At 38.2% G+C, this 255,218-nt stretch overlaps 30 protein-coding genes, 3 long non-coding RNA genes and 1 other non-coding gene across 67 annotated transcripts; 14 read left to right on the plus strand and 20 right to left on the minus strand.

Annotated features, from left to right (window-relative positions):
- The first annotated feature begins 1,287 nt into the window (after positions 1-1,287).
- Positions 1,288-2,454, plus strand: LOC103983963 (protein OXIDATIVE STRESS 3 LIKE 4-like). The gene is made up of 2 exons (XM_009401327.3): positions 1,288-1,790; positions 1,977-2,454. The coding sequence occupies exons 1-2, from the start codon at positions 1,471-1,473 to the stop codon at positions 2,191-2,193; spliced, it is 537 nt and encodes a 178-aa protein (XP_009399602.2). The 5' UTR covers positions 1,288-1,470; the 3' UTR covers positions 2,194-2,454.
- Positions 2,455-5,057: 2,603 nt separating this feature from the next.
- Positions 5,058-7,053, plus strand: LOC103983964 (protein MANNAN SYNTHESIS-RELATED 1-like). Of its 2 annotated transcripts, XM_065107309.1 has the most exons (3): positions 5,058-5,375; positions 5,475-6,455; positions 6,526-7,053. In XM_065107309.1, exons 2-3 carry the CDS (start codon positions 5,685-5,687, stop codon positions 6,799-6,801), a joined length of 1,047 nt encoding a protein of 348 aa, XP_064963381.1. In that variant the 5' UTR covers positions 5,058-5,375; positions 5,475-5,684; the 3' UTR covers positions 6,802-7,053. The 2 variants fall into 2 exon arrangements, with proteins under 2 accessions (XP_064963381.1, XP_064963382.1); XM_065107310.1 differs by having other exon boundaries at positions 5,058-6,455.
- A 937-nt stretch (positions 7,054-7,990) lies between these two features.
- On the plus strand, positions 7,991-25,872 carry LOC103983965 (protein TRANSPARENT TESTA 9). Of its 2 annotated transcripts, none has more exons than XM_009401329.3 (21): positions 7,991-8,292; positions 9,922-9,973; positions 10,052-10,128; positions 10,202-10,335; positions 10,422-10,518; positions 10,635-10,692; positions 12,752-12,860; positions 12,954-13,077; positions 13,617-13,803; positions 13,913-14,217; positions 15,605-15,693; positions 15,774-15,847; positions 18,247-18,354; positions 19,641-19,697; positions 20,104-20,241; positions 22,012-22,117; positions 22,201-22,272; positions 22,409-22,455; positions 23,111-23,270; positions 23,368-23,534; positions 25,226-25,872. In XM_009401329.3, exons 1-21 carry the CDS (start codon positions 8,234-8,236, stop codon positions 25,523-25,525), a joined length of 2,520 nt encoding a protein of 839 aa, XP_009399604.2. In that variant the 5' UTR covers positions 7,991-8,233; the 3' UTR covers positions 25,526-25,872. The 2 variants fall into 2 exon arrangements, with proteins under 2 accessions (XP_009399604.2, XP_009399605.2); XM_009401330.3 differs by having other exon boundaries at positions 15,777-15,847.
- A 1,491-nt stretch (positions 25,873-27,363) lies between these two features.
- On the minus strand, positions 27,364-30,662 carry LOC103984343 (protein SMAX1-LIKE 4-like). Its single transcript, XM_009401829.3, has 3 exons — positions 29,455-30,662; positions 28,952-29,174; positions 27,364-28,879 (listed from the first exon to the last, which is right to left on the minus strand). Exons 1-3 carry the CDS (start codon positions 30,660-30,662, stop codon positions 27,449-27,451), a joined length of 2,862 nt encoding a protein of 953 aa, XP_009400104.2. The 3' UTR covers positions 27,364-27,448.
- Positions 30,663-31,407: 745 nt separating this feature from the next.
- On the plus strand, positions 31,408-31,777 carry LOC135612177 (uncharacterized). The gene is made up of 2 exons (XR_010486793.1): positions 31,408-31,546; positions 31,654-31,777. It is a non-coding gene; the product is annotated as an uncharacterized LOC135612177 (long non-coding RNA).
- A 2,577-nt stretch (positions 31,778-34,354) lies between these two features.
- On the minus strand, positions 34,355-43,854 carry LOC103984344 (protein At-4/1). Its single transcript, XM_065110320.1, has 11 exons — positions 43,763-43,854; positions 41,036-41,238; positions 40,247-40,251; positions 39,280-39,335; positions 37,511-37,588; positions 37,365-37,438; positions 37,164-37,297; positions 36,978-37,073; positions 34,995-36,628; positions 34,659-34,745; positions 34,355-34,576 (listed from the first exon to the last, which is right to left on the minus strand). Exons 1-9 carry the CDS (start codon positions 43,829-43,831, stop codon positions 36,486-36,488), a joined length of 858 nt encoding a protein of 285 aa, XP_064966392.1. The 5' UTR covers positions 43,832-43,854; the 3' UTR covers positions 34,355-34,576; positions 34,659-34,745; positions 34,995-36,485.
- Positions 43,855-44,818: 964 nt separating this feature from the next.
- Positions 44,819-49,349, minus strand: LOC103983966 (uncharacterized membrane protein At1g16860). Of its 3 annotated transcripts, none has more exons than XM_009401332.3 (5): positions 49,187-49,349; positions 47,420-48,496; positions 45,988-46,143; positions 45,578-45,789; positions 44,819-45,315 (listed from the first exon to the last, which is right to left on the minus strand). In XM_009401332.3, the coding sequence occupies exons 2-5, from the start codon at positions 48,302-48,304 to the stop codon at positions 45,123-45,125; spliced, it is 1,446 nt and encodes a 481-aa protein (XP_009399607.2). In that variant the 5' UTR covers positions 48,305-48,496; positions 49,187-49,349; the 3' UTR covers positions 44,819-45,122. The 3 variants fall into 3 exon arrangements, with proteins under 3 accessions (XP_009399607.2, XP_018682060.2, XP_018682059.2); XM_018826515.2 differs by lacking the exon at positions 49,187-49,349 and adding an exon at positions 49,019-49,176; XM_018826514.2 differs by lacking the exon at positions 49,187-49,349 and having other exon boundaries at positions 47,420-49,178.
- Positions 49,350-52,091: 2,742 nt separating this feature from the next.
- On the minus strand, positions 52,092-57,037 carry LOC103983967 (oxysterol-binding protein-related protein 4C). Of its 7 annotated transcripts, none has more exons than XM_065108070.1 (8): positions 56,886-57,032; positions 56,497-56,571; positions 56,228-56,413; positions 55,021-55,266; positions 54,773-54,869; positions 53,999-54,293; positions 53,804-53,906; positions 52,092-52,581 (listed from the first exon to the last, which is right to left on the minus strand). In XM_065108070.1, exons 1-8 carry the CDS (start codon positions 56,886-56,888, stop codon positions 52,327-52,329), a joined length of 1,260 nt encoding a protein of 419 aa, XP_064964142.1. In that variant the 5' UTR covers positions 56,889-57,032; the 3' UTR covers positions 52,092-52,326. The 7 variants fall into 7 exon arrangements, with proteins under 7 accessions (XP_064964142.1, XP_064964143.1, XP_064964141.1 ...); XM_065108071.1 differs by having other exon boundaries at positions 56,228-56,395; positions 56,886-57,031; XM_065108069.1 differs by lacking the exon at positions 56,886-57,032 and adding an exon at positions 56,729-56,879 and having other exon boundaries at positions 56,228-56,395.
- A 658-nt stretch (positions 57,038-57,695) lies between these two features.
- On the minus strand, positions 57,696-60,754 carry LOC103983969 (pentatricopeptide repeat-containing protein At2g34400). Its single transcript, XM_009401335.3, has 3 exons — positions 59,781-60,754; positions 58,619-59,571; positions 57,696-58,453 (listed from the first exon to the last, which is right to left on the minus strand). Exons 1-2 carry the CDS (start codon positions 60,713-60,715, stop codon positions 58,623-58,625), a joined length of 1,884 nt encoding a protein of 627 aa, XP_009399610.2. The 5' UTR covers positions 60,716-60,754; the 3' UTR covers positions 57,696-58,453; positions 58,619-58,622.
- Positions 60,755-61,394: 640 nt separating this feature from the next.
- Positions 61,395-63,980, minus strand: LOC103983970 (large ribosomal subunit protein P3). Its single transcript, XM_009401336.3, has 2 exons — positions 63,726-63,980; positions 61,395-61,740 (listed from the first exon to the last, which is right to left on the minus strand). The coding sequence occupies exons 1-2, from the start codon at positions 63,921-63,923 to the stop codon at positions 61,567-61,569; spliced, it is 372 nt and encodes a 123-aa protein (XP_009399611.2). The 5' UTR covers positions 63,924-63,980; the 3' UTR covers positions 61,395-61,566.
- Positions 63,981-64,281: 301 nt separating this feature from the next.
- LOC103983971 (uncharacterized) lies at positions 64,282-65,239 on the minus strand. The gene is made up of 2 exons (XM_009401338.3): positions 65,031-65,239; positions 64,282-64,938 (listed from the first exon to the last, which is right to left on the minus strand). The coding sequence occupies exons 1-2, from the start codon at positions 65,232-65,234 to the stop codon at positions 64,387-64,389; spliced, it is 756 nt and encodes a 251-aa protein (XP_009399613.2). The 5' UTR covers positions 65,235-65,239; the 3' UTR covers positions 64,282-64,386.
- A 6,674-nt stretch (positions 65,240-71,913) lies between these two features.
- Positions 71,914-75,222, minus strand: LOC135612179 (uncharacterized). Its single transcript, XR_010486794.1, has 2 exons — positions 73,232-75,222; positions 71,914-72,366 (listed from the first exon to the last, which is right to left on the minus strand). It is a non-coding gene; the product is annotated as an uncharacterized LOC135612179 (long non-coding RNA).
- A 669-nt stretch (positions 75,223-75,891) lies between these two features.
- LOC103983972 (auxin response factor 19-like) lies at positions 75,892-90,202 on the plus strand. Of its 4 annotated transcripts, XR_010486796.1 has the most exons (17): positions 75,892-76,210; positions 76,301-76,413; positions 78,792-78,890; positions 78,993-79,049; positions 79,820-79,975; positions 80,080-80,164; positions 80,421-80,511; positions 80,823-80,987; positions 81,098-81,244; positions 81,894-81,969; positions 82,121-82,253; positions 82,648-84,464; positions 85,093-85,283; positions 86,588-87,019; positions 87,535-87,584; positions 88,069-88,223; positions 89,056-90,202. XR_010486796.1 is itself a non-coding variant. In XM_018826667.2 (14 exons), exons 1-14 carry the CDS (start codon positions 76,174-76,176, stop codon positions 86,784-86,786), a joined length of 3,366 nt encoding a protein of 1,121 aa, XP_018682212.2. In that variant the 5' UTR covers positions 75,892-76,173; the 3' UTR covers positions 86,787-87,224. The 4 variants fall into 4 exon arrangements, 2 of the variants coding, with proteins under 2 accessions (XP_018682212.2, XP_009399614.2); XR_010486795.1 differs by lacking the exons at positions 87,535-87,584; positions 88,069-88,223; positions 89,056-90,202 and adding an exon at positions 87,172-87,224; XM_018826667.2 differs by lacking the exons at positions 87,535-87,584; positions 88,069-88,223; positions 89,056-90,202 and having other exon boundaries at positions 86,588-87,224.
- LOC103984345 (U-box domain-containing protein 52-like) lies at positions 87,946-92,243 on the minus strand. The gene is made up of 11 exons (XM_018826671.2): positions 91,867-92,243; positions 91,652-91,749; positions 91,452-91,573; positions 91,155-91,363; positions 90,993-91,047; positions 90,630-90,894; positions 90,457-90,558; positions 89,946-90,374; positions 89,112-89,867; positions 88,442-88,541; positions 87,946-88,346 (listed from the first exon to the last, which is right to left on the minus strand). Exons 1-10 carry the CDS (start codon positions 92,207-92,209, stop codon positions 88,449-88,451), a joined length of 2,472 nt encoding a protein of 823 aa, XP_018682216.2. The 5' UTR covers positions 92,210-92,243; the 3' UTR covers positions 87,946-88,346; positions 88,442-88,448.
- Positions 91,179-92,172, plus strand: LOC135612180 (uncharacterized). The gene is made up of 2 exons (XR_010486797.1): positions 91,179-91,316; positions 91,436-92,172. It is a non-coding gene; the product is annotated as an uncharacterized LOC135612180 (long non-coding RNA).
- A 4,809-nt stretch (positions 92,244-97,052) lies between the features above and the next one.
- On the minus strand, positions 97,053-100,218 carry LOC108952931 (pollen receptor-like kinase 1). Its single transcript, XM_018826614.2, has 3 exons — positions 99,031-100,218; positions 98,334-98,957; positions 97,053-97,954 (listed from the first exon to the last, which is right to left on the minus strand). Exons 1-3 carry the CDS (start codon positions 99,704-99,706, stop codon positions 97,305-97,307), a joined length of 1,950 nt encoding a protein of 649 aa, XP_018682159.2. The 5' UTR covers positions 99,707-100,218; the 3' UTR covers positions 97,053-97,304.
- Positions 100,219-100,539: 321 nt separating this feature from the next.
- On the minus strand, positions 100,540-105,317 carry LOC103983973 (protein APEM9). 3 transcript variants are annotated; one of them, XM_009401343.3, is made up of 6 exons: positions 105,189-105,317; positions 103,102-103,266; positions 102,815-102,892; positions 102,385-102,670; positions 101,396-101,787; positions 100,540-101,133 (listed from the first exon to the last, which is right to left on the minus strand). In XM_009401343.3, the coding sequence occupies exons 1-6, from the start codon at positions 105,239-105,241 to the stop codon at positions 101,001-101,003; spliced, it is 1,107 nt and encodes a 368-aa protein (XP_009399618.2). In that variant the 5' UTR covers positions 105,242-105,317; the 3' UTR covers positions 100,540-101,000. The 3 variants fall into 3 exon arrangements, with proteins under 3 accessions (XP_009399618.2, XP_009399615.2, XP_009399616.2); XM_009401340.3 differs by having other exon boundaries at positions 102,385-102,892; XM_009401341.3 differs by having other exon boundaries at positions 102,385-102,892; positions 103,102-103,213; positions 105,189-105,310.
- A 101-nt stretch (positions 105,318-105,418) lies between these two features.
- LOC103983974 (uncharacterized) lies at positions 105,419-110,601 on the plus strand. Its single transcript, XM_009401345.3, has 4 exons — positions 105,419-105,630; positions 106,562-106,801; positions 108,888-108,987; positions 110,129-110,601. Exons 2-4 carry the CDS (start codon positions 106,622-106,624, stop codon positions 110,383-110,385), a joined length of 537 nt encoding a protein of 178 aa, XP_009399620.1. The 5' UTR covers positions 105,419-105,630; positions 106,562-106,621; the 3' UTR covers positions 110,386-110,601.
- A 285-nt stretch (positions 110,602-110,886) lies between these two features.
- On the plus strand, positions 110,887-110,959 carry TRNAE-CUC (transfer RNA glutamic acid (anticodon CUC)). Its single transcript has one exon. It is a non-coding gene; the product is annotated as a tRNA-Glu (tRNA).
- A 161-nt stretch (positions 110,960-111,120) lies between these two features.
- LOC103983976 (uncharacterized) lies at positions 111,121-133,165 on the plus strand. Its single transcript, XM_009401348.3, has 25 exons — positions 111,121-111,298; positions 111,554-111,677; positions 111,926-111,997; positions 112,286-112,387; positions 112,469-112,637; positions 112,775-112,873; positions 113,381-113,530; positions 115,279-115,318; positions 117,728-117,785; positions 119,661-119,749; positions 120,676-120,774; positions 120,861-120,976; positions 121,056-121,174; positions 123,622-123,692; positions 126,222-126,324; positions 126,712-126,851; positions 127,032-127,190; positions 127,275-127,378; positions 127,562-127,737; positions 128,117-128,306; positions 130,260-130,359; positions 131,271-131,439; positions 132,016-132,098; positions 132,179-132,255; positions 132,727-133,165. The coding sequence occupies exons 1-25, from the start codon at positions 111,212-111,214 to the stop codon at positions 132,896-132,898; spliced, it is 2,868 nt and encodes a 955-aa protein (XP_009399623.2). The 5' UTR covers positions 111,121-111,211; the 3' UTR covers positions 132,899-133,165.
- A 479-nt stretch (positions 133,166-133,644) lies between these two features.
- LOC103983977 (vacuolar cation/proton exchanger 3) lies at positions 133,645-141,484 on the minus strand. 3 transcript variants are annotated; one of them, XM_009401349.3, is made up of 13 exons: positions 141,140-141,484; positions 139,227-139,280; positions 138,702-138,962; positions 138,553-138,620; positions 138,405-138,433; positions 137,243-137,439; positions 136,954-137,166; positions 135,586-135,723; positions 135,086-135,202; positions 134,961-135,014; positions 134,612-134,728; positions 134,433-134,526; positions 133,645-134,022 (listed from the first exon to the last, which is right to left on the minus strand). In XM_009401349.3, the coding sequence occupies exons 1-13, from the start codon at positions 141,185-141,187 to the stop codon at positions 134,006-134,008; spliced, it is 1,407 nt and encodes a 468-aa protein (XP_009399624.2). In that variant the 5' UTR covers positions 141,188-141,484; the 3' UTR covers positions 133,645-134,005. The 3 variants fall into 3 exon arrangements, with proteins under 3 accessions (XP_009399624.2, XP_018681438.2, XP_018681439.2); XM_018825893.2 differs by lacking the exon at positions 133,645-134,022 and having other exon boundaries at positions 134,163-134,526; positions 141,140-141,333; XM_018825894.2 differs by lacking the exons at positions 133,645-134,022; positions 138,702-138,962 and having other exon boundaries at positions 134,163-134,526; positions 141,140-141,333.
- A 1,708-nt stretch (positions 141,485-143,192) lies between these two features.
- On the minus strand, positions 143,193-169,769 carry LOC103983978 (probable histone acetyltransferase HAC-like 1). 12 transcript variants are annotated; one of them, XM_065108075.1, is made up of 19 exons: positions 169,225-169,769; positions 169,045-169,141; positions 168,796-168,923; positions 168,407-168,705; positions 166,494-166,605; positions 165,957-166,260; positions 165,390-165,869; positions 163,111-164,873; positions 158,145-158,441; positions 157,721-157,999; positions 154,823-154,951; positions 154,331-154,531; positions 154,068-154,210; positions 153,646-153,958; positions 152,086-152,225; positions 148,168-148,246; positions 147,643-148,035; positions 143,960-144,177; positions 143,193-143,869 (listed from the first exon to the last, which is right to left on the minus strand). In XM_065108075.1, exons 4-19 carry the CDS (start codon positions 168,574-168,576, stop codon positions 143,755-143,757), a joined length of 5,136 nt encoding a protein of 1,711 aa, XP_064964147.1. In that variant the 5' UTR covers positions 168,577-168,705; positions 168,796-168,923; positions 169,045-169,141; positions 169,225-169,769; the 3' UTR covers positions 143,193-143,754. The 12 variants fall into 12 exon arrangements, with proteins under 12 accessions (XP_064964147.1, XP_064964148.1, XP_018681909.2 ...); XM_065108076.1 differs by lacking the exon at positions 169,045-169,141 and having other exon boundaries at positions 168,796-168,865; XM_018826364.2 differs by lacking the exon at positions 169,045-169,141 and having other exon boundaries at positions 168,407-168,708; positions 168,796-168,865.
- Positions 169,770-172,525: 2,756 nt separating this feature from the next.
- On the plus strand, positions 172,526-177,915 carry LOC103983979 (ubiquitin-conjugating enzyme E2 34). Of its 2 annotated transcripts, none has more exons than XM_009401359.3 (10): positions 172,526-172,676; positions 173,335-173,480; positions 174,561-174,615; positions 175,323-175,361; positions 175,590-175,653; positions 175,758-175,819; positions 175,906-175,945; positions 176,149-176,176; positions 176,988-177,079; positions 177,449-177,915. In XM_009401359.3, the coding sequence occupies exons 2-10, from the start codon at positions 173,424-173,426 to the stop codon at positions 177,723-177,725; spliced, it is 714 nt and encodes a 237-aa protein (XP_009399634.2). In that variant the 5' UTR covers positions 172,526-172,676; positions 173,335-173,423; the 3' UTR covers positions 177,726-177,915. The 2 variants fall into 2 exon arrangements, with proteins under 2 accessions (XP_009399634.2, XP_018681910.2); XM_018826365.2 differs by having other exon boundaries at positions 172,534-172,676; positions 173,375-173,480.
- Positions 177,916-178,419: 504 nt separating this feature from the next.
- Positions 178,420-184,282, minus strand: LOC103983980 (uncharacterized). Of its 4 annotated transcripts, XM_009401364.3 has the most exons (8): positions 183,786-184,282; positions 183,637-183,681; positions 183,124-183,532; positions 180,502-180,599; positions 180,338-180,362; positions 180,051-180,171; positions 179,840-179,974; positions 178,420-178,882 (listed from the first exon to the last, which is right to left on the minus strand). In XM_009401364.3, exons 3-8 carry the CDS (start codon positions 183,503-183,505, stop codon positions 178,672-178,674), a joined length of 972 nt encoding a protein of 323 aa, XP_009399639.2. In that variant the 5' UTR covers positions 183,506-183,532; positions 183,637-183,681; positions 183,786-184,282; the 3' UTR covers positions 178,420-178,671. The 4 variants fall into 4 exon arrangements, with proteins under 4 accessions (XP_009399639.2, XP_009399637.2, XP_064964150.1 ...); XM_009401362.3 differs by having other exon boundaries at positions 183,124-183,681; XM_065108078.1 differs by having other exon boundaries at positions 183,637-184,282.
- A 677-nt stretch (positions 184,283-184,959) lies between these two features.
- On the minus strand, positions 184,960-197,109 carry LOC103983981 (pre-mRNA-splicing factor ATP-dependent RNA helicase DEAH10). The gene is made up of 12 exons (XM_009401365.3): positions 196,552-197,109; positions 196,394-196,440; positions 196,173-196,253; positions 194,652-194,868; positions 193,407-193,809; positions 192,941-193,144; positions 190,239-190,399; positions 189,186-189,371; positions 188,366-188,597; positions 186,209-186,411; positions 185,891-186,025; positions 184,960-185,517 (listed from the first exon to the last, which is right to left on the minus strand). Exons 1-12 carry the CDS (start codon positions 196,647-196,649, stop codon positions 185,334-185,336), a joined length of 2,151 nt encoding a protein of 716 aa, XP_009399640.2. The 5' UTR covers positions 196,650-197,109; the 3' UTR covers positions 184,960-185,333.
- A 4,773-nt stretch (positions 197,110-201,882) lies between these two features.
- Positions 201,883-203,985, minus strand: LOC103983982 (auxin-responsive protein SAUR78-like). The gene has a single exon (XM_009401366.3). The coding sequence runs from the start codon at positions 202,572-202,574 to the stop codon at positions 202,167-202,169; it is 408 nt and encodes a 135-aa protein (XP_009399641.2). The 5' UTR covers positions 202,575-203,985; the 3' UTR covers positions 201,883-202,166.
- A 154-nt stretch (positions 203,986-204,139) lies between these two features.
- Positions 204,140-210,404, minus strand: LOC103983983 (uncharacterized). Its single transcript, XM_009401367.3, has 9 exons — positions 210,017-210,404; positions 209,741-209,944; positions 209,572-209,629; positions 209,348-209,410; positions 208,458-208,533; positions 207,212-207,327; positions 206,993-207,082; positions 206,775-206,906; positions 204,140-204,614 (listed from the first exon to the last, which is right to left on the minus strand). Exons 1-9 carry the CDS (start codon positions 210,346-210,348, stop codon positions 204,477-204,479), a joined length of 1,209 nt encoding a protein of 402 aa, XP_009399642.2. The 5' UTR covers positions 210,349-210,404; the 3' UTR covers positions 204,140-204,476.
- A 4,996-nt stretch (positions 210,405-215,400) lies between these two features.
- LOC103983984 (uncharacterized) lies at positions 215,401-220,310 on the plus strand. The gene is made up of 8 exons (XM_009401368.3): positions 215,401-215,859; positions 217,901-218,048; positions 218,130-218,280; positions 218,835-218,960; positions 219,035-219,115; positions 219,219-219,411; positions 219,506-219,773; positions 219,874-220,310. The coding sequence occupies exons 1-8, from the start codon at positions 215,635-215,637 to the stop codon at positions 220,113-220,115; spliced, it is 1,434 nt and encodes a 477-aa protein (XP_009399643.1). The 5' UTR covers positions 215,401-215,634; the 3' UTR covers positions 220,116-220,310.
- A 1,246-nt stretch (positions 220,311-221,556) lies between these two features.
- LOC103983985 (20 kDa chaperonin, chloroplastic) lies at positions 221,557-224,152 on the minus strand. Its single transcript, XM_009401369.3, has 6 exons — positions 224,014-224,152; positions 223,473-223,687; positions 222,924-223,103; positions 222,357-222,512; positions 222,103-222,180; positions 221,557-221,859 (listed from the first exon to the last, which is right to left on the minus strand). Exons 2-6 carry the CDS (start codon positions 223,659-223,661, stop codon positions 221,686-221,688), a joined length of 777 nt encoding a protein of 258 aa, XP_009399644.2. The 5' UTR covers positions 223,662-223,687; positions 224,014-224,152; the 3' UTR covers positions 221,557-221,685.
- A 9,031-nt stretch (positions 224,153-233,183) lies between these two features.
- On the plus strand, positions 233,184-233,926 carry LOC103983986 (ethylene-responsive transcription factor ERF017-like). The gene has a single exon (XM_009401372.3). The coding sequence runs from the start codon at positions 233,250-233,252 to the stop codon at positions 233,823-233,825; it is 576 nt and encodes a 191-aa protein (XP_009399647.2). The 5' UTR covers positions 233,184-233,249; the 3' UTR covers positions 233,826-233,926.
- Positions 233,927-236,625: 2,699 nt separating this feature from the next.
- LOC103983987 (protein TIFY 10b) lies at positions 236,626-238,221 on the minus strand. The gene is made up of 5 exons (XM_009401373.3): positions 237,964-238,221; positions 237,512-237,695; positions 237,222-237,424; positions 237,068-237,125; positions 236,626-236,963 (listed from the first exon to the last, which is right to left on the minus strand). Exons 1-5 carry the CDS (start codon positions 238,112-238,114, stop codon positions 236,834-236,836), a joined length of 726 nt encoding a protein of 241 aa, XP_009399648.2. The 5' UTR covers positions 238,115-238,221; the 3' UTR covers positions 236,626-236,833.
- A 1,573-nt stretch (positions 238,222-239,794) lies between these two features.
- Positions 239,795-242,092, plus strand: LOC103984346 (pollen receptor-like kinase 3). Its single transcript, XM_009401832.3, has one exon. It carries the CDS (start codon positions 239,962-239,964, stop codon positions 242,044-242,046), a length of 2,085 nt encoding a protein of 694 aa, XP_009400107.2. The 5' UTR covers positions 239,795-239,961; the 3' UTR covers positions 242,047-242,092.
- Positions 242,093-243,042: 950 nt separating this feature from the next.
- On the plus strand, positions 243,043-243,846 carry LOC103983988 (copper transporter 5.1). Its single transcript, XM_009401374.3, has one exon. It carries the CDS (start codon positions 243,156-243,158, stop codon positions 243,588-243,590), a length of 435 nt encoding a protein of 144 aa, XP_009399649.2. The 5' UTR covers positions 243,043-243,155; the 3' UTR covers positions 243,591-243,846.
- A 1,277-nt stretch (positions 243,847-245,123) lies between these two features.
- Positions 245,124-249,333, minus strand: LOC103984347 (uncharacterized). Of its 2 annotated transcripts, XM_018825966.2 has the most exons (4): positions 248,876-249,333; positions 248,638-248,776; positions 246,610-246,720; positions 245,124-246,546 (listed from the first exon to the last, which is right to left on the minus strand). In XM_018825966.2, the coding sequence occupies exons 3-4, from the start codon at positions 246,632-246,634 to the stop codon at positions 245,981-245,983; spliced, it is 591 nt and encodes a 196-aa protein (XP_018681511.2). In that variant the 5' UTR covers positions 246,635-246,720; positions 248,638-248,776; positions 248,876-249,333; the 3' UTR covers positions 245,124-245,980. The 2 variants fall into 2 exon arrangements, 1 of the variants encoding a protein (XP_018681511.2); XR_010486798.1 differs by lacking the exon at positions 246,610-246,720 and having other exon boundaries at positions 248,876-249,280.
- Positions 249,334-255,218: the final 5,885 nt, after the last annotated feature.

Consider the following 255,218-nt stretch of genomic DNA (forward strand, 5'->3'; position numbering starts at 1 on the left):
CTTTCTTGCCCTAGAAATCGGTTTATATCATTTCATTGTGAGAATTTTGCTTTGATTTCTACTATGATTTTGGCCAATCTAGTCTCAGAAAACCATAGAAAAACAGTTCTGTGCTTTCAATTGGGATTTAGGTGTCTTGGCACTCGGTTGAACCATCCCTGGGACAAAAAGTGTCAAGTAGGTAGCTTCATCTACATTTAAGAAAGGGACATCCATATGAGAAACCTTGAGAGGAAGGGAAATATTAATGTGGTAGGCAGAGAGCATAAATCCTTGGCTAAGAGTATCCCACATGTTATTCTAACACAACCATCCTCTTCAATGTGCAGACCAAATGAATGTGACATGAAGATGAAGAAGAATCACTACTTGGATCCATGCTCCCTCTTCCATGCATCACCCCATTGAAGGCCATGGCCACTCTCACACACCATCTTTTTCTTCAGTGAACTCGGAGATGTCTCTCTTGCTACCATATGGTTCCAATTTGTGCCCCACAAGCAATAGTTTGCAGCATCTTTATCCCCTCAAGCATTGTCAAGATGAATGCATCAAGTAACCTTCTTGTCTACATCTTACTTGTATCAGACTTGTCTACATCTTCCATCACAGTGGATGCATCAAAGGTGACTGGGGCTTATAAAGCAGCAATAAAAAGCCTTTACTTTTTCTAAAACAGTCTTTTACTTCTTCAAATTTTCTTGGAAAGCACTTATACTTTGAAAATTTTCAAAGCAATATCTCTTACAATGTAAAAAGATCATTTTACCCATTCTTTCATCAAACATATTATCGTCGATAGCTCACAAGGGCCACCTTCGGTAATCCCATCGTCGATAGGGCCACCTTCGGTAACCTCACGTAAGGACTACGAACAATTATACGAGATGAAGGGATGTTGTCGCAATGGTCGATGAGGGTAAAATATTCATTTTGAAAGAAAAAATATTATTATAATTTTTTTCAAAATAGTAAAGTTCTGAAAAAAAAAATATCGAAAAGTAATAATGGATGGAAAGATTTTAGGTTGATATTTGCTGACGAAAGACCAGCAAAACATAGGGTCTAATTCTCTCATCCATCGAATCTTATCTCTCCAACTATTCTCTTCTCACCCATCTTAAATCTTATCTTCCCAAGATGTTCACGTCGGCACAATATAGTATATGTTCGTTGTTCCGCGTACATTGACCCTCGGGCACGTAGATTGTGGTGGGGTATGTGTGCGGTCGTCGGGCCCGCGTCGCTGTCGCGAGCGTAGACACGTTTTATAGGCCCTGTGGGAACGTGTCGGGGCTCCCTCTCTCTTCTCTCTCTCTCTCTCTCTCTCGGCGTCTGACGGAACTGTGCAGCATGCCATGAGGGAAGGGACGGCCACCCTGCTCCCACGCTGCCGGGGGGCTGCTTACGCGTCGGTTTACGAGAATAGCGCTGCTGAGGATTAACAGGCAGAGGAGGAGGAGGAGGAGGATGTCGTCTCTGGTGGTGCCCAATGCGGGACTGAAGAATCATCACGTTGGCCTGCCAGTGTACCTCCACGGAGAGGAGCAGGTTGAGAAGAAGAGGAAGGAGGAGGCGGAGGTGGTGCGGAGGAGGAACGGGTTCTGTTTGGGGAGGAAGGAGGTGGCGGCGGAGTCATCAGAGAGCTCGTCGATCGGCGCCGCGTCGTCCGAGGATGAGGGCTCACGCCAAGAAGGTAGGGAGGCGAAGGAGGAGGAGGTGGAGAGCAAGAGGAAGGATGGGGCGGCGCTGGGGTCTCTGGATTCCTTGGAAGACTCTCTTCCCATCAAGCAAGCCTCTTTTGTTGCCTTCTCTCCTCTCTCTCTCTCTCTCTTCGTATTTTCTACGATTAATTATCTATTTATTCTTCTCTCTCTTTCTATGATTATGTTGGTTGGCATTATCATATCAGAAAGTTCTTCCAACGTGATGTTCTTAATGGTCTCATAACACAATCTTCCTCCGAACCATCGCAGGAGAGGGCTATCCAATTTCTTCTCAGGGAAGTCGAAATCATTTGCCAGCTTATCAGACGCTGCCACCGCGAGCGCAAAAGACATGGCGAAGCCCGAAAACCCCTTCAGCAAACGCAGGAGACTCCTCATGATGAGCAACATTAGAAGTGCTTCCTACACTTCACTCTCGTCCCGAGATCACACGGTGAAGGAAGCAGATGAGGAAGAGGAGGAGTAGGAGGAGAAGCATAAAAGGTGACCTTCCTCCTTGGCTCCCTTCCCCCACCCACCATGGCAACAATGACAGGAAGAAGAAGAAGGCGTTTAGATCTCCTAGATCCTCCTCCCTGTCTGATCTCCAACATGTTCTTCAATCTTGCTAACAAGTCCCGATGCCTTTTCCATGGTGAGATTTAGTCAGAATAATCTTAAATTTGTTTTTTACTGTCCACAATATTCGATTGTAAGCTGTAAAGATGAAGCGAGATTTATCCGATCACAAAGCGTTCGTCAAACATGAAACAAATGCTAGCAATAATATTATTAGCAGTAGCAAACAGTAGCTTTATACTTGGAATGGCTATGGGAGCCGCGTGCAACGCACGTGTCGTTCCACCCGACCATTTAGATTTGCTCCATCTGTGCCACAACCGTCGGTCTTTCTATTCCTAAACTCGGCGGCTCGTCCATCCGTTTGTATGATCTCAGGATGATAGATTCTGATGTGAAGATATGGAATGGAAAATGGATGTTGCAATGGATTCCAGTAGAGAAATCGAGTATTATTTGGATTTGGATTGAAGCAAAGGTAGATCCCTAATCCAACTTAGATCCCACTGGTTTGGATCTATCGCTCCTCAGTCCAATGCATGGAATAACTTCACTCATCGAGTTTAAATCATTGATTTAAAATATTTGAACTTAATACTACCCCATAGAATCCATTCTATATCCATATTATATTTATATATCGATTATATTCTTTGTGGTTTTGGATTGGCTGGCAAATAGTCCCCATCACTAAAGTTATATTTATATTTCTAATATGGTTTTTTTAAAATAATAATAATAATCCTAAGTATTTGATAAATAATAGATAATAATAATAATGTTTTAAATATATATTAATATATGTGTTATTTGATAAAATTATATGTCAAGAGTTGTTGAATATTATATAATAAAATTATGCTATTTAAAATTAAGATATTATTATTTAAATTAATTAATTAATAAAATAAATATATGTAATCTTATAAAAATTTATATAGCCCAAATATATAATATAATATAATCATATAAAATAAATATAAAAATCAAGAGAAATGATGAGGAAAATGATTTCTATCATATAGTAAAGAATTTTATGATTTTAGATAATGTCATATGATATATTAAAATTTTATAAAATTATATTAATATTATATAAGTACTAAAATGTTAACACTATCCTAACCTAATATTAGCATTTGAGTATTTTCAATGTAACATCAAAGTCAAATATGATCTCTTAGAGAAAATTATCAAACACTAACTCATATTTAAAATATGCACCCTAAATCATTGTCAAATGATATATGTGATCTTGTAATCACAATTATTGCTTAAAACAATAGCATCACCATCTTCCACCAAATTTAAAATAATCCTATTGTCTTATATATGACAACACCAACAAGTAGGAATATAAATCAGTGGATTGTGTGCTGTAGTTTCCAATTCAACATTTGAATCTCAAACCTATATGTAAAATGATGTTATGCCATTTGTACAGTCCTTATCATACACTCTCCCACATAAACAAAGTCAAAAGATCATTTCTACCCATCTTTCCTTTTTTTTTCTTTTCTATTATAAATATATATTAATAATAATAAAAATTTATATCCCTGTAAAATAATTAAAAACTTACATATATATATATATATTGATGTTTAAGTTTAATCGATATTAATGCTTAATCAAAATTTTTATTAACATTTTAGTAATTTATATTTTATGATTCAAACTAGTTACTGATAAACATGGATTATAGGGATCAATCATCGGATTATGTAAATATCTTCAGACATATTACATATATAATTTATAAGAGTAAATACATTATTTCAAAACATTGCAAGAATATATCTGCAAAAAAAAATTATCTCTTTTTTTTCAGAAATTCCTAGAAAATATCCACAAACAAAACATTGATTTCCACTGTTGATGAACAATTCTCATTTCATTAATTTGACCACCTCAATTTGTCAAACCGACGGCCAATGTCAACCCATCCCACACCATAAAGTCAGCTGTCAACTCCGCGCAGCAAAATTCACCGTAAAGTCAACTTCCACACGGCTGGTCAACGCCATGGACGTGTTGAGGTGTCAGCAGGCTCCAAACTCTCTCCCGCCCCGACACAGGCGTCGCCGCCTCCGCGCGACTCACGTTTAGGTGCCGTTTGAGCTCACTCTCCTCCTTTGTCGGCTTCTTCGCTTTCCTCCCAGGTGGAATCCGCTGGTTCTGCGAGCTGTCGCTTTGGCCGCGTCCGAGTAAAAGCTTCTTCCCCGCTTGAGACTCCCAGTGCGGGAGCTTTCAAGGCCTGAAAAGACTCGAGCCTCGGTGTCTTCTTCCCCTGTCATTCCTCCCTTTCTCCGGAGACGCATGGCGGTGGATCCGAGGCAGGTCCTGGCGGGGCTTTTGACGGTCTCCATGTTCGCCATGGTCGGGAACATGATCAAAAGAGATCATTTTGATTCCATCGAGGTAACGGGTTTCTTCTTCGTTTCCTCTTCGCCTTCTTGTCTGGTGGATGTTTGCACTGTAGTTCGAGTGATGCTACAGCAAAACTTCATCTGTCAAAGCTTTGTATCTTGAACTCATTGTTTCACATAGCTCTGCATACTTGCATCTTAATTATGCCTCTTAAATATGGAATGAACTGCTTCACATTTGCCTATCATTTCTAAGATTGGTTGCAGCATACGAGAGTGATGGATGGACAAATGATAGCAAAATCACTCGAAATGCTTTCTTCTAGGCAAGCAAGGTTCAGAAACTCACTCGGGTTTCGATTAAATAATCTGCATATGCAATCACCATCGGATATAAGCTGGCTGAGAGAGGAAAAAGTGTTTGTAAAAGAGAGATTGTTTGGTTTCTAAGACTAAAAAGTCCACAAAATCTATAGCACTCTCCTTCTTTCCTTCTAAAACAGCCCTTTTTATCTTTCTTTTAGGTTTGATATGTCCTTTGTATTGTCACATTCAAGTATCCATGCATGTCCTCAGGTGAGTCTTCAAGATGTATCAGGCGTTCCGGTTGATGTGTTCAAGGCTGAAGAGAAGTCGATTACCCATGCATTAAGACTGAGCGAAGGACATAGGAAAAAGAGAAACCAGGAGCTTAAACCTTGCTGGAACAGACCAGTCTCGAGTATGTATCAGAAGTTAAACTTGTAAGAATCCCTTTCTTTTCTTTGTTGCCTGTGGAAATTACTTTGATCTGTTCTCCCCCCTGGATTTGCTTCTTCAGAAGATGTAGAGCAGTCACGAGGTTACATTACATTCTCCCTAAGAAGTGGCCCAGAGTACCATGTCTTACAGGTATGCTGACAACGATCCACTTCTTCATGGTCATGTTTCCTAGAATCTGATCTCCAACATCAATAAAGTAAGCACAAGTAGTTGTACTGTAGAACATGCAATCCACTGTTGGTGATCTATTTCATTGGTTAGGTTACTGATGCTGTGGTCATTGCAAGATATCTGGGCGCCACACTGGTGCTCCCTGACATCAGAGGAAGAAAGCTTGGTCAACAGAGGTATTGCTTCTTTGATTTCGGTATGCTCTTCCTCTGCAAATCCTGAATCTGATCGAACAGAAGCTTTTTCTTGTGGCCATGTGTACTTGGTGAAAGACTCGCATCATTGCAGGAACTTCCGAGAGATGTATGATGCGGGTAAGTTCATCCACAGCCTGAGTGGTGTCGTTAACGTAGCCGACCAGCTTCCGGCTGAAGTAGCAGCTCAGATGCCATCTCTTGTTCGAGTCCCTCATGGCGTATCTGAAGACTTCATCACCCAAAACATCAAACCGATCTTCCAAACCAGTCATTACCTGAGGCTCGCGAGCTACTTCACCTCAGTCGATTGGAGGAGAAGGGAGAAGCGCAACGGCGACTTGGATTCCACCGCTTGCTTGGCCATGTTTGGCAGCCTCGAACTGAAACAGGGGATCGCCGAAGCGGCTGACGGGGTCGTGGACAGACTGCGAACGCTCAGCCGCAACATCGGCAGCCGGTTCATCGCCATCGACCTCCGCAGTGATGCTCTGGAGAAGAGAGGCTGCAAGGAGAGCGACGGCAGAAGCAAGGCTTGTTACGGTGCACGGGAGACGGCAGAGTTCTTGAGGCGGATCGGCTTCAACGGAGACAACCCCATCTACGTAACCCAGACTCGGTGGGACGAAAGCCTCGACCCATTGAGGGAGTTCTTCCCGAGGAGCTACACCAAGGTGAGCAGCCTCTCGCAACGACTGCAGGACCACACGGCCATCACTGCTTTCTGCTTTCGTGGCGTTGCAGGACGATCTGATGCCTGCGGAGAAGAAAGGTGAGTTGGTCAGCTCAGGGAGCGAAGTGGAGAGAGCACTTGACCTCCTTGTTTGTGCCCAAAGCGATGTGTTCGTGCCTGCAATTTCTGGTCTGTTCTACGGGAACGTGGCCGGGAGGAGGATAGCTTCGGGCCGCCCGGAAATGGTGGTGCCATCTCGAGGGCCGCCTTTCTCCGCCAGAGCTTCTGATTTCGTCTCGAGCTATGTCTCCAGGAAGAACCACGTTGCGTACTCGTGTTACTGCTAACGCCGTTCGCAGTCATCTCCTCTACTGCTGCTCTGTGACTGTTCGATCATCGAAAGCGAGTTGCCGTATTGATGAACGTATATGGCATAATAAAAGCAATCGTTTGCCAAAAATAGAAAAAATCATATCTCTTGACGTGTGATCTATCTGTCAAAAATAGAAAAAAAAAATCCATATGAAGTGTTGTACGTAAATAATGTATCTCACATTGGATAAAAAAAAATTATTTAAAATATTCAAAAAATTATCTCCCTTAGCATATGACTCACAGTCTATGATTAAAAAAAGTATTTAAATTTTTTGAAAATTTAAAAGCTTAAGTATTCAAACTCTAAACCAGCTATGTTTGGTGATAGATTTCGAATCTTAAGTATTAATAGTTTATTATTATTAGACCACCTAAAAATTTATCAACAAACCTTCAAACTCTTACATAAATGTACCATAAAATTATAGATTTCAAAATCTCAATATTTGATAAAATTGTGTGTTTATCCTCTGTAGTGATTCCAAAATGTCTAAATTTAGTTTTTATTTCAATTATTTCACATTTCGTGTCGAAATCGATTACGACAAAACCTATGATTAAATCTTCACTGCAGTCCAAAGATTCATCATAATTTAGTTAGTGCGAATCTGGTATAAACTCTTCCCACCTAACATGCAATCGACACATTTTAATTAGAAGATCTCCGTGAAAAAGGAGAAAAAGTAGTTCATCACATGATGTCAATACAAAAAACATGGATATAATTTCATGCATACATCTTCTCTTCTTCACTCCATTCCCAATTCATCTAAAAGTAATCTTGAATAATACTTTAGTAGTTCATGTAGTTATTTACATGTGTTAAACAAGGGTGGGTGACATTTAGGTCCAATTTTGTGTGTCTATCACTTGGACCGGGTCCGGTTCGGGTTAGGTGGTTCCCGGATCCGACCCGGCCAGTCTCCACAAACGTAAGGCCATCGGATTGATAGCCGTGATTCTGTTTCCGCCCCTCAAAGCGGTGACCAGAACTCGAAAGTATGTTGTCCGCGTATTAGAATCATATGCGGATAAATAGTCGACCGTCCGTATTCCGATAGGAAGCCCGAGATCACCATCCATGGAAAGCATCGTCTCCTTGGCTTTTAACGCAAGGGGTGTTCGTATGCAATTATTTTGTGTTCGTTTGCTTTGGTTTGTTTGTGTTTGGGGAGTGGCAAAAGGCGAGATCTGGCCGACCTCTTCGTCTCCGACGGCGAAACGGGAAGGAGATAGCGGGAGGCGAGGAAAAGAACAGGCGGAGGAGGAGGAGGAGGAGGGGGAAGGGGAGGAGGATAAGGGCGGCGGGTCCGAAGGTTCCTTCTCCGGGCGGCGGTGAGTGCGATGATCCGTAGCTCGGATTCGTGCGGCGCGTGATCCCTCGGAGCTTGGATCGCCCTCACCATGTCCTCGTGGTTCTCGTTTTGGCGATCCAGGAACCGCTTCTCGTTGGACGAGCTTCGGTGCGTCGCTTCCTCTCTTTCTTGGTTCTTCTTTCTTTAGGGTTTCCGATCTCGGGATTTCTTGGTTGAAAATTGGGTGCTAGGTTTGGGCGTTTCGTCTGAGATTTCTTGACCTTGCTGAAATGCTTATGGTGTATTAATTGGCTCAAATTCGTGGAAGTTGGTTTGAATTTAGAAGAGAAAAGAAGGGGATACATCATTCAATTGACACATCACAGAAGCGGGAAATCATAGTCCATTATCCCTTCAAAAAGCAACAGGAAGACGAGAGGGTGATTATCGTTGAAGAGTATTTTTTTTGTGATATGTTCGGCACGTAGGAACTTGTAGTTGTAGGAACATCTAGCTTTTATATTTTAATAGTACTCATTTTATTTCCTGGTTTAATTTATCTATTTAAATTGTCCGTGGGAAGGCACCGTTTTCAATAGAAATGGCAGATTTTCTCTTGATGACACTCTTGCTGAGACAATCGATTATGCAACTAGACTTTTGTTTTTTAAAAAACGTGCCCGTTGGAAACTTGGTACCAAGCAAACCAATGGATATGGACATGGATGACTCTCACTATATTCTTTTGTCTTTTGGATGGCGAAGATGGGTAATTTGTCAGAACGGATCTGGAATGAGGCGCCCAAGATTGCTGTTTGGAAAATGATGTGTTGGTCTTGGTTTATTGGGGGATATAAGTTTAGGGAAGAAAGAGATCATAGGAATATAAGCTGGATACACAAGAATGTTCTTGCCCCCTAATGGTTATGATGGTTTCCTCCAATTACTTGAACTTAATTGGAGCTTTTCTGCGTAATATGTTAACTTAAAACATAAAGCCTAATCATAACCCTGCAGAATTTCTCCTTGAAATACTTGGCAAACTTATGATTTCCTCAAGTTAGTGTAAAGCAGCTGCCACATCCCATTGCTTGCCACCTTCAGGCTGCAATTGCTAGTGTCCGTCATCAGCATGACTTTTCTTCGAATGATGATATCATGCATTTTTTAGATTATTAATTTACTAATGTGTCTGCACTGTGTTAGTGTTTCTAATGAAGAAGAACTCATGTTCTCCTATTAGATATGCTTATACTTGTAATTTCTGGTAACTTATTGGGATCTTTTTTTAGCTTCTCTGCTTGATATAGTTTTCCGAAATGAACATATTCAGTCACTTGTGTCCCTCAAAAGGATGGCACAATAATTTAGCTTTGGGTATAGGGTGAGATCCAAAATATTGCTTGTATGCCTGGACGTTGTAATCGCTTTAGAAGAATTTAGTATATTGTGTAACAAACATCAAGATTCTATGACGGGGAAGAAAGAACTGCTTGTTATTCTGATGTTTCCAATGCCTTTCAACGTGAGTGATTGGAAGCCTTATGAGTTGTGATTACATTTATTTTAGCTTGAAGTGTTGTTTTGCTGGCTTGATCCAACTACTTTTAAATTATCTGCAGCTTATTTTATTTGACTTTGTGCCAGTCTCACTACGAGTCTCTTTACATTTGCATTTTTCCCCATATTACTTGTTCATCACTATCTGGTCTTTGAATTATTGTGAGTTAAGTAGGTTCTAGTATCTATTTTGTTTTGTGGTATCCAACCATTTTAACATCACTCTATTTGGTACAGATATCTAACAGATCAGCTGCAAAAGGTTCAATTTGTGAATGATGTCAACAAGGTAAATTTTTTGCTTGATTTGTTCCATACATCAAAATTTCATCGATCAATGTTCATATTGCCATGCTCCGTCATGAAGGATTCTGTAATTGAAGTGTTGAGATCCATTGCTGAACTAGTGACATATGGTGACCAGCATGATCCCTCCATTTTTGAGTGAGTAAATTGCTTCAGTTCAGTTCCTCTTTTATGCACTGGCATTAGTAATATATTCTGGTTTGCCTTTTAGGTTCTTCATGGAGAAGCAGATTATGGGTGAATTCGCACGAATATTGAGGATTAGTAAGCTGGCAAATGTTGCGCTTCAGTTGCTACAGACGATGAGCATTATGATCCAGAATTTAAGAAATGACCATTCAATTTGTAAGTAAATGCTTAGTGTTTCAACAGTTGGAACATAATTAGTGCCTACTTTTTGGCATATGACATGATTGCCACTTCTGTTGCAGACTACATTTTCAGTAATGAACACATTAATTACCTCATTACATATTCCTTTGACTTCCGAAACGAAGAGCTAGTGTCATACTACATATCCTTTTTGAGGTTTGTGATTGCTTTCTTTGTGTGTATCTTATTTCCTGTATCATACTATGAGAGCTTCTTTTACTCTTATTTTGAGTTCTATATTACTTAACTACTCAGATTCTTTATCTTTGAAGGGCAATCAGTGGAAAATTGAACAAGAACACAGTCTCATTGCTTGTGAAGACTGAAAAAGTATGGAACACAGTTTTTAATATGCAATTACTGATATCCTTTTTAGTGTTGTGTGTTTTGATTGTTTGTGTTCATATTATGTATTTAAATCAACAAAGTAGCAGTCACATACCTTTTTCACTTTTCAATAATAATGTGGGTAAAAGAATATGGAACTTGTACTGGTCATTGGAGAATTAAGTCCATTATACATCTCAAACATATGGCAGCACATATCAGTCAGATAGTAATTTATCTCTTTGAGCATATGGAGCTAATATACAGGCACATATATAGGATGACACACTTGCATAAAGGATCCAAGTTTTGGAGGAGCAAATATACCTGGTCCATTTTGTTATTTGTCATCAACCATTGTGTTCTATAGTAAAAGAAAAGGGTGTATCTAGTTCACGAGGCTCCCGCCAATACAGGGATTGGGCAGGGTTAATGTACAAAGTAGTACCTCTGATTCCATGACTCAAACTTTGGGATCTTGTGTACCAAGGCTCGCCCTTATCATTGTGTTACAATTGGTTGTAAGTTAAAGATGACGAGGAAGCGAATAAAGAAGAATTAGTATGCAGCACTTTGGATTAAGGATTACAATTTTGATCCGTATCGGTGTACCGAGCCCTGCTCGATACGGTACGTACCAAGGCATACCGACGGTACACTAGTATGCCTAAAATCATAAAAAAACCCTCCAAAAATACATGAAAAATAGGACAAATAGATTAGGGTTTTGAAGTTAGAAATAAATATAAATTTAGTATAATTTTAGCAAAAATAATGTAAATTGACCTAATATTGATTAAATTATTAATAAAGTCATTAATCACAGTATTAAAAAACTTAATTAAACCTATTATACCATCACAAACATATGATTCAATCATTAATATGCATGAAATATAAAGATTGGACCTATTAAGTGTCTAGTTTCAAAAAAAATAATATTAAACACATTAATAATAATATTAAAGACCTTAATTACTCTCTAATTAACATTATTCTATAGTAAAAAACATATCAAACAACATATTAGACATCAAGTCAGACACCACATAGAATAAGCTTACATCTCATAAATCAATACAATCTAGAAAGAGAATATATACCTCTTGATTAGAGTGTTCTTCCTCTTAATCTTCCCAAATTAGTCTCATAAATTTAATCCAATCCATAAATCGTAGCTTTGTTGAATTTAGGAGAGTGAAAATGTGACAATAAGAGAGAGATGCGAGTGAAAAAGAGCTTAAGAAAGTTTAAAAGATTGAGAGAGTGAAATATGTTGAAAGAGGGGGGAGGAAAATGTTTAAAAACTATTTTCTAAGTCTCAAATGATCAAATTGACCGTTTGAAATAAGGCATTCTTAGCCCTTGATTGGTAATGGTCGAAATCCGACTGTTACCGATCGGTACAGGTCGATGACGATTGGATTTCAACCGTTATCGCCCGGTATAGATCTTGTATTGCCCAATACAGGGTCAAGTGATCGGTACCATCCGATAAAGAGTGGTCCATGACTCCATGTATCGTTATCTTGTCGGACCGGTACATATCTCCCGTACTGAGCGGTATGCATTGGTATAGCAAACTCTGCTTTGGATTTTGTTGGACAATAAAAAGGGGTGTAACTTTTTTCAGTCAAGTGGTTGGACTAGAAGATGGTTCGGTTATAGATGTTATCACTAGGGAATACGAAGTCCCATGATGTGAACAAAGTAGTGTCATTTTCCTATTAGAAGAAATAACAACTCATTTGTTGTTCGAGTCATAGTGCAAAAAGATCATGCAAGAAGTAATAATCTAGGGACTAAAAGTTGATGGGTACTTGGATAAGCAGAAAAGGAACATTATAAATAAAGAGAGTTTGATTTTTGACCTTAATTGCCCAATAAGATTTAGAAGTTTGCCATTAGATATTAACTTGTTGGATTGATGTCTGACTCGCACATCTTCACTTCATGATGAGAAATTTGAACCATATGGCTATATCGTAGTTTCACTTCTTGCCATATGCTGAACTTTTCTTTTCTTATATAACCTAGTGTTGTATTTTATTCTTTTCTCTAGGAGGAAGTAGTTTTCTTTCCGCTTTATGTTGAGGCCATACGATTTGCCTTTCATGATGAGAATATGGTTCGCATTGCAGTCCGTGCTCTGACCCTGAATGTCTATCATGGTAAGTTGGTAAGGCCTCATATCGCTATCTTTTGAAAATTTTGTTTTCTTTGATAAATGGTTGCTCATCTAAATATTTCTTTTTTTTTCTTAGTCGGAGATGAATACGTGAACAGATATGTCGTACGTAGCCCACAATCTGATTATTTTTCAAATATTGTCAAACATTTTTGTAAGCGGTGCCTCAACCTGGATGAGATGATATCTGAAACTTTGAGGTGATACTATTTGCCCTTTTAAGATCATTTATCCTTGTTGTTAATTATTAGATGCAAAATCATAAGATGAGTACTCATGACCTTCCCAAGATTATTTCCCATTTTTTGTCAAAAATAAGTGTGTTAAGTTTTTTGCAAATTTTGACAACAATTAAACCATAATTTCTTGATTTATTTTAACTTGAGACCCATCCTTGTTAAATAGCTAGCTAGTGGATTTTTTACAAGCACCTGACAGTTAATGCTCTACTTATCATCAGTATCTGTCAACCTTGTGCGCTTTCATGCATTGCATAAGTTCTTGTGTGTCGCACATATTATGGTGGATGTCTTTGGAGGGCAATTTAAGTTTGAGAATAGGGTCACTGGAGCTACATATATTGTAGGATGGAAGAGGAGCTAGAAGGTTTGGCAGGCTGAAGGATATCTAGGGAGTCATATGAGTATTCATCAGCCAGCATCATTTTCGCTTTGATCACAAATCAAATTATAACCTTATACTCATTCTCTAACTAGTGTCATTTTTTACTTTTCTATAGGAAACAAGATGCATCTGATTCAAGCTCTTCAATTCTTGATGCTGTAGATGATATTGAGGACAATTTGTATTACTTCAGTGATGTTATATCTGCTGGAGTTCCTGACCTTGGACGATTGCTCACTGATAACATATTGCAGCTGTTGGTTTTTCCTTTGCTTCTGCCATCATTGAAAAAGCAAAATGTCGTAAGTAACTTTATTTTTATCATATATAATGACATTGTCACCATGTGGTCTTAATGCTATCATTGTTTCTAATAGTTGTTTACTACTAATTTATTATTTGCTGGTCTAGGGCACACGGGTAGGCACTGCAACCTCCTTGTATCTGCTTTGCAGTATATTGCACATTTTCAAAACCAAGGATTTGGCCAGTACCATCGCTGCAACTCTTTTCTGTCCATTAGAGTCTTTTGTCACAAGATCTGAAGCCACAACAAATGGCTATGTTCCTCAGCAGGCTGTCTCTCAGGAATCCGAGGATCATGCACCTTCTTTTCTTGCTGCTCAAGTGAACATAGAAGATTCAGAATGCACTTCTACTCAAACAAATCATTTTTCTTCACAAAGTGAAGATTGTGGTTCACACATCACCTTGAGGTAGCTCAATTCTAAGATTCCTTCTTGTGTTGAGAAATAGTCATTTGCTGATAGATAGCTCTCCGTGGATCTGACCATTATTGTGATGTGAGGTATCCCTCTCTAGTAAAAGGAAAAGCTCCATGATTGTTAGATATCCCTACTAATAAGTACTTTGTGTTGCCAAAAAGTAGATGTTCAAAGTGGAAACACATATGCTAGTTTGTGGCAAATTTGGGAGAATTAGTTGGTGCGTTATGCACCATCTACTTTTGGTCTCTCAAATGCAAAGTGTTTTGACTCCCCAACCACCTTAATGGACAATGCATATCAGCCAAGGAATTCAATTTCGTCCGAACTGGTACATACTGCTCTGTATTTACCGGTTTGAGTATGAACTAGGCATGCCAACACTCAGTTTCAGACAATCCATATGTGGTACAAGGCTTACTATCTGGTCCAGGCTCGATAATTACCCTGGATCGAGTGGTAGGCCCCTTGTCATGTATCCTCATCATATCTGCCTGCTGTATGCGATACACAAGTAGTGCTTCTCATCCGCCTTCATGCCCGTTGCCTCCTCATTCTCCTGATCTTGTCCCTTCTCTATTGCCTCCTCTCATGCTCTCCTTGTCCTCTCCTCTTCACCCCACTTTCTTTGTGTGCAATACATTATGACGCACTGGCACATGGTATGCTGGAATGGACTTGACCTGGTCCGATCACGGACCACCACGGGCCTGGTACTCAAAATTGGAAATGTTGAAAGTTGAAACTGATTTTTCTTGAATGGTTCAGGTTCACGATGGGGATCATTTTGCATAAGGTCTATTTTAACCTTTGCTTCATTTGTAAGTACTGATAGTAAATGAATTTTATGCAAGCAACATGAGCATTTTTCCCAGTCTCCTTGTTCAAATAACACAATTGTACTTTTGACCAAGTTCAAAATATGTTCTTCAAGGGTTGGTTGTTTTGGTCAAGTGATGGCTTGTTGGAGGTTTTTCTTTGATGTTGTTATGCCAATTTAAGGCTTTCTTTTTGGATCGAGAATTAAATGTTGTCTTATGTTATTATGTGCTTTCAGATAATTGGGGTTTAAATATTTCCTTCAGAAAGTGTCGATCTCTTCAATACAGTTAGAAAGTATATATTCTTCTGATAAAGAATAAAAAAAGTTATTCTCCAAAAGAATATAATGTGTGAATTTTAGAAGCTAGTGCCTTCTATACCATAAGGTTGGTTTACATGTTTGGATCATTGTCCTGCTGCCAAGCATTCCCGGTGAATGAATCCTGCATTTCTGTTGCTAAAATTATGCTTTTTTTGAAAGTAAATTTTATCTTATTAGTAGCATTTCTTTTGTATTCCGAACTTTACAATCTGATAATATTGTTCCCCATTGCAGGGAGCTGTTGCTATCATATATCGTTGGTGGGGATGAGTTACAAGTTTTGGGTTCTTTAAGCCTGCTGGCTACCTTGTTGCAAACAAAAGGTCATAATGAAACCATATTGTTTATTTATTTCCCCTTTGCCAGTATCATACATATTAGTAAAGTCGTATGTTATTTTTAGTAGAATTGGATGAAACAATGCTAGATGGACTTGGGATTCTTCCTCAAAGAAAGCAACATAAGAAGCTTTTGTTGGTTAGTTTTGATTATTTTTGTTTGTTGCTCTCTTACCTTAAATATTCTCTCTTTCTTACTAGATTGTTTTCTTTTGGTTCATCACTTAAATGAAAATATATTATTGTAGCTGCTTTGAGCTGTTATCTTAATAAGATGTTTTGAGGTGCAAAAGAAAAAAAAAAACCTTAGATCCTAATAATTCAACAATTTGGGGTTGATCACTGTATTTCCAGCAGTTGAGCTATGCTGTGGACAACAGCGGATTATGATTTTTATTTTTGTCATGTTAGATACCATTCGGTTGGCAGAAAATCGAAATTTCTGGCATGCCAACCTGAGGTTTGTTGGAAATAGAAGGGTCCTGAGATAAATAAAAAGTATTAAGAAATTATATGTGCATACCTATATCATCCATTTTTTATTCCTTTCATCCAATCAAGTCATTTGATACCATTTAAATAAATGACAGCTATATTCTATGCTCCATGTTCTAGGATTTCTATGCATGTGTTCGTAATAGCCATCTTATTTACACATACCTTAGGTATCTCATGGTATGACACTCGTAGGCTGCATTTGGTGTAGGGTTCAGTCGTGTTATTGATTTAATCCATCAAACACTCTTTAAGCTTGTAAGGGTTATATTAATACAGTCAAAGTGGTTTTATCTAAAATTCTAAATAACTCTGGATGCTCATATGGATGGTGGGTTAAATGAAGCCAGGCTGGGATGATATATCTTGATTATTTTAACCTTGAAATGAAGCCTTAAATACACATGGATTCAGTATACACGAAAAATTCCAACTCTTCATTTTTTTTGACCACCTCATCTCACTATTAAAGTTAGAACAACATTTCTCCACATTACATAATACAGGCAACATGGATCATAGACATTCAGATTATCAGGTTCCCCATAGGTTAATTGTAAAATTCAATAAGGCAATTGATAGATCATCTATTCTTCATGAATTTGAGTATCAGGCTGTAAAGAAACAACACACACCAAGGGTTTATGTGGCTAAGGTGAAAATATCTAGAATTAGTATGAAGACAAAAAAAAGAAATGTTTCATTTTTATACAATTAGGTTTACCTAAATAGAAGATAAGAGAGCAAGAATCACCTAAATTGATATGAATATGTTCAATGGATACCTATAGATGTTGTGATTATATAAGATGAGTGTATTAGTGTTATTGGTGAGAGAAGAGGTAGCGAAAGACTCAAGAATACTTTACTGGAAATGACAAAAAGGGGTTTGAAATTCTGAATGACATTTGAATTAACTAGAGGTATTGCCTTATACAGAGTTCAACGATGACAAAACAGCCATGTATTTGGCCCTATATAATTGGTGTCCATGGCTTGTTGTATACCATGCGCATATAGATATACATGCAGATAGCATCGCTTATCAATCTCTAAGATGTCATCAGCCATGTATTTGGCCCTATATAATTGGTGTCCACGGCTTGTTGTATACCATGCGCATATAGATATACATGCAGATAGCATCGCTTATCAATCTCTAAGATGCTGTAGTACATCCCCCAATTGTATGAACTGTCAGGCCTGGAAAAACTAGACCAGTTGGGTTGTGACCCTGTGGAGGGCCCACTCAGTCCCACTGTCACCTAAGAAGGGAGAGGAAAAGGAAGAAGTAGAAAAGATTGATAGAAAAACAAGTAATAACTACAACTATGTAGTACCTTTTTTATGTAATTACTTTATACTTTTGTTAAAATTTCAATTCAACTAGTTGACCAAGCAGCCTGACTAGTGATCCTATTTGGGGCTTGGTCAGGTTGATGGTTGGTTTAATAACTTCAAAACCCAGGAGAATGGATTTTGGAGGGGACACAATCAAACCTGATGTCTGGAAGCATTGATAGGGACCAGTCTAATTTTGTTGTCAGCAGTTGCAATGTAAAGAATTAATGGCTGTCCCCTTCCCTTGTTTCATTTTTAATCTTTTTGACGGGTTTATTTGGGTTGGACTGGGAGATGGAGTGGGCTGACTGGTCGACAACAACTTGTTCCTACTTTTAGTTTCCTGCTTTAACAAAATAGACCCACAATGATGGAGTAAGGTATGCCACTCTTCGTCTCCTGTGAATTGAAGAATAATCAGGTTGGCTGAGGTGGAATAGTATCTGTAGAAGCAGCAAGTTTACTTTTACTATATCATAGATACCATTGTTATGTCCATATGTATCAGCTGCTATTAAAGTTTGCAAATGTCTACAAGCTTAATTATGGAATCCATTTTTTATCTAATCTACCTTTTCAGGAAGTTGCAAAATTATTTTGCTTGTTTTGGGTTTTGTATGAGCAGAACATATGAATGAACTCTTCTATTTTTTTCCTTTTTTATTGATATAAGATGGTAATACTTCTTCTGGCTATGTGCAGCAAGCTTTGGTAGGTGAAGATACAGGAGAGGAACAACTATTTTCTTCAACTAGCATGTTGAAAGATAATATAAGCACTGAACTTGATAGATACCTGCAAAAACTTGAGGTGAGTTTATCTCAGCTTTCAATTAGAAATGTCTGATAGTTAAGGTCATGGCCTTTTGGCATTGAGAGATACTATAAGTTTTTTCGTATATTCTCACCAGGTCTAATCACTGTTTAGTCTCTTTGGTTGAAAGTGAGGGATTTCTAACTCCTTGCTGTTAACTTTGTTTTCTTTTTTGGGGAGTCGTGGTAGGTAACAGTGATGAACATCTTTATGTGATATTTTAAGAAATTAGCTTGCTTGTTTCAAACAACATATTGCTTGGTCACAATACTGATATTAGTTTGTACGAGAATGTCTATTCAGTGTTTATCAATACTATCTCCAGTAGTTAGGATGTCTTGTAACAACTTCTAGATTGATCTTTCATTTGTGAAAACAGCTTCTATCACTGTTTAGACTCTTTGTAGTTTCTTTAGGACACTTCTCTTTTAACAAGCATGGATGGACTTTTGGCCATTATTGAATTTTATGACATTGCATTGTGATATGCAGAAATATTGACATTATTTTGGGTGTGGATGACTGTTCAATCTTCACCAGTTCTATCTATGATAGCTAGGTTGTCCTTTAACTATGCCGAGATTGATCTTTCATTTATGAAACTTTGCTTCATGCGTATATCTGTTTTAAAGAGAATCTTCCTTTAATGAACATGGATGGATCCTGACTATTATCAAACACATTGTTATAATGTTGAATGATAATCTGCAGTAATAAAAAAATTTACACTATCTCTTACTGCCTTTCCTAACATTATTTTCCTTCCCTTTCCATGTTTCTGTTCCTTCTGTCTTTAGTCTCAGGGTTGATCAATAAACAGTTATTTTGACCTGTTATGTGCCTTACGTGTTTTTTGCTAGTTGATATCCCATGGCAGATAAATCACAGATTGCCTTGAAAGAAGAATGATAAAGCTTATTGTTGTTCATATGCTATTGCAATAAAAGCCCAGTAGGACACTCTTGTTAAGCAGACGTCTTTGTTATCTTGTTCTTTTGACATACACCTTATCAAACTTGGAATTCTATGGTAGATCAAGATCATTTTCACATTTGAGCATAGTTCAGTTTCACCTTTCTTTACTTTCATGTTTCAATGAATATAACTAGGCATTTTCAGTTACTATATACAAAAAATGTATGGATTTGTTATAGCTTGCTTTGTGGCACATGTTCATATATTAAGGATCATGATACAATAAATGAAGTTCCTTTTGACTTTACTACATCAACTACTGTGGCTTTAATCTACTTGCAGAGTTAATGTTGTTTTATTTTTCTCAGGATGAGTATGGTTATCATGCCGGATGTGTAATAAGCCCCAAAATATGTAGATATCAGGTACACTTGTTACTCTTGCTGTGCTTAGTTTCCTTTTTGCTGTCTATTGAATAATTGTCTTGTTACTAGACTTCATTCTTATTCTATTTCCTTAAATATAAAGACGAATGGTGAATTTAGTTAAAGAGTTGCAATTAAATTCTAGACTGTATAATGCATAAGTTGGCTATGTTGCTCTTTCTAGAAGGAAAATTGGAAGCATTCTAGCTTTTAGTTGTCCTGTCATTTTAGATTAGGTGGTTCAGTTTTTAATATAACATAATTTGTCTGTATAAACTTATGTTAAACTGTAGAACTGAGGCATTTATTATTAACTAATTGTTGTATCATAGGGCCAAGTGCTCTTTGAGAGCTATTTCTACTTCCAGAATGACTACAATTTATATTGTGGGTCTCATGTTTGTAGGTGCTCGATGCATTAGCAAGTCTTTTCTGCAGGTCCAATATACCTGCAGACATATTATGGCTTGGTGGTTGGCTTTTAAGACAGCTGCTTCCTCATGGTGAGGAAGAATTCGATAGTCTACATCTTAGAAGACTCAAGGTACAATTGGCTTTAAGTGCTTTTCTTATGTCATCTAACTTTAGTTTTGATATTTCAAGTTGAAACTGTTATGAGACCATCGCCTCTTTTTGTAAGAGAAATGAGAGATTATAGTTTCCATATTTTCTTCATAACAGAGGAACAGTCATTATTATCATTTGACACAAGTTTACTTCATCATCCTCTTTTGTGGTTGGTAGATTTTGATCTGATAGACCATGAGATGGTGAAATGTTGGTACCATATATATTATTGTGAAAATATATGCTTTTGAATTTTGATGTAACTTGGATGTTTCCTTGGGTTCCAAATGTCTGTTCCTTTTCCTTGAGATAGAATGAATGAACATTATAACAATCCATTTCAGTGTGTTCTAAGTCTGAAAAGTATGTTTCTGTGACATACTTTACAACGATCAATAGTGAGAAATTTTTTGGTTAGAATTCATAACTAGAAATCCTTTGGCTTAGTAGCAGGTGAAGATCCATGATGTTGTGCTTAAAATCTTTTGTAAGAAATCTAGACTGGGGTTGCAGTTCATGTTACCCAGAAGATCGTGAAAAAGATTGCTGCTCACGAAACAGATGAAAGGATTAGCTCAGAGTTGTAGGAGATTGATTTCAGACTTCTAGTGGATATTTTGTGGTGTAGTTACATAAAACAAGTGATAGAGGTTATAAGTGACATACAATGAGATTGTGCTTGAAGAAATGCACTTGTCTGGGGCATTTGTACTACTGGCTGGAGATAGAGTATTTACTATTTTTTAACTGTCCATGTCTACATTTTTGCTTATTTGGCTTGGCTGGTAAAGAAAGGTAACTGATTAATTTGATGTACTAGATTGAGTCACTAGATTAATTGACATTAGCAACAGTAAGTGAATATGGTCTTATTTTTTGTAATAGAAATTCATATACCACAATTTGAAAGCTGGTTAAAGGAGGCTTCAGTAAAGGAGGAAGTTCCACATAAAGTTCATTCACATGGCGATTGGTTTTGGATTGATTCTCGAACTTGTGTTTGTATTAGTTCCCCCTTTCTATGACAATAAAATTCAGTCAGAATTGGCTAGAGTTCGAATGACCTGTTTGTATTATTTTCCCACCTTTGACAATAAAATTCAGCGAGAACTGGCTGGAGTTGGAATTACCTGTTGCTAAAAAGCCAGACTGCAAGAATTGGTATATTTCTGATTATTGCAGAGGCCCAAAAATTTAGGGGTTTCAGGATTGTCTGAAATGGTCATGATGGGTTACTCTATGTTCTTGTCAAATGGTTTTTTAGTTGTGGTTATGTTGCAATGGAAGAACTGTCAAATGAAAAATGCAGTTAATCACACTGGCAGTGAACATCTTAGAATCTTAGTAGATGGAACTATACCAGATATCAGCCCTATTTTTGCCTACTAGTTTGTTTTAAATGAGGGTGCTGTTTGAAGTTTTGGTTTCACTGGACTTGAAGAGTTGGGAACCAAATTGGCTAGCCCTTTTTGCATCATGTTGCTCGAGTGCCTGGAAAATATTATTCCCTATATCAACGTGTTGTCTGGCTATTTTTTCCTTACAGCTTTTTGTTGTTTCCTTTTGTCACCTTGTACTTCATTTCTTTTGTTCTACTTGTGTTGGCATCCGGTCGTGGGCAACTCCAAAAGCAGCAAAGAGTATCATATCTATTTTTTGTTATATTCCAACTTTGGAATTCTTGCATATTCTGTTGGATAATTGTTCATATTATCTTTAGTTGACATAGAAATCCTACTGTGTATAGGATTCAGACAATTTGGCTACAAGCAACCTTTTGGAAGAAATTAAGGGAGCTTGGTGTGATGTTCTCATACCTGTTCTTAAAGATGAATGGAGGATATGCAAAAGAGGTAGTTGTGGAGTCAAGGGTTGTTTTCTCACTGCACATTGACATGATTATATTGATGCTTCATTTTCTTATCTTTCTAATCAGCACTTGAGGCTTCATCACCTCCAAAAGACTCTAAATCCATACTCTTGTCATCACAAAGATATTCTTCTGGAGGTTAGATTTGCAAGTCATTCATTCCAGTATTCTGCTTATAGATAGACATATGTTCCTAGTAACTAGCTGTTGTCGGTATTTTACTAAGAAAATGCTTTTTTGTGTTAGTTGCTAATATGATGTAATAGTATTACAGGTGAATCCTCTTTTGCTGCTGCAGAAAGAATGCATGAGATAGTTAAGGTTGGTGTTCAAATCTACAGTACTATGTACTCTGTAGAACTTGATTTAATAGGGCATTGAAATGCATAATTATCTTCATATTAATTCTAATTAAAGTAATCAATCGTTAGCATAGAGGTGCATTGGCATCCAAGTATGGTCAAGTGTAATTAGCAAAAGAGATTCTGTAACAGTGTTGACATATGTTTAAAATTTTCTTTTGACTAGTTTCTTCAATAAACACAGTTTGATTTCCCTTGTTCAATTGATATTATCTGTTTCTTATGATGCCAAAGCTGTTTGCTTAATGTCAACTGTCAACTACTGTCCATTGATGGTAATCTAAGAAAGCATCATATCGTTTTTTGTTGCGGATGTTGGCTGTTACTGTCTGGACACTGTTTCCATTGTTGGATAGTTTGTGTAGAAGGCATTAGGAACAAGAAGACATTATAATTAGATGATTAATGGATATGCATCCAATATCAATATTGGTAGAGTGTTCTTGATGTTTGAATAAACTTTTGGGGTTATTTTTGGCCTTGTTAAATTGTTGAAATCTGGATATTTCTTAAGATCTAAGAACAATTCAGATGACAGGACTTTAATTCATGTATTAGAAATATTGGGGTCATGTATATTTGTTGTTCTAACTACTTGATGTTGTAATCTACAGGTTTTTGTTCTTCAACGTCAACTTCTGGTTTTCTCGTTAGGAAGAACCTTACCTGAGCTACCTAATCTATATTCTCCAGTTGATTCTCCTGAAATGTCTGGTGCTAAAACATCTGTCTTGGATGTTTTTGTGCCAAAACCTGGCTCTGAGATTTGCTTAGGTATGCCGTTATTACATGACTTTATTTTAAAGTCATCTTGTATTGCGATTGTGTTGAGAATTGAGATACTAATCCTTTTGGTGGTTGACTTATGTAGACAATACAGTACCTTGTAGAATAGCATTCGAGAGAGGTAAAGAACGCCACTTCTGCTTTTTAGCAATATCTAGGGGAACATCCGGATGGCTTCTTCTTGCGCAAGAATCGCCTGTCAAACAGCAGTTGGGAATTATTCGTGTCACTGCACCTTTGGTTGGTTCAGATGTATGTGTACCCAACCCATCTTCTATCCACTGGATTGCATATGTTATTGAAAATCTTTGGATTTTGATTTTCTTTTCTGTTAACTGTTTTAAGATATATGAAATGATGTGTGAACATGTCTCACAGTTAAACCATATTTTTTAGCTTAAGAATTTTCTATTTTTATTTTTGTTGGATTTTTCTTTGGAACAAGAGTGTAAGAAATTATTTGGACAATTAACTGCTGATCTATTTTCAGTGCACGTGCTGTTTAACATTAGTTGTTTAATATGCTAACTTCTTTATGCATATAAAGCATCTTGATACGTAAGGAAGGTGTAAAACAGTTATGGTTTTGGAAGCAAATAAGGATAGGTAGGGAAATATGGAGGTGGAATCTGATGGGTAGTGCTGATTTTTCTTTTGGGGTTTTGTTGCACTTTTTTTCTTTTTCGTTGGTTTGGAAAATATGCCACTAGCACCGGGCGAAGGTTCTGCGCATCTCCGCAGCGTAGATGGCTATATTTCTTTTGGCTTTGTGCATCTTAGCAGCATACACGGAAGCCATTGCTTTTGGCTTTTGGCTCCTGTGCATCTCAGCCGCTAGTCCAGGACGCTTGGTTCCTTGGGCCAAATGCTAACATTGATGAGGCCCATTACAATCCATATTTATGTTCAACGTGACTGAAGAAGCTGTCATTTTGTTTCTTTTGTTTAGTTTATTCCAAATCCCTCTCCTTTCAGTTGAGTGCTTTGTATCGATGTTCCATGCCTTTTTTTGTTCATGTCTCTGATTAAATCTGGGTATTAATTCTTGTCTCACGTTCATCACAGTAAAGTGCCTGACATTACTCCTTTTGTGGTTTTTATGTTAACCATTGCTTGTTGATTTTCTTATCTGCTTTGGTGATGTAATTATGTTTTTATTACTTGATTCCTCCAGTTTACACAAATACTACATGATCAACTGTTTCTAATTATGAATATCTGATTCTCTATGCAAACAAAAATTGCCATATATTTCACTTGCAGGAATTCTGTATATTATAATCTATATGTGCATGATACTTGCTCTATCGTCATTGATTCAATTTTTCATACTGACTTTCTTGTATGTATTTTATTCTGTTACATAATACTGGTTAACCAGAAGAAATGTTTTTGCAAATTGCTTATTCATATACGGTAAATGAGAGCTTCTATTGATAAAAAGTTGAATATACATGGAGTTAAATATTGTATTCATGCAACCACTCAAGTATTTTTACCTTTATGACTCGAGAACATTATAATATGACAGAAGCACTTTGATGTTCTTTTATGAAACATCTTCAACTTATGAATGTATCGTCTTAACATTTTTAGCAAAATATGCATCATTATCAATTGCGCTTGATTACAAAAGAACTAATACCCATATTATCTAGAGTAAGGACAACTTGTCATGCAAATAAGCAACTTAGTGGAAATATTTTACTTGTAATTTAAGTTACGGATGCAAGAATACTGGGTTTCCTAGTGTTCTTTTGGAGGCTGTTGTTGTAAAACACTTTGTAGGATAAAAACCTTATGCAACTAGTGATTGACATGCAATCCTTTTGTATGCTTTCTTTGAATACAGTGTTTTACAGAGTAAACAAATCTGCTTGTTGTGCTGTGATTTTTTAGCAAGTAATATGTAAAGTAATGATGTATGTTTCATTTACCATCAGCCGAAGATAGATGAAAAACATCCCAGATGGTTACATTTACGGATCCGTCCTTCAAACTCACCATTTTTGGATCCCTCGAAGTTTGATTTCTTGAACAAAGGGAAGTCAAAGGTTTTGGTCGATGGGCGATGGACGCTAGCTTTCAAAGACGAGCAGGCTTGCAAAGCGGCAGAGTCAATGATAATGGAAGAGATAAATGCGCAACGTGACGAGGTGGAAAGAAGATTAAAGCCTGCACTTCAACTTGATACACCTGGTCACACTCCAGAACATACTACTACGGATACAACAGATGACTAGGTTGTTCGACAATTCCTTGTACATTCTAAGCGGTGGGTTGTGAAATTAATGTGGCTCTACAGGGTCTAATTTGGTGCTTGTTTTCTTCACCAAGCATGCACCACCATTAGTGTACCATCGGACGTTAGTTTCTCCTCCTAAATCGCATCAACAACAAAAATGTAGAGTTCAAGCCATTTGAGTTGGCGGCGGCTACATGCCATTCTTTGTAAATTAGTTGTGGCATTCTCTTTTTCCTCTATAATCCATATGTTCCAGCATTTATTCTTTTAACTTGCTTAAAAGGGCCAAAATCACTTGTAATTGTGGACTAATAAAATTGTTATTTACTCGGTGCGGCTTTTAAATTTCTCATGCTTGATGAGAGTAATATATATTGTTCTTGCTATAAAGAGTTGGGGAATCGAGTGCCTGTCACGGCTTTCAATGATGCTCTCTTGCTTCCGTTGGAAAGAAATGCTTCACCTGGTCATGTCTGGGTTCTGCAAGTCGAAGGCAATGATATGAAGCACAGCAACTCTTCTTTGGATGATGAACACCGTCCTGTTATAGCCGAGATTACTCTTATTCCACAAAGTATGGTGGCTCGGTTAGAAGTGCCTTTGTTGTCTCGGTCAAACTGTCGGGATGATGGTGGATGAATAAGCTCTTTGGGCGTTTCAAAAGCCTTAATTATGTTTCATATCATCTCTGAAAGGATTAATTTTGTTGCCTACTCTGTTCATCTCGGAGGTTTATCTTCCGAAGGAACACAAAATCCAAAACATCTCTGCTGCGGTTGAGTCTGAGATCAGACGCAGTTGATGCCTGTGTGTCATGCTAGCCTACAAACTCGCAGCGTGTTGGGCTGCCATTCATGACTTTTCCAGCGTGCATGCAAAGGCACATTCAAACAGAGGGGGGAAATAAAGGAAGAGGTCAGAAGTTTGTCTCCCCTGTCGTGCCTACTTTGATTGATGCAAAAGGCACCAAAAAAGAGTACGTCTGACAAAAGCTCTCTCTCTCGAACTGAGAATTGCTTACGTGAGTCGTGGCATTTTCATTTCTTGTTTCCAAACAAAAAACTAAATAGCAGTGCTAATAACGATCATCATCACAGTGACAAAGCTATACTGATGCAAGTAAAGAAGATAGGACAAACTGGATAAGAAATGCTAAAATATTTTACATCCCAATACTTCTTAAGCAAAATTACACATGTATCCCTACAAAACTAGTGATTTTATAATTAATTTAAATTTATACTTAGTATATGTATTTTATAAGGGTGAACTTTGGTGTAACGATAACAATAATTTTTTTTCCCACTTGAACTTGCACCTATCCTTAAACGACAAGAATATATTGATTGTTATTATGTTATGTAATTAGTTACCTTTAGTATCTCCGTCCTTATACTTTATATTGAGAATCTTAGACTTACGAAATTAAAATATTTAATCTCGTTATTCTAATAATTTTTTTTTTCTATCTTGATTTTTAATCCTGTAAAATTATCTTTTTTACTTTATATAAAGATTTTAATATTTTTATAAATATAAGAATCTCAATGTAATTCTTAAAAGTGTAAGAATGAAGATACTAAGATTTGATTCATGTTATTATAGTTAATCTCTATTTGTTTCTATGGACCAAATAATTGATGAAAGCAATAAAAAATATTTAAATTTTTAATTCAGTAGTAACGATGATTAGTAGAATTTAACTTTATTTTATTTGATAGATGCTAACAAACACAAGAGTGTTGTCACTCATTGAATATTTCGAATATTATATATATATATATATATATATATATATAATATGGAAAATCTAAATATACGGAGAATATATGTGCGTGCAATGGAAAAACCAGAAGGGGCAAATATGCTATTTCCAGATAATAAAAGGATAGATACGTAAAACCACCAATGCACGAGTGCTTCAGTCGACATCCATCCACTTCGGTAGAAGAGAGGACATGAACCCAAACTCACCCACATTTCCCACTTTGCCCTCCGCCCTCAGCCTCACATTCCCGCCCCTTTCCACCCGCCGCAAACAGGTCTGGAAGACCTCCCTCACCCACCTCTCGAAGATGCCCTCCAGGAAGGAGCCGGCGGCGGCCATCAGCTCCGCCACCGCCGCGCCGTCGATAAGCAGCTCCCCGATTTCCCCTCCGACGCCGCTCCTCACCTCGTCGAATGCCCGACGGAGCTTCGAAACGAGATTCTCGGATGCCGGACGCAGCCTTTCGAGGTCGGCGTCCATGGCCAATCGAGCGGTGATCAGTTCGAGCAGCTCAGATGGAAGACGGGAGTTCCCGCAGTCTGTCTCATTGGTTAGATCGCTCGGGACTGCCTCTTCGTCCTCCCCCTCTGCAAGTAGGTTCAGGTCAAGAGTGCAATCTCCCCTTCTTGGTCGTTTCGGCTTGTTCTGTTGCTCTGTTTCTGCCTTCCTTCTGAGATCTTTGTTGGTTGACGGCACTTCGGCCTGCAACTTCATCTTGATCACGTCGTTGGCATCTCCAATGCCAGCCGAGCTCGATGTGGTAAGGATGAAGGTTGTCTCAGTCAGGCACACCTCTTGGCCCGATGACGTCTCAAAAGCTCCCATCTTTAGCACATCCACCAGAGATGTTACGAAGCTGGTGTCTGCTCGATCAATGTCCTCCATGAAAACCACAAGCTTCGATTCCTTTTCCAAGGCTTCCTCGAGGATCTCTCCGCATGAGCTGCATTTGCTCGCCCGTCTCCTCATGTCGATGTGTATGAACCTTTCTTCGGATCCACCGAAATGCTCGACCATCACTCGTGCCAGTCTCCTCTTCGAGACGCAATCGTTTCCTTGTAACAGGAGACGAACGCCCTTGTTTTCGCTTGATGTCAGTGCTTCGACCATCGAAGGAACGATTTCTGATTGCCAAGGCATGTTCTCTAGCAATTTCCGGGTTAGTTCTCGATGGTCTGTCATCATTTCTTTCTGCTTGTTTGATGTCGCCGAGTCTGAGACGACAGCACCGCCCATAGACAGAGTAACTCCGACATCCAGATTTCCTGCACTTCTAAGGCAATGCAAGCTGACTTCAGGAAAGCTCGGCTTCGATTCTTCCCTCTCCTGCCAGTTACCTGTTCCATTTCTCGAATCGATCATGTCGAATGGCAATCCACCATCAAGCTCTGGAGTAGTTTGCATCGAGCTCTCGCTCTGGTTGCTGTTAGGCCACCATGGGTATGATGAAGAACAGCTGAGGTTCTTGCCAATGGAACTCTGATTCAAGATCGAGGATGGATGCAAACGAGTCTGACTACGTCCGATGTGATGGAGATTTCGGCACAGGCTGTTCCATTTCCTCTTCAATTCCAGCAATGCATCCTGGAGATGTTATGGAGCGTTAGCTACCGAAACAGAGGAACAAAACTAGCATTCACTTCATGCTGCTGCTACCTTGTGGTTGTCTGGACTCTGTCTTTGCAGCCAGAACGGCAACTGTGTCGAGCCACAGTTGGTGTCTTTGTTCACTGACCTGTGCACTGAAGCTTCTTTCTCAAAGTTGGAGATGCATTCACCACAGCAGATGAGCTTCTCATCCTCCCTGGTGCTGAGAACCTTGGAACCAAGCAGCGGAGAAGGATGCTCGAAGAGTTCCGGCAACCCGGCGTTTAGGCCACTGCAGAGCAAGAAAGCAAGGAAGGAAACCAGTTAGAGCTAAAAGATGTGATGACTACCATCCCAATTCTTTTCACTCCATCTTCTGCATCGGCAAAGGCTAAAAATCAAGTATGTTTGATGATTCATTTGCTGCGATTTATTTGGAGACGACATTAATTTTCTTAGGTCGCCAACAAACGACTACTGTGTTGTTTGAATGACAATTAGCAGGTAAATGGAGGCAAAGGAATTGGACGGTAGTGACGAAGACATGAGGCTCTCTGGGTTGGCGATCTCACCTGGGAGCTTGGAGGCTCAGTCCAAGGCCACCTGAGGGAACCACTACAGCTTGAAGAGCCCACCGAGTCTCGAGAGATGGCTGCCTCACCTGGCACCTCATGTAGGTCTGATAGCTTGCAGTCGCCAGTAACCACAGCTTGGTGTTCACAGTGCCACCGCCGCCATTGCCGATGCTGCTCCTGAACTCAGATAGCAACCTTCCCAACTCTGCAACCATGTGTTCGACTGGCTTAAACCGGCATCCGTCTCTTGTTTCCTCATCGACTGCCCATCTCAAGTCACCTGCGTAGATGATGACGCCTCCACCTGTTCTCCCTGATGCTAAATGGTCAATCTTTCTCCTGAGATCAGAAAGCTTCAGGTCCACGTCACTCCTGCTCATGAGCCTCAGGTGGACATAGGAGAGATGAAGCTTAATGAAATGAGCGGCCTTGAGCTCATCGGGGACGTCACCTCTCCCCACCTTCGCCATGAGCTCAGCTACGACCCCCTCTGCCAGGGAAACAGAGTCCCCCACCAGTACAGTGTTGGTCCTCCTCCCCTGTTTCCCGAGCATCACCTCCAAGACTGCGCTCGAGTCGTGGTGGTGGTGGGAGGATTGTTGCGAAGACAACGGAAACAGCGGGCTCCCATGGTCGATGACATCTTTATGTGACTCAAGCAAGAACGGCGAGGACCGGCTCAAAACAGAGGAGGTCTCCCCCTCCAAGCTGTTCTTGACAGAGGTGCTGGAGAAGCCAGCCTCCCTCATCACCCGGCTGACACTTGGATCGTCCAAGATGGAGATGATGAGCTGCTCCAGCTCAATCTTGACAGCCAAGAGAAGCTGCTGCTGTTGCTGCTGGAGTTCCATGCAGCCCCTCCTCTGGTGGGCCTGTGCCCTCTTGAGAGCCGCAACGAGAGCATTGGAGAGGGAGGGATGAGAGGCGGGCGGTGGAGTGGTGGGGAGCCTGTTGAGGGCCACATTGAAGCAGAGCTCGAGCGCTCTGCAGCGGAGGGGGTGGGAGGCAGGGCAGTGGGGCTGCGACTTGACGCAGGCTCTTCTGAGGAGGTTGGAGGAGGAGGAGCAGCTCAGGAGGGTAGTAGCGACATGGAGCGGGGTGACCTGAGCGTGGCCTCTGCGCCTGGCCAAGCTGAGGGAGTGCTTGAGCACCGAGGCAGCCTCTGCGGTGAGGGCCTGTTGCAGTGTGCAAGCTCCTGTTCGCATCACTTAACCCACCCCAACACCAACCCCCCGCCGCCCCGGTGTTCTCCTTGCTCTGCTTCTTCTCTGAGCTGCCTTGCACACCCTCTCTTCTACTACTACTACTACTGCCACTACTACTACTACTACTACTTTGTGGGGATTGAGGAGTTGCGTTGGAAGTGGAAGAGGTCGTAGAACCGAAGTAGAGTGAGCTTTATACAAGCTAAACCATCTCTCTCTCTCTCTCTCTCTCTCTCTGTATTCTCTCCATCTCCCTGTCCTTCTGTTGTGAGTGTGGCACTGTTGCTTTTGGGTGTCCCATTCAAGGATGGTTCACTTTCACTTTCTGCACCTATTTTGGCCTAATCTCATTTCTTTTGCTTTGTTAATATCCGTGCCAACATATCTCATCACTCTTTGGCTCTCTTGACAGAGGCCAAACACCATGCTTGCTTCCTTGCCACATCTCTTACTGCCCGTGCCATTGGTCTGTCCAAAAACTCCAAAAAAGTATAGCGGTGAAACAAAAAGAAGAAAGAAAAGCCACAGAAGAAGCCACCTTTGACATGAGATCAGTGGTCTGCTTCTCTCCTCAACTGGGCAGATGAAGCCATCAGACATCTCCAAAACAAAGGAAAAGAGAAAGCAGAAAGGCGAAGAGGAGAGAAATAAAAAAGGAAAGAATGGAAGATGTGATGAAAGCAGCACTGCATATTGAGCTTTTTGTGCAGGCACTAATAAATTTGTGTTTCTCCGATTGCTGCTGTCTCACTTTGCTTTTTCTTTGGTGCAGATGCAGTGTGATATATCCTTGTCTCAAAAGAAGAAAGAGATCAGAGGCCTCTTGCACCAAAACTCAGGGACACGACCAATGTTAATATTCCTCCCAAGGACACAGAAAGCAGGTTCATGTCTGCTTGTCTGGCATGGCCTCCATTAATTTTGTTTTTGAGTTCTTCATGTAACCTCCAAACCCTTCATGTTTTCTTGTGTTGTCTTTGCAACCATGCAGGCCATCACAAGCAGATTCTTTTCCCTCCTCAACAAGAAGAAAGAAAGGTTATTGTTTTCCTTTACCTCTTTTTGCATGTAGTTGCTCAATAAAAATAATATCCTGGACAGTGATCCCCTCCTAACTGATGTTGTTCTTTCGTTAATAAGAGGATGAAACATCACATTTGTTACTGCAAAACCTTTTCTCAAACCCTGTGACAGTGTGCCAAAAGGATAGCTAGAGAACAAACATCAGGTCATGATGGGAACTTGTATTGGAGAAACAAATGGGCATCTACTTGTGTAGAGTGTAGTGTAGTGTAGTGTCACAAATACCCATTATATCTCCATGATCAAAGGGAAAAGGTGAAGAATGCACTCAGTGAGTAAGATTACATTACATGGATACACTTACCTTTTGTTAATGCATTCTTTTCCTCATTCTCATGAGGGCAGCTTTTTGACCAGTCTTTTTGAGCTCAGACTGTGTTGGAAGCCGTGAAAGAGATCCCACTCCATGCCTTCTTTTTCTCTTTCCTCGAGTGCATGTTACCCAATCAAAAGGACCAAGTATTGGATTGGTGGCTGCCTCTGCCTGTAGTTTTCTCATGTCAGTTGTAGTAACAGGTTAGAGAACATAAGGAGCAGAAAGAGAGATGTTGGGCTGCAGAATACATACATATATGTACAATATGTTTTGCTTCATTTAGGTAGATTGTTTCAAGTTAATTTATGTTACTGACTGACCTGTGATTTTTCTGCTTTGTTCTTTTCTTTCTCTTGATTACCATATTGATTCTACTTGGAACTACTGATGCCAATTCTCCAGCCATCATTCAGCATATTTTGAATTTATCATTTGCCTGAAACAACTTTGAGGCTGCAAAATATTGCTTCAAAAAATTAAATAGTTTGATTGCAATAACAATAAATTGAGCAAATAAACAGTGTTGACTAATGTTGTTATTTCTTTGTTTGCAACATTAGTCATTATTGTCATAACAAAGTCTTGATAAGACTTAACCAACTATCATCCTGAAGTCAAATCTCTTATCAGATAACATATTCCCAGTCTAATTAAAACTCATGCAAGAAATGTATCATCTTAAGAACCAGAAAATGCATTTTAATAGCAAATCTTTCAAGTATAGACAAATAACTTTAGCATGAAGAAATTTCTGAAATGATGACTTGCAGATAGGAGAGGAAAAAACATGATATCTCAGTCTGTCAAAATAGCAAAGTTTGGGGAAAATCCATGCACTTATAAGCTGGTCAATTTATTCTTCCAACAATGCTGTATAAAATGGAGAAAGATATATGTATCAAGTGCAAGAAAATCTAAAGGACTGGGTGGAGACTTATCTTTGGTCTGAAGTCCTCTTATAAAGCAGGATAGAAAACCAAGTAGTTTCCCCAACTTACAAGAAAGGTACTGCTTTATGGCCTCAGGATCAAACATTTATGTGAACGGGTGAAACTTTAGAAAGCATAACTTTTCCTAGCATGTTCAGAAAGTAATAGGATTAGTTTGCACCAACCTTTCAGTTCCAAGATACATAGCTGAAACAATCAAAAAACTATTGAATGAAGCTTAAAGTGCACTCACTACAGACATCAACAAGTAAAGCAAAGAACATATTCATTCCTGCTGCATGAGGGAAAGGATTGCTACTAGTACAAGCTTTTTAGGCTAGTGAGATCATATGGGGGTAGAGGCATCATAAGTACTTGGGAAAGAATCCTCTTAAGCTCAGTAAAAATGTTGAGCTAATAAGATAGAGGTGTGCATGACAGAAAGAACAGTTCAAACCTGTAGCAAAGTTTTGAGATTAAGCTTTATGACCGTATTCTCTTTTGTGGAAAACTATGCATGAATGCAAGTCTTTTTGCACTTCTTAACATGTAATAAGATCACCTATAAAGATCCTGTTTGTTGTTTCTCACAGCCATCCTAGTGTTACAATTGGCTTCTTTCATCTGAAGAAACATGGAGCAAGGTTCAAAAAGCTTACAGCTATCATGTGACAGTGAGTTCATCCAATCACAAGAATGATTCTTGGCTTTAGTAAAGCACAGATAAGCACAGCAAACACTAGTTGGAAGCACACCATTTGTTGCAGAGAACTCAATGCTTCTATGCCAAAGATGATGTAGAAATGATACCCAGAGATTAACAAGCACAAGATGGACCTGCAGAAGGACCCAAATGTTCATGGTGCGGCATATATATGCTTTGACAAGATTGGTAGTGTACTAATCACTGGTTCTAAATCTTTGTCAGGACAGTTTGCTCTACAAGCTTTTTCCGAGGCAAATAAGTGAGAGGTTTGTACTCAAAAGAGTAGAGTAGAGCAGGACAGTGATAGTGCATGGATAAAAAGCATACCTGGGAGAAGGAAGAGCCCCAAACAAAACACATAAATATAGCAGCTGCCTTTCTTGGGTTTTTTTTGGTCTTACAGCATGTGACAGACTTGGCCTCTTCCTGTTTCTCATACAGAACAGAAGCATATCTGCGAAAGTCTACCTTGGAATAGACCCAATATTTCACTGCCTGCTTCCACAAACTGCGCAACCCAACATTTAGCTGGAACAATGAACAGTGTCTCATGATTGATTCTTTTTCCCACCACTTCAAAAGTGGGATGAACAGCAGGAAAAATACAAAAGGAATAACAAGAAACAAATTTGTCATAGTCCATGACATCCACCAGTGCAACATTCTAAATAATCCAAGAGGATTATCTCAATCAACATTCAAGAGTAGCCAGCCAGTAGAAGAACAAAGGAGCCATGAGAGTTGATCTATGAGTGCTGACCGATGATGTGAAAGTACTGAATCTACTGTCACATTTGGGTCATGAACATTGCCAGTCCTTGAAACCCAGTAAGGTACACAAGCTTCAGAAGCCATTCAGCTCGATCTTGTACGGGAAAAACTAATAAGCAGGTTGAATTATTTGTCAATGAGGGGAGGGGACATAAGTCAGTATAAAGAATAGTACAATCATGTCCTCTTACATTGGGGGAGAGGCCGAGGAAGAATGAGGGACGGAATGTCTTGTAGCTCGGGCCCCTTGAGAAGCACAAAGGAGCAGTCGTCACTCACTGCACAAGACAAGAGGACGAGAGAGATGAGATTGGTGGGGCTGTACACTGAGATGTGCTTGCAATGTAAATCATCTGAGAGAAGACACTGTTGCACGATAGCTATACAGATTTCAGCTTAGGATGCTAAGGAATGTAGCAAAACGCCAAGAGAATGAAACCCAAGACCTTAGCACTCTCTCTCTCTCTCTCTAACACACACACACACACACACACACAGATGGGGCTCTCCTTTTGAAGCTGACTTACATGGATTCTCTTTGTCAGCACAAAACCCATCACTCCTATGGAGGGGATGTGTACTCTACTGTTGGCTTCGGGCCCGAGACGAGAGATCAAGTTGTCATGCCTATATAATATCCTCCTCATTTTCTTTCTCAGTTCAGCAATGCCCTTTCTTTGTTCATTGACATAATCTTCTTCTGAACCATTTACTGCTGCATGTTTGGGGATGTTCAGCAAAGGAAAGTCGCCACACATCTACAATCTCAGAACTCATAAATGATGCATCACATCACATTCAAGAATAACCACATATGCACATTAGTTCTTCCTGAATCACATGAAAAGGATACAATCTTGCAAGGTAAAAAAAAGCATACGAGACTCATACTGAAATCTTGATCCTACAAACTATTTAGGTATCCAATACATTTCAATATCGATCAAAAGACTTAATTTCCTATCTATACTCGACCCAGACCCAATTAACAAATGCCTAAGTATTATACCAAATTTTTGCTATGTGATACTATCAAGCAACAAAATAAAAATTCTTGCTTAGATAGGATAAATATCCAACATGTTGTGACTAAACTTAGACGAAGGTAGAAATTTACTTCGGAAATCTTACTATAAGCAATCAAAATCTTTGTAAGTCGAGTTAGTTAACACATTCAAGATTTGCGCTAAAACCTCATCCTACATCACATAATAAATTCTCATTCTCTATTCCTGAAGGTAGATGGGTCACTTGAAAAAAGGAAAAATGTAATATCACTGTTGGATGTATCTTTGGCATTTCAATTACCAAGAATATAATGCTCCTAGCTATTCTAGTGTAGCCAATCATCTTCAGTGGGTGACACATAGGAGCCCCTACAGCATCACTCACTGAGGATTGCACTAAGCACAATCTTTCATACATCCAATGCCGGGGTCTAGAAGTAGCCAACACCAACACTTAACTGTGTCACATTTTTCACCATGTTCACACTCTAATGAAACAGAGAAATGTTTGTTTTATCATGCTATGGCACCTTAATTATGTATTCAAAAACCATATAAATATGTCTTCTTTTAGAACATATAAAGATACCACCTTTCATGGTAGCTGCAACATTGAAGACCAGTCCACATAACGAAGCTTAGAAGAGCTTCTTTCTGCATCTAAGATGTGGAGAAACAGTGGTAGATGGCACCCTGCATCTGCTAAGACATCACTAGCAGTCTAAATACACTTGCTCACAGCTCATACGCAAATAGGAAGAGTAAACTAATAGCAGTTTCCCATTAAAGAAACTTTAGAAATTTCGATCTGTATCCAACATTCTTGCAACCTAATCTTACTGACCATTATAATTTGTTCTTGAAAATTCATCTCCAGATGTTCCTGAACTATATGGGCAATGTTTTGTATGATATATATACAACAGATTAGAAAGAAAGTGTGCTGTCCACTGGTGATCTATTATCCTGATAGTATCCTGCATGAGAGTATAATCAGAACAGTTTCATATATCATGTTTTCAAGGCGGTAACCTGCCTCTTCAGAGATTCATTTTCCTTTCTAAGTTTCATGATTTTCTGCTTTAATGTTTCGACATGATGTAGTGAAATGGAATCCCTTTGTTGGTTTATCTGCTTCTTTTTGATGATCTGCACTGCAATCAAGCATCAGCAGAATAAGAGAATTAGTAGGTGACAGACTAAAAGGAAGCATATGTAATCTCAATACAAGTTGGTCAGAAAGTTCATATAGATATAAAAATATCAGAAGGAACAGTAAATCTCTGCAGAATGAAAAAGCAAGAGATGAAATGATGGATAGAGGTAGACGAGAACAAAAGAAAAACAACTGTTGTTCTAGGCATCAGTTGTAGCTGCAAGTTCCAGATGCAACAGTCTGGAAGTTGCTTTACTTGCATGTGACCGTGTGACCACATATGTTAATTATTTTGACTGATTTGCCACAAGTATAACAACCAGATGCATTTTTCACTGGACACTCACATTCATTTTCTGCATTCTGGAGCTTTACTTGCAGTTTATTTTTCTCTTCCTGTTCAGCTAGAAGCAAGTCCTTCAATTCTTGAATCTCAGAATTAACTGCTAAAAACAGCATGCTAATTTGAACAATAAGGTGTAATTACAAATTTTAACAATTTTTTTTTGAAAAAATACAAATAATGAACATACATTTTGATTGAAGATCAGCAGTAACCTGTTCAAAGTTGCTAGTCAGGATCTCAATATGAGTCTCATGAGTGGCCAAGTCTTGCTGGAGCTGATTCATTAGAGCTTGGTCTGATGCTTGTTTATGAAGTGAACAGCTGATTGCAATGTAGCATCATATTTAACTATCAAATATGAAAGAAATGAAACTTAAAATTAACCTACCTGACCTGCTTCTCCAGGTCATGAATTTTCTGTTCATTCTCGTGTTTAAGCATTTTAATCATTTTCCTATGATCCTGATTGACATTAGATTTTCACCTTGATAAGCATATTTTAATAACCTAGCTAAAAAAAAGTGGGAAACTTACGTCTTCCAAACTGAGCAGCTTGCTATTGGCTTTTTCTAGTTCCTTTGTCAAACTTTGGCATTTGGTCCGATATTTCATCTAGCTTAAGAAAATTATTAGAAAACAAGGATAAGTCTTTGGAAATAGTAACATAACCTTGAAAAGTTCGAATTTTATATTGTTAACTGTTAAGGGTCATAAAAATACTAAATTTAATCAAATAGAGCAAACACCAAAAGAAGTTTTAAATGATAAACAATAATGAATCAAGCAGCATCATATGCAAACACAATTGCACTATTTAGCTTAATCTCTCGCACGCTGATAGAACTTACTCATAGAGAACAGAAGCTGCAGATACATTATTTTGGTCATATTTTCTTGTCGCATCATGCAAACATGATTATTATCTAGTAATGAGGACACATTATGCTTTATACTTCCCAACTGTAATTGAGCCTCCAAAATAGTCATGCTACCACCTTCCTCAGTATACCAAAAACGAAAACCACCAATATCAACGAATAATCTTACAGACCTCTTGCTTGCTTCATTCCCTTCTAAGTTGGCATCAGATGAACAAATGGAATTGCATCCATCATACAGGTATTCTTGTTGGTCAGGAGAGAGAAGCTTGTCTCCAGAGTTATCCACTTGAACTATATTAAACAAAGTAGTGACTTTTATCTCTTCTTTTTGTAGTTCACTTTATCTCTATCCAAATTCATCACATTCTCTGTCATTCCAGAACTTCAATACTTCAGCATATCCCTAAAATTTAAAACTGCAGTTTTAGTTCATTATTATCTGTTACACATCATTTTACTTGGCATGGATGAGAACTAAAGCCTTGCATGTTATGTTATGCATGAACATTTGAGCATTTTTCTGGTATTTTTCTTATTTGTTTATGTTTTTTTTTTATTTATAATAGTTTTTCTTGTTATAATTTCTTTTTTAAGAAAATACCAATTTGTCTTCTCCTATGAAACCTTCCAGGTTATCACTCGGGTTTAGAATATTCAGATCTTTATAAGATTGTCTAGCCCAGCATATCAGATTAGCTAAGACATGCACAGTCATATAGGACGGTCTTGAGTTCAATTTGTTCACCAAATGATGGCCTCAAAAGGAAGCATTAGGGGAGAAACAATAATGAGAATATAGTACCAAGCTAGAATCCTATCAAAAACTTTGAGGCCTCAATCCTATCAACTCAAAATCAATCAAAATATCCAAATCGAAAATCAGATCCTTTAAATATTAATACAATATATGACATTCAATAATATTTAAATTCCATAATCCATCTGATTTTGATATATTTTGTACATTCATGAAATTAATATAAAATGAATTGTGTGAGAAGTGCTTAGTGCTGATAGAGTATGTTAATTGACGTATTTTTTTTAAGATGAATATACACAATAAATTGATTTGTTTTGATACTCTGCATTGTTTAAATCATAGCATATCCATGCCACCCAAAATTTTCTCTCATCTTAATATTTCATAAATATGTTTTTTGTTTCTTGGCTTTTCAAACATCAGAGATCATGTTCAACAATGTTCAATTTAAGTGCTCTGGAATTGATTTTGAGGTGATTATGCTTGCAGCCTCAATCCTTCATTCATTCCAATAGAATATTAACCAAACTCTCTATCAAATCAAGCATTTAAGCACCTCTTAACAAATGAGACACCTCTTAGCAAAGAAGATCAGACATTAGATTAAAAAAATTATAGAATATCACTGTGAGGAGGTAGAGATGCAGCAGGACTGACTATACCTCATCCACAAATTTGGATAAAGGTTCATTAAACAACCTTCTTAATTGCTCATTATCTGTGGAAGATCAACTCCTGGAGTCAGTTCTGGACCATACTATAAGAAACATGTTTGCTTCATTTTTCAGACAAAATTTGCATCTAAATAAATGAACTCTGAGGGAAAACGACAAAGCAGTCTTTATATCAATTTTGGAAGAAACAAACAATTCTATATGCCTCTTAGTGTATCGAAATGCACCAATAGTTTTCTTTTTTCTCAGTCCATCATTTGTGGCTTACATTTAATGACTTGTGGTTGAAATATGACTAAAAATTCTGAAGAGAAAAAAAAGGTTATCTGCAGCAAACAACTTTAGTTGGAACATGCAAATGATCTGCAGATTTTGTTTTTTTAACATAGCTTCAAAGTAACAAAATAACATGCTTCACAGCTTTTCCAATACAGGTGTCAGTAAGCTCATTTAGTAATAAAAATTGAGCAAATGAGTAAAAGGAAACAATCCAAAATAATAGAATTGAAAGAAATTTCTCAGTCACAATATTGTTAAAGCACTGGGTAAGGTATCTGAGGTCCCTCATTGCCGGAGGTTCTGGCCACTTGCTTAGGTGCTTGCTCAGGTAAAAAAGATGCTTTTCTTACAAAAATTGTACAAAAGTGATGAAGAGGGAATTGGGTTTGAACCAGATAGGCAAGTGAGTTGAGTCCTAAGAACAACCAATGACTCAGCTAAGGTGCTCATCTAAGTGATGCCCAATTGAAGGTGTGTTGCTCAGACCCATCGAAGCACTCAGGTCTCGCTTCACCTTGCCCAAGTACCTAGGCAAGTGCCGCAGCACCTCTTGACATCATTGCTCAGTGGTGATGACAACATGTTTATTGTTCAATGCTCAACCCAAACAGAAACAAAATGATGTCGAGTGGCAAATAACAAACTCTCATATCAGTAAATGCTATGTATAACTGACCTGTACTAAAATGCAATATTATAGATTCTAAAGGACATGAACATGTGCATGTTGTTAAAAGCTAACAGATCAAATGAATGAAATCATATAGCATTTTCCATCCAACACTAGATTATGAGGGCAGTTTCAACTTAAATCCTTCACCTTTCCAAACTAGCTAATGAAATCAAAATCATCCATTATCTACAATTTAAAATAATTACATCCATAGAAATAGTCCACAATATATGTACCCTCCCTTAGCATGCTACATGTACTAATATATAGAGATATTTGTCAGTGAAACTAACTGTAATGTGATAAAGTTTAGGGGAAAAAATCAGCCAACCTACAAAATGATGGAAAATATTAATGATTAAGAGGTAAATAGAAGGGGTAACATTAATGTCTTATTTTTTGTATTGAGCTTGCAATATCAATTATTGTTCATAGCCTCCGCAGGAGCGAATTCTTGTGGTCTTTCAACAACATATTGATGAATTTGCTTGATCTCTTATAGCTACTCAGTTGCCATTCCATTCTAAACAGGTTGCGGCTCCATGCTTTCCTAGCTTCCATGGTGCAATAGCAAAGAGGATTCTTGTTTAAGCAAAAGTAGGAAGAAGTGTATCTGTAAGGAACCATTAATCACAAGAAATCTTTCCCTTTAACACAGGCAGCGATGGTTAAAATTCAGGTGACCTTAGGGAAATATACAGTGTAAAATATACATATTTTGATACTGCAAGATTTTGATCACCAATTCACTCTCCTCTAAGAATGATCTAAAACCAAATCTCAATGGAAAACTAAAAGAAGGAATTTACAATGAACATCTTATACTTCACTATTACGAGTAACATAACATATGAAAAGACCCATTGAGTTATATCAAATGTTGCTGGACCTGTTTTGAGATCATTGCAGGTGGCTTCAAGAGCTTCATATCTTCTGGTTTCATAGTTACGGCTTGTCTTCAATGACTGGATCTCCAAAAGCGCATCTTTGTAGCCCTGACAATGACTTGAAGAATGTAAGAAGAAACAAAATATCATGCATTTATTTGCTTAAGTTAGTTTCAATGAGACTATGAGTGTCAGTGCACATTATTCTATTTGTTTACGTTTATGTCTGCAATTTAAATCTGCCATGACCCTTATATTCTTTATAACAAAGATCATAAATTCTGATTTTGCTTTTTTCTTTTTTTTTCCTCTGCAGATTAGCTTCGTTAAAGATCCATAAACGCCCTTTTGGAGATGCAATTCACTGCATTATATACAGTTTAATGTACAAGGCTCCAGCATATATTGAGTATGCAGAGTATCAAGGTTTATCACTTATCCTTTCATGCAAAGAGTTTATTGTTATAACACAAACCCTCCAGACAGTCCTTTCCAGCAATGCATGCATGTGCGTGTAAGATATTAACTTGAAAACCAACATTTATGTCCTTCTAATTAGGCTAACACAAATAGCATTTCTTGTTGAAGCTGTAAATTAAAATTAAATGTTTGATTCTTTTTGGGTTAAGGTCTATTTTAACCTATGTGATTTTGACCATGAACCGCTTAAGCCTTTATAGTTTACTCGTGTCTAAAATAACCCTTACATTTTAAAAAACGTAGCATATAAGTCACTCGCATCAAGTCTAAGTTAATAGACATTAGAGTCTGCTTATATGGTATGCTGACTCACAATAAACCATTAATATAATGACATATGTAATTTAAGTTTAAAAAAGAGTTAAGGTCCATTTTAGCCCCTGTGGTTTTGGCCATGGACCACTTAAGCCTTTATGATTTATTTGTGTCCAAAATAACCCCTATATTTTCAAAAATATAGCATATAAGCCCCTCCCGTCAAGTTTGAATTAATAGATTTTAGAGTCTGCTTACGTGACATGCTGACTCATAATAAACCATTAATATAATGACATGTAATTTATGCTTAAAAAAAAAACTAAGACCACCATCAATGGTGGGAGGAGGCATCATCATGGAAGCTACCACCAGCAGCAGCACTGAGCCACTGCTATCTAGCAAGGCGTCATACACATATAGCCTCTCCAGCACTAACAATGAGCTTAGGAGCTTCCGATCTTCCCTCGGGTGGATGTGCATTGACCAATCCGACGCTATGCATGCAGTGGTCTCCTAGTCCCTCTTCCTCCTCTTGGGTGTCTTCGTCCCTACCGCCTTCCACTTCGTCCTCTCCTGTGCCTTCACCCGACGCGCCTACAATGTGGTGGTTCAGCTCTCTCTCACTTCCGCCTCCGACCTCTCCTACCTCTATCTCTCCACCTTCGTTTGTTGCTACGGCCTCCGTCGTAGTCTCTTCCTCGACAAGATGAATCTTAATCCTTTTTTAAACTTAAATTATACATGTCATTATATTAATGGTTTATTGTGAGTCAACATACCACGTAAGCAGACTCTAACGTCTGTTAACTCAGACTTGACAGGAGAGGCTTATATGCTACGTTTTTGAAAATGTAAAGATTATTTTAGACATGAGTAAACCATAAAAGCTTAAGTGGTTCATGGCAAAAACCACTTGGGCTAAAATAGACCTTAAACTCTTTTTAAACTTAAATTACACGTGTCATTATATTAGTGGTTTATTGTAATTCAACATGCCACGTAAATAGACATCTGCTAACTCAGACTTAACGAGAGGGGTTTATATGCTATATTTTTTAAAATATAAAGATTATTTTAGACACGAGTAAACCATAAGGACTTAAGTGATCTATGACCAAAACTACAAGAACTAAAATGAACCTTAACCCTTTTTAAAACTTAAATTACACATGTCATTATATTAATGATTTATTGTGAGTCATCATGCCATGTAAGCAGACTCTAACATCTGTTAACTCAGATTTGACGGGAGGGACTTATATGTTACGTTTTTTAAAATGTATGGGTTATTTTATACATGAGTAAACTATAAAGGTTTAAGTAGTCCATGACCAAAACCACATAGGCTATAATGGACAGTAACCCATTATTTTTCCTAATTTCTTGCTAGAAACTCTTTCAATTCCTGTAATACAGTGTTCTTACTTGCTAGTTCTAGTTCATCACTTTTACTTCTAGAGCACCAAACATATCCAAACCAATATCGATTCTGTCGTACAAATTGTTTCAATCTAACAAATGGAACAGAGGTTGGTGCGAAGTTGCAGCCATCAAAGTGCAGCTCCATATTATGCAGACAAGCAATAACAAAGACATAAAATCCACAGTTTCCTAGTTGTCGCCAGACCACATCAATTGCAGCTCCGCAATCAAATCCTAATCACCCAAATCTGTCCCTTCTCATGACAATGTGATCATGAACTTTCACATGTTGCCATTTCCAACCTAGTTATATTTGCTATGAGATTCTTCTGGATCAATTCAATCAATCACTAGGGCCAGTCGATCTCCACACGAGAATAGCAGAGGGAAATCTCCAATCTCTACACATCGGAAGCGAGATTGAAGGAAACTATTCGGACCTGAATGAATCAAACACAAGTAGGGCACTTACTTGATAGATTTGCTCGAAGTTTCGAAGTAGGGATTCCATCCCCTCGTCGCTCGTTGCGGCCGACTCCATCCCCTGGTATTCGTGCGCGCTAATTGAGTTAGCGCAAACTTTTACGTGTATATATATATATATATATATATATATATATATATATATATATATATATATATATATATATATATATATATATATATATATATATATATATATATAAGGTCTGACAGATCAGTGGTACACGGATCGCTCGATATCGATTCGCACTGTAGCAGTATACTGTGATACTATAATAGTACTACAGTGCCCCCCGGTACACCTGAGTGTACCGCTCGGTACACCGTACCGTACCGGTACCGAGTTCGAATGGAAACGCCGGTACAGTACGATACGACGGACCTTACATATACATATATATACATATACCTATACATACACACATACATATACATATATATATATATATATATATATATATATATATATATAATTACATATCGTTTTGAAATTAGTGATTTTCCTTTTTTTTAAGTTCACATATTTGTCTGACATACTAATGCATGTACAGATGTCCTGCATAACCCTTAGTAACAATAACTTGATGGATCTCAACTGAAGGAAAAGATTAGATCTCTCTTATACTGATATAGATGTTAATGCATTGCAAGGAAGAGAATGTTTTACATGTAGAATCTCATGTATGTACAGAGACTTGGAAGCCACTGACCACTAAGTTGCGTGCAATTATGTGATACTTGAGAGAGATGTGGAGACCATTCACATGAAATAAGTGTCATTGCAGAACAATTGTACAATGAGAACTATCAAGAACATAATGGTTAAAGAAATAACTATCCACAATGGCATGGCCATACTTCTGAGAAGATGAAGCTGTCATTTCTCATCCACCATTGAGTAAACTGCAGCACCACTTGTTACAACTCTGATCAAAATGTTCCGAAAGGATCCTCAGAAATACTGTGGTTGCAGGCTTATAATCTGAACTATGAAGAACAAGTTTATGATCAGGCTGAAACCAGCATATATATATCTGACAATAACTTAGCCAAAACATTTAATGAAAGCTTAAAATATATGACCAAAGTCACCTTCCTTCAAGTACACATCAAAAGGAGTCTGTTGTACTAGTGAGGCCATCCTTGTCATGAAAGCTTTCAGGCCTCCAACAAAAAAGGGAGGAAAAAAGAGAGAGAAACTATACAACCGAGTTAAGGAATACATTTCCAACTCAAACCCATTAATAATTATTTTATCATCTCTCACGTGTTTGCAACCGCCAACACCCAACTTACAAATTCTGGATTTGGCATACACCCGACTGCCATCAGCAAAAATGCTGCATCCGCTACACCGGTATGACATCGAGCTTTGAAGTATCTTCACACCTCAACACAATCCCATCAAGATTAGCTGGGAGGATACAACTGGTCCATTGGCATCCTGTCGAAATTGGCTCAGATGGAGGAACAATCATAAGCACATTGTCATTCTTCCGAACGACTCCCATCACACTCACAGTACTGCCTTCCTTGATATACCTGTAGTAAAGAGACGAAGCAGTTTTTGAGTTATTGATGCCTGGATCTGTGTTGATCTTTACAGGTCTAATGTTGGTCATCAGCAAAACAAAAGGTGATGCTTTGCTTAATTATTAGAAAAACGATGAGATTTAGGGAAACATAACAGCATCTATATTCTGTAGCAAAAATTAAGGGAAATTTTACAACAGTCATAAATTGGGATGATTAAAATAACAGATAAAGTTACAAAATAATATAATTATGAGGGAAATCAAGTTACCCTTCTTTCATGCGCATTACACGATCATCACTTGAAAGATTCCTCTGAGCTAACCACATAAGGAATTCAGCAGACAAGTCTTTCTTGCTTGGGTTGATATCCAAAACAGCAGACTCATCAACAAATGGGGTCACTTTTGCACCACAGCCAGTCTTTACCAATGCTCGTAACCCAGATTGAAAATCTGAGATGTAGAAATCAACTACATGCCTCTGCCAAAAGCTAAACATCAATGTCTAGAAGGTCACCAATTATGAAACAGGATTATTGATAGTGATTTCAAGAACCAGATTTATACAAATCTCTCAGAAGTTGATTGACTAAAGGAAGGCAATTGGAGCCTGCACTAAGTAAATGAGGCCTTTTATCAGAGTTGAGCAATCTAAAATAGACTAAAGAGCACAACAAACCTCCATTGATCTAAGACCCCATGTAAAACGGCGATGCTGAGGATTGGCAAGCTTAGAGTCCCAGCCCCTGTACTCATATAAACTTGTAGACGTGTACACGCATCTGGGTACCTTCTCAAAGGATGATTCGAGGGGAACATTTCCACAGGTTACAATCTGCAAACATTTGTTGATTAAGCAGCACTCATGATAGAGATAAGGTATTAAACAAAAAATCAACATGATAGAAGAAAATAAATATCACTAGTCACAAACATCCAATCAGACACAAATGAGGCAGCAAGATCTTTTTATATAAACCTGCTGATCATATATATGCATACACAGTGAAGGAAGACCCGTAACTTAAGTTGCCAAAAGCCATGCCTAGTTGCTGCACTGATAAGGCGCCTTCTTCAAATATTATATACAGTATTTTTTTTGCCTTTTTGAGGTGTTCGCTGGACAGGTACCTGGCTTTGCACATTGCATAATTGCAAAACCTATGATATGCACAAAATTCGCAATGGACCACTATGCTCGACTTTTGCAACCAAGACAACACCTATCCTAGATGTATGACATCAAATGTCACATGAGCGCATAGACAATAACATAGTGAACCAACGAAACATTACAAACAAAAAGGGACTCTTATCAACACAAGAAAAAGCATATAGCTCATAAAAGAAAGTAAGAAGAATATTTGAGTCACAAGCCAGGAATCATCAATAGATATAAGTTACATAAAACCTATTTCTAATACTTTCCATGAGAGACGTATTAGGTACTCTATAGCAAGCATTGCGACATAGACTTCTGTTAACTTGATACCAGTTTCAAATCTTCAATGCAACAGTCTCTTAATTTAGCTACCTGCTTGCTAATGTCCACATATTGAAAAATAGGGACAGTCTCAGGACTTCAGTGTGCATCCTTTTCTAGGCTTGCAGTGATTCAACGTTTAGCCATCAAATCCTTGTTATGTTTCAAATGTTTCTATATTGCATGTTATGAAGCAATTCTCAGATCTCAATCAGATCAAGTGGATGCCACATTATAGTCTGTGCTGACAGTGCCAACACACATTAGGCAGACAGAAAAAAGCACACAAATGTAATTTAATTTATTTGTGAATAGTTAAGATGAGCAAGATTTTCACCTTGTCCTATGGTTAAACATGTGTATGAGAGTTTGATTGCATAAGTTATTTTTGAAAGAAAAAGACAAAAGCATATGTGGAACTTATCAGAAGAAAATTACAAAAAGAAACTACTACAGTTTGGAGCAAATATTAGAAAAAAATAAAAAATTTAATAATGAGGCAACCACAGCACTCGCTTAATAATAAAAAAACTTACATGGGTTAGGCAGGAAAAAAGTTAAAAAAATATATTCAATAAAATTTGGTCTCATTCATATAATTTAAGCTTTTTCACTGGAAGATACCCACCCCAGAGACCTTGACGTATTGACCATCTTTTGCAGTTCTTAGCTCGGCATCAGGATAGCATGCAATGAATCGTATCATAGCCTTTCTTCCCCAACAAGAATTCCAAATAAAAAGTGCAGCCACAATGCCAAAGAGAGCTACAACGACAATGAGAATAATTGCATTATGGACAGCTCCAAGAATAAATCCACCAGCAATGAATCCCATCACAAACAGAAGAATCACAGCCCATAATGCTGGTTTTGGGAATGTCCTCTTGAAAGAAAAGTCATCCTCGTGGCTGATATTAGTGACAGCTTGGTTGTGTACGCTCAAGGTGTTATGTAACTTAGCTGAACCAGAGGAATCCAAAGGACCAGACACTTTTCGAGGGGCTCCAGATGAATTTAGATGACCTGAAGAAACAGGGCCTGATGTTATAAGTCCAGTTGCAGGGAGAGCAAGTGGACCAGAATTTTGGCGAGCCATCGGGTTAGTCCCACCACTTTGCTGGCCAGATGACCTTTTCATAGAATCAATTTGTTTATTTAGAGGTCCTGAATTGGATTTTTGTCTACTTGGCATTCCTGTAGATGAAACTGGACCGGATGAATAGTTAGACCGACTTCCAGAGTTTGGCATGATAATAGGTCCTGAGTATGAGGCAGAACCTCCAAATGTTCCAGTTCTCGTTGGAGCATTTGTTATAGGACCAGATTTTCTTGACCTCGAGTTATCTGTCGGAATGTCAAACATCTTCCCCAGTTCTCCAGACTTCTTAATATCTCCGCCGGTATATGGCATGGCTACAGAGCTCATAGTTGGAGGCTTCTCCTTTGGTTGCTCAGGACGGCCAGAAACATAGAGGCCACTGCTGAGTTGATGTGATGGGAATCTAGATCCCATCCTTAGCTTAAAGGCTCCTTAAAACTTGATATAGCAAATGCAAACCGAACTCTCAGGATTGATTCAGAAGTACTCTCGAGCAACTCAGTGTTACAGGAATGACAAGGTCAACAATGTTAATGTCCAATGGAGTCATAATGGTGGAGGTACGTGCAACCAGAATGATACTCCTCACAGACCTTCCAAGGTATCCTGTCAGATAGCGGCGAATGATCATAAACCAAAAACAATAAAATGCAAAACATGCACATGGATTCTTGCTTCCGTGGCTGTAATCTGTCTTGCAGCAAGGTGTTCTAGCGCATGCTTTGAAAGAAAGAAAATGTCAATCAGAATCATGATCGAGATTTCAAGAATCGTGACACGAATACCAGTCCAAACCATGAACCGGTGCACCAACATAATGAATGAACCACAGTTCTGACATATCAAGCAATCTTTGACCGTATTTGTATCGATGTATGGAGATGATCAAATGAAAGAGCTAAAAGCATACATATTTCTGCAGGTATAAGAATTTCCATGACTAAATAAATGCCCACACTAGCAAGCGACGCAAGGCACCGTCAACCACACTCGATTGAAACAAAACTCCGAAAGAACTGGTGGCGAAAACGAATGAATTGCTTTTCTCGAGTCCAATTACTGACACAAACATCCAACACAGACCATATCCCAAAGAAAAGCTGCCGTCTCTGGGGAAAAAAATCTTACCTTTCTCGCCATTCAGATCCCAAACCAACAAAGACCCACCTCCCAGAACCTCTCACCGAAGAAAACCCGGTGCTACAAGACCCACAGCTCCACGACAGAGGCATGAGTACCAACAAAACGGAAACAAGCACAGACCAAACCGCGAAAAGGTGAGATTTTTGTGCATACCTCCAGAATCCAAAGCACAAATTGGTCAACAGTGCGCACCAAAATGTGTTCCAGCCGCCATTGATCGCCCCAATCGACAACACTATGCCTGCGAGTGAAAGAGAGACAGAGAGAGACAGGGCTTGCCCCCTTGCACCGCTGTCTCCCACACACACCACCATAAACGGTGGAGAGAGAGAGAGAGAGAGAGAGAGAGAGACAAGGCTGTAAAACCCAACCCACCGTTATACTGCCCTTCCTTTTACCACGAAGTGACTAAAATATCCCTAGGCTTTCAAAGATACTACTAAACTACACTCAGCCATGTTTGCATTAGTATTAACTGATCGAATCATATGTTTAATAATTTTATTAAAAATAATATAATTATATTAGATTAAATATTTATTTATAATATAATGAAATAAAAATTATTGTATGTTTTATGACATCATTCTCTTTATATATCTATTTATATGATATCATGGTATAATCAGTCAATTAAATTGATCTGATTTTTGATTTTTTGATCCGATCGATCATTCGATTTGATTTGATTCGAATCTGATTTATAGTCTTCCATCACACAGTACAGCACGAAACTTATTTTGTGAGGCTGAAATGGCCCTAAATTTTGATGGAACAGTCACGGATTTTGAGTGTGAAACACTCCTCTTTTCTTTACATCAAGATATAAAAGCATGCTTTTGTGAGGATGATATGTTTCCCAATTTTGATGGAGTAATCATAGTTTGGAGTGTGAATCACTCTTTCATTCATTCATTCATTTCCTTTTAGTTGTGATGTCTCAATCAGGTTGGTGAGATGAAGATGTGAAACATCAATTAATGCTTTGACCTTTTTTTTCCCCACTTTTTTTTAGTTTTTCCTACAAAATTCTGAATAAGGATTGATAAAATTAGTTGTTTGACTTGGAATTAAACAGATTGTTTTGTTAACTTTGAGCTATAAATATTTTGGACTTAGACCTAATAGACTCAACTGTATTTTTCTTAAGATTACTTTGAATATGATACAACAATGAAAAAACAAAATGATTTTTTCAAGAATAAAAAAAAAACAACAATCAAAATGGGCATCTCATTATATATATATATATATATAGTTTTGTTTCAGATATTAGCTTAAATTATATCATGGAAAACTGTAATGAGGCAACTAAATTAAAAGTATTTTTTTGATGTCTTCACAAAGCAAGCACATTAATTCCGATAAGGCCACACTTAAATAGAATTTGGCCCCCACATGATAAAAAAGATATATATGTTCTATTGCATAATCATCATTCATAGGCGTACCTATGAATCATTTGTCTCACCACGCAAAAATCAAATATTTTCACATGCCCTACACATTTTGTAGGCTCATACACAATTTACTGGTATTAACTGTATTCTCACACACAATATAATCCATAACAATATAGATTAACCAAACTACAATAAGTGATCTATGTGGAGACATTATTATCCTGTTGATGGGTCCGAGAACATCTTGTATTATTATTTTTTTCTCATCTTTCGATCAAATTTAATTTGATAGGACTGAATCACTATGGGTCTGATTTAAAATTGTCATCACTATAAAGAACAATAGAAGATGTAGTTTATCATTCCTCCAGATTTGGGGGGTCATCATGGTTGCTAAAAAAAAAAAAGAATGCCACAAAGCACTAATGAGTACAAGTTGGGAAGACATGTGGAATTGTTTAGGGAGATGGCCAACCTTTTCATTATGAAGATTAACACACAAGTTTAATAAGCAATAATTAAGGGCAGTTGCAGTCCAACATGAAAGGGACCAATGCAAACATTCCTCTTTCAGTAAACATGCAACTTGCAATCTTAAACCAACAGCATTCCTTTAGAAGTTGTAAACTATAGTATATAGCATGCTTTAAACTTGCTTCCAGCTCTAGATGGTGCAGACTAAGAAGGTTGACATAAACATATCAGAATTGAGTTGAATTCAACCAAAAACAGATGCTAAACTTCACAATCTAGGTCCGGCTAGATGGACTAGATCTCTTTTTTTTCATTTTCCTACTCTTTCATAACATAAATATCAAAAAGAAATTTCTGCTGTGGAAGAAAAATTGTTTATGATGCTGAAATGTACCCATGACACATAAAATCAACAAATCGAAACTTAAATAGTTAACTCAAAATGCTTAAGCCCAAATAAATGGTATACTCATCAAGCTAACTCAAATTTTCTTCCACTTCGATATGAGACTAAAAATAAAGCAGGCCAATATTAGGTGATTGATTATATTTTGCTTGGTTAATGAACCCAATATTGATGTATGTAGTAGTTGCATCAACTTAAGAATTCTTATATGGCAAATGACTAACCGATGATAAGCAAACATTGGCTATCTCACAGGGGAGAGGTATGATTTGGAACTAAGAGTATGGTGGCATTGACTAATGCAACCTACATATGAGGACATCACCTGCTGACATTACTAGCAAAAAAAAAAGGGGGGGGGGGGGGGGGGGAGGTTTGAGAATATGAACTGATGAGAACAGTGATTTTTATGGTGATTTACAATCTAAAATGCACTTGTAGATTGAATTGTAAATTAAAATTGAATGTGTATTCCCCTTCCTACTCCCATGTGTTGCTTCTTCATATGTTGTCACTCTCTGTTCCTTTATTTTGACCTACACAGTAGCTATCTCTTGGCCCTTTTTCTCCATTGTTCCTCTCTATTTTAGCTGTAATGCATACATACATGAAATCAATACTTCCAATATTTTTTTGGTTTTCAGTTCCAAGCAACCAAACTAATCCAAAGTAAATTTTTGTTGCTCAATGATAAATTAATGTGTAGCCACTATTTTCTATGCCACCAAGTTATCACCAACAAGAGTGCATGCAAATGCATGACCAGTTTAAAACATGTCATGAAAATAGTATTTTTATTATTACCTAATTTCTTATTGTATGAATAAAGACGAAAATAATTCATCTCAAATAGTTAGGACTCATGACCTTATTGTTGCTATTGTTGGATGGATAAAAGTACAAACACCATCTTATGTGTGAAGTAATATGTAGCTAGAAGCTAAATTTAATTAAATTGGGTATATATCACAGTTTTGACAAATGGATTAAGTATACCTAATTGTAATGTATCATGGAGGAACAGAAATTGGAGCTAGTGGGACTGAATGCTCCAAGGGCCAGCAGTCCCACTCATTGTCCTTGGCATGGGCTACTGAGAAATGTTTGGGAACCCATACTTCCCCTCTAGATTTCCATTCTCTCTGTAGCTCTCTCTCCTTTTCCTCTATCCTTCTCTTTGCTTCTGAAGCTTTTTCCCAGTCCATGTTCAAAATGGCTTGGCTTACTTCCCTCCACACTGTGGCTGATTCAGTAGGCCACAAGTTCTGTCGAAATAATGTTATTAAATGTTAATTTTATATACCCAAGTAAATGATCATGATGTTACAAATTTGAATTTAAATGATCATGCCATGAAGGTATAACCAAGTAGATAAATTTAAATGATCATGTACAACTGTGACTGCATGATTGAACCATCATGATGTTACAAACATATAGAAGGAATAACCAAATAGAGGAATGCAAATGTTCATGTATAGCTATGGCTGCATGGAGGAAGCATCAGAAAGTTTAGAACATATATATACAAGCTATAACCAAATAAAGGAATTCAAATTATCATGTATTGGTAGAATTGCATCAGTGAAACATTAAAAAGTTACCAACATATAGAAAATCCGACCAAATAAAGCAATTCAAATGATAATGTGTATAGAAATGAAAGGTTAGGCAGCTACAAACAAATAGAAGGTCTAACAAGATAGATAAACTTAGATATATGTGCATGAATGAAACATTAAAAACTTACAAACAGATGGAAAGTACAAACAAATAGAGAAATTTAAAAGACAATGTACAGATTTGACTGCACGAGTGAGACATTAGAAAACTAAAGACATACAGAGGATACAAAATGGAATGTAAGATCATGTACAAGAATCAAATATTAGAAAGCCAAAAACATATTGATCCTCTTCCCTCTCTCTCTATCTCGTAAATTTGCTAGTTTTAAAGTATTTTTTTAGAGGAAATATAAGAATTGACAGTTCAGGTAATTTTACGATTAGATGACTGCAAAATTATGCATCAAACCTACCAGTTTATTGGCAATTTGTGTTTGTGTTGTTTATGGTAGACAAACATCTTACCAGTTCAATGAAACTGTACAAATATACATATCCTAAGAGACATCCAAAGGTGTTTAGCTTCTTAAGGCTGAAACATTTTGGTAACTTTATTCTCCTTATATTGTTCTAAATAGATACAAGGCATGATGTCACTATCTCCCATCTTGCCTTTCGAAAGTACCTTGAAATAAGGATTCAAACAAGGGGTTTCCCATCATTTTAAGAAAAAAAATAGTTTACACGTGCATTGTTAATGCATGCCTAGTTACTTCTATATGCATCTTGTTTAACTCAGTTATTATGGGTATCTGTAAGACATGATACATGTAGCTACCCTAAATTCTGATCCAACATAAAATTGCTATGTATCTAGTTACATATTAAGCAATTAACTTCTTAGCTTCAAAATTATGGGTACCTCTGGAGCCTCAAGAACAGGAGTCTTGAGTTTTGAGATGGCCTTCATGGCATCATACAAGACCGTAACTTCTCCGCTATGGACATCCTTCAAGTTGACAATCCTGCCAAACAAATAAAATTCCACCATATTTGATGCATAATAAAATCTTGAAACAAATAAATTTCTTACAACAGCTAGGTATAACCAATGTACCTGTCCCACTGGCCATCAATCTCATAGATAGTCTTTGATGTCTTTGAGTGAAAAATATTACCCCTGACAGACCTTGAATTCCCGCCAAATCCAAGGAACGATTGACTCTTGTGATAGCAGAGATTGGCCTCCAGATCAGAATCTTTACACCTGATTCTGACATCCCCCAGCCAGTCAGCACCAGTAGTCGGAAGTAATCTTACTACCAAGTTGGGTGAATCCATCTCATAGTCCTCCCCAAAGGTCAAAAGCTTCAGCTGCCTCTTTCCATTGATTACAGCTTCGACATTGGTGCCTTCCATTGTGAAATATGTGGGAAAATGAGATAAAAAATAAAGACAATATACTGAAAAATTAGCATGGGATTGTCCAGAAGTTGTAGCCGTAGCAGGCTCTGATGCTTTTTTTTTTTTTGAATTTGTATATTCAATGACAAATATGTCAGACTGTTCAAATCAACTAAAAGTGGTTCGATCTTGGGGACTATAACCAAGTTGATGTTGACAAATTGTCGAAGTATTACAATGCCAAGATATCGAGTGATACATTAACTTATATGATCTGATATCATTGAAAATTAATAATAAAAATGTGGAATATGCTGAGTGATACTAATCTGTATAGTCCATTTCCAATGCTTGGTGGAATTGGTAATACCAGTTAGTACATACTGATGTATGAACCAGGATTTTAAAATGCGATAGACATACTTCTATTCACAGTGTATATATGATAAGAAGAAAACTGTTGCTATGATAGGTTGCTGAGAAATACCATGAAACCTGGTAACTAGGTTGTGCCACCATATAAGTTCTATGTTCTCTTTTGCATCAGTTGCATGAAGAGCAGACACTGGAGGGTGATGCGAGACCTTCCAAATAAATACACCATAGAGATATAATGAAAACATTTGTCAATGATATATATACGCACATAATTTGGAAAGCACAGTATGATGCACAGAAATAAGAGTTTTCGAACAAGGGTGCAGAATATCTGCAGCATCAGGACATCACAGTCACCTGCTCAAGGAGCACATTGAGGGACCCCCTGGAGACATGATGAGTTTCTCCTAGAATCGGATCGTAAGGAGCCAGTCCAAATATCGCAGGTCGCATGGTTGATATGCTCCATGCAACTACTGAGGTAAATCTTTCAAGGCTGCTCTTCCCTCTGGGACACCTGGTTAAGTAGTCATCATTGATGCAATAAACTGATTCCCCATAGCACTGGAGCTGTGATTTTGGCATGTTGAAGAGAGGAGGCAACTGCATGTCCAGCAGAGAGTAAAATTTCCTATTTGCATTAAAATCCTTAAAGTGCAATATAAGAATAATTTGCATTGATTCTTGAATCATTTTATCTTATTACCAAGCTACATTTGCTATTTACCATCACTAACTCGTTCATGTAATACTGTATTACATAGAAAGAGATTACCCACCAAAAGAACCTGCTTCAGAAGCATGGTCCATAAGCCTGAACAAACATTTGATATAGTAAATTGGAGATTGTAAGTTGAATTAGGTTTATTTTTAAAGGAAAAAAATCAGTAACAATCAATATCACAACCAATAGCCTACTTAAGACACTTAAAATTCCTTTTTTTCATCAAAATCAAAGGAACAAGTTAAGGTTCTTAATGATAGCAAGCATTGACCAAACGAAACCTACTTCAAAAGCATGGTCCATAAGCCTGAACAAACATTTGATATAGTAAATTGGAGATTGCAAGTTGAATTAGGTTTATTTTTTAAAGGTAAAATATCAGTAACAATCAATATCACAACCAATAGCCTCCTTAAGACAATTACAGTTCCTGTTTTTCATCAAAATCAAAGGAACAAGTTAAGGTTCTTAATGATAGCAAGCATTGACCAAGGTTTGCATCCCAGAAATTTGTTAGGAAAGTCTTTGTCAAACATTAACTTAAGCTCTGGCCACTAACATCATATCCTACTTGGTTTTAACGTGATGACAGATGAAAGATCTTTCCATGGCTCCTAGCCGTTGGCATCATACCTCACTCGAACACCGTTCTGCTCAATTCATGGTTCACATGATCGATCCTTGAATTATTGTTGTTGACTTGCTGATAAAGTCTTAACTCATTCGAAAAAGCTAAATATAAAGTCCAACGGACCTAATTCTATCATATCATGAATTAGAAAAGGAGGCTCAGAACCAAACACTAGATAGCATAATATAACGAGGGAAGAGAAGACATGCCTGGAAGTGGGTGAGATCGGACCCTGGCCGTACGTTGCGGAGAAGACTGAGCATCCGTGGGAGGAGGCCGGGCGTTTGGTGCTCCTCCACCAGCCCTCCCTCCAGCGCCAGCGGCGGCGTCAGCACCACGGCCGCCTCCCTCCGCTGCTCCGTCGCCGCATCGTCAACCTGCGCTCCCACCCAATCCTATATCATTATTTTATTCAGATCAGAAAAAGAAAATGATACCTCTCCTACGCGGGCCTACTTCTCGTACGCGCCTCACCTACCACTTCGATGGATGGAGACGTGAAGATGGCCTCCACATGGGGACCCGCTTCGCTCTCGCTCTCGCTCACGCTACTCTGATAAGGGAGAACAAAGCGAGGAATATTTTGAAGTGCGTTCTCGACACGCAGTCGCAGTAATTACGCAAGAATAAAAAAATAGAAGCGTCTTTTCGACGAGCGCCGGATGGGCGGTCGGCATACGCGGGCGAGACCGGCCAAGAAGAAGACCTACTCGATGGAATCCGGTCGAAGAAATCGATCTTGGATCCGAAGCGGCGGAACACATAAAAAACCCGCGCTCCCGCCGATCCAAACAGAGGTAGAAGCAGTCCAAGCAAGAACTAGGAGTAGTAGTAGTAGCAGTAGAAGAAGAAGAAGAGAGCCGGTACCATTTCTTGAATCAACTGGAAGATCCGCCTTACGATGGTCGAAGGCAGAGCGCGCCTTGCGAGGCACGCGAGAGGTCTCGGCTCGACCTCCGGCGGTCACGAGAGAGAGAGAGAGAAAGAGGTTGCCGATTCCCATTTATAGACGCGGAGTCGCCGAGCGACTCGTCGTGGGTCGGTCGAGAATTGCCTGCTTTCAGTGTCGACCGTCGGTTTGATTCGATCAAAGCCAGTGATTGAGACTGAAAGCGGAAAGTGGCACTAACGCGAATACAATAATAATAACTGTAAAGTATCCTTTCGGAGTCTTTAATCTCACTTCCTTTTTTTAATTCTTAACGATTCACATCTTTTTGAATAAAATATTAAATATTAAAAAATCAATTTCATCAAATTAGATGGTTCGATTAGAGGAGGAATGAAATAGCCGTTAATAAATCCATCAACCTTTTTTCTATTATTTGGGATTCAGGAAAAGAATAAATTTAACTATTCACAAAAAGAATCATTTTTGATATCAAGTTAAACATCCATAAATCTAAACAAAAAATAAATCAGGATAATGCAATTCTTTTGATGGCAATTGCTAGGAAAGTCCTTTACCGGTTAATTTCACCCCATTTCACCAAATCCAGAAGATGGGTACTATTCTTCATGGTTTCCACCTTTTGCCTACAAAAAAAGGTTTCCTTTGCGGTTTCCATTGCAACCAAGTACACTAACCAAAAACTACAATTGCATCAAAAGATGAAATGAAAGCAATGCCAACGAGGTAAATTATGCTACGCTATTTGGAACATAAAAAACAAATAATAGCAGGTGGTAATGGCGGAAAGTATATTATTGCAAATATCAATAATCAAGATAAAGGAATGTAATTGTGAATCTCAACTCTTCGACCCTCTGTGTTACAAAAGTTTTACCGATATCTTGAGTACCTGAATGGATGTCCAAAGTAGATGGAAGGGATGATATTGCAAATATCAACAATTAACACCAAATAATCTAACCACACATCGACTCTTCGACCATCGATTATATGATCTTTGGTCTGTCCTGAACATCTTGATGGTTGACCACTTATAAGTGCAGGAAGATTTTAAGAGCTAGCAGTTTCTGGCTTTTTTGTTTCTTCCATCATCAACATTCATGATTGCTCATCGGCATTCTGCTAGCTCATAACAACCACTGGCTACTACCGTTACTGGAATGCTCTCTCTCTCTCTCTCTCTCTCTCTCTCTCAGACACAGTTCCAGAGACCAAGGGAGACTTATTTGTGCCAAACACAGCTGCCATCATAACTTATTCAACCAATTGTGCCTAAAAGTGATTGCACTGGAAGCCTTGCAGGCAAACACACAACTGCTACAAGGCAAAGCACATGCTTATGAGTTCATCTCACCGACACAAATCTGATATAGGACTGGTTGTGTTGTCTTTTCTCCTCCTATTGGTCTCTTCATATCTTCCAGTAGTTGATATTGATGCTATTAATATTTGCAACAGGTTTCCAGGGTTGAACATAAAAACCTGATTAGCTATTATAAAGGTCATATTCCTCCAGATCAGCCTGTGGAAAACAAGAAAAGAATGATGCAAGTGAATTTAAGAACAACCAGTGATTAAATGAATATTTTTTGGAAGGCAAAAAAAATATCAATTACAGTATACCATGATATTCATGTGATAACTCTGCATTATTGGAGAATAATTGACAAGATGTTTTAGTCTGTACCTTACTATTCAGTCATCAGTGGGGTATAGCCTTCCATCTTCATCTCATCAACTAATAGGTTAATCATTTCATAAATCTCTGCAGCTCTCAGACGCAATCCATCGCCAGCATGGAATTCATGGACTTGCTTACCAACCTCAATCCAACTGCAACCAGGAGTCTTTGTGACACCCCTCTCCCTCATTAGCCCTCTTATCCTCGCTGAATCCTCCCACCTCTTTGAGTTTGCAAATATTTTAGAAGAAATAACATAGTTCCCTGAGTTTGAAGGTTCCAACTCAAGGATCCTCTTCACAACCCTCTCTCCAACTTCCATATTCTTTTGATATCGACAAGCACTAAGCAGAGCTCCTAAGACAACCGCATCAGGTTTCTGTGGCATCTTCTCTGTGAACTCCCATGCTTCTTCTAAAAGCCCAGCTCGTGCTAGAAGGTCAACCATGCAAGAGTAATGCTCAATCTTTGGAATGATTCCATATGCCGACTGCATGACATCAAACCAGCGCCGACCTTCATTAAGTAAACCAGAATGCACACATGCAGAAAGGACCCCTATAAATGTGATATCATTTGGCCGAAACCCTTGATTCACATTTATCATCCAAGTAAATAATGAAATAGCTTCTTCTCCTTGTCCATTGAAAGCAAGTGCAGAGATCATAGCATTCCATGAGACTATATTCTTATGAGGCATGATATCAAAGACTTCCATAGCTCGGCCTAGATTTCCACATTTTGCGTACATGTCGACCAAGGCTGTTCCAACAAATACGTTATGGTACAGCCCATTACCTGAGGCATATGCATCAAGAGATCTGCCCAGCTCAAGAGCTCCAACAGCTGCACATGCTGATAGAACCCCTACAATTGTGATTTTGTCTGGCTCAACTCTTGCCTCCCTCATGGTGTGGAATAATTCAATGGCCTTATCTGACAAACCATTCTGCGCATACCTGTGTGGTTCTGGCAAGCCAAGCCATCAGTCCAAAATTCTACATGATACAGTTGCATGATTCTGCTAATAAAGGCATGAAGCAACGGTCTCTGCTCCAGTAATGTCTATATATGCTAAGCAGATCGACATAGCAATTTAAAACAAAATCAATGATCTATTTAAGGCTGAAAGAATTAATAAGAGAAGGAATTATACGAATATACTTGCCCTGTGATCATTGCATTCCACGCAACCAAGTCCTTCTTTGCCAATCCATCAAATATTCTCCTTGCTGAGCCCAGATCTCCACATTTACCATACATATCAATCAACGCAGACCCAAGAAACGAGTCCAGCACCAACCCATGCTCCTCCACCAAGCCCTCCAACCACGTCCCCAAGCTGGAGTCCCCCAGGTCCCCACAGGCCGCCAGAACACACACCAGAGTGACCTCATCCGGCACGATGGATCCCTCCGACCTCATCCTCCGAAACAACTCCACCGCCTCCCCCGCGTGGCCCATCTTCGCGTACCCAGACAACATCGAGTTCCAGGAGACCGGGTCCCTCACGCCAATTTCATCGAACACCTGGCGCGCCAGGGCCACCTCGCCGCACCTCGAATACATGGTGATCAAGGAATGCTGCACGTGGTCATTGCCGTCGAGCCCGAGCTTAAAGATCAGCGCATGGGCGGTCAGGCCGCAGCACAAGGACTCGAGGTTGGCGGAGGCGACGAGGACGAAGGGGAAGGTATAGTGGTTGGGCCGCTCGCCAGATCGGACCATCCGGAGGTAGAACTCGAGGGCGAGCGGGTAGTCGGCGTAGATGGTGGTGAGGGCGCGGATCATGACGTTGAAGGAGTAGTCGTTGGGGCGGGGATTCCGGGAGAAGAGAAGGAGGGAGTAGGGGAGGTCGTTGAGGAGGAGGAGCTTGGAGAGCAGGTGGTTGGGCTTGTGGACGCCGAGGGTGAGCACGTGGGAGTGTATCTGCTTGAAGCAGCGGAGGGAGGCGCATCGCTCGAGGAGAGATAGGATGTGGTTTTGAGGGTTTGCTTCGGCTGGGGAGGGGAAGTGGTTCGAGGGAGGTGCGGGAGGAAGGGGCATCTGAGGAGGAGACGGGAGCTTGAGCTTGAGCTTGGGGATTACTTTGTGTTTGAGCATTACTATTCGCTTTGGAAGCGCGACCTACTTGTCGACGGCCGCACTAACGATCGATTCTTGTTTGACTACATTTATATAGTATCTCTTATCATAATTCTTAAACAGTCATTTTGTATTTTAAAAATCTTAAAAATATCCCTCAAAAGTTATCATGTGTTTTTTTGTCCATTTTTTGAGGATTAATACAACTATTTATAATATTTTATAAATTTTTATTCATAAAAATACTGTAAAACTAGTTCAAAAATATTATAAAGTATTTTTGAACTAAATATTGATGTTATAGTATTATTTTTGAAATAAAAACATGATATAGTATTTTTATTTCAAAAATACTGTAACATCAAATATTTAGTTAAAAATTGCTATGTAATGTTGTTCACTAGTCTTGTAGTATTTTTATGGATAAAAATACACAAAATATTGTAAACAATTGACGGAAAAACACATCATAGGTTTTGGATTAGACGAGAAAAAATGACAGATTTTTGAAAAGATATTTTTAGAACATTAGACATAAAAATGATTGTTTGGAAATTATAAAAAGGTTACTAAAATAATATATTATGTCTCTTTTCTTTTGTAGAAATAATATTAGTTTCTTCATTTTTTTCTGCTTGGCTTCTCAAGAAGCCTTAATGAGTCGATTAAACAGAGAATCAAAGACAAGAAAGAGCAATGCATCAATCACAATAAGCAAACCAATTATATGGTAAAATTTGAATTATTTCATGCTCAATAAACTTTCTTCTTAGCAATCAAGAAATTGTGCTAACATAATAATGAGTGAATAACACCAATTGCGTAGAAAACCAATTGCTAAGTCATGATATGCTCCCTGGATGGCCAAACTAATCAAAGAGCGAGAAGCCCATGTCGTCATCGCTCTCCTCTTTTTCTTCCTTTTTCTCCTCGTCGGGAGGTGCCTCGGCGGCAGCGGGAGCACCGCCACCAGACCCAGCTGATGCACCACCTGAAGGGGCTCCACCTCCGATAAATGCCCCGCCACCTCCACCAATTATAACCTGCATCATGTATTACAAAGATTTTAGACTTCGGGCAAACTAGTCTCAAATAACAGAGCACCATGTATTACAAAGATTTTAGACTTCGGGCAACTAGTCTCAAATAAAAGAGAGGAGAAGAGAGTAAAAGAGATGAGATGGAGTAACAGAGAAGAGGGAAGAAAAATAAGAACACCAACAATGTTCTCCGTCCAACTTGTCTCAACAAAGAGATGAGCACTAATAGAATGAAGCCCTTACTCACCAAAATTATTTGCAAAAAAAGAACACCAATCTAACTGATGCAAGCATTCTAATATGCAACTTTTATTGGATATGAAAAACAAATTGCCCAAATACAGGAACCTATGAGAAAGTTTAAATCATAAGTAAAATTTGTAGACACAAGGATAAAAGGCATCATGAACAATAAAACAATAGTGGCAGTAGAAATAATTTAAATGCAAGGATATAGAGGCCATATATGAAACCAAAATCTTATGCTCATGTAGATCAGAGATTGGGGTACAAAGCCAATATGTGGCATTACGAATATAGAGAAAACATAGACCTTTTGGTAAGTGTCAACTCAGTAGATTAACTAAAAAGCATGATACTGATGCTGATCTAGCTTCTCGCATCTAGCTTCTCACACACAGGAAGTAACATCAAGAATCAACTCTCTTTGAACTTTCTTAAAATCTGGGAATCCTATGCTGGTCTTCATACTAGTCAATCATTGTTTTCTTCGTTAAAAGGTGTAGAAGTATCCTGAAAGACTTAAGATCTTCTACTTGCAAAAACAAAAATCTGATGCATTTTACCACTAAAACGAGAGTATAGAGTATATACAAAATCACATAATCCTAATCAGAGAATGACAAAAAAAAATAGCCCCAATATAATGACACAAAAGGACAACAAATCAGCTCTGTTTTTGACAAGAGAACGAAGCACTAAAAGTAACCTTTTTAGTAATCAGGGACTCATCATGTTGACATAAAGCATTAGACTCGAAGCCAACCAGGAGACCAAGATAAGCCAGTGGGGGATGAACCAACTCGCACAACACAAGGATCCTCAACAAATATAAAAACATCCCATGGCTCAGCTGAACTCACCAAGTCTTATAACAAATAGTGTATCACCTCAAAATATTGCAGGCAGCCAAACTCTCCTTGTTCACTACCAGTTAAGACAATTAAGTACCAGCTTATGAGGTTAATCACTCCAGATTTTCTCTAGAAGTAAAAAACATTGGAACTCTCTTTCCATGCTCTGCTTATCGCCTTATCATTTAACACAGGTAAGAGCACAAGTCACTTAATAACTTTAAGCATTTTGGAGACCTCATGGTCGTCCACACCCCAACCAATATTCAAGATGAAGAATTCAACTGTAAAAGGACTAGCTCGAATACTCACAAGGAATGGGATGTTAATCACTCATTTAAGACAATAAAGTACCAGCTTATGAGGTTAATCACTCAAGATTTTCTCTAGAAGTAAAAAAACATTGGAACTCTTTTTCCATGCTATGCTTATCGCCTTATCATTTAACACAGTAAGAGCACAAGTCACTTAATAACCATAAGCATTTTGGAGACCTCATGGTCGTCCAGACCCGAACCAGTATTCAAGATGACGAATTCAACTGTTAAAGGACTAGCTCGAATACTCACAAGGAATATTCTTTTATAGCATTATCATCTCCCTCCTCCATCTTTAATCGCACTTTAACAAGCAATGAATTTATCTAGATGAAAGCGATCTTGCTTTCTCGTACCAGGCAATAACATAATGCTTCTCCGATCAAAAGCCCATATTTCCATTCCTTCACCGTAGCACGATCACTAGTCATGGACATAAGTAAATCTAGAAAAAAAAAAGGGGTTGTTTTGAACATATCAAAGTTCTAGATCAAGATGAGAGCGAACGATAAGGGGGAGGCAACAATGCATCGAAACCAGCAGCGACATTTAGCAGAAACGCCTCGAGATATCTCACCTGGAAGACGGCCGATGAGGGAGAGACCATGGAGAAGGAGGACTGGACACCACCCGAGGAGTCGACCGCGAGCACCGCCTGCACGAGCTCTCGCTGGAGGCCGTAGGTCGAAGAGGCTGAAGCCTCAAGGTCACCAGAGAGCTGCTTCGCGCTCCAATCGCCGCCGGAGCTACGGCACACGAAGGTGAACACGCCCATGTCTCTTCCGCCACTCGTCACCCGCGCCGATCCAAAACCCTAATCCTACCACCCCGCCTTCCGTTTATAACGGCGATAGAACTTTTCGATGGACCAAAATACCCGTAATCGATACGACTAATAACGTAAACGTCCATTACAGCGATATGCTGCCCACGTGATATAGGTGTTTAAGTTAATGGAATTGGATTCCTTCAATCTAATAATCGAATCTATTTATGATGACAATTATGTCATGTAATAATTTGCATATGTATAAACTATTTAGAATTTAGTAGTTTCGATTTGTAGATGGATATTTGGATGAAATTTTAATATTTACTAGAAATAATGTTCATCAAATCTCGAATCGATGACGAAACAAATGAAATATCTCTAAGATTGATTTGACATCATAAAGAGGAATACTGTAACACCATCAACATATGGCAGATTAATGGCAACCCTTCAACCGTGCCATGCATTACACTCCCATGTTGGCTTCATCCGTCTCCTCGGCTTCGACACCAAAGCCACTCTTCCCTTTCTCGCACACCGTATCAAGGTTGTACAGTATGGGAACCATGGCGAGAGAGGACAAGGGCACCAGGACTGGACCAAATATCCACAGCAGGAGCGGAAGTGCAGCGTAGAACAGCCTGTTCCCCACGGTGTTGAGGAAGAAGCCCTTCTCCAGGAGATCACACACGTATTGCGGGGTCACCGGTGAGCCTTCGTGGCCGCAGCAAGGAGTGTTGATGAGGAAGTTCACCTGGTTGACGAACCTTATGGAGAGGGAGTAGCAAAGGAAGGCGAAGAGGAAGATGAGCAGCAGCGTGACGTACTTCAGGGACACCATGAACTCCCCGTGGGCGCCGAACAGCGCGTCGTCGAGAGGCTTTTTGATGCTGTAGGTGCTGCTGATGACGGCGGCGAGGCCCGAGCAGAGGAGGATGGAGGTGGTGGCCATCAGGGTGGAGGCCATGATGGCGTTCCTTATCGACTGCACCGCGAGGATGTTCTTCTTGTCGTTGTCCTGCGACACATCAACAGGAAGCCTCAAGGAATTGCTCCAACAGTACATGCAGCAGGAGAAAACTGTTCGAGGAAGGTGGAGAGAGTGAGTACTTTAATGATGGCCAGCACCCAGTGGCGACGCCCGGCGGAGTTGATCCCTATTACCGTGCGAAGTGGCTGTGATCGAACCTTACGCCACAGCCAACAGTGATACAGGATATGGAGAAGAAGGCTTGATGGAACAAGAACAAGATCCAGGAAACTCTTTCTCCATTCCATGGCATCCCGGCTGAGTCCTCCTGCCGCTCTCGTCATATATATATATATATATATATATATATATATATATATATATATATATATATATATATATATATATATATTGTATTGTGTGTGTGTATATATATATATATATATAGAGAGAGAGAGAGAGAGAGAGAGAGAGAGAGAAGCACCAGCTAAATTAAATGCTAGTCGACGTGGTGCCACCACGAGAACATGACATCCCAGGAATAATGCTGTCAGCTTTCTTGGAAGGCCGATACGAGAAAGCTACTGCTGTCAGCTTTCTTGGAAGGCCGATACGAGAAAGCAACACGAGAGAGAGGGTAACATCTACAAAAGTGTTCGACGAATTGCCGGTAGGTCTCCTGGTGATGGTATCCTTCAGAGCCGAGTTAAATCTGGGAGAAAATGGTACCTACCTGGGTCGATTCTTGAGTTCAGCAACACAAAAGCAACCGGGCCGTACACGATCATCATCAGTAGCGTACATGTTACAGAAGTTTTAGCAGTCGTTTTTGGGTGGAAAGAAATGGCAATCTTCTTCTTCCCCGGAATCTGCTTTCGGTGTGCGTTGGCCTGCGTACTACTAATACAGGGACAAGATTGCTCAGTTTTCTCCGGAAAAAGATTATAGTGCGGTGTGATCCCTGAGTGGGCCTTCGGGATAAGAAGAAGTGGCAGAGACACAACATGATGTGTGTGACACGAGAAGCAACGATTAGGCAGCTAGTGATGGAGAGTAGTTTCATCGGTTGCGTGACGTGTGGAGCAGTATTCCACCGGATCATGAGGATGCCGAAGGTTATGGGGTTTCTGTCAGCAAGCAACAATGGCTTCGATATTGCTTGGAAGCAGATGTGTGAAGCTATCAGAGATGAGATGTCACTTCCTGCGCGAGTTTGGCGCAAAGTCGTGAGGAAGCGTGATGGCAGATACCAACATCATGCACTCATCTTCTTCCTCTTTGGAGGATGATGATGTCACCAAGTTCCACTTCGTCCCCCCCCTCTCTCTCTCTCTCTCTCTCTCTAGTGAAGTGATTTCCAGGTAGTGAGAATGAGAAGAAACAGCTGGGCTTCTTGTTACGGCATAATATTCTTGGATCACTTTGGCGTTACAACCGGTAGTGGGAGACGCACGAGAGCTCACCAACCCTGGGCTTGGAGCCACTACAGACAGGATAGAGGTCAGTGATCAAGTCGGAAGTGACAGGAGAGGAGAAGCGCAGCATCTGGAAGCATTGCATCTGGAAGTTAGGGTTCTTATCATCAGCAGCTCATACGCTGAACGATCTGCTACAGTGAATTAGACTGAAGTCAGCTGTTTGTCCACACCCGACTGTAGGAAACTGTGGAAGGACAAAGGCTAAACAAGAACAAGAGCCAGAATAATTTAGTCATTATATTTGATTGAATTGGGTCAGGGAAGTGCGGACCAATTGGGATTTGCCCTTGCAGCATGTGTAATATCTAAATTTGGCAAAATGTCAAATTCCAGAACTATTTATTAATCAATTTCTTTATAAAATATTTATGAGAAAATATTAAAATTATAAAAAGATAAGAATTAGTTCTAAATAGGGATTAAGTATGAAAGAATTCGACTGATCGAGGTTAAAAACTCATATATTTATCACCCAATTCTAGAATAGAATATCCCTCGAAATTATCATAATGTTTTTAGTCAAGTTATTCCCTTGTGCTATAGGCGAAAATGACTAAACTAAATATGCAGATTGATTTATTGTCTAAGCCTAGACTATTTTGTCTTAAATAAAAAAAAAAGCATGCCGGATACTCTTTTCTTCTTGATTTGTTTTCCTAAAAAAAAATCTAATAAAATGATGGAAAATATATTGATATTCTTGATTTAGCTCGTGGATTATCATCATACATATTTTTTTAGTAGTAGAAAAAGATCCATAGAGTACTGTTATTGTCTCTGATTAGCCTAGCCTATTTGGACTAGTTGTCATAAATCACAAGTTTGAGTCTTAATTACATTCTTGATTTGCAACTAATAGATCACACCAAACTCACCCACCCTAATCTTTTTCCTTTCTCCCCATGTTTTTTCTTCCCAACCTGACCTCAAAAGACACCTGTATAAATATCAATGTTAGACAAGGAATGTCTATCAGGATTTGTGGTGTGAGGAGAGATATATGAAAGAAACCAAAAAAGTTAATTCAAACCAATGAAAATATAAAATAAAAATTTCTTGATTTGGCTTGGGAAAATGATCACACATACATTTCAAAAGATCGGTACAGTATTATTGTTGTCTATAATCAACAATCTGTTTCCACTCTCCAAAGCCTGTTTATATATCTTGTGAACATCAAATGTCCACCTCAACGGGTAGGGAAGAGAGCTCGATTTGATAACTAGGTTTGAAATGATGTTGTTTTATGTGGTCTGAATAAAGACGTGGCTTTTAAGGAGCTGGGAGATGGATAGTTGGTGCCTTATACCTTGGTCTTTTCTCATATTTAAAAACTCAATAACCTTAGTGTTACACGTGTGATACGATACGATACGTTATTTATTTATTTATTTATTTATTTATTTATATTTTTTTATTTTTTATTTATATATATATATATATATATATATATATATTGTGATATTCATGGATATATGAAATAATCGGACATACTAGTGTACTATATACCTATCCATATGATGGAGGTGGTTAGTCTCATAGTTGCTCGTGTGGAGACACTAGAGATATAATGCAAGTGCTCATTGGAGAATGAGTTTACTAATTGACTTGCTCACGGAATGCTGGATGGTTGATGATGCTTCATTGTCAAATAACGATTTTATCGTTCCAGTGGTGTATCTGATCCTTAGACTTGAGATACCAAGAATGTCCCGTATGAGTACTCAACTCTTTGATATCGGACTTATAGGTCTGGAACTTCTAAATCTAGCACAATCGGTAATCGGGAGTGACAACTAACCTTACTACTAGTCATAGGTGTCATATAAGCCAATTACGTGAGTAATGACATGTGTGTCATAACACTTAATCTTTTTGCTTGTTATTATTATGACATTCTCTTATTTTATATTGCTTGTTGCATATATATATTGTGATGTCGATGAATTTGTGCAATAGAAATCAAATCGCGATGAGATCACAATAATAAGACTGATTCACCTTTAAAGACAGATCATAAATAATCTCGGTCATAGGTTACTCGAGAGAGACATTGAGATAACCAAACAGATTGGTATACTATATACACATCTATATGATAGAGGTGGATGGTCTCATGGCTACTTGTGTGGGGACACTATGGATACAGTACAAGTGCTCATTGGAGAATGAGTTCACTGATTGATCCGCTTACGAAATATTGGATGGTTGATGATACTTCATTGTTAGATAATGATTTCGTCGTCCTAGTAGTGTACCTGGACCGTAGACTTGAGACACCAAGGATGTACTATATGAGTACTTTACTCTTTGATACCAGACTTATATGTTTGAAAGTTCTAGATATAGTACAACCGGTTATTGGAAGTGACAGCTAACCTTACGAGAGCTATTGAGTATCGATAGAGAATCATTTTATCTTGGTATCATGAGAGGAATATCTTGTGTGTTTTTGCTTACATAAATCCTTGCCAAGGTTATTCAGATTGAGAGAGAAAGAGATCTATATGAGAATTCGATTAGAGCGAGACTCGATGAGAAACCGTATGGGTCTGACAACACCATGCCCAATATACGATCTATGAGATATTAAATGGATGAAGGACTATAGATACATGGTAACTGAGGACATATAGGTCCAAAGGATTCAATTTCCCTATGTCGTCTAGGGATTGCGACGTAGTGGCATAGTACTATTGAATCTCAATTTCCTTATATCGTCTAGGGATCACAATCGTAATTTTTATCGCTATACTAATTCACCCTCTCCTCTTAGTGTCACATTGATTCCAACAAGTACGTATACAGAGTCGATGAGTCGAGTGAATTATTATGAAGTAATAATTTACTAAGTCAGAACGAGTTTTAACATGTATAACTCACGGCCAACTCGATATTGGGCCTAAAGGGTCACACACATATGATAGGCGTTGTGACGAGTAAAGGTTCAGATATGAGATATCCGTCGGAGCCCCTTTTTTATTGGATATCCAATAAGCGCCTGAATTATTAGATCTCATGAATGAGATCCAATAAGAGCTAATAAGAGATTATTGGATAGAGACCCACTTATTTAAGAGACTTGGGTAATTGGATGAAGATCCAGTACCCAATAGGGTATGATCCATTAAGGTTAGATTAACTGAGGGCTTCTTTAAATAAGAGGGAACCAAAGGCCCATAAGCTAGGGCTTCTTAGTTACCACCTCCTATTCTACTTTCCCCTTCTCCTCCTCAAATAGTAGGTATGAAGATTTGGGCAGCGATTTGAGAAGCGTTGTTGTAGTCTTGCTGTGTGGATCACCGTCAGAGAGGATAACGCTTGACCTCCTTCATTCTCTCCTATAGATCTGTAGTGATTCAGGGATATACGATATCTCTAGGTAACACAACTATCTCATACGTGACAATAAGCAGATATTCAGATATGAGATATCCGCTAGAGTCTCTATCTCATTGGATATTCAATAAGCCCTTGAATTATTAGATCCTATGAATGAGATCCAATAAGAGCTATTGAGAGATTATTGGGTAGAGACCCACTAATCTAAGAGGCTTGGGTAGTTGGATGAAGATCTAATACCTAATATGACAAGATCCATTAGGGTTAAGTTGACAATGAGCCTCTATAAATATGAGGGAACTAAAGGGCCACGAGATAGTTTTTTAGTTGTCTCATCATATTCTTCTCTTCCCCTTCTCCTCCTCCTTAGCAGTCTCTATTTAGGGCGTACAAAGATTTGAGTAGCGATTCGAGGGTCTCCTCATATTCTTCTCTTCCCCTTCTCCTCCTCCTCAGCTAGCAGCCTCTATTTAGGGCGTGTGGAGATTTAAACAGTGATTCGAGAAGCGTCTTCGCAACCCCTACCATGTGGATTATCGCTAGAGATGAGGATAGTTGACCTCCTTCATTCTCTTCCACAAATCTATAGAAATTTAAGAATATATGATCTCCCTAGGTAATATAACTATCTCACACGTGATTTTTAGTTTTGTGGATTTTTACGCACATGATAATGAAACTTTTTTGTGAAAATCTAATATTTTTATTTTCTGTTCTTGGATTGTGCGAGTGATGTTGCCCTTAAATTTTTCTCTAGTTTTGACTTTCTCCAAAGCCTATTCATATGTTTTGAACCTGAAATGTCTAGCTTGACTTAACAACTAAGTTTATTGTGGTTTGAATCTGTGGCTTTTGTGGAGGTGGGGGAGATGCACGAGAGTTGGTGCCTTATGCAACTTGGTCTTTTCATCTTTCAAATAAATAAATAAATAAAAAAGATTGAGAAGAATTTAACAAAAAAAGAAAAAAAGATAAATGATGCTGTATACAATTAGCATACTTTTTAAAAAGGAAATAAATTCTTTTTTGCAATCTAATTATCATCAGAACTTTTTTTTTCCCTTTTGTGGTTTTAGGAGAAGAATGGATACATTTTTTATGTAGTTGATTATGATAATATGTGAACAATATATAAAAATATTTCTTTCATTTTAAAATGGAAGGCTTGAAATATTTCTGGTTGATGTTCTCTACCCATAGTAACATTGTAAAAAGTGTTCTTAGCATAGCACTCAATGTGGAGACTATTGGATGTCAAAATTAAAGAAAATGAGTAGATGGATTTGAATGTCATATTTCCATCCTTAATTTATATACATTATTTTTCATTTCTTTTAACAAAAATATGTTTTTATTAATCAACAATCCAAGACTCAATGCTTCTCCATCCAACATAAGGTTCCCCCTCTGATGTCACTGGATTGGGTCTGGCAAAAGTGATCCTCTCTACAGTTGGTCATTTTGTTCCATGCCAGAGGGTAAAGCTGGTACCAATGAGGTATCGTTTCAGGATACATGTTCCATGAAGTGTCCCCCTTGAGGAGCAGCCAGAGGATCAGAGACCTGTCTCCTTGATGAAGGAAGAACTGTAGCAACAGGGAAGTCACTATTTCTCAAGTTTGGAAGCTGCTGTTATTGTTAAGTACTCTCATCAAGGATCTCTTCAAGCTACTGATGGCATTCTATGACAACAAAGGCTTGTGTTAATTTCCTTTTTACTTCCAAGCAATACTAATGTCTTTATTAAGAAGTGTGTAATGATCTTTGTTGTCTAAAGCTTCCAATTGAATGCTATTAATCTTATCCTTTATCTTCTTCTAGATATACCAAATCAAGCATTTTGGCCAAATTCAGTAGATCAAACCAAATTAAGCCAAGATGAAATAAGTTTGTTCTGAAAAAAAGAAAGAACATAGTGTTCACAAAAGTACAAAAAATTTCATTTGGGCTTTCAGTGATTTGGTGTGCATAATTAAGTTCACACAAGTTATGTAGAATAAAACTGAAGTATTAATCTCATCAAATTCATTACTTTTATCTCTTGTACTTTTTTTTGTCAAAAAATAAAATTAAAAAAACATATACTTAAGTTTACATGATAAGTTGATGTTTAGCCTATATTTTTTCAATATTTCATTACAATTATGATCAAAATTATTTTGTATATATTTCAAAGGCAACTCAGCACCTGACAACTGATTCATAAAGGAGCAATTTTTTTATTTTTCTGCATCTTGTGTGAGAAAAAAAATCATGGTATCTATGAATATCCATTGTTCCAAGTGGGTTCCAACTGAAACCATTACCAATCTAAACAGTAGCAAACAGGGCAAACTAGGACTCATATTTCTAGAGAAGTCTCACTATATGCTGAATATTACTGTCCACTGAAAGATGACCCACCAGATGTCTGTCCTTTGAGCCCTCGGAAGGTGGCCAGTACAATCACCAAGCATTGAATCATTCCTTCCCCATCTTTCCACACAAAAATTGTACATCTCCTCAGAGACATCACCATGCCTGGGCTCCACATGGAACTCTGGATGCTGTAGAATCTTATGAAAAGCCACCACTGCTGCAGTGGATGGTGTGGTGGCCACAGGGCAAGAACAGTCCATGGTCAAACTCACATGAGATCTGCTTTTTGTTGTTTTAGCTGCCCAAAGAATATTTGATCATTATCAGGTATCTAAATGTAGTGGTAGCATCTTATCATGCTTTTTGACACGAGAAATCCTTTTCCAAAATAAAAATGAATTAAATTGCAAGTGGGAAATAGAAAAAATGTCCATGAAGGAGGGAAGCTGTGGACTAGTATATATAGCCATAGATAAAAAAGTTTGATTAACATGTGAGGAAAATAAAGGTAGACATTATTGCCAAAGTGGCCCATGCAAACAGGTTTTACATGGTTGATGGGGGAGTGGATCGACTTGATTACCCAAGTTACTAAATTGTTACCTTTGTGCAGTATGTAATGTATGTGACTTTTGAGATGGGAAGTCACATATGTGTACTAGAGTACTTTAAGCAAAAGCACATTTTGAGATGGGAAAGGATGTGGGGTGGTTCATGTTGTTCCAGCATCACATTAAGCTGTACAGCTCTTGTATGATTAAGATTCCTTAAAGATCCTAAAAGTGATATGGCCTTTGTTCATAAATTAAATTCATCAATCAATAGAAAAGTCAGACTCATGTATGGATTGTTTTAGAGAAGCTGCTCAGAAGAAGCTTCCTAGTGAAGGTCCAAAAGTTTTATGCATAAAACTCTAAGATAATTAACCTTCTTCAGTAATATTAATGAAAGATGGAATAATGAAGAAAGGTTAGGGTGTGCTATAATATGCGACAAGCAGAAGATAAACCACTTTCCATTCGCAAAATTTTAACATAAGAGACACACAGGTGAAACAAAGAACATATAGCATCCTATCTCTTAAGGTGACACATCAAACTTGTTAACAGGATCTACGTAAGCTGCAACTACTTTGATAGCTTAACACAATGAGAGTGAAATACCAACAACCCAAGATGCATTATCTCGTTGCGGATATAAGCTTGAAGTCTGCCATGTACTGCTTTTCTTTTCAGCTTCATATATGGGAATAGAGTCAGCCTTCAACCATCTTACAAGGAAAAGAGACAACCAAGTTACTTTCTTATGTGTAAAGCATGTTCCAATTGACTGGTACTTGACGGCCCTCCAAAAATAAAGACAGTGATTTCAGTCAACAAAAAATGATGGGGATGATTTTGACATGTTATCTTACAAATATGCAGTGTATTTGCCTCTGTAACATATATGTCCCACAAATATGACGATCCTTTATGTATATACCTCTGGTTAATGCTCATGTAGATAACTCATGCTAACTGGTATTAATTGTGACCACCAATACATAGTTTAAGTTAAAAGAATATTAACATTTAAAATGTCCTTAACCTTCAATCATTAGGGACGAAAGATAGATACCTAAAAAAAGAGGAAAAACATTTATCAGATGTTTTGGCACCAATTAGAGTTTCAACGTCGTTAGATAGTCAACTGTGATCAAGTGATCATGATAAACTATAAAGCATATATGTAAGTTTTCAGGTTATATATATATATATATATATATTATACACTTAAAATTAGAGGAATATATACTAAAATGTCTACCACCTCATCACATCTACTCTTTTATGACCTTAGGATTATTATCCTTTCATTGTACAATTCTAGTCTAGGTTAGGAGATACTTTTTAGCTCCTTGCACATGAGTTTGAATCTCTAAAGCATTCCTAGTGTCATTCTTTGTAGTTGTCAAATTGACTCTATGACAATGATAGATGAAGAACTATTTAGAAATCTTAACCAGTATTTTCTTTCAACACACATGCATGCTTTGTCATGATTGTAACTTTCTAAAATAAAGTGCAAAGTCTTAATATGGTCCAAGGCATGGAAGGATTGTACTTTGCGCTCACAAACTTCTAAAAGAAAAATGAAAGCTACAACTAGTTATAGTACCACCCTATATATCTAGAGGTTAATTTAACATATTAAAGGTCATATAAAGGTATTCCACCAAACTAATGATTCTTTTCATGCAATTAAAAAGCTTTTCTCTAATTTCTATCAGATGAATCATGTGTGAGAATGGAGCAATCATACTTTTTTTTACTCAAGAAAATACAGGTAGAATACTATGTGTTGTTTTTATCACAGCATATTGGGTTTTGGAATTATGAGAGATCCGTCAAAGAACAAAAATGCAACGCATGCGGAAACATTCACCTTCCCAAACATCTTCTGCTGCGAACTGTGTCCTCTTCTGTAGGCCGACGACGAAGGGTCGGTCTCGCGAAACTATCAGATCACAAGCACACAGTGCCAACAGCAACTCATCAAGCTTGCTGCTTCCAGTATCCTGATCTTTGGCACATATTATCGAACATCTAGCAGACGTTGCTAGCTCACATCTGAAACTTCTTCAGATCATGTTTCCTGACTTGCTCTACTAGCCTGCGATGAGAGACGGACAAAACCTGTGCTCGCTTCCGCTTCTCAGGCATGGCTGCCCTCCCACCGAGGAGAACACCACGTACGAAGGTTTCCCCTGTCGAACGCAGCACAGAGCAGAGTAACGACAAAGCGAAAGGCACGGCCTTCGTTTCTCGTCACTGGAGTTCCCCGTCGCTAGTGTAACGTGCACAAGCTGAACCGGTCCGCCTTGCCGCCGAAACCGGCCGAGTCGAACGGTCCATAAAGGACAGGCCGAACCGGAGCGGACCGCCAGCGGCCCCGCATGCACGAAGCCCGGTCTTCCAACTCGTCCACGTGCGGGAACGCCACGTCGCCGCGGCACCGAAACTAACTAAGCTCGTAGAGTTACGAAATAAGCACGATTAACGACGGCTAATTCCAGGGTTTACCCACGTTGTACCTCACATGGCACGTGATGGCGGAGGAAGGTGCAAGTGTGGGTAGACTGGTGGGGAGTTTTATTACCCGACCCCGGCGGAAAGTTACGAGGAAAAGGTTGCCGAATGGTCTCACGAGGCAATCATAAGCTACGACAAAAGGCCTCACAGGCTAATAGGTTGCGTGCAACGTCGTAGTAGTGCATGTTTTGCGTGCCTCGCGGTGATTTAGATCGTTAGACGAGTCTGAGGTCAGCAATCGAAGGGGGAAAAAAGAAGTAAGCAGCGGCAGTAAATGGAGCTCGCACGCTTGCCTCGATCGGATGAACTCCCTACTCTACAGGTATCGTACACCAACAGCCACTTGATCCACCACTCCCCCGTCGACACGCGTCCGGGCTCTCAAGGAATCCTCGGCCTGCAAAAGCGGTTACCTGCCACGTGGAGGAAGCCCGGCCGTTGATCTCAGATTCCGCGAACGTGAACGTTTATTCGCCCCCCGCGCTTCAGTTACCCTCGGCTTCTTATGGCGGGTCCCACTTGAGTGCACCAATCGGAGCGTAGGTGGAGTTGGTCTCGAGGTTTTATTGCCAATAAGCCCTTTGATCTCGTACAATTACCGTGTGGTCCTCCGATGCCCCTGGTCGTCCGCAATTCGAGTGATGTGACCGCAACCGGCCGGGTTACAAGTTGAATGAGCGAAAAGACGGGGGCTAAAGTGCTTATTATCCGCCGGGAGATGCGACATAGAAAGCGGCTTTTGGACCGAGAAGGAATGCTCGAGTTCCTTTCATGTTTCGCCTCTCCCCTGTCTCGTCTTCTCCGCTGCTGCTGCTTCTTTGGTCCCTCGCTTTGTCGGGAGACGGAACCCTCCTTGCTTGGCTCCCCACTGAGGGACCATTGGCCCCCTCGACGCCCGCCCACGGACGCGGGGCCTTCGGACCGCCTCGCCGGATTCACCGGCCCCTGTCTTGAACGCCCGGTCTGATGCATATGGCGGCTGCACTATAGTGAACGAGAGGGCGGTGGTGTTGAAGCTCGCCCGAGTGAGAAAGATGAAGCGGCTTGCCAACGGAGCTGCGGCTCACGAAGGTGAGTTTGGTCTCGAGTGGCTCCCTTGTCCATGTTTGCCGCCGGCGTGTGGGTTGTTTGACGCTTGTGTTGTCGATGGTGATGGTTCAGTGGAGACGAAGACGATCAACCCGGAGCTGTGGCATGCGTGTGCGGGGCCGCTTGTGACGCTGCCGCTGGTGGGGAGCCTCGTCGTGTACTTTCCCCAGGGACACAGCGAGCAGGTAAAAATAGAAGGCAAGACAAGGGGCTCTTGCTTATTTGGGCATGGTCGCCTCTTCTAGTGTGGTTGCTCTGCATAAGTGCTACTCTTTCCTGCTTGGTTGCTATTGTGCTGCCTCGCCCAATCCTGCGGATTGGAAAGGATTCTCTTTTGATGGTTGGAAGTACTGAAGCTTGTTAAAGAAACCATTCTTTTACGTGCGTTTCTTCCTTTTTTTTGTTGTTGTCTGCAATGATGCTTCTTTCTATTTTTTCCTTGTTCTTAATCATATGTTTGGGTATGCTTTTCTTTAATATTTTCAGAGTCCCCGGATTTGATGGCCTTTAATTATTCATTTTAGATCATTATGGTTCTTATGTCTTCTAAATGAAGTAAAATGGTATTTGGGAGATCTGCAGAGACTAGGGAGTTGACTGTGGTACTTGATTTGAGGGATTTTTTTGATTAAGTCCAGTTATAAATGGAATCATTTTGTGGGGTTGTTGGTACTTAATGTTTGATTATTTAATAAAAGTTCTTTTTCATTAATCTTTTACCATTTACTAATATTTTTCTCCATGATAATTAGACCTCGTTGTTCCCTTTTTTGCCTTCTGTATACTTAACAACTTATACTTGCTAAGAGGTAAAAAACAAGCAAGATGAATTGACATTTGCCTTCTCTTTGTAATTGTTGGGATGATTACCACTTAAAATTTTTTATTTTTTTTCTAGCATCAGATTAATAAAAACAAAAAAAACAAGATATATCTGGTTCTCAGGAATACAATAGGAGATACGTGAAACTTTGCATTTTCTGACAGAACACAGCTGGAATAGTTTCTATGATAATATTATCAAGTTATGGCTTGCACGTGAAAATGAGAAAAACTTGTGTCATCCTCAGATCTTAAGTTTAGATGGGGGCAAGAATGATGGCGGTGATTGTGATGCTTGTTTCATGCAGTTTTATTGCTGAAAGATAGACAGATTCACATAAATTCTGTTCCCAAATAGGATAGAATGTTTCTGATCCATGCCTTGGGGCAGTTATCATCACTGTAAATCATGTATTGAAATCAAAGAACTTGCTTATTATAGTTTGGTGGCCTTCTTGTGAGTGATTCAGGGTGACTGTACATTAATATATTCATTTATTTATGCTGGAAAGCCATGCCTTCATTCTTAGTTAATATTTACTTACGGAGCACCAGATTGCTTCTCATTGTATCCTAAATTCTTGTTCATCTATAAATATGATACTCTGTATGCTATCTGCAATTCTGTTTGATAAACTACTTAGCGTTATCAATAATATTTATCAAGGTCCGCCATACTGTACCGTACCGGAGTTTCGACCCGGGCTCGGTATGGTACGGTACCGGTGTACCGGGCGGTACACCAAGGCATACCAGGCGGTACACCAAGGCATACCGAGCGGTACACCAGGGCGTACCGAGCGGTACACCCTGGTGTACCGATACTGTAGTACTGTAGCGGTACAGGGTGGTCCGCGTATCGAGTACCTGGCGGACCGGTACGTACCGCCCAGTACGGCCGGTATGCTTCGGTACGGCAGACACTGAGATTTATCATATAAACTACAGAAATCATTTTGTGGCAAAATGTAGCTTGTATTTTGGACTTTCATTTGAATTACCATTTGAACTAAATATCTTACTTTTAAATTTTCTTCTCATCTTTGGTTCATTTTTAGGTTATGGCTTTCGTCAACACTCACAGTCCAAACTTGATGTTTATTGGGTTTGGCAGTTACTGCAAGCACTTGATCCGCATTGATTTTATCAATCAGATTGGGTTTTCCTTTTACTCAGAACAAATGTGCGTAAATGTGGTTGGTTATACCAATGAACTATGAGTAGATGATAGAGCATGTCCTTCATGTTAAGGAAAATACTTATATCTTAGGTGCTTTGTCAATGGAAGCATGACTCACAGCTGGCTTCTTGTGTCAATGAATGAGCTACTTGGCAACTTTTTAAAGCATTAGACACATGCTATTCTCTTGTAAGCCTTATGGGCCAAATTCCTACTATAGGTAAGGAAAATTTTATTGTTTGAAATTTTATAACCTTCTAAACTGATGTTATTTACTGCAGTAATTTTTGTTGAAACTGGGTCCATCTCCTTATCATACAATTGATTACCGTTATAACTTGATAATTTTGGTCAAAAAGATTGATGTAGGTTTACACTTACATGGCTTAGATTGTAACATACGTATAATTTCAGGTTGCAGCTTCTATGCAAAAGGATATTAATGCCTTGATCTCCTAATCATACCACTGATTATCATTGAAACTTGATAATTTTGGTTTAAAAGATTTATCTGGGTTTTCACTTACATGGCTTAGATTAATAACATATGTACAATTTCAGGTTGCAACTTCTATGCAAAAGGATCTTGATGCTCATATTCCAAACTATACCAGTCTTCCCTCAAAGTTGATATGCCTTCTTCACAATGTTACACTGCATGTATGCTACCATTTCCTGATATTTCTTTCTTTTGTACATGCCAATTATGATTGAATTCTGCAGTGACCTTCAGCTTCATGCCTGATTTTGTAAAACTTTTAGGTGGATCCAGAGACAGATGAAGTTTATGCTCAGATGACTCTTCAGCCAGTTAATTCGGTGGGTCCATTTTATCATTTTTATCCATTAGAATCTTCAACCATGCCTTTAACATGTAGCTTTAGATGTCTAAGAAAATGTGCTATGTCAGTTAGTAATTTAGTTTGGAGGTGATTAGAACCTAAGTCATTCATATACTTGACACTCTATTTGTCAGCCAATAAATATTGATAGACTAGAAATAGATCATGATCAATTTGTGTACAGAAATATGACTGGCAGTAATTCTCTAAAGTAAAAGGGATGTCACTGGTTGTAGTTCTCTAAAGTGGGGTATTGTATGAGCACTTCCCTTCTATTGATACTGCACAAAGAGCTTTGTTGCAAAGAATTGCTTTACTCAAGATTTATGGCCTTTGTTTTATACATAAGGTTTTGTGGCTAAAGCACTTTATGTGTGTGTGTATGTGTGTGTGTGTGTGTGTGTATATGTATGTATATATATATATATATATATGTATGTATGTATATATTTATGTATATATGTATGTATGTATATATATACATACATATATACATACATATATACATATATACATACATATATACATATATATATACATACACATATATATATACATACATATATGTGTGTGTGTGTGTATAGATATATATACATATACATACGAAAAAGAAGATGATGCGGACAATAGTTCCTATTTCTTCATACTTTTTTGGCCATTGCTGTATGCATTAAAAATGCCTCTCCTAAATTGTCATAAGCCTTCCATGGAGATGTATCTGACCTTTTTTCTTTTTTCTTAATGCAGTATGAGAAGGAGGCATTGCTGGCATCAGAGCTTGCACTAAAACAAACCAGGTCGCAGACAGAATTCTTTTGTAAAACACTTACTGCGAGTGATACAAGCACACATGGAGGGTTCTCTGTTCCTCGTCGTGCTGCAGAGAAAATTTTCCCTGCTCTTGTAAGGAAATTATGTTGTCATGGATAAATTTCTCACACGATACAGACTTGTCACAGTTCTCTGATAATCCGTCCATTGCAAACCTTTCTTTTTGTATTGTATAGGACTTCTCAATGCAGCCACCTGCTCAAGAAATACAGGCCAGAGACTTGCATGAGAATCTCTGGACCTTCCGTCATATCTATCGAGGTAAGACTAAAAAAAGATTGTTTGAAACATCTTTTTAAATGCTCATGTGCATTTTTTTCTTTTAATACAAGTTCAATGAATTTATGTAATTCTTAACCTCTACAACTTGTATTAGAATATTGTTTTCTATGCTTAGTAAAAAAAACCTAGTCATAAGACTAAAGTGTAATGACTTGCTGAACATATGCTAACTTTTGCATTTAACATTCAACTTGGCATTCTCGAAAGGTCATGATCTTCTTTGCATGAAATCTAGGTCAACCCAAAAGGCACTTGCTCACCACTGGTTGGAGCTTATTTGTGAGCGGAAAGAAGCTCTTCGCTGGTGATTCCGTCTTATTTATTAGGTAATACCAATATTAAACATTTAGTGTTTTACTTTTTCCAGAATGGCAGACAATAGGCAGAAGATCCCTAAATGTACTTGTGGTTTACCTAAGAAGTTCATTCTCAAGGCATTCGTTATTTTAGTTAGAAATTTATGGTTGTTTCTTTCATTTTTCCCATGACATGATCCCAAGTGCCCTCTTCTCCTTGTTCTTATTTCTTTCAGCGTTTGCTGTTAACAGTGGATGTTTACAGCAGGCAAAAATTATAACCTAGTTATCTGTATTTTAGACAAAGCTTATAAGTTTCTTGTTATTGTTGTCATGAGCAGGGATGAAAAACAACAGCTTCTTTTAGGTATTCGGCGTGCTAACAGGCAACCTACCAGCATATCATCATCTGTCCTGTCAAGTGATAGCATGCATATAGGCATTCTTGCTGCTGCAGCCCATGCTGCTGCAAACAACAGCCCATTCACTGTATTTTACAATCCAAGGTAGGTCTCCCCCATTTGTAAAGATATGTAGTATCCATCTGAAAATGGATCATCAACAACTTTGTGCTGATTAATTGTTAACTTTTACATATATCTATTATACCTTGCAGTGGTAAATTAATGTCATTCTGCAGGACCTGTCCTTCAGATTTTGTTATTCCTTTTGCAAAATACCAGAAGGCAGTATATAGCAACCAAATATTCCTGGGTATGCGCTTTCGTATGTTGTTCGAAACTGAAGAATCAGGAACAAGAAGGTAAGAAGTAGGATTCTAGTTAAGCCTTGAAAAACATGAACAAACAGAAGTAATGTTTAAAGCCAATAAGATGATTTTAGATTAAATAGGTTAAAAGAATAAAAGACAAAAGGAAAGAGATATGTAATAAAGAAAAGAAATATAAACTAAGAGAAGATGAAGAAGAAACAGAAGCAGAGAATTGGATAGCAAGGAGTATCATAGGGTTGCTCACATAAATGGAGATGGCTGCTTGATACCCTAGCTCACTTTAAAAAATGAAGGCAGGAAACAAGGGAAGTATCCAATGGATTTCTGGAGGAGACTACTTGATTTTTCTAAAATTGGTTCACCATGAATATTGTCACTTTCATTTTATTGACTACCCTTTAAATGTATCTATAATTTAAAAGTACAGAATATTGGTAACCTAGACTATTCTTTTGTTGCCTACTTGGTGGCTCCTATTGAAGTTCTAATTCAGTTAGGCAACCACTTGTGGCATTACTATTCTGGCTTCCCTCTCGCATTTAAATACTGAACCGGACTTCCCTGTTTAGAAATCGACAACTAATTTCTTATTTAACTTATATCGTTGATATTTATAGCACTTTGATCATAGAGCTCTAATATCAGATAAAAAATGTAAACTTGCTCTATATTTCTGCAGGTACATGGGTACCATTACAGGCATTAGTGATTTGGATCCTGTAAGGTGGAAAAACTCACAATGGCACAATTTGCAGGTTCATTTTGTATATATATCAGTTATCTGCATGCTTTGGATCTTGAATCCATTTAGTCTGAGGCTTTTGGTCTAGTTCATCATTTGTAGTGTTTACTAATTTGCTTTTTAGAATTTAATCTTTTACAAATAGTATTTTGCATTATTGACAGGTCGGATGGGATGAGTCTGCAGCAGGCGAGAGACACAACAGGGTGTCCATATGGGAGATTGAACCTGTGATAGCTCCTTTCTTCATCTGTCCACCATTTTTTCGCAAGCGCACCAGACAACCAGGAATGCTAGGTACTTGATGTATAATTTATAACACAGAAACCTCTCTATAAATGGTTTAGAATCTTTAGATCATTGAAAAACCAATTACTTGTCTTAGCTTTTAAGCAATCTTTTTTTGATTCAGTCAAGCTTCAGGATAGCCTTACATAAACTTTTTCCACTAATATTGAATGGGTTTGGCATAACAAAATATAAGAAACAAAATTTCATGATTTAGCAATATTTGGCAAGAACCAGCTGTTATTGAAGCAGAAACACAAGGCTCTAGATGGTGAGAGGACATTGGTTATAATTATAGATGCATTTTTATCTTTATATTTGAGAACTAGTGTACCGAGCTAGATTATCAGGCAGTTTTTTTTGTGTAATTATCAGTATGCTGAATTGTCAGTTGATTTTGCAGACGATGAATCATCAGAAATGGAAAATATTTTTAAGAGGGCAATGCCTTGGCTTGGAGAGGAGACCTGCATAAAGGATTCTGAAACTCAGAGCACTGTAATGCCAGGTCTAAGTTTAGTTCAATGGATGAACATGCAACAAAATCCATCCCTTGCTAGCCAAACCCTGCAAACAGAATATTTGTGCTCCCTTGCTGGACCTGTCCGAAACCTTGGTACAACTGATCTTTCTTGGCCATTGGGTTTGCAAGCTTCAAAGTTGCAACAGGCAAATATGCAGTTTAATGCTAGTAGGATGAGTCAACAAGTTGAGGAACTTGCTAAATTGTCAATCCCACTGAACCAAGTGGGTGCTGTTAGTAGACAACAGATGCAAGATCTATCTTTGCAGCAGAAGCAGCAATTGGTCAACCAAGCAGTACCATCTGACGAGAGACAGAACAACATAATACAGCCTCAAGTACTGATCCAGATTCAATTGCAGCAACAACAGCACCAGCCACAGCAAGAGCCACCGACTATGATACAGAACAAGGAGTTATTACAAACCAGCCTCCACCAGAATCAGCAACAACATCCTCAGCAACTGCTCCTGCAGCAGCAGCACCAGGACCAGCAACTTGAGCAGCAATACCAGCCACAGCCAAGTAGGATTCTAGCAGTGAATCAACAGTTATCTGATCAACAGAATCGGCCACAGTTGCTACAAAAACTCCAGCAGCAGCAGCAACAACAACAGCAGTCATCATTTTCACAGCCCCGAATGCAACAACCTCCGTTTCCTCAAATTCAGGAGTCCCAAAAAACTCTCCCAGATGTACTACAGCAGTTATTGAACTCCCATTCACTAGTTCAGCAACCAATGATTCCTCAACCATGTCCAAAAGCTACTCCTGCAAGGCTACAACAGCCTTCGCCCAACCTGTCACAGCAAAAGCCTCAACAGCAGCAAACTCTACTAGGTGACTTATCCGGGGCTATCCTTCCTGCTACACCGGCAACCAATTTGATCCCTGCTTGTGGCAGCTCTTTGCTAGCAGCTGAAGGGACACAGTCAGGATTTACCAACGACAACCCATTTTGCTCCACATCACCTTCAGCAAACAATGGAGCTATTCTTCCACATTCAATTTTAAATGGGATTCAAAACTACACTCTCGAGTCAACAGAGAAGACGTCTCAGTCAGTTATTACAATGCTTGGTCCAACCTCCGTTGAAAATGCTGCAGCAATACCCAACATCTCGAAGGAGTTTCCAAAAGCTGTACACAGTATGAAGCTCTTGACCCCATTTTCCAAGGTGCAAAATCAGGGTGTCATTGCCCCTCAGACATATGTAGGCAACACAACACAAATGGATTACTTGGACACAACCTCTTCAGCAACTTCTGTGTGCCTATCCCAGACTGATGGACCATTACATCAAATTTTCCCTCTCTCTTCTTTCAATCAACCATCAATGCTCAGGGTTGCACCTACATATGGTGATGTCCAGGGCACAGATCCAGGAGATAATGTTCCCTTTGGAGATAACATCGATAGCTCATTGGAATTACCTTTGACCATTGATACTATGCTGGCAAACAGCATTGATTCAGGAAAGTATCAGAATCGTATCACTAGGGATGTAGTTGCCAACTATAATGCCTCAAAAGATGCTCAACAAGACTTATCATTATCCATGGTATCACAAGCATTCGGAATTCCAGACATCGCATTTAATTCTATAGATTCAACTACTAATGAGAATGTTTTCTTAACTAAAAGCTCGTGGACACCAGTGCCGCCACCACTTCAGCATATGCGCACTTACACTAAGGTTTGTGGTTTTAGCTTAGGGAAGCTATGTATTTTGTTTTTATGAGTACTGCCACATAGTGAATTGATTGTCTCTGCTATTCTGCTAAATAATATAAAAAAAATTGGATTAATTTTTGTGTTGTTCTTTTCTTGATCACTCTAGAAACTAAGTGATTTGTATTACTTGCATAATGCTGAGTGGGCCACCCTAAGAAAATCTTGTCAAGTATAGCATAAAAACGAAGCAAATCATACCAGGATAACTAGATATGGTTTTATCATTTATCTTCTACAAAGATTGCTGGAATATTTCCAGATGCTGATCAATTCCATAATCATATTTTTTGTCAGTAGCAATTGACACCAAAATAACGTAATCCAAGGGCATATCCATCTATGGTTCCATGAGCTTAAAAATGTGTTGAAACTGAAGGTGTAAGTTTGTACTGATGGTTGTAGAAGTGATCTAACTTTTCATGGTACCGAAATCTGCCATGCTTAAAGGTATATCAAACTGGCTGTGCAGTTCATATTGATCTAATTTTTGATATTTTCTTATCATCTAATATTTGCTTCTTGGTCATATCAAAGCCGACTTTTTTTTTATCATTTCTCTCTCATAACCTAACAAGTGGTAGTGTTTTTAGGTATACAAGCGTGGAGCTGTTGGCAGATCGATAGATATCACACATTACTCAGGCTATGATGAGCTGAAACATGATCTTGCACGAATGTTCAATATAGAGGGACAGCTGGAAGATCGACAAAGAATTGGCTGGAAGCTAGTTTACGTAGATCATGAAAATGATGTTCTACTTGTTGGAGATGACCCATGGGAGTAAGTTATGGCATGTCCTTCAGCATTATATTGTCATCTTTTGGATAAAAGAAGCACTTTACTCTATGATTTGTAAAATTGAAGAAAAACTATATTAATGAGCGAAGATCTAGGAACCTCTGTAGTCATTGTGGTGTAGGAGGCATGCCTGTGAAAAGAAGATGGGTGATGTCATGACCCATGAGAGTAAACTATATCATGATTTCTTAAGTGTTCCATTATATTTCCCTAGGACAAAATGACAGTACTTTCTATACCTTCTGAATATTTGAAAAAAATTAAAATCAGTAAGGATCTTAAATATTTCCCTAGGACAAACTATATCATGACCTCTGTAGTCATTGTGGTGTAGGAGGCATGCCCGTGAAAAGAAGATGGGTGATGTCATGACCCATGAGAGTAAACTATATCATGACTTCTTAAGTGTTCCATTATATTTCCCTAGGACAAAATGACAGTACTTTCTATACCTTCTGAATATTTGAAAAAAATTAAAATCAGTAAGGATCTTAAATATTTCCCTAGGACAAACTATATCATGACCTCTGTAGTCATTGTGGTGTAGGAGGCATTCCCGTGAAAAGAAGATGGGTGATGTCATGACCCATGAGAGTAAACTATATCATGACTTCTTTAGTGTTCCATTATATTTCCCTAGGACAAAATGACAGTACTTTCTATACCTTCTGAATATTTGAAAAAAATTAAAATCAGTAAGGATCTTAAATATTTCCCTAGGACAAACTATATCATGACCTCTGTAGTCATTGTGGAGTAGGAGGCATGCCCGTGAAAAGAAGATGGGTGATGTCATGACCCATGAGAGTAAACTATATCATGACTTCTTAAGTGTTCCATTATATTTCCCTAGGACAAACTGACAGTACTTTCTATATCTTCTGAATATTTGAAAAAAATTAAAATCAGTAAGGATCTTAAATCATCTTTTAGAAAATGCAAGGTACTTTCTGGGACAATTAGATATTTGTGGTTTTCTTCCCACTTCTATATGTAATAATAATGCAAAGTTCTAATGTGATAGGTCCTTTTAGTGATCAAAGTGCTCCAATCATAACTTTGTTATTTTTTGAGTGAGACAGTGATTTAAGTTATGTTCTATTAGTCAAGTAAATAAGAGCATGATAAAAAATTGAGTAAAATTAAAACGAAAATGCTAAATGTAGTACCTTCACTATCTGGTTTATAGCTTTCACACTCTGAAATATAGTAAGTTAATTACTAAACCATCAAAGCAGAAAGATCATGACAATGTTGTGACCAAGCATGATCACTTCAATGTGCAGGGAGTTTGTGAACTGTGTTCGGTGCATCAAGATATTGTCTCCACAAGAAGTACAACAGATGAGCATCGATGTTGATTTGGAAAACAATAGCCTCCTAAATCAGGCTTGCGGCAGCTCTGATGGTGGAAATGCCTGGAGGGGCCACCATGATCAGAACTCAGGCAACCTCTCAGCTGGATCGTATGATCATTTTGAATGATAATATAATCATTTGGAATGACTAACTGATCATGCGGTGAAGCTGATTTCAACTTTTGTTGGCCATCGTGCCTGGCATTCCATATGAAGATCGTCTAAAAGATGATGATGAGTGGAAGTGTCCATTGTCCAAACTGCATAATTGATGGCAAAAAGCCAATATCGAAAAGCAGAAGCAGCTACACATGACAAACCTCACCCATTATTTTTGAATGGAGATGAGAAATTGTGGTGGTGAGTTATATCCAACTCAACAGAACTGGTAGGATCCATCAGGGGCTGCAGTTTTTCTATATTAAATATCATGTACTTAAGTTAATGTCAGTTCCTTTTTTCTGATAGTGAAAGCTTCAACATTTTCCTAATCTGTATGACATCTCAAACAGAAATTTGGGGGAAATGAGCAGAGTTACTGATCCATGAAGATATTTGCAGAGCATGTGTATGTCAACATAATTGTAACTTATTGCCCTCCCTGGTGATGTTTTTTACTTGTTCAGAGGACCTATCCACTTATTCATTGAAGATAAAAACTGATCAAACTCTGAATATTGCATGACAATAGATGCCATCTAATGTTGCTATTCTTGAAATTCGTATCAATTGGTACACATATTATGGCAATTTAATTGTTGCGGAATATATTACTGAATGTAAAGTTTGGTTATTTTGCTATTTGGCAATCACATTCTTCTACAGGCACTTAAAGAATGGATAACTAACTCTGTTTTTCTGGATTTTTGTGTCAGAAATGCTGCCTAGAATTTGAAGTACAGTTGAAGTCATAGGCAGAAAGGATGTGAGTTGACCCGATATTTCAATGATCAGTGACATTCTCAATATATTGTTACAAGTTATACATATGTCATATGTTTTAAGGTATCTGTCATACATCAGGAAATATTCCAAAGTGGTCATGTAGCATTTTGAAGTATCCATACTTGATACTTGGGCAGTGGTAACATATCATTGTTGTGTACTGAATTAGGATGGTTGAAGTTAGCCCTTAGAATCTTGCAATCAATGCTATCTGAAAATAAAGTGAATGTCTTGCTCAGAAGAACTCTTTACGTTTAGCAAAATGGTTTAGGTATACATTAGTGCTCGCTTAAAAAGACTGTTGTATCTGAAGTTGTTTAACTTGCATAAGCCAGTAGCTGTCCATCAACAAATGAAGGTTTGGAACAAAAGAAATTATTCAACAGAGGGGACAATAGTTTACATGCTTCATCAGGAACAATTGTTGATTTGCTGAACTATTGTTTTGAACTTTGGTCTTTCAGGTCGCAAAGGAGTAACCTTACTAAGGTCTGACCTTATTCGAAATCGAAACTTGGTGCTAAAAAGGAAAAAAAAAAATAGTGTGTAACTTCATGAAGTAAACATATTTCGGCACAATTTCAGAATCTGCTGCCTGCTTCTCATCTCCTCGACAGAGGTATGTTGGATGAAGAACTCCAGTCTTTATTGTTTGTGGCTACTGCATTGAACATGCTGATGCCACTATTGGAAACTGTCTTTAGCTATGAGACCAGCTTTAGCAGCTTGATCATAAAGGTGCCTGCACAAACAAAAATTAAATCAAACAAGTTTGCTGAACTAGCAGTCATACTAATTAATGTAGTAAGGCAAGTTTCAGATAAGTTATACTGTCACCTTATTCTCACAGCACACTGGATTTTCTTCCTGTGGCTGATGATTCACTTGAGTGGATAGCAAATCCATTTTGTGTCAGCAGTGGATCACTCATAAATTCCTGTCAAATAAATATTAAGATGAGTAGGTCCAGGTCTCCTCATGCCATATATTTTTTCAAAGTTCTATCTCACTCAAATCATTTCACTAGTAGTAATACTATGAGAAAATTGTGTAGGTTTGCTCTCAAGGATAAGCTGCCTTGGACACAGCTACTCATGTGCATTTTATAGTTTCTGAATCTTCTGAATACTTCAGAAATTTGTGTTGGAGAAAAGGGTTTCATAGACAAATTTTGTCAAGCATTAACAAGATAGCATTGTCTCATAGCAAATCCATGTTCAAGTTTTGTCTAATCTAAATAATGACTTGCAGCATCATTCTGTTGTTGAAGATTTACTTGATAGTCATTCCTATAACATCATTGTTAATAGTCATTCTACAACTCTTGATTTGGTGATTACTTTTCTCTTTTACATGTAATTATGTTTTTTTTTATTTTATTGAGAATGCATCAAGTAAAGCAATCATTATCTATGCAGTTCATGTTCTTTACACATGCATTACTACTACAGTGCTTCTCGGTACCAATGAACTCGGTGTCTACCTTCGGTTCTCATCACCGACTCACCTGCATGGAAGCTTGACTGTTGATGGGCGAGCTCTGAGTACTGTATCGCAGCGTGCAGTTCGCCAAGCTATCTTCTCCGAGAGCACTTAGCCACTGCAGCTCTGGCAACACAACCTTTTCGAGATCTGGTCTATCCTTCCTTCTCAGCTCTGTGCACTTGAGTGCCTTCTCAGCAAGCCGCTGAGCCGCCTCCACCGGCCAGTCCGACTCCGCAGGATCCAACACTTCGGCGAATGTTCCCTGCTCGATTGCGCGGCTCACGAGGTGCGTTAGCCCCATCGGAGGCTTCGCCGTGATGATCTGCAGCAGCAGAACCCCGAGCGAGTATATGTCGGACTTCACCCCCAGCATGCCCGTCTGCTGGTACTCGGGATCGATGTAGCAGAAGGTTCCGGCCGTGGAGGTGATCCGGTACTGCGTGACGCTGTCCGCCACCGACGGGGGGACCAGCCGGGCGAGGCCGACGTCGCCGATCTTGCTCACGTAGTTCCTGTCGAGGAGGATGTTCCCGGGCTTGAGGTCGCGGTGTACCAGTGGCTCCGGCTTCATCCGGTGCAGGAAGAGGAGTCCGGTGGCGATCTCACAAGCGATGCGGAACCTGTGCTGCCATGGGATCACCGGCGAGTTGCCTCGCCGGAAAAGTCTGTCGTCCAAGCTCCCGTTGGCCATGTATTCGTACACGATACAGCCGTACTCCGGGCAGGCACCCAGGAGCAGCACCATGTTCGGGTGCCTGATGCAGCTCAGCACCTCAACCTGCGCAACCAAAGGGAAGCATCAAGGCGAACCTGCAACAGGTATCGGTTTGATCCCATGCTCATCCACTCTGCTTACCTCTTGTTGAAACTGCGACCTCCCTTGAGCTGCATCCGGGCGCAGAACCTTGACGGCCACCGCCGTGTGATCCAGATGGCATTTGTAGACCGGGCCATAGCCACCCTCTCCGATCTTACGATGCTCAGCGAAGTATTCCGTGGCAATTTCGATATCCTCAATGGTGTACTTCCTGTACCTCACGTCCGCACGAGGTGCGGAATCTAAAGTTCTGTTGTTCTCGTGGGCATCTTTAATTGCCATCATCTCTGCATCTACCCTCTTCTGTGATTCTAACTCTGCTATCCTGTTCTCGGCTCGAGCTGTGTCCATTGCCACTCTGCGTATCGCCTTCTCCTTCTCCACCAAAGCCACGGCAGCTTCCTCTGCCATTTGAGCTTCGTACAGCTTCTTCTGCTCCTCCACTTTCCATCGCTGGAGCTCCATCGCCTGCAGCAGATCATGGCCAGGTGAAGAAAGTTCATCTCTTGCCGATGAGTATCGAGTTGGAGACGTATGGATGTAATCTGACCTTTTGTTTGGCTGAGATTGCTTCTTTGCAGGCGTTGTTGTACATGTCCATGGTGTGCTTGAGCTCCAGCCTCAGCTTCTTCATCTCATCTTCTACGTCCTCCTGCAAGCCAATCGAAAGAGTCGGTCAGCAGATGGAGTCTCATCGCGAGATCTTGTTGACGATATGGTTACCATGGTTTGTGATGACCACGAGGTTCCAGTGCTGCCCTGTGAGAACGAGGAGAACTCGTTCCCGGTGGAGTACGAGTCGGCCGACCTGTTGTTGGGCGTAAGCGCCATCTCGAAGCTGCGGTCGAGGCCGTCTGATCCATTGGATAATCTCGGCGGGAAAGCTTGGTCGATGCTCGGCCTTCCGGAGCTCACGAAGGAGATGTCGGTGTCGGACAACGAGAGATCTGCGATGGTGGAAGCGCGCATTCCCCTGGCATACGGCGACCTGTTTGACAGCGACACACGGTGAACACCCACAAATCCAATTCCTTCGAACTCTTTTTACCTTCTTCTTCTCCTTCTACGTCACAACAGTAAGCTTACTTGACGGAATCGTCATGCTTCATGCTGTGTGTCTCCAGTGCCACCTCGCCTGGCCCTGCAAGTGTCGGCCATTCTCTTCAGCCAGGGGCCTAGTAAAAGCAGGAATGACAAGTGGAAAAGGGGGCGGGGGGCGGGGGGCGGGGAAGAGGAGACAAGACGCACCATTGGGACCGAGCAAGAAGCGAGGGGGAAGGGCATCAGGCTTGAGGCTGGCTTCGCTCTGGATCTGAGCACGAAGAGGAGAAACGGCCGGCGCTGGACGCACCGCATTCCGCATGGCGGAAACCTTCCCTTTGCCGATCACGTAGACGGTGCAGAAATCAGGTACCCCCTTGGTGACACTGGCGGAGACATCATGATTCTTGAATCGCCTGAGAGAAAGAAGAACACCGTTTCAGCCTGAGACAAGCTCATGAACACAGTTCTCGGATCTCAAAATGCAGTGGAGATGTAAGAGACCTGACGAATCCACCCTTCGATGAGGCACCGACCACCAACTTCTCTATGGCAGCATGGGAAACAAATTCGATTATGGCCTTGGCTGCATCGACATCTTCCAGCAGCACATCCTTGCAGCGCACCTGTTGACACCATCTTGTCTAAAATTACAGAGATTCGCAGACAACAGCGACTCCGACACAAAAAAGTCTGGCACTCACGTCTTTACGTGTGCAGAAGCAGCGAAACGGAAGAAACAACTCCTTCGATTGATGGTCCGTCGGCTCTTTGAAGCCACCATCATCATCTAGGTTGGCAGCTGTAACGCATGAAGCAGTGACAGGATGAGGAGAACATACATGGAAGCCCAAAGTGGAGCACAGCCATGGCGGAAGAAGGAAGGAAATAAGGAGGGGGTAAAGAGATGGTAGCTCACATGGTTGGCTGGTGAGCTTGACATGGATGAGGGTGAGGGTCTGGCCCCTGGCGAGAAGGTTGTCCACTGCCCATTTCAGAGCGTTCTGGCTTCCTTTGTCCTTGTCAATGGCCACCGCCACCAGTGGACATCCTGCATCCACTTCCATCTGCTCCGGGTTCCTGCGACAGTACATTATGCTCGCCTTGTCTTCCTCTTCTCCGTCTCGAAGTTCTTGGCCTCTGTTTGATCCAACCTTCGAGAGGAAGAAGAGCAAATAGTAGGCAATCTTGCTCTCAGGTACCAATGATAGTATACCACTTTTAACTGGAGGGTCTGCCATGATTTCAGGTTTGCTCTGCATTTATTTGAGTCTTTGACCACTATTTCTCTTCTCGCTCAATTTTTGGCCGATTGACCATAATGTAAAAATCATTATAATTAGACAGATTCACTCTATTGACCGATCTATAGAACAAACTATGAAAAGGAAGGGAAGAAAAAAAGATAAATGACTAAGTATATTTCAGATATTAGGTAAAAATAAAAATGCTATTAGGAAACTCTAAAAATAGAGATACTTTTTAAAAATAATTCAAAAGAAAGAGGTTTTTTTTTTTAATTTGCCCAATCAATTATCATTGTATGGTTTAAGTATAAATTATCCTTGTAGTTAGTTATCTTTAGTATCTTAATCCCTCTATTTAAAAAAAGTTACATTGACATCTTTATAATTATAAAATTGAAACATTTAATCTCGTTTCTCAATGTTATCGACTCTACCGACGAAAGATAACATGTAGAAATTATGCTAAAAAGAGAGATAAACTAATAATTTTATTATCCTTATCATCCAAAGGATATTAATTTTACAAAAGAGTAACTTATGTAAAAGCTTCGTTATCCTCCATCTAGCTATCCTCCCCTCCAGCATTATAATTACTAGACTACCAAACATTGAGCCATTTCACCCCTAGTGGTTTCTTTTTACGGAATTCTGCATCGGTCTTTCTTCGTCGTAGTCGTCGTGTTGTTGGCACTACTAGACTGTAACTTTTCCCAGCCTAATTGGTCAGACTCCTATACCACTGCACCTATGCACTTATTGTTACTAGAGCTAGAGTCTACAATGCATCATATGTTCGTTTTCGACATCTCAAGCCTCCCATTCTTGCTCCTCGACAGAAAGTGTTCCGCCCATCTCCCAGATCTCGTCTTCGTATCGTCCCCCTTCCCCATGGCTTCATCTATAATCCTCTCTCGTAGGTCACGTTTGACAGTCTAGTGATCACGGTGCCACAAGGGATGATGAAACTGGAGGGAGGATAACAAGGTTTTCATATAAGTTACCCTTATATGAAATTAATATCTTTTGGATGATGAGGATAGTGAAATTATCTTTTTATCCCTCTTTCTAATGTCATTTTTGTATGTGACAGCACATACGGTACCTTCCATGATTAGAGTCAATGACATTAGAAGAAACATGATTAAATATTTTATTTTTATAACTATAAAAAATTAATATAATTTTTTAAAGTATGAGGATCGAACGCTAAAAATAAAAAACTAACTACAGGGATAATTTATAATTAGCCCTCATTTTAACTAAGAACAGTATTCTCATTGTCCACATAACAGCATTATATATAACGTATTGATTTTTGAATATGTGAGTTAATTTAATTAGTAAAGAGTTTGATAGTTTAATTAGTAAATTCTTTTTTATTTATATTTTATTTATAAAAAATATTATTTTAGAAGCCCATTCGGTTCAATTCTCCACTAGTCAAACCGGCTTAGTTGAAGGCAATTGAATCAGACCAAAATTGAGATGCTGCAAAGAAATCCTTAAACCAAATCGTAAGCACTCGACGCCAATTACCGCGACGATGCCCACCAATGGTCGACGTCTACGTTCGGGACACTAGTGGTAAGGTCGACGTTGTTAGCTCTCTCGCCTTAAGCATCGAGCATCTAGGGTTCTTACTGGAGAAGGTGGGTGAGGACATTACAAAGGAGATGACCAAGTAGTAGAAGGGCCCTCCGAGTCACCATGAAGCCCATGCATAACCGCTAGACTGTCATCTCCTTCGCGGATGCCCTCATCATGAAGGCCCTTAAGGAATCGAGTGACCACCGTTGGTTAATTTAACACATCAAATATAGATTAAACATACTTTATAGACCCAAAGATGAATTTTAGAATGTTTTCATAAAACTTATTAAATCCACAATAATATATATGAAATCTTACAATAATTATGAAACATATTAATACGAAAGAGTTCCTAATGAATCCATCTAAGTATTTTAGTTTAATTGATGAATTAGTCTTCCAATTTCAGATAAGTACCTTTTGTTACTCTTTTGACGAGTAAAGAGAAATATGAAAAATTGATACTACAATCAGGACCAGAGCCCTATTTATAAAAATACCCCAAGATGTTTCGTATTCGTAACTTATCTTATCATTAAATTAGAAATGTAACTAATGGTATCCACACAATTAATTTTCATAATAATTATGCCCCTTAGCTAAGTAAGTTTACTTTAATTAGATCACTTTAATTTTGACTAATCAAAATAATAACTTAACACATTTAATTATACATGTGTGACCCTAAAAATTTTAACAATCTCGCATGGGGTCACATGTGTATCATTATAAAAATATTATACTTTATAAGCTCAAAACTATTATCATTATTAAATAGGACATATAAAACAATCCAGTCCATTGAATATATTAGTATTGAACCAAAGTGGTCTTCACTATATCAATCATACCTAAACTCATCAATGATCATTAATATTAACATAACCAAATAATATAGATCAATCATGAAATGAGTAGCATGAAAATTACATGAATATGATATGTACATGTTAATTTTTAACTGATCTAACTTTATCTTTATGAGGTCATCAATAACTTTAATAGCCATAATATACTAAGTATAATAAACTAAAGCTTTATTTTTGATCAGAAAATATCTATACAAATATAGAATCTAATATAGAACATACAACAAACATATGACAAACTCCCACTAGATTGAAGTTTCCTCAAATTCTAATAAACCCACATGAGCAGTATGCTAATGAAAGACCTTAGGTGACATACTTTTTATGAGAGGATTTACAAATATAAAGTTTATCCCTAAGTGTTTTACGAAAATTTATCTACATTGTACCATTTCTTTCATAACTAGAAACTTGATATCAATGCGCTTTCACTTAGTCAAGCTCCTATTATTATTGGAGTATAAAAAGCTAATTTATTGTTACAATATATCTTTAGTGGTCTTTCAATCCCTTGTATTATTTTCAACATTCTGACAAAATTTCTCAGGCTAATTCTATGATTGGACGACGCCTCAAAACATGAAACAAATTCTATTGTCATGGTGGAAGAAGTAATTAGAGATTGCTTGGCACTACACCATGAAATTGCCCCACCAGCAAATATATAAATGTAGCCTGAAGTGGATTTCCTATTGTCTTGGCATCCAACAAAATCAAAGTCAGAATATCCAATAATCTCCAAATGGTCTGATATCTTATATATAAGCATATGATCTTTTGTCCTCTTTAAATATCTCATGACTCTTTTGGTTGCCTTCCAATGATCCATTCCAGGATTGCTTAATTATCTTCCTAACACTCCAATAATGTACCCATTATAATTGATGCATAGGGAATCTTCTATATTTCTTGAGTTTTTAGATTTCCTTTAGGGCACTGATTAAGACTGAACTTGTCTCCCTTTCTGATAAGGATGTCTCTTGGTTTACAATTATAGATGCCAAACTTTTTTAGTACCTTATCGATATAGCTCCTTTGTAATAATCCTAGAATACCTCGAGATCTATCTCGGTGTATCTGGATTTCTAATACATAAAAGGCATCATCAATATCTTTCATCTCAAAATTTTTAGATAAAAATCTCTTAGTTTTGTACAATATGCCTACATCATTTGTGGCAAGCAAAATGTCATCCACATACAATATTAGGAAAATAAATTTACTCCTACTGAACTTGTCATACACACAATCATCAACTGCATTCATCTCAAAACCAAATGAAACAATTACTTGATGAAATTTGTGATACTATTGACGAGATGCTTGTTTTAGCCTATAGATGAATTTTATCAATTTACATATCATTTTCTTTGGATCTCCTGATATAAAGTATTCTGGTTATACCATATAAATTATTTTATTAATATTTTCATTGAGAAACACTATTTTGACATTCATTTGATGAAGCTCCAAATCAAAATGTATGGTTAAAGACATAATTATCCTAAAAGAGTCATTTGTTGAAATTGGAAAGAAGATCTTCTTAAATTCAATCCCTTTCTTTTGAGTAAAGCTCTTTGCCATGAGACATATCTTATACCTCTTCGCATTACCATCATAACATCAACAATTTTGCAATCAGAATGTGATTTCGATGAAAGGATTATTTCTCTGTTAATTGATTCGATTGATGTCAAGATTGGATTTTTACGGATCGACTTTGATTTTTCATCGTGAAATTTGCATACAGTGATCTGTGGTCAATTGCAAGCTTGCGAGTTGCGATGCTAAAGATGTTTCGTAGCAGCTCGGAAGCAACTACAGTAGTACACCCTAAAAAGCTTCATCCAAACAGGGAATTTGCCAGGTTATTTTCTTCATATGCAAAATCAAAATCATCATTTGAGGGTCTCCTGCTTGGCTGATGAAATTACAGAATTTTTTTGGTATTTTTTTGTTGAAGTTGATGATTCCGTGCCGTTGTTTCTTACGCTGTTTAGTTATGATTGAATTGGATATGCATATCATGTTTTGTAAGAGAAAAATGATGATTTCATTCTAGGAATGCCTGATCTATTTAGAACTCTTGTTAAGCTCCCTCATCGTGCTATTTGCATGCATAGAAGCATCGATACCTGTGGTTTAATAAATCTTCTCAGCTATGTTCTTTCAAGGAAAGAAATCAGCTTCTCATCTACTTGTACAAACCATCTCACGATGCCATCAGGCATTTGTGCTTGTTTGCATATAGCTTTTGTTTAGAACTGCATCCCTCCTCCCTTTTGGATATCGGTTTTCTGGTGAGATTCCTTGCGTTGGGATATTGCTATACTATTTTGTGATCAATCGTAGGACAGGTTAAGTTTGTTGAATGTTTATATTCAGCAGTTTTGGGGCCAAATCGAGAATAGATTCATATTATAACTATGAGAAGTGAGCATCAAAAGGAGCTCAAAGCATTCGAAAAAAGTGTTTGGACCCTAGAACATGATTCTGTCATGATCCTAGCACCTGTAACTCTCCACACTGTTAGAGAAGAAAGCCAGGCGCCACCAAAAATGTGAATTACCTCATCGTTAAAACCTTTTTTTTTATGTTACATGATGAGCAAGCTCAAATCAGTCTCTCACTGAACATTCCCTCTGGGGTTGTCAGTTCATATCAACAATTGAAAGATCATCCCCAGTCGTCGCCCCTCCCTCCGTAGGAATGCTTGAGCTGTCTTCGTCTCCTTCCTCTTTCAGCTCTTCGATCCTGTCGAGAGCTGTTTCCAACTCATACCTCTTATCAACATTTTCTTCGCAACAGGCCAATCCAATCTGCAACAACTTCAACATCTCTCCCTCGTTCTTCTTTGTTGCCTTCATCTCGCAATCGAGCACCTTGCTGGCCCATTCTTCTCGATCGACAGAGTTCACCCAGCCTGCCAAATCGACACCTCCCTTCTCCTGCGGTGAATCAAAGATAGAAATCTTACCTGTCGAGATCTCTAAAATCAAAATTCCGAAGCTCCATATGTCGCTTTTCTTTGATGTTTTTCCATGCTGCTTGCACTCGGGTGCCTTGTGCGCCACCATGGACTGTGCAGCATGAGCCTGGTTCATCACTGGCACGAGGGCGTAGTCGGTCAGGAGTGGTTCGAAAGAGTCACTTAGAAGCACATTGGAGGACTTCAGATGGCCATGGGGAACACTTAGCATCTGCAACTCTTCATAGAGGTAATTTAGTCCCTTCGCTATTCCTCTCACTATCTTCAGGCGAGTGGGCCAATCAAGTGCTGCAATGTTCGCGGCACGAAAACCTAAACGGCACAAAATCCACATCAGGTTAGTGCTTTGGAAGTAATACCTTTGGCATAAACATATGCTAAATACAAACTCTTATGATTCTTTACACTGGGCCTTGCACTTTAATCTATTCTATGAGCTAGAAATGTGAGAAGAACAATGAAAGATACATAGAAAACCTTGGTTTAGCATAACTCAAGTAGAAGAGCTTACATTTCTCAAGGTGTGAAGGATGGCAAATTAAGATTACCTGACTCGGAATGTAGTGCTCAAGATTTTGATCTTAGACTTTGTTGATCATCCTGAAACTTCAGCATGCATGCATGCATGCATGCATGCAGTGTTCTGTTTTCATTGTATGCTAGATTTCTACTGGTAGAAGGATTGGCTTACCATGGAGTGCATTGGCCAGACTTCTCTTGGGGACATAGTCTGTGACCATCAACTTCTCATCCTTCCTGTAATAATAAGCCACCAATGGGAGCAAGTTGGAGTGGGACAACCTCCCAAGCCTTCTCATGTGCTCTTCGAAGTCCTCCTTCCCCACCCTGTTCATGTCCCTGAACCTCTTCACCACCATGGATGGGCCATTCGTCAGGGAGGCCTTGTAGGAGCACCCAAACTTGCCGCTCCCGAGGATCTCAGCTGAAGACTTGAGCAGGTCCTGCAGCTCGAACCTCTCCCTGCCTGCCCGCACAAAGATTAGTCTCCCTTGCTCGTGCTCCTTCGGCGCCTTCCTCCCGTTGCTGCTGCCGTCGTACCCTGCCGCCCCTTCCTCTAGCTTCTTTTCCTTGGTCGGTGCCGACTCCGGGTTCTTCGGTGCCTGAAGCTGTGCAACTTGCTCGTCCTGGACTTGGCGATGGCGGGGCATGAGGAACGCCACCGCGAAGATCCCCACGAGCACGAAGATGGCCACGGCCGCGATGACCATGGGTTGCTGGGTCGTTGAACTTTGGGATGAGGACGACGAAGATTGGCATGGAACTTGAAGAGGATCCCCACAGAGGGCCTTGTTGCCTGCAGCGAAGGTGAATGAGATCAGACGAAAAGCCACGGGGGGAAGTGAACGTAGAAGGATAGCAATCCTCACCTGCAAACATGTTTGCGTTCATCATCTCGAGGCTCTCGGGAATTCGCCCCTCCAGGTAATTGTTCGACACGTTCACCAGCTTCGCCGTCGTCAACCGGAGGTCGGGAATGGTGCCACTGAACCTGTTGTCGTCCAGCCTCAGCTCGAGAAGCTTGGGCAACGCGGCGATGGACGTCGGGATCGAGCCCGAGAACCCGTTGTGGGAGAGATGGAGCTTCTTGAGCCAGCTCATGCCGGCGAAGGCGTTGTCCGGGATCTGACCGGAGAACTTGTTCTCCGACAAGTATATCGCCCGAAGGCTCTCCATCTTCCCGACCTCCGGCATCGGCCCCTCCAAGTCGTTCCTCAAGAAGCTAAGGGTGCGAATCCCCGGCAAGCCCTTGAGGAGGCTGAGTTGGGCCAGTGAGCCGGCGAGGCTCATGTCCTCGAGCCGCAGCCCCGACACGTGGCCGTCGTTGTCGCAGATGATGCCAGCCCAATTCGAGACGTTCTTGTTGCATGGGTCGGAGCTCGCGACCCAGCTCTTGAGGGCGCCGGAGGGATCAGATATGGTGGCCTTGAAGCCGAGAAGCACTTCGGCGTCAGACGAGCTCGCGACGCCGAAGGAGGCGGCTGCGGCGGCGACGACAACGAAGAGTAGGGCCATGAAGAGCGGTGGGAACCGCCGACCGGCCATGCTGCTCACCCGCCGTCCGTCGTGGCTGGTGTTACAAGCCGAGGTGCAGGGGGCGCATGGGATGGGATGGCATGCTTGCCGCGGCGGATGGTGTGGGCCGAGGAGCAGGAGGTGGCAGGGCTGATGATGGGATTTGATGGCAAGGTTTTGAGGTGTGGCGGGGTCGGTGGTGGTGGTGGTGGTCAACGACTAAGAATAGGAGGGCGTGAAGGCGGTGACCCAGGTGAGGTTGACGGAGTCCTTCCCAGGGTTTCACTGGACTTTGAGCTGTCGGTAGAGAGATAGAAGGACTGCCTTCCATTTCTGTGATCCATCTACATGCAGTATGCATTGCATGGAGATGGATTGCCGTGGAAAGGTTGACTCTATTAATAGCTCCTCCATCGAGTTTGGAACCTCTCCAATTACTACGGAGAATTGTGCGTCCCGTTTTGACTCTTATTAATGGTTGTTCTCCCGTTATACTTTGGGAATGTGACTAGTGACTGAAGGGCTGGTTGACCCTCATGGATAGATGAGATCTGTCGTTGTGATGTAAGAATCGGTGATTCAAAATTTCCGTATCAACCAGAATGAGAAGACATCTGGTGAGGCTGTTCGTCCGATCATGGACACTTCTCGGTGTTCATCATCTGCTAGATTTAGCTATCTCAATCACATTTGGAATTCAAGTGATTGAACGGAGAATCCAATTCTTCATATTAATCTGAGTCATACAAGCTGTGTTTTGGGCAAAGAACACGACATTTGCACACCTGTTTCTGTAGTTGCTTGCATTGATGTGATAATGGTGAAAGCTCTGAGGAAGATTATAGAGAGAACATGTCACAACAAAACACAAAACCAAGCATCTTGTTATGTCAAACGGGAAAATAGACTGAGAAATATACTATAGCTGTTCAAAGTTTGATCGGACGATCGCGCTTTGCATACAACATGAAAGTATTTTCAAGGATATGCTGCTTGCAGATGCAGAAGCGGGATAAGTACAACAAACTTATTTTGATGCCACTTACCTCATAACAATCGGTAAAATGATGGTATGTGCCTTGATGCGAGGCAATCTTAATGTACAAGTAAATTTTTTCTCGATACTGTTGGTTCTTCAAGTGTTTCTCCCTTTCAGCACAAAATAGCAAATGTGGAATAAAGCAACCGCGGATGGTGGTCTTCTTCATGCTTCTGCTTCGCAGGGACACCCATGAAGAATGAGAATAATCTTTTGCTTTGTTCCATTCAGTTCTGAGAGTATACAGTGAGCCCCGAGGGCAACGTAGGACACTGAAATGTCAAATCATTGCATGCTTCCATGTGGAGCAGAGGGCAGCTGCTGAATGGCAGCCAGTGGGTTCACCTGGACAGAAAATGCTAGCTGCCAAGCATCAACCAGAGCTCTTTTGATCGCTGCGGCTTGTGTAGCGACTGATCTGTAATGGAGAAAGAAACTTGCAGGAGTCAGCAGCAATCAATCGAACTGTATCTCATGCATATGACATCCATAGCGATGAACCGTGTGTTTAGCATACACCAATTTGGTCATATAAGAAGCTCGTGTTGCTAAGGTCAATATATCTAGAACAGACATGCATGAGGTGCAGCTGATGAGATGTTTTCCTTAATCGTGTTTAAATGGAAGAGGTTCACTGCAATAATATGCTTGCATATGCCAGTGTTTGCATGTGATCTTACCGTTTCAGGATTGTGCCTTTCTGACGGAGAATGTAGTATGTTAGAACTATCAATGAGCACACAAGCATTTGTTTCCCGCTAGGAAGAACCAAATGAACATTGCCAAATTTCAAATGGATTGTACGGAACCACCAGAAGCAACAACTAATCTGTTCCAAGATGTTCCGAATACTTGGACGAACAGTCTTGAAAAGGCCTCCCCTTGATCGCCCCCCAGCAGAGTGCAGTTCTTGTTTCACGGCTTCGGGATAAGCTTCATTTCCACTAAAAGTAGACCCACTGGTAGAAGATGATAGACTGTGTGCTTGCTCTGGCCGTAGACCACCTCCTAAATTTGAATGTGAGCTAGAGTTTTTAGCAGAGACCAATGAGTGCAACCTCCTCAGTAGGACCTACAAAAGAATAAAAAGTCAATGCAAATCCAATGTCTTTAGATAATTCGAGAGACAAAAGGGCTACAACATGAAAGTTTGAGTGAGTATTTTGATAGGACATACAATTTATCAGCGGAGAACTTATTTCATTTTTTATCAACATATCTCTTGCATGTAAGTTTAAGCTCAAAAGGCACTTATGACAGTCTCTAGTAATGCAATTTAATTATTCTTTCAGCACCTGATATAAGAAGGCCAAGAAAAGGGAATCTTGTTCGAAAGAATCCCTACCATCAGTATGAAGCAACTCTAGAGGCTCATCTTAGTCAAGCCAGCTCAAAAGACTTGATTCTAGAATAATAGTGTGTTTTCTGCTTTTCTTCTTTTGAGGCACTATCCAATGTTATGCATGTCATCCAACTCCAAAAAATTAAGTTTACAGAAATGGCAAGACACCACAAATTCTCTGTAATAGTGGCTATCAGTTAAATCCACATGATCAGTTCTTGGGCCACTTGGCATTCAAGATCAAGTAGAAACCCAACTAAATGACTTACTGAATTTTATTACACCATAATACGAAAGGTAGACATGAATGGGGAATGATAATTTTACCTGACGGCTTTCTTCAGGCAACTCTGCTTTCTCTGTCCAGGATATTGCAAGGTCTGGACTACATAAAACCATCCCAAGGACGGTAATGGTGTAAACTTCAGCAATCTCCAAATAATTCTTAGCTCCCATGACAGGCTGCTTCATGCCTACTTTGTCAGAAGAGCTTTCTGGCTCTGCTACTGTCAAAACATAAATTCCACCATCTACATACTTCCACTTGCTGAGGAACTCTTCAAAGATTGCTCTAAGGTTGGATGTAAATCTTTCTGAAATTTGCATGCAAGCCCTACAATTCATTACAGCATCATTTCGAGAGATTGAAAAAAATGAAACTCTATTAAGGTCACCACACATTAACAGGTAAAAAAGCAATGATGAAACGAATTTAGAGAAGTACGAAGGATACAACTGAATAACAGATTTATGATACCCTGTTAGAAACACTTGAACAGGTATGGTTTCCACTGAACCAAACAATTCTCTAAGCTCAACAAACAGTTCCTGTGTCCTGCAAATTTTTGCAAAACCAAAAACATGTGTTAGTACTCATATAAAGACTTGGATATATGTTAATATGTATTAAATATACAACTGCACTTTCAATTTTGTCATTTATTTTTTGCACTGAGTGAGAGTAAATTTGGTATCTTATCTTTCAATTCAAAAAATGAGGATGCACCTTGGATAGGAGTATTCTGAAAAGAAAGATTTAAGTACCTTCCCAACTCTTTCATTGACTGGACAAACACCATACCAGCTGACTCCATCATTTCAGCCATTTGAACATCATCAACTGCATCTGCAAAAGGAGTGCTACGTACACGATGAACTGTTGAAGAAACAAGAGATGCTGCCTCCTTAAACATGCAACACACCAGATAACTAAGCCATAAAAGAAAATAATTATGAGTGACGTTCAAAAAAACATGATCATTGAAGGGACATATTAAGAGATCTAACAATATAAAAACAAGTATCACAAGTTAAAATTTCAGCAAAACCAAACATCTGTATCAAACATATTGACCGATGGTGCAGTAGTTGATTATAAGGCAAATGTGGCATTACTTCAAACTTCAAAGAGTAGGCATGTCAATCAAATACACTTGAGCAAACGAATATTTTTTTTGAGAAGTACATCACCGATATATAAATAAATGCATTCCTCTGAAATAACACTTCATGCAGCAATTCAGATGTTCACCTTCATCACGTAAAACACCATACTATCCTCATACAAGTCCATGAACTAATATAACCATAAGCAAAGCTTCTTAGCTAAACTTGTACTTGATGAAATAAAAAAAGAAGAAAATCTAGAGACCAATAACAGAAAAAAACTCCACCACCCTCACATCATATATATTGATGGACCAAGTATGCTGGCTCAAATGCATCCAGTGCAAGCACTACAAGTTTGTACAGAAACAAAATTCTATATCTGGGCAAGGTAAACACATAGTGGTTCTTCCATTAGACGAAGTTAAGTTCATCTACATAGGACAGTGCAAGTAATTAGATGCTTAGCTTTTCTAATTAATTATATTTAAGTGAAATTATCAAATGACCTTCTTCTTCCATTAGACAAGAAGTTAAGTTCATCCACATAGGACAATGCAAGTAATTAGATGCTTAGGTTTTTCTAATTAATTATATTTAAGTGAAATTATCTTCTAAAATACATTACAATACAAATGACCTTCTCCCAGCATAACAAAGTCAAGAAAAACCCAACAAGCATTTGCTAAATTCCAAATATTCTCATTTAATTTAAATGCATGACTACATGAGGAATTACCAACAGAAACAGTGAACAGGAAGAAACAAGATCCCAACTATCATTTGAAAAATACAATGTGCTATCCCTCTCTTAAAAGTAGAGCAGGAGAAGAGAGAGATTGCTAATTCAGATAAGAAAAGCATACTTGGATCAGGCACCATACAAATATGCACACAAGATAATTATCTTATAAGCTCTTCTAGAAAAGACGATAACTAAAATAATATGAACATACATACAATGAAATGCTCTACTGAAGAATAATATGTAACACAGCATGTGAGCTGTAAGGGAAACTGAAAAAAGAAGGCCCTAAGTAAAATTAATCACTAAATAGAAAAATACAGAAATTCCCTGAGCATCTAAAATAACATATAGGCTATAAAGTACTTCAAATTCCAAATGCTAAAAAAAGGCTAGAAGCATCAAGAAAAGGAGATGCCCTAAAAGGTCAAATCCGGAAGACAAGAAAAAATTGATACGAAATTAACTTAGTATGAATGAGTGTCAGCGGATAGGAATTCCTTCCAAATTAACAGTTGCTGAATATATTTAGCATTAGAAGATTTTTCTCTCATCCATTCTCCTCAATCTTAGCTCCCAACACCACTTTCTACCAGAGTTCAAACTACCAACAATGTTCACGATAACATTCGAAGAGATCATAACTCCATTATTTAATCCTATTCCAAAACTATTCCTGCTCCAATCACAAACATTCAAATCTAAGAACTTCAAAACCTTGATCCTTGCCAACTATCCAGAACTACTAAGCAAACAATCCGTCTACCAATGAAAACTATATCAATCTGATTGATACAGACATTTCCATACAACTACATAAGATTTTTTAATGGACCAAAAGATTCCCTCTACTGAGTTACAAATGAAGAAACAAGGAACTGAGTTCAACACGAACTCAGTTTCACCGAGAAAAGAAGACTCATGGGGACCTAAAATCGACCAATTCCAATCTGAAGAGACAGTAACAGCCGAGGAACGGCAACAAAATATAATATTTTACCTCTCAGAGAGATCGATTTCATTCCAGATTGCGGATACGGTGAGAAGAGCCATCTCATGCGTTTGCCCTAAGACTCGTCACCACCACCACCACCTCCACCTCTTCCGCCCCTTCAATTTGCGGATTCTTCCTGTCGAATGTTTATTGTCGTTGGATCGGGTTTGTGTAATGTAGCCGGGTAAGATCCGACCCGTTATGACCGAGGGGTAGATCGGTTCTCTAATTGGGAAAGGAGACACGACGTCGACTAGGGGGAGATCAGACCAGAGAAGGAGCAGCAGCTTCACCGACGCCGCACCTCGCCGGAACACCCCATCACCGCAACGCCCCGTTTCCAAGGGTTGCTCCACCGAGGCTCCACCTCGCCTGGCTGCAGTTCCTCCCGACGTGCCCCTCCAACGGCACCAACGCCACATATCTCGCCGGATCCGGATCCTTTTCGGTCCCAATCTGCCCCCTTTTCCCCACTATTTCTCCAGAATTTTTTTCCTTATGGAAATTTTCTGTCATAATATGTATGTTTCATTTCTTGGCTCTACTTCAACGTAGTTGATTGAAAGAGGGACACGTATTGTTATCTTGGATGATCGTATGAAAAATGCTAATTTGATTTGTGTTCTTTTGGTTGTTTTGTTCCTACATCTGAGAGTCTTTTCTCTGATAATTACTTGATGTTGTTCTTGTTTGGCGAATGTTTATTTTGTCTTGGATGGTTTCTGCTTGCTAAATAAAGATTAGGGTAATTTACTAATTTTATTGGATTCAAGCACGGATTTGGGGATCTGGGTGTTTAGAAAACTTGTTAGAACAATCGGTCTTTAGCTAAAATGTTTATAGATCAATAATGATCATGGTTCTTTTACATGTCTACTTGAAAGCAACAAGTCTGACCTCTTATGACTTACTTCCTAGACCCGCACAGGCAGCCTTCTCTCTATCACTGTCGATTATGGTAGGTGATATCCACTTTGCTGCTAAGGTGACAACAGTTGCTTGCTAATCATTAGTAGTGTTCTATTCTTTTAGGCCATTAGTTTACTTAGTTTTTTCAATATATTACTGTAACCGTAGATTTTTTTTTTAATATCTCTTTTGTCATTTTTAATCAAACCTGCTGGTTGAGAAGTGTCTCAATAATCAAACAACTGGTCTGGTCTATGGTCAGTTTGGTTCCAGTAGCCAATGTATTTTTTTCTTTGATCGACAATAGAAGATAAGCATCCAAGTCTACAGGATATATTGGAGCCTCAATTTGTGCATAACTAGAACCAAGTTGTTGATTTACATCAGAAACAACTCAAATCTGCATTGAGTACTTACGCTGAAGACACTTTATCGTGTACTTTGATTGAATTATGTCGTTTTTTTAGCAGATAAATCTTTTGAACGGGCAAGTTGCTCGGGTGGGGTTCGGTTAGCTTACTTGCAGAGCAATGGATGGAGCAGAAAATGGTGAGCATTCAAGGAAAATGGTCTTTGTGACAGTTGGAACAACATGCTTCGATGCTCTTGTCAAGGCAGTGGATTCTCAGCAAGTAAGAGAAGAGTTGTCAAGAAAGGGGTATACTGATCTTCTGATCCAAATGGGTCGTGGTTCGTACATGCCATCTAAGGTTTCCATTCTTGTCATTCAAATCACCTGTACTGCTTGTACTAAGTCTGTTGCAGTAGAATACATGTAACAGAACTTTGAAACTTTTTTACCATTGTATGTTTATGTTCTCTCTCATGGTATATTTGGTAATGTTGAATAAGATATACAAGCATACTAGAAATATATCCATGGCTAATTTAGTCTCTCTAAGGTACAGAAAAAGAGCATTTTGAATGTGAAGGTGAATGACAATGTCGTACTTATATTTATGAGCATTACCAGCAACATTTGACATGCATGTTATTTTTCGAGTTGCCATCTTAATTATTGCAAAACCCTAGAATTTTATGTACTTGGATAAAAATGGTTTAATATGCAAAGTTTGACAAAAACACAAATCTGGACAAATACACTATAATGGAAATAGGTATTCCCTATACAAATATTACTGGATGATTTAGATCGTTCGTTGATAGTAAAAGTAGAAATAGTTATTTCTTCTTTTGGCCAATAGGCTCTTAGATTCTACTGGAGGACATTATGCAGATGCATTTATCATTATGTTTATGTGCTACTGCTCCTGCTTTTTTATTTACAGGAGACTGGTACACGTGTGACAGGGGATAGGTGGCATGTGTTTTTTGCACCAAGACTTTATTTTATTTTATTTTTTGCAATTATTTTTGTCAAATCTGGTAAAAGTTGGTTGAACTGTTTCTAAAGAAGCTTTTGTGGCATACTCTGTGAGAACATAGTAATAATGCCAGGTTTTTATTTACAGTGTGATTGGTGCAAATCTAAAACATATTTATGATTTTTGCAATTTCTTTGTATGGATTTTGTCCAAGTAAGCTGCTGATGTTTAGTCATATTTTTTCTGTATGCTCTTTTTGACAATATCAATGTTTTTCAAAAAAACAGAGGGCTCATTTTATCCTAGTTTTGAAAGTTTCTGTTTATAATCTGCTTAGACAGATGTACAAAAATCACACAATGATTAGACAAATGGTTGCTAGCTAGAGTAGGCACCAGACTAACAGTTATGTTTATCTTTGATGTTAAATTCAAATTGTTAAGGATTTTTCTTGTTCATTGATGTTGATAGCAACTTGGAATGATACGACAAATGGACAAATTCAGGGAAGAATTTTCTTCAGGTGATACTTGGTATAATTTGTCTTGTGATCTTTACTTTCAGTTTATTATAGGAAACCAAATACGTTAACTGTTTTTGGTAAAGAAAATGATGAACAAGTTAGAAACTATGAAACTGAATAAAGTAGATAAAATAATAAGATCATTGGAATATGTTGATGTTACAGTTATGCTTCATAACAAGATCAAATATTTAAAATTTTATGGTCAACTATTCATCAATAATAGGCCAAGATTTTTCAGATTGGTCATTGTGAAAGGTTCCTGGATTGCTTCCCATGTACTCCGGAAGTCTGTAGATCAATATAATGAAAGTATCAGATTTGTGTAGTATCTACTGTAGTAATCTGTCAGCGCTGTGTATCTTGAAGGATCCATATTTCATAAATTTATCAAACTTGGATTGGCTGACAATGGTTATTCCTATGTATTTTAAAAAAAAATTGGTGATATATTTACTTTACGCATTTCTTATCTAATTTCTCATATTGGTCTCAAATGTTAATCTAGCCTAAGGACCATTTTGATATCCTTCGGGAGACCAGCAAGCTCATCTCTGTGTGAAGTTTCTGTATTTTTATCGTTTCATTACTTCTCTTCTGTCATCATTCAGCATGTTTCTAGCTTTTTGGAAGTTTCCTAGATATCCATGTAAAAACTATCTTGTTCACTGCAGGACTTATGGAGCTAAATTTCTTTCATAATCTTTTCAGTTAGTTTTTTGCCCATCATGATTTTCTATTGATGTGTCTGCTTGCTTAAAGATTCTGTGAGCTTTTGTTCCAAAGATGCTGGATCTTTCTTCAGAAAAGAATATTTATTTGTTGATTTGATCATGCACTTAAATGATTCCTACTGTGCATTTTTCTTCTGAATGAAAAATATTTCGTACTTTGTCTCTTTGCCTTGGAAAAATGGAAGATCTATCTCATGTCATCTAAGTTTTACAGGTTTCAGGGGAAGATGAGCCTCTTACAGTGGATTACTTCACTTTCTCACCAAGCATTGCTGACTACCTCAAATCAGCATCTCTTATCATCAGCCATGCAGGTAAAGTTTCTTCATAACTATGGAGTATTTATCACATAACGATGCTCAGAGTTTATAGTTTTGTTCATTTATAAAAGTCTTGCACAACTCAATTTGGGGTGTGTGCACTGTAACTTGGCACGCATGCCAAGAATTAAACAGTGGGAAGTCATCAAAAGGTTTGCAAGTTATCATACGTATCAACTGATGCATGCTTGAAGTATTCAGTTGTCATCACTTAGGCAATCATTTGTGCTTGATAATCAACTTGCTTTGATGATATCTCACCATTTTCGCTCTTATATGTCTACAAATAATCATCACTTATTTTGAATTTCGCTGATGTAATACATGTTGCCTTGAATTACATAGTTGATAGTACAAGAGTAAAATTGAAATATAAGAGGAGATGCTTGAGCCTTGATCTGAACACATTCCCTTTGGTCTTCAGCTAATTATCTCAAATTTGTTTTTGTGTTGTATAAGTTTATCTTGCGATGATGAATCATATTAGGTTTTACAAATTTTGTACAGTTTTTTATGTCCATATGTTGGAAAATCAAAGCCGTTAATGGTTGGTGTCTATGAAGCATACTTTGGATTCTGTAATAGGTCTGGCTTGGGATGTGCTGGCTGTTGGATACAAACAGCAAAGTTGACAAACTACTGCATTCATCCTCACATAAATTCACAATGGTTACATCTACATTTAGTCTCATTCTCATACATTATTAGGGAATGTACAAAATCCAAATCTGAAGCTCAGCTTCTTCCAGAACTTAATAGCTTTACTGTTATGCGAAGGAATATGTGATTTTTGTGAGAAACTTTTTTTTTTACAATGTTTGAACTGTGTATTCTGCTTGTTTGTGGAGCACAATATATGCATTTTAAAGTTTATTTCTTTGCATGAAGTATGCATCCTAAGTTACCACTAAAAGGTTACCATCACATTTTGAAATCATTGCAGTATGGCATTCATCTTTGAATGTCTGTTACCCAAGACATGGCATATGAAGTCAGTACTATCTCTGCTGCCTTTAGTTTCAGTTGTTACTCTTTCCAACCTTTTGGTTTTCTCATCACTATCGACAATAAAACTGTGCCATTTAGAATGAAATGATCGAGAAACACGATAAAGTTTAACAAAGTTCCTTTGCAGGATCGGGGAGCATATTTGAGACGCTGTGCTTGGGCAAACCCTTGATTGTTGTCGTCAATGAGGAATTGATGGACAACCACCAAAGCGAGCTAGCGGAGGAACTTGCGGAGAGGAAGCACCTCTTTTACGCACGCCCGCAGACCCTCCACCAGACCATCCAAGACATGAGTCCCGAGTCCTTAATTCCTTACTCACCAGGCAATCCCATGCCAGTGGTCAGATTGATGAACAAGTTCCTTGGCTTCCCAACTGACTGAATACTGTGCCATATTGCAAATATTTGTCCACACTTTTGACGCTCATTTTAGAGGTTTGAAAATTTTGCTTATGCCCTTACCAAATGTCTCTTCTATTTCAGAAGAAAATTATTGAACTTCCATTACCAAACAATACTTTTTCTATAATTCTGTACTCAGAGACATAAATATTATATGTTCTTAATATAAATTATGCCATGCCCTTGGTTTATTTCACCACCAGTTTAATTTTCTGTCACAGCCCTCATGCTCTATGGAAGTTTGTTCTCTCATGCAATTGCCATAAGGAGTATTGGTGATTTGCTACACATAATCTTTTATTTTATGACAACATTATAAAAAGATCATAACACAAAGGAGCCTCAGATTCCATGATTTGAATCATTAACAAAAGAACTCCTTGTTAGAGAGTCTCATACAGCTTTGACCCAAGTAAAGAGTTTTACTTCTCAACGAATATATTATATCTATTATTATTATTCGTGCCACACGTTGCATCATTCCGTTGTAGTCTAGTTGGTTAGGATACTCGGCTCTCACCCGAGAGACCCGGGTTCGAGTCCCGGCAACGGAAGTTTTTTATTTTTGAGCATAATTCTATTGATTTTTTTTCTGAAAGACATTTGCGCTTTTCATTATAAAGATTAAACAAAAGAGACCTTTCATACATTCGGTACGTCATTTAAAACATAAAACGAAAGCTACTTCGCATGTGGAGAATTCGGCCTTTTCTATTTGGGTCCAAAATACGTTGGAATTTTAGACCTAAACCCAAAGACCACCGCTGCTTCCCGGCCGCTCCCCCCCTCCCTCCCCGACGAATCTGATGGATCTCCCCTCCAAGCCTCGCTGTTCGAGTCCTCTTGGTCGCTTCATCTCTTCTCCGATCTCGATCCCTCTTCTTATCCTATTGGTGAGCTCTCGATCGACTACGCTCTTTTTTTTTTTCCCCTCTGCATCTTTGGTCGTGAAGGAGCCCTAGATCACGTACTCCTACTTTGCGATCTTAGTTTTCGTTCTTTTCTTTTTTGATTGAGCCCAGTGTTCTTCTTGTGGTGTTAGTTTAGGGTTTGTTACTGATCTTTTTTTATGTAAAAGAATAACGTGCTTGTATGAGATATAAGGAGCTGGTTTGCCACATTCATACTTTGGACGTTCATTCTTTCAGTTGTTAGTAGCGGAGGCCGGTGCAGCGCCATGGGAAGCACGTAAAAGTGGGAAATTCTCAGTGTTCTCATTGTTCAACCTCAAAGGGAAGAGTAAATTTTGGAGCGAGTCAGTGATTCGTGGTGGTAAGTACTTAATAACATACCTTGGATTTTTGTCTCTCCCCATCTTATTCTGAACAATTTTCGTGTGAAATAATGACGCCAGATATAGAGGATAGCTTTTAATTTCTCTGTTAAAGCATATGATCATGTTGGTTTATTCTTTGTTGTAGCTAATTATGTTTTATTGGTCATTAATGTGTTCGTTCCAATGCATAGTGTGGTCATCAATTATGATTTGCATGCTTAAGGATGTGCCTTAACAATTTCAGATTTTGATGATCTGGAAAGTTCGGTCTCTTCAGAGTCTGGCAAAATTGCAGTGTTGAACTACACAAAGGCAGGTAGTTACTTCATTTTCTCTATTGGATTTCATCTTTTTATTTGCTACTAATGCCTGCCTATATCATGTGCCATTACGAGCTAATATAGTGAGACAGTCACCTCTTACCCGCACCCACCAAGTGTGCTATCCTATCAGAAATGATCTATGATGTTCAAAACATCTGGAAGTTAAAATTTAAGCTATTTTTAAATATTTTATATGGCCATCAAACTAACACAGTAGCTTAAAATTTACGTTATTTGTAAATATTTTAACTGAAGTTTCATTTATTGTTTTGTATTTTCAGGCAATATTGCAAATTATTTAAAGCTTTCGGAGGTTGATTCCATATACCTTCCCATCCCAGTGAACTTCATCTTCATAGGCTTTGAAGGAAAAGGGAACCATGGTATATGATATTTGCCAAGACATTCAACCAACTCTAAACAATTTTTTTTGCCATTGATCAATTAACTGGTACCATGTGCAGAGTTTAAGCTTGGCCCAGAAGAATTGGACCGATGGTTTACCAAAATTGACCACATTTTTGAGCATACACGGGTTCCCCCCATTGGTGAAGTTCTTGCCCCATTTTATAAAATTAGCATTGACAAAGTTCAACGCCATCATCTTCCCCTCGTCAGTCACATAAACTACAAGTGATTTTTTGCTTCTCTTCATACCTTTTCAGTTTGTCTGTAGTCACTGTTTACTTGGCCTTTTTCTTGATATTTTGACCATTGAATGGTACCCATTGATCTTTTTCTATTTTGAATTTATTTATATGTGGATCCAGTTTCACTGTGCATGGCATACTCATGGGAGAACAAGTCACATCCGTCTTTGAGTATGCTGTAAAGGCTCTTTCACGTAAAGATGATCTCTTAGACTCCAGGTACTACTACTACATACATGGCTTCCTCTTTTTATCAGTTGCATTAATTCCTTGAACTTTTCAGTGCTAGTGTATACATAAACATAAATGATAGTAAAAGTGCCTTTGAGACTTCATGATTGACCTTGGCCGCAAGCTCTTGTAGGTGGGAGTACATGAATCAATCTACTTGTAGTGTTCGATACTTAGATATGGTGTTTGGTCATGCTTGCTGATGATGCCAATTCTTATTAGATGAGCATTGTTTTCAGTATTTGAAACCTGATCTTTTATCTTAAAAAAATTCAGCACGTTGAAACTCATATATAATATGATTTTTTTTATTCTTGGTGGTTTTAATGGTATGAGAATCAAGTACATTCTTCTATTTTGATTATTTTCATGTATGAAATTTGTTAAATTTTTACTAAAGTAAGTTTGTTAAAAGGGGCTTGAAAATGATGATTTGCTACTATGTGCTCGGACTTTTGTTCAGTATGCTTATAATTTTCTTTCATGACCCCCCAGGGAGGACAAAACAAATCTTTGGCAAGTCGACATGGATAGAATGGAATATGTTTTCTCAAGTCTTGTTGAATATCTTCAGATCGATAATGCATATAATATTTTCATTCTGAACCCCAAAAAGGATGATAAAAGAATTCAGTATGGTTATAGGTGAGTAATTTTGCATTTATTTAATTTTCTTTTATTAGATGGTTATCATGCTCCGGTTTCATATTTTATGATCCAGCTCCGTAGCTAACAATTCATTTGTGTATTTGTCGTAGGGCTTTCTCTAAGTTTTTCAAACTTCAAACCAACACTACGATAACAACAACTCATCACTTTGTGGTTGGTTATCTTATTATATTTCATGGGAAGAGAATGAACAAAACCATCAAAATATTCTAGGTTTTGGCAGACATATTTTGCTGTTACTTGATGTGAATATATCTTATAGGGAGTTCATGTTGCTCTTATAAATCATTGAAGTCCTGATTGAAGTATATATGCCACATTTAGACTTGTTAAAAGTAGAACTTGCTAAACATCAGTGATTTCAATAGGCGCTCGGGCGAGGTGAGGCAAGGCCCGAGCGCCTCGCTTCATTTCTAGGTGACGTGCTTCAAAGAGGCGCCACCTGGGCGCTCGCCCGAGGCCAGGTGTCGGGTGCTTCGAGCGAGCGCCCGGGTTAAACCAGGCGATCGAACCATCGTTTTAGGTCTAGTTCGGTCTCCGGTGCTTTAGTTGGTTCAATTGAACCAACTAAAGCACCGATATCAACCTTCCTCTCGCGACTTTCCAACCCTAACCCTACTCGTCGCTCTCGCTGTCGCTGCTCGTTACTACCACTGCCACTGTCGCTGCTCCAGTTGCCACTATCGCTGCCGCTGCTCACTGCTACTATTGCCATTGTCATCGCTCGTCGCTCCCACTCCCGCTGCTGCTGCTCACTGCTACCGCTACCACTGTCGTTGCTCGCCGCTCCCGCTCCTGCTACCGCTGCTCTTAGTCAGCAACCTCAATCTTCCTCTTGCTCACACTCTTATCACTTCGATAGTATACTATTAACAGTATATTAATAGTATACTATTAACTGTATACTAGTAACAGTATTTTTATTTGTTAGATTAATAATATATTATTTTGATTTTAATACTATTATTTTTTATTTATTTAAAATTATTGTTATTGTTTTGAATTTTGAGACTTTTTGTTAATGTGATATTGTAATTTTACAAGATTTTCTTAATTTAATATCATATTTTTATTTAAATAATTATATTTATTAATTATATTATATATTTTTATATTTTAACGCTTCACTTCGCTCGGGCAAGCGCCTAGCGTCTCGGGCGTTTTTGGACCTTGGCGTCTTTTGCTGCCTAGCGCTTTTTAAATCATTGCTAAACATGTATAAGTTCCTATGTAAATATATTTCTATCTTTATAAAAAAAATACTATGGGTTTCATATTGTGTTCACAAAATGCTGCACATGCTGATCTTTGGGATGGGACTTTATGCTGTCTGGTATAATTTATGTGGCATGCAAGGATGAGCCATGCTGCTGGAACTTAGTTCCATGTGTTATGAATTTGAATAGCAGGTACACCAAATCAACTAGTAACTTCTGTTCATTATCTTCTTTCACATATTTTTCATTATCTGTGTATTGAATAATTATATCCGCATCGCAAATATTTATACCTATTGTTTATATAGTTATTGATTCTTGAAATGTTTTAAACCAATTTGATGGTTTTCAAGTTAGGTTGGTTTTAATAATTGAGGAAAATTTGTTTGAATCTTGACCAATTATTGTTGTAGATGCTTCTAAACCGTGTAGTATACTGTGCCCTCTCCGTGATTCAACCTGTGAAATGTTCTTACTTAATTCGTAGAAGCCTTTTGTTTTTTGCAGGAGAGGCTTGTCCGAGTCGGAGATCAAAATTCTTAAGGAGGTATAATGGGTAATTTTTTGTGTGTTTGCTATAGGCATCATATTCCAACATTGTTATATGTACAATATTTTTACCATAAGGATGCCACATTATTTTTTATTCTGTTTTCACATTTAACGACACATTTTGCCAATACTTTTCTGGATGCTGTGCAAATGGCTAATGCATGTCAATGCATGAATGACACAAATAATGTTACATAATGGCTATTTTGATTCAATTTACCTTATACTGTTTGTTCTCTTGAAGTAGGTGAATCTTATGCTGTATTTTTTTACTAGAATTTTCGGCTGAAATAAATTTTCATGCTGATATGCAATAGAAAAACTATATTAGATCCTTGCTGGAAGATCTTAGTACCTCACTGGGGGCCTTGGTGAAGTTTTGATCTAATTGGTGAGGTTATCTAAATAAAACAAAAAAGTTGCAGAACTTTTAGAAAGCTTTGCTTGCCAAAGAAAATTATATGATTAGATAATCATGGATATTTATCTGTATGGGATGGATAAACTTATAAATGTTTTCCAGTTGTTGACTAAGGGTTTCCTGTACTAACAACTCTGGGTGCTAAAGTTATCCTGTATCTATTACGCAAATTCCAAGGAATTTTGATGTCATATTGTGGCTAACTGCTAGGTTTACCACAAGTAGTATGGCATACCAAGATGAGCAATTGCATAGAGCAGCAATTTAACATGAGTTTTTTCTCTCACAGGAATGGAAGGGCACATCATGTTAAGCAAGAGTTTGGTGTTAAATTTGATAATTGCGGGAAGTGGATAACTTTCTCGTGTAACCTCTAGAATCTGTTTACACCAAGAATTGACATTTCCGGCAATGGACCCATGCTGGTCCATGGCTTGATTGGTACGCATCTGGTCCATGGTAGGACCGGTACCAATGCACAATATGTCAGCATGTATTGTGGTAACAAGAAGGGGTAGGGGTGAAGGAAGTGGGGAGGAGAAGACTAGTACCCAGGTTGACGGTGGCATGAGTGGTGGGAGGGTAAAAAATTGAAAAAGAACCAGGCAGTAGGCCTTGTATCTCTGAAATTGGGTGATCTGTTTTCCAATCCACGGACCAACCAGTATCTATTTGGATTGGCGGTTTGAAATATGTACGGGGCCACCCAATTTGTTGAACTTTGGTACATGTCCCGGTTGACACCCAAACTGGCCAACATTAGTTGGTACATACCGATTTAGGCCATGCCAATCCATGGTTTACACAACATGTCATAAACTACAACAAACCTTAATGTTCCAATAGTTTGGAATCAGCAACTTTAGGATCTGTTTTATATATGTTTTTGTATCCTTACCCTCAAGATCACTTGCATAGGCTTATGGTTGTTTATTCTTAGAATTCTCTTATTCTATTTATTCTTCTTGACCTTTTTTTTTGCTTTTGATATTTATTTTTGGGTTGAGTTTTAGGTGATAAAAGTAAGAAAATTTCTAAACTTGTATCATATTCTCTCGAGGATTGCCATTTCAGCATTGGTGCCTTTTTGGATTTGTGCCAGACCAGTGAGGTATTGTAGTACTACTGAAATTTTGGTTATCTTGGCATATAGGTTGCTCCCAAAAGAACCGGGAGTAAATGGGGAAAAAGAGGATGCATAGCCAAGATGGATATTTATCAATATTTCTTGCTTGTCATCTTAGTTATGAGCACATAGCTCATCAAGAGCCCAAAACTAGAGGCACTTTGTGTATTTTTAATTTTTAAGTGGCTTAAATAAGAAATTTTGATTTTAAGCTTTCGTAAATCTGGGATCCTGTAAAATCAAGATTGGTTATTCTGGAAGAAGACATCTGGTTTTAACTGTTGGGCTTGGATTCTTTTGCTCTAGAGGACTGTGCCGTGCAATCATCCAAATATACACCATTTATCAGGTTTTTGACGTATCTCAAGGAGGGCTGGTAACCTGATGGTAGTCCCTCCTGCGGTAAACTTGAATACTGTGTCCAATTACCTTACATTTCATTATGTCGTCTCCATGATTCGTCGATAATACAGAGGTTGTTTGTTTGTCATAATTTAAAGCTGATTCCCACATGCTTCTCTTGATTTAGGTTAATATTTACTGTATTGTATGATAGAGAATGCACAGTTTGACAATCCAGGTTAACTTTCATCCCGCATGAACCTATACTGTTGTATGCTCTATCATGTTGTGTGATCTTTTCTTTGAGTAATAGTTAGTTTCACCTAGAGGCTTCTTGGTGATTAAATCTTCAGACATCTAGTCCGTTGTGAAAAGATTTGAACTTTTATTTTCTCATTCCTTTAATAGCAAGTTTATTCTTTCTGGCACTATTCTTCTTCATTTTGTTCATTTTCTTTGCTTGAGTGTTTCTTGCTGCGATGTACTCACCTTTGATATTTTACTTTATTTGCTAGAATAAGACACTCCAAAATATGATACTCCAATCAGAAAGTCCTTCTCAAATATCTCTTGGTAAGTTCCTATATGTATTTGTTTTCCATGAGAAATTCCATGATAGTTAGAACTATGTTCATCTTGAATTGGATTGCCATGTCTCAACAGGAGCATGTGCATGATGACATGGCAAATTGCTGCAGTTTGATGTGTGGTTTTATGCTGTACTTTAATTGTGTGCATGAACACTTATCCAGGCACAACGGACACCAAACCTGGCTTTCCTGAAATTTGTTGGCTGTGACATGCTGGATATATGATTGTACACAAGTGCACTAACCTATTTGTGCCAGATGTCAACACTGGCTATGGTTTCTTTGTGTTGCTGTTAAATTTTAAGAGAGCTTCAGAGTTCATAGAAAAACTAACAGACTCAATGCATTAAGAAAATTCTTGTTGAAAGACATAACAAAACTGTGTGTTCTTTTCTAATATATTTTGTAACACATCTAGCAGATGAATGCAACACAAAAATTTCGTGTTAAATAAGTGCAGCACATGATTAAAAGTGTATATGTATGTCCAGAAAGTATTTCTCTTTGTATAGAATTTCAGCTGTAGTTGCGTTTGTCACATCAAAGTTTGTTCTGAGTCTTCTGACAATAATCGGCACTTCTTTATATCAAGAATTCCCTTGTATATCTTCAGATTTATATTAATAAGACATTTTAAAATTTCTCCAATATTGACCTTGATAAAAATCTAGGACTTGGTTATTCTGCAAGTTGTTTGTTTAATTTATTACCAAACTCTGTTCACCAAAGTTAGTGGTAAATATAGTTGTTATATGTAAGTCCTCTTGGATTACAGGTGTTTGATTTGGGCCTGACATATGTGACTTTTGAAATGTCATAACTGGAACCTGGTTTTCTATCTAGATGTATTTTAGTCAGGCTATATGGCTGATCCCACTGGTTGTGGGCACCAAATCAGTAACAGCAGTAGAGAAATAGAGAATATTATTCAGCAAAACTAGGAAAGTGGAATATATTAACCCAAAGCCAAATTCAGTGTGTTATGCTTTGTCCTAAATCTACATATACCAAATCACTATATAGATCTGAATGAATTGCACCAGATTTGACTATAACTGCCATGAAATCAGTATAAACTTGTTCCTTAAGTTTGACTCTTCTTGAAATTCGATTTGTTGTCTTGAATGGTTGGATATTGGTCAGGCTAGATTAGTTCTAGTTAAAAGCCTGTTGAACACTTGCTCAGGCAGTGACAAATGATAATAAAAACTAAATCTTTGAGCATAAATTAACTTTTACCTGCCTTGTCTGATCTGATTTTCTGTTCCTGACGTGCTTACCACTCGTCTCATCTGAATGATAATTACTGGAAATGTAGTTTGAAGCATGCAGAATTTTTTATATGAAACAGTGTGTATCTGTACAACAAATGCCTGTGCTTCTATTCCGATAAATCTTAACATGATTGAAACATAATCATGTCTTTTATGTTAAGAGGAAAGCAATTAATAGCTCTGGTACTCTATGCTAATTCAAAACTAACAAATTGTCATGTTTATCATCTAATTGCAATGACAGATATTGACAATTTTTGTCACGTATCTTTACGGGCACTTTTCTCTGGTCTGTGCATATTTGTACATCTCCACACTTATACAATCTCCTATTGAGTTGTGAAATCATATAATTATTGTTGCTAAACCTGCATATTTGTGTTTATATTTTAGCATGTAATTTTTCGCTGCATGTGTTCTTATTCTTCATGCATCTGTGGATACTTTTTGCAGTTTTTCTTACTTGTTATCTCAACTAAAGTGTATAGTAAATTAATTTATTTTCATAGTATACCTAGAACAATAAATTTTTCAGACTTTTTCACAACAACTTTGCTGAAAAAATATTTTTTATATTCTTCCAGAGATTGACAAGGGTAAGGGTTCAAGGCCATTATATACAAATCGTCCAACATCAACTTTTGCATGGACTACAACTGAAGATACTGATACTGTAAGTTTGTATTATTATGTTAGTTGTGTTATGTATTGAAATTTTAATAGATTCTCGTTGCTTCTATCAGATAGATATCTTCTTCTTTGTGATTGGTATATCTTTAAGAGACAAAACACTGATTACCAAGAATTTGTATTATGCCTTTATCCTCATGATGAGATACTATTTGATCAAACTTAGTTGTTATTAGGTTGGCGCGTGTGTGTATGTGTATATATGTAGACACACACACACACACACACACAATTTTATCAAGCATATATGTGTGTGTATTATGTATGTGTGTATGTATACATGTTTGTTTTGATTGCTAAAATATGTTTGGTGCTGCAGACTTGAAGCACCCTATCAATTGTAAAAGTTCAGTTTTCAAGCGTCATGTTATTGGTTAATCACTTTGATATAGGTTCATCTGAGGTTTTCTTTTGCCTACACCTGCAAATTGGTGAGATATATGGCAACTTGTACTGGAACCTTCATAATTTATTAAGTTTGTTTATATTCATCATTTCATGTATCTATTTAAATTTGTTTTTCTGTTTATATATTAATCATCTGCATATATTCATATTTGCTATTATGATGTCTGCAGACATAGACACAAGTTCCCACTACTAGTTGGATTGAACAACTGAGGAAGCATCCTCTAGCTGAAATATATGTAGATCATTTTTTTTCCATGTATCGATGTTAACTTTAAGTATATTCTAAAAGATGTCATATGATGCCGTGGATCACTTGTATTAGTTACGGGTTAAGGCATCCCAAATATGTTTGATTGCTGAGTGCTTTCGTAGATCTGGTTCATTTGACAAATTTCTGTGTCATTCGCCTTTGACATCATCTCTTTCAATTGTCTAAAGTTTTAGTGTCTAGGACTGACACTTTATTATGTCCTCATAATGTACTCATATTTGAAACAGATAGAGTGGTCAAAGAAATGTCTAGACACCTTGACAAGTGTCAAAAAATTTAATGAAGGAAAGGATGATATTGAGGTTTTGTACAACAAAGCAGTTCAGGTATTTAAGATTTTGTTGCAATCTTCAAAATAGTCATGTGTGAAATTTTCTTGACATGTGGGTTAATTTTGCCTGCCTCTTTGTAGATGCTGCATGGTTGGAAGAATGATGTGAATATTCTGTTTGAAAGAGAGGTGAAATCTGGTGAATTGAAGGGACTTCACCCTGAGTGTCTGACAGATACCTGGGTAGGCAGGGATAGGTTTGTATCATCTTTTTATTTTCATTTATATCTGTAATCTGATCTTTGGTGATTAATTTGCTGTGCATATGTGTTTCAGATGGGCATTCATTGACTTAAGTGCAGGACCTTTTTCCTGGGGTCCAGCTGTTGGTGGAGAAGGCGTTCGTACTGAACTTAGTTTACCTAATGTGGGCAAGACAGTTGGTGCTGTAGCAGGTATAACTTTTAGACTTCTAGTTACTCGGTGTCTTCCTTTGTTATGCAATTCTTTCTTCTGAGATGGTTTGTAATTTGATGCATTGTTTCTCCAGAGTTATCTTCTTGATCGTCATATTTTAAATTATGATCAGATGCAACACAAATTTAAGCTATACAATTAAGTAGCTGTTCTAGTTTTAATTGATAATGCATGATCTCTTGGTCAATATTCAGTGGATCACACTGACACACAACACATGACATGGACAATAGAGTTTTTTTTGTTAGGATGCACACTCTTAAAGGCTTTTTCTTTTCAAGTGAGGGAAGAAGCCTCCAATCTGGACTAAGAGAATGATAGTGAGAGTAAATGTACCTTATTAGTGGAAACAAGAGTGAGTAATAAGTAATAACAATTGAATTTGGAAACACTCACTTCATATCGTATATTACCTTCAAACACCTTTTTTCGAAAGTTTTATATTGTCTCTTATATTACCTTCAAAGCTTTGAATATCTTCCTTATACATTGGTATCATTCCACCATTTATCATGTATCTTTCTAATTCTTAAAATATTTTTAAAATAAATGAGTCATCCAAACTATCCTGTGATCACCTAAACTCTTCTAGATCTAAATAGGAATGCCATTAAATCCCATTGTCGCCTTTTTTCTTTTTTATTTAATGTTTTTGATGCCTCATTTGCTTTATACACCTAGTTTTATCTAGAAATCTACCCCTTATTTCTCTAGCTTAATATCATTTTCTCCATTTTTAATACCTAATTTGTTATAAAAATTATCATTAGCCTCATATCTTTTCTTATTTTGCCTTTTTCTGGCTGCTATATATTCTTTCAACATTCCTCTCAATTTTATAATTTTTTTAATCTTTAAAGATGATCTTTTAGTAGAAAATGCTTATAAACTCCTTGCAGTACCACCAATTCACTCTTAAAGCTACACCTTTCCATTTAGATTCACTAACAATCTCCTTTGTTATGCTCCTAATTATAATGACCTTCAAAATCCACTAGGTGTTGATATCAACACTATCCAGGTTCCAAGTTTTAAGTTCCAAACTTTTTCCTTTTTTTGTTCTATGTATAAAATGTCTTATATTATTGTCTTAAATGCCACCATCTAGTAGTCTGTCTTACTATAGGAAATTATGTTTGTTCTTCTTTAGGCCATTTTATCTACATTCAAACTCTTTTTTCCTAGAAGTTTATATATTTTAATTCAGTAGTCATACAAGTAAACAAAACATCATTTGATGGATCAAGTGATCAAGTATGACTAAAGTATTTAGTTGATTTTTCACTGACAAGATTATCCTGTCAAGATTCAACATCTAGAGGTGAGCCCATCAAAAATCTCTTTTCCTGTATTCTATAATAAGCTTGAACTCATAAGCGAAGTTTCTAAAAGTTAGACGAGATGACTAGATGTTCTGAACTTTCGGAGGAATACTGACCAGTGATTGCAAAAGGCGCTCGGGCGCTCGCCTAGGCGCTCGGGCGAGGCGAGGCGAGGCCCGAGCGCCTCGCTAATGTCCCAGGCGGCGCGCTTCAAACAGGCGCCGCCTGGGCGCTCGCCCGAGCCCAGGCGCTGGGCGCTTCGGGCGAGCGCCTGGGTAAACCAAGGCTGGTTCGGTTGTTAGTTGGTTCAATCGAACCAACTAAACCGATATAACCCCAACCCTAACCCAACACTAACCTGCTGCCGCTGCCGCTCTCGATCCCGATCGCGATCTCGTCGCTCGCTGCCGCTGCTCCCGCTGCCGCTGTCGCTGCTCGCGCCTCCCGCGAGCCCTCTCGCTGCTCGCGCCTCCCGCGAGCCCTCTCGCTGCTCGCGTCTCCTGCGAGCCCTCCCGCGAGCCTTCCCGCTGCTCGCGCCTCCCTCGAGGCCTCCCGCTGCTCGCGCCTTCCTCTCCCTTTCCCTTTCCCGCTGCCGCTGCCGCCGCTCGCCGCTGCTGCTGCTGCTGTCGCTGCCGCCGCTTGCCGCTGCTGTTGCCGTCGCTCGCTGCCGTTGTTGCCGCCGCTCGCCGCTGCTGCCGCCACCACTCGTCGCTGCTTCCTCGTTTCTCCGTCAGCAGGTTTATACGGTTAATGTGATTATATTTATTAATTATATTATATATTTTTATATTTTTATTTAAAATTTTAAATAATTATATTTATTAATTATATTTTATATTTTTATATTTTAGCGCCTCGCTTCGCTCGGGCGAGCGCCTAGCGCCTCGGGCGTTTTTGGACCTTGGCGCCTTTTGGCGCCTAGCGCTTTTTAAATCACTGATACTGACTATTATTTAGGCATCAGCTAGAAGACAAACCATGAGTAAGCAGTCAATAAAAGCACCTCAGTAATTAAAATATTTGTATGATGATTTTTAATTTTTTTATCTTTCTGTTTGAGAAAATGACTGTTAAATTAATTTATTATTTTTTATCCATTTCAGAAATTACAGAAGATGAAGCTGAAGATAAGTTACAAGATGCAATTAGAGAGAGATTTTCGTCATTTGGTGATGTAATTTCTATCCTGCATTTGACAGTGGTTATTCCCTATTTGAATATCATTCTTGTGTGCTCATGCCTTCTTTGTTTTACTTCTAATTTCCAGCTTGTTTTGGTCATCTTGAGTTAAAATATCATACACTTCTTTTCAGACTTATCTTTATCTATGTCAGAGACTCTGTGTAAGGCTAAAATGGAACTGTTGCCTTTTATGATCCATTTGTGTTTAAGATCAGCTAGTATCAGTTACAAATTTAGCATTCAGACTTTGTTTTCCAATATGCACATAACATAATAACAGGGTTGTTCTGGATGGGTTAATTGAGTAGATTCATTCTTTTGCAATTCTGATTGGCTGTGGCTTTAGGAACAGTTCCTTGTGTATTTTTTTCCTGGACTTTTCTCGCTAGGGAACCTGCATAGTTACATCTCTGACCAAGCTGCAACATGAGACAATGAAGATTGGCTGTGGCTTGAGGAAAGTTCCTTGTGCATCTTTTCTTGTACTTTCTTTGTTAAGGAGGTCCTTGTAATTACATTTTTGCCCAAGCTGCAACCTACAATGACAATGTTTGACTCGGCGATTTAAAAAGTGCTAGACGCCAAAAGGCGCCACGATCCAAAAACGCCTGAGGTGCTAGGCGCTCGCCCGAGCGAAGTGAGGCGCTAAAAAATAATAATATTAAAATTAATAGTATTAAAATCAAAATAATAGTGTTATACTGTGTACTGTTAACAGTATATTGTATACTGTTAATAGTATACTTTCGATTTCGAAAGAGGAGAAGCGAAAGAGAAGAGAAGAGTGTAAGGGAAGTTCGAGGGTGCTGAGAAAAGCGGCAGTGGTAGCGGTAGCGGCAACGGCGAGCGACAACAGTGGCAACGGTAGCAGCAGCGGTAGCAGCGAGCAGCGGGAGCGGCGACAGAGGCAACGACAGCAGCGAGCAACGGGAGCGGGAGTGACGAGCGGCGACAACGGTAGCGAGCAGCGGTAAAAGCGAGCAGCGGGAGTGACGAGCGACGATAGTGGCAGCGGCAGCAGCGGGAGCAGCAACAGAGAGCGGCGACAACGGTAGCGAGCAACGTGAACGACGAGCAGGGTTAGGGTTGGGGAAGTCGTGCTGATATCGGTGCTTTAGTTGGTTCGATTGAACCAACTAAAGCATCAGAGATCGAACCAGACTTAAACCGCTGGTTCGGTTGCCTAGTTTAACCCAGGCGCTCGCCCGAAGCGCCCGGCGCCTAGGCTCGGGCAAGCGCCTAGGCGGCGCCTCTTTGAAGCCCGTCGCCTGGAAATGAAGCGAGGCGCTTGAGCCTCGCCTCGCCTCGCCCGGGCACCTAGGCGAGCGCCTGAGCACCTTTTTAAATCACTGGTTTGACTGTGGCTTCGTGGAAGCTCCTTGTTCATCTTTTCTTGGACTTCCTCGTATGTAAGGATGAAGGTTGGTTGTGGCCTAAGAAAAGTTCCTTTGCATCTTTTCTTGGACTTTCTTTGTTAAAGAGGCCCTTGTAACTTTTCATTTTTTCCTTAACATGCCAAGCTGCAACCTGCATGGAAGAAGATCAATTTCAGCTTTCTTTGGTTATGTCTCTGTGTTCCTTATCTATCAAAATAAATTATTTTAAAAAATTTTAATCTGGCACAATTTTGTTGATTCATATTTTGAAGGATTATTGGGGGCTTGCCACTTTCGTGTTTATTAATTTGTGGATGTACCTTCAACGTTAAACACATTACCTAGAACTAGGATTAGGAACTTAGCCAGAATGAATTAGACCTCATTGGTTACTATCGTTCTTGTCACAACTTAAAACTGTATTTCCTTTTATTCAGTAAGATTTTGGAATTGTCCATATATAACAAGCTCAAATTGAACTTCAGAAGTACATTAGGTAATCTAAATTACTAAAGGCTAAGCTCTTCTATTTTGATTTCAACATGTTAATTATGTACTTAACTAAACTCCACCGGACAATGCTTCATTTCCTGGTATTTAGCACATTTCCATGCTAGAACATTTAATTTGTTTTAAAGTTTTTTGAAAACATCTGCTAACTTAATCTATTTATGCCTCTTTTTCTCAATTTTTTGTTGCTCTTGTTTGCTTGCTTTCATCTGTGTCTTATCTTGGTTTGCATTAGAAGCATATGGCTTAGCAGTATATCTTTAAACTTGTGACTTGTCTTTCTAAAGATCCAAGTGATGTTTGTATGGAACCTGTGCGGTGACTTTGCTTCATTTACCTTGTATTACCATTCATGGTCATATATGTGGATAATTAGCATCTGCCTTTTTGAAGGAATTTTTTGGGCATAATTGGGAAGACTGTGGTAAACATTTATATGGGATCCTGAATATTCATTAAGTATATGTTCATACATGTATTGCTCATGTGATTCTTCATGTATTCAACCTTTTCTTTTTTGCTTATTTGGTGCTCCATTTATGTCAATATTTGCTGATTGCATAAGGAGGCTTTGAGATGTTTTATCTTCCTCTGCTATCTGTAATTTAGTATGATGGTATTAATCTGTGTTGCAGGATCACCAAGTTATTGATATACTTTTAGCAGAAATCGATATATATGAGCTTTTTGCTTTCAAACATTGCAAGGGAAGAAGGACCAAGCTTGCGCTTTGTGAAGGTTGTGTCTATGTTCTCTTCTCCTTTTCTTTTAATTTACATAAATGTATATACTTTTTTACTTGGAGAATTTAATTATGTCTCTTTTGTATCAGAATTAAAATCATTGATTATTTGTTTTGTAGTGATGTTCCCGTTATAAGATTGGAATTCTATTTGTGAACTTCTGGAAGTTTAGGAGCCATCACTACAAGCATTTTTTTTGCATTATTATCCTTATGAACTTGATTTTTGGCCTAAACTCATAAGCCCCATGTGTGCTTTGAAGTTTAAAGTTGCATCAATTTTCTCCTGAATAGAAACTTTTCATGTAAATACGTGGATCTTGTGGAAAGACTTGTCAATTTTTGTTCTTCAAGTAACAGTTTTTTTTTTCTTTGATTATCAGAGCTCAATGAGAGGATGCATGATCTAAAAAGTGAGCTGGAAGGTTACGACAGTGAAGAATATGATGAAACTCACAAAAGAAAAGCTCTTGATGCATTAAAGCGAATGGAGAATTGGAACTTGTTTAGTGACACGAATGAGGTTAAACATAAATAGGATGCTTTTAGCATATTCACATGCATTCCAGAATCTCAGACAATTATTTACCTTGTTTTTCTTGAAAAGAAAGAAAAATGTCAAGGATACATAGTGCAATTTCTTATTTGTAATTAAATCTCAAGTCATTTATGAATTACCATTCTCGTTTAATTCCATATGCAGGAATATCACAGTTACAGTGTTGCTCGTGATTCATTTCTTGCTCATCTTGGTGCTACACTGTGGGGCTCAATGAGGCATATAATTGCTCCCTCTGTTGCAGACAGGGCATATCATTATTATCAGAAGATTTCTTTTCAGATATATTTCATTACACAGGAGGTAATATAATAGCTACTGTGTTACTATTTGTTTTCTGGTATTGTGTTACTGCTAGATTGCCTTCATGATGTTATCATTTTACAGAAAATCAGGAACATTAAACAGTTGCCTGTGAATCTAAGGTCTTTAAAGGATGGCCTTTCTTCATTGTCGCTGGCATCCCAAAGCGTCATGTTTAGTGAACATCTGTATGTATTTCAGATATCATATATGGTTGCTTTGCCTATGAAGATGTGGACCTTATGTTTATTTAGTATTTGCAGCACACATTTTTCAAATTATTGATCATTTTTATGTAACAGCAAGGAAGTTCTGATTTTATAAGTTGTATTAAATGTTTGAGACCTATTCACATCAAGATCCACCTACAGGTTGTCACTGTCAGAGGATCCTGCACTGACAATGGCGTTTTCTGTGGCCCGGCGTACGGCAGCCATCCCACTTTTGCTTGTCAATGGCACTTATAGGTCAACTATACGATCCTATCTTGATTCTTCTATCCTTCAACGTCAGCTACAAAGGCTGACTGATCATGGTTCACTTAAAGGTACCTTATATTTAAAGGTTGCCATTTCCTATAGATGCATTGAGTGAACTCCTGTGTGAGAAAAATTCTTCCGTAGTTTCGTACCGGAGTTTCTTTTGCTACATATGAATCATTAGGTTATGATGCATGCATTCTAAAGAATCAGTGAAGCTAGTGTTAGTTTGCTCCATCTAGATACACATCCACATAGTTCCCCTATATCAAATTCTGACATTGCTAATCTGTTTTAGCATGTAAACAAATGGTCATTTTGCTAAAGTTACTTAGTATGTGATGTTTTGTTACTAGCTTCGCAATTTGTTTGGGTATACCACTGCGAACCACAAAGCATGTTTTCAGCCATCATTTTTGCTTATTGAGGTTATCATTCTATATGTAGGAACATATTCAAATTCCAGGTCAACGTTGGAAGTTCCAATATTCTGGTTCATACACAGCGACCCATTATTGGTGGACAAGCACTATCAAGCAAAAGCCCTTTCTGATATGATCATCATTGTTCAATCTGAAATGTCATCTTGGGAAAGCCATTTACAGTGTAATGGGAAGTCACTTCTTTGGGACCTGAGGTTAGCCACTGCATAATTTATAACTACAAAGAATAACTGCTTTATTTATTTTCGAAAATGCATATTCATGTCGATGAGATACTTTCACAGAAATGCAAAACTATTGTGTCATGTTTATTGTTTTGATGCAGTAGAAACTAAAGTAGATCATGGCCTTGACACAATAATCTATATTATATACCATGCTATCTGCTACTGTTGGCTAACCACTTTCCAAAGCCTTCTAATTACTTCCTTGATAATCTTCTTTCATATATTTTAGGTGTTAATTTCTTGCTTCTTGAATGAAGTATATTTTTCCTCTGAACTCCAGTAGCTTGACAATGACAAATTGACACTTGCATAGCAAAACATCTTTCGTATTGATGGAGATCTCCTTTAGATATTTAATAATAGTATTAAAAGATTAGCATAATAACAGATGTATAAAATTTATTTGTGTTGGCTCATATAAGATATAAAGTTTCCAACATAGACATGGCATATATTTGAGCATTTGACAGTGTTGCCTTAATGCCACAATTATCACCTTCGAGCCATGTCAATGCCACATTGACAAAGATATCTGTAAGGGCTTGGTGGATCCCATATGGATGTCACCTGTGCACCCTGATCACATAGTGCCCTGTTATTACAGTTTAGCAAAATATTAACATTATATCAATGCAAAAATAATGACCTTATGGACCCACATGAATGTCATGTTTGCAACAGATCCATAAAGTTAGTATTTTTATCTTCACAATATGTTTATCACATCAAATACCATGTGAACATACATAATTTTTCAACATGAATGCGAGGTCAGGCTTGAAATGGTGCAGGATGAAAGCCCATGTGGGTAAAATGCAATCTCTTCTTTCACTTATTTTATGTGGGAACTTTACTGGAGCTCAATTTTTTTGGAATTAATTTCTTATTCTTGGAATATTGAACTTTTCAAATCGCAATTCCAGAGAATTGCTCGTGTGTAACAATGTGTGTAAAATGCAAAATTGATAATAAATTTGCACTGAAATATCCATCTCCAGCTGGGAGAAACTGCAGCTTGCCAGGTCTACGAAATTCAAAAATTGATATGCAACTATAATATATATATATGTATACATACATATATATGTATATATATATACATATATACATATGTATATATATATATATATGTATAATAGAAGAGAAGAAAAAAGTCAATTCCATTGTGGAGCTGTATGCAATGCACAGAAAATGCCTGTACGGGTGTTCAATTTCTTGTTATTTTTTTTATCCCTTACATTTGCCCAATCATGTGATATAGAAGACCCATTAATGATGTTATATTAATATCAATATCATTAGGGTCATGATTCATCAACCTGCTAGTTCTTTTTATGAAGCACAAGCATGGGAATTTATCATGGAAGTGGAAGAACTACTGAAACTTTGTGAAACCGTCACAAAAGTTTATGTACAAAGAACAGGCAAGCCTTTATGGGTTATATCCAAAGACATGGAAAGGGCTGTTTTTATGTCAGCAACAGAAGCTCATGGCATTGTTGATGTTGTAGCGGTCGAAACTGAAAAAACTAGGGATATATATATATATATATATATATATATATATATATTGGTGGCATATCAATTTTTGAATTTTGTGGACCTGGCAAGCTGCAGTTTCTCCCAGCTGGAGATGGATATTTCAATGCAAATTTATTATCAGTTTTGCATTTTACATGCATTGTTATGCTCCTCGTGGTATTTTCGAACATGGAATATATTTCAATCAATGCACTTCTCCCCTTCTCCTTTGGAAACTAAGCTTCTAGCAACTATGTTTTTCTTATGCCACAAAAGGACTTTGAGTTGGATTATAGATTTAAGGAAGGCCATTTTTGTTATAATTTACTTTAATAGTTTGATTTAATCCTGCATGCATTTTTAGTAAGGTAATATATATTTATTTATTTCTTAATAAAGGAGGCCCACAAAAGCTGCAATCGCTGCTACTGCTGAACATCTGGCTGGTTTGCTTCCACTTCACCTGGTTTACAGTCATGCTCATGAAACTGCGATCGAGGTTTGTCAGCAATCCTTTCTGATATTTCTGGTGCATATACAAATAAGAGTGCAGTTTTTATTAATTAATAAAAAAAATCAAGAACACACAATTATTATTTTAGGTAGAGTAATCGAGTAAATTTGTGTGATAGAAATGAATGTGATTAGGACCTGTCCTTAAGTGTGCTATAAGTCTTGCAATACATCACTTTGGTTTAGTAATTGGTTTTCTCTTATGCTGTGGTAGTTACTAGTTTATGTGTTTCACCATTTTGACTCCTCTAACTCTTGAATTTTCTTCTTGGTTGTACTGTTTTAAACTTCAATCACCATGATAGACCCTAGTTTTTGAGGCAACATCCTTACACCAGTTCAGGACGCTGATGTTTTATGGACAGACAACCACAAAAATATCAGCTCTGTTGAACTGCAGTTTTTTTTGTTGGTGTTGTAGTGATGGTTTAAAGGAGTTTCTTTTCCTGATCTTCATTTTGCTTTTGTTATGTACTCCATGAAATGAGCCTATAGTTTAGTATGTGCAACTGATTGCTTCTTCTGGACCAAAAGAGAAGGTTAGAAAAGTACTTGGGGAAAACAGGCAACATTTTGGGATAACATAACAAATTTGCTGTTACACATCCACTTAAAAGGGAAAACATTGAACCAGAGCTTGGGGCATATTAGTTATCTTTGGATATATTTGTTTTATTCATGAAGTACACAAGTATCAGCGGAATGTTCGACATGTAGCACTTTTGATATTCATATCTTCTTATTTGTTTCTGTTGCTTTGTGTTTGGCTATGTAATTTCACTTTTAATTTAATTTCCTCTTTTCCCTTTTAGTAACATAATCCATTACATAAGATCTGTGATTTGGTTGTATCGAGTATTTTGTTCTTGACTAAGACTGGTTTGTTAAATTTAATAGGACTGGACATGGTCTGTTGGCTGTAGCCCACTGTCCATCACTTCCCAAGGCTGGCATCTTTCACGGTTTCAATCAGATGTGATTGCCCGGAGCTACATTATTACTGCTCTTGAAGAATCTATACAAAATGTTAATGCAGCCATTTATCGTTTGATCATGGAGCGTACAAGTATCCTGGTTTTTTATCATTATTCTGTACTTCAACCCATTCTTAGTGAAGACTTCGTGTTTAAGACAATCAAATTCTTAGTTGCACTCTGTTTAATTTATGCTATGCTGCTGATAGATTAAAAATTATGGCTTACATTGTGCACATTATTTTCAAATATCTTATAGCTTGAAGTAGTACTAGGCCACTACTTTAGACCTTGAGCCAAATAAGAGTTCTTTATACCATTAGATTCTGAATTCTCACTTTGGTTGCATATATGTGGAGCATATATCATTGAACCATCTGTTTCTGTCTATGTCCACAGTTTCTCATGGCTTTGTGGTTTACACATGAAATACTACGTTGTTTGGCTGGCTCTTTTGAACTTTCTACATTGCTTTATGAATTACTAACGTGTGCCACCGGACATGTCATTTTTTCACTTTGTGAACCCTCAGTACATATTCTGGTGAATTGTGATATGCCTTGACGTTCAGCTATTGCACCTAATTAATCTTAACTTTTTATAGTTGTCCTTTTTTTTTCCTCCTTATATCGGAAGGGAAATTGCATGTGACCTTAACAGAAACTTAGCTGCGCAAGGGTTCAAGTTATTCAAGACTAAAGAACGAAACATAGTGGAAAAATATAATTCTGTTATTGGATTGTGGAGAAGGGTAAGAATTAAACTCTATAGGATTCTGCACAGGTCTTGCTGGTTTTTGTTGCTAATTTGACTTTTTTGCACTTATTTTAGATTTCAACTATATCCGGTGGGCTTCGTTATGGTGATGCTGTGAAGCTTCTATCCTTGCTGGAGGATGCTTCCTCAGGGTTAGACTTTCTTTGTGTTTCCTTGGTTTCTTTTTTTTGGAATTCAGGATATCCTTTTCTGTCATTTTTCATTTTTAATTCATGCAAATTATTTCTTTGGGTTCCCTTTAAATAATGGTTATAGTTTTCTTGTCCACTAAACAGTCTTAGTCATGTGAAGAAATTATGATTTGTCTAATAATTACAAATTGTCTGGTGAAACTCCTTTTTCTTCATTTGTTTGGTCATTATTAGGTTGATAAACCATTTTTTTTGTCTATATATTGGAAATGATCAACTCATCATATTGTGGTTTGTCATTTTGCAATCTCCACTCACCATCATAATGCTTTATAAGCAATTGCTAAAATGAACTATGAAATATTGTAAAACATGTGTTTTAGTTTTTATTCGGTAGGTTGTCTTTGCTGTACTGACATGAAAGGTTGTGTTTGAGAAATTATTGGGTCTTCGTTACCTTGTCTCTTTCAGGTTCACAGATTTCGTTAACTCAACCATTGCTGCGCTGCATCCTGTCCATTGCACTCGTGAGAGGAAAGTAGACATTGAATTGGACCTGACCACAATCCCTGCTTTCCTATTTGTTATTGCAATTCTCTGGTTCGTGCTCCGACCCAGGCGACCCAAACCCAAGATCAATTGAGGGCTGCAAAGACCAACCAGGAAAGTGGAGTGGAGGAATGCAAGATGAAGAGGCAAATTTTTTGCGGTCTTTGCTTCAACAAATTTATCTTTCTCATGACACTATAAGTTGGTTTGGTTTGGTTTTTGAGACCACTTATAACTGGTGATCGTTTGTCGGCAACTGAGGTGACGGTGTCTATTTGGCTCTACATGCACAAGATATATGCCTCAAGGATGTAGGCATGATAGTGTTTATACAAGCAGAAAAAATTGCTGTTATTTCTGATGTGGGAAGAGGTTGACATGTCACTTTTTGCTGCCATTTTGCTCGAATGTGCTGACATGTTCTATTTGCAAAATCGTGGCTATCGTACACACTATTGAATGTGGTGGTTGAAACATAATGGCTTGTGTGTTGGATGGGTAGAATGTGAGATTGGGTGAAGTTTAAAGTCAGGTTGGTTCCATTATAATGAAATAGATCGATTGGTTAGATTCTGTTGGATAGACACATCCTTTTTTAATTAGATAGATCACAGTTAGGTTGCCAATAAAGATTAATGGGGTCACATATGTGATGATATTTGCTGCCATTTGTTGCAAGATGTTCTCTATATGTACCTTTTCTTATTATATAATATGCTTTATCAAAGAAAGCAACTCCAATGCAGAATGAGAGTAGGTTCACATTCTTGATCTGGAAGAGCTGCATCAACGTTTCAGGGAACAACAATTCCGCACCTCAATATAATGGGGGCCAAATCATAAGAAAATTTTCTTGTATACAATAATCTGCAAAGGTTTGCCAGAAGAGAAATCTGAAAGGACAGAAGGATGACACTACATTGAATACAGCAAAAATGATGCAGTTCTAACTCTTAGCATCCTGATATCATCCGAGTTGTTTGTGGGGAGGGGGGGGGGAGTTGGGGTTCTCTTCTGTGCACTTACATGCAGTCAGTGTCATGGCTTAATCTTCATGCCATCCCTTCTGCTGAGCCAGAGAGTGATTAGTCCTTCCATGGAACCGTGCATCCAAAAGTGTAAGCGGGCGTCTACGACGGCAGGCTTGCTTGCAGTCATTCAGCCTCATGTTCCAAGGATGAAACAAGAACAGCCTTCCGCCTCAAGGGTTTTTATCGTCTGCAAAACTAATCTTGGTGAGCTTCTTCTCAAATAACAACTTAGCACTCGGAGAGCTGAACCATTGGTAATTTGCTTACAGTTCATATGAAAATTAGCAACAACGTATCTCGATGAAAACTAAATACCATGTCAGATGATTCTAGGGGCCATTGTAGGGATCCAGAAACATGTGAGAATGCTTAAACCAGCAGCAGTAAACAACTATCTAATACAGATAATTATGCCTATTAATTCTTGTGCGTCACATGCAGAAACAAAGAGCATTGTGATCTAGTCTCATCATGTTTCATCAAGTGGGTCAAGATTGCAGCAAAACCTCTTTTTGCTCTTTTGCTTGCAAGAAAGAATTAATCTGGATGCTAAACTCGAAAGAGATTTCACCGGGAATCTTTGTATTAGGAACTCACCGACAGGAGGATCAACATGTACAAAAAAACTGGCAGCAACGATAAGATAGCATAGCATGAGCATTAAACCTTTGAAATAGCTAGACGTTCCCTCCTGAAATAAATACATTGCGTTTTAGCATGTATCATCGGAAAATGATATGCATGAATCGGAACTTCAAGATCATAGAATGGCATACCTGCAGCATGAAGGCTACAACTAGTACTGTTATAAAGAGTGTTGCGGTCTCGAAGAGTTGGAAATTTAAGTCCATTGGTTGTCCCATGATCCAACCTACTACCACGCAGAAAGGAATCTGTGTAGATGAAATGCAATGAAAACATGGTATAGATCACACTTATGGAGAAGCTCAATAAAATCTTTCAGTGTTGAGCATTGATTTCTACGCATTCGATCTTCGAATGCATCTTCTTCGGAGAAAAGACGGTTGGTAATAGTGTCGGATGCAATCTGCTCTTATAGGACTAGAAAGCAGAGTCATGCGATCTGCATGACAATTAGAAAAAAGAAGGTAAAACCAGGCTTACCCCAAACATGGATATCTGTGTAGATGACCCAATAGCAACTCCAAGAGAAATGTCCTAAAGTAAAAGGTTACTCAGTATGACCAGCAAAGAGAACTTTGAAGACTAAAGAAGATGAAGAGTCATACAAGCTTGTCTTTCATGGCAAAGATAATTGCACTTGCGTGCTCGGCAGCATTACCCACAATTGGGAGCAAGATTACACTTATGAAAGCAACAGGTATGTTCCAAGCAACCGATGCACCCTGTGAAATCCAACAACTTAAAGAAATCATGGATTGAATACGATATAATAAACAAAGGCAAATAGCACAACAGAAAAGGAAGCTATCAAGCTATATACATTAAGCCCCAAACAGTAAAAAAGCTCAGAATTTTATTAGAAACTTCATATGCATTTCATGATGAACAAACTATGAAGGCATCGTATTTCTGCAATTGAAAGATGGAAAGCGTACAATAATTAGAAGACAAAAACGAGATCACACAAGGACACATGCTCTCCCAGGATTTCACAACCACCAGAGCAAAATTCTTTCGGGCAATCAGTATAGCAGTAATTCATGCACTTCATTTTTGAAGTCAGATTATACCAAAAATATGGGATAAAGAAAAGCAAACTACATACCTGAATGGCATCAACCAAGTAGTCAGAGAGCACTGAAATCCAAACAGTCAAAATTGCAAGCCAGGTGATGGCTTCCCATTTTGAAATTTCGGCAACTTCATCTTCATCATCTGTGCTCCCTTCATTTTGGCATCCTTCCTTCGGAAAAATTTAATTTAAGGGCATCATATATCATTTCATGTCAGCATAAGAATGCACCACTAAAGATGAAAGATGATGGGAAGTCAGAAATTTGCTTGCGGGCATATGCTGAAGTTGATCCAATGTTGCTTCAGCACTAGATTGTATGATATATAAATGACACCATTTGTTTTCTGATTTCTGGAGTTGTTTTCTTTTTCTTTGAGGAAAAAGAAAACTTTCATTAGAAATTTAGACGATCAGAAAACACACAAGGCAGGACATGCCAATCAAAAGTGTCCCTCCAGAAACACCAGGTGTTTGTTTCCCTCCCCCAGTAAGCTGGCTGGTGTGCATAGCAGTTAGAAGCTCTAGGTATATGTTTGAAGGTGACCACTTTGAACTTTCTGGAGTTGTATTGTTGTTTGTCTAAAAATGGCTGATGTACTATCTTGATCTAATAGATCACTGACATAATAACTCAAATATAATGGGCCCATTATGGTGTTGGTCAAATACATACTCTGTGTTATTAATATTCAAAGAAAATTTCCATATATACTAATCCAACAATCATCAACCCCCAATACTAAAAAACAAAATATAAAGTATGATACCAGTAGAGGATGTTTGAGTCAGAGATTTCAAGACCATAATGGAGCCAAAATGGATTGCGCTATGCACTAAGAACTATTGCATGCACAAGTGCTTCTGTCTCATTGATTTTCTAAATTATATGTAAAGAAGGACCATTAAAAATGTACTAATTTTGCTCCTGTATGATGTTCTCCTATAGAGATTCTGGACTCAGACCATTGGAAGGTTATGGCAGATTGATTGTATACAAAAATTCAAATTGAGCATCATAAAAAAGTTACTGAATTTTCTCCAGCAGCAGCAGTGAACTTTTAGAGGAAAGATGCTGTTTCACAGTAGAATGCTTGTATTCAGATCACTGCTGGTGAACTAAAGCTGGAACAATTATGGAACGATAACCAACAAGTTCTTTTTCCCTGGTAGCAAACCCTTCCAACAAGCAAATTGCACTCTATCATAAACTAATTGCATAGATGAAGATGGTTTATAAACTTTATATGTCAAAGCCTTTCTTCTTCTGGGTATGATAGTCCATGGACAAAAGCTACTCTATGAAGTGCATTTTGGAAGCATACAACCAATCATGACAGACTCCAGAAAAACATTAAATGGAGAAGATAATTGAATTCAAGCAATGCATGTAAATCTAACCTCACCAACTGGATCATAGGAATCTCTCTGGTCCTTTAACTGGAAAACAAGGTAAGAGGCATAAGCCACAAGCATTATGCAGCTGCTAAACCTTGAGAGGGCTAACTCTGACTTGCCATAATGTACTTCTGAATGTGTGGAATGTAGAACAGCAGGAAAAAGCAGGCCCATCACTGCCATTAAGAGCAGTCCAGAGTTCACTACAGCAGCTGCCTGCCATCAAATAAAAAACATTGTAACATTCATAACATCAAATAGTATGGAGTTCACCAATTATATAACAATAGACCTTATCAAAAACTTGCTCCTTTTTCAGGAAAACAATCCCTCCACTGAAGAATGCACACCCAAGGACCAGCAGCATATTTGACAAAATAGATCCTAACAATGACTGTTGGACAACCCGTATCATTCCACCTTTTAGCGCATGGATTGATATTATTAACTCTGTTGCATTTCCAAAAGTAGCATTTAAAAGCCCTCCCACTGCATATGTAGTTGAAAATATTAGATAGGACAGAACTATTTGCCAAATGGTGTAAACAGGCCACGTGGCAGTATATAAGAAAAAGAAAAAACATATTAGAGAAAAATTACGAAACTTCTTCATCATCAGATGAGTAACTTGTACTAGATAAACAAACATTATGTTACTGAAGACAAATTGGTCAATTTTTCTTCTTATTTAATTAATTAGGAAATTCTGGATGCAATAACATCAGTGAACAGTTCCGGAATCGAATTCGGGTGTAGCATCTCAAGAGAAAAAAAGCCTTTTTAGCAAATCCAAGTCACAATATTCCAAGCTTATTCTTGGAAAAGTGCTTAGCAAAACTCATAAAACATGCATTTTTCACTAGAGATGCATTGAACAAACAACAGTTCACTATCTCAAATGTTTATCAATAATACAATGGTCCAAAAGAATCAAAACAAAATGTATACATAAGAAGAGATGAAGGCATTCATGTGTTTAAGAGAACTAAATACCATCTTAATGGATGAGATGTGTTGATCAACAGAGAAATGAATTTAAGCCAATCATAATAAATCAATCATTACTAAAAATCACAGGATGTATGGTCAGCTCAACTTTGAGTAGCCAAGTAGATGCTAGAGCGTCACCTTCTCCAACCTGATCATTCTCACTTCTAGTATTTTCCTCATTAGGCTGTTTATTATGTTTGGACCAATTATTTTCCCTTTATCACTTTAATGAAACTTGAAGAAGCAACATCAAAACTTATCAGGAGCTTCATGAAATTATGATACTCAAGAAGATGAATGATGAAATAAAAGGCTAATAGTAAGCCTCTATATGACATATAACCCAATGTTGCAAAAGACTGTTCAGTATGCTTCTCTAGTTGCGAGTCCAAGTGTTGGTAACTGAAGTCCTAAATTGTCAAAAAGAAAAAAAAAATCCACATCAGCATAGAACAAATGTTCACCTGTTGGTCCCGTGAAAAATGCTAGCTGTCTGCATAAGGAAAGAACTATATCAGATAGCTAATTAACAATGTTGCATGAATGAAGTAGTGAAACGGTAACATATTCAATCATGTTGACAAAATAAAACCCTGTGCCATGTGGTCTTACTCAGTGGCAAAACCCAAACGCTCTGCCAATGGAATAATGCCGAGCAAGCTTAGGAAGAATACCCATCCCTGCATAAAGCCAAAAAATGAGTGCCACATCAATAAGTCATTATTAAGCATTTATGGGTAGGCAAAGACAAATCAACTAACTTTATCATCAAACGAATGATGGATGAAGACCGCTAAAGGTCCGCAAGGCATCAATATGTTAATCTTGGACGTAAACAATACTACTTTTAAGGTCCTCCATAAACTATCATTTAGACTTCTGATACTGGTGTCTTGCTCAGCAGTAGAAAAGGAACCATGATAACCTCCATTCAGACCATTAGACCTTCTGGAAAGATTCACAGGGGTTACAAGGCTTTCATCCTCAAACTCGTGTTCTGATCTACCATCCATAGAACCCATCTGTGTGATGAACCAATAAAAACGGAAACATAAGCAACAAACATTTTTTGTTAATGATAAAGAAGTTTTAACTCATAGGGTCACATAGTGCAGGGATAGTTTTCTTTCCCATTATTATGTCTAAAGCTTCAGCCAACTTTAAAGCAGTTTGGTCAAAAACGAAAAAAAGTGATGCACATTAGAGGTAGTTCATTGTATATTTCATAGACATGGAGAAAACACAATATGCAGGATGTTTCACAGAATAAGCAGAGGAAAACTCACTTCTAAGTGGGAGTGAACTATGGCCAGCTGCGGTTTCTCATTAATTTTGTCCATCTGTAAAGAATGATTAATTAGGAAGGTGAACAACATTGCAGACAATTTTTATTATGAATTCTAGATATCAAGGGCCAAAATAGTCTGATCAACATGATAAACATGGGTTTACACCAGTGTAACATGAACAAGTTAAGCGGTTTTTCTTCGTTAACAAAACAAGATTTACATCAATCTCATCAATTCAACAGATTGTATGATACTTCAATCCTCCACAACAATTACACAAGACATGCTTATTTTCCACAATTCCTAGTTGTATGGATCCTTAATTTGCATTTATTTCCATCTGTAAAGAAAGATTAGTAGCAAGAGGAGCAACAATACTATGGGCATATTTGACTATGAACTCTTTGTGTAAAGATTGTTTGACATGCAATATTATCTTGCACTTCATCCTCATTCAAGCTTATTAATCTTTCATCTTACTTGCACATAGGGAATGTTCTGGTTTAAATAAAAATTGTATCATTTCCCTATCAGCTTGGATTTATGAAATCAGTGGTCACCCAACTCAACATTCTATCACTCAACAAAACATACTATCCATTTCAGTTTCATTTTCTTTGGTGTCTCTACATATCAAAATACTCCAATCTCTGAAGCAAATTTATAGATCCCAATTGCATTAAAAGATTTTGATCTATCTAGAGCTTAGTTTGTCTTATTTTACTTTAGGACATACATAATCTAATTGTCCCTGCATAAATCCAACCGTCCTGATCCTTGCACGTCTAAATCATAATGCTCCCATTCTTATAGGCCAGCCTTTGAGCAAATACTGTCTTTGGTTTATCCTGTCCATATATACCATGGAATTCTTCACTGTCAAATTGGTCTGCACACAACACATGCACACACACACACACTCTCTCTCTCTCTCTCTCTCACACACACACACAGAGAGAGAAATTTGGATAAAAATATTGTTTTCATGTAGTTATTCACTGTGCAATCATATCAAGTGTGTGAAACTCTCAGAAGTCAAGAATCTTTGTTTCCTCTCTTTTTTCAAACTTAAAGGCTTATAACTACTAATGCTATCTGCAAGCTCACTTGGATACACATGTAGATGTTCCAGATTACAAACCATCTTACCGTACCAAACTGATTGTCTTGAGGCACCATTCATGCCTAGCATCCCGGGAATCAACCGAGTGCCATGCATGGAATTTGTTGGAAACTTCTTCCAATGCTACACTAAATTTTTAAAGAGTTGCATTTAGCGACCACCAAAGAACAGAATATGTTCTCCATAAATTTCTTCCATTTATAAGATCAATTAAATATATTCCTTCTTACCTTGCAAGTAGCACAAGATAAAATGCAACAAACAAGATATAGTTGTTAGATTCCTTAGATTAGCCAGTGCAGACTGTGATACCTGCTGCCCTTGTGCATGTGATCCTCGTAACTGTTCACCACGATCAGTTTCACCCTTCAGCCAGAGCGTCGCATCAACGGATGGCAAGAGAAAACTAAGAGGGAAGATGAAGCAGTGTGTTCTACGATATCCCTGGATCTTATCCGTATATACAGAGGCATTACCAGAAGCCCCACCTCACCCGGACTCCTAATCTATAGGGGACTGCAGACTCTGGATAACATTGGACTCTTCCTTTTGAGATGTCCCAATTCCACACTGGTTGCTTTCGACTAATCCTCAATATATGTTGTATGCCAAAAATAAATTAAAATGAATTTTCTTTAATTTATTTTTGCGCTCTCAGCATTTAAAACTAGACAAAATTGGAGCAATACGATCATAAAAAAGTGTATTTTTACCTATTTAGCGGTGTAGACGATTGCAAAGATAATAGCATGGCCGAAATCTCAAAGAGTAAATGATGGGCGATCACCTGCGGCGACGAGTGTGGATCGAGGCTGAATCGCACCTTCCCGGTCATTTCTCTGATTCCGGAGCACAAACGAACAGCGATCTCCCTGGGCTAACTCCACTGGACCAAGCAACGCAAGCGAGGAAGACAACTCGACCGTGAATAGGGCAAGAATATCGTTGCTTACGGCGGCTCCGAACCTACGAGAAGAGCAGGCGCACGAGGGGGCAGATGAAACCATGCCAAGAATCAACAGACCATCTCACGCCTTCGAAGACGAAGATGGACAAGCCGCGAACGCAGCTGAACTCTCATGGCGTGGAACAGATGCCGGATGGCGAGGGAAGGAAACAGAGAGCAAGAAGAGGAGAGAGGAGAGAGGGGCGGGGGCGGCGATTCTCTCTCTGAGCGTCGCTTCTCCGATCCGCTGCACGCATAAAAATGGAGGAGCGACGGATAGCCAACGGTCGCGCACAACCTGCGCATTTCCCGTGCACGCGAGCAACGCCCCGAGCATTACGACGGGGCGTTGGAATTCCGTATTCGGCTCGTCTCCGAGCGGTAAATCCCAATGATTTGATTCATTCGCGAATCTCAACGCCGCCGAGGCCAACATCAATCGGAGTACTAATAATTACGGGAACAACACCAATTCCTATTAATCTTAATTAAATATACTGATTTTTAGGTTAAATAAATATTCTCATATATATATATATATATATATATATATATATATATACATACATAGATCAATAATTAGAAATCTTACTAGCGTTGACATTATAGGTAATTTAATTTATTCTTAATTAATAATTCATAATATAACTGTAATAAGAGTTTAACATGAATTTACTGAAGTAGATGTAGTTCGAATACGTATGGTATTTCCAAAGTTGGCAATTGTGGATGTGTAAACCCCTTACCAAGTATTCACATTCCATCGTCACTAAAATATTCATACATGCTTTGCAATCAAAGCCTTAGTGGCCACCAACAACCAACCAGTATCGGGTCTTATCGGTCTGACTCGACTGACTACGTGTAGAGCACTCCCACCACAGTAATCTTCTTCTTTCTTTATTCTTACGATATCTATCTAAGTTAAGTGTGAGTTGGTAACGAGAACAATGATATTAAATTTTTGGACGACGATACGATCTCACACGAGAAATAAATTTGTGAACCTTTGTGTTTGTACAAAGACTTTGAATGTGCCTTCTCATGTCATGTAGCTTCTCCTGTATGTGCAGCAATATCTTCTACTAGTACTATATGGTGGCAACCTCCTCACCTTGTTTTTCTAGTACAGGGATGAGGAAGAAGTTGGTCAAACGAGAGTGGTGGGTTAAAGGAAGGATGGAATATTCAATAATCACAAATCTCCTTTTTGTTAAGAAATTATACACTATCTTTTTTTTTTTTTTTCTTATCTAAAGAGCGTATGCATTGCATGAGATTATATCAATACGAAATTTATAAGAAGGATCAATATATATATATATATATATAATTGATCCTATCTTTAAATATAAAATAATTATTATCATAATTCGAATCATAATCTTTCAATTGGCAAAGAAACAATCTTACTATTATCTCAAGATCTTCAATTTCTTCGTAACATTGGTCTAATGACATAATACTTAAAAGAGGTGAGAGACTTAAGTGCAATGAATAGATGAGACGATTAAGTCCAACGATACAAAGAGAGTCAAAGATCCAAAAACTCATACACTTAGTCCTCATTACCATTTACAATCCGATATCCTTGTTCTAAAATTTGTAATACACTAATCGTCGGCCATCAATATCCAAGAAATTCACAGTTTTTTATGATTATTATTAATCTATTTCTAATGCATAAAGGAAGATCGAATAAAAAGAAACATTTTGATCTAAAACAGAAAGTGATTTAACTAAAGAGAATAATGGTGTTCTTCTAACCGGATAGAGGTAGATCATAACAATGTAAATGTATAGTAAAATAAAATGATTGCATTGAGATAAAAATCATCCTCGATTCTTCATGTTACTAATTTGATAAGCACTATTTCCACTACTAAATAAAGAGTAGAGAAGAAAACTTCAAAATCTTTGAGCAACCATTATAGACAGATACAAAAAAACTTTCCACTAGAATGATGCTGAGACCTTTTTCACATTTAGTGGAAGTGCGTGCTACAAAAGGATATCTAATTGCAAGGCTGTCCGTTTCCCTATCTTCCCTAAATCCTCTGAATTAAGAGACATGAATAAAGGGAATATAAGGTGAAATAAAAAGGGGGAGAAAACCTAAAAATAGATGAATTAGGGCATCTATCATACAACCACCACTCCTGGATGAGGACCAAACACAAGACTAATCTCAAACTATCACCTCCTGGTGGGTTTAAATCGAACAATAACATGGAAGGTCAGCAGGATTTGTCAGCGTTGCAGATGATACGTGGCGGGGAGAGCAGGTGAGAAACCATATTCCATTGACCAACTCCCCTCTATTAATTTATCAGTTTTGGTCTTTGAATCCGCTTGAGAACTGTCAACTGCTACTTCGATCTCATCTCTATAGTCGGGGTGTGGAGACCGGAATCCCCTTTTCATCATCACAGGCAAAAATGTTTCTGTACAATCGGTTATCCAGAGCTTCCAGCAACTTCGGCAGCTCGTTGCCTCATCATCTCCATTACCGCAGCTCTTCGTCTGGATTCAGACTGCTGCTGCAACCTTCTCAAGTGTTCTCTCAGATCTCTGCAAATATTCGAAACAGGCAGTTAGTTAATTCAAGACATTAAAGTTTAAGACACTGTTTAAAAGGGAACAAAGAAGAAATCTAATCACCTGCAACGTGGTACATTGCATTCTGATTCTTTACAAGCTCGGGCATGGATTTGAAGAAGATACCACATCTTCTTACATAAAACACAACCTCCTGAAGCACGTATTCTGCATTGTATACCATGACGGAAAAGACCCTTAACTTTACGGCAGTTGGGATACTGGCAATGGGGATATCGGCACTGTGAGGCATGGACTAAAAGATCTAGCATCTTCCTAAGCTGCAATGCAACAGACAGAATTGGATTGAGTACATAATAAGCAAATAATTTAATGCATGCATATTGAATAGAAACCAAGACAACAATGACATCTTATCAGGCTCAGATAAGACAAAAGCAGGAGGGACGATAGGGAGGTCAAAAGCAACAGTCCACTGTATATAGAAAATTGACATTTTATCACTCTATATCCTTCCTATCGTTTCCGCATTCCCTCATAGAAAAAAGAAATGAAATGCAAAATATATTATCTTTTGCACCAAAGCATTGCCCTTTACCATAAGAAAAGCTTCAACGACCTTTTTGGTTTGCAAGATCAATGAATAAGCATCAAAAAACATGTTATAGGGACTGGTGACCAATTAAATTTTTACTAGGATCTCCAACTATAATAGCCTTACTTCAAACTACACGGTGCTAGCAACTTAACCCAGTGTTTTAACAAGCACTAGATGTCAATGTCTCAAAACGCTCGAGGCGTTAGGCGTTCACCTGAGCGAAGCGAGGTGCTCCCGAATATCAAATTTTAAAAATAAATGTCGAGATAGATAGATACCAACAACGGCGAACGAAGCTACAGACGGTGACGAACAAAGTTGCAGACGATGACAAACAAAGTTGTAGCAGCAGATGAAGTTGTCAATGACGACGACAGACGAAACATATGAAGGCGACAGACAAAGCATACAAAGGCGGCGAATGAGCAGCAATGTTTCGCTTCGTTGGTTTCTTTCACTAGGTCGGGAACACAAGGGGTGGTGGGTGTGTTAGGGTAAGTGATATTAGTTGGTTCGATTGAACCGACTTACTCGCCCAATCAAACGCAGGCTCAATCTCGCCCAATTTGGCTCGGGTGCACGTCCGAGGCACCTAGCTTGGGCTCAGGCGCGTGCCTGAGTGACGCTTCGTTGAAACACCTCGCCTCGAGGTGTTGTGAGGGCTCGGGTCTCGCCTCCTCTCACCCGAGCGCCTAGTCAAACGCCCAAGCACCTTTTGAAAACACTAACTTAGCCATTGGAAAAAGAATAATATGGAGATGGATATCTAACAAATTTTCATAAGTAAAGCAAAGACTTCTCAACCATACTGAGGCGTATTGGTCAGTAGGCACAAAATGACAATAGGGCACTGTTATGGGGCCTCGTACCATGCTGTGGGTATATGCCCACACATACTCACATGTGATTGGCTTACTTAATCAGCACATGCCCATGTTTGTACCGTCACAACTCGAACATGTTGTGTCAAACAAAAGCAATGAACCGATTAAACCAAAAAAGGTTTCAGTGCCAATACATGAAACCATGATCCTTAAACCACAGTTCACCAGTGTGGTGAATATACCACGTCATTCCTACATAATAAGAAGTGTCTCGACAATTTATGTGCAAAACCAAGCACCTTTGCTTGACTATATAATGCAAGTTTATCTAGTCCAAACATGGAAAATAAATTCTCAATATTGGATTCAAAACATAGAGTCTCACAATACTAAGATCCAAAATAGACTATGCAATCCAACTTGGATCCATAATCAGAAATTGGTAAAATCATACTAAAGCTGGATTCCAATTTCCAGTCATCAATCATGTAGGCTACACCTAGCTAAAGCTCATTTTTGTTGATTGGACCTAAACCAGATCTAAACATGCCCTCCTCTCCTCTCACACTGCACAAAACCATACAACACCCACCACTCTCCTCTCCACCAAATGGACCGCCCTCATCTTTTCTCCACCTAATGAACTATCTTGCTCTTCATAGCACATGGCACAGGCCACCCTCTCCCCTCTGCTTCATGTCACATGTAACATCAACCACCCTCCTTTGCTCTCCTCCAGCATGAACTCTCAGGGAAACTTGGATTTGATTCTAAGTGTGTCCCGGGCGAGTTGCATGCTTGGAGTTCCTCAATAAGGACTCGTTGTTCTCCCTCGTCCCCAATCTCCACAACTACTGCATCATTGCCATGTTCCTCAATTCCATGCCAAAACCCTGTCATTTTTCAAATGTGATCTTGCAAGTTTTTGCTAGTGTTGTTGAGGAATATGGCATTATATGTGAGCTTGTTTTGTTTATGAATCTAACTAGTATTGATATTACAATATGACTTGATCTGTTCTCAACCAACCAATTGGAACTTGCACACAAGTTGGGGTTTGGAGGACTATTACTACAGTAGATTATTTTTTTCACAGTATTAGTACTATATGCATGTGGTGAAGATTGGTGAAAAACCTTGACGCCACTACATATTTCTAGTTATTCAAAATTGCGTTCCTGTCTGAATCATCTAGCAACATTACTAAGAGCAACCAATTTTGATATCTAGGGGCTTTTTTAAATAGATGTTCTAATATATCTGCAACACGAGAAGAAACTGATCTAAAATTTTGTACAGAATGAATCAAATTTGAGGCCTATGGTTATTCACAGGTTACATATGAGTGTATTTTTCTTATATATACATTTTTTTTCAATATTCATTTAAACATGTAATTTAATAGGTTGACTTGATCCGTGTCCCACAGTTAGGCTGGGTTATTGCCCAGCCAGTTTCCAAGCCTATGATGGTAGCCCTAACTTCTCATTCAACCTTCTCCCATCTCTAGTGTCAGCATCTGATTCCATCTTAGAATTGCCCCATACCTCCACTCAAATCATTTCATGTGGCTTTGCCACCTATCAAAATCACTACCAACCTCCCATCACAACTTCACCTTGCACTGCTCTGCCTCCAACTTGGTGTCTCTAATCTCCACTATTCTCGGCACAGTTTTAAATCTGGGTCTGATGCTGATTTGAATAACCTATTGGATCAGTACAGTAACCATATATCAAGTAGTATATCAACTTGTAACAAATGTCATCATTATATAAAATAATAAGATAATAAACAGTATTGTACCAGCATCGAGCCATATCTTTGGATTTCAGTACCAGACTGGACTGGTAAATACTAGTTCATACATGCCGGTTTAACCAATATTTTAATCCCTAGCTCCCATGGTTTCCCCTCCCCATCTTACATCCCAGTTGTCAGAAAAAAATGCAGTCATAACCAATTGGTTTCCCCTCCCCGTCTTTACACAGCACAACACCACAGCACCATAAAAATAGTATTTACAAGTTACACCCAAGGTTCATCTCAAGCTCTTCCTTTCGTCCCACTCATGCACCAAGGCAATGACATTGCTTGTATGATCTTTTTTTTTTACTGAACTAATTGTTTCTTTGTTCCTTTGTTGGATTTTTCAACTTCTGCAACTATAGTAGGCTTTTCTTCATACATTTTGCTATCCAATAAATAGTAGACATATATAGCATATACTGTTCTTAGAGTGAAAAATAATCACCATACCCTTGCAAAGATGATGTCATACACATATATGACATGCCAGCTCAAGATTGAAAGAGATGGGACATCTTATGTAATTTTCATATCTGAAGATGTAATAAAGTTACCTGTAAAACTCGTTTTTGTCGAGCTTCTTTGTTTTGTGCATCACGATCAGCCAGTGATGGATGATTTGTTAATTTATGTGGATGATCAATACCACCTTCTTTCTGATAACAAGCATTGCATACATCAAAATCTGGACAACTTTCGCAACGCCAGCCTTGTCCGGTTTCAATGTCATGTTGGCAGATGTTACATGTTGTTACAAAGGCAGGTGCAGTTGGATTATGAAGGTGATATAAGACCATCATAGAGGAATGCTTGGCACGGCGCAGAGTGTCATACTGATAATGGTTTCCTTGACAAAGGCTCAAAAATGCTTGCCTGGTATCAAAAAACTCACTTTCTAGGATCTCATCCTCATCCTTTGTATCCAGGACCACATCATTTATTTCAATCTGAAAGTAAATTTTAGCAATATAAGTACTATAAATACAATAAAAAGCAAAAACAATATCAACCAGGATTCAGCTGTTTTGCAGAAAATCAGCTCACATATAAACAAAAAATAAAGGGGAATAGTAACTCACTGCACAAAGGACATGCTTCTCTCTACCAGTAACTGGATGTCTCTCCCTTTCCTCGAGTCTCTGTTCTGCTTCATGGCACCTTCAATATAGTAAAGATGGATCAATTTAACAGAATCCAGAGAATTCATTCCTTGAAAATGTTTTAGCGGAAAGTCAAAAATAAATACATATATCATCAAAACAGCTTATGAGTTATTTACACTGAGATGCTAATCTACTCCAATCTGTATATGTAATTGTTTACTAACCAACAGCTGTGGGTTTGCAAAGCTTAAGGTGCTTATTACGACTAAACTTTTGCGGTAGGTCCATTCCCAGATTCGGTCATATTTTCCTCTAATCAACTTGTCTATTCTAAACAGTGATTGAAAGAGGCGCTCGGGCGCTCGGGCGAGGCGAGGCGAGGCCCGAGCGCCTCACTAATGTCCCAGGCGACGCGCTTCAAACAGGCGCCGCCTGGGCGCTCGCCCGAGCCCATGCGCTGGGCGCTTCGGGCGAGCGCCTAGGTAAACCAAGTGACCGAACCAGGATTTTAGGTCTGGTTCGGTTGTTAGTTGGTTCAATCGAACCAATTAAACCGATATAACCCTTACCCAACCCTAACCCGCTGCCGCTCCCGATCTCACTGCTCGTCGCTCCTGCTCCCGCTGCCGCTTCTCGTCGCTGTCACCGCTCGCGCCTCCCGTGAGCCCTCCAGCTGCTCGCGCCTCCCGCGAGCCCTCCCAGCTGCTCGTGCCTCCCACGAGCCCTCCCGCTACTCGTGACTCCCGCTGCTAGCGCCTCCCGCGAGCCCTCCCGCTGCTCGCGCCTCCCGCTCCCTTTCCCTTTCCCGCCGCTGCTTCCCGCCGCTCTTAGATTTTCTTAATTTAATAGCATTTTTTATTTAAATTTTTAAATAATTATATTTATTAATTATATTATATATTTTTTATATTTTAGCGCCTCGCCTCGCTTCGCTCGGGCGAGCGCCTAGCGCCTCGGGCGTTTTTGGACCTTGGCGCCTAGCGCTTTTTAAATCACTGATTCTAAACTTGAACCAGTTTGGTTGGTCCTTGAGAACACTGAACAGCTCCAGTTGAGCTCCATACAAGCAATTCAGTTATGATTTTGACTAGGACAGCTTGAAAATAATTTTAGAAAGTTTTCATGAAAATTTTCAAGGTTGAGATGAATTCCTAAAGCCAATAGGAGAATAGGACAGCATATAGGATAGACTTCAATATTTTTAATAATTTTCAAATTAACTTTTCTCATTATTTTTTATAGACTACTATATTTAGTCCATGTGGTTTAGAGTTCCAACATTTTTATGGTAAAGGTTAGGCAAGTTACTTGACTATTCTGAGCTATATGTGGAGGACAACAGGGGATCACCAAAAAAACTAGCAGCATGTGTTTGTGTGAGAGAAAAATCAATAACCATTTAAAGCATCCTTAAAAACATGATTAATTAATTAATGCTATTAAATTAAATTAGTTAGAGAAATTAGTGTCATTCTTTTCTCACTCTCTTCAGTGACCCTTTCTCCTTGAATTGGAAAAGCACTGTACAATAGCAAGGACTTTGTGTTTTGACCCACCCTAAAAAGAGAATCATATCTTATCTATTGGTATGAGAAGAAGATTAATCTGACAATGTTTAGAAACGATTAATGAGGATTGGATCTCTCAACCACTGCAGAAGATGAAGAAAGTCACTCTCTGGGATGTGATGATCTTGTCGAGAGACAATTGCAAGGGAAGAAATATTTGTAGAACACTTGAGAAAGTTGAAGAAGGTAGGCATATCATCATCACCAATACATGACCTTCTTTGAGGTTGATTAATGAGACTACCACATTTGCTGTGTCAGCAAGACAAGACATCGAAGATGAGATCAGGCAAACACAATGCTATGATAATTTTTGTAACACACCCAGACGATAACCTGTAACTCGGACACCTATTCCGTTTCCTTCTCTCTATTCTGAAGTGACGCCTAGAGACCTCGACTCCCAGATCAATCAAAAGAACGCACTATGCAACCTTTGACCAGTAACTATCTGACACCATTTGAGTTCCACCAGCAGTTGTTCAATAGCTAAAAACACAATCATCATCTAAAAATTTATTTGAGCTTGTTTTGTTGCCTAAAGTAATAGCACATTGGAGCTAAATTTGACCATTAGATCAACAATTTTGGTCCTCAAGAGGCTAAAATCAAAGATAGTAGAATTTTCTTTTGTGAAGAAAATTTCCACCTACCTAAAGATCCTGAAGTCCACTAGAAATTGATTTTGTAAGAATTGAAAACAGTACCTTGAGCAGGATGATGTATAAGCTGTGATGCCTCTGAAACTTCCGTCAAAGCAAAAGAAGAACATGATGGATGATGCTAATCTACTTCTTCAATTTACAGGCCAAGTTTTGTGACATCATCATCTTACCATGACAGGTGAAGACAAAAGAGCAGATGAAAAAGATCAAGGAAGTTGCAATGTAGCAGGATCCCAGCCCTCCACCTTATAGCCTTGTCTGTATGTGTGCCTCTCATAGCTTGGGCTACAACGGACTAAGACCAAACTGAATCTAATCCATCAGATAACCACTTAAACCAGGCCCAAACATAGATCAACCCTTATTGGTCTGGTTTAAGCAATATGAACCCCCGGGCATTTGTTGACTCCAATTTGGGCTAGGACAGTTACATGAGGATTTCTAAACCCAAGGACCTTTAAAACCAATTAGATAACACAATAGCAAGTTAGGCTTTTCTACTTTTTGGTGATTTTTGGATTATTTTTCATCATTGCATTTTATTAAGTTATTATAGGAGGTCTATAGAATCTTATTTGTGTTGGAGTGCAATGTGGTTATATAAAAATATAGAAAAAATGTTACGACTAAGTTATTATAGGAGGTCTAATTTTTGGTAGTTGATTTATACACAACAAGAGTGATGCTTCTTTTATGTTGAACTTAGAACAAACATGGAAAGTCAGGAGTATAGCATAAAGTTCGTAAAAGCTAAAATGATATATTTTTTTATCATGAAAAACTAACTTCTACAACCAATTTATCATGCTAAAAAAATATTGATGTCAACTCTAAAATGATATATTCTATCACATTTTTAGTGAAGTGCATTAGGATTTCTTTACTCATCACAATCAGTTTTATCTATATGATTTATGTTTATTTTGGCTATCTTTTGTATTTATTTAATTACAAAATAATATATCATAACTGAAGCCATAGCTAGCACTATGCTCTGGAATATATGGTAAAACTTTCTACTAAATCAGTATCTTGGTTCATCTTGGTAACAATGTTCCATATATATATGATTGTCATTTTGACTAATTGATACCTTAATTATAATGCTTATACATGTAAGATGAAATTATTAACCATGCTAAACCTTCAAGACTTGATTTATTCCAATCCAAGCATAATGTTAGCTATGCCTTTAGTTAAGATATATTATTTGGCAACAAAATAAACATAAAAGATGGCCAAAATTACAGAAATTATCTAGATTAAACTGATTGTGAAGAGTGAAAAAATTTTAATGCACTTCACCAAAAAAATGATAGAACCTAACCATTCAGAGTCAGACAAATGCATCAATATTTTTTTAGCGTGGTAAGTTAGTTGTAGAAGCTAGTTTTCATAATAGAAAATTATATCTCAGATTTTATGGACTTTATGCTACAACATTCCATGTTTGTTCATGCTTAAACATAAAACGAGCATTATTCTTGTTGTGTAAAAATCGACTGGCACCAGAGTAGCAAAAATTAGAAATCTGTAGTTAAATAACCCCTAAACTCTTATTAACATCTCTTATATGTAAAGAAAAAGCCATTTGCTCCATGATTTTGATCAACAATAAATTAGAATAATATATGAATGATTCTTTGTAAAAAAATACTTACTTATCACAAATTTGGAAATTTTTACATTGGTTGCAAACCCATCGTGTCCCAGATACCATTAGTATACAGCAATGTGTGCAAGCATACTGCAAATGGACCATGATAAAATCTTCCTTCATCGGACATATGGTTTCACCAAGCTGTGTAAGATAAGAGGGGAAAGAAGAAAGGCAATCTCTTAGATATTTAGATTTCAATATAAAAGCATAAATTCTGGAAATAAAGAAGCACAAGATAGTTGTCATAAAAGATGACATCTACAATAAATAAAGTCTTTCCGTGATTTTCAAATAAATCAAATTTGTACATTTATGAAGTATGATAATGAGCATATGAGACAGATCTGATAAAACATGGAAACTTAGCATGATAGGTTGAAAGGTGATTTTATGAAGAACAATTCATGCCACCTCAGTAAACCAGACATTGGTCTCCTTACAAGTCCACTGTTGTGGAGTTAGGTATAAAGGTCAAAATACAATGAACACCAATCAAGATAGAAGGCCCAGACTAACAGAGCAGGACAGGGGCTATCCATTTTGCTTGCAACAAGGAACACCAATCAAGCTGTCACTTGAAAAGATCAGGAAGTACAACTATTGATTTCAATGACACAAGCAAATCTGTTGTTTTTTGTCAAAAAAAGGTAGAAAGGTAAGTGGAAGAAGGTGAGGAATGAGGACAAAGATAATTAAAGGAAGGAGCAAGCAACAACAAAAAACCTCCTTATTTGACAACAAAAAAAGAGACCATGCCTTGGACCAGCTAGATACATGCTCACCTAATGACTGACTATAAGAAGCATATTAGCAACACAGAGCTACAATTCCCAACCACTGGACTTCTACTTAAGAAAGACCCAAATGATCTTTTCCAACAAAGAATTAAAAAAATGATAAAAATAACATGGTTCATCTTACCGGTCCATACCGGTATACCGACCGACCGTCAATATGATACGTACCGAGCCATACTGATATACTGGTATGTACCGCGCATACCGGTCCCCTACCATATCGGTACATACTGCCTGTACCAAGCGGTACACAGCGTTACGGCAAACCTTAGAAAATAATGTGAAAGAGCCTAAAAAGAGTCTTCTCCAAAATCCAAAATGTGGCACTCGACCTAACCAACTCCAGGTACCCTATCTGAGCTTTTGTATCAACAGATCTTGAGAAAACAAATATTTCATATCTTGAATCATGGACAATCTGGTCAGAATACACTTGCAAAGGTATCAGTATGCCAGTTTACTGACCATACCAGTAACCTGATGTTTTAAAAAACTCTTCTTATTTTTTTCATGTTACACTGAAATGCATCATATTGTTCAGTTCAATTTGTAGTGGTGGCTAGGATTCCAGTACTGACATTGTTTCTGGTATTTAAGTCATTCTTGATTATCTGACATCCTATCCAACATCCAAGAAGACACAGAATGCATTTTGAATTAACCCTGATTACGAGTTGCACATGACTTTCACAAGAGAACACTTTGAAGAAACAAGTCCCACTCCCAAAAGAATTGTAACAGCCAATGGTAGGAGAAGAAATTACTTTATGCATCAGCAAAGCATCCTTGGAGGCATTCCCAGAAAGATCAGCATGACCAGCAGCTTTTAGAGCCCTTTTTGTAATAGTTTTTTTGGTTTTCCCTTTCTTTTGTTGCTTTCGATCATCTTCTTCAAGACGAAGTTGGTTGATCATATCCTCTGCTGCACCAGGCCAGTAGTCTCCGTCAAAATACGGCAGACGTGCTGCAGTTATCTTAGCCTTGCATTCCCCAGTATTCACAAAGAAATGATCGTAGAAATTAGTGACCTCAACAACTATATTTTCCTTGGCAGCTTTCCGAATCATAGATAGGTACCTGACACAAAAGGGCAAGGAAATAATGCATTAAAGAAAAGATTTCCAGGTCATAGAATGCTGGAAATAAAGTACAACATGGAATTTTATTAGAAGGCCTTAAATCTTACCATTCCCGAAGTTTGTCAGACTTTGGGGTTTTCTGAATCTCAGGATGGCAATAAAGGATATAGTCTTCACCCTTAAGAGGGGGACAAGCCCATATATAACAGCTAGTGAACCCACGTTTCTTGCAATACTCAAGATATCCTATCTAAAGGCATGAAAGCTTTTGATTATTCGATCATCAATTTTATAAAAGAACAGAAACCAAACGTTTACAGTAAGATTTCTAGGAATAGTAGTAAAGAAGGATATGGAAATCTAGAATTACCAAGATTTCGTGATAAACAAAAGTACGTAATGCTTCTCCCGTGACTGATCTCGTATCAGGCCTGAAGTATTTGACAGAGTCCAGATATGAAAGATATACTCTCCGCTGGTTAGGAAAAGAACATTCTGAACCAAATTCTTGAACGTACATTCCAAAGAGGCATACTTCTACACCTTCAATCTTCTGAAATAACAGTACAGCCTGGATAAAGAGTATGTGAGTACAAATCTGCAGGTTGCATGGCACCATGACTACTCTTGGCTCATCTTTTATGTGTCATTTTTATGTTTATGATCATACTTATCAATCATGATATATATTTTTTTAAAAATTTAATATTCGGAAGCACCTCGCTTCAGGTGTTTTGGCACCTGGTGCTTTTGAAAATACTGTAGTAAGCCAATTTTTTGCTCCAACTTCTATTGTTACATGACAATAAAAATAAAAATATATAATAGCTTATGCTAATTTCTGACAGTATTTAACTTTTACCTTGGATTTATATGGAAATTCCTTTGGGTAATTTTCCTCCTGAAATATCTCTAAAAAACGCTGCTTCACTTCCAGCTTTTTGTCAACAGATGATACAACTCTGACTACAAGTCCTTCTGCCCCTGGCACCTGAAATTAATTATGAATTAATATTGACTTTTAAAGTAACCAAATCAGCAGAAAAAATAAATTAAAATTGGGGACCATTGTTGTCACCATACGTACGTAAAATATACTGAAAGAGGAGTAGAAACCAAGTTCCATCAGGATAAACAAGTTAACAAATAGATCATCTATAGTCAAACTAGGACATGCTTAACATGTTCATAAAGATTTAGTTGTCAATTGTATAATCTAGCATATCAACATAAGTAGTTGCATAACATTCAGAATTAAGTGGATATGTTTATGAACAAAGCCTAAAAATCAACTAAAAGTTCCATCTTAATAAATAACTGGGAAAACCACAGAACCAAGCAAACATGAATCTGCCAGCAGAGCTTACCTATACCAATAATTCCGGAAAAAAAATCTAAGTATTTTACTGCATCCTATATAAAGTCATAACAACAATCGAAAGCAAAATACATACTCTAAAATGGGTTAAAAGTAAAAAAAATTGTATAAATGTTGATGGTATAGTTTGAACGTTCTAATCATGGTATAACAATTTGCACCCATTTTCCAAAAAGGGGCTCTCACTTCAAGAGAGGTAGCATAGCTCTAGGTAATAATTACTGGATCTTTGACTTGAGAAGCCTTCAAATTGTGGAACATGAAAACTAGATTACTTTCCTTCTAAAAAGGACCAGATTACTATAGTGCCAGTCATCACTCAAAAAAATGTTAACTGCAGAAGGTATATAAAAAGTCTTACCAAGTATATGGAGCAACAACATATAATTCCAAACCAAAAAATTAGTTACAAACTAAATTCTCAAATTAACTAATTTTTTTATTGATCTTCTACAAGTTTATTATTCATATAATATTGTGCTCATAACAATATCTATTCTGATCACTGGATCACAAATCTCCTGATGCCTAAACTGATTTTCCTAGTCGCAAAGGCATTTGACCTTGGCAAAATTTGCAGTGTGGGATATAACTTAGCACCATGAATTTAACTATGATTTATTTAATGTCAAAACAACAGTTTCTGCAAATTCCACAAGAAAAGTTAAAATCTACAAATAATTTAAGCTTCTATAAGAGCAAAAAAATTACATATCAGACAAAAAAAAAATCCCTGCAAAGAAACTCAGTCAAAAAACTGACCAGCAGTCAATAAGGTAAGAAAAAGATTACTAAAGTGTTAAGTAGCAAGTTCCTTTGGAAACACATAGGAATAAGCATCTAACCTAAGCAATCTAGGAGAATGAAATTGACTAGTAAGAACAGAATAGGACTCCTTTAAATATGTTCTAAGTTTCAAAGAAGGCTCAAATTTTCAAGTTGTAGCTGAAGCAAGTTAGCTACTAAGTACATATCTTATGATAATATAAAAGAAACCTCAGATTTTCTGCTAATGACTGACAAAAGGCAAAAAAGGAAAGCCCCATTATGCTTTGATTGCCTCGATAATGTTGAAGGCCAAAAAGTTGCACCAATGACATATTATTCTTCCCACAAGATGCAAGATACAAAAAGAATCAGTCAAATAAGCTACAGCTGATTGGTTAGGGTGTATGAACTGCGAACCATCACCTAAAGAAAGGAGACCTAGGGAACCAGCTTAAAGTACCTACAGCTCTAGCGATATAACATATTTCCTTTTAGCAAGTAAAATAGCATAATGATCATGTGCTTGTATACACCAATGTCCTCTGGTGATCAGCTTGTAATAGCATATAGAATGTCCAATCATCACCAAAATTGTAATGGCAGATAACCTGATGTAGCAAGAATTCAAATATGTATCAATCAGCACAGCTAAATCAGTTATATCCAACGAAATAGAATCGAGGTTCCTAAAGGCAAATAGTTCAAAACAGATTGACAGTGAAAAGATCTCATCAGTGTCTATTACAGTACTTCATAGTTGTAGACCAGATAAGGATGTTATGACGCTATGGTACTTACTGAAGAGCAACTGCAGTTTGAATTAGTTTGCAGTTCCAACTTTGCATATTGATCATGAGACACATTTTTATTTAGAATAAATTTCTAGATTATGAGTTCCTTGAAGTTAAATTTGCTTGATATTTGTTCAAGCTGCCAGAGAACGGCAGTGGACATGTTATCTACACTTCGACATAGCATACTGAATACATTTTGGTTGGTTCATGAAAACAAAACAAAAGAAACAATGATTAATTTGAACCAATATGGAATTAAAAGATTGAACATAAAAAATCAAAACACAAGCAGGCTTTCATCAGTTTTAAAACCAGTGAATTTCATTCTTAACACAAAGAGCTGTAGGCTGAGTCATGAAGGCATAGGTCCAACTGGCTAACAAAAAAACTTGACCAAAAAATGAAATAGCCAATCTAGACTTAGAGGATGTGTTGACATGTTCTAGTGTACAACCTTGCACTGACCTAAAAAGTCTCTTGTTTAGTAAACAGAAAGCATCCTTACTATTTTAGAAGTTACAACTGAAATTGTAGCCCTGAAGGAGAATTACTTTCACTTGTGGAACTCAATTTGAAAAGCTAGTTTTCTTGATGGATTAAATTTGTGAGGCAAGAATTTTGTGGCAGTAAAAACATGTTTGCATAAGACTTCTGATCCAACTGATGTGTGTTTGAAATTTTTATGAGCTGTCTCTACCATTTAAATTTTGACTTGGAAGTAAATTCCAGTTCCTAGTATCTCTTTCAGGCTTCTCCAGACTGAATATAATTTAGTAAACAACTGAAGAACAGGAGAATATGCATAAGTTATCAGAATAACCTCCTCTAAGTTTTTGCCAAGCTGTCGAGCTCTCTCCATTCTCTCTAGCTTGAGCCGCTTAAAGAGCCTCTGTTCTATGTGATCACTGAGGATTGTTCTTGGCATATCTTTTGCACCTAAAACAGCACTTTGAGGTAAGGGCTTCCACTCACCTCTGTCAATCTCTTTTACACAGCAATTAGGGCAAGTGTATTCAGCCTGCCCACCCTCATTTCTTCGACCATTAAAGAGAGCGCATATTTGATGTTGCCAAACTTCACATTTATCACATTGCACCCACTGCATGAAATATAAACAAAAAGCATTTTAGCTTTTTAAAACCATCAACCAAGCCAAACTAACAATTCCCAAAAAGATAAAAATAAATCAAAGTAACACATCTAAAAAAAATAAACAAGAAAAAAGATTTATAGGAAAATTTTACCCATTCTTCTGTTTCCTCATCATTTTTCTTCTTTTCAAGCTTTGTCTTCTGAAATGTAGAACCTTCAACTTCTATAGTCTCACCGCGAGCCTCATTATAGCATGGAACACAGAAGTAGTGTCGGGTCTCACCACTTCCAAGTGTATAGTATGTAGCATTCCGCTTTATCCTTGCACCACATATGGAACAATATATTGGGGGTGGATCGAAGGTAAGTTTTTCTACTGCACAAAGCTGGCATGAGTTCTCACTCATTGAATGTTCCCTTGCTTGATTCTTTTCAGCTTTGGCCTTACTCTGCAAGTATAAAAAGAAGGCCAACAAAATAAGCAACACTAATGCTTCTTATATCACCTCACACAAGTAAAAAACAACGACCATAGATATGCCAACATAACTAAGAAAACAGAGAAAGCTTCTGAGAATTCATAGTATGTCGATTTGTTTAATTGGTAAATGGAAAAATATAAAGATAAGAAAAAAAATGTGTGCATGGTATTTATAGATTTTAAAACTTGGGATGAATCAAAAGGAGAGTCACGTAATAAAAGACAGAGTAATCACCAGTTCTAGGACTGTAGGTAAAGCACCTAGAAAGTTTCATAAACATACAGTTGATATAAAGATCAGTTTTAAGGTCTGACCTTCACTGGTAAAAAAGGACTTACTCCACCTATATAGAATAGACCTTTATGATGAATGTTGTTTGTTGATGATATTTTGTTTTCCTTAAAGAGAGATCAGCTGGAACTAATTTCAATATAACTTATAGAAATAAATGTGAGAAACTAAACATTTTATACTAAGAGTAGGACTAAAAATATGAGACAATTTTAGCATGCTTGGAAAAAAGTTAGGAAGGTAATTTACATAGATGGCCAAGAAGTTCTTACATGTAAAAGTTTTATACATCTAGGACCTATTGCTCGAAAAGAATGAGAGACTGATGAAGATATATTTCATAAAGCAAAAGTTGGGTGTTGTAAAGAAATTTTGTGTGATCATCTTATACCCCTTAAATAAAAAGGAAGTTTTAATAAGGTAGTTGTAACTTGTAAGACTACTCATGTTCGGTAGATCAGAGTCTCGAGCAATTAGAAAACATGTACAAAAAGTTAGTATAAGATAAGAACCTTGAGATAAATAGGTGGTATACTAGAAAAAAAGAATTAAAATATTCCAAAAAATAAAATGGGTGAGACCTGCTTAAGATGGCATGGACATTTTAAATAGACCTATAGTTGCTCGGGGTCATGATTTGATGAGATGATTCTGCTAGGATTAATGGTGCGAGAAAAAAAGAAAACCTATGAAAACCTTATTATATATAGGAAAAGAGCTTTAACTGCCTTATCTGGGAATGTTGCCCTACATAGTCTTCAATGACAGGAAAAAGAACTTGTAGCTGACCCCATATAGATTATATTAGTTTTTTTCTAAAATCAATCAAGGACATGGATGCTTTTGGTTTTAAATTTAATTATAAATCGTATATAATGAAAATAAATAATGAATTTCATCTCTTATTCTTTATTCAAGTGGATATAACAGAAAATCTAGTTTAAAAATTTAAGCCTCTATCACAAAATGAGTAAGCAATCTCATGATTCTTATTTGTGTGAGAGCAAGTACAAATAAGGTGTCAACTATTCAGTAACGAAGTCACTAGCTCCATGATGAGTCTTCATATTCAGTGATCCAAAAGTTTAAGAATGAATCAACTCAGCAAGTTATGGTACAAGAATGAGAAAGCCACAACAGGAAAGAGTAAGACATTGAACATTATAAAAAATATTTTTTGACTCTTTCTGAAAAATAACAAGAATAATGACACAAAATAGAAAACATTTCTTGTAGAGGGAAGGGTCAATGTGAAGGCTTTACATTGATGAAAACTCTGAAGTCTTTTCTTGACAGAACGAATATTGCAAAAAATATGAGTTTCACACTGAGATCCAAATGCAATTGGGATGAAATCACTCAATCGACATTCTCCCAGTAAGCAATTCACTTAAGAAAAGACGAAAACCCTGCCACCAAGCACTCATAAGCCAAAACCCACTGTGTTGATACCATTTTTTCTTCCTCAAACTCTCATCACCAGTTGGCTGCTTGGGCATGAACGGACCCCCATCAGAGACCACTCTGGTGACGAGTGTTTCTATTTGTAGAAACATAGAGATTCCAGCCCTCCATTTAACTGCTTGGCTCAGTGTTCAATTGAGATACAATCATCTGATACATGGCTGCTACCACATCAACCGGCTCATTTCCCATTCTTAGCAGTGTCAATAGGCAAAGGTAGCATCACCACAGCAGTATAATGCATAGTAACTTCATAATTTATTTCCTTATATATAACTCCCAAGTCCAAATTAAAATTGAAAAATAGGCTAACCAATTGCCTAATAAGCTAAGATTTAGTTGCATAGATGCAGTGTGAGATAGTCTTAAACTGAAGCAAGTCAAGGCAATCATTGTTATAGATTAATTGGAACTTCTTACCCGTAATCTATCTTCTAGTGTTAGTTGTTTGGAGGCTAATAAAGAATCTTGTTAGACTCTTATAGAAACTGGTATTAGCTCAACAACAACAAAACTGTAAGTCCCAACTATTTGGAGTCGGCTACATAAAGCTCTTGCCGCTGTTAAGATCTATAAAAAATCATATGTTTGATTAACTTTAGAGTATTTAAATCTTTATTTATAGTTTCCATAAAGTGCTTTTTACGTCTTTCTCTATCTCTCCTCATACCACTAATATTAATCATTTCACCTCTACTAACTATCCCATCTGTAGGTCTCCTAAGCACATGTTCATATCATTTTAAACGATTTTCTTTGATCTTATTCTTTATCGAAAAGGTTCCTAGTTGTTCGTAAATAAAAATATTTTTTTTCTCATCTTTCCTAGGAGCTCCACACATCCATCTCAATAACACAAATTCTTTGTATATGTTGCTTCTTAACTTTCAAATACTTAGATTCATAAAGCATTGTTGGTCTCACAACTATGTTATAAAATTTTTCTTTTAATCTCAAACATACCCGATGATCACATAAGACTCGTGACGTCCTTCGCCATTTTAACTATCATGTTTTTACTATATATATATATATATATATATATATATATATATATATATATATATATATAATATAATATATTCATCAATCTCTCCATCTTGTTGAATAATTGATCCAAGATATCTAAAGCTTTTACTTAAATTAACTTCTTGTCTATCCAACTTAACTATATTCTCCTATCTATTCTTAGTATTACTAAAATTACATCTCATATATACAGTCTTAGTCCTACTAAGTTTAAAACATTTAGTTTCTAAGAATTGACTCCATAGCTCAAGTTTATAATTAATTTTACTTAGTCTTTCATCAGCTAAGACAATATTATCAGCAAATAACATACATCAAAGGGTCTATCATGTAAATAATTAATAAATTCATCTATTATCAATATGAAAAAGTACGAATTTAATACGAATCATTGATGTAATTCTATACTAATAGAAAATTCACTAGACACACTCCCTATAGTTTTTAACACTAGTAGCTATATTATCATATATATCTTTAATAATCATCAATATAATTAGTGGATACATCTTTCTTTTTAAAACTCACCATAATAAATCTGTAAGAATTCTATCATAAGCTTTCTTTAAGTCAATATAAACCATATACAAATCTTTTTTTTCGCCATATACTTGTTTTAATAAATAAATAACTTCTATGGTTGATCTTCCAAGTATAAAATCAAATTAATTTTCAAATATATTTGTTTCAAGCCTTATCCTACTTTCGATAACTCTTTCTTAAAATTTCATAATATGGCTCGTGATTTTAATTCATTTATAACTAGAACAATTTTGTATATCACCCTTGTTCTTGGAAATTGACAATAAAAACTTACTCCGTTCATTAGACATATTTCTGAATCTCATAATTTTATTAAATAAACTAGTTAACTAAGCTACTCCTTCGTCCCCTAAACTTTTTCAAACATCAATAGGGATACCATCAAAACTCACACTCTTTAGCTATTTTCATCTTATTAAAAATGCCTTTTACTTCACTAGCTCTAATTTATGAAGAAATTTATGATTATTCAATCTACCACTATTATTTATCATTAAAGCTAAGTCTTATGTGGAATATTCATTAAATAATTTATAAAAATAATTTCTTCATCTATTGAGAAATTGAAAAATTATACGTAAAAAAATGCATGTGATGGTTCTTGAGCAGAAGGATCCTTTCGAAGAACCAATAAATCATTTATCTCCCTCTTTTGGATATTTCATGCCTACTTCCAACCTCCATCTTCCGGCCATCACACTTTTTCACCCATTTCTTTCACTCCTTTATTTAAAACTTACAATATTTGTTGTCCCGACTCCCAATTATAAAACTGACATCAAGTATTGAAAATTTTCTTCTACAAATCAAAATGGAATTGAGAATTAATTTTTAATGAAAAGGCTTGCCACCAGATAGAATCTTTCACTTGAAACATAACCAATTAGAGTAATAATGAAATCACAAGCCAATTCCAAATTCCAATTATTCTCTTGACCACTAAACAATATTCACGGTAGCATATCGGTCAAACATGGTTTTTCTGTAGACATTTTAGTCCACCAACCAATACAGACTCAAAATCCCAAGCAAAAGTGTAAAGCCAATCAAGCATCCAAGGAAAATTATGCATATAATACAAATACAAGAATTGTAAGTATAGACAAAAAATCTATTTATTATATAATTCATATTAGATATCTAACAAAGAAAAGGAGAAAAAGAGCTAGATCATAGCTAGAAAAGAGAAAAAAAAAAAGATCATCATATTTTTGTAATATGGGATTTCTAACCAAAAAGGTTATAGAAATTTTCTTAAATCATTATAAAGCTTATAATAGCATAATGTTTTATATGTCAGAAAGCTAACCTGACCAACCCATTGCCTCAAACTAACAATATGCTCCCTGATTTGCTCCGGAGTGAACAGCTCCATTAATGAAACACCTTTAATTTTTGGTTTCCCTGATTTACTTCCAGTTGCTTGATCAGTTGGCTGGTCACTTTTTCCGTGTTTAATCTCAATTCTTACCTGATCCATCTCTTCTTTAGCCATCATATTTTCTTGCTTCATATTTTCTTGCTTGACATGACAATCAATGCAGTCAGAGGCACCATAATCCATATCAATTTTTGTATTTACATTTCCACTGAAGCCCGTGCCAACAATTGGCAAGTTTTCTTGTCCAGAGATGACACATTGATCATCCTTTGCATCAACTGTCTCACATTTAGCAGACATGTTCATGTCAGTTTGTTTACAGTTCTGAAGTTGTGCTTCATGGGAGTCATAGGGCTGGTCTCTAGAAATAAGTGAGACTGGAGATGTTTCGTTTTTGGGAACAAGAAGAGGTAAATGTTCAATCTTCATGCGCTTAGGCACAGATTGTTTATTTGAGGTTTCAACAAGCACTATGTCAGTCTTGGCTTTACTAGTGTTCGCCTCTGTCTGGCTCCCTGAACCAGCATTAGACAAAGCATGAGCACTTTTACGAGATGCTGCCATATAATTACGAACAGAAACACAGACAGGGCAATCAACTGCTCGGCAATTACGGAAATGGCGAAGAAGCCCCTTAGAAGCTGAACATCGTGCATATCCACAAGGCTCACTATTGCAGCTGCGCATATGAATTACCAACTCTTGAACTATTGTGCAATTAATTTCTTGACATTGACCCTTTGGTGCAGGACACCAACGAGCATGGTGCAGAAACAACAACCACCTAATTTGCCTCACATAGTTTTGTTTATTTATAGGTTGCTCAGGTCCACAAGTCAGTCCTCTAGAAAACTGTGGTGCAATAGCAAAAGAACCAGTGATACATCTCTCAAGGGAGACGTGAGATTGTTGAACTTCATCTTGCCCTATTGTTTTCTGACAAAGTTCCAGAGGTTGTTCTTCATTTGAAAGCTTATCTGTCATTTGTGCTTTTTGGAGTGGTTGAATTTGGTGCTGAACCCGAAGGTGTTCCTCCCCTTGTGATCCACTGGAGAGGTAGTTGACCTCATTTGCAAACTCATTAGCCAGTTGATTTGGATGCATCACCTGATGTGAACCCTGTGAAACTGGGACATGAAGAGCTTGAGAACCAGATAAATGGTTGAGAAATTGAGCAATTTTAGCTTGACCTTCATGACACTGAGATTGTAATTCTGGAAGTTGGATCCGCTGTGAAGCTTGTGACTCGGATTGGGTTACAAGCGCAGGCCCTGCCATTAGCTGCTCATCAAAAGAATTTACTGAAGTCTGTCTCAATGAATCATGTTTTAACATAAGTTGGTTCTGCTGATGCTGTTGCTGATGCTGTAACGGACATTGATTTTGAATGAACTGTGAATAAGGCTGATTAGGTTGTTGTTGTGATTGCTGCACTGGTGGTTGAGATTGTGGTAAATGCTCATTTGTTAACTGTGACGCAAGTGAGGAATCAATTGTATGGGACCTTATTTGTGCATACTGCAGGCTTGAATTTGTTCTCAAATTTGAGTGCGAGTTTCCAGCATTGAGGTTATTCATGGCAGATAAAACAGATGCACTAGGGCCACGAAAGATATCCGAACCTGATACATCAACTGCCTTCATTGCATATCCACCCCCTCCCACAGGCAACACTTGCTCAGATGATGACACTGTACAAATTTAAGCACTGTTCTATAAATTTATAATAATATACTAAATTGAACGTAGTAGATGCAGTATATTAGCAAGCATATAAAACTACAAATATCAGAAGTCTACATGAAAATAACTCCAGAATCCTTATAAGGAAATCAAAATTAAATATTCACACTATTAAAGTTGATATAAATACTCCAAAGTACCTTCATATATGAGAAACATAAAATTTGAAGTTCATTTGCCCATCCATTAACACATCCAAAAGTGAAGTTTGTAAATTTTATTATATCATTTAACTTGTGCACCACTTGATGGATAGGTACATGGATTTAAAATCTCACAGTTTCTTGTACTGGGGCACTTCTAGAGGCTGTTAAATCACATCAATGGTTGGGTCCTTGGCTTTTGGGTCAGTAATAGGTTTTTTCCTGATGAGATATATAAGCGAATAGACAAAATGAAATAAACTGAAAATATTTCTGAAGCGGAAAAAGCCTTGATAGAAAGCAGGGCATCGACAACATTACTTGGCATTCTTGGTTGGTTAGCCTGCTGTGTAGGCTTAGAAAGACCACTGCAAGGCACCGTCTTCAGTAACCCCTCTGACACTGCCAGCCTATTTAGCTGCATGTTACTTCCAATTGACCCCAAACCACCATTCATGATTCCATTGGACAATCCATGGGAGGCAGCCTTCTGCTGAATATTGGACCTAAATCCAGCATCAATTTGTCCTCTGAAACTATGTGCTACATGGCTGTTCTGGTTTCCAACAAACTTTTTTGGTTGCTGTGTCTGTGAAGGTATGGTAGACTCACAGCTTGAAAAAGCAGTTGCATTAGAAGATTCAGTGTTGACTGATACTGAATGTGGATTAATGAATCCTGGGGTTGGAATCATCTGACTGGATTGTCCTGGTATGCTGGCAGAACTTATTGAGGGCATCATAATACTTCCACCTGAACCAAGAGAAAAATTGGTAGCTTGCTGCTGATAACCATTGCAAACTGGAGAGCAAAATAGATCCATCACCATCACTGACAAGAAGAGGCAAAAAAAATCATAATTGGAAGGAGGTATACAAATTAACTTACCATCTGCAGCATTAAATGAAGCATTGACATCAGCTTGACCATTGGCAGTTGGTTGTAAACTTCGCATGTTTGTTGCGGCTAGACACCCCATACTAGAACCACTGGCCGTTGGGTTTTCCACCGAATGAGATATTATAGAATGAGTGCTGCCACTGTGTGGTATACCAGGCGTCGGTATCATTGTTCCAAGGGTAGAAGAAGATCTAATTTGATGTGATGTGTGTTGTCTGTTGCTAATGATATTCTTTATTACTGAGAAAAAGCGATTTTCATCTGGCTCCGAGACCAAATTCAAATATTCATCCTGATCAAAATACAGGATTTAGAGACCATCCAAGAATTAACATAGGAATAAAAAGAGTAAAAATGTAAAGTTCCCTCAACAACTGTTAGCCCTTTAAGCATAAAGACAATAAATGGAATCCAACAACTAGAAAAACTGCAAACATAGGCAAACATCTTAAACTGAAACCCTTGTGGTACATTGAATGGTACACTGATTGAAGAAAAGATCTTTTGTGAAGCAAAAAACAATACCCTTGTCACACCATCTCTGAACATTCGTTGCTCCAAACGCATTACTATTTCCTGTATCTTATGCAGCCAGTCACTGGAACCACTATGATTTCTTCTTTGAAGTATATTGTAACTGCAAACAATGGAACATTTCAAACTAGTCATAATATATTACACTAAGAGAGCTTTAGATATTCTACAGTATTACAGAAAGGTTCTACAATTACTTTATGCTTCAGTGCTTCTAAAAGATTAATAAACATGTTTTCTGATTCTAGGAAGAATTCAGATGAATGATCCACAAGCCCCGATACAACACATACACCAGATATAGTTGGTTCCATCTATTGAAAACAAATTGAATTGATGAAAATTATATTAAAATGGATCGACTCAATATCTAAAAGCATATAGTCTTGTTAAGTTTCAGTCAATATGACACAGAAATAGAAAGGGTACAAGTAGAAGTTTCAAAACTAAAAAAATACACATTTAGAACCACATTATCTTCTCTTATCAGTACAATGATTTTCTAAATTTTATGTAATTTGAGGAGAATTAATACTTAAAATAACAGGCCTCAAAAACATATGATAGTGCAGCCAAAATTGCAAAAAAATTGCCAGATGCACACACAAGGCTCTCTCGCTCACATGGTTTCAAACAGACATAAGCGCTCAAGGAAGCGGACAAATACATTCAAGTGCAAGAAGGTAGCAGCATATAATGAACTCTTTCATTTAATGAACCATCAATCCAGAAAAAAAAAATTATGATATCACTACAAGATTATAACAAACCATTTTTCACAAACTCCACTGTCTGTGCTTGGATTTTTAAAGACATATCTTATCCACGAAAGGAAAGACCAACCTAGTTCTTATCTGAAAGTCAAAGAACCACAATCCATCTTTAAAAGAATCTAAACTAGAAAAGTTCTTATTGCTGAAAGAAACACATTCATCATGATCAAGAATATATATTTTTACAGATGAAGTGGCAAATATGATGTTGTAAATTTCATTACAAATTACTACATGGCCTTTGCTCTAATTTAAAAAGGTGCATCTTAAGGATCTTTAGTTCTTAAAATATTTAATGATTATCTCCATAAATTTTGAAGAGCAGCCCGTCTTTGTATACAGGTGATAAGAAATTGCTGAGGTGGTGGCTACAAATTAAAAAGTGAAGAGAACCATAGCAAAAAAGTTTAAACCTCCAATAACATGCAGGTGATGGTGTCTTGATATGATCATAGATATGCATAGTGTGGTTCTATGACTTGTACATTTACAAGTTTCATTTTTTGTCCTTCCTTGCATTAACACAGTTGCAACTATCACCTAGTATGGTTTGTTATAAAAGAATAAAGACCATATCATAAACAGTTTAGAGTCTTACAAATCTTGAATATGATAAATATCACATTCTAACTTGTGGCAAAAGCTTAAACAAATAATAAAATACATTAGTTAACATGTAAACATAACCAGTTAGGACCTTACACTAAAAGATTCATCATGAACTAAAAGTAATGATCCCATTTGATCTAGCTCCAGAGTTGGAATCACATCCTTCGAGGTCATTTTAGTCCACATCATACGAAATTCAAATTGTTGGATTTAAACATCCAGATAGCAGTCAATAGATACTATTGATGTTTACAATTGCTTGCAAATACCATGTACACCCTGTGCTATTTTTTGATGTCAATCTGCTGAAATGTTACAGAAGTTCTGACAACATAAATGGGACACTTCCAATGACAAAATGATTAAGTGCTTTATCTTAAATCCGTGGCAAGTTAAACACGTATAAGATGCATTAATCACCTTAGTTACCCAGGTTAATAAACAACTCTGACCAAGAAGGCGTGCTCATTATAAGTTCAAAAGGAAGTGATAAATGTCAAGGTGATAAAACAACTATCTTACATCTTCTGGCGCATAGTTCTCCGGACTTGAATAAGTTCAGGATCCATAGTTCGAGGATCAAGATTCTGCATCTGGGACGTCACTGAATTGCTGATCTGCTGGGGCAGACCAGACATTTGCGTGCTAGCTTGAGAAGACATCTGTCCAGATATATGAGTATTTGCATTCATGGTCCTCCTCCCTCTTCATGCAAAGGTACGATGTGTGCCGAGCAGTCAAACACTCCAGTGCCAATCCTAAAATGAGATAAGGAGGAACAACAAAAACCGCCCACTACATTTTTGCTCGTGCCATAGCTCCTGCTACAAATGGACCAATCAACATCCAAAACTTACATAAAAAACCCTCGAATCAAAAGGAATGCAAGAATTAAAAATATATATACACACGGTGAAAGAAATCAAGAGCACCGCCTTTTCTTATTCTTCTTCTTAATAGGTATCCTTAGTCCACCTGCAGCTAATAGAAACCGAAATCTTGTTGTTCAACCAGGAAATTAATCAGAACTCCCCCAATTCTACACCCACAACAACAGAAGGAGATAAATTTAGTCACGAAGAGTGAAAATCATGTTAGTAAAAGAAGCAACAAGCAGTAAGCTGCCGGACACGATGAAGTCCTTATGTGATATGACCCGCCAAAAACAATCTCAAGCTGATCATGTTCCCGCATTTTGCGATGAGATTAGATGCCAAAGAGGACAAAATACCGGAACTCCAAGAACGGACTCAAACCCTAGCCAACCCAGAACCGACCGTCATCATCCCTGATCGCGAGGAAACAGGGACTGAAAGAAGCAACAAGTCTAGCAAACTAACCTACGGGAGACCCAGAGCGCGTTCGAGCGCGGGAGGCGGGCCTCGAGGGTTCGATTTCGAATGCCCGGCTCACCAATCGGAGATCCCGCGCGTCCGGGATTGGGGGCAACAGGTGAAGAGGCGGAATCGGATTCAGGGGACCACCCCTTCTTGCCCTCCGATTCTGCAAGACAGTACCCAATCCGAGCAGGCCGGCGCGGCCTCTCGTCCTCCTCCTCCCTTCTTCCTCGCTGATCGTGCGGGCAGCGTCGGGAGAAGATTCGCAGCTTCGACTCCCTCCCCGCTTCGATTTCCACTTCTCCCCTTTTTCGCCTCTCTCTCTCTCTCTCTCTCTCTCCCCTGTCGCTGCTGCGGCCGGTTTAATCCGTCGCGCTCCGGCCCGGCCGAGAGAGCACGCGGCGTGAATCGAGGGGTCTCTGCGTGCGACGCGATGGGCCGGCGGAGCGCGCCCGATCCCTCCTCCCCGGGCCTGATGTCCGTAGTCTCGTCCAATTCGCTCACCGCTTTGACTCGCGTGCGCAGTAATCAACGTGATTTGTGGTGCTTATGATCCGAAGACGGTCAAACGCTATAGCTACGCAGATAATATATATATATATATATATATATATATATATATATATATAAAAGACTTTCGAATCTCGTTTTCAAATAAATAAATAATCTAATCATAAATAAATAAATCTCGTTTTCATCATTTTTATCTTTTTATTTAAAAATAAAAAAAGCTTAAAAATAATTTAAATACGAAATAAATAGAAGATAGGATATAAATAAAAGAAGTGATTGATTCAAATAACAACAAAACGCCTTCCATTTTGACGTATGAATTATAATTGAAGATTCTGATGTCGATTGATTCTAAAGTTGATGATTGCGTCGTTAATGGGAGTTTGGCCTCTGCTCTCTGCTGTTTGACTTTGTTGTTGATTCCTCACAGGTAGAGGTTGGTTCTAAGATCCCAAACTGCTACCGTTATCCGATACCAAGGAAGGAAAACTGAGCTTTTTGTGGAAGCAGCACATGTCAAAAATATACTTTCATCTCATGATTGCATGCAAGCTATTACCAAAATAAATTAATTTGCAAGTAATTTACTTTCATCTTGACACATTAATTATATAGTAAGGTATTAAAATCTCAATAAGCAAATAGAAATTTGATATAAATATTCTAAAACTCATAAAATAATAAGTATAGGCCAAAATGAACTTTGAGGTAATCACTCTATTTATGATAAATATATATATAATTGGTAATATGTTGAAGACCTCAGGCTTGCATAATAACTACTAGAGAAAAAAATGAGTTATCCATGCTAGATTAATAATTGAATAAAAAATATGATATAAAGAGTCTAAAATTCATGAAACATTGTTTACATGAAGTTTAAGGGTCTATGAAATGTCAGAGGATCAAAGTCAATTTAAAATGACTTTTTTTAATTTTTTTTAAATCAATATTAAGATTGTACAAAAACTATTTTAATTTCAAAATTAAATATATTATTGGGAAAGCTATTGAAATGCTAATAAATAAATAAATGAAAACACATTATGGTCTAAGTTTTTTTGAAATTTGTGTGATAGATACTATATATAACTTTTTAAGTCAATATTTGGAGGAATAGAATATTATTGCTAATATTTTTAAGGAAATTATGAAACTAATTATACACCGAGAATGTTATTGTCATCTCATATGTAGTAGATGCGTACAAGTCATCAGAACAAAAAAGAAAAAGAAAATTCAATTTGAAGATTATTTGCACTCATATTGGTGTATTTTAACCTTACAGTAAGTTTAAAACATAAAAAATTAAATGAAATCTTAGTCTATATATGTTTCAAACTTTATGTGTCTACACATGAAGTTTGAGTCTCTTGAAACTAATAATATATTAATGTTGTTTTCATCTTATAATTTGCCTACAATATATTTGAACAAAAAAGAATAAATGTGTTTTTTTTTTGTGTGCAAATATAAACAATAATGATAGAATTCAATCAATACTGTCAAGATCTTCTACCAACACAAGCATATGAATATGGATTGTTAGTTTGTGCCTTCCAAATTATTTTCATAAATTATTTTAAATATATATATTTTTATTATTTTATCATTGAATCGATATAATAATAATAATAAATAAATAAAAATAAATAAAAAATAAATAAATAAATAATAAATAATAATAATAAAACTGTAAGTTTAATCTAATCCATCTCGATTACATGAATCCTTTGTCATCATTGATTGAGATATGTAAAAAAGTAATGTATTTAATTAAACTAAAAATAATTAAAATTATTATTTATAGTTTTTAATAAGTTACCACCAATCAAGCATGTCAGCTCACCTAACAACAATTATTTTAATAAATTATTATATTATTAAAATTATTATTATTTTTATTATTGTTGTCATTGAACCAATATGATAACAGTGTCGATTACATGTATCCCTTAGATATGTAAAAGTAATATATTTAATTAAGTTTTTATTTATAGTTTCTAATAATTTTTTTCATGTCTTTATCCATCTTTCCTTATACCATAAATAATAATTATCTCACGGCTTCTAATTATCGATCGAACTCATCTGATTCTTAACTCATTGAACTTGTCTTCAATCTCTTGAATCAAATCAACAAATAAAAAATATATATGATATTAAAAACACAAAATGAAATTTTTTTCTAGGATAAAAATTATGACTTTTGGGTGGTATTATTGTAATTTGATGAGGCAAGAGTAAATATGTAATTAAACAATGAGATTATTATTATTATTATTATTTTTGTTAGCAATTCCTTTTTGCTATTTGTAAATTTTAATATTTCTAAGATAACAACTTATCATTTAATTCCCTCATCTTTTTTCCCATTTATATTTTTCTTCTTATTATCATGAAGCATTTTTTTATCATTAGTGATATCAAATGATGAAAAAATAAATCATAAAGATATAAAAAAGAAAATAAAAATAGTTTTTATATTTATTAAATCGATTTAATATTTTTAAGGTTACAAGTCAAAATATGTCATATTTTGAATTACTCTGCATCAACTCAATTGAGATATTATATATAAAAAAAAAAAGAGATTATGATTGATAATTAAAAGGTATATATTTAATAAAATTATATTTTATTATTGTTAAAAATGATGAATATTAATAGAAATTTGTTTTAACAGAAAGCACAAAATTCGACCCAAAGAGATTGCTATAAATGTGTTTACCACAAACGGTAACAATCTCCTCAAACAATATTCATTTATTTGTGTCCGATCTGCCTCATACGTCGACACGCACAGTTCCTCTCTCTCTCTCTCTCTCTACGCGGACAGGACGAATCCCCTTCTCTCTCTCTCTCATCATCGGACGGCCGTCCGGCGGCACTCGGAGGCGATAAGTCCTTCCACCCGAAGCCTCGGCCGTGGCGTCGCACAGGTTTTTATCTCTCTGATTTCGATGCGTCAATTAGGGATTATGATCTCGCGGTTTGATCCGGCCTCTCCTGTCTTGGAATTCTGTTTGCTTTTGGGGTTTCCCATCGAAAACACGTCAGTCGCGAGAGGGTGCTTCCTCTTCTCGTCTCTTGGAATTCCGTGCTGTGTGTGAAAAATACCACCCTTTTCTTTTACTTGTTAGATACTATTGTTTGGTGGCGTGCTACCAAAGGAACGTCAATTGCTGAAAGATCAGCAAAGGCTTCTTATTCTTCTCCCTTGTAATTACGTGATATATGTCAAAAACACCAATTTGCAGATGTAATTTGTTAGTATCTTGGCCCCTTCTTCGTGGAATTGCTGATTCTCTCGGTGACATACTTATTGTGCTTTTAAATTTCATCGTCTGAATTTTTTTTCAATTTATCTCTGGTGATACATAGTTAAATTGCACTTCAGATTATGTTATTCCAGAGATAAGCACAATATTGATATTGCTATTATGATGTTTTTTATATTTGAATAAATGCCTAAAAAGATTCAACTTCTCTAACTTTTGGTTTTTGCTAGGTTTCTTTGCGATTTTTAAGACTATATGACAGTGATAATGGCCTGCAACGATTTCTTGTTATTTGTATCTAATATCAGTCACATTGCAGAGGCATAAATTAGCATAGAATCTTTTCCTTTGGGAATTAGGAAAGGGTTGAAGGCGTTGGCTTTCCAATCGGAGATCGGGCTGTACCAGATGACAGAGAAGGCATGTGTGAGACGCCTTCAGAAGGAGTTCCAAGATCTTTGCAAGGTATGCCAAGTCTAGGCTCCCTATCATCATAGAAGTTTGATTATTATGTGAACCATGTAAAATTTTGATAATCGGAACTTATGATATTTCTGTATGTCTAGATTATGTAATAGCAGTTTTTGGTTGATGTATAGATCAGATTGGATACTTCTGCCCAGGTATCATTTTCTGCTGCTAATAGAATTTAGGATGCTTTGGGTTCATGAACTAACTTCTTGGATGTAAATGGGAGGTGTTTGGCATTTCCCAATGTTAAACTATTGAAGATGGATGATTGAACGTTTTCCTTTTCCCAGAGATATGGATGGTATAAGTGTGGTTATTATGTTTAAGTTGTGTACCTGAACTTATTTTGCATTTCATCGTGTCGTTTTATGTCCTTCAAATGCTTAAAATATCTTGCTGTAGAAAAGAATTGTATTTTGTTATTAAATAGATTGTTAATATGACTTGTCATTCTAATCATAAGGTAATCAGAGATTTTTCACCAAATATGAAAAAGAAAATCTATTTTTATGTTTACGTGTTACTGTTTTGTTAGTTGTATATCACAGTGCATCCTGTTTTAAGAACTTCATATTGTTTTGTCCGGGTTTGGGAATCCGTATGTATGCTTCAGATGTTCCAACTCATGTTGTTGTTTCTATATTATGGTGTATGATGCTTGTGTTACTTGTCCTGCAAATTAAAGTTACTGATAAATTTTTGGATCAGATGATAAAACTACATGACTGAAAGTTATTTTCTTTCTATGATAGCATAATTATGCATTATCTTTCTTTTTCTTTGGTTAAAGACTTGCACTATTGACAAGTATGTTTATAATGCAGAAATTAAATAGGTGGGCCATTTACTTCTATATTGAAATTGATTTTATGAGCTTATAAAAGATCGTGTACTTGAGACAATATCATATATGTAATGTTACCTCCAGGTTGGCAGATTCTATTGATTTGGTGGAAAATCAATTTAGTTTTCTTGTTTCTTTGTGTATAATTTTCATTTGTTCTAATGTCTCTTTGGTAGGCAGTTTCTTTTCCAACCTCTCAAATATTAACTTTTGTCCGTCTAAAATTTCAGGAACCACCTCCGCAGATTGTGGCTCATCCTTCTCCCAGTGATATTTTGGATTGGCGTGAGTTACTTTCTACATCTTATTTGGTTTGATTTATGTAGCATCCTTTTCTTAGTTATCACACCATATCAAGGTGCACATTTTTGTGTCCTGTTACGATGCCGATCAAGACTTGGACAGGTATAGCACCAGTTTATATTGGTGTACTGAGTGCTGGTATGTTAGTACATTCTGAGTTTCGAAAAAACCTGAAAAAAGGCTGAAAACATAAAAAAAGAAATTAGTTGGTACGGGTTGTACTGACCCTATATCAGGGTGGTACCGACCCTGTATTTTGGGCATACCACTGGGTTCATCTTGGTTTGTGTATTGCTAACCCATCGGACCGGTAAATACCATTCATACCATGTGATACCAAGTGGTATTGCATACCTTACTCCATATATCGCTATGGATTCTCAATTTTTTGTGTTATGATGAAACAATAAGATTTGAGCTGGTAAATTTTTTTTTAGTAATATTATTGATATTGTTAACTTTTTGTTGCTAGCTCAAATGCTTCCTAGGGTCGCTGTTATTGGTTGTTTTCTTTAAAAGGGATCATAATCCATGTATGGATGCTAAACCTTGGATGCTTGACCTCGAACAAGATTTGCTTTATTGTTAGAGGAAGACTTTGATGATGCTGTCTTGTGTTCATTCGATAATTTTACATCATTCTGGTGTTTTGAATTGGAAATAATAGTTTGTATGTTGTTTTCTTTCAGATTTTGTTCTTGAAGGAAGTGAAGGGACACCATTTGCAGGTATATTATGTTTTGGAAATATGCTGAGATAGAAAATGTGAAACGGTTGCCAGTTTCTATACTTGAGGGTTGAGCCATTATTTGATTGCTTGATTTGTTTCCTTTTTATAGTTTAATCTTTTAGATGCAGAATCTTTTCTAGTAAAGTCTGATCTCCTCTATTAGTTTCTTGCTTTTCCAGTAGATTTATGTTTGTATTATTTATTCTCACACTAATTCATCATAAAGGTGGATATTACTATGGGAAACTGAAATTTCAACCTGATTATCCATACAAGCCTCCCAGTATCAGGTAATGAGATGATGCATATTGTTTGACTGGTGAACAGACAGAGATACCTATGGTAGTCCTACCTTCAATAGGTGACATTTGCTTGATGTTGTCTCTTTGTACAGCCTGATAACGCCTAATGGACGATTTGCCACTAATAAAAAGATCTGCTTGTCTATGAGCGACTGTAAGTTCTCACAGACTTGAGAGTTTTTGGTCTAATGTGGTGTTAACTATTAAGTGGGGCCATAATTTAGCTCTTGTTTATTTCAGATCATCCTGAGTCCTGGAATCCTATTTGGTCTGTCTCAAGGTAAGGCACTGCAAGAGAGAATTTCGTGCTAGGATCTTAAGTCGTAGATACTTGCTGAATATGTTTTTGCTGGAACATAACAAACCCAACTTTGCCTACCAAAAATGATGTGATTGTTTATGTTTTTTGTTGAGCAAACATATCTTTTTGAGTATGCAACTTTTTTTCTTACATGTTTGCTTGTGTGTTATCTTTGGATGCAGCATATTGACAGGACTTCTTTCGTTCATGGTGAGCTCCTTGTAACACTGTGTATTCTGTTTGTTTTTGTCATATTGGACTGGTTGAAATGTATTGTGCTAAAACAAAATATTCATCGTTAATTTCTTAATCATAGATAATTATAGAATCAAAGTTTATATTCCATAATGAACCACTCAGAAAGAGGAACGCACAGAGCCAAAAATGGAAATGAATAATGTGAACAATTTCATGAAATTCTGATCACTTAGATCACACGATCAATATTACAATTTTATAAGCACCCAAGTCAACAATTATTTGGCTTTTGTCTAAGAAGTATGTTAATTTTTCTTATACTATAGGCCTATAGGCGGTGTTCTGGTAGTCTGCATTTCCCATTCATTATTTAAGTTGATGCAGTGGAGGGTGTCTGGTAGTTTTCTAATTTGCCCAAACACATGTATTTACTTGTGCAGCCTGCATCGACATCATAGATTGTTATGCAACCTAGTTGGGTACAATAAAATGCATACATACAAATGCATCTCAGGCTGCCACCTGCATTTATATCCAATCCCTCCACTCAACTTGAGATCTGCAAATGTATTGTCAGCCTGCATTTGCAAATTTGAATTACCAAACAGGTAATCTTGCACTTAAAATGCATCCATTAGCTAATTTAGAGCAAAGCATTGACAAATGCATGCTATTCGGTGCCTGCCACATGAAAAAGATCACAGAATGTCCTAAATGTATGTATCTACGAGTATCAATGGCCACTGCGTATGCTTGTACCTTGAAATAACCATGTTAGATGTCATTATTTTAAGTTTGCCTGTCCTCAACTTTGTGCATGTAGATGGATGATCACCAGACCACTGGTAGCATTAAGACTTCGGATGATGAAAAGCGACAACTAGCCAAGGCTTCGCTTGCTTATAATTGTGAGAGGTGAATGTTTTCTATATTAATCACAAGTGCTATATACTATTTTATTGGATGACCTGTGATTGTTCTGACATTTTATCTTATGGGCAATCTAACATTCTTGTGGAATATATGGTTTTTCAATTAAAAAATAGAGAATTTGGAGAAATTATTTTATATTAACTTCACAAGGTACATCATAATGTTATCTTTGGCATCCTAATTGCATGAAAACCTTATATCAGTTTGTTTCATATCATTTGTGAGAAGAGAATAGAAGCGTGATTGGCTTTTAGCATCGTCACAGCGCTGAAGTACCAAGGCCCTCTTCTTTTCATCTATTTCATTGTAATGCTTTTCCCCGTGTAACTCGCAATTTGTTGTATCATACAGCAAAAATTGTTCAAACTTTAGGAAGCTTTTTCCGGAATACGTAGAGAAGTACCAGCAACAACAGGCTCTGCTGCAGTCTATCTCAGGACTGCAGACAAAGGATGACTCAAGGCCTCCTTCCACCGTGGCCGAAGAATCTGCAAAACAAGGTGAAAACAGAAAGGTCGCTTACGATGCCCCTAAAGGAAGGCAGAGGAAGCAATTTCCCTTGTGGCTACTGCTGCTGGTAGTGTCAGTCTTTGGTGGTGTTATGGCCTTGCCCCTCCTACAGCTTTGAATTATAGCTAGAAATTACTCGATGATGAAATCTAGCTCTGGCATAAACTTTTTCACATGGAATGGTACAGAAATTTTTGGGTTGTGTAGTGATGTTTAATATATTTGGTCGGAGTTGCGTAGTAGAGTCCTTTATATGCTTGTGTCCTTCCTGTTCTCTAAAGCAAAGATATAAATCTCAGTTCCATGCATTTCGACCGGTATTCTTTAATTGAACTGGTGATCTGCAGTAGAGTCCTTCATATGCTTGCGTCCTTCCTGTTCTCTAAGGCAAATATATAAATCTCAGTTCCATGCATATCGGTTGGATACATATGCAGAAGGTTTTGGTCATTGTAGATTAACTTGAGAATAATGTTGCTTTGATCGATAAGCAACACTGAGGTCTGTTCCATTTGAAGCAGTTTGTCGTCCAGTGTGGGACCTGATTGATCTCCCTGTTAATTCTTGGGCATTTCTTACATAGCCAGAATGCTGTGGCATATTCTCCATCATTTCTGCTGCTATAGATGGAATTTATGAACCGAAACAATAGAATCAATTGTTCATCCCATAATATCATTACCTCATATCAGAATCAACATAATTCTTCCTATGCAACTTTTGTTGCATCGCTAGAAGGAACAAATCGATTGTATTGCCGTCTGCCAATGTTGATATGTCTAAAGCATTACAGTTCCAAGTGCAATGCCAAGTTGTAAAGTCCAATCACTCCATCTAGGATTGGGTATTTATTGAAAGATTGCAAAACCACAATCACTTTGTTCTTCTCTTTTCATATTGTTGACAAACAAGGGGCACACATTACACCCTCTTATCATCATCCTAAGACGCAGCTTAAAATGCAAGGGACCGATGAGCCTCCCATTGGTATTCTACAGTATATCCACTCGGTAGTAAGATATTAACTAAAGCAGCAGAATGTAAGCTGCAAATCTTGGGTGGGGCTAAACTACAGTTAGTGCCCATGAGACCAGCTGCTGTTCTACTTGTCGCCAGTTATGGACCTTGGTCACCATTGGATGAGAAGTAGCTGAACCTGTCTTGGACCATGGGTAAGAATTGTCATAGTCAAAGAGGAGGACCCTGATACCGACTTCGGCACACTCAAGAGCATATTTTGGGTTGTCATCAATCAGAACATGGGCTCCCAGAGATCTGCAGAGAGTAACTTCATGGAATAAGATAAAAATTGGAACAATGGAAGCATAAGATTGCAAGAAAGACTATTTAAGTATATAGAGAAAAAGAATTTCCATGATGGACTGCATCTGGTATGGAACATCTTTGTTTTTGCAGAAAATTTCTCCTATTTTTCCCTCCTGCAAGACACTTACTGCACAGGATTCCTGTGATTAAACCTCCATACGCTAATGATTAAATATGCATTAAAATGGGCAAGGAATTAATATGAATTGTGTTAATATTCATCATGTAAAATGCCTCCTAGACATGGCTAATCCGTAAAACATAATGAAAGCATGGCGTGCTGTGATAGTGGAGCTACTTAAATACTTTTTAACTCCTCAAATTCAAACAGAAAAAGTTAGCATTCGATAGGCACGTCACTTCAACAAAGATTCCATCTGTCACAAATTCTGAAATTTCCATCAAGTTCACAAAATTTGGTTTCGATCAAAACATCACAATAGCATTCTTAAGAAATGTATATAACAAACATGTTTATCTTTCTCTCGATATATTTCTCATAGAACTTCCACATTCTATTCAGTTTCTTATTACTGCATCTATCATAAATTACCTTAGGTGCATCATTTTCCAATTGATGATCTCTTAACACTATATCGGCCAATCTCTTGCCCATCCTTCAACCTCCAAGCACCTTCATTGTTCTCTATAAATTGATCTCCCTTCACCCCGAACTAGACTTATTTTCTTAAATATTATCATTTCATTACTTATGCCTCTACCATTCACATGCAAAAGCTGCATTGTAAATTGGGCATCTTATTGCTAGATAGTGAAATATTTATGATACCTCCAGCTTTTGTCCATTTCAAAGAAGTTCAAAAATTCAAAAGTTACTAACTAGATATTAAGCAACATGAGACATCTTCAAACTGCAACAAACATTAAACTTGATAATGTGGCAACCTGCAAATCTTGGATTTCGGCCTTGAAATTCCATCTAGTGCAAAATGGTTGCCAAAGTGAATCTCCTTAAACAAGCCAGGATAGTACTTCTCTATCCACTCAAGTGTGTGATCCTTGATAGCATTCTGTCGAGATCTATTCAAAGAGGACAAGTTAATAGGAAATGTAGTTAAAAAGATCTAAGCAAGAGCTACAAATTGAGAATACTCACGTCACCACAGATAGGTTGCAAAAAGTCGACAATTTATGGAGAGCGTATCGAGCACCAGGGATGGGATGAATGCCCGTTTTGAAGTACGAAGTTTTGAAGAACTCATGAACACGGATATCAGCTATGACACAAAACCAAGGAGAAAAATATGATGCATTGCAAAATAGAGAAACTAATGTTCAATTCTATGTAGTAGTATAATCAAACAGCTGCCGTTAAAAATCAAATACAATAGAATGAATATGCAAAATAAATGATGATAAAGTGAAGAATGTCTTCCACGATACCTTCAGCTCGAGAACATTTCCAGATCTGTTGATTGAGTTACATAACAATAAGATTTGAGTTATAAAAATGAAAATGTTAAAAGAAAAGAAACTAGATCTTCTCACATGAAGCAACTACATATAAGCTTCCATGAAATCAGCTCAATCAAAAAATCATACGCTACCTTGAAAAACTCATACACATAATACTCTGATACAGAATGATTGGAGGAGTATCGATTAGCAATAAATTTGTTCAGAGCTGCGAGAAAGCTTCCAAGCACTGAAAATTCAGGAAAAAGAGAACATCAACAAACTAGATGCAATGTGAAGTGCACTACTATATACAATATGGTTATACCCACAGTAGTAGAGCAAGATTGCGTCCATGGTATAGAAGCATGTTACATGGCAAATGATGACAATAATCCTTTCTTGTTTCAGAGAGAGTATATGCTCAAGTAATCTTAGCTAAAAGACATGCTCATGCAAGGCAGTACTTATCCGATGGAGAATATGGCAATTCCGAAAATGAAGACTCAAAAAATGGTTATGGCTTCATGGAACAAAGAAGCATACATTGAATAGAAAAGTCTGACTAAGAAAATTAGTTACACACACACATATATAGAGGATAGAGAGAGAGAGAGAGAACACAAGGCAAAAATAAAAAAGGATGCACAACAAGATAAAAAAATGTCTCAAGGCTTCAACCTGTAAATCAAACATCAGGTATTTAAATTATAACACAGTTAATTAAAATTATTGTCGTCCCATTACAGCTGGTAAAAAAATATATTAGAGCTGCCAGTTATTGTTGTCACCATGGCCAACTAAAGGATTTTCCACTTTCCAACAAAATTTCTTTACAAGAATAGACTTTTCTAGCCAATCTTAGCAAGTGAAAATAAGAAAATTGGAAAACAAGCAGCGTCCAGCGAACTTAAAGAGATCAATATTAACCACCTTCAAAACTTAAGTTTCAAATACATCCAAAGAGTTTGGTGCATACTCTATTGTTGACAGTTACACAGTTATAATATGCCTGATATGTGGCTGTTTTCCTCCTCAAATGAGAAACCAAGTATGAGCTGCAAACTTCAAAATTTTATAATATCTTCTTTGGGGCCTTTCCGTGCTATGATCTATAATCATCCAATATTGGTGGAAGAAGGCAAAAATGCAGTGGCTCCATATAGAATATGCATAAGCTTTGTGAATAAGCCTAGTGGTCTAACTGACAATAAATCTACAATGTAGAGATGTGACAAATGATCTTCTTTTCTGGATACCCCAAAAGAAACAAGTGCAGAAAAAATTAGTGTTGGATACTGAGACAGTGGAAATTCAAATTCAAAGTTGATAGCATCAGTGAAAAATAATAAGAAAACTTATTTCCAAGTCATTAAATGAACAGATTGTATCACGTTTCATTTTTATTGCAAAGAATCAATTCCTTTTTAACAACTTCATACAAAATCCATGGTTACTAAAATGAGAAGAATATGGAAAGAAGATGCATCTTTTCAACCCAGAAAAGATACTACATAAATTGCTCAAAAAGATTACACAACTGAGAAGAAGTAAAAGAAAGCACCAACTACAGTATCTATCTAATATTAAGAGGACTCCAAATTTATGTGTTATAAGAAACAAATATCAGACAAAGGACAAGTTGAAACATGGAAGACATAATTTCTAGGGGATGTCGAAAGACAAATTGGTTCCCCAATTGGCATGCAAAATATCTCTCAGATCAATATGCATAAATTTAAAAGTCAACCAATTGGCAGGATTGTTATAACTACCACCTACCTTTTAGGCCTTGAAGAATCTTGGCTGTGGACTGGGACTAAGTTTGGACATTTCTAACAAAAGTATGAATATCTCATAAAACCCTCTCGATTTCAAATGTTATATATAGATTTCCATATCGATGAAAAAAGTTGCAGAGGAGGTAGCAGCAGTGCCTCCTTCTAGAATATGCTTAAGAATTTCTAAATAAACCAAATGGTGACCTAAGATTTCCCAAATAAACCAAATGGTGCTCAAGTTGCAAGAAAAGGTCATGTTTAAATACCAAATCAATATTTGAACATAAGCAGAAAGGAACCCAACCATAAAACTTCTTAAGCGACATGTTAAGACCCAATTCTCTCATTTCCTCCTATGAAAGTTCTATTTTTAGTAGTGATGTTGCAGTTGATCTCCAAACAAGAAACTAATATGATATCTGACAAAATCAATATCGAGCAAAGATAAAACTAAACCAATCAACAAAAGAGTCTTAATACTCTTTACAAGGCTGATCACATGAAGGATCTTGTGGTTCACAAGCAATCTTGAACCTTATGCTCCTAGGGTAGGATGGACATCGAGAAAGAATTCAGAATGGGAAGACATAGACAAAGCTGGACAACTCATCCCAAATCGATAGTGCTACTGCAATTATGTAAGAACATGTTGTCCTAGAAGTACCAATCCTGTTCATTGCAAAACATCAATTCCTTCCTAGCAACTATCTGCAAGATCTGTGGTCAAAAAGCGGAACTAGCAAAAGAAAGAAGATGCACATGCACAGCATGATCAGCACAAGCTCCACATAAGGGACCACGTACTGAGGTGCTACTTCCAATGTTTAACAGGCAAAACTACTAAAAAGATGCTAAAAGAGATCACCAACAAAAGCATATATCTAAGATTTAAGGGAATTCCAACTTGCATGGAAGACAACTATAAACTGAAATAAGGCCACTTATACATAGTAAACAAAGCAGGAGGATGCTGTGGGCTTACAGAAAAATTACCTTCATCTACATCAACAGCAACGACCAATTTCTTGGTCACCGGATAGGCTGGAAATCCTATAGGAAATCCATGTTTGTATGATCCACCTTCATTTGCCAACTTCAACCCCACATCCTCCGAAAGAACGAAATCAGAACCTTGAACCAAATGGTGGTGCGGTGCCACACAATGAGCCCTTTGGATTTCGCCATCTGCCTTTCTAAAAACACCGTCATGACGGTCCAAGCAGCTCTTCAAGCCCAAGACGTTGACGGAACCGACTTGGGAACCCATGTCCATGCGAACCAAGATACTCCTATGACGTCTGCCCTGCTGATTAGCCTCGCTCATGTGGCTAAACCCATAGAAACTCGTCGACAGGAGATGCTTATACAAAGCCATAGGGGAAGCGCGATCGCTCCAACGGGTCTGGAGAAAATAAAAGCACGATCGCAGGCCTTCTCGCTTTAACATGCCGATTCCCACATCCCAGAAGCAGGAAAAGTACAAAAGAATCAGACCTTATCACTTACCACGGAACCTTAACCTTTTTTGAATCAGATAACAACGTACGAATCCTACAAAGTATACCAATGAGAACAAAGCACCGAGGAAGCGAAGAAGATGTTAGCAGCAACGTGCGAGTCGACGATATGCAAATGAATGAACAAGAAAGAATCACCTAATCGCAAAAACGCACATCTTTGTGCCAATTCGGATCAGAAGCGAGGATCTCAAGGATGCCATAGCATTCCAAGATCCAAACAATGCGGCAGCCCTGCGGGGGCGCCTGGCACAAACTAGAAATCAAGGGAAGGCATCAGGGAGCGGAGAAGATACAAAAGCAGATCAACTCGGAGCCCTCATTCTCCTCCGAAGACAAACAACAAAAGAAAACGAAGAATCAAGAAAAGGTCGGAGTAAAAGGAAGGGAATTCCGGGGAGGTGTCATCATCTCCTCTCTCTCTCTGTCTCTCTTTCGTCTCGCGACGTGATTCTAATTCGAATGGGTTCGGAATAGAATAAATCCCACCAAATCATTCTCTTTTTGGCTTCCCTATTCTCATTTATCCCGTCCTCCTTCCAAGGAATTTTGTCGAACGAGTTGCGATCGTTCGTCGCTCTGCGGCTAGCGGGCGACGTCGTTGGTGGGTGCGAAAACGAGCGGTCGGGCCGACCTCATTATTTGGGTCTTCCTCCGTCAATCCGCACCATCCTTGTCCTCCTCACTCGGCACACAAACTCTTTACTGTCGGTGTGCGAGTGGGACCGACAGTGGGACCCGTTCAAGCCATCCAATCATGACCGGGTACAGGAGTCTATAAAATTCGTCGAGAGTGTGGGAGCGTTTGTGTGGTGAGGATTAAACGCACACCAAAAGAAAGGCCTACTTTTGAAAAGGAAAAGGGGCGCCGACACAAAAGGCTTGCGGGGAGGATAACGTCGTCGTTCCCAATGTGTTTCGATAGAACGTTTTTGATCGAAACCAAAACTAGACAATTAACTCGTTAATTATTTTGGAATAATAAACGTTTGCTTGTGGATGATTTCGTCCACGAAATAAAATGTTCATCGTTTTATGAGCACATATAAATATAAATTACATTTATGATTTGTTATTCTTAGGAATTATCTTATTATTTATCTTTAAAAAAATTTAAAATCATATCTCTCCGGACGATCGATAAAATAGGATAAAATAAATAATAGTATCTAAATATAGTTTGTAAGTAATGAAATTTAAGGTTTTAGGTTTGAATTTTTCGTCCACCTCATTTAGACATCTTCCAGGAATATAAATCATTGTCAATTTTGCTGATCACAATTCATAAGTTGATTGATACAAACAAATGATATCAGGATTTAAGAATAATAAATAGGAAAATTTTCCCTTGAAAACAATAACAACATATAGGAGCCATTAATCGATGGGTGATGAAACCTTATCACAAACTAAAACAGATTTAGAGCTAATGATACATAAACTAAAACAGATTTAGAGCTAATGATACATAAACTAAAACAGCTACCAAGAGAAGAAGCTTCTTTGTTTGATACATTAAAGTAAAAGAGAAAAATTATCCAAGGGTAGGAAAAATATCCTTCGAAGACCCTTGTTAAGAAGCTCCAAGCCTTGCAGTGTAGGATGTGCAAGTGAAGAAGCTTGCAAGTGATGAGAGGAGTCTGGATCCTGAGGTAGAAGGACCAGCAGCAAGCAGAGAAAACACAGCTAACTATCGGCAGCGTAATATTGTGGAGCTAGCTCTGGCAACCATAATGGATCCACTCGAGTCACATTGCGAACATAGTTTTGGTTTGTTCGAACCAGCTCGTTGAAGATGATGCAGTCTGCCTTTGTACGAAACAACACCGACGAAGGGTGTACCTGAACGGTCTGACTACTAGATAAAGCTCTGCCATAAGCAACAATGTGTTAGAAAGTGAATCATAACTTGACAGAAGAGTGGCCATAGATGTTAAAATGCTGAATATAATCTCAGAGAAAATTGGTTAATAACATTAGGACCACTATATATATATATACACACACACAAATCCAATCTTGACAAAGGAATTGGTGTTAAAGGATGCCTTCTTATAACTAACAATCAGAGAAAAAAATTGATCTTCAGAGGATTAATGACAGTAGTTAATGAGTAGGCAGACTGAAATGCGACTTCTTTAAGTAAATGAAGAATATGAAAATGAGATATGCAATTGTGTCCTAGGTTATTCCAGTCATTAAGTTACTATTGTTCATGTTGTAGCAGAAGTGTGGCTTCTGACCTGTATGATCCATCTGGTTGCTTCATTGCTGCATTAAGGAAAAATGAGGCTGTAAGACACCTGCGGAACTGAAGCATATCATCACCACATGATGATGGAGAGAAACCCATCTGCCGGATATGACCTTCGATTTGACTGCAATAACAAATTTCAGAAAGCAACAATAATAAAAAAAGTGAAAATAATATTTCCTATCAGGAAAATTTTCATACTTGCATCAACAATTATGAATCCTTGCAGCATAACACAAACTGTGAATTAACTTGCATCAAAAGGTAAATTGTAATAAATTTTAGTTTTTTTAATGAGGTGACCAACCTATGAATGTCTCGCGCATGTCTTAGAGACCGATAATTGATAAAGTTCTCTCTGCACCATTTATTCAACTTTTTCTCCATTGTTTTCTCTTTGCTATTTGTGGTTTTGCTCTTCTCCAAGCATTCTGCAGATGCGCGATATACATTCACCAAAGTTATATGGTCTCCTTCAGGGCTTGAAAAACTCTTTCTAGCAGCTCTTGCCTAAGGGAATAAAAATTGAAACACTGTTCATCTTGTGAAAGTTCCAAGGCTTTAACCCAAGTACCAGAAGATTTAGTACAGCAGACTATTCTTTACCAGGAACTTACCACATGCCACACAAGCAAAAGAAAAAGTTCATTGATAATAATTATATTAACATCAGTTGTTTACATATAGCAATCTGAAAAAGTCTGACACAATAAAGCCTACACATAGCATCTTACTAACAATATGTTAAATTTAAGAGGTTTAAAATTTATTTATAAGATTGCAATTCTAAAGAAGAGATGATAGGTAATAAGCTAGCCATCCAAAAGTGACTCGTCACAAAATAGATATCAAGCATCAGATCATGGACAACAGATAACTCTCTCATGTACAAAGCAGAGTGCGATTAATGAAAGAAAACATATACCAGAACATGGTTCAAATAATAACACATAACTACCTAGGTTTCCTAACAAGATTCGAAGAAGATATTTTTTTTTCAATAGCAATGAGTCGTAATGTCCCAACAACTTGGGATGGACTTCATGGTTATTTTGTCACCATTGACCTTTGTAAAAAATAATATCTTTAGTTAAATTAAAAGCACTTAAATCCTTATTTATAGTTTCTAGTAACTCTTTTTTTATCTCAAGTTGTTTATACAAAATAACTTATTTATAATTTTAAAACAACCCAGCATAAGGGAAGGCCATGATGGATACAATGGATATACAAAATACACATACCAATATCTTGAAATTCATCCCTGTACAAGACCCACAAGATGGAACTGCCATGCCAAAATTATTGATCTTCTTTAATCCAACATTGAATATCAGTAGTTGATCCTCCCATCAGCGAACGATGACAGCAACCTTCTTCCCTGATGGCATCTTTGTCCAGCAGTAGCGGCGATTTCTTCCTCGGTGTCTTCCTCCAATGATAGCGGCAACATCTTCCTCTGACGGTAGAGGTGATGTCTTCCACTGGCTGCAACTGCAGCAGCTTCTTCCCCTCCCTCCCGGTATACCTCTCTCTTTCTCCTCCTCCCTCCTACCTCATACCTCCTACCTCTGCCCCGTTCACTACAGCCCCGCCCCGTTCAAAGGTATCTTTCAAGTTTTAGATAAATCAAGTTGATTATTTTTGTGCAAGTTTGTGAGAACAGCTGCCTGCTATGCTGTTTGCCTAAGTTTGTCAGAACAGCAGTTGCCTTATAGGTTACGTTGACCTGGGAGCACTCTAGCGGGGCTTGAGCAGTCCTGTTTATATTAATTAACAGCAGCTATTTATTTTTATTAATTATGATAAATAATTTTTAAATTGTAATATTCGGGAGCTTTTGACTACACTGATTCTGAAAGTTACTAAGATTCAAGACTACACAATTATATTATGACCTGAAAAAATATGTAATGACTTCAAAGATAGAGTATTCATGAATATAGGCTCCTAGTTATTACACATTAATGATAAGAATGTAAATTACTTGCATATAAGCCTTGCAATTTGGGCTAATTGCTAAACAACACTATTTTTATATTTATTACATACAAGCCCCTATGGTAAAGGGACGTACACAGAATACAAGTATTTGAGAAATTTAATATTCGTTTATCATTTTTTAAGCCCACAAGACTAACCTCTCATTTTCCATATCAGAAATAAAAATTTAATCTATGACAAGAAAATTAACTTTATCAAACATAATAAAGAAATGTTTCAATAGTCACAGATTCATCAACTAAGGGTAATGTCATAATGGTGTGTCATTTCATATATCTAGCTAGGCTGAAGTAGTAGGTCAGATTATAACCTGTCAAAAGACCATACAGGGGTATATGACAAGGATTGAAATAAAAAGAAAAAATAGTATTAGTATGCAAATAGCAATAACGCAAGGATCAAACAATAAATAAGCTAACACAAATGGGCCCATATGTAATTAACCCCACAAAATTTTTACCTCTTCCATTTTTTCACGAGGAAAGTAAAATATAGACTCCACAGAGAGCATAGCAACAACAATCAACATTTCTTCCAAGCACTTGAACTCTTTAGCCAAGATAAGTGCCTTTGAGTACATAGGGTCCAAAGGAAGCCGTGCCATCTGCTGCCCAACTGGACTTGAGAGTTTGTAATCATCACTCAAAGCCCCAAGCAGGAACAACTGCTCCAAAGATTTCACTATAGCCATCCTATCAAAAATTGTAAAAAAAGGTTTTACAAGGGTAGAATTTAACATGAATTATGCTAAAGTATCCAATGCAAAACTATACAAAGAACAGCAGCTTCCAACAAAACCTATAAATATGCAGCATAAAATGATACATACAAAGAAAACTGTGAAGCTCAAGATACAACTTTCAAGCTTGCACAATAAACGACTTGATATCAGTTGCAACATGATTATGAGAAAGCTGCTTCATGAAGGCAACTTGATTGGTTAATTATATAGAAATGCTGCTTATGTTATTGGCTTATTAACGTCAGACAGATCAAAGATATGGAGAAAAATAAAAAATCAAACTCAAAAGGTCATACCAAAGCCAGCTAAATGTAAGATAAAGATAAAAAATAAGTTCAAGCTCACAAACATAAGCACCAACCATTTCAGAGCAAAAAGAGTAAACATTTATTCTTGTATTATACATTATTCACTAGAGAACTTATCACTGAAAATGATTCTCCGAGCTTTCAAACATGAGGAACCCCTTACTCAACTTTTCTCACTCTCCAGAAAGTCATGCCTTGCACGATATTTAGCATTTAAGCCTGAAGTTTACCTTGAAGGTTTCTCCATGAAATCAAACCCAATGATATCATCAATACCAAGGGCTTTAAGCTGCAGAACAACATTTGAGAGGTTGCATCTTTTAATCTCTGGAACTGTAGAATCTGTAAGTTTACTAAACTCACTCTCTGGGTACAACCGGAAGCATTTTCCAGGTCCCTCCCGTCCGGCACGACCACTGCATCAGACATGAACAAAGTCCTGTTACATCAAGCAGTACCAAATAATAGCAGATTACAAACTGCAACTCCATCCAAGGCTGTAATCTGAAAATATTCAATGCATAAAACTATTAACACTCGGTAGCAGTAAGCAAGCAATTCACAAATTCTTTCTTGAGTTGGCAACATCATGAATAAAAGGATAAACAAAAATATCAATATATCTGATTGTTAAAAATAGCTAACAAAGTTTTCCAGTGTAAGACATTTTAGTAAAAAGTATCTTCAAAATCAAAATGGTGATAGCTGAGGGAGAAAATCAACTGGAAAGAATGATCAAGTCTCTCTTTCTGAGTTCCAAGTTCTAAAATTCCACGAGATTTTACAAACTAGCATTATCAGGGGGTTCCATTCATGATGACAAGTTCTAGCCACAAATGAGTAGTCTTTGCTACTCTGGTAGTAGTTGAAAATATAACTGATCAAGCAGTGTGAAAAATCATGAAGAAACAATCCAGAACAGGACTCGACTGTCAAAGTATCTAACAATGCCAACAGAATCCACAGCTATATTTTGAGGATCTAGCAGCTAATGTTAATTAATCTCTATTTTCACTCATCTAAGGAGAACCAAAATCATGATCAAAGTTATTCTACATGTGATTACAAAATCAGGAGTTGGCTTGCATCAATACAAGGAGTTAATGATCATAATTATTCCACCTGTTGAAACTGATAAGAGGAATCAACAAGGACAATCAAGAACATGTTAGAAGAAAAATGAGATGTTCTTTTCTTTTACTGTCCCCCATGAAAGAGGTCAAACGGATTAATCTGAAGATCAAATTACCCAGAAACCTTATGCAACTTCAGGACATCATTACCTTCTTTGAAGTGCTTGCGCTTTTGAGGTGGGAATGATAATCAATGACTCCATACCCGTTACTGGATTGTACGACCGAGCTTTCACCAGTCCAGGATCTATAACATACTTGATACCAGGTATTGTTACAGAGGTTTCAGCAATATTTGTTGCTAGAATTACCTATGCAGATCATGAAGAAAGTAAGATGAGCATCATGTCGATATATAATCATCATACCTTAATATTAATATACATTACCGAGACTACAAATAAAAGTTGATGCTAAGTGACCAGGATAACCAAATGCAACCCATGGATGAAGTAACCATCAGCATCAAGTCCATGCAATATGATCCAAGAAATATGCACATAGTTCATGAGGAAAAAAAGCATTAGGATGAAAGGCCAATAAGTGAAACTTAAATTTGATGCAAGTGACCAGTATGGCACATATACCACCACGAAAGAAGTACGATACAAGGAACATACATAAATTTCATGAGCAAAAATTAATCACATAAAGGCCAATAAGTCAAGTCAGAAATTGACATATGTGACCAGGGAAGTAGATCAGTAAAAAGATGGAATTTAGCAAAGTTTTAAATCAACTACTAACCTCCTCCTATACAGGGATTTATGTTCTCTAAACAACAAAATATCCAAGCTAGCAATATAGCGGTCAATCATTTAGTGAAGGTATTAAGAAAAGAATAAAATAGGAAGTCATCTAATTCAGAAAGAGAGAGCAAGGAAGAGATTAAGGACAGTAAAAGACAAATAATTTGAGAAGGAAAAGGAGAATAGCAAGAAACCAAGAGACAAATTCTAAACCAGCAAGTTGCAATCCATTATGACAATCTAGAATAACTTTTCATTTGCTAAAGTTTAGGGAGTTCTTTTCTGGAATAAAAGTTCTATTTTTCTTTACTTCCATTTCTGTAAAGAAAATACACTCTGCAGATATAGACTGGTCCTTGTCCTCCTCTCTTTGCATGTTTCCTCTTGGGTGTTGATTGTTACAAGTAGCAGTATGATTTTATCAAGAAATAATCAAGAAATCATATTTTATTTATGTTTAAAATGCTACATATTCAAGATATATGGAAATATAAAGTATATTGGTTATTTTCCTCCTCTTCAGTGTTTCACTTACAAAGACATTAATTCTCAGCTATAAATGTATCCTCTTTGTCCAGTGTGCTTCTGCACATATATGCACACATGCCAAGATTTTTGGGTCTGAGAGATAGACTTTATATATGAACATTACTAAGACACTTATCATTTAAAGGGATTGGATCATTATTTATCACATACAGATGAATGAATTAATCTATTATAAAAAAATGTGGTACACAACACATCTACTACCGTACTGAATTTGCATCAAAATGCAAGATCATGAACCTGCATAATATACTTACTTTCTGGAATTTAAAGTAATATAATATGTCCAGTAGCAGCATTGATGCACAGGAACCATGGACAATTTGCATAAATTAGAATGCCTCAGTCCTTCCGTGATCCAAACTTGGCAGCACTCTCAGAGTCTCAGTAGCATATTAACATCATAGAGTACCACAGAGATATGCCAATTTCAAATGCTCTCCTTTGTTCTTTTTAGTGCTGATATAATTAGAAAATATAACCATTACCACTATATCAAAGGACTGTCATTGCTATTTCCTTAACATGCATTTATTTCTCTTACAACAGGCATGGGAACATTTGATTATTTCTAAAGCATTACTGGCAGACTAAAGTGGAAAACAAAAACAACTTCAGTTCCATCTGTTCTTGAAAAGAATGAGCTTTTATTGAAGTTTAACAGCAGGAATAAGACGAGACAGAAAAGGTCATATATTTCAAAATTCAAACTACATTGACTATCCACAACACATCAAATCTTGAATAATTGCAGAACAAAGACAATATGCTCTTTAAGAATAAGCAGAATATTTTGCTCATAGAATGATATTTCAATATCAATGAACTTTAAATATGAATAGAAGATCTGAGTTGCAGTCTCAATATCAAGATACCATGGTAACAATAATCTTAAAGGATCTTTAGCTATGTCCTAATTGCTATAGTTTGGTTAATTATATGTTATTTACAGTTTGATTCAGAGTACATTGATCTTATATAACCACATCACCGCAACAAAACCTAGCAGAATATTACACGGGGCAGCAAGCCTTTACAGCTAATGACTGAAATGGGAGAAGGAACAAGATTTATGGTGTAGATGCTCTTATGTTGAACATGTATAATGTCAGGTAAGAAAGCAGCACAAGAACAAACTAGGAGTATGGTTTCAGACTGCAATTTAGTAATCCTGCCAACAAGGCTGCAGTTGCCTAGTTCTCCTGTTACCCGAACATTAAATTAAGCATCATTTTTTTTTGTAATAAGAAAAAGGTAGGTTTCAACAGAGTTCAAAATTTTAAGAGCTTCATTCACATAAAGAGAAAACAACAGCAGAGAGCAACTACCAGAAAGCATAAAAAACAAAAACTAGAGGAAGAATTCTACCCAAAAGAATATTGAAAAGTCAGTATTATAATAAGATTCATAGTTATTTTTATGATGGCAACTCATAGTATAATCATTTGCATAATGCATAATATTTGCAAACAATTCAATAAAAAAGAATAATATCATGATCTCTGCACCATGATGAAGCACAGAAATCAAAAGAGTGAACACTGTCGAAATAACCTTGCGAAAACCAGATGGAGCAGGCTTGAAGGCATTCATTTGCTGCTCTGAGGGAAGTGACGCATAAATAGGGACGGTTAAGAGATTTTGACTGCCATCAGGTAGCTGCCGAATGCGATCATGGACAAGTCTTTCAACTGATTCAATCTCCTCTTGCCCAGTCAAAAATGCAAGAATGTCGCCAGAGGCCTCCTCCAAATGTATCTATTAATACAGAGAATTGCTAAAATCGGTATATGCAATGCTGAAGGGCCAAAACAGTGTTACTTTCAACTCAAAACTTCAAAGTAGCAAAACCAAAATTCTACATGCATCAACTATGGGAGAATCTCACAGCCTTTAAGTTCAAATGTTAAGTTGCAATTGGGTGTCCAAAGTCTCATGTATTGTATGTCCAAGGAAATAGCATGATGAGAAAAGAAACTAAGAAAGAAAATTATGCTATGTGGAAGCATAAAATATCTACCTGGAAAATGGTAATCAGGGTAGCATCAAGATAATCTGGTTCAGGTTGGTAAGTATAAAGTACTTCCACAGGATACTGGCGCCCGTGAACATGAACAGCTTTGGCACCACCAAAGTACTCAGAGAAACACCTTGCATCCAAACTAGCAGACATAATGATCAACTTCAAGGAAGTAGATTTTGCGCTTTCACTAGCCTTAAGAGGACTGAAGCTTCGGGACTCATCCTCTCTTCCTTTGGCATTTGCCTTAATAAAATTATGCTGATTAGTGGTAGGATGAGACCTTGCAAGTTGCACTTTCTTCAACAACCCCAGCAGTACATCTGTATGGACTGTTCTTTCATGAGCTTCATCGACAATGATGATGCTATATCTAGATAGCAATGGATCCAACAGTGCTTCCCTGTAGATACATAAAACCCTATTTGTCAGCACAAACAGTTTAAACAAACAAAGCGGGAAAAGAACATGTTATTACATGATCATGATTTTACTTGTGGTGAGCATATTGTTTACTAAGACTTATTGGCATGATCATGACCATGGCTCGAAATACCACCAACACAAGTACCATGTGGTATCTGCCAATCTGACGCTGAATCTGCATGCAGATCAGAGCTTTTCACGTGGTTCAGTTGGGTTCACAGATTACCAACTAGTAAACTGAATAAACCGGGCTCACAGTCTGATTTGAAATTATCATTGTTTAAGTTTAGGTGCCAACCAATATGCCGGCTTAACATGTGTAGGCACATGTTGGCCCATAGGTCTGTTCAGCAACTGGTATGGGTCCAGTATCAAAATCTAAAAGTATGCCTATGACAAACATAAGGATGTTGTTTGATAAGCACTTATGTGACATTCAAATGTGATCATGGAGTAGAGGAAAATATCATAACATCTATGAAAAACCCAAAGGTACTTATAACTTTCACGTACTATGTAGCTTTATCATTGCCTCTAGTCAAAAATGACCATAACCGACTAATGGAAGGACTTCTACTATACTCAAAACTCAAAAGTCAGAAATTGTATGTAAAATCACCTTTGAAACATTTTGTAGTTATAGCATATATGGGTGTCACCAAAGCCCATATATAATTCTTTATGATGGTTGTACACAACTAACAGAATTTTTCAAGGCAAAGAATTGGCCTCTAAATTAAGTCATAGCATGGAACAATACAAAAGACGAAAACTGAAGTCAGCTCAAGTCCCAAATAAGGCAACATGATATATAATTACCTAAGAAGCAAACCGTCTGTCATGTACTTTATCCTTGTGGAGCTGGATGTGGCATCCTCGAATCTAATGGAATAACCAACCTTTTGGCCTAACTCGACATTACATTCTTCAGCTACACGTTTTGCAACAGTAACAGCAGCAACCCGCCGAGGCTGTGTAACTCCAATAATTTTCTCATCACGGCAAAATCCAGCATTGTACAAAAATTGGGGTAATTCTGCAAGAATTATGGAAGTGATCATGACTACTACAGCTAAACACAGAAAGGAGTGAGAACAAATCAAGATTATACAAGAAAGAGGAATGGAGAAGCAAATGAATATAAAAAGAAAACTGAAAACATGACAATCAGGTAAACTTTAGATATTGTTGCGGACTAATCATTTCTTAGATGCCAGAGCAAGTGACAAGTGCAGATGCAGCTGAAGATTCGAGTAAGAGACAGCATTAAAGAAGGTGAACGTAGGAAGTGCCTTTATAGTTTATATACATACATAAATACATATATATCAAGGTAGGAAGCACCATCTTCTGCATAATCAAGTGGTATCATGCCACCAGAGATTGTTCAGGATGCCTAGCTCATATGTTCCTCCTAATTAATAAACTATGAATTTAAACATATGCTCCAGAAAATAACTTTACTTCTGTTTAATATTTATGTAGCTCTTTAAATTTATTGTGCATGTAAGTTTCATCCAGAATTAAACATAAACATATTCTGTCATTTGGAAATATTATTTTTAGCATATTAATTGATAATTGATCATCCTTAAAAGTTAAATCATTAGCTGTCATATTTATTTTCATATGAGGCATATTTTAATGAAACTAAAAGGTATGGAGAGACCAAATGCTCTTAGATTTAGGCATGGTTTTTTACTCTTGCGCACAAGTTAGCAAGAAGGACACATACTGCAAAACAGAATGCAAAAGATCAATTTTCATGAAGCAAAATAGCAATAGCATAACTAAGAATCCAAATTGTCTCAATATATTTCAATCTCTTTCAATAAATAAATGACGGAAATAACATGAGGAAATGAAAGGAAGGATACGTACCCACAAGGAGCATTCTGTAAAGAAAAAAAATGAAGATATTTGCACAGGGGTGACCTCAAGATTTTACAATGTAACAAAAGCGGCCTCATGCTTAGGGTATTAAGATTCAAGAGTTCTTTTTTTCTTTTTGGGGAAAATTGTCAAGGTTAACACAACGGGAGAAGATTACAGTCTAAATTCAAAAGTCAAGCATCCCTTTTTGACATGTTGCTATCTTTCACTCTCCTCCATCCCTTTATGACATTTTCCATCATTTAAAACCACGAATGAAATTTTGCACTAAAATATTCATGTCATGAGCTAGGCTTGTACAACAAAGACCAATGAATGAAAAAAATGCTAACAGTTAAGGCACGGTCAATTGCAATGACAAAGAAAGAAATTATTGTAATCAAGATGTGATCAACTAAATAAGAAACATCGTAGCAACACTACAATAGAAGAGGAGAGAAAACTCACGAGTAGTCTTCCCGCTTCCGGTCTCCCCAACAATTATCAGAGTGTCATTTTTTCTCACTTCCTCCACAAGTCTCCTCTCGACTGAGAACACCAATCATTAAAACGAAATACAAAATAAAATAGAGTTAATATCCAAGAGAAAAGGAGTCATCAATCCTGCACATATCTAAAAAAAATACTAGCTAAAATGACGAAATTAAAATTCGTGATAAAGAACATACCTGATGCGATAGGTAATGACTTCCTGTGCTGTAAAATCAACTGCCTCCTAAGATCCAGACCAAGGAGGCGCGTAAATAACTTAAAGGAATAAAAAATAGAACGATAGGGAACTCCAAGGGGATCCTTGACGAAAATGCAGTGAAGAAGACTTGCTTACCTGGCTAGAACTTGTTGGTTTTTACAATCTCCATTGGCGAGCTTCCTGCCATCTTGCTGATCCTTGGAGGTGGAAATATTGGGAAAAGACGGCATCATGGAAGTAAATTAGAGGAGAAAATTTTAAGATGGCACCAACTGATTTCGCTTTGTTTGTAAGTCAAGATCTATCCTTTCCCAATAGGGTTCTACGACGGCAAGTTCAAATTGGGATTGTTCCCTCTTCAATCTGCGTGCACGGCACGGACTAACACAACATGCACCAGCACAGGTTCCGCCGGTCAGATAAGAACCCTAGAAGCGCCCCAGCGTTGTAAAACACCTCGTCGCCATCGCGAGGGACAGAAGGGGAATCGCGACGAAAGATTGCCTCCCACACTACTGCCCGCGCTCGTCGAAGCCGAGAGAGGCGCGCGATTGGAGCAAAGATGAGGAGGAGCGGAAGGAGCAGGATCGGGGCCAAGCCCGACGCCGATGACACCGTCTAGGCGCCGGCGGCAGGATCGCGCTTCTTAGTGTACTAGCGAAAGAAGCCGAGAGTCGAAGGCTTCGACCTGGCGCCCGTTCCGTTTTCTTTTTCTTTCGGATTGACGTGTAATCCTAATCCGAATCTGACGCTATCGGATCACGTTTTGGCGGGGCGAATTCGAGTTAGCTGTCGTAGGGTATTGGACTAAAATACGTACCCGGTCCATTAAGCAGTTTACTGGATCCGGAATAAATCTCTGTTCCCAAAACTATAAGACAAACGGGTCGGACTTATCTAAGACGACCAGAGCCAACTGACTTGAGATTTGGGTCCAATCCAAATCGAGTCACAATACTCTTAATTCTGTTACACGTGACGAAAAATCTGATTGAATTCAATCAGAAAAAAAAAAAAAAAAAGTAATAGCAAATCATAATATTTATTCTCTGATAAAGCAGCAGTCTAATTTAAGGTACAACAAGAAATACAAGAACATCAAGGTGGGCTAAGAAAAAAGAAAAGAGAGAGAGAGAGAGAGAGAGAGTCCGGGTAGATTAAGAAAAACAAATTTGGTAAGTTAATTTGGATCGACCAACTAGTTGGATCTTCAGGAATTGACATCGAAGTTCAGTCAGGTTGATCTTTTCGAATGTGTCAATCATGAAGGTGTCAATCTAACACTCATAAATTAAAAAATTAATTAATTAGGGAAACATCATTGATTAAAAATCTAATATTAAGGATTATTTAAAATAAAATATATTTTTTTTAAAAAAAAGAGTATCTTGGATCGATGTAAAGAATGGTTTTCGAACGAGAGTCGTAAGTAGAGCAAGAGCAAATCGTTGCTGTTGCTGCTGCGATTGCTGTTGTTGTGAAGGCACAGATATTCCTTTCGTTCCCCTTAAGTTCGTCATTCGTTCTTCTTAAGTCTGTCGACTGTTGGCATATCAACGAAGACTATCACGATGAGGAAGATGAGAATTGGCCGTAGAGCCTCTTAGGAATTTGATTGTAGCAGCGTTGGTCGCTGGCCAAAGGTAAAGGCGAAGCTTTGCTTTTCTTAACGACGTTGGTCGCTGGCCAAAGGTAAGAGCAAAACTTCGTTTTTCTCATTGCTCTGATACCATGATGGAAAGAATAGAAAAAATTTCTCATATAATTAGGAAAATATTATCTTATATCACTTGCATCACATATTATTCTTGCTGGAACCCAAATTCTAATGGAAGAATCCGCCCATGGATCTCCAAACAAGTTGTATGATTAGCTGAACCTTCTTGCCAAATTCTAAATGCTATAAATCAAGCGACGGTAGGCACGAAGTTAGAACTGAATCATTCTAATTCAGATATCTAATTTTCATCTTTTATTTTTTTGGTTGCTGAAAGGTGGATTATTTGGATTGAGAATTGAACGAAAAGGGTTTGTTTTGAGTTCGACAGTCGAGATCAAACAATTTTACAGAGTTTGGATGGGAGAGAGTTAAGAATAAATATTTATTTATTTGTACATTGTTGTAAATTCTAGTATGATTTATCTACTATTCCGGTAAAGATCAGACACTCGATATATCATAAACTTCTAATTAAACTTGAAAGAGATAAAACTATGATATGAAGTGAATTATGATAAAAAATATTATGAGAAAATATCATTGACATCTTGATTAGCCCGATATAATTTAGACTCAAGTGTTTATGAAGTAAAAACATTGAACTCCTTATGTGTGTCATTTATACGAAGGCTAAGATTGAAATAGGTTTTATAATCTAATCCCTCTAATGCTCAAGTTAGTAACATAAAGTATATGGGTATAGATACGAATAGAAAAAAAAAATCTTATTTTTTTTTATGTTAAAAAGAGTTTTTATACATGATAGTAAAAGATAAGGAAACTTATGATTATTCTGATCATAAATGATAAGAAAAAAATTTATTATTTTAATAGTCATAAATAGTAAGAAAAAAATTTATGATTATTTTTTTAATCATAAATAATAAGAAGAAAGCTTACTATTACCTACTAATTTTCATATAAGCAAATGGATACATAAATAATCTCCCATCTTCTTTTTTTCCTCTGTTAGATGATAATTAGTGTATCTCCCATCAATACTTTTTATGCAAAGTCACGGTAAGGTTGGCTTGAGACTAAGCTTCATTTTAAGATCAGAAGATGGTGCTTACATAGTAATCGTCGGATGCAAATACATCAACAAAGGAATATAATGAAGTAATAATTACGGTACTTAAAAGGAAGTTTTTATTATAACTTTTGCTATAGCCGTGAGAAGATAATGTCATGTCTCGATGCCGTGAGAAGTTTTTATTATAACTTTTGGTCAGACAAATGAGAGTGATTCAGATAACTAAATAGGTGAAGAATGATAGGGATATAAAGAGGAATAACCTTTGTATATGAATAAATACTAGAAGATCATAATACGCAGCGGAATAAAATGGAAACACAATCAAACAGAACACCAAGATATACGTGGAAAACCCCTTCAATGTGAAAGGTAAAAATCACGGGACAAACTAGAGATAATCAATAATGAATATACAAATCTCAATCTCTTGCCCAAAACCCTAGCAACAACCACAAGAGAATAACTGGGATACAAGGATCACGTCACTGCCCACAATATCTAAAACCTCCCCACGTTGTCCTTGTCTTCTTCTCTTTCTTTCTCTTCCTTTTCTGTCTTGTTCTCCTTCTTCTCTTTGGAATCCCGTGGCTCTCAAGATCTGCATCGTTGCTGCCTTTTTATAGCATTTTTCTGCTTCTAAAACGCAGCCACCACACCCCCTAATCTTAATTAGGGTTAGGTTAAGAGGGGGTGTGGACTGTGGGCTGCCCTAGCTCACATGGGCTGAATATGGGCTATCAGCCCAACAAAAAAGTCGTCATTGTATGGTATATCGGTTTTAGATGTCGTTCTTGCTCATGCTCAAGTGTCATGGTCAATTGTTGTCGATGAATGCTAATCTTGACTTGCAGCCGAAGGACTTATACATTGTCGATGATTTCACATCAAGCATCTATGCCTTATCAGTCTGCACAAATAAACACACCAAAAGGGAAAGAAAACTAGAAAAAGAAGAAGCCATAAGGTTTCTGGATCTTTTTTCCTGTTCTTTAGCTCCTCTGAGAGCAACATAATGGTGACGCAGGTTATGCAGCTAGTTTTCCTCCTCCAGTTTTACATGCACATTGAACTCATGGGGTAAGTGCTGACATGAACCAGCTTAAAGAAACTATCAAGGAGGTAGTATATATATATACCTTTGGAGGTTGCCAATGTTCCTGTACTCAAAAGTTCTCTGTTGATGTGCCTCATGAAGCCCCTTGTTACCTTGCAGCATTTGTTTTCAGTATCATTTGAAGTATAAACAGGTCAGATATTGCATACATGCACTTTTATATGGATATTTGTTGTGCATAGAGACCATGAAGATATCAGTATGTTAGCTTCCTAATTTGATGAGTTTTAAATGCCATTTGAGGCTTTTTATGTTGTTCATTTCTTTTGGTTTTTGTATCATGTGATTTTGGCGAGGGAGAGGCACACAGGAAAACTCCTGTATGTGTGTGTGTGTGTGTGTTTCTCTCTCTCTCTCTCTCTCTCTCTCTCTCTCTCTCAGTTTCAAGTACAGACATCTCTCTCTCTCTCTCATGCAGTTATCCTGTAAGACAACTGAGATCAGGTTAGATTCATGGGGGAGATCTAAGAGTCTTTGTCCAGTTTTGATCGGTAGCAACACGAATCATGAAACATACCATGTGCTTCTCACAGACCCACTGCAGCATCAACCCATGTGCTCTCTCTCTCTCTCTCTGTGGCTTCTTTTTGGATGGTGAGGTGTGCTCTCACGGAGGATTGGTACTATAAACCCTACAATCTAGTTTGGTACAAAGATCCAACTTCTATCTTTAGTGATGTGGCCAGTCCTCTAATGCTGAGATCAGTAGAAGAACCGTGTGATACAACATCATATCTATCTTTCATCTGGCCTGTGGATATCAGGGAGTAAATCCTAAATCTCGGTACTGAATCGTAGATTCTCTCATTGATTTCAAGTAAACCTGCGGCTAACGATGGATATCCACTTCACAGAGGCTAATCACAGAAAACAAGAACAAATCGAACTCTGCATGCGACAGCTCCTCAATACTTGCGGCTCAAGAGAGAGAAGCCACATGCGTCTCCCATGGCTTAATGGTGTCTTTAGCTGCAGGTATGATAAGAAGCAAATTTCCAGCTCGCCTCTCAAGCTAATGGTGCTCAGTGATGACACACTGATGCTTCATCTGGAGTCTCCAGAAGACTGACAGCTAGAAGCCAAGCCAGAGAGTCCGGTTTATCCGGCCATGGCGGTGCATGGCACATGGGGGGAGGAGCCTTTATCCTTGCAGGAAGAAGACGATTCAACTCAACTCAACTCTCCTCCTCCTCCTCCTTCTCCTCATGAAGGACGACTTTAAAGCTGCAGATCTCCTGATATGACCTGATGTCATGATCTTTACTTTATTGATCTCTTCTTTATCAGTGCAATGCCAGCTCTCAAAGGCGATTTCACAGTACAGAATAGGAATAGGGTTGCATTCTCTGATTTCCTGTGGATAAATCTCACCAGAAACAACTCTACGAGTGGTTTTGGATCACCACAGACGTGTTCTCAAGACAAAATGACAAGACTTCATCACAGTGAAACACCATTAATGATGATGGTCCAACCATGCATTCATGCATGTAATGATCCACAGCTGGTTGATGTGGATGCTTTGGCAACATAAGCTCCTCTTGTCTTCCGAGGTGGCCATCAATATTCTCTTCTTCACATTGTCACTCGAGAATCTTTGCAAACCATATATATATATAAAAGAATTATTAGATGCTTACAAACTTAGAGGAGAATGATAAGGACAAAAACAAGTAGGAAATGATCGATCCTTTACATCACAATGTACAGTAGGATACTTCAAGCATTGCTTTTAACCCTCGAGAAAGGAAGATGTAATGCTATTATTACACACGGACAGAAGCTTTGACTGCAAAGCCATGCAAGACGCCGCTGCTGCACGAGTCCTCGCACACCTGTCGATGAACGAGTCGTCGTGACTCGGGTCTTTTCCGCCGCTATCAGTAAGAATAGAAGTCCACCAACTCGTCCAGTGACTCGGGCTGGGGGTCGGCGTTCTCCAGCATCCACAGCAAGTGGTCGAAGAGCACCACCTCGCAGCCTACCACCGTGCCCGCGTCGGACGCGCCGGTCCTCTCCACCAGAACCTGGAAGAGCGGGTGGTCGACGAGGCTGGAGCCGACGAGGTACCGCCGGCGTGACCTGCCGACGAACACCTCGTGGTGCCCCGGCGGGACGTCGTCGCCGTGGAAAGACGCCGGCTGCGACGTCGCGTCCTCCTCCTCCTGTGATCTCGAGGAGTCGCCTCCGCCGCCGCCGGTGGCGGAGCGCGTGATCCGGCTCGACGAATGCCAACGCTTGATCATGCATCTGAGCTTGCTTAGCTTCCCGCTCCTGCTCTTCGCCATCTAGAATTTCCCGGCTACTGTGTATATAACCCCACGCAGGGCGAGAGAGAGAGAGAGAGAGGAGATAGATATAGAAAGAGAGAGTTGATGGGATGGAAGTTTGAGCTGGGGTTTGAGTATTTATAGTGGCAGTGGGGAGTGGGGCACAGTGATCAGAGGAAGAGGGCTAGTGGATGGGAGGAAGACAACTTTGAGGACAGGGAGAGTGTGGCCATGGGAGGAGAGGCAGAGCTGTGGCTGCTGAGGTACAACATATCTTCCACTTGCAAATTGTATTTATTGGGTGGGATGCGACAAGCTCTCATTGGGATGCTAATTATACTGAGTCAATGGTCAACCTACATTTACTGCATCTGCCAAAGAAGATGATGATGATGAAACATCAAATGTAGAAACATCTTCAACAGCCAAAATAGCCTAACATGAGCAAATCCCATTCTTGTTGCCTCAGTAACCCTCAAATGGATCACAAGTTCATGTCCTACAAATCCTTCTCTTTCTTTGTGTGATTACTGAGCTCTTGAATCCAGAAAACCATTAGTATATTAGTTGTTAGCACAAATAAATATCATATATATAAATGCTTCCTTGCTTACTGGACCAGCTTCTATGATTACAAGAAGCTTGTAAAGATTTCTTCCTAGCAAAGTGTATAGGAAAGCAATAATACTATTAGATTCTGAGGACAAAATTAACATTGGGAATATAATTAAGAATGCACCACTCTTCTTAGTATTTGGTGAGATTAGGTAAGGAACTGTGATACCATATGCATACAGTACTGGAGGACCCCTACTACAGTTAAAGAGGTGTCTGTTCTTTTGGTGAGTATATGAAACATGAGTTGTGCCCTATATAGATGAATGAGTAGTAAATAAAGGAAAAAGGTACCATCATCACCATTACCATTATTGTCACCATAAAACATTGAGCTGATTCAAACAATTGTCAAGGAGCAGGAGGGGCCCTTGTGATTCCTTTAACCTTCCAACCTAACCTTTCTTTTGGAGCAGACATTAATTTAGTGGTGAAGGGGAGTTGCATACCTGAGTTTGTCTGAATCAAAGAGGTGCCACTCTTTCCAGCTAGTGGGATTTGATTCTATCTGAGACATGAACATCATCAAAGCCAATAATGGAAGAACATTGAGAACTCATAGTAATCATGAAGATAAGAGGATAGGCAATGTAAAAGTACCAGGTATCTTTTAGAACAGACAAACCCATCTTTGTTGTGCTTAGTATTTTAGCTGATCTAGTAACAAAGAGCTGAGTTGGTGGATCATGGATGAAGTTTTGACACACAAATATTACATTAGTTCCTATGCTGCATGTTCATGAATAAGAGTTCAGATTATGATGAACAGGAGGAGAACAAGAATCTCTTGAGCAAGAGAGAACAGAATGAAAATAATGTTTGATTTGAGATGATTTCCTGCCATCTAAAATGCATATGATAAATTACATAACAATAATGCATATGATAAATTCCATAACAATATAAAGAAAATTAAAAACAAGCCATTCTTGAGGGCAGAACCTTATCATCATGGTAGTTGCTTCTCATGAGTCAATTTTCTTTGATTGTAGGAAAAACTATTGTGTATATTGACCCTCACTGATGACAATATCATGTAATGAGCCAGCTTAATCAACAATCGTAATTTTTCTGAGCAATTATTTTGCTGGTATCTGATACAAGTACATAGCATTCTACAATCTACCAATGTTAAGTGCAGTACAGTATGTCACATGAGGTATGATGCTCTTCCTTCCTATCCTGGTGTCTTGTGGAGCATTGCTACTATCATTGCAATACCTGAAGGGTCTCTTTTGTTATCACAAGGTCCCCCAGACTTGAAGCCATCACTCAACTCAATAATGTGGGAGATTCATCTTGATGTTACTTGTGGTTGAGGTCTTTGAGCCAGTTAGTGACTGTCCTAGCAAGCACTCTGGTTTCATTGAGAGACAATGATTTTAGAGCTTGTGCAAGTGCATCCGCTGGAGTATATTGATAGCCCACCTGCCATTTCAGATCCTGCTCAAGCATGAACTGTGATGAGATTGTGATATACCAGCAGACTGTGGTGTTGTAACACACTTTTAAGGGGTCAAATGTAATAGGTCATTTCCAACTAACTAAATTAAAGCCACCGACAAGCTACACACTTCCATTTGCACATGAAAATGTAATGGAACAGAACATTTAATACAGTATGACATTTCAAGGGAAACAAGAATAAGTGGTGAATATGAGCCTTTGTTTTTAAAATTTTCAGTAACTAGACTAATGTCACAATTATACACTTTCAATTGGCTCTTTTTCCCCATATTCATTTAAAAAACAAATCCTGATATACAAATAAGTCCAAAAATGTTTAATGAACCAATTATCCATCAAACGTAACTACATGCTTCGACTATACGATTGGCTTCCTGGTCTAAGAACTGGTCTCTGAATCAAACAAAACTCCAAAGAGAAAGCAGACAAGTTTTCTAAGCCATAGAATATTGTTACATATTTGGAAACATATGGAGATGCAACATATATTCTCCTGACAATTATCAAATACAATTTTCTGTTCACACTGTTGAGGATTCTAAATCAGAAGAGTTCTTAGCTGTAAGCAGACGAGTGTTTTGAACTAAAACATTGTGTTGCAAAAGACAAAGAAGCAACATATAGTCTCCTCACAATAATTTAGTGCAAATTTGCTTCTCAAACTGAAAGGATTAGATGTTCTTTACATACATGCTGCATGCAACTCTTTTGTCATCATATATAGCACCACTATACAATCCCAACACAATAAGGTTGTAGAATCTTGTGAAAATTCTCCAAGAATGTTGATGCAAAACCCTAATAGCAAAGTCAAATATCCTCTCAACCTAACAGATCTGAGAGCTAAGATGCCAAGTTAAATGGCTTTGATTGCATTCAAAAAGTTAAGTCTCCAGAGTGTATCTTCAGCTAATTGGCTTTGATTGCATTCAAAAAGTTCAGTCTCCAGAGTGTATCTTGATCTATGCCAGAAAACACTTAGAGCTTTGATTGCATTCAAAAAGTTCAGTCTCCAGAGTGTATCTTGAACTATGCCAGAAAACACTTTCCAACTCCTCCATGAGCCTTTGATTGTGACAGTTCATTTTGCTTTTCAGTTCACACTGATGTCAGGGTGCAAAAAAAGGGGGTCCAAATTGGGTTTGTTTCAGACAATCCTACAATTCAAAAACTGCCAAACTCAGACCTAACCTGAGCCAATTTGCAGGCATTGTGTCTTATCCTAGAACTGAATTTTTATGGAACGACCAGGCTCACAAAATTTGACATGAATTTTGACTAAAAATAACAAATAAGTATGATCAGTGTGCATAATCAGCTTTTATTTTCCCAATTTACTTGGAAATTTGTTTGACACTGAATATAAAAAATTGGCTTATAGTAAAAGTTACATAAGGATAATGTCATCTTGACATCACATAAGACATTGTGCCTTCTTAGCATTTGATATGAAAAATATTTTCATAATGACCCTCATCACAGAAGCAAGCTACCTGTCACCTACTTTCTTTATTTAATGTGCTCTTGATTTTTCCAAAGTTTGTCTCTATTAAATTGAATTTATATTCGGTTATGGTTAGAATTGGAAATATGGACAGTGACAGTCCCATCGAACAAACAGAGAAAACTAATTTTCAGTTTTGAAATCCTTGTCTAGCTTCATATGCTCCTCGGACAACTATAACAATTAAGGTGCTAAAAAAACAAAAAACACAAATAATATCTCTGCTTATAAGGGCAAGGTTGTGTACACTGACCCTCCTTAGATTGACCCTCCCTAGATTCTATATTAGCAGAACTAGGCCATCCTTTTTCTTAAAGAAGATTAAGAAAATGAGATAGTGTAAGATTGGAAATATATCGAGGAGGCAGGAGAGTTGTAACTCTTTACATAAAAGGCTCAAGCAACTAGACTACCTTATAAGGTTAAACAATGTTTTTCTGTTACATATCCATAAAAAATAGAGTACTTCTAGTTGCATGACCTAGTCTCGAACCAAAGTCAAAAGGAAAATAAGAAATTCTGTGCCCGTAGTAACAAATAATAGTATGTGCAGAAACATCTGGATTGATAAAATCATACACCAACTTGCATGGGATATAGCATATAGAATATATGCATTAAGGAAACTGTACCTGTAGACATGGGGTGAGATGGTTCCCTGACAATGTAATCTTTTCTACCATGCCTCCTATGGATTCAACACGGGGTTTCAATATGTCCTCAAGGAGGTCAGTCTCATCAATGGCATCTACGCTGAATTTCACCTGAAAGAAACATTGAGTGAAAAAAAGTTAAATGATGAAATATACTAGCTGTTATGAAATCAAATGATGCATGCTTGAAGAATTACCAAGAGGGTATGAGGGACACTATAGGATTTCTTGAAAAATTCTCGGTTTTCTGGAGGTGTTGGCTTGAACTCTGATGTACCTTGTGTTACCTGAATACACAACAAACAACTACAGTATATGAGATGACCGGGTTTTGCCAACTCTGCATATTTGATTGGACTATGAAGAATCTTGTGAATTTGAAAGCTTTGCACATTGTAAAGATGACCATGTAGAACCTGATTTATGACTGATGGTAGCTGATCAATAAACTTGGTCAAAGATACCACAGCTTCTTGGTCATAATCTTGGATCAACAATCCAGCAGTATCCAATAGATACTTCCATGCATCTCCTGTAAAGAGAGTTATGCAATTTTCCCAATCACTAAAGATTGTCGGCATTTTGCAGCCTTCCACAAATGAAAACTAAACTACTTAATGGGCCTTTCCCATCGAATGACTCGACAACCATGGACATAAATTCTTGCATATCATGATTTCTCTAAAAAGCAAAGTTCAGAAGCGCAAACAAAATCAATGTAAAAAAACATTTATTCAATGTATATTTGATTTAAGAATGTTTTAAAATGTTAATTCTGTTATATTTAGTATCTATTTATCTGTTCAAGAGATTTAGTTTTGCAGCATAATGACAAGAAAACACATTTTCCACTTCTAGTTGCATAACAATTTCTTAGAATTGGGGCCTACTCGAAAGAACTAGTCTAAGCTTCAAAATAACAACAGGAGAGTTATAAAAACATTTCTTTAACAACATAAGCTCATTCATAAAACAAGAAGCATAGATCCTTCAAAGAAGGTACTGTCAGCTGAAGCCAGTAAATTTATTTCATCTAGAAACAATGGATCTGAATTTTCGGTTCTAAGTTTATGCACATGCTGATCTGAAGATGAAGGTTTCTTATTTCAACAGTTTAAATTGACTTAATATTCACAGCTCTGGATACTGCTAGATATAAAAGTAATGGGATCATAACTGTGATCTCATGTTCAAGAGATATGATGCAATTAATAAAATTCTAAGCATTTTTGTTCTTTAGAGGTGACATAGGAAAACTATGGCATAAATCCAGCATCTAGAACAAAAGCTTCAGGCATTCAAAGTCAACTAACTCCACGGCCAATAATCAACTCAGAAGAATATATGCCAAATGCACGGCAACATCTTAACATGCATGCATGGACCACGGCTTGCATTTTCTCAGTGCCCACATCATGGAGCAGCTAACCCAGCAATGAGATATTTCACTCATAAAAATCCAGAAGGGAAGTAACCTAACATTAACACATACGACATAAACTTATGGCCTGCATAGGTCCAATCACATAATGCTGTCACTGACAGTAATCTATTAACCCATCAAACCAGAAGATTGGCATACAAACTATGGATCTAACACAAAGATAACACTTTCACATACTTGAGATATATAATTAAAAAAGTTTGAAAGCAACTGTGTACCTGAGGCATTTCTAGCCATGGAGTACACAGGGGATTCTTCAATGATAGGTATTACTTGGCTAACCATTGGACCAAACTGCATCAGAGGAAAGTTACTAAGTTTGCAGAAGCTAATGAAACATATAAAAGCATAAAGAAGATAAGGATGATTGTATTGGCAAGGGGTAATCTCAGAGATGAAGATTCAGTTTCTCAACAATGCAGTGTAAAGTAATTGTGAATTCCACATATCAATATATGCTAATGTGCAACAAGAACATTAATCAATTTTTGTATCTAGAGAATAAGTTCATGAGAAGGAGCTTAGCTCAGTCCTGTTGCTGTCTCATTAGTTTTGCTTGTTGTTCACAAAAGGGTGAGTCTTGGCATCACAGTAAGATTGCAACTTTTCAACTTGGGCATCAAATATTAGCAACAAAAACAACTTGTTTGTTTGCAGGTATAAGTATACACAGTTTCACCCTCCCAAGACCTGCCATTGTCATCACCAATGAAGAGATAACAAAGACTCAAAGCATTTTCAACTTACAGAAAAAGTTATGGCATTGAATTTGTATAAAACAAAAACTTAAAACTCTAATAACCTAAATTCTCCAAGTTTCACCTGTACACAATATCACCAAAGACTTCAGTTACATATCCATCTAAATGCTATAACATAGTGTAGGAAGACACACAAGTTGTTTAATTGTTGCAAGTAAAGATACATCTCCCAGTCATCTTTCTGTTAAAGATACTACGCATCTAAGGGGTTTCAAACAACCTATTAAGCAGAAGCAGGGGGCCTCATTTTTTCCCCCATAGCAGATAACTGAATCACTGAAATAATGGCTAACATCTTTTGAGAAAGCACAATTTTACTTCAGAATTTTGGAAGCCAAGTAATGTACCTGCTCAAAGTAAGGAACAGCCTCTGCTGCTGGTCTGTTGTTGAACGAGATAACAACATTAGCCTTCCACAACAAAAAGGTATATCCTTAGACATCTTTCATCAGCTAAACATAGAAAGTAAAAGAAAACATGCAAGAATCTTAAAATGTTTAAACCATGTTTTATTATTATACCTGAAACACAAAGTTTTTTTGTCAAATTAATTAAACACAAAGAAACAAACCTTTGCAATCTTTTCATCAAAGTAGCTTCCTATAAGCATCTGAAGTAGCGCACCGTTGCTGCAACCATGATATTGAATAAAATGGCATTTTCCAGATTATAGTTCCAAACATGAAGTTTCGAAGTTTAATTCCAAGAAAATTGGTTACAATCGCTCAAGGCATCCTTACCTATGACCTACAGAATATAGCGGAAGGGAAGAAACATCCAAAGCCGCAATACCAGCATCAGGAATTCCAGAGGCGAAGAGTGAATCCATACAACAATGAAACCTCTCGTATACCTCCTTGGCCGCCTTCTCGTGATCAAAAGTGACGTTATAAGGCACGGAGACCACAAGGAACCCTTCCTTCGCTAGCCACTCCATCAGGAAGCTACACCACCATCCAACTCATCACAAAACACATCAAAATCGAATCTTTCTATAGTTTCCCAACTGATCAAACCTGTAGGTGACCTCGGGAACGGCCCCGACGAAGGCGCCGCCCAAGAACTTGACCACGGCCCTCGGCTTCCGGCCGGCGGGGGGCGGGATGACGAGGCAAGAACCCAATCTCCGGTAGCTCCTTGCTTCGGACTTGACGGCGCGCCCGGCGAGGTATCCGTTGGAAACCATCGTCGGAGAGGGCGTACCCGAAGAGACGAGAACCAAACCGCTGCCTTTCTTCGATTGGGCTCGAGAGTAGCCGGGTTTGGATGGCGAGGAGAAGGCGGCGGAGACGGAGACGGAGACGTCTTTGGACCGAAAGAGCGGACGAAGAGGGAGGACGAGAGCCATGGATTACTCGAGCTGGAGCAGCAGGGCGGAAGGAAGAGTTCGGCGTGTAGGAGTACTGACAAGCACATAAGTTTATAATTCCGCCACGATTTCGGATTCTTTTTTTTTTCTTTTTTTTTTGTGGTGGTTTGCAAACTTTATAGTAATTTTAAATAGTAAGATAATTATAAATCAAGCAATAAAAGAAATTAAGAAAAAGTGATTTGTCATTTTAATATACATAATATATAAAAATATTTATAATCACTCATAAACAGACATATTTTAATAACCATCTTAATTTAATTTAGATTTTGGCTAAAAGTCCTGAAAGAATGATAAGCTTGTGATGAGATTTGAAAGAGTTAGGTGGGTTTTAACAAAAAAATTATGTACAATAAGAAGTCTTAAGTGGACTAAATTAAATATTATAAGGGTAATTTATCGAAAAAGACCCCTAGTAATTTAACTTTTTTAATCAAAATATTATTATTAAAATCATAAAAGGATTGAATCAATTTGTTTGAGATAAATCGAACTGATTTAATTAAATTCTAACTACTCCATTTGATTTAATTAAACTCGATTTGTTAGAGAAATCTTAACAGTTATCAAGGAGAATCTTAGTGGTTATCATGCCCCCGTAATCTATCGATTTTGGATCGATGTGATGAAAATGGTCTATGAGCGAGGCTTCGTGAGTGAGTCTACTAGTTGATCAACCGTATGTATATGAGAAACACGTAGTTGATGTCTGACAACTTGTTCTCGTACGAAGTGAAAGTCGATGGTTATGTGTTTCATGTGTGAGTGAAATACTGGATTAGTGCATAGGTAAGGGGCTCTAACATTGTCACAATATATTGTAAGAGTAGAGGTGGAGTTGATGTCAAGTTCTTTGAGTAAATTTGTGACCCAATTGAGTTATATAGCAGTGGTTGCAATGGCACAGTATTCCACTTTAGTTGTAGATCGGGCGATTGTCTTTTGCTTCATAGAACTCCAACTGATTGAATTAGCTCTAAGGAAGATAATATATCATGACGTGGATGTTTTGCCATCAAAATTTCTTGCCCAATCAGAGGCATAGAGATGAATGAGGGAGTGTTTACAAAAAAAGAGATCATGATTGAGAGTCCCGTGAAGATATCACAAGATTTGTTATACTGCAGACCAATGCATGAATTGTGATAATTTATTGATCGCAAATGAGATATTTGGATAGGTGAGAGATAAGTACTCTAATGAGCCAAGTACTTAGCGGTATTGAGTTGGGTCTGTAGTAGGGCTTACATCATATAGTTTGAGTGACTCGCTAGTAGACAAAGAAGTTGTAACCGCTTTTATGTCTTACATGTTCGTCTTTGATAATATATCTTGAATATACTTTTTTATGATAGGAAGAGTCTTGAAAATGTGTATGTTGCTTCCACTCCCAAAAAGTAGCTCAAGGTTCCTAGATTTTTTAGGGAGAAACGATCTACCAAATGCCTAAGGAATGCCTTGATTTCTAGAGAATTGTTGCCCGTGATAATAATATCATCCACATATACTAGAAGATATATTGTATTGCTACTTTGGTGACAGAGAAATAGCGAGATATCAGACTTGGAGTTGATGAAGTCATTTGATGTAAAAAACGAGCCAAGTTTGGTGCACCAGGCTCTTGGAGTCCATAAATAACTTTTTGTAGTTTACAAACATGCATTGGATATTGAGGGTAGATAAAGCCAAGAGGTTGTTGCACGAAGACATCTTTATTTAAAGTCTCGTGAAAAAGATAATGTTAACATCGAGTTGTCATAAATGTCAGTCTTTTGAGATGGTCAAACTCAAAAATAAGTTAGATTATTGTGTGTTTAATAATGAGACTAAATGTCTTTATGAAGTCAACACCAGGACGTTGATGAAACCTTTTGGCCACTAGACGCGCTTTATATCTAGCAACGGATCCATTTGGGTTCTGCTAAATTCGAAAGACCCGCTTACACTTGATGATATTTTATGTGGGATGAGAGGGTACAAGGGTTCATGTAGAATTATGAAGGATGGTATTATATTCTTCACACATAACTTTACGTCAATATAGAGATTTTTGGGCTTGAGTAATTGTGGTAGGTTCATTGGTCTCTAACGAGAAATTTATGATAGCATATAAGTTAAGGACTTATCGTGGTTTAAAGATACCACTTTTGGAGCATATTGTCATTGGATATTCAAGGGCTATATATTGTATTGTAGGTATGGGCGGTAGAGATGTACTGACACGTGTTGAATATACTTCAATATCACTAGTCCCAAAAGAGGATAAAGGTAGTGGTTGTGTTTCTAAGAGCATTATTTCAGCGGTAGGGGAACCTTGTGAAGAAGGGAGAGAAGCAATAGAGGGGGTGAGGAGCTGTTGAATTGGGAGAAGAAGAGAGTGTGGATCCTAAGGAGAAGGACGGTGCACAGTAGGAGACTCCTGGTTTTGAAACAAAAAGGTAGAATCCACAAAAATAACATGAAGTGATATAAAAACTTTTTGAGTTTGAGGTTCGTAATATCGAAATACTTTGACGTTTTGAAGGTTTGGGGATTTGTAAAATAGTTTTTCAAATGGTGACTAGTAATGAAGGACTGGAGTAGCATACGATTGATGAGGTAGACAATAGTTTGAAAGGCTGTAGACCAAAAGGTTGTAGGCATGGAGACTTGATGGAGGAGTGTGAGACCAGTTTCAACTATATGTCGATGTTTACGTTCAGGAAAACCAACTAGTTAAGGAGTATGTGCGGGTGACTGAATATGTTGTATACCACAAGCTGAAAGGCAAGATGTGAGGGTTTGATATTCATCATCACCATCAGAGTAAACTGTTTTGATTGGAGAATAAAAGAAGTTCTCGACCAACCTTCTAAAGTTGAAAAATTTTGTTGAAACTTCATATTTATGGTGGAGAGGGTATAACCATGTATATTTGGTAAGATAGTCTACGAAAATGATATAAAATCTAAACATGTCAAAAGTAGTGATTGGGGCAAGGACCCAATTATCAGTATAAATAATTTCAAAAGGTTTAAAGCAGGATATAGAGGAGATTCCAAAAGAAAGTATGACTTTTATTGCTTAAACAAGCATCACAATGAGTTATAATACTACTGATTTTAAGAGTAGGAAGTGAAAAACGAGAAAATAATTTTTATTGGATAGATGGAAGAGGGGGAGGAAGCTACGGTCATCACCGATCGAGATGGGAAAGGAAGGATTTGTGAGATGCATGCACGACTCACCAACCGCTTCTCCGATTATACTTTGTAGCCTGGAGGAGGTTGTCAAGTCTCGGGTCCGGATGATGCCCGCAAAGTTCAATCTCGTGAGCAGCGAGTTGCCTTACTACAACAGTTGCAGCGGCGATGAAGAGTAGCAGAGGAAGGTTTGCCCATTATTGAGCTGGAGCACGTGCTTGGTGTGGGCGACGTTGGTGGACACGTCAATGAAGACGTTGACGAAGGAGATGGAGAAGGGGGCAACATATCCACCTAGGGTGGCGCAGGTGATGAATGAACTACCGTAGACGAGGAGAAAACTGGTAGCGGGGTGATGTCGGACAATGAGAAGGGGAGAGGGTTTCTCGGTGTCGACTTGATGGAATAGGAGGGGTGCCGTAGCAACAACGATGGCTGCGAGATCAGAGGTATTATCGTCGAAGAGAAAGTGATATGATGCGAACTATGATATTTTCTTATGTAGTTAGAAAAATCTTAGTTGTTATTAAAGGAAATCTTAATTGCTATCAACCTCATCCACCTCCCTCAAGCCCCATCATCCTCTAACTTTACCTCTACCTCCTCCACTTCCTTCTACTTTTTCCTACTCCTCCCCCTCTCCCTCATCCACCTCCCTCACCCCTCATCCTTCCGGTTCACTTCCATCTTGTCTCTACTTACTCCACTTTTACTATTGCCTCGTTATCCTTAGTTTCCTCTTTTTCCAATTCTATCGTCGCCTCCTCCCCCTCTCTCTTAGCTTAGTTTTTCACCTCTATCTTCTTTTACTCCTCTCCCTCATCCACCTCCCTCACCCCTATTCATCCTCCAACTTCACCTTTACCTCCACCTCCTTCCACTCCATCTTTATCGTCACCTTCTTATCTTTCATCTTCGCTTCCTTCGACACATTCCTCTTCTCTCACTCTTCCCTCACTATCTCCCACCTTCCCCTCCCTTCCTCTTCTTCCTTATGGTTTATATATAAAAGTTATTATATTTCGATGAGTCTCCTTCATAATATATTAATTTTTATATAAATTTATTTTAAACTATCTAGAAAACTTATTATGCTTGAGTTACATTTAAGATATACTCGAGTTATATCCATTAACATAACATATTAAAAATATATATGTTTCTACATAAAATTATCTTAAATCATCATAAATTTAAAAAACTTGAGTTGTCCTTAAAATTATATTAATTTTTATACAAAATTATCATAAATTATTCAAAAAAATCAGTATACTCAAGTCATACTCATTCATAAAATATATTAAAAATATTAATTTATAGATAAAATTATCTTAAAGTTATCATAAAATTCTATATTTTCTATATCGATTTAGTTATGTTCAAAATAAAAATAAGTTAAATTAGCGTACATAACTTGTTTTAATATTAATAATTTTTTTTAAAAAGATATTTTCAGGATATATAATAATCAAAATTTTGAGAACTCCACTATAATTTATTTATAAGTAACAAAAAAATTAGTATTCTTTAATTTTATAATAAATATAGAATAAATTTAATATATTTTAATTGGTTATATGAATGAGTGTAACTTAAATATAAGAGACCTACTCGACGATCCAAAGGGGTTCGACCCGATCGATAGGAATTAGATCGAACCAACTCATGGATCAATCAAACTTGAAATAACCCTATTCAAAGATATTATTAAGTTTGTTTAAAAATATTTTTGAGAAAATTAAATATAGAGATATCATCGTGTAAAAATATTTTATTTACTTGAGGTTTTTTTTAAGTAAATTATCCAAATTATAAACTATTTTGAGGAATTTGAGCAAAATTGCAGTCTCATAGCATTTGGACACTAACAATAAGGAAGAAATAAGAGAGAAGCAGCTGCGTCTCTCTTCCTCCCTCCCACCATGGAGCTCTGAACCCTAACCCTAAGCCTGGCCTCGCGCGCTTCCCCTGTCTTTCCTTGAGCTCACAGTCTCCGGCGCTTTCCTCCCGTGTTTCTCGCCGTCGGCGCCGGAGGCGGTGTCGGCGAAGGAAGGCGATAGAGAGAAAGAGAGAGGGGACGATGGAGAACCATAAGAAGTCGACGCTGAGGCTCCGGCTCCGGGTGACGGCGAGGAAGAAAGGGAGGGAGTTGATTCCTGGGGAGTGCTCGGACCGGAAGCGCCGGGAGCGGGAGTGCCCCAACTCCGTCAGGAAGCTCCAGCGCCGCGAGATCGGCGGGTTCCCTCGGTTGGCCCGCGGCACCGCGACTGGCGCACCTGAGAAGTTTCGGAATATCCAGCTCCAGGTTCGAATCCTTCCGCCTCGCTTTGCTTTGATGCCGGTTTCAGCTTTCTAGGGTTTTGAACTCCTGTTTGAGGTCCTGGTGGCGTGTTGGCTACTCGATTGTTGCAAAAGATCACTCTTTTCTGAGGTTGACATTTCGTAATTCAATTGAATCAAGTAAATGTTGCTTCCAGTTAGGTTTTCCATCACTTTATTAAGAGCTTTTTGGATCGTAGTAATTATGGAACAGTGAGAGATTGGTATGTGAATTTGGGGTCCGTGCCTACATGCGAAGCTCCAATTTTGATGTTTAGCTTGTTTACATGCGAAGCCCCTTGTGGATCCAATTATTCAGGTAGAATTGATTGAGAATTGCAATGTTCCGGGTAATTATGGCATACCAGTGTAGTCATTTGTTGTTTTAAATGCATGTGTAGCGGAATCGAATCTGTTCTAATGGATCATGATAAAATATCATCATCTTACCCATGGAACATATTATGATAAATATTATCTTAACCCATGGAAATATTGTGGCAAATGCAAAATCATCATGATTATGGTTCCAAACTTCCAAGTACCAACCAGGAGAGTTATTTTGTGCAAGAACTCCACCTTAGGGGGTCATATGGAAAAAGGTGATGGCGATAGAAAGTGCAACCCATGCAAGTTGTTGATGAGGGATATAAGCTAGCATATTTTCAAATATTTAGGAATAGTACAATTAAGTTGGTGCTTGACCAATGAACATGGATCTGTCACATTGATGTGTTTGCATGGTTCAAAAGCTTACTCTGTCGTCTAACAGGGCCTTTAGTTAATTCTGGAATGAGGGAGAAAACATGTTAATTTTGTTCCTTACACCTGGACTAACCATCATGTCATATTTTTGGAAACTTTAATGAAGTATTGCTATTCGTGGAGACCAACTTTAGGATAAATGATCAATAAGACACTAATTTATTAGTTCAACATGATAACTTACAGTTAAATTGTCAAAATTGTGCTATTTCTTTCCTCTCTTTTTCTTCCGTATGCCAATTATCTTCCTATTCATTTTCATCTATATGCTGCTTAATGCTTCCTCATGGACATTGGCTATTTACTAGCCATCATCCTGGTTTGCTTCATGGGTTGTATGCAACCAGAAGTTAAGATTCTGATAGTGTTTCCTTATGCCTCGGATGGATTATTGATGTGAATTTGTTAGTGATCCAAGTTTAAAAGCACTTACATACCGGTTGGTACAGGTCAATAATTACTGGTTTGACTGTGAACTGGTATGCAATCTATTAGTTTTGTCTCTGTTTCAGTTCATACTGGCCTTACTGCATAGTGTGGTCACAGCTTTAACCATTGGAACTGAGTGTACGGGCCATTAGGCCTGCCTTCCAGTACTCTATTGATTCCAATTTTTGACAGCTTTGGCTGTTTCTTTCTTATAATTAGTAAAGATGCTTGTCTTACTTATTATGGTCTACACCCAAATCTGCCATTTGGAACTTTCCAAATGTGGATGTGAATATGGTCTGAGTCCTATTTTTTTCAGGTATCAGAATATAAGATAGCTGTACCTATATTAATCTAATCTCTTGACTGATTTCTCTGTGTATTTATAGTTCTCTGTTTCTCATCTTTCTTTCTCTAGGCCCCTCTGTTTTCCAGCCTCACGTTCATGAAATGTTATTAATGAGTTAATGTTGGTAGTTATTTAATACTAGTACAGTTGTCAGTTGTCACACAAACCATATTTGCAAGTAATTGGCAATTTATTTTTCTAATAAATAATGGAGTTGGATAAAAATATATCACACATGCACACACATACATATCCAGTGCCTCAACAAAGCGATTTTATGTATGGTCCATGTAAATTTATAGCTTAGTATTTTCATCTTCTGTCTTGTTTGTCTCTTTATATCGTTGAACAGAACTGAATGTCGATATACCAATATCCATTCTCTGTCGACTCACTCTTAACCCTACAAAATCTTAAGTTTCCCATGTTGGATTTCTACTACTTTATTGATTTTTCTAAGTCATATCTTTCTTGGGTACAACAGGAAGAGTTTGACACCTATGATCACAACGTCCATTGGTTTCTGAAATTACAATTTCTGAAGAAGAGGTCGAAAATTATTGAGATTGTTGCTGCAAAAGATGTAATATTTGCTCTTGCTCAATCAGGTCTTTGTGCCGCTTTTAGTCGAAGTAAGTCTGCCCTATACACTTCATAGCTTAATTTTTTGTCTTTCTAATTGTCATTGACTTCTGTTTTCTCTTTGTTGACAGCAACAAACAAAAGAATATGCTTCTTGAACATAAGCCCTGATGAAGTGATTAGAAGCTTATTTTATAACAAGAATAATGATTCTCTTATCACAGTGTCTGTTTATGCATCAGATCATTTCAGTTCCTTGAAATGCAGGACAACTCCAATAGAGTAAGAAGCTTGATTTATGCAAATCAACTTGATTGTCAAGAACTTCTCTCAGTTTGCTTGTTTCTCCTTTGGAATCTCTTAATGCTAGTAAAAAGACAATATAACATACTGCTAAGGTTTGTTTAAAATGAATATGACATAGAAGTTGTAAAAATGAGAATACAAGATTGGGACTTCTTCAGTTGTTTGATACCCAAATTGAGCCAAAATTCCTGTTCATGATACAACTCATACTGGTCGAGTTCATAAATATCTTGGTCTGTTGATGACTTGTTAAAATATTTATCATAACGTAACCAGTGTCTTTTAGCTTTGGTCAGGGAAGTTGACCGCAACATGTGTTCCTTATATTGACTTCTGGGATCCATCTTGTGGTTCCATAGGACTGAAACATTTTATGGGGCTTCTCTTTTGTTATTTATGATTAGCTTTTACATACCTAATGACTCTAGGGAAACTCTCAGATAAATTAGGAAAATAAATTTGATTCTGACACTCCATTTTGTTGTTATTTGCACATAAAAGACTGATAACTCCATGTCAAACTGTTGCAGATATATCAGGAGAAATCAGTTAGATGCTGGGTATCCTCTTTTTGAATCTGAATCCCTGAAATGGCCTGGTTTTGTCGAATTTGATGATGTGAATGGCAAAGTACTGACCTATTCAGCCCAGGATGGGTGAGCCACTATCTTTGTCTTGTGTCATGTTCATTTAGTTCGTCATTTTGATGTCATTTGTTTCAATCTTGCAGCACTTACAAAGTTTTTGACCTGAAAAACTATTCGTTTCTGTACTCCATATGCGACAAGGATATACAGGAGATCAAAATAAGGTTATAGGTTTTCCTTATGTTCAAATAGTTAATGTCCATTACAATATTTTAGTGATTAATTCCTTCCATATTTGATCTCCCATGCTACCATTGCTGATGACAGCCCTGGCATCATGCTGCTGATATACCAAAGAACTCAGAGCCATGTACCATTAAAAATACTGTCAATTGAAGATGGAAAAGTTTTGAAATCTTTTAATCACTTGTTACATCGCAACAAGAAGGTCGACTTCATTGAACAATTCAATGAGAAGCTCCTGGTCAAGCAAGAAAATGAGAATCTGCAGATTCTTGATGTAGGCTGCTAAAAATCCTTTCCTCTTGTTCCTTTCTTTTCCTTTTTCAAAAATTTGTTCATTTATCTTTAACGTATCGTTGACTTGGAAGCAGGTGAGGAATTCAAATCTCATTGAAGTTAGCAGGACCGAGTTTATGACACCTTCTGCATTCATCTTCCTCTATGAGAACCACCTTTTCTTGACATTCAGAAATAGGACAGTGGCAGTCTGGAATTTTCGTGGAGAACTTGTCACCTCATTTGAGGACCACCTACTGTGGCACCCAGATTGTAATACCAACAACATTTACATAACCAGCGACCAGGACCTGATAATCTCTTACTGCAAGGCTGAAGATGGATGCGACGAGGAGGGAGAAGGTATGTTGCTTGCTTGTTCCAGTCAAACTACAAATTTTTTAGGCTTCACATGTCTGACACTACTATGTGATGATCTTTTTACCTGTTGCAATCCCGACAGTGCCTACTGTCGGTTCTATCAACATGAGCAACATCCTTACTGGTAAGTGCATCGCAAAGATATGTCCACTTGATCCTGCACTCCAGATCACGCCTCGCAAGCGAGGAGACAACAGCCGGTCTACCATCCGGAGCACCATCAGAGAAGCACTCGAGGATGTCACTGCCCTCTTCTACGATGAGGATAGGAATGAGATCTACACCGGCAACAAGCAAGGTTTGATCCACGTCTGGTCTAATTAGTTAGAATGCTCAAGTATATATATATTTTTCTCCTGTTGTTTGTAGCTGTAATAATCTTACATTTTAAACAGTTAAGCTTATCGATCTATCTATCTTAGCTTGTTTTAGATAAAAAACAATACTGGCTCTGTACTCCTGTATAATGTACTGCTGAATGCTCATTTCCAACTGAATCTGAAGGCAACTTTTATGTTTTTTTTTGCGTCGTATCTGAAAGACTATGCACAAAAGTGTTACAAAATATTACATTCATTTAATAAGATTAAGATTAACTTCTAAGAATTTGATGAGTATATTATTATTAATTTTAGTTTAAATATTTTGATCAGTGATTTGAGTGAAACGAAGTTGATGGATTAGTTAGTCCTGATAATTTAGATACACAGTTTTCTACTCGTTGAAAGAAATCGATTGATGCTCAATTCGAGATGATTACATGCTTTCACTAAAAAAACAAACCAAATTAAATATAGTCCCTTTACTTTAACAGATATGAAAGCAAATATACTCGGGAAAAATCGGATCAATTGTTTGTGTTTTAGAAGAATAGTTTTGGAACGGTGGTAAGGATATTCTTTTGCCATTTAGATGATAAATTGACCTTTCTCAACTTGATTATTAGTTTAATGTAGGGTGTGTTACTAACTACTCCACAATGGACACTAATTTCAACTTCATTTCTCATATAGGTGCGACCATCTCCAACATAGTTCATTAACTTTCGATAGATCTCAAAGAGGAAAAGCAACATAACTTAAATCGGATAGGGTTTATTCGTAGGCAATCCACGGCTTCGTGTGTAACCGTCAAGAATGTTGATGAACAGAAGCATTTCATAGGTGCTTCGCTGTGTGTGTCATAACAGAGAACGGCAGTTTAGAAGTTCTTCTGTTTACGTGTCAGTTTCTGGTTCAATGTGTCGTACACGCGGCGAAGGATAATTGGTCAAAAATCTGGATTGTGTTGAACCCTCCTCCGTATCTTATCGCAATGAGATCCCCCATTAACGGATTGGGGGAAGTTTGGCGTCTATATGTTTCTACACATTTTAATTAAAATATAATTATGTCTATTTTCTTTTGTGTTCTCCGATCGGCATATATCATCGGCCGATTAAACCGAGTTTTGAACACTTTTTTTTTATCGTATTTTAAATGGATTTGAATAAAAAACATGTTTCAAGAATTCCAACAATTAATCACAATCAAATGGAATTCAAATAAAAAAAATCCTGATGCTTAATAATAATGATAATAAATTAAATTTTTTGATACTTATTTATCAATATAAACAATTTCAAGTGATATATGACAGCACGCAACTCATTGTTTTTTCAAGTTTTTTCTTAATAAAAAAAAACATTTCACCAGTAAACTAATTCTTTCCTTTCAAAAAGAAAGCATGAAACATAATGCCAAATTGCAACGATCACCAGCCAGCATAAACAGAGCTCAAAACTTGCAATTTAAAGAGCAATTATTGTCATTACAAAAATCATGCAACAGTTCACCTCCGTCCATTTGAAACCCTGCCAAGAACAGGTTTCAAAGGGCTCACGCGCACACACATCTCAAGAGAGAACTGCCATCACATCAGATGCTCTCAGAACAACATAAAGGGAGCCATCGGCACTTTTGAACTCGTTTCCAGCATACTTGGAGTACAGCACCGTGCTGCCAGGGCTCACGGCCAATGGCTTCCTGTTACCCTCCCCATCCAGGGGACCAGGGCCGACTGCGATAACCTGTGCCAGGACATGATCATGATGGGGGACGAACTTGTATAAAACCGAGAAAGATTAATAGCTTCTACAAGAAGAACATGCGGCAATTTTACTAAGCTATGAATAATACAAATTGCAGGAAGCACGTTTCATGGCGCAACTGGTAGCACTAATAGTATCCACAGAGACTTCTGCCATTGTGGGTGGGTGTATATATTTCTTGTAGAGGAGGAGAAAAGGGTATAAAGATATTCAGATGTTCACCGTTCCGATGGAAGGCTTCTCCTTGCTTGCCTCTGTCAAGAGCAAACCACCAGCAGTCTTCTCCTCAGCTTCTGCAACCTGAGGCAAAAGTCGAACAATTCTTTCCCACAATGAATACATACATGATGTTAAATAGGAAAATATTTCGGAAATTTCAAGTACATTATACTTAAATCAACTAGTCAACCATAAATATTAGCAATTTCAACATAGAAATGGAAAAGCTTGCAGGTATTTAAGATTTACAGTCAAACCTTTATTAGAACACGGTCATTCAGTGGCTTTAGATCCTTGACGTCATCAGCCTCGAGAATACCTACAACGTCATCCTCCTTCAGGATGATGTGATTAGATCCATTGAATTCCAATTCTGTGCCTGCATACTTTGTGTAGACAACTTGCGATCCCGTCTACATGAACAAAATAATTTTGACATTAGCCATTTAGTGAATTTTACCCTCCTTTCCAAGTGCATATCATTAGTTTCTAAGGCAGGTATTCATAATGCATATCTTGGCAAATTGACTGCTGCAATTCAATGCATAGTAAAACACTTTTTAGATGAAAATTATCAAATTGGACAAGGGTGATCATGCACATGTTAGCAATAACAGCAACAACCATGCCGGTTGAGTACGCCAAAACATTAATCTTAGTTATTTATCCTTATTATTTTGTTTCACATAAAACTTTTGAGTTTGAAATTCACGTAAATTAAAGTTTGATGAGCACAAACAAACTTGGAGAGTAGCAACAGCACACCTCATTAGCTGTTATGATTCAATTAACAGATACAGAGTCAAATAGAGAGATGAGGCTACCTCAATACTGACTTGAACTTTGTTGTTGCCAATGGTTCTTCCTTCTCCAAGAGCAACTTCTTCGCCTGCTTGAGGTTTTGACTGAGCAGTTGATGGTAGCAATATTCCGCCAACAGTAACCTCCTCAGATGTATTGATCTTAACCAGCACTCTATCCCCCAGAGGCTTGATGGAAGTGTACTGAAAAGTAAAGAACACTGTCAACATAACATAGAGCAAATAAAGCTAATAATTACTAAACTTATTCCATACTTTTGAATGCCAACTAGTAGATAGACTCTTAAATGCCAGGAAACTACATAAATAGATATTCAAACAAGCAAAAATGATAGAAGTTGATGTCAGAACATAGTGAATCTGAAGAGAAGTTGCAGGCAAATTCATTCAGATTTAGTATACCAGCTTGCGATTTCCAAGTATCCAAAGATCAGATCTTTCAACGAATGAATGCAATCAAACTAGTCAACGAATGAATGCAATCAAACTAGTCAGACATATTGAGAAACGCACCTAGCCGCTGAGCAACTCAATCTAAAATCGCTTCCATACCTTCGGAGCAACAACCGCAGAGGCCTTCACGACAAGTCCCCGGAAACACCTCCGGTCAACTGCAACTCCACAAGCTCCTACGGAGGAAGAAAGCCTGAATGTGGATGACGAAAGGCGGAACCCATCGAGGTGCGTCAAAGACCTCTTGGCGGCGGTGATTCCAGGTCCAGAAAGCTGCAGCGACGCCATGGGTGTTTCAATGACTCCACGAAAACCTAAAATGGGGTCATCAATGACAAAAATGATTGGGGCATCAAAGTTTGCTCGAATGTTAGACCAAAAAAGGCACGAAAACCTTGAAACAGACACAGATCTGACCACGAAACAGGGAATTTGGCGTGAGCCATCCTTGGTGGATCGAGGAAAGCCCATGGTAAAAAAACCCCAAATCTTTCTCGAATTTTGAGTAAAGAAAGCACGAAAACTAGGAATCAGGACGGAATGCAAGAATGCATAACAGGAAAATCACTAAAAAAGAGACAAAATCGCGTCAGATAAGGAAAACAGCTTCCTTGCAAGGGCAAGGAGAGATGCCACCTACCCCTCAAGCTTCCTCCTTTGGAAGCGGAGAAGAAGATTGCAGAACAAGATAAACCCTAGACAGCGGGGGCACATTGCACGGACCCCTTTATCGGGGAGGCTTGAGTTTGCGCTGTTCTCACTACACCACTTTAACAAAACCACTCCCGCGATTAACCCGTTGAGTATGACGCCACGCTTTCATCTTTCATTGGGAGATCTACGTAGAGTCTAAGTTCTGGAGGAACATCATAAAGCGGCCGCCGTTCGACCCAACTTAAGTGAACCGGACCCGAATCGAATGGAGTTGGTCCAATTTCTGTTCCAAGCCGGTTCACCGATTTGAACCGCTCGATAGGCTGTGTGTCATGTTAACAATCATGAGTAACTGTGACTTGCTTCGTGAGCAATCCAAACATTGGGCCATGTCATATTTGGCCCGTGGGCTTTATACTCACTCTCCACTGTGTCCTCTTGGTTTTATTTATTGGAATTCTTCATTTATAATAATTTATTGAAAAAATAGACTAATAACGATTTTATAAATACCATATCTAATTTTAATTTTTTTAAAAACACTTTAGGAGTTGGTGAAAAAATTATCATTTTTAGATTTGATTTGGATTAAGTAAAAATGAATTTTTTTTTCTATTATGGTTATCATTATTCATACAGTAATATTTTTCATAATCTTTCATATGAGCTATATTTGTTTATTAATTTTTGGATCAGATATTTTTTTTATGTCATGTATATTTAAAAAAATTGTTTATTGTTTTTAGTGTTATCATATGGTCAACATCGAATAGGTGTGATCTCATTCCTCAACTTCATCATAATTGGGTGGATTCTCCAACTCTAACTCTAGAAAGAGAAGAGAAGAGAAGAGAAGAGAGCGAGAATCCACAACATGTTTGTGATTTCATCTAGAAAGCCAATGTTTTCACATGTGCTACATATTTTATTTAAGAGAAAAACAAAAAACTAAGTCATAAGTGAGAGGTGATGAGTCTTTGGATTTGAATGCTGTCGATTCCTGGATTGAAATCCTTGGTGAATAGAGATAGTGGGGATATTGTCCACAGCATGTGCTCGAGGAATAGAAATGGAGAAGCATTCCGAGAAACAAAGTCGTATAGTAGTAGTTTTTGACTTGGAAATGTGGTGATGTGCATAGATTACGAAGATCTAACTCTTGTCTCCTCTTGGCTGCTGTTTAATGTCCATCTCGGTCAAACCACGATTTCAAAGGTTTTCTCCGACGCTGACTCGCCACACTCCGACGATTTGGATCCTATTTTTCTTTTTTTACTTTGATCATTTGGATGACTTTTAATTTGATTTCAGGGATAGAATAATATAGATTTAGGTGTTTATTCATGCCACTTTATGAGTGAATCTTTACGCCGTGGCCGGGGTGTCAGCATGGCTCGGTCCAGTCCTCGATGTACAAGGTCGCTCATGTGGATACTCGGTTGGTTAGGACGAGTGTCGGGTCGGGTCGATTTCGAGCATGGTCTTCTCTCTTGGCGAGTGGTCTGCTTCTCCGTCGTTGGGCTCCTGCACACAGGTCGAGGTCAGGAGGGGGATTTTTTGACTCAACCCCTCTGAAGCTCAAGTCAATAGTATATATAAGAGAGTTGAGAGTTCGAAATGCCTCCCCCTCCTGATTAGGGAGGGTTAGCTTTTATACCTGTGAGAATGAGTTGGTCGTACGGGGTCAATTTACTGTGGCCAGCTCCTCGGATAGTCGACTTAAGCTTCTATACAAGCGCCGACCGACCTGCACGGATCGGTGCAGCCCTGCACAGATCGGTGCCGCCCTGAGCTTTCCGAGATGGCTATACCGTGATGATGTTGTTCGTACGGAGGGGGCGGCAAGAAGCTGCTTGCCACGTGTGTGCTGCGCGCCACATCGTACTTGAGGTTCTATGTTTGCATCATCGTGTCTGCCTGCTTGGGTCCACGTGGGCGATGCACTACTCGGGCGTTGGATTGACCGAGCTACACTGCTTGGGGGCAAGACTGGCTGAGACGTGACTCAGACATTGGATTGGCCACGAGGCGTGGCTCGAGCATCAAAATGGCCTCGAGGCATAGTTCAGGCATTAGATTGGTTGAGCTACACTACTTGGGGGCGAGACTGGCCGAGACATGACTCAGACATTGGACTGGCCGTGAGGTGTGGCTCGTGCATTGTTTAGCCGAGTAGCATCACTTAGGCCCATGTTTGGCCGAGCGATTGCTAGAATCTTGACAAAACCGAGAAGCGACTTGTTGCACGTCACTGAATCGAGCTGTGCTGGTCGAGCATTGGCTTGGTCGAGCAGCATCACTCGAGCCCATGTTTGGTTGAGCAGCTGCTCGGATCTCGACTGAACCGAGCAGTGATTTGCTGCACATGACTGAACTGAACTACGCTGCTAAAACGGCACTGCTCGAGCACTGGCTTGGCTGAGCAGCATCACTCGGGCCCATGTTTGGCCGAGCAGCTACTTGGATCTCGACTAAACCGAGTTGTGATTTGCTACGCATGATTGAACCAAGCAGCGACTTGCTGCATATGACTGAACCGAGCTACAACTTATTGCATATGACTGGTCGAGCAACACTACTTGGGCATTGGGGACTGGACTAGCCGAGCAACATAGCTCGAGCATTGGCTTAGCTGAGTGACACTACTCGGGCTCATGTTTGGCCAAGCAACTGCTCAAACATTGAATGAACTTAGTAGAGACTGATTGCACATGACTGGCCGAGCAACATAGCTCGAGCATTGGCTTAGCCGAGCAATACTACTCGGGCCCATGTTTGGCCGAGCAACTGCTCGGACATTGAATGAACTGAACAGAGACTGATTGCACATGATTGGCTGAGCAACATTACTCGGGCATTGGGGACTGGACTGGCCGAGCAATGTAGCTCGAGCATTGGCTTGGTCGAGCAACACTACTCGTGCCCATGTTTGGCCGAACAGTTGCTCGGACATTGAATAAACTGAGCAGAGACTGATTGCATATGACTGGCTGAGCAACACTACTTGGGCTCGTGTTTGGCCGAGCAGCTACTCGGACATTGAATGAACTGAGCAAAGACTGATTGCACATGACTGGCCAAGGAATATCACTCGGGCACTTGGGATTGGATTGGCCGAGCAATGTAGCTCGAGCATTGGCTTAGCTGAGCAACACTACTCGGGCCCATGTTTGGCCGAGCAGCTGCTCGGATATTGAATAAACTGAGCAGAGACTAATTGCATATGACTGGCTAAGCAACACTACTCGAGCAATGGGGACTGAACTGGTCGAGCAACGTAGCTCGGGTATTAGTTGAACATCTTGGGAAACACCTCTTTTTTTTTTCTCTCTTTTTTTTTGATCCGCACATCTTGGGCTCTTCTTCTGGCCTTGCCATGGCAAGCCTTCTTCTTTCCCTAATCTGCTCACATGGGCTTGTGCTTGGCCGAGCAGCTGCTCGGACATTGAATGAATTGAGCAGAGACTGATTGCACATGACTGGCTTAGCAACATTACTCGAGCATTGGGGACTAGACTGGCCGAGCAACGTAGCTCGAGCATTGGCTTGGCTGAGGAACACTACTTGGGCCTATGTTTGGCCAAGAAGCTGCTCGGATATTGAATAAATTGAGCAGAGACTGATTGTATATGATTGACCGAACAACACTATTAGGGCACTGGGGACTGAACTGGCCGAGCAACGTAGCTCGGGGATTGGATGAACATCTTGAGAAACACCTCAATTAACTGTACCACATCCAAGCCGGGCCTCGAAGGGTGATAGGAAATGCCCGACACATCAGGGCATCAGAAGTGTCATATAGGGCCATATGGGTTCAGAAGGTGGCGATACGCTCCATTGTATTGGAGCCACCATCATAGGCCTCCAGCATTGTGAGGTGAAAGTTGAGGGGGATAGGTTTGTCCTAAATTTCTTGGGCAAAGAGAGACTCGATCAAGGTACTTTCCCCGAGGTCCTCCTTGGATTTATGAAGTTCCCTTTGAACCTCATTTAGGCATCGATTCGCTAATCACAACTAGGCTCAGAGCGAGTCGTCCATCGATTCTGGCGATAAGGTGTTGGTTTCAAGGAAAGTCGAGGTAGTGCATCTGGGTACAAGGATGTTACGCTCTGCCGTTGGCTTCCGGTGTCAATGAGTTAAATTAATATAAATTAAAAAAAAAAAAGATAAATAAGTTTTGCATCAGAGGTGTAAGATATCACAAATATACTTTAATAGGGGAGAATATTTGATAGCAACTATATATCAACATATGTCCGCGTTACCGGTAACACCGTAAGTTGAGATTTAAGAGGGGATCAGTCTATCCATGTTTGAAGGGTGAGACATCTTAACAACATTATGGTCCTCTAACATCTGTGATTGAGTGTAATCAATCAACAAGTTTCTTTTATTCGTTTTGATTGCAATTACAAGTAATCCTATTCTCGCAACTTTCAAAGATTCCAACCTTAGAAAATTCTTCCAATTTTTTAATCGACTTAAGTATCCATTAGATTTGGATCGATATGAATTGGAAAATAGATGGAGGTTAAAGACTAAGCTCCATTGGACATCGTTGCCCATTCTAGTCGCATTAATGTTCATGCACATCCATTCATGTCGAGGACATCTCATTCCGTTATGTGAAGCATTCACGCAACTACGATAGAAGACTCTATTCAGCATGTTTTCCATCTTACAATCGTGACACCACCAATCTCAATTATGCTCACCTAACTTTGGTCATCTAAGATCCGCATTTAGCACATGCTTCATCCCTTGTCGAGTAGGAGATTTCTTGCCCCCTTCCTCATCTCATCTTAAGTTCCAAGGCATGTATGTATGCTCCATACCTACTTTATACTCTAAATTAAATATATTATGTCGAAAATAAAGAATCAAAGATCTTTTTCATGGTAAAAATTTGAAAGTAATGTGTTGAAATTTATCTCTGTCGTTGTTGTGTGTTATGTGTGTATACATAAATATATTCTAAACATCTATTTTTGACCATTCCATTATATAAGTTTTAGAGCATGTACAGTTTATAATTACTTATCATTATAAGCTAAGCAATAATGATTTAGTTAATGATACAGTCATGCAGTTTTCATGTATTACTCACCTCAGTTCTGTAAAGACATGTCTATCGGTTCTTAATTTGTTCTACTTAAGTAATCATTTATTATTGAGTAGTGTGCTTCTTCTTCTTCTTCTTCTTCTTCTTCTTCTTCTCTCTCTCTCTCTCTCTCATGTTTCAGCAGCAACACAAGACTCCTTAAGAAGAAGAGACCATGGTCGTATTATTGTATGACAGAAGACATGCCCTAAAAACTGCAACAGCTCCACCTTACTGTAGATGATCCCACCTGCACGCATGAATAATGGATGGAGGCAAGATGCAATGATTTATTGGACCATGCGGCCACCCATGCAGGTGACAGTCCGGAGCTAAAGGAAAAGACAAAGGTTTGTGTTCCTCAAGGTCCATCCAAAAGCTTTCATTTCTGTGTGTGTGGTATGACTTGGTAGTTAATATTATCTCCATGCATGATTGACTTGGATGTGATGGATTGATATAAATGCTTGTATGTAATTCTAATTTGCCCTCTTCTACTGATATACTTATAATACGTATATTATACAGAGAGAGATGTTGGTGTTATGTCATAATATCTATCTTATTCCAGAACTACATCATTTATATTATATATGGGTCTGTCCCCCTCGCCATCTATAAACTGCTGTCATATAAAACAATTAATTGTATATATATATATACCTAAAAATATTAAGCAAGTCTAATGATTTGGATATTTGATTTTTGAATATATTACATGAGATTTTAGCCCTCTAAAAAAGTTATATATGATTTTATTCTAATAATTATTCGATCTACATGAAGACCATCTCGTCTTCGCGAGGTGGTCGTGTTTTTATGCAAAAATTGATTATGGGTCGATCGTACGCAGGTTGATTGTTGGTCAGCGTTTCTCGTTTCGGACATCGTCTGCGTCGAGCTACGTCTCTCCGTTCCCAGGCTAGGTGACAGCTCGCTCTCGTTCATTGGATGGTGATTTCCGGGTCGAGGCGCTCGTGACTCAGGGTTGGCCGCTTGCTTGTAAAAAAGGCCTTCGTCAGGTGATTCTCGACTTTGGCCCCTCCAACGAGCAAGTCAGTTGTGGGTTGAAATTGTTTTTCTGCCTCTCCTCTACCCGGATGCCGACCAGGAGTTTTTATAATATTGTATGAAGGTTGGTTGCACGCGGGTTCGATGTGGCCGCTGATCCTCGAGGGATGGGATGACACTTTTGACTGGTCGCCGTCTCAGGACGTGCGGAGCGGCATCAGACGACACCGCCCCGAGCTCTCGGGATGGGACATGTTGAACATCGTTTCGGTATGGATTCTGACTTGGCATGTGGCATCGGTTGTGATGCAAACGACGTGCAACATCAACTGTGATGCAGACGGCTATGTCATGCCTCGTAAGCATCGATTGTGATGTGTCTTGGTCCCAAAATACGCTTTATCATTTCTCCATCTATAAACTGCTATCATATAAAATAATTATATATATATATATATATACCTAAAAATATTAAGTAAGTTTAATGATTTGGATATTTGATTTTTGAATATATTACATGAGATTTTAGCCCTCTAAAAAAGTTATATATGATTTTATTCTAATAATTAGTCGATCTACATAAGATAAATGATATTTACATAAAAATTATAATATTGATTGACTTAGTTAATAAATACTTTGATATTTGATTGTAAGGTGCTATACTCAAATATCATCCTTTATCATTTAATATTTACATTAGAAAATTCTATTGAAACACGATCTATAACATATGAAGGAAAAGATTAAACAATCTGAATGATATTGAATATATTTTGATTTGATTAACTGTATAAAAATTAGTAAGAAAACTAAATCTATATCTTCCATATATGATCAATTTTATTCAAAAATAGAGAAAGATGTTGAGGATTTTGAATAGGAACAACAAAAAAATTCTTTTAAAGATAAAAGATATACATATCCGATTATCTTTCCTCGTCTTATAAAACACTACACTTACAAAACATCTTCGATAGTTATTTTAACAAAAAAAATTTTTACATCCAACAAAATATTTTATTCCCTTTCATCTTATAAATATCAAATAAATTATACATCTTTATTTTTATCTCGTCATAAATAAAGCTATAAATGATGTATTTGATGTAATGCTAAGTTTTTTCATGCTTTACATAGTATGTAGAGGACTTATAGTAAGTTTGGCCATCTAGTTTAGTTGACTTTTACGATCGTTTCAAGCTTATAAATATAGGTTATATGTAATCATTGCACAAAGATAAAATTGTCTAGAAATATATCATCCGAGTAACCATCTTGTGAATTTTCTAACTCTACAAAGTAGTACAAAATGTCAGCCAGTATAATACTTAGTCGAGTAGCATAAAACTGGATGAGTCTTTAGGGTAATGTGCTGTCTTATTTCATAATAGTATCGTGTAGGCACTTATAGAAGCTATTGATTTGTGATTGATCACTTTAGATCCTTTATCATGTAACTATTCAAGAATTTCATTTTTGTAGTTTACATTACCTATCAAATATTTACTAAAATAATTATTTATGGATCCAAATTAAATATTTTTTATAAATCATTAAAAGATCTTAGAAGATTTCAAAAAGATTGACTCTATGTAGACAAACAAGTAAAGATGACTTAAGTAAAATCAATTAAGTCGGTGATAATATAATAAAAACTAATAACATATTAGTATCTAACTAAATATAATTTAATGAAGCTCAAAACCTTTATTCACCAATCATAAGCTCAATCATAAATATTTTTACACCGATCAATCATATATATGTATATATTAAAATTATCGTGATTCCGTCTCCTCTGGTGAGTTTGAGGAGCGCATCACCGGAGAACAATCTGCTCACTCGCATGCAAATGTTCCACTAGTGAATTGGATTTCCCACGGCATTGGACACTCCATTGGATGCATGAACGCGTCGCACCGCACTCAAGAAATGTAGCCGCGGTCAGGACCGAATTAAAGTGACGAGTGGGTTCAATGCACCATGAGGATGGCATGCATGCATGCATGCATGTGTGACTCTGAAATGGTGCAAGTCCATCTATTTTTTCCGGCACTGCTCCTGAACAAGCGGCGCCAACCCGGTTTCGCACCCCCCTTTGAGGCTTGCGAGCACAGGCGGAAAGCCCACGCGGGACCCACGATTGCGTAGAGTCGCCTCCTGAGATATTCGGGTATACAACCCATTTGCCGAGCTGAGAACGAGGAGGACTACCGAAGTGGACTTTGGATGATGAAAGGGATGGAATATCTAGTGCTCGATTCACCTCAATCAAAAGATTGGATTTTGTTGGTGAAAATAAGAAGAATCACAAGATACGATATTTCATTAAAATCCATTTAAATACACTGGACATGAACTTTAGTTGCAGTCCGTCCATTCAAGATCACATCTCCATCCATCCCCATCCAATTTGGTCGCACCCAATGGTATGCGATCGGTCACCTTCAAACGATGCGGCCTTCACACTCAGAGCGGCCATCTCCGCCTCCGGTCACTCTTCGCTGGGTTCCATCCTCCTCTGGTGAATGGTCCAGCCGGGGCGTGCAGCTTTCACACTCGAGCCGCCATTGCCCCCTCCGTTCACTCTCCAGCCTGCAGTGGACACGCCGTTCGCAGCTGACAGGGATGACCGGCTATCGGCGGAGGACCGAAACGCATGACGTTAAAAGGAAGCCCGGTCGAAGCTCCCGGCGAACCCTCCCTCCACCCTATCCGGCCCGAATCATCACCGCCCCGCACGGAAACGACGTCTGAGTGGGACCCGCGTCACCATCCGAGGAAGGTGAGCGATCGGGGGATTGGGGTCGATGACGGACGCGTGTTTCGTCGTAAAACGCACGTGCTCATCGTTTCCTAATCGACCCTCGTGCGCCTCACTCGAACGTTCTTTCTCCCTCTCACACCACGGCGGACACTTGGCTTCCACTCGAAGCCCCCACCACCCCGAGCGGGCCCCGCCCCCCGCCGCCGCCCGCCTCGCCGCCACGATATATGATATATAGGGCGCCCGGGTTGGCTGTGCATGACAGAACATTGTAGCGCGAGGAAGAGAGACAGAGAGAGAGAGGGGGGGTTGAGAGAGCGCGTGAACGAAGCGGAGATGACGGAGCGTGAGGGCAGCGGATCAGCGGGGGCGAAGCGGTACAAGGGGGTGCGGCGGCGGAAGTGGGGGCGGTGGGTGTCGGAGATCCGGCTCCCCAACAGCCGCGAGCGGATCTGGCTCGGGTCTTACGAATCGCCCGAGAAGGCCGCCCGTGCCTTCGACGCTGCCGCCGTCTGCCTCCGCGGCCGCCGCGCCCGGCTCAACTTCCCCGACTCCCCCCCGCCCCAGATCCCCGGCGGCGCGTGGCGCCTCACCCACCAGCAGATCCAGGCCGCCGCAGCCCGCCACGCCGCCGCGGCCCCTGGGCCGACCCAACCGCCGACTCCAGTTGACTCTCCGGCCGCGAGCTCCCCGGCCTCGGACGGGTTCACGGCGGGGAGCGACGACGCACTCGATTGGTCGTTCATGGACCCGCAGCTGTTGGCTCCACTGACGGTCGACGGCGATTTCCCGGCCCCGTTCGACGACTTCATGTACGACTTCTCCTCGTCGGTGCCAGCGACTCCGCTGGACGTGGCGGACGACCACGGCGGCGTCGACTTCGGGTCCAATTCCTTTCTCTGGAGCTTCTGAACGATGACACCATGAAACGATCCTACGTGGCGCCTAATATATATATATATATATATCATATTAACTGATTCATAAATTTATTTATTTACATTTATTTATTACCTTTTTTCATTTTCCCTACAGAGGAGAGTGCCGAGCTCGGCGAGCTATTATTTTTTCCGGTGCTTCCGAGGAATGTTTCTGACGGCTGTCTGAGAATTGTAACTCAATCTCCGATGTATCTCCTCGAAGTAAATAGAGAACAAAAAATAAATTCGAATGATAATTAAATTCTTGTTGATGTTATCAAGAGAATGAAATGAAAAAGAAGTTGCAGAGAAAAAGAGAAACAATTGCGTTCTGATGGGAATAAATAAAGAGATCTGATCATGGAGATTACATGAGCACATTTTTCGCATGGAAAATGTCATGCAGTGCCGTAGACATTGTGGACCACTTGCGCATAAAAGAGGGGACTGAGAGTATGTGAGAGAGCTGTGTCAGCTGCCGCAGCTTTTTGTGTGAAGTGGTGAAGAAGAGATGCGGTAGCCGACGATCTAATCCTTCCATAACTCGTATCGCTCGCGAGAAGAGAGGACGACGGCGACATCCGGAGGTTTGACGCTGGGCAGAAGTTTCGCGTTCCTCTTTTTCTTGAGTGGGAGAGGCGAAGACCGGGAGGACAAAGAAACAGATAAAGAGTGGCCAAAGAGGGAGATCACTGTCCTATGTGATGGACAGAGGCACCAGAAATCTAGAGAGATTATGTGAAGGTGTTGTGTTTCCGGGAAAGTTGATGAAGAATCACAGAAGAATTTGAATTCTCATCTTATAATTTTTGAGGAGTTTTTATTTTTATTTTAAAAAAAAATAAAAATAAACATAACTTCAAATTTTATGATAAATTATAAAAATAGTTAGTATCTGAAGTTTCCAATCCACTGGTGGATCATAAATAGACTTAAGTTTAAGACGTAAAAATATGTCGAATAAGATTTTAATTTTTCATATGCGAACTTGATAAAAATAATAACTAAGTTAATTGGTAAAAATATTGATTATTGATAATATGATGTTACGATCATATTTTATTTTCTTTATTTATCTTTCGAGAAAAAAAAACTCCTTTGATCGAGTATACTCGTATCAAAGATTTTGACTCTGATATTAATTATTGAAAGAAGAAACAAGTCTAATACTCATTCAAGAAAAAATAATTGAATGCATGACTCAAAGTCCCAACAAAATAAGATAATGGAAAAATAAATCGAATGCATAAATTTATTATATTGATAATTGACACTTCATGCACTCGACTTCCATTTAAATATTTTTCGGCCTAAGTTTATACAAAAATAAAAAAAGAGTGTGTTTTAGTGATTTTTGAAATATGCATAAATTTAGCATTTTTACGAGCAAATATAATTACTACTTGTTGTATATTTATTTATTTGTCAACTTAAATATATGCTACATTAAGAATATTACATTTTGAGAAGATAGTGTTCTATATACTATCTTATATATTAATTCATCAATAATTACTTTCCATTATTATATGCACCACTAACATAACATGACAAAATGCAACATAATTAATCTGACTTTTAGCCTAGCCATAAGGAAGCAAACCAATCAATAGTTCTACCTCTTTTAGCTAGCCAATTTTTGGGGACCATATCCTTGAATGTAATGTGACCCAAACAAAGATGCAAACTATGAGATCTAATAAAAAAGGAGGGTATTTTCCTAATCTCTAAGTTCTTTTTCTTCTCTTAGCCATTCTTGCATAAGCTTGATGGCTCCCAAAACAATCTAATCCTTCCAATCTAATAGAAAAGGATCTCATAATTCTAAATCGATTTTACCTGGGATTGTATATCCCAAGATTATCTATGTAGAGCTAATCTAATTGAGAATATGGAGTGTGAATCAAACCCATGTTTGAATTGAAACCAAGATATTTATGCAAGTTATTTACCAGACACAATATTCTGTAAGATTAGTCTGTCAAAATTTCCCAACATGAACATTCTTAGTTCTAATTTCTCCTAAATGGTTTTGAGTTTCTCAGCTGCAATTGCTGTCCTAAGCTTCAATTTGAGATAAATAGGATTGTCAGACTAAAGTTATTGGCACTCAAAACATGATTTCCTCCTAAGGCTAAAACACATCTTAGAACTTCATCATACATACAGATAGTGTGTTACAATTAGCATTGAATCATTCTCTCATTGTTTCGGGCACCAACATGTTGTTTGGATCATTGTTATTAAGAACTCCTTGGAAAACCTAGTCAAAATTACAACTATATTGGCCTTCTTCAACTACATGATCAACATCGAACACACCACACAGGCATCAGCTTTCTGGTATATCACCATTAAGAATTGAGGTGACAAGACTTCTTTGGATGGAAGTGGCACATTGTTTTGGTGGCATATGAGAGTGTTTCGTTGTGGTCCTATGACTCGCGGGAATTACACAACTCTCACATTCACAAGACGTGAGACGACAGCAATCCAATCTAATGGCCTTCGAACAGCGTGTGGTGAAGAGGAGACGGCTTCAGTAAGTCCTGATGGAACACGTGACGATAAGGCTCCGTGGCCCTGTGGCTTCCACCATCGAAGAGTGACTTCCAAGTTGGGTCTTCTTCTTCAAGAAGCATCCGGGAATACTGCCATGATCTTGGGAAGGAAGTCAAGACCAGGACCGGATGGCAATTGCTTCGAACAGCTTGGCTTTTGCGCCACAAGTATCATCGACTCGCATGATCTTGATGAGGAATCATGGCCCTCCCACGACAAAATTCTATGAATAAGATTCTAAATATTACGCCTCTGCTCATATTTCAATCTTTCTACATGTCAGATGAGGACAATTCCTGACAGGTTGTTGGAAATATATATATATATGTTCTTGCGATGGAGACTAAGCAAATACAAAGAGCTATTCAGATCTCATGGTTAAGTTCTGTAGATGAAGGAAGCACGCAAGCAAGCAGAGACGCGTGTCAGATATGTCTGCTACTTGCCGCTCGCTGAACTGTGCTGTGGCTGCGAAACTTGTCTCCCTAGGTTGAGCCAATCAGATCCGCCGCACTCTGGCTTGACCTCCGAAGAACCATCGACTTGATATGGTGCCTTAGCGTTGACGCTGAAAAGTTTGCAGCAAAGAGAGAGCATCATCGAGTCTTGAGCTCTGGTAATATCAAAGATAGGCGCATATGTAATGGAGATTCAGAGGCAAGAAGTACACACCGGTCCTTCCTCTTCTCCAGGAACCGGCGGAGGGAGTTTCTTCTTGGGATGGGCATATCTGTCATCCACCAAACGATTAATCCGTGTCAGTATGCATTGTTATTTCTTTCTTGGACTGGGACTGGCTATTACTTTGTGAAGGGTGATTGATTACCAGATGTATTAGCCTTCAGCTTGCCGGAAGAGCTATCAGCTCCGGGCGTGGAGGTGAGAGGTTCGGAGAAACTATGACTCTGAGCTGCCATGCTCTCGTTTGTTGCCATCCCCATCAGATCCATGGCCTTGTCGGCCGGAAATTTATCGAAGACCAGAACCTTTCTACCGTAGAAGATCGTCAGTTGACTCTTCTCCATCTTCCTGACAAGTATCATCAGTGTGTGTACATCAAGTCTTGCATGCAAGGTTGGAGCTGATCATGAATCAACTCGAGCAGCAAAGCCTTACTGGGTTTCTGCGGTCTTGACAGATTCCTCCTCCTCGGGCAGAAAACAGGAATCAAAACCAGAGAGCCGAGGAAGAAGATCCATGGATTTTGTGGGGTTCTTTTCGTGATCGTTCTCAACTCTTTCATCTCCTGGCACATCCAGCCCTGGAAGAAGGCTCATCGTCACGGGTGCCCGAGATTGATCTGAACAAAAATATAAAGAGACAGATGCTAAGAATTCTGTTTAATTTAAGGAAATCTTGAGGACAAAAAAGAATCTAAATCAAACAAATAAGAGGGGGAAAAAAAGAGGAAAGCATGTGATTCATTCCAATATTCTGAAAGAAATAGAACTGATGAACACGTAGAACCGACAACAAACACCATAACATAGGCTAAAAGCATAATACATCTTAATATAACTTGGAAGGGAAGGATCTAACTTCACCAAACGAATCTGATAGAAACATACCTTGAGCTTGTTGATCAAGAGGCTTAGGGGGGGCCATCTCAAGCCCCAGCCCACCGACGCTGCACTTCTCCTTCAGGTACTGGCTCAAGAGCCTGCAGGCGAGAGAGAAGTTGGTCTTCTCCCCCTTGCTTCCCATCTTCTGCCCTGCCATCTACCTTCTCCTGCTGAACTCCTTCCCTCCTCTTTACTCTTAGGCTTTTGCCTTATAGTCGCTGTGCATTATCATCTTGTGGTGGGTGAGAGGGAAGTTGACGAAGAAAGAGTGAGGACGGGTCAAGAATCACGTGCCTTTTCTTGAAGTGGCGGAGAGGAGGGGCGGAGGAAGAAAAGAAGTCCTCCAAAGAAACACGTGGTGTTAGTTTGCAGCAGACACAGACCAATAAAATCCATCACGTACATATATTTTATTCTTATAGATTCGATTTTTTATGCTCATATATATATATATATTTGTGTGTGTATATTCTTGTAGTGGGGTGTCACGTGGATCACTGTGTGAACGACTCATGCATACTTCAAAATAGTATTGGCATCTTATCGCAAAGTCTACGTGGCTTGCACAATCAACTACAACAACAATAATTTCCAATGATTTACTATATGATTCTTCTCATCACTGAGTTCTAAGAAAATATCTATGGTTATAATTAAATCATCCTGTATTTTCATGGCATCACTTATACCTTAATGTTTGATTGCCACAGTATTTACAGATTTGTTGGTGTAAATAATTTTAAGCTGTGGCCTGGGGTCCGATGCAGCTTGGTTCGGGTCCGGATGAGGGGGGATCTTCCTAAGACGACCTTTGACACTGCTGAGGCAGCCGACGGCGGTGGTCCGATCGGGACGGGGTCGCCGTTTTCCTCCTAGATGGGGCTCCTCGACTGGGCGTTTAGCGTGAGGCCTCCGTCTTCGCACCTGTACATAAGTCGGGTCGAGAGAGCTCGGCCCGACCCTTCCGACAATCAAGTTAGTGAATAGTCGCATGAGGCTTTTGTGTTGTCTCCTCATGTCCTCCTCTCTCTTGGAGCGCGAGGATTTTTATAGTGAGGATTACCATTGTTTGATGTGCCTGCCCGCAGGGAGTAGGATCGTACTTCTGGTAGCGTCTGACATCGACGTTGGCGTGGCGTGAAGGATCGAGCCTGACCAGGATGTTAATGTGCCTCGGTCAGTGTTCCGATCCGTGTTGAGCAGACGTTGTCAAGTCAATAGAGGCGTGAGACGTCATTTGGGGCAGCTGATGTCCCCCGAGTCTTATCGCCATTATTACCCTCATCAATAGTCATGATTAATTTTATTTTGTCCTATAGTGGATTTTACACTTAATTGTTCATCAATGAGAATATATTTTTCCTAATAAATCACCACTAATTATTGGGTATAGAATGTAATGGACTAAAGATATCTTAGGATAAAATTAATTATTTTTTAATTCTGAAAAACAATTTCACACACCCCAATAGTCAATGTAAGTAAATCGATTTAGAATTTCTAAAAATAATTTTAGATTATTATAAACTTACATATAAATTTGAGCATCTGGTTGATGTGTGATACATCATTTGTAGCTCATTGGTTACAGCATTCCAAGGAGATCCATGCCAGAATTGGAGGTAGCTGGTCAATCTTGTGCTTTAAGAATTCTAAGAGAAAAATAAAAGAATTGTATAAATATGTTATATATATATATAATATTCAAATTATTGTAAGTACAAGTAACTTATATGGGTAGATATAAAAATCATTGATTCGGTAGGAATTAATATTCAATTATGTCAATTATTTAACCCGCTGACCAAGTCAACGTTGTCAACCTGGAAATGTAGACCTAATGAAGCCCACCTCTCTTCCTATTCTTAGTCCATCTTCGCTTTCCACCATCTCTTCCCCTCCGTTCTCTCTCTCTCTCTCTCTTACCCGATCCCCCATGACCAAGGAAGAGAAAAAGAAGGAAAACCAAAAGAAGGGCACAGCGGCCTCCATCCCCGCTCAGCTATGGCCGCTGCCGTCCTCCTCCTCCTCCTCCATCACCATTGCCACCACCACCTCCTCCTCCTCCTCCTCCTCCTACTGCTACCCGTATATTCTGGTTCACAACCGGCCCCCATGTCCGACGTCGACGCACTCCTCCTCCTCAAGGGCTCATTCACAAACTCCGCCAGGCTGTCTTCATGGACTCAGGGCAGCTCCTCCGGCCCATGCGATCCCAAGGCTCCCTGGGATGGTGTCGTCTGCCTCCACGGCGTCATCAATGGCTTGCACCTCGCAGATATGGGCCTCTCGGGAAGCATCAACGTCGATGCGCTGTCACATTTCACGGGCCTTCGGTCGGTGAGCTTCATCGACAACAACTTCTCGGGTCCCGTTCCCGCACTCGGCCGCCTCCATGCGCTCAAGGCCATCTACCTCTCACGCAACCAGTTCTCGGGGCCCATCCCCGGCGACTTCTTCGACAGCATGACTCGCCTCAAGAAACTGTGGCTCAACGGCAACGCCTTCACCGGCCCCATCCCCGCCTCCTTAGCCAAAGCCACTGCCCTGTTAGAGCTTCACCTGGAGGACAACGACTTTACCGGGTCGATACCGGCTCTCGATCTGCCATCCCTCACCTCCTTCAACGTGTCGAATAACAAGCTCGAAGGGCCGATCCCCGACATATTCACCAAGTTCAATGCGAGCTCGTTCCTGGTAAACAAAGATTTGTGCGGAGAGCAGCTGGGCGGGAGTCCATGCAGGAAGGTGGCCCATAATGGAAGCGGAAGGGTGGCCGCAATGTGCGTCATGGCCGTCCTCCTCGTGTGTTTGGCTATGTATACAATCAAAACCCGGGATAAAAGCGGAGAAAGAGAGATTGTTACGCTGGGAAAGGCTCGCAAAGAGGTGGAGAAGGGAGAGGCCTCGCCCGAGACAGGTCAGAGCAGCAGGAAAGGGGAGTCGACCCACAGGCACAGGAGAACAGGGTCGTCGATGAAACCGGGCGGGCCCGGTGGGAAGACGGGCGGATCGGGGGACGACAGCGGCGGCGGAGGAGGCGGAGGAGGGGCGGGGGATCTGGTGATGGTGAACGAGGGGAAGGGCGTGTTCGGGTTGTCGGACCTGATGAAGGCGGAGGCGGAGGTGATGGGGAGCGGCGGGCTTGGCTCCGCGTACAAGGCCGTGATGGCGAACGGGATGGCGCTGGTGGTGAAGCGGGTGCGCGACATGACCCGGGTCGGCAAGGAGTCGTTCGACGCCGAGATGGCGCGGCTGGGGCGGCTCACCCACCCCAACGTGCTTCCTCCGCTGGCCTACCATTACAGGAAGGACGAGAAGCTGCTGGTGTACGAGCACATTCCCAAAGGCAGCTTGTTGTACGTTCTTCATGGCGATCGCGGCCTCGACCATGCGTCCTTGGACTGGCCGACGCGGCTAAAGATCGTGCGGGGGATCGCGCAAGGCCTCGCCCACATCCACGCAGTGCTCCCCTTCATCGAGGCGCCTCACGGCAACCTCAAGTCCGCCAACGTGCTCCTCTCCCTCAACTTCGAGCCGCTTCTCGTCGACTATGGCTTCCTCCCCTTGGTCAACCCCGCGCAGGCCGCCACCGTCATGCAAGCCCTCCGGTCCCCCGAGGTCATCGCCGGGCGTCCCATCTCCCCCCGGAGCGACGTCTACTGCCTCGGCGTCCTCATCCTCGAGCTCCTCACCGGCAAGTTCCCCTCGCAGTACCTCACCAACGTCAAGGGCGGCACCGACGTGGTCAACTGGGCGACGACCGCTATCGGCGAGGGGCGGGAGGCCGAGGTCTTGGACCCCGCCATCATGTCCGGCGGCAAGTCGTCGGTTCCGGAAATGAAGCGGCTGGTCCACGTCGGTGTGGAGTGCACCGAGGCAGACCCCGACCGACGGCTCGTGCTGAAGGACGCCGTCGACCGGATCGAGGAGGTGGTCGCCGCCGAGGCGCAGAGAGCGACCGCGGCGCGGAGCCACGCGGCGTACGTGAGGGACGGGGCCGGCGAGCGGTCGGTGCGCCGAGTGGGGAGCATCGGTGAAAGGTCCGCGCGGCGGAGCGACGACAGCTGCTCCTTCGCCATCTCGTGACCGTGGGATGCCGATCGAACGGCCGCGGTAGCCTTTGCACGGTTAGTTCGCGTCGTTGTTCTAATTAAAAGCTCTTGTATCGCTGTATAATTTATGATGAAAGCTATTAACAAAAGATTAGGTTCTTTTTTCTCGCTCTCTCTATCAATCTTCTTCTTGTTCTTCGATGAAGGTTTCAAAGAAAGGTTTTTCTAGTCATTTTAATCTTAAAGTCATTGGAATATGATCATATATCCGATAGGAATATATCAACCAACCAGTAGTTAGGAAGCATATGAGCTCACCATCATAACATTGTGAAGGAGTAATGTCAAGGAAACTTACCATATGGATGGGACAGTCTCTTATCTACCGATGCATGGAACCTTCATTTGTCCGTCTTCGTTTGGCTTCTCGTCCTTCCCAACCTGCAGTGAATGAAATGGCAGTACAAATCGTACTGTACTGAACCTACAGCCCTCAAGCTCTGTACTCTCTTGAAGTTACCAATTTGTCCTCAACATCGAGCTACTAATAATAACTCCCATTATTTGGTGTATTTATTATTGACCGATCCAGCAAGTTTTAAGTGTAATTAACAACGACGTCGAACCGACGCATATCCGTGTGCTAGTTTTACCCTCTCGACGCATCTGTACCTGTTCTGCTACCGGCCCTGCTAGTGGTCGTTCCATCGCATCCTGCAGCCACAAGGCAGGTAGCTCAGTCGGTAAATCCGAAACGGGATGGATGCTATTGAATGAGACGCAAGCAATATAGGGACTCTTTTTGCCGGTTTAGTCTGGTACCTACGTGTGGGTCCCAAGTGACCCCACGTCTTTTAAACCAGTCACAAGTCACGTAAGTGACAGGGTAATCTGCTCTTGGTCGGAAAAGTGCTTTTTCCTTGAGGTAGACGATTAATGACACCACGGACTTGATTGCTATTTGGCTACAAATCTGAGGGTAAAAAGGCCCCAAGAAATGGAGGGTGGAGTATCGTATAATGTTACGCCTCTCCCTCTTTCTCTCTCCTCTCCGCTTCTCTTCCGCTGCAAGCCGCATAGCTTTGCCCAATTCGTCTTCCACCTCCGCCTCCTCTTCCTCCAATTTCACCGCCAACTCACAAGATGATGCACATGACCTTCTACTGGGGCAAGAAGGTGACGATCCTGTTCGACTCGTGGCGGACAGATTCTTGGGCGGGCTACCTTCTCAGCCTCATCGCTCTCTTCGCCGTCGCCGCCTTCTACCAGTACATGGAGGACCGCCGCGTCCGCTTCAAGATTATCGCGAGATCCAAGCCCTCCTCGACACCGGGGATCGGGGCCCCCTTCCTCCTGCCCGTCGCTGCCTCCCGCCTCGGCCCCCCCGCCAGGTTCGCCTCCGCCATCCTCTTCGGCGTCAACTCCGCGATCGGATACCTCCTCATGCTCGCCATCATGTCCTTCAACGCCGGCGTCTTCATCGCCGTAGTTGTCGGCTTGGCTGTGGGGTACCTCCTCTTCAGGAGCGGCGGGGAGGAGGACTTGGTTGTGTTGGAGAACCCCTGCGCCTGCGCTTGATTGGGCCCTCCTCCTTCGGTACCCGCCTCAAATTTATGCTTCCTTTGTGTGTTCTGTTGCTTGTACTCTTCTGGCATGTGTGTGCTCGAATAATTCTATGTTAATTATGGTCATTCCAACCCTAATCTCATGTATGATGTGAAAAAGATGACATTTTTATGGGCTCTGTTATGTGCAAGATTATAGTATGGTGACTGTGGGTCTGTGAAAACATTAAGGAAAGAAAGGAAAACAAATAGTATCACTGTTTCTTGTACGTATCCAGTTTTATTCAGTATATGTTTGGTGTTTAAGAGTATTAAGATGTTAAGAATTCTGAAGGCTTTTGCTTTGTTCTGTTTATGACAATATAAACCAAGTTTTTCTATTTGGTTTTGTTTGAGCTATGAAGATTATGGCTATGTTCATGGTGTATAGTAGTGGTTGTAGTTAAGAATTGTGTAGTTAATGTTTGAAAGCAAAATTAGGAAAATAGAAAGGGCAGTTTGCATCATGTTATGGCATTTATATATACCTAGAGAGAAGTATATTTTTGCTTCTTGTGTTGTGTTCTTATATTTCTGAAATAAAGGATTTCTAGAAGTCTGTATGACTGTTAGAGTTTTTATGGAGATGGATCTGAAGAGATGGAGCAGAGTACATCTTCTGTGACACATTATCTTGCTATGTTCCACTTACTGAATAGATCCACCACACTAAGTGGAATGTGGTGTTTCTGGGTCAATTAATTTAGGCTTGAAAGGTGAAAGATTGGAATGAGTCCCAATTCAGGCCACATCCTCTTTCTCTAAAGAGTGAAGGATTCTTGAAAATCTTATATGGTGTCTTGTTGTATTCTGGATTAATCTCATGTGTTGGATGTTACACTGCATATAGTTACAAGATTTACACTGCATATGGTTTAAAGATGCCATTTTGAGGATTCAGGATAGGTGGAAAACATGATGTAGCCTTGTTCTAATACCTTGTGTGGGAAGGAGAATGTTCTTATAGGACCTCCCAGCTTGCCTAAAATGATTTCAGCACTTGACCAAACCTTTCTGGTATCAAGAAGGACTTCTGATAGTTTTCTCTTGTGGGGAATAAAGGAGAGGCCTTGGTCTAGTGGTGGCTTCCCCTGCTCATCTTGAAGAAGTTCTATCTGTTTGAAAAATTCCTTTATTTATCGACAAGCAACAGATTACAGGCAAAAAAAATTACAAGTATCTGTTGCATGTATAATCATTTAGACATTTGTGTGTTAATTTACTTACATTTGCAATTAAGATGGAGAAGATGATGATTGAGGAAGGAGACAATTAGAACTGTACAAACTTAGGAAGATGAGAGAGGGACAATATTTGAGGAAAAAGGTGATAGGGAGTGTCCAAGTTCAATTTTGGCGTGCAATCTAACCTTTAAACAATTGATTACATGAATACATAGAGCAAGTGATCTACTTGCAGTTGTTCAAACGCTTTGATTTGATCTACATGTAGTCAATCGAATGCTTGCAAGTATGCTATTTGCTGTAAAAGGAGTTGTAGTCAGTAAAGAAAGAAAAATTGAAATGCACATTCCAGAGTTGAAAGGTGGCTATGATACACAATACATTCTAATATAGACATACGCACACAAAAAACTGTGCCATCCTGGACTCGAAAAGAACCCTAAAATATCTCAGTTCGAGGCCCATGTTTTTGAAGGACTTGTCTGCTTCTTATTTCCCTTGTAATATTGGATTCTGAAGCTTGCTGGTGATGGAAGGGAACATAGAATTATTCTTGCCTTCTTTTTTGGTCAATCTGTCCTCGAACCAAGTTCTTACCAGGCAGGAGTCATCCTGGTTTCTTCTTCTTCCAAGTTACATGTTCTCTGCAGTGGAAATTGCCAATATGTTTTTCTTGGACAACCTTTCTCATTCGAATCTTTGATATCATCTTTTGAGTATAATGATGTTATGAAATGGAAAACCTTGTACATGACGTGGGAGCTCACCATGGTGCAGTTGCCACTGTGTATTATGTGCTATTCCTCCACTGATCCCAATTGATCGAAGAATATTACATCATGAAAGAATGAAGGCAATATGGCAAAAAATCATCACTTAATGCAGACAAATATGCATGCATCTCTCTGTTTGTAGTCATTCTCTAATATGTCTCTTTGCTTGCACTGACCTTAAAAGGCTAGCTTGCAGATATTATTCAAAGAAATTATTTCACTTGGTAGGAAAACCATAGATAATACGATGCTTGAATTATCAATGTACACAGATCGATATCCCTTGTAGTAGCTTCTACGTATCGGTGAGCTGATACCTCGTCCCTTATAAGTAGCAGCTTCTACTTAGTTGTGTTTCCGAAAACAAGGTTACCGGCTGGAGGTGTTGCAGAGGTTGGGCTTCATAGCTAGACCCAGCTGTAGATCTGTAGATCTGAATCCTGGTAATTCTGCTTTGCCATCAACGATGATGAAGATTTCACAACGGCGACAGGCCGGTGTTCCTGGTGCATTATTCCGAGCGTGCTTATACTCTGGTCCATAGCTATACAAGGCACAAGAGGCGGTGGTCTGGCAGTGAAAAGCCCACCTGCAAATAAACTCTGATCCAAGGTCTTGAAGCTCCCATTGTGCTCTTCAAAGGGCTTGCCGCGAGGATCATGAAACCACGACATGGAGAAGTCGAACTCCGAGCCATGGCTTTTGATGAGGGGTTGAAGGTAGAAGCTGATGCCTGCTCTCCTGGCATGGAGCTCCAGCCTCTTCCTCTTCATCCGCTCCTTCTTGTGGGCATTCTGATGGCCACCGAGCGCCTGCGAGTTGGGGAATTCCTTGCAGCAGAACTGGCACCTGTACTTCTTGTCCTCAACGCCCCTTGTTTCGATCTCTTCTTCCTCGTTTCTGCTCCCACAGCTGTGTTTTCGGGGATTGAACTCGACACCAAACAAGCGGATCTTCTTTTCTTCCCCCTTGCCTGCAACATGGTGGTGGTCAGCTTTCAGCTCCCTCGAAGCATAACTATGAGATGAAACACAACCATGTTCTGCTGCATCACTTTCCATTCCTTCGCGGTAGGGAGAAGATTGTAGTTTCTACTCCTATGAAGTGATGAGTCAAGGGCGGATCCAACCCACACTTATACTGTGAGCTGACACCAAGTTCTCATCATTAAATTAATGGATCTCAACAGTCAATGGAAAGAAAAAGAATGTCAGATATAAAGAGCATTCGCAAGTGGGCCCATGCACATATTTCTATCTGATGTTTCAATAAACAAAGCAAACTGTGGTCACTTCAGATAACTATCAAGAACACAAGATTAATACCACTTGACAATGAATGCAATTTTTTGCATCTAAAGCTAGCATAAGAGCAGATCACTGAAATCTCTAAAGGGTGAAAAGTAGAGATACATTTGAGTGGCTCCACGACTGTCTCCTAATTGCATATATAACTAAACTACAGGTGGGCAATTTGTCAATGCTTGCTATAGGCCAATATCTTGAAGCATTTGTCCAGTCTCGCCACCTTTATAGTTAAACACATATCATGGCATTTAAGCTGCTTAACCACATAAAATCACAAAATCAACTATTTACTTGTCCGATCTAGGACCGGCACCGGATCATACAGCTTGGATTTAGTTGGTATTATTATTTTATTTATTTATAATTATTTATACAAAAATCAAGGAGGACCCTATGAGCCGGTGCATCGGTCTGTCTGACGTACCAATTTAACAAGGTGATTAAACTGACATTGAAGTGAGATCTCAAATCTTGATTGCTACTTTAATAGGAGAGTATTTTAAGATAAACAACCTGATTTAACCAAGAAAAGGAACAAAAGAGAATGCTATCAGTGGGCAGTGATATCAGCAAGTATATAATAACCTTAATAATATCAGAGCATATCTTCTCAAGTTCCAAAAGCAAACAGTGAAATATAGGTTTAATTGCCAGCCTCTATTATTGTGGACATAAACAAGCAGATCAACTAGAGTTGATAGCTGTTTTCGAGACTCCGATTTCAGCTCGAACAGAAACTTTTTACGAACATTATCATTTTTTTTTTCTTTCTCGAATCACTTTCTTCCTGACAAATCTTGTACCAGTATATTTGTTTGGAAGCTAACAGTTGATCCAACCAACCAAGAGACCCTGGCGTGGTAGACTCTCATACATAGACTAAACTTGCTTTAACCTACTGCTTTCTTGCAAGGCTCCCACTCAATTTTTCCTCTAACAGGATTCCCTATTGGACTAGCAAGTCATCAGCCATTTGCAAATTTCAACTTATAGAACTAGTGGACAAGTAAAGCAGAAAAGAATCAGTACATCAGTGGATGATCTCTGGTGTTGATCATCCACTTTCTAGAAAATAACTTTGCTTTGGACAAAGGCAAGCAAGTTCTGGGGTCATTTCAATGAAAAGAGAACCATCTAATTTCTCCATTACTCTACAATGAAGGAACAGAATTAAGTCTCTTTGGATGGTTTTCTGGGAGAAGAAATTGGCCAAGGGCCGACCTGATTTACTTTGGCTTCCAACAAACCAAAAACTGTCATCTCCATAAGTAATTTTATGTGAGGCTTAATGATCACAATATGTAAAGTGGGAGTCCAAGATCTTACGAGAGGAAAGAATTTCCTGAATATTTTTAAAGAAAAATTTCCAGGCACTGCAGGTTCATAAAGAAGATACAAGCTGAACAAGATTAGCTTACTTTCTTCTTGCAGTCAGTGAGAGGGCAAGAAGTGCAAGAACCAGTAATCTTCTGGTTGCCTCTACTAATTGCACATTTGTGCAAAATTTTCCTTATGTTTCATGGTAATCATTTAGGTCAAACTTCAGGTCAGTAAGGATTCTATTGTTGAGGTGGATATATGCCATGGTGATCTAGAAGGCTGCAAACCCCTACACTTCTTCATGGGGAGATATAAACCTTCTATATCTGCTAAATGAAGCTAGGATCACTAGAGCAGGGTTGAAATCAAATCATTCCCTTCCCAGTCCTCAGACACTGTAATCCAATAAGGAAAAGAAGAATGACCAAGGTCGATACCTTTTCCAGTCCTATTTTCTCAGTCTTGAACCAGTCTCCCCATCTCTTCTCCTTCAATGCCCTCGGAATCCTCTTAAACGTCTCCGACCTGGTCGCAGCAAATGACATCCGCTACTAGCTTTTATTCCAAGGGAAGAACCTTTCCATCATGAAAACGAAAGAATGTCGAAGGATTAGCCAACTCCAAACGAATGAAATTACTAAAAGGTCTAACCTTTGATGCAGGGAAATAGCTTACTGGAACTCAAGTTTGGATGGCGGATCTGAGGGACTCAAAGGCCCTTCTCGAGTTCTATTCAGTAGTGTTCTGCGACAACAAAGTGAACACGAGTCCATCAATGACCGTCTCCCCGGGCGGCTTCACCAGCGACCGCCTCCGCCACAGATAGAACCGATGGTTGACTTCCGGTACTTGAAGAACTCCTCCGGAAAGCCGTGCTGGGCGGGAAGGGCGTTGCGGACGGCCCGGTGTTGCTCCGGGGTAGAGATCGGAGGAGGGTTTCAGGGGTTTGCTAGGATCGGACCGGCGAGGTATTTTTGCCTCAGAAGGAATTGAGTGGTTCCAGACACTGGGCGGAGGGAGGAGGAGGAATTGGCCGGGGTGGTGGCAAATGTGCGGCCCGGCGATGGGCCGTGGCGAGGTAGACGGCCCTATTGGGAACCGGGATCGACCGCACGTCTTATGGGCCATACATTAACAATAGAACTATTGGGTCGATAGGTAGAGCCCAAATCTGAAGCTAATGGGTTTGCAGACGGCGCCGCCCAAAATGTAATGGATTTTATTGGGCCGAAGGTTAACAAGAATTATAATTAATGAACATAATCTATCCAAATAATTTTAAGTTAAAATCATTGATATAATATATTACATTATAAATAGAGTTCTTATAAGATATCATCTTTCTAAAACAAAGAACCTAACATTTCATATATCAAAGTTTTTAATTATAAATATTTTATTTTAAATAATAGTGATACTTTAGAAAAGGTTAATATAAAATTTTATAAAGATATTTTTCTTTATTAATAGGTTTTTAATAAAAGATATTTAATTATTAAAATTCATAATTTTTTTATTAATCTTTTCATGTTAAACAAAAATAATTTTGATGAAAATTTTAAGCTTGATAAATTAAAGTTAAATATTGATTTTACTCCCCGAAATAACTTGGATATATTTATTTTTTAAAATCTCACAAAAAATGAAAATATATAGATGTACATTCTAAGGAGCAAATTATTATGATACATTAAGAGATGTTCAAATTTATTTATTATATATATATATATTATTTTTTAATTTTAAATTGAGTCTAAATATGTTGATGATGAACAGTTCCCATTGTCGTATACTTGTTCTTCTAAATAGGTGCTTTTTACCTCGTCTCTTGCATATTTCTTTTTTCATGTATATCTTCTAAATGGGTGCTTTTTACCTCTTTTATTGCTTATTTCCTTTTTCATATATATTTATGCACTTTGACCAAGAAAAATGTGAGGAGCAAATCAGCGCTATTCATTCACTTCATTCTTTGTTTCATAATTTAGGCGCTTCACCTTCGAAAGTCATTATATTCCCCTAAATTAATTCACTTTCTTATAATTATTTTTTTTTAAGGATAAAAGGCTTAGGCTGAAAGACATGATAGATAGAAAAGTCAAGCCATAACTCTCTAATTATCGATACGCCACCCATCGATAGTCAAGCCATAACTCTCTAATAATATAGTATCAAAAAGTTAAGAAAAATCAAGATAAGGATCGATTGATGGAAATGATATTTTTAAAGATATCTCATGAGTATTAATAATACATGAAGAGTTAAGTCAATTCGAAAGAAATCAAGTTTGAATGATTATCTCTTAACTTAGTAATCATCTTATAATTATAATAAAATGAGTATTTAGAAATAAACAAGATTAAACAGATGTCGTGGTTTGAAACAAGACTACATTAGTGGCCAATGGTCATAAAGAAAGTAAATACTATGAAAAAGTCTTTATTTTTGTGGCTAAACTCGAAACCATAAGGCATTACCTATGTATATTTTTAAAAATTAAATTATTTCAAATGGATATTAAAAATATTTTCTTAATGATTTTATTTCTCAAAAGATTTACGTTGAACAACCATTCAAATTAAAAAATTTTAAATTATATTTATAAATTATCTAAGACTTTCTATGGGTTGAAACAAGCTCTTAGGACTTTGTACGATAGATTTAGCTTTTTTTTTCTTATTTAAAATAATTATTTTAAAATTAAAATTTAATATTTAATAAATATTTTAATAATAAAAAAATAGTATTTAAATTTATATTAATGATATTATTTTTGGCTCTACTAATAAATCTTTGTATAAATCCTTCTCTAAGTATATGAGTTAAGAATTTGAAATAAGTGTGATGGGTGAATTGATATTTTTAGAATTATAAATTAAATAACTAAAAATGAGATTTTTATTAATCAAACCAAGTATACTTTTAATTTATTGAAATGATTTTACATGGACAATACTAAAACCATTAATATATCAATGAGTACATTTAATAAATTAGATATGGATAATAAACGAAAGAGTTATAGAGATATGATAGGTAATTTATTATACTTTATTACATCTAGATCTGATATTATTTTTTTTTATGGAGGTTTGTACAAGATTTCAATCGAATTATAAATAATCACTATTAAACAACAAAAAAAAATTTTAGATACTTAAAAGAAACATTTAATTTGGGAATATGATATCTTTGATTTGATTACTATTCATATTGACTTTGCAAGATGAATAATAGATAGAAAAAATATATCTAGAACTTATAAATTCATAGGTTGTGCACTTATTTTTTTTTGTTATTAAAGAAGTAAAACTCTGTTGCACTATCTACAAATAAAGTTGAATATATTGTGATAAGTGCATGGTGTACGTAGATCATTTATAATACCTTAGAAGATTATAAATTTACATAAAAAATATTTCTATAAAGTACGACAATATTAGTATAATTTTTTATCAAAAAATTATATTTAATATTATCGAACCAAGCATATTAACATTAGACATTATTTCATTTAGAGTTACGTTAGTAATCATGATATATTTTTTTAATTTCATTAACACAAAACATCGACTAACAGATATTTTTTATAAAATCATTGAGTGAGAAATAATTTGATTTTATTAGAAGAAAATTCAACATGTTAAACCTCTATGAATAATTTTTTATATTATTATGTACACAAGTAAAAAAAAAAAAAGGTGCCCGACAATAATGTCGCTAGACTAGTGATGTCACCACTAGAGCACATTATCTAACGATGATAACATCTCCTAGGTTGACAGTACCATTACTTGCAACCTGAACCCAAACCCTATAAGCCTATGGTTGACAGATCATCATAAATTGTAAACCCCTCTCCTTTCCTCAAATTTTTTTATTCATTTTCACTCGTACAAAACCTAGGATCATCTCCTCCTAAGGCAAGGCAAGGCTAAGGATCAAGCTAAAAACTCAATCACTCTTCTTGGCAATCACGAAAGAAGTCTTAACTTCACCAAAGATTAAGACTGTCAGGATAATTTTGTAATCCTTCTTTTATGATTAAATTGATAAATTGTTTTATATACTATTCAATAGTTCACTATCTTAGCAGCACTGCCCATTCTTTAAATTAATGAATCAATCTAACTTAGACTAGTTAGTATATTATATATATATATATATATATGATAAGTAATATGCTTAGTTACATTCTAAAGCATCATGTACCTAACTTGAGGCTAAACGTATCTATTATTCCTGAGCGCTATGAGCATCTTTTAAAATTTAATATAAATTATTGTATTATAGTTTGATTAATATTTTACTTTCTAAATAATTACATCTTGATAAAATTAATAATCTAAAAATAAACATCATGTATTGTATTATGATAAAAGGTGGTTATTACTTAGGGTATCTCGTTTGTCAAAATATGATTCACATGTCCGAGAATAATATGATACTTTTATATGAAAGCTTGACTATCAAACTTTTGCATGCACATGATATAATCATCCCACTAGATGAAGAATTCATAAAACAAGATAAATTTAATATCGTTAATGAAAACCTGTTAAAAAATTAATATAAACTATAATTAATAGAATATGTACTAGATTATTTAATAGAATTGACCCTCTACCTGAGCCTATCCTAGATATACCTATATATAGGAGTAGTCATTTTTCTCATATTAGTCCCTTTGTGATGAGACCTAGTCATTTTTCTCGTATTAGTCCCTTTGTGATGAGACCTCCAACAAATCCAACTCCATCTTTTGATTCAATAGTAGCTCAATTGGAACATCTTGAACTTTGTTCGATTAGATTTTGACTGAGATGCAGTGTATCAATCAATATCTTAAAACTTTTAATTTATACATTCTTCTTTTTATTAACATTCATACTTTATTCATTGTTTTTGCTTTTTATTATGATATCTTTTAAGCTATGATGTTTTTCACTGATGCCTTATGATGCTTTTATAATTATCTTTAATTGATGCTATGCATTGATAATAATATGATTTTTGTATTGAAAACTATTAAAAATCACTAGAATTTATGATCAAATTATTTTAATTTGAATACAAGACTAGCATTGAAAGTATATTATTTTGAATTCAAATTCATCATATTTTTAAGATAATATATAAATAAGAGAAGTCTTGTTAAGAACCTATTATTAATTGGTTATCATTATAAAAAAAGAGAGAGATTGTTGAATCTCATATTTTGATGATAATATCAATTGATGAGTTTATTAAATTAATATACTTTTGAGATAAGTGACATAGGTAATACATCGATCATGCACTCAGACTCTTGCTTAGTTAAACGTTAAGCCAAACTATCGATCGATGAACTTCGTACTAAATATTCAAATATCATGTCAAAAGGAATATATAATGTATTGAAAGATTAAATATTATAGCGAACACAAATGATATGTGAAGAATAATATGATATATCAAAAGTTCATATTAAAGGGTCGTATGATCAAAGACATGCAAGTGTTGATGGTGTGATGAAAGAATTTGTTGAGTTAGAAGTGTTTTATATCAATTTGAATCATTTTTGGGCTAATTTTGAGCTCAAGCCTTCGGCCTTGAGTTCGGGTCGAAATTGGGCCCATTATAGAATCGAAGAAGTGACTTATTCTAGGCCTAAATAGTGGTACCATCACTTGAGTCAATCGATAATACAAAAAATATTGTAGCAAGATCGATGATAGTACCACTAGTTTAATAATATCATCAAAAGGTAGTGTCGGTACCATCGGAGTTTGAATTTATGGCTCGTACCAAAAATTATAATGATAGTATTACCTAATGTTAGTGATAATATCACTAATACCTCAAAATTTTCAGGATTTAAATTTTTTTATTCTATTTTTGATGCTTTTTAAAACTCATAAATATCCCACTTATAAAATGTTATAACCTCTTATTTTGAGTCTCCTTCTTCTCTTAAGTTTGGTTTTGATATAAAGTTATAGGATACGAGAGATCTTTTATAAAAAGTAAATATAAAGGTTATCTTTTCAGCCTACAAAAAAAAATAAAATTATAGAATGAATAATTAATTTTATTCATTAGAAAGAATATTGATAGTGAAAATTGATAATCTCAAGGGAAGATGAATTGGACATAGGCTAATAAGATCAAACAATTATAAATTAGTTTGTCTCTCTTTATTTATCTTTTACTCGTGACTTAAAAATATTCTCTTTACAGAACTTTTATTTGATCAATCAGTTTTTAAAATATATTATTTTCTCGATATAATTTTAAAATCGATTAAAAACTTTATAGCATTAATTCATCTCAAAATTAACAATGATATGATGTCCATATTAATGAGATTACATTAGACCAAATTTAGCATCTAGTTTCAACAATCAAAATCATTTCCATCTACAATCATTGATACTGTAATCACCCTCAAAAGTTAGGAATCATTGACCAATAAAATAAGCCAGATATATGTGTAGTGCAAGTCCAAGTCGTGAGCCTACTTAGCTAGGCCATTGCGTGTGCGTTGTAGATTACGTGATATGATAGGAGGGATCATGTGTCATGTCATGTCATGCATCATGTGTCACGTAGTAAATCAATACATCCGATAAGTTATGCCCTACAATCAAGAAAGAAATGTCTTGCGATCAATGATATGCAACAATGGTTGAAGAGTGCTCGAGACATACAAGCTGGTGGCTACCAACGCCTACAAGACAACCACTGTGCACCCATAAGTCCTACGTCAAATGCCATCTAAGATGGTTCACCTACAATAGTAGTGCATCGATAACAAGCTACTAATCCGTATACAGGCAACGAACGAGCTCAGATGTGTATAGGTAATTGGATGTATGAGCTGAGCCGAGATGATCGCTTGTTCTCCCTTGATGAAAAGTGAGGGTAGCACCATACCATGCAAGTCGAGAAATATCACTTATGCACTCACTCTTTGGGCTGAGTTACACGTACTTGTGCTTTGTGTTGGCTTGCATTTTGGCTCGACCTCGTGAATATA

This window comes from Musa acuminata, chromosome BXJ2-5, assembly GCF_036884655.1.
Source record: "Musa acuminata AAA Group cultivar baxijiao chromosome BXJ2-5, Cavendish_Baxijiao_AAA, whole genome shotgun sequence".
NCBI lineage: Eukaryota > Viridiplantae > Streptophyta > Magnoliopsida > Zingiberales > Musaceae > Musa > Musa acuminata.

What these genes read in the sequence shown, in the direction of transcription:
- LOC103983963 (XM_009401327.3), top strand. Translation starts at nt 1,471, where the DNA reads ATGTCGTCTCTGGTGGTGCCCAATGCGGGACTGAAGAATCATCACGTT. An exon ending in GAAGACTCTCTTCCCATCAA is followed by an intron (nt 1,791 to 1,976) that starts GCAAGCCTCTTT and finishes GAACCATCGCAG; the next exon opens with GAGAGGGCTATCCAATTTCT.
- LOC103983964 (XM_065107310.1), top strand. Translation starts at nt 5,685, where the DNA reads ATGCTGTGGTCATTGCAAGATATCTGGGCGCCACACTGGTGCTCCCTG. An exon ending in TCCCGAGGAGCTACACCAAG is followed by an intron (nt 6,456 to 6,525) that starts GTGAGCAGCCTC and finishes GTGGCGTTGCAG; the next exon opens with GACGATCTGATGCCTGCGGA.
- LOC103983965 (XM_009401329.3), top strand. Translation starts at nt 8,234, where the DNA reads ATGTCCTCGTGGTTCTCGTTTTGGCGATCCAGGAACCGCTTCTCGTTG. An exon ending in GGTTCACACATCACCTTGAG is followed by an intron (nt 14,218 to 15,604) that starts GTAGCTCAATTC and finishes TCCCCATTGCAG; the next exon opens with GGAGCTGTTGCTATCATATA. An exon ending in TACATCTTAGAAGACTCAAG is followed by an intron (nt 20,242 to 22,011) that starts GTACAATTGGCT and finishes TACTGTGTATAG; the next exon opens with GATTCAGACAATTTGGCTAC.
- LOC103984343 (XM_009401829.3), bottom strand. Translation starts at nt 30,662, where the DNA reads ATGCGAACAGGAGCTTGCACACTGCAACAGGCCCTCACCGCAGAGGCT. An exon ending in CTGAGCCTCCAAGCTCCCAG is followed by an intron (nt 29,175 to 29,454) that starts GTGAGATCGCCA and finishes CTTGCTCTGCAG; the next exon opens with TGGCCTAAACGCCGGGTTGC. An exon ending in AGAGTCCAGACAACCACAAG is followed by an intron (nt 28,880 to 28,951) that starts GTAGCAGCAGCA and finishes TAACATCTCCAG; the next exon opens with GATGCATTGCTGGAATTGAA.
- LOC103984344 (XM_065110320.1), bottom strand. Translation starts at nt 43,831, where the DNA reads ATGGAGTCGGCCGCAACGAGCGACGAGGGGATGGAATCCCTACTTCGA. An exon ending in ACTTCGAGCAAATCTATCAA is followed by an intron (nt 41,239 to 43,762) that starts GTAAGTGCCCTA and finishes AGTCATTGTCAG; the next exon opens with GGCTACAAAGATGCGCTTTT. An exon ending in TATCCAAATTTGTGGATGAG is followed by an intron (nt 37,589 to 39,279) that starts GTATAGTCAGTC and finishes TTCTTAAGCTAG; the next exon opens with ATGAAATATCGGACCAAATG.
- LOC103983966 (XM_009401332.3), bottom strand. Translation starts at nt 48,304, where the DNA reads ATGGGATCTAGATTCCCATCACATCAACTCAGCAGTGGCCTCTATGTT. An exon ending in AATACGTCAAGGTCTCTGGG is followed by an intron (nt 46,144 to 47,419) that starts GTGGGTATCTTC and finishes AAATGTTTGCAG; the next exon opens with ATTGTAACCTGTGGAAATGT. An exon ending in GGGGTCTTAGATCAATGGAG is followed by an intron (nt 45,790 to 45,987) that starts GTTTGTTGTGCT and finishes AGCTTTTGGCAG; the next exon opens with AGGCATGTAGTTGATTTCTA.
- LOC103983967 (XM_065108068.1), bottom strand. Translation starts at nt 56,782, where the DNA reads ATGTGTTCCGCCGCTTCGGATCCAAGATCGATTTCTTCGACCGGATTC. An exon ending in CCTAGTTACCAGGTTTCATG is followed by an intron (nt 54,294 to 54,772) that starts GTATTTCTCAGC and finishes TCACAATGGAAG; the next exon opens with GCACCAATGTCGAAGCTGTA. An exon ending in ATTGATGGCCAGTGGGACAG is followed by an intron (nt 53,907 to 53,998) that starts GTACATTGGTTA and finishes TTTGTTTGGCAG; the next exon opens with GATTGTCAACTTGAAGGATG.
- LOC103983969 (XM_009401335.3), bottom strand. Translation starts at nt 60,715, where the DNA reads ATGCTCAAACACAAAGTAATCCCCAAGCTCAAGCTCAAGCTCCCGTCT. An exon ending in TGGAATGCAATGATCACAGG is followed by an intron (nt 59,572 to 59,780) that starts GCAAGTATATTC and finishes AGAACCACACAG; the next exon opens with GTATGCGCAGAATGGTTTGT.
- LOC103983970 (XM_009401336.3), bottom strand. Translation starts at nt 63,923, where the DNA reads ATGGGCGTGTTCACCTTCGTGTGCCGTAGCTCCGGCGGCGATTGGAGC. An exon ending in CCTCATCGGCCGTCTTCCAG is followed by an intron (nt 61,741 to 63,725) that starts GTGAGATATCTC and finishes TACATGATGCAG; the next exon opens with GTTATAATTGGTGGAGGTGG.
- LOC103983971 (XM_009401338.3), bottom strand. Translation starts at nt 65,234, where the DNA reads ATGACGAGAGCGGCAGGAGGACTCAGCCGGGATGCCATGGAATGGAGA. An exon ending in GGGTGCTGGCCATCATTAAA is followed by an intron (nt 64,939 to 65,030) that starts GTACTCACTCTC and finishes GATGTGTCGCAG; the next exon opens with GACAACGACAAGAAGAACAT.
- LOC103983972 (XM_018826667.2), top strand. Translation starts at nt 76,174, where the DNA reads ATGAAGCGGCTTGCCAACGGAGCTGCGGCTCACGAAG. An exon ending in CTTCCGTCATATCTATCGAG is followed by an intron (nt 80,165 to 80,420) that starts GTAAGACTAAAA and finishes CATGAAATCTAG; the next exon opens with GTCAACCCAAAAGGCACTTG. An exon ending in GATTCCGTCTTATTTATTAG is followed by an intron (nt 80,512 to 80,822) that starts GTAATACCAATA and finishes TGTCATGAGCAG; the next exon opens with GGATGAAAAACAACAGCTTC.
- LOC103984345 (XM_018826671.2), bottom strand. Translation starts at nt 92,209, where the DNA reads ATGCAGAGCAAACCTGAAATCATGGCAGACCCTCCAGTTAAAAGTGGT. An exon ending in TCGAAGGGTGGATTCGTCAG is followed by an intron (nt 91,364 to 91,451) that starts GTCTCTTACATC and finishes TCTTTCTCTCAG; the next exon opens with GCGATTCAAGAATCATGATG. An exon ending in CGTGGTCATCACAAACCATG is followed by an intron (nt 90,559 to 90,629) that starts GTAACCATATCG and finishes ATTGGCTTGCAG; the next exon opens with GAGGACGTAGAAGATGAGAT.
- LOC108952931 (XM_018826614.2), bottom strand. Translation starts at nt 99,706, where the DNA reads ATGGCCGGTCGGCGGTTCCCACCGCTCTTCATGGCCCTACTCTTCGTT. An exon ending in GAACGCAAACATGTTTGCAG is followed by an intron (nt 98,958 to 99,030) that starts GTGAGGATTGCT and finishes CCTTCGCTGCAG; the next exon opens with GCAACAAGGCCCTCTGTGGG. An exon ending in TCTGGCCAATGCACTCCATG is followed by an intron (nt 97,955 to 98,333) that starts GTAAGCCAATCC and finishes TGTGCCGTTTAG; the next exon opens with GTTTTCGTGCCGCGAACATT.
- LOC103983973 (XM_009401340.3), bottom strand. Translation starts at nt 105,241, where the DNA reads ATGGCTCTTCTCACCGTATCCGCAATCTGGAATGAAATCGATCTCTCT. An exon ending in GAAATCGATCTCTCTGAGAG is followed by an intron (nt 103,267 to 105,188) that starts GTAAAATATTAT and finishes TTTATGGCTTAG; the next exon opens with TTATCTGGTGTGTTGCATGT. An exon ending in TGCCTGAAGAAAGCCGTCAG is followed by an intron (nt 101,788 to 102,384) that starts GTAAAATTATCA and finishes ATTCTTTTGTAG; the next exon opens with GTCCTACTGAGGAGGTTGCA.
- LOC103983974 (XM_009401345.3), top strand. Translation starts at nt 106,622, where the DNA reads ATGGATGGAGCAGAAAATGGTGAGCATTCAAGGAAAATGGTCTTTGTG. An exon ending in GTTCGTACATGCCATCTAAG is followed by an intron (nt 106,802 to 108,887) that starts GTTTCCATTCTT and finishes TAAGTTTTACAG; the next exon opens with GTTTCAGGGGAAGATGAGCC. An exon ending in TCTTATCATCAGCCATGCAG is followed by an intron (nt 108,988 to 110,128) that starts GTAAAGTTTCTT and finishes GTTCCTTTGCAG; the next exon opens with GATCGGGGAGCATATTTGAG.
- LOC103983976 (XM_009401348.3), top strand. Translation starts at nt 111,212, where the DNA reads ATGGATCTCCCCTCCAAGCCTCGCTGTTCGAGTCCTCTTGGTCGCTTC. An exon ending in TCCCTCTTCTTATCCTATTG is followed by an intron (nt 111,299 to 111,553) that starts GTGAGCTCTCGA and finishes TCATTCTTTCAG; the next exon opens with TTGTTAGTAGCGGAGGCCGG. An exon ending in TGTACAACAAAGCAGTTCAG is followed by an intron (nt 120,775 to 120,860) that starts GTATTTAAGATT and finishes GCCTCTTTGTAG; the next exon opens with ATGCTGCATGGTTGGAAGAA.
- LOC103983977 (XM_018825893.2), bottom strand. Translation starts at nt 141,187, where the DNA reads ATGACCGGGAAGGTGCGATTCAGCCTCGATCCACACTCGTCGCCGCAG. An exon ending in ATTTTTCACGGGACCAACAG is followed by an intron (nt 137,440 to 138,404) that starts GTGAACATTTGT and finishes CTACATATGCAG; the next exon opens with TGGGAGGGCTTTTAAATGCT. An exon ending in TTGCCATGAAAGACAAGCTT is followed by an intron (nt 135,015 to 135,085) that starts GTATGACTCTTC and finishes CTTTTACTTTAG; the next exon opens with GACATTTCTCTTGGAGTTGC.
- LOC103983978 (XM_009401354.3), bottom strand. Translation starts at nt 168,576, where the DNA reads ATGAATGCAAATACTCATATATCTGGACAGATGTCTTCTCAAGCTAGC. An exon ending in ATGAGGAAACAGAAGAATGG is followed by an intron (nt 158,000 to 158,144) that starts GTAAAATTTTCC and finishes TATTTCATGCAG; the next exon opens with TGGGTGCAATGTGATAAATG. An exon ending in GACAAAAACGAGTTTTACAG is followed by an intron (nt 144,178 to 147,642) that starts GTAACTTTATTA and finishes GTTGCATTGCAG; the next exon opens with CTTAGGAAGATGCTAGATCT.
- LOC103983979 (XM_009401359.3), top strand. Translation starts at nt 173,424, where the DNA reads ATGACAGAGAAGGCATGTGTGAGACGCCTTCAGAAGGAGTTCCAAGAT. An exon ending in AGTTCCAAGATCTTTGCAAG is followed by an intron (nt 173,481 to 174,560) that starts GTATGCCAAGTC and finishes CTAAAATTTCAG; the next exon opens with GAACCACCTCCGCAGATTGT. An exon ending in CTTGCTTATAATTGTGAGAG is followed by an intron (nt 177,080 to 177,448) that starts GTGAATGTTTTC and finishes TGTATCATACAG; the next exon opens with CAAAAATTGTTCAAACTTTA.
- LOC103983980 (XM_009401362.3), bottom strand. Translation starts at nt 183,577, where the DNA reads ATGTTAAAGCGAGAAGGCCTGCGATCGTGCTTTTATTTTCTCCAGACC. An exon ending in TGCTGTTGATGTAGATGAAG is followed by an intron (nt 180,600 to 183,123) that starts GTAATTTTTCTG and finishes CTGAATTTTCAG; the next exon opens with TGCTTGGAAGCTTTCTCGCA. An exon ending in ATGTGTATGAGTTTTTCAAG is followed by an intron (nt 180,363 to 180,501) that starts GTAGCGTATGAT and finishes CTCAATCAACAG; the next exon opens with ATCTGGAAATGTTCTCGAGC.
- LOC103983981 (XM_009401365.3), bottom strand. Translation starts at nt 196,649, where the DNA reads ATGATGCCGTCTTTTCCCAATATTTCCACCTCCAAGGATCAGCAAGAT. An exon ending in ACAGACGGTTTGCTTCTTAG is followed by an intron (nt 193,810 to 194,651) that starts GTAATTATATAT and finishes ATGTATCTACAG; the next exon opens with GGAAGCACTGTTGGATCCAT. An exon ending in GCGCAAGCACTTCAAAGAAG is followed by an intron (nt 189,372 to 190,238) that starts GTAATGATGTCC and finishes TGTCTGATGCAG; the next exon opens with TGGTCGTGCCGGACGGGAGG.
- LOC103983982 (XM_009401366.3), bottom strand. Translation starts at nt 202,574, where the DNA reads ATGGCGAAGAGCAGGAGCGGGAAGCTAAGCAAGCTCAGATGCATGATC.
- LOC103983983 (XM_009401367.3), bottom strand. Translation starts at nt 210,348, where the DNA reads ATGGCTCTCGTCCTCCCTCTTCGTCCGCTCTTTCGGTCCAAAGACGTC. An exon ending in GTTCCCGAGGTCACCTACAG is followed by an intron (nt 209,945 to 210,016) that starts GTTTGATCAGTT and finishes ATGGTGGTGTAG; the next exon opens with CTTCCTGATGGAGTGGCTAG. An exon ending in CTGTTCCTTACTTTGAGCAG is followed by an intron (nt 208,534 to 209,347) that starts GTACATTACTTG and finishes CCTCTGATGCAG; the next exon opens with TTTGGTCCAATGGTTAGCCA.
- LOC103983984 (XM_009401368.3), top strand. Translation starts at nt 215,635, where the DNA reads ATGGAGAACCATAAGAAGTCGACGCTGAGGCTCCGGCTCCGGGTGACG. An exon ending in TGCAGGACAACTCCAATAGA is followed by an intron (nt 218,281 to 218,834) that starts GTAAGAAGCTTG and finishes AAACTGTTGCAG; the next exon opens with ATATATCAGGAGAAATCAGT. An exon ending in ATACAGGAGATCAAAATAAG is followed by an intron (nt 219,116 to 219,218) that starts GTTATAGGTTTT and finishes TGCTGATGACAG; the next exon opens with CCCTGGCATCATGCTGCTGA.
- LOC103983985 (XM_009401369.3), bottom strand. Translation starts at nt 223,661, where the DNA reads ATGGCGTCGCTGCAGCTTTCTGGACCTGGAATCACCGCCGCCAAGAGG. An exon ending in AAGTTCAAGTCAGTATTGAG is followed by an intron (nt 222,513 to 222,923) that starts GTAGCCTCATCT and finishes TTGTTCATGTAG; the next exon opens with ACGGGATCGCAAGTTGTCTA. An exon ending in AGAAGCCTTCCATCGGAACG is followed by an intron (nt 221,860 to 222,102) that starts GTGAACATCTGA and finishes GTCCTGGCACAG; the next exon opens with GTTATCGCAGTCGGCCCTGG.
- LOC103983986 (XM_009401372.3), top strand. Translation starts at nt 233,250, where the DNA reads ATGACGGAGCGTGAGGGCAGCGGATCAGCGGGGGCGAAGCGGTACAAG.
- LOC103983987 (XM_009401373.3), bottom strand. Translation starts at nt 238,114, where the DNA reads ATGGCAGGGCAGAAGATGGGAAGCAAGGGGGAGAAGACCAACTTCTCT. An exon ending in TCTTGATCAACAAGCTCAAG is followed by an intron (nt 237,696 to 237,963) that starts GTATGTTTCTAT and finishes ATTTTTGTTCAG; the next exon opens with ATCAATCTCGGGCACCCGTG. An exon ending in CTGGAGAAGAGGAAGGACCG is followed by an intron (nt 236,964 to 237,067) that starts GTGTGTACTTCT and finishes CAAACTTTTCAG; the next exon opens with CGTCAACGCTAAGGCACCAT.
- LOC103984346 (XM_009401832.3), top strand. Translation starts at nt 239,962, where the DNA reads ATGGCCGCTGCCGTCCTCCTCCTCCTCCTCCATCACCATTGCCACCAC.
- LOC103983988 (XM_009401374.3), top strand. Translation starts at nt 243,156, where the DNA reads ATGATGCACATGACCTTCTACTGGGGCAAGAAGGTGACGATCCTGTTC.
- LOC103984347 (XM_018825966.2), bottom strand. Translation starts at nt 246,634, where the DNA reads ATGGAAAGTGATGCAGCAGAACATG. An exon ending in AAGTGATGCAGCAGAACATG is followed by an intron (nt 246,547 to 246,609) that starts GTTGTGTTTCAT and finishes ACCATGTTGCAG; the next exon opens with GCAAGGGGGAAGAAAAGAAG.